At 41.4% G+C, this 226,788-nt stretch overlaps 2 protein-coding genes and 1 long non-coding RNA gene across 7 annotated transcripts; 2 read left to right on the plus strand and 1 right to left on the minus strand.

Annotated features, from left to right (window-relative positions):
* Window positions 1-3,398: 3,398 nt before the first annotated feature.
* LOC306807159 (transcription initiation factor TFIID subunit 4-like) lies at window positions 3,399-147,382 on the plus strand. The gene is made up of 15 exons (XM_079316472.1): window positions 3,399-4,506; window positions 8,128-8,300; window positions 21,404-21,535; window positions 22,243-22,470; window positions 23,287-23,409; window positions 24,582-24,671; window positions 26,471-26,728; window positions 35,962-36,067; window positions 40,031-40,145; window positions 47,648-47,817; window positions 65,645-65,775; window positions 67,651-67,776; window positions 77,644-77,700; window positions 102,162-102,284; window positions 144,417-147,382. Exons 1-15 carry the CDS (start codon window positions 3,495-3,497, stop codon window positions 144,579-144,581), a joined length of 3,009 nt encoding a protein of 1,002 aa, XP_079172598.1. The 5' UTR covers window positions 3,399-3,494; the 3' UTR covers window positions 144,582-147,382.
* Window positions 145,329-190,613, minus strand: KCTD15 (potassium channel tetramerization domain containing 15). 4 transcript variants are annotated; one of them, XR_013775644.1, is made up of 6 exons: window positions 189,743-190,046; window positions 184,453-184,628; window positions 161,802-161,946; window positions 154,298-154,603; window positions 147,275-149,584; window positions 145,329-147,236 (listed from the first exon to the last, which is right to left on the minus strand). XR_013775644.1 is itself a non-coding variant. In XM_079316483.1 (5 exons), exons 2-5 carry the CDS (start codon window positions 184,614-184,616, stop codon window positions 149,429-149,431), a joined length of 771 nt encoding a protein of 256 aa, XP_079172609.1. In that variant the 5' UTR covers window positions 184,617-184,628; window positions 190,171-190,613; the 3' UTR covers window positions 145,329-149,428. The 4 variants fall into 4 exon arrangements, 3 of the variants coding, with proteins under 3 accessions (XP_079172609.1, XP_079172608.1, XP_079172610.1); XM_079316483.1 differs by lacking the exon at window positions 189,743-190,046 and adding an exon at window positions 190,171-190,613 and having other exon boundaries at window positions 145,329-149,584; XM_079316482.1 differs by having other exon boundaries at window positions 145,329-149,584.
* Window positions 190,614-202,533: 11,920 nt separating this feature from the next.
* LOC306807143 lies at window positions 202,534-213,261 on the plus strand. Of its 2 annotated transcripts, none has more exons than XR_013775640.1 (5): window positions 202,534-202,681; window positions 204,148-204,254; window positions 204,562-204,884; window positions 206,159-206,241; window positions 213,115-213,261. It is a non-coding gene; the product is annotated as an uncharacterized lncRNA (long non-coding RNA). The 2 variants fall into 2 exon arrangements; XR_013775641.1 differs by having other exon boundaries at window positions 206,159-206,231.
* Window positions 213,262-226,788: the final 13,527 nt, after the last annotated feature.

Raw genomic sequence — 226,788 nt, forward strand, 5'->3', positions numbered from 1 at the left:
CAGACAAAAACAAAAAATCTGCATACATGCCTAGGAATAGAAAACTACACCCTTGGAACACTTAAGGGTTAAATTCTAACCTTAATGACAAATATTCCTAAATCTCACCATCAAGTCCTGTCTAGGTTATTAAACATGTATTTACAATTAACTTTGCAAGCTCCAAAATTCATGTAAGCCATATTTAAAATGAAATTCATTTGTAACTGAAGTACATGAAACTAAATTTAGACACATTCTGCCTTCCAAGCCAGGAACCCAGGTTTGGTGAAGGATCTAGGGCTGAAATCTTATTAAGAGCAGCTGAAGGAGCTGGAAAGGGGCTCAGCCTGGAGAAAAGGAGGCTCAGGGGGAATTTCTGGCTCTGCACAACTCCCTGCCAGGAGGGGACAGCTGGAGGGGTCGGGCTCTGCTCCCAGGGAACAGGGACAGGAGGAGAGGAAACAGCCTCAGACTGTGCCAGGATAGGTTCAAGGTGGATATTGGGAAACATTTCTTCATGGAAAGGGGCAGGCATGCTGCCCAGGGCAGACTCCAAATTCCTGGAGGGAAAAACGTGGATATGGCACTTGGGAGCATGGGTTAGTGGCAGCCTTGGCAGTGCTGAGGGAATCTTTTTTAACCTGCACCTGTGCTAGTCCTGGGACAGCTCTTAGTTCTCATATTTTTGGAGTTTATAATTTCCACGTACATAAAATGAAGGAATATTTTTATAGTGTAAAGTAAATTTCAATAACATAAAGAGTTCTTCGATTTAACAAGTTAACTCAAAATTCTACCTGAATTGGTAGGTAGCATCTTGATACTAAACTTAAGATGGTTAAACTGTATATTTGAAGGCACTGAAAGTGTGTACTTGAGACAAACCCATGACACAGAAGCAGGAGAATAGTGCTCCTTTCTAAGCACTTTCACTTCTGTAGAAGACAACAGATTACTCATCCCCATGCAGCTGAACACAGCAGGGGGACTTTGCTGTGCACTGAGTTATTCATGACAAACTTGGGCTGCAAGCAGGGCACAGGCCTGAGCAGTGCTGAAGAGCAGCTCAACAAGTTCTCTGGTGGATTTTCTTTCACAGGCAATTTTGAAACCATGGTTGAAGTTAACTTTTCTAAAGACCATTCTCTAGCTCAAACAAAAAATAATTCAGGAAAGACTGTATCTTAAAAGATTGGATGAGGTGATCACAGTGGTCTCTTAGATTTTTTTTTTTTTTAATTCTGTACGTATATAACTCCAAAAAATGGAAGAGCAACAGATATATTCAGAAATATTTTTTGTGATGAAATGCATAAACATTTTTATAATAGAATGAATACAAAAGTTCACAGAGATTCTATATTTTACCAGAAGTATTTTTCCCTATGTAAAAACTCAAACCCAAAGGCAGTTTCACCAACTTTTGTAAACATTGTTAGGTATGTCCTCACCTTTCTGAGTTGAAGGAGGTCCAATGTGAGTCAGTATGCATCATGTTTTATGAAATAAAACATTCTATTACACTTTTTTACCCTGTGTGTTTATATATATAAAATGGCTCAATTTAAAAGAAGTGAGTGGGGAGAAATATGAATTAATGTTTTACAGATTATCCATGCACAATGTACATTCAAATGGTAATAATTCCATTTTCTCTGTCCAGTGGGAAGGTTAACTTTTATCTTCTAAAGTTACAAAGCAATTCAGTTTCCTCCAGGTTGGTTTCTATGGAAACACCCAGTTTAATGCCACAGTATTAGAAAAATGGACACTAAAATTTGTTTCATAGTCAGGGCTATTTGATGAATCATTTGTCTACCCTTCCATTCTCTTATGAAAACTCTGGAGATGGTCATATGCAAATGAAGTTCAGGAGCAGGGCAACTAAGTGAGGACTGCATGGAACATTCTCTGATAGAATCAATGTGACTCATAAAAAAATCATATTGGATGGATTTCTATTTTTTCCAACCCAAACAATTCCTCTTTACATTAATGTTATAGCATAATCTTAGTATCTATTATGCTTTAATTAAACTTCCAGGGAGAAGCAGTTGCTAAAAATCCAAATTTAATTTAGCTGTAGCTCTCCACAAAAGCAATGCTCATTTTCTAAGCAATTTTTTAATGTACAGATCTCTTGTGTACATTTAATGCTGCTTTCCATAAACACTGTTGTACTTTCCCATTCACACACTGCACCAGATCCTGCCACTATCACACCTTTGGACCTTCGGTATTTTCACTGGCTACTTTCTTGAAGAAATATACACTAGTTTAATTTCAGGAGACCATTAAACTTATCCTAATTAAACTGGTACAACCTATATTTAATGCATTTTAAAAGCGGCTTCTTTTGATTCATCATAAACTTGCTCCTAAAGGACAATCAGGAGAAACGACCCTGAATAAAAATGTAACCTCCTTAGAGAGGAAACCGAGCAGTTTGGCCTTGTGACCCCAGCGAGTACACAGGGTAGGGCTGAGCAGATGGAGCCAGCCCCCCCCTGCTCCCCACCAGTGCATGGAGCAATGGAATGTCCTCATTCACTGAGGCACCTCTTCCAGTTTTTTTGAAACCCTGAGAGTTCCCAAAATGAGGAGTGAGTCACCATTCCAGCCCACAGAGCAGCAGCTCCAGTACACCCCAGTTTTGCTGTTGCAGGCCAGCAGAGACAAACCTGGAAAACCTGGAATCCAAGCTGCTACTGGGGTGACAAATCCATGGTTATCCCTTGCGCGTTATTCATACGGGAAAAAGTTTTTATTTGGACGGTTCTATCGAAGACACTGTCCTGTCATTAGTTTAAAAAACGATAATTTTAGGACCACTGTCTCTTAAAAGTTATTTCAGAGTGTGTGAGGAAGTGCTGGTGGGAAAAGGACACACAGAAGTGCAAGAACAAAAGCATTAGCAACAAAATTAACTACCTTAAACTTCCCGCGAGGGTGCCGAGGCAGCAGCACGCCAGGGCAGCAGCTCTGGCGATGCAAAGAGCCTTAATTTAGTTTTCCAAATCTTATGCCGACAGCGTCCCCGTTAGGAAATTGTATCACTGCAGCCGTTCTCGTCCGGCTAGAGCAAGTAGCTTTGGAAACCGATAAGTGCAAAGCAGAGCCGAGCAGCCGTGTTTAGGGGCTTGGGACAGCTCCCTCCGCTGCACGTCCCGCGGCGGGGCCGCCCAGGCGGTTTGCTCGCTTCTCCCGGCGGGACGGGACGGGTCCCTGCGGGTACCCGGGACAGGGAGGCTGCTCCACACCGAGCCCGACCGCACAGCACCTCCCTGCACCCGCGGCTTCCCGAGGGACAGCGCCGCCTCTCCCTGGGCGGCCACACCCGCCGGGGTGCTCGGGCAGTCCCGACCCCGGTGCCGGTTCCGGGAGCGCTCCCGCCGGGCGGTCCAGGTGCCGCCCCGGGGCGGGGCGGAGACGGTGGCCCCTCCCATGGTGCCCCGCGCGCGGCAGAGCCCCGCGCATGCGTACGTCGCCGCCGGCTCCCAGCTCAGCGCAAGATGGCGGCGGGCGCGTCGGACCCACTGGAGGAGATGCTGCTCTTCTCCGAGGAGGTGGACGAGAAGGCGCTCAGCGACCTGGTGGGATCCCTGGAATCGCAGCTGGCCGGCGGCCGCGGCCCCGCCGAGCCGGCCCCGCCCAGGACCTCCGCCCCGTCCCAGCAGCCGCAGCCGCAGCAGGGGAGCCTGGCGGGGGGCAGCAGCCCCGGCCGGCAGCAGCCCGGCCGCCCTGCGCCCGGGGCAGGGGAGGCGGCGGCGCGCCCCGGCAGCGCGGGGAGCCGAGCCCCCGCCCAGGGGCCTCTCCCGTCCCCGTCTCCCCCGGCGGCGGCGGCAGCGGCGGCGGGGAGGGGAGCGAGTGTAAACAGTAGTAGTGTGCAGCAATCACATGGAGCGGCTCCCGGCGGCGGCAGCCCCGCCGCTCCCGCCCCGCCGCAGCCCGCCGCCCCTGCCCAGCCTGTCAACAACCATGTGGCCGCTGCAGCCGCCGCCGCGCGGGACGCGGGGAGCCCCGGCCCCAGCCCGCCCGCCGCCGACGGCGCGCCCGGGGCCGCGGGGGGCGGCGGGACCCCGGCGGGGGGCGGCGGAGCGGCGGGAGCGGCCGAGGGCGCCGCCGCTGCCCCCGCGCCGCGCCCCGGCGAGGCGGCGCCCAACGGGGAGGGCGCGGGGGCCCGGGCGGGCGCGACGCCGCCGGTCAGCGGGCACGGCGGGGCCGCCGCCGCGCAGCCCCAGCCCGCGCCCGGCGCGCTGCCCGCGGCTACCGCGCTCGGCGCCTCTGCCAGCCCCGCGCCCGCCCCGCCGGCCCCGGGCTCGGCCCCGCCGGCCCCCGCGGCCCCCGCCGCGCCCAAGCCCGCGGTCACCGCCAAGGCGGGCGCTGCCCTGCCCGCCGCCCCCCAGGCCGTGTCGCCGCGGCCGGCGCTGGGCGCTGCCCCCCGCATCGTGGCCCCGCAGCTGATCGTGCGGCCGCCGCCGCAGACCACCATCCAGCTGCCGCCCGGCTTCACCATCCCGCCCGGTAAGTGTGCGCAGCGCTCCCGCCCCGCCGCTCGCTCTAACCTTCTCTCGGCCCAGGGCTTTGCTTTCCCCCAAAGCTGTCATGTCCCTGGGCTCGACGTGCTGGAAACCGGAGAAGAGGCACCCGTCTGAGGGCACCGTCTGCCGCTAATTGGGGTGTAAGGGGTACGGCTAATGCCGAGTAATTGCAGCTGCTGTTGGTGAGTTGCTGGTTTTGTCCTGGGGAGAGCGGTAGTTACGGTGAGTTACTCTGTGATGGTGTAGTTGGACACAGGATAAAGAGCTGGAGTGGTAGCTAAGAATAACTTTATATGTGTTTTAAAGGACTTTATCTTCTGCTTTGCACTTGATAGTCCTGAAAAGTTTTTCTGTTTGACAAAGTGTTTTCTACTGTGAACCAGGTGGTAAATGTGTGTAACCTAAAATTTATAATTTCAGTAATTGTGATGATGCCATCGTTTTGTGAAGGGTAGTCTTCACATGACCAGATTTTATTTCCAACTCTGAAGCAATTGCGTGCTCCTTGTACTCCTCTAAGTTTCTTAACTTTATTTACTAAAAATTTAAGTTCAGCAAGGTTCCTAGCTAACCAAACCAGCATCCCTTCATCCTCATGATTCCCACTCTTAATCTGTACATTGTTTCATCTGAAGGGTACTGTGGTCCCCTACTTAGATTTTCATGTTGCAAAAGCTTGGGTATCTTTATGCCTTCTAGATTTAGGAGCTCGTTCTACATTTAAGCTAGTTAAGTTTTTTTCCTCTTTGTATCAATAACAAGTTGAGATGTGGACCTATTGATGTAGTCTGAAATAACTTAGTTTTTCCAACATACTAATTAGCTAAGTAGAGCAGCAATGTGATGGTGTAGATGTTTGCTTCAGAGTGGACTTTCAGTAGTCGTGTATATGGCCTTAGTTTATGAAAAATCCTCCAGAATCTGATGCTCCAAACATACAAATCTTGGTGGTTTCATGAAGACACAACTAACTTGAAACAGATAAGTTGCTTTTCAGACTGTACATCTTTAACCTTTGCCTCTCTTTGTTAATCTATTAAAGGTTACTCTATGCAGATGATACTGTGCGTTGTAACTTTGCATACTGTTTCTGAAGTTCATTGTGTCAATATTTTAATCTGTTGCTTTCAAGCAGAAGTGGGAAAACCTGGTCTTGGAAACAGTCTGGTCCAGAATTTAGAAATATTGTGGAAATAATACACTGGAAAGTTTTTATTCAACTTCGATTTTATTACAAGATAGTTAGAAATCCATTAAATTTGCATAAACATGAAGATAGTATGTTCTAAAAGAAAGTTATTCAGAAAATACAATGTTATTTTTGAATTTTTAACTTGATGGATAATTAATCTGAAACTCCCATATGGCAAACTTCTTTATAAAAGAGAAATTCACAACCAGTTTTTGAGAATAGGTTATTTTAGCAGATAATACTCATAAGTTGTGTATTTCATCTTTATGTTACTGACAGGAAGGTAAAATTAAACTCATCATTTAACTGGATTCTAGCTTGTACCAGCTGCTCAATAACAGGAATTTGTAGTCCTCCAAACTGAATTAAAATATACTTTAACACATGAGTATTTATTCCTTTATAGCAGTAATTGTGTCTACAACTTTGGTTGAGGCTGTGTGGCACATGTAGGAATTTGTCCTTTCCACTCAGTTTTTCCCTATTCAGAATTAAGTTTAGAAAATGGGAAGATAAATTAAGAACACACCTGTGAATCTGTGTAATGCAAATAGATCATGTATTTTTTAATGTGTGGTAGGCATTATCCTATGAGGATTTTTATATAAGGTTCACAACATAATCAGAGAAGTGATAACCAGTTTGGCCAGTTGGCATATTGGGGTGTCCAGATGGTTTAGGAATGTCACATGCCAAATATATCGTCTGCTTGCAGGATTTTCTGCAAATATAGACTGTGAAGCTTGGTGCTTAAATGGCTAATGGACCTTAAATGTTAGCTTTTAGATGAGTTTTTAATTAGTTTCTTTCAACTTTTTAATTTTTAAATTACTCTTGGCTTTGAAAAAGAGTTGTTGTTATGACTTTTGGATGTGGTCCCTGCTGTAGTTCTGTATGCCTGTTACCTTAAACTTTGATTTCCATGAATCTTTAGTTTATAGTGGCAGAAATTTGCCTTCTGTTTGTGTTTGTAGCAGGAAAGGTTGGCTGGGAGCACCCAACTCAGTCAGTGAGGGCTTTGTGTGCTGCAGTTCTCTCACATGTTCATCCCACAATTGGGATTTGGTTTTTCCATGTCAGACTGAAAGAAAGACTTCCTTGATATTAGGAAGAAAGTATTAGCGACTTGTTAGAATAGTGTTTGAAATTCTTTATCCTCAGGGTATGTTGTAAACTGTGTCCCTTTAGCAAGGTGTTTTAGTTGGGTTTTTCCCCTCTGGGGAGTTAACAATTAGAATTGGATGTAAGCTTTTACCTTTGGAATTGGATATAGGAGTTAACCTTGTTCATTTTCCTTTGAAAAGTTAAAAAAGCATATGAAGCAATTTGCACATAGAGGTAAGCTGTAGAAACAGTGTCTACTGACCCTGTTATCAGCAGACTGAAAGTGATTTCGCTGGTTTTTAATTTTTGGTTCTCTAGTTGTTGCAGACAAGATGTTTTTCTGTTTATTTGACTAGTTGTGTCCTATCTAGGTTAAATTATTAAAATGTATTTTGAAACTGACTTGGAAATTCTTTTTAATAATCTGTGTGGAGAACTGCTGCTTAGTTCTGAGTGAACTGTAGAGAGAACATTGCATGCTTTGCAGTGACCTTGAATGTGTGAAACTCCAGGATCCATGGACCAGCTTAGCCATTGTCTCCCCTTTTCCAGCCTGCTGACTACAAAACTTTAGGCACAGCTTGATGGCAATGGCTCTGTTGTCCAGGAGGCCTCTATTTGTGAGGTGTTTTACAAGAAAATAATCTGAAAAAATTGTCATTTATTTCTGGAAAGTGTTAGAAAACTTGCCAATTTTCTAACATTGCTGCATTGTATTGCTGAGGAGTGGTGTTGGTTCTCTGGGCCTGACAGTGTTTGTTGTTGATGTTTAAACCACAGGTAGTGCCTCCCAAAGAGGTGATGGTGGCTACCACACAGATTAAACTGTTAATGCTCAATATTAAGTAAATCTCAAGTATTGTATACTCAGAGATGTGTCTGGCCTAATTTTGCATGTACTCATAAACTGTTCTTTAGTAAAACTCTCAGGTCATTGCCCCTGGTATCCACATACTCACTTGTGTTCCCAGCACCTTACAGTTTTTACTTTAAATGAGTATTTATTTCTAATTTTGTTCTCCTGACCCTGACTAGACTCCTGTAAATCACTGTCCCCCAAACACTCAAGTGGCTGCTTTTTTCATCACTATTTTCCATATTTAAACTCCAAACTGAATTGGGTCTGTTAGTGCGAGCTCCTTTTTTTTCTGTGAAATAAATTTTCCTGTTACATGAAAATCAAAAAAAGACTGTAGAGAATAATGCACAGTGCAATACATGGACTTTCCTCTGCCTTCTGTGGCTAGGTGGTTTTTCTGTGTTCCTGTTGCTGTTTTTGCCTGCAGTGACTGTTCTTGCCCTCCCTAGGGATGGTCCTGGTGCGCACGGATGCCGGGCAGCTCGTGATGGTGCCCCAGCAGGCTCTGGCACAGGCTCAGATGCAGGCTCAGGTGCAGTCACAGGGACAGGGACCTGCCAGCATGTCCCCCAGGCTTTCTGTGCCCACCACTGGCCCTGTTTTTCGCCTCTCAACAGCTCAGGTATGTGTGGCTTGATTTCACATTGGTGCATTATGTCTTACACGTTATTACCTCGTTTGTTTCTGCAGCCGTGCTTTCTTCTCCTTTATGTTGTGAAAACAGGAAATACTTATTCAAATGTAGTTTATTTTATGAGGCTTAGGATTTTTTTAAATTAGGAAAAAAGCAGCTTTAGAGTCTCTTAAGACTGTGTTCAGTGAGAGATGATGGGAGGCTACAAAGCTCAGTCTTAGTGTGGGCTGTGTATCAGTGGTTTAGAAAGTGTCCCTTGCTGCTCTGAATCAGAAGTACTGTGATATCCCAGCATGCTGAATCCCAGGATAATTTCACTGGACATTACAGAAGAGAAAGCCAATCACATTCTATCCCAGGATTTGCAATAATTTTGAAATAACTTTTTTAATGTACTTCCTTCAAAAGAAAGATTTGTTTCTTCTAATTTGCCTCTGAGTGTGATCTGCCTACACTGGAAGTTTTGCCTGTGTTGTGAGTACATTTCCCTTTTTCTAGGGATTGGTAGGATAGAGTGCTTTTCTGTCTCAAACTCCTCAGTGGAATGTGTTGATTTTAACTGAAGCTAATTTATTTTTTAGGGTCAGTGTGGGGTGGTTTTGTGTTTTTTTGGTTTATTTTGGTTTTAGTGTTTTGTTGTTGTAGAGTTGTGTTTTGCTTTGTTTGTTTTGTTATGTTTTTTAAATTTCTTTGAAGGCTACATCGGTTTAAAAGTTTGTAGAGAGACAATTTACCTTTGGGCCATTTAGGGCTAGAACTGAGCTATTTTACTAAAATGCAGAGGCAAACATGTTTGGATGTTAGTACAGGGCTGCTGTGCCTCAGTAATAAGAGGTGTTTAAGTTTCAGGTACTTTTGTCTAAGGTCTGTATTTGCAGAAGAGATAAGTAATTCTGTATGGAAAGATTAAAAAGGTGCCTTTACAACTCTTCAGTTGTTCTAGAAGTTGCTTGAAGTAAGTTCAACAGGTATTTCCCAGTATTTATAATTTCATTACTTTATATGCTTTATGTTTTGCACTGTATTTATAGTCTAAAAGATTTTTAATTTGAAATCAAAACTGAAAAGCAATGATAAGCATTTCAAAAGAGTAGGAAACTGAAATAAATTTGGAGAATTGAACATAGTAACATGAGGCAATCTATAAACCACAGAGTAGCCAGCTAGAATGTAAGTTTTAGAAGTGAGTTTACCTGTGAAGACTGTAGCTCATTGTCAGGGAAGAAATAAATGAAAGGCTGGAATCAATTGGAAAAACTTTATGCTCTCCAAAGAGAGGTAAGAGCAATATTGGGTGAAATTTATTAAAGAACTCTATACAGAAAAGGCAGCCATATAATGTTTAAATTTCTGGTATCTGGAAGAATAAGACTTGTAGGAAACCTTCAAAGAGAAATGTATTCCGGGAAAAATAAACACAGAGATAAGACTGTGTTCAATTACAGATATATATATTTTTTTTAATAGTTTGGACAAAATTGCAGCCAGTTCCTGAATTTGTTCATCTGTCTTTGGTTGTTGGGGCCTTCCTTTGTGAAAAAGTGCAGTTTTTAGTAATTGCTACAAGCAGAAGTTCTAGGAATGGTTCCTGAGACAAGTGCAAAGTGTAAGTGCAGAAGAGATATGAGGTGGGACTGTACCAAGAATGGGATCTGCTAGTTTTAGCTATTTTTCTTCCATACTGTTTGTTTTTTAGGTGGCCAGCATACCAAATTAAAATTCAATATGAAAATATTCATAACAGATATTAAAAAATGGTTTGCAATTTGAAGACTTCTGAGGAATAACCTTTACTGCACGTGGAATCTAAGGGAGTGTGCAGAAATGTGGACCCCCTGCTTGGCTCTGGGTTCAGTCTGGGGCTTGGACCCAAAGTCAGCCTTAAGATGTGTGCAAGCAAATGTAGGTACTGTTGATCTCAGGCAGCTGTTCTCTGCTTGTGTAGAGCAGTTGATGTTGCAGAAGGAGTATAATCCTACTTGATGGATTTATGTAAAAGTAAACCTGTGAGAATACTGCATTTTCAGGTGTTTGAGAGTCTGGAGGAGTTCAGGTTTTAGAAAGTTGTGTTTGTTTTTGTGCAGAGTTCTGCCCAGATAAATACCCCACTGCACTGTACACTTTCTTTTCCTTTTTTTCCTTTAGACTAGGTAGTGCTAAACACACTGGCTCAAAATAGAGGAAGCCAGCAAGGCCTTAGGAATGATCAATATCTTGTACGATGGAAAAGTTTGATTATTTTAGTGTAGTGGGATTAGAATCATGATATTGTAGGTGGTCAGGATTCATCTCCTTTGAAAATCTCAGTGGTAGCTGCCCAAACTGTGCTGCATCATTTCTGTATTTGTTGTAATTAACAGGGTTAAGAAATAATTAATACTGCCCTTGGGAAATTTACATTGAACTTCCCTGGCTCTACACTTCAGAGTCTTCTTTCATTGTGACATGCTTATGTTTTATATATGTTTGACCTTAGAGTGTTCTTTAAAAATTGTGGTTGACAGCCTTTTAAAACAAGGTTGTAAAGATATAAATTCTAAAAGTTTATCTAATCAGAATTAGACACAGGACTTTTATTTGGTTAAGTGGATGGTTTATAACCAGAGACTGTTCATTGTTTTTCCAGATGAAATGTTCAATGTTAAATATTATGCTAAGGTTTTAGAAATGTCAGTTATTTGATTGATTTATCATAATAATTAGTCAATTCAGGGATCCAGTTCTAAAATGAAGGAAATTGTGTGTACTGAAAAATATTTTCTTCAGGGAGTTTTTCATGAAGCTGTTTTCTTTCAGGATGTCTTTCTGATGGTCAGAAAGCTGAATTCAGGAATTAAAATTTCCAGAAGAAATTTACAATTAATCAAAAATTATGTCCTGGGTTTTTGTGTATATAGAGTATAACTGTTCAAGAGTTCAGTGGTGCCCACTGTGACTGAAACACAGTAAAATTCTGGTGCCATTAGCTCAAGACAGAATATAAACATTAATTGCTTGAGTCCTGCAAAGTGTGCTGTGAGATGGATGAACATGGCAGGCTATGGAGTTTTAACCTTTCTTTCTGATATTAGTGGGATGGTTGGTATTCTCCTGTACAGAGCTCAACTTAATTACTGTATCTTTATTGAGTTATTGTAAGATAGATTTATTTGCATTAAAATGCAAAGTGCTTTAAATTTGTAGAGCTTAACATTGTATTTCAGTCACTGAGTTTGTGTTTTATCCTTCTTCTACTTATGTAGAAAGTCAGCACAGGTGGAAACTTGCAGTCTGCCTTAAGGATTCTGGGAAATAATACCTTATGAAGAATGCATCAGAAAAAGACATGACTTTCATATTTCATGGGTATTATGGTTGCTGTTCTGCAGATTGTTTTAATTTTTACCCTAATGGCAGCCATTCAGGTGTCACAAGTTACTCAGCTAAGTGATTGTTTTCATTTGTTTATACACTTTAAATAATTATTGTCATGAGAAAGTCTGTTGTGAGCTATACAGCTAGATGTAGAATACAGGATATTAAACAACATGCCAAAGAAGTTGCAGAAGCTGGCAGTTACTTTTGGCAACTCATTAAGAAGTGTTGAAAGTGCTAACTGGAGAACATGAAATGGATTTGGAATTCCTTTTTTTAAAACTAGGAGTGTCTGAAAAACTACCAAGTGTTCATCTAAATTTGAAAGCTCTTTGGTTCTCTTCCCCTTGACAACTGTGTAATTTCTCCACTCTCAAAAAAGGAGGGGAAAATAAGGTAATGTTGTAAATGTTCTGAAATAAGATCAACTTGGTCAATACGTGCTGAGCTGTTCAGATTTTAAGCCACTTCTGCAGCCTGGGTACTACAGCAAGATTCTTCTTTCCATACCCAAGACTGTCATTTACTCACAGGTATTTTGGAGGAAAATGAACCAGGTTTTCCCTGGAAATTCCTCTGGCTTCAGCAGCTGGGCTGATATCCAGGACAGAATGTGAGGAAGGAGCCACCTTTCTCTGAGATATGGAAAGTGTAGTGTGTTTCCTCTGAGGAATTTGTGTAAGGGCTTAAGTCTTTCCTTACAGACAGTGGCTCTGTCCTTATTCTGTTGTTGAAGGTTCAGAAGTTAAATTCCTATATACAGTAGTGCTTACCCTTGTAGGGAATTGATACAGCCACCCCTCTTTCCTTCCCAAGCTTAAAAGAAGATGTATTTGGATTGCAGTGCCAAACACAAGAGTTCAGAAGGACTAAGATTCTGTTGATCCTACATTGCTGTGTCCTGTGGGTGTGCAGTGAATTCCAGTCCTTCCATGGTGAATGCTTCAGCTGGGCAGTCAGGGCACAGATTGAGTTGCACAGCAGACCTAAATCTGCTGTTTCTTATTTTTTGATTGCTTGTGTTTGCTATTTAAGTTGTTTGACTTCTGCTTTTTATAGTATCTTTGTCTTGTTCTTTGCAGCTTTCAGGAGTAGAGGCAGATGTGCAGTTTTGGGTACACTTTTGTGTTAGATTCTTGGGAGAAGAGGTGCAAATCCATTCTGAAAGGAAGGCTTGGGTTCTTCTTGACTCTAGGTTATGCTCCTCTTAATTGCTGCTGTGTAAAGCATTAATAAAATCTGATTGTTTCCATTCTTAGTGGGATTCTGGAAAACTGGCACCTAGGGATAAGCACATAGCTTGTAAGGAGGGGCTGAGCTGGGATCAGTTTAAGGCCAGGCTCAGAGGTGCTGGAGCATGGATGTGTCCCAGGAGGATAGACAGTGTCTGCACAGGTACCACAGAGAAGTGAAACACATCCAGCCCAAACCATCAGAACCTGCAAGTAACAACAGTACAAAAAGAGTGGCTGAGAGAAGTACCTGCAACACAAAGATGTATTTGACATTGTAATGATCTTTACCGTTCACAGTCTTTCTGATATTTTTAAAATATTTGAGAAAAACATTAGTAAGTGCAATTGTACCAAATAGCAGTTTTAATTTAGTTCAAATTTTGAGTTTTTATAGAATTGTAATGGGGATCATAATGGTTGGACTCACTGACCTTTGAGACCTTTTCCAGCCTAAATGAATCTACAATTCTGTGATATTAACTACTCCTAGCTGCAGTTTTTCTCTGTTTTATTGTTTTAGAGAAAAATTACAAAATACTCAGGTATATTAAAAGTATTTTTCATATCAGTGCAGCTGCAAGAGGCTTGTTATTTTGTTGTTTTTTTAATTGGTATCTCAGGGTTTATGTGGAAATACTTGGTCTTCCCTGAGAATGCAAATTTGTTGCACTGTGAAGGGGATAATGTTCTTCTTTTGAAAAACATAATTTGGATGTTTTAGACTTAGCTGCATAATTTTAATTTAACTATTTTCTCTTTGTGAATTTCGTTCCTTTTACTTTTCAGTTGTGACATTAATTTTACCTGAATATTAATAGAATTTTTAACATTGCCAAAATTTAATCAGCTTTGGAATATTAGTTAAGGTACAGGATTGTTAGGAAACAAGCCATAAGTTTTTTAGAACTTATATTGATCACAGAAGAATTCTGCTCTGGTCAAGCAGTGTGGGTTTGCTTGCATTATTATATTCTTCAGATAATAAACAAATTCAGAAGTCTTCTAAAACTGGTTACTAGATTGCATTAAGTTTTTGCCTCCATATCTTGTTTTGAATCTTAGACTTGTGAAATTGTGAAAAATAAGGAGGTGCTGCCATCTAGTTTTCCTTTGCTGTGTTTCTTTTGTTTATCTGCATTTTTCATTTGTACACTTTATGACTTTTCATGCCTTTGTGTTTTTTTCACTGGCTTTCAGTATCTTAATATCCAGGTGGGCTTACATTCATAATCAAATAGCAAAAAAAAGTTACTCATTTCAAATTATTAATTGCAATGATGTTAGTTACAAAATTAAAGTGCTGCTGTCAACTAAGAATATGAAATGAATATCATACAGGAAAAACCAATGTTAGCCTGGCCTGTAATATTTTATTTTGGAATATCTGTTGTTGGAACTTCAAAGCAGATGAAACAGGATATATTGGAGTTTTCATGGGCCTGCTGTTGGAAATGGATTTGTATTCAGAGTTTACAGATGTTTTGTTTCAAGTTTGATGCAAAATGTGTTTTCCAGTGTAAAATTTTGTTGTATATTTTTAGTGATCAGAAAAGGCAGTTATATGTGAACTTTGATGGCTTAGTGTTTTTTGTTGTCTAAACAGTTTGATATATGTAATTTTTATTTTTATTTATTTTTTAAGAAAATGACAGTTTTTCCTAGCTTTGTTTTTTTTCTTGCTTCAGGCATTTTTCTAACTTCTGCTCTTTGGAATTTGAAGTTTACATCATGAGCATCACTGTTTTCTGTATTTCAATACTTATTTTCTGCTAAGTTTTCACTTCGCCAACTGTTTTTTAAATTAAAAAAAAAAAAGGTTTTTTGAGGGTATACCAAATACTGCATCCCCTGCTCTGGCTGTGGCTGTGTTTTTGCAGTGGACCATGCAGCAGCAGCAGCAGCTCAGGCTGTGCCTTCACTTGATGCTGAGGGCAGTCTGAGCTTGGCTCGTGGCTCCCAATTGGGAGAGATTGGTCTGGTGATACACTTATGCCTGGGTTTTCAGCATTGTTTATATTTTTATGGCAGCTTTGGTATTTTTTTCTCACTTATGTATTATTATTGACTCTTGTTTTTCTTTCTGTTTTTCACATTCTTTCTGCTTTTCTGACAAATGCTTGTTTTACTCTGCAGACATTTTAAGCAAATAGATAAATCTTTGTTGTTGCTAAGGTGTACTGCCATTATCATCAGATAAGCTATTACATACTATTTCTTTTGTATGGATGTTTTTTGGGCTTCTTTGCAATGTTTTGCATAAAACATTTGTGGTAGTAGGGCAGGTGAGTTGGGAGGTCAGAGAGAGTAAGAAATGTGTGGTCTTTATTGTGCTTTAACCACAAAACTGCTTTCCTTCTTTTCCTTCATGATGAGGGATTCTTTTCTGTATTAAGCAGACAATAGGTTTTCAGTACTTACAAATGATATTGTTTGCATTTTTGTAGCAATAACACAGCTCTGAAGTTTAGGAAACACTCAAATGTTAGTAAGGCTGTAAATTCAAACATGCAAAGATTAGGAAGTGCTATAAAGGAGGTTCCTGAGCTCAGTCACAGTGGTTCCCATGTGTATGCTGCATGGACTGTTACTTTTAATTTCTACAGTGTGTAGGCTGGACAGTCCTAATTAATGAAGATTTATATAATATTTTTTTCCCCACTGTTCCATGGGTTGCTTCAGGCTCACTTGCTGCCCCCCTTTGCAGTAGGAATTAATAACCAAGCAGGTTTTTTTGTGAAGCTTATCCCTATAACAACTTTCTCAACAATGCAGTTAAGGGGATTACTAGCCTCCTTTTGTAAGTAGGAAATGGAGCCTAATTGTCTCTGTTTAAAATGGGAAATGAAAAATGCTGGTTAATTTATTGTGTTCAGTTTGACTTCATTGCTTTCAGTTGCTGCATGGCCACTCCTGGTCACAAACTCCACATTGCAAATTGGACATTCAGAAATACATTGCATAAGAGTATTGATTACAAAGGATTATCTGTATTTGCAGGCAGCACTAAGCACTAGATGCAGGAGTAGAATCCAACTGAAATGACAGAATTCAGCTGGTTTTTTTTTTCACCAGATATTTTGGATGAAACCTAGTGATTGCAGGAGGACCAGCCACTTCACCAGGGAGGAAAAAGTTCTTTGATAAGTATTTGCTTCAGCAATAGGGGTTTGGACATGGTTTCTGAAGGATTTCTCTTGTGACCTCAAACTCCTTTGCCTGTCCTGGTCATTGTTCCCAGTTCTGTGTCTGTCTGCCCTATTATCCCAAAAGGGACATTGTGCTCATGGGGGGCAGAGCAACATCTCCCTGCTTTGGGTTCTGATGCTCCACTTGGTGACACTGTGGTGGCAGTGAAGGTTCTGCCTCTGTCTGACCTGTTAGAGGTTCTGTTTCCAGTAACTTTAAGAAATTGTGTACAAATGTCAGGCTTTTAAAGGGATAATACTTTGGGTCAGTTTTGCTGTATTTTTACTAGGCTGAAGAAAAATTAGATCTCTGATTAAAAAGTTTCTCTGCATCTGATGTTTAAGTGCCTGTTCATGTGAACTGTAGCCAGAGGAATTGAGAGGCAGTCAGTGTGTGAGTTCTCCATGAGCTCTTCAGAAGTTCAAGTCTCAGGAAGCTGAGTTTGCTAATGGGGAGTGTTATGATGGATTAATAGCAGCCATGCCTGGAGGAAAGGTTTTATGAGTTAGTTGCTAAAAAAATTATGTGGTAGTTGACCTGGCTGGACACCAGGTGCCCACCAGAGCCTTTCCATCCCTGCCCTTGTTAGCTGGACAAGGAGAGAGAATGTAAAGAAAGTCTTGTGAGTCAGGATCGAGATCCCTCACCAGTTACTGACACAGAAAGACAGACTTGACTGGGAGGGAAATTAATTTGCTACCAATCAAATCAGAGTTGGATAATGAGAAATAAAAACTAGATCTTAAACCACCTTCTCCTCAATTCTCCTTTCCTCCTGGGCTTAACTTTACTCCCAGCTTTCTCTACCTCTCCCCCAGTGATGCAGGGGAATGGGGGCTGTGCTCAACTCATCCCAGGTTGTGTCTGCTGCTCCTTCCTCCTCAGGGGAAGGGCTCCTCACACTCCTCCTGTGCTCCAGTGTGGGATCCCTCCCACAGGAGAAAGTGAGTTCCAGGAGCTGCTCCAGCCTGGTCCCTGTCCATGGGTGCAGTCAGTGCTCCAGGAGCTGCTCCAGCCTGGTCCCTGTCCATGGGTGCAGTCAGTGCTCCAGGAGCTGCTCCTGGTCCCTGTCCATGGGTGCAGTCAGTGCTCCAGGAGCTGTTCCTGGTCCCTGTCCATGGGTGCAGTCAGTGCTCCAGGAGCTGCTCCTGGTCCCTGTCCATGGGTGCAGTCAGAGCTCCAGGAGCTGCTCCTGGTCCCTGTCCATGGGTGCAGTCAGAGCTCCAGGAGCTGCTCCAGCCTGGAGTTCCCTGTGGGTCCCAGCCTCCTTCAGCCCCCTGCTCCCGTGTGGGCCCTGCAGGGGGTCTCTGCTCCATCCTGGAGCCCCTGGGCTGCAGGGGCTCAGCTGCCTCTCCCTGGCTGCCCCCGGGCTGGGGGAGCCTCAGCTCCAGCCCTGCAGCAGCTCCTGCCCCTCCTGCCCTGGGGCTTTGCAGAGCTGCTCCTCTCACATCTCCTCACTCCCACCCAGCTGCAATTCCATGGGCATTTCCTCCCCCTTCCTAAATGTTCCCCAGAGCTGCTGCCACTGTCACTGATGGGCCCAAATTTGGCTCTGCCAGACCCAGGGGAAGCTTCTGGCAGCTTCTCACAAAGTCACCCCACCACCAAAACCTGGCCATCCCAGCCCAGTACAGGTGAGATCCCAGATTTGACCTTTATTCTGTGCTTCTGCCAGTGTCTGTGATCCCACTGCAGTTTTCTTGTTGTTAAACAGCAGCAATTCATTGTTTGAGGTGTCTCAGATGGCATCTTAGCATGGTCTGTTGAGTTTATTAAAAGTCTTCTAAATTAATGATTAGAAATAAAATGTAATTTCATTTCAGATTTTGCAAATTTAAACCTGAAGATCTTAGAAAAATTGAGTTTTCATAACACTTAGTGAAGCTGTGTATTGGATGATGTAAGGAGGTGTCACAACCTATTGTGAAAAACTTGGCTTTTGTGTTAGTGCTTGTTCAAATGATGTTGGGATATTTTCTTCTTTTTGGTTGATAGTGGCCAAGTTTATTGGCAGGAATTATCATGAAAAATGTGTGGAACTGATTTGTCAAAAGTGAGCTCAAGTGCAGAGCCTGTGCTGCTGATACCTGGAGTGTTGGTCAGTAGGTGGTTCTATAGTACAAAATTCAAGTGTAACCCAAACCTACTCCCAAGGATTTGCATATTAACCCTCTGAGAGTTTTTCTTCATTTGATAAAGCTGTGAATGTGCATAGCAATCTCTAAGATTGGTACAGTACTGCCTTGGCAGTAACAGATAATCTTTAGCTATTTTGAGTGTTTGCTCTATATTCAGGTGACTTGCTTTTTCAATGCAGCCCTGTGTATTCCTTGAAGTACAGAGACAGCTTGGTTGTGCACAACAGGTACAATGGATTCTCTCCCAAGCTTTGCCTCCCCATTCATGTGCCCAGAGCTCTGGGGAGAAGGAAAGTAGAGATGTTGTTTAAGGAGTGAATTTATAGGATACAGAATATTTCTGCACTCTGAACAGTTCCCATGTGCTCTGACTGCCTGAGTGACTTGTTGCACCCTGAAATGGCAGAAAAACCTTGAGACACCCCCCTGCAGCCCAGGCTGTCCCTCCTGAAATGCTCCTTTTCTCTGCAGCACTGTGCTGTGCTCCCAGTTCTGAGCTGAGGGCACAGAGCCAGCTCAGGTCTGTGTGCAGGTGCATCCCCCAGTGTCCCCTGGGCATCAGGAGCAGGTTATGGCCTGTGCTCATTCATGGTCTGGCTTCCTGCCTGGTAATGTCTGAGCACAGGGCAAAAGGCTCCTCAGTGGTACTTGTGTGTATTTAGGGAATGTAAAAACACCTGCTTTATCTAATAAAAGTAATAGTTACATTTGAAAATATATTTCTTTTAAACTCTTCTGGTAATTGCAGAATTTCATAGCATCCTACCAAACCTCAGTAGCTTTTCCTTAAGGAGCTTCATGAATTCTTTTAGATTCTTCCAGTAGGAACTTGACACATTGGGTTATGATTTTTTGTTAAAATACAGTTCATAATTTTTGTTTTCTTTTTGACGTATTTCTCATGAGATCTGTTTACAAGTTTCCTTCCACAGAAAACACAGATTTTCCTTTCTAAATCATTTTTATCAGTTCTGGAAGCATTCATGTTGGGAATCCTTTGAGTGTCTTCTGGCAACTTGTAGCTGTCATTTGAAGATCATTTCCATGATATTTAAGAATTTCTCCAGGCTAGTTCCTCATTATGTTTCTCATCCTCTCATTTCATATTTACTTTTTTAACCCTTCTGAGTTTTGGTACCAGGTTAATAAAACCATTGCATTACTTTGTTTGCAGTTCTTTAGTGGTGAGGGATTTCTTCATACCCACCACAGTAGTAGACTTTATTGCCATTTTCTATCAAAGGCTTTTGTCACTGTTGATTTTTAAAATGAAGTGTGAATTTTGTCTTCAGGTTTCCCAGTTTGCTGCTGAGGTCTGGCACATTGGAATACATTCTTAGTTGGGTTTTATAATAGTGAAAATTTATATTTTCATTTTATTTTCAAGTATGTTTCTGTGATGAATAATAGGCATTTATTAGCTGAGAAAAATTCTCTAGCTCCCAGTCTTACTCTGTATTTGTGGATTTCTGGCTGCAGGTCTTGCTTGGAAGCAAGTAGCTGCCAGAAGTGCCCCTGGCTATCTGCTTGTTTTCCTAAATCCTCACTTTTGGAAGCCCAGACTGATAAGGGGGCAGATATCACAGGCATGCTGTCTTCTTAGTCTGGCAACTGATTATAAGCAAGGGAACAAGATACACAATATTTATATTTTAAATGCAACACTTTTGGGGTGGATATACTTTCATTCAACCAGTATTTTAAAATACTTGGTCATTTTTATAATGAAGAAAAGAGGTGTAGGGTGTTTAAAACAGAAAAAGCTTGTGTGGTCTTTCTTCCAAAAATCCAGACGATTCTGCCTGTTCATGATGATGCTGTGTATTGTCTCCAGGCTGTCTCAGGATGGAAGGCATCCCTAGTCAAGATTTTAAAAATCTTGAAAGCTATACAAACAAAAGAAGGGGTTTGTTCAGATGTCAGGTAGATTGATTTGATTTGTTTTCTTTCCTCCTTTTTTTCCCCCAGTACAGAAGATTGATATCCAGTAGATGACGTTGCTGGACTGATTTGTAAGGAATGCTTGGGGCTCTGAATGCCTGCCTGGGCTTCTGTTCCTGTTGGAGATATTTTAGAGTAGACTAGATATTCTTTGGAGAAGTATTTTATGTAGGCTTAATAGACAATGTAAGAATCTAAAATAATAATTGTTTATAAAATATGAATTTTAGAGATGTACAAATTAAGATCAAGGGAAACTAGTTTAATCTTGTGAGAAACAACATCAGCTGTGATGTGTTACTCTATCCACTTAGAAAATCTGTCTTTTTCAAGTGTGTGAATGCATATCTTAATAAATGCAAGTTCTAAGACAGCAGTGTGGCCTTCATTTTTAGTAATGTGTGGCTCTCATTATGCCATGATTACCATATTGTATGATGCATTTCATTTATAATGGTATTTACATTCCTGCAAAATTAAGTAACTTCTCTGGACATGATTTTTAATTCCTAAGTCTTGTCCTTTTGTGATATGGCAGGAGACTTCAGGCTTGTAATGAAAGTAAATCACAAAATAAGTAATATGTTTGCTAAATAAGATAAATTTCCTGAGCTACAGAATGTACTACTGACTGAAAAGCTGTAGTCATTTTCCTTTGTCTGCACTTCACATTGCAGTTGCTGTACAGAGCCTGTGTTCTATGGCAAAGGTTCTTCCAATGCTTAGATTTCATTTCTCTGCAAGTTGATTTCTGTATAATTCAATCTGAAATTATTTTAAGAATATTTTTCTGCTTTCTAAATTTTCTGTCCATATTGATTTTCATAAAGAAAAAGCCTAGAACAGGCCTGTAAATACCAAGAGGACCGATATGTTTTACTGGCAATGATAAACTCAAATATTGATGAATACTGACATGTAAATATTACAACTGAATTAACGCATCAATGTAACATCAATTTTTTGGCAGGTCACTTTTGTTTTTTCTAGTCTTTTCCATATATCTGTACGAGTAAGAGCTTTTAGGAGAAATATTGCAAACCTGTCATTGAACATGAGAAAGCTAATTTTTCCAGTATTTGTGACTATATATAAAAGCTCATTACTAGCTTTGATTTTTTTTTTTTTTAATTTAGTATTAATAATGATTATTACTGTAATTGCTATTATTCAAAAGCCTTGGAGAGGAAGTTAGCAAGGAGGAGCAGACAGTGAAGTGCTGTTTTTGCTTTGGCAGCAGCCAGCAGCCGTGGGGACACCCAGCGTGCGCCTGGGGCTGCCGGTGCAGGCCAAGGTGGTGCCGTCGCCAGCCGCGCCCGCCAGCGCCACGGCCACGCTGCCAGGAGGGGCTGTGCTGCCCCACAGCACGGTCAGTGGGGCTGGGGCACCCCGGGCTCGGGCTGGGGGGCACGGGACATGGAGGGGTTGTTCCCTGGGAGGGTGCCCAGAGCAGCTGTGGCTGCCCCTGCATCCCTGGCAGTGCCCAAGTCGAGACGGACAGAGAGGCGTCACCAGCAGTCCTTTATTCACAGCTTCACATGCCTTCTCTCAATGAACTGCTTTCTGACAGCTCTGACTCCTTCCCTCGTAGGCAGCTGCACACAGCACTGACCCCTTCTCTCCTCTCTGCATGACTGACTAAACCCAAACCTGTCCCCTCCCCAACCACCTAACCCTGTCTGTCTTCACACAGCATCTTCTTACCTTATCTGTCCTTTCCTCCTCACAGCACAGCCAGCACACTCCATCCCAAACTGCAGCAGACTCTGGGTCTCAAGCTCCAACTCAAAGTGCAGCTTGTAGCCACTAACCCACTCTTTATAACACCCAAACTCATTGGGCAGGCACGTGTTTCCACTCCTCAGGAGTCAGTAATGGAAAAGATTGCCTCCTGCACTATGCTTACAGCCCGTCTTCCCACACAAGGCCAGGTTGGATGGGGCTTGGAGCACCCTGGGACAGTGGAACTGGATAAGCTTTAAGTTCTTCTCCAGCCCATACCATTCTGTGATTTTATCATTGATGTGGTTTTTTGAAAGTGAAAATTAATATTTTTTCAATATAAAATATTAATAGGTATCAGCAGCTACGACGAGCGCTCAGAATCTGTTCAAGACGACAGTAGCAACTGGAAGTTCATCTGCTCAGCAGGCTGCAGTGATGGGTGGTGGGCAGAGCCAGGGCTCAGCCCAGCCCCAGGGCCAGCCTCGGCTGCCCCTCCCTCCTCACACGGCAGCACAGGTGCCAGCACAGCCCCTGGTCATCCCCAGCTCTCCTGTGCCTGGAACTACAGTGGTGTCACAGGCAAGTGTGAAATTAGTGCAAACATTGTCAACTGGTTGTTCATCAGGGAGCAAATTGCCTGTGTCAAGGTAAAGCTCTTCCTACTCCTGAACATACCAGAGGAGTTCCTGAAGTCCTAAGAAGACAAACAGGAAAGCCCTTCCCCTGCTTTTGGCTAGATGGGATTCTGAGAGGGAGGAAAAGCACTCAGCTTTCCCCATCCTGCCATGTATGTGTTACTGTAGCCAGAACCTTCTATCTATGGACTTCATCATTATCCTGTATTGGGCCTTAAAACTATGGTTACACTGAAGTGTGATGTTTCTGTTTCTTGGAGTAATTACACCATATAAAAGTAATGGCTTGGTTTACTCCTAATGAAAAAAAGATCAGATATTATGATGTTCAAAGACTTATTTCTAATTTGATTTTACTGCTGTAGCTGCTTTGTACAAAAACATACTGAATCAATAATTTAACAAATTAGGATAGTTTGGGGAATGTTTGTACATTGACTATTGGACATCTCAAAGGGGAATGCATCTCCAGCAAATTGTTGTTTCTTCTCCTATTTAAGGTTATTTGTACCAAAGCAGACTGTAAAATGTAACATATATTTTTTAAATTGATTTTTTGTTATTTGTGAGCTGTGATGTTCAGTTACCTAAGAAGGTAAGAAAATCTCAGGTTACAAGCAGTAGCAAAACATATTTCATATATGGCCTTTCTGAATTAGAAAAATGTCATCATTTTCTTTATTTGTAGTGGTCAGAGCATGCATTGATTGTGATGGAAAAATTGCATGAAGCTAATAATTGTTTTCTTTGGCTTTTGCAGGAAATGCAGGAGAATGTGAAAAAATGCAAAAACTTTTTAGCTACCCTTATAAAACTTGCTTCTCATAATTCACCATCTCCAGAAACGTCCCGCAATGTGAAAGCTCTGGTTCAGGATTTGTTGGTAAATATTTAGTTGCCTTTTATTTTGTCAGTAATCTATTAAACTTCTTATTTATGGATGCTGAAAACTATTGCTTTGATCTTAACAATCCTTTTGGCTGTAATGAAAGGAGTTGGACTTCATCAAAATGCAATATTCTGTATGTTATATATATTAAAAAATCTGTCAAAGGCAGATTTGGTTTTTGAAAGGGGAAATGCAGCAAATAAATGTAATAATGTCTATGAAAAAGCTGAATTTAAAATTAGTTGCTATACATTTCTTTGAATTCATTACCAGAGAAATCTGTATATTTTAGACAAGCCTAAGACCGTTTTCAAGTGTGTGCCATTCAACAATCATATTCAGTGATGACACTGGAAACTTGTTTTAACTTTTACAAACTTGAAAAGAGTAAATAAGTAAAGGTAACTACTTACAGTATTTTAAGCAAAGTACCAACACACACATAATAAATATATTTACTGAAACTTGATTTGGTTTTTCTTTTGTTCTGTATCAGACAGGAAGGCTAATTATTGTTTTTATTACAACCTGAACTTTTAACTAATGGTACTTCAGAAGTATCATAAAATGCAGCCAAGTTAGAATTCTCTTGAATTACTACTAAATAAATGACTGATTATGTATTTGATATGAGTGTATATTTTGTAAGTATACATACAGATTAATAGAGGAGAAAATTTTATGTCTACTTATGAGCATGCTTGATATAATGGCCATGCTTTACATATATAGTTTTATGTATATGGATTCTGCAAGTTAAATTGTACCATCAGAATTGGTTTTGGAATTATTACAAAGGCTGACAAATTTTATATTTGGAAGGTTACGTCAATGACCTGTTGTTGTTTTCTTTTAATTTCAAAAAAAGAAATCACTATGTAAATGTCAGCAGGAGAGGGGAGTCCCAAAAGAGACTTGAGTGTTTCTGGGGCCTCATTTTGTCTTAAATTGTGCATCCCCAAGGGAATTCTCTGAATTTTGAGTGGCATGTTATATGTTTGAATGCTTGGCAGGAGGATCTTGGATAGAAATTAAGGGACTTCAGCTCTGAAAGGTTTTGATGTGGCAGCCTGTTTAGCTAGGGAGATGTGTATACAGTAGCTGGGAAAGAGACAACCAAGCAACTGAACTGAGATGTTGATGCTTTTTTTTTCTCCTCCCCGAAGGATGCAAAGATTGATCCAGAAGAATTTACAGGCCGCCTTCAAACAGAACTCAAATCATCTCCTCAGCCATATCTTGTACCTTTCCTTAAGGTAATGTGAATATTGTTTGGGTAAATTTATTTCAGTGCAAAATTTCGTGACGTTAAGTCTTAGAATATCCTTTTTTATTGATGTTATCTTCACTGGTCCAGTCAGGACTACACATCCTTTACTGGTAAATGCTCCCCATTTCTGCCCAGATCTTCCTGGCTGGAAGTGTGTGCAGGCTCCACCTGTGTCAGGCCAGGCAGGTGCTGCTCACAGCCTCAGTGGCTGGTCCCCCAGCCTGGGGCAGTGCTGAGAAACAAGAAGTTCCCACTGCAGGGAGGCCTCCTGTGTTTGGGGTCTTGGCTGAGTTTTACAAAAATGAATTTGTCATCCAGAGCTGATTTGGAGTTCATAGCTATAGTAGCCCTGATCTAGAACGCTGCAGTAATTAGATTTTAAAAAATGCCAAAACAAGCAGTTACTCCCTAGTTTGGAAACCATCCATTGGCTATTCTGTTGTGAGCCTTTACTTTTAGAATTAATATACTTTTCTGTGGTAGTAGGTAATTTTTTGTGAAGAAGAAAAGCATTCATATTTCAAAGAGTCCCAAGTTATTTTTACAGAATGCTTCAATAAATCTAATAAACTGTTTCCATACAGTTTTCCTAATCTATGTTTGAGTCATTGATAACTTTCAATCCACATATAACAGTGATTAACATGTAGCAATGAAAAGTGGAACTGGATACAATGTTGATTAGATGACTCTGCTTCTAATTTGGAAATAATCAACAGAATTTCTGATATGATACTTGGATAGATTTATTGTGTGAACCTAAGTTAGTATATGTGGGGTAAGTTTAACTTTTAATTGGTTCTGTAAATTAGCTACAATAACTTCCATATGCAGGATTATATACAAACATAAAAAGCATATTTAAGTCCCAAGAAAACCACAAATATGATTTTTAATGTATTTTTGGTCTAGTTCAAAACTTCTCTGTTTAGAGCAGATTTTTCTCTCCCTGCAACTTTGCTTCAGAACTTGTGCTCCTGTTTTTGCAAGTTAACATTAACTCTTGTTTGTGGCTTTTACTGCAGTCACTTCTAGCATCATGATTAAGTTTTGATTTATATCCTTTCTTTGAAGTCCTTTCTGGGCAGCAGGCATTAAGTTTCTAAATCAATATTAGAAGTTTAGAAAGAGTTGTAGGTTGGGCTAAACACTGTTGCATTCTACAGCTGCCTGGGGGAGAACTTCAAAAGAACACTTCTGCCACTTAAAATGTAAAAAGTTTGTTCAGGAAGGTACAGCACAGCCTTTTAGAAGTATGTTTTCCTTGAAATGGTATGAACATGGAGCTTACAATTGCACACTTTTTTAATCCACTCATGATACATTGCTTCAGAAATAATACAATAAGCAGCTACTGCTGTAGAGCACCAAGAGTGAAATCATATGGTTCTAGATACTGAAGGTGTGTTAGGAGGGGTAAATTGGTGCAGCTTGCTGGGAATAGGGTTGTTCCATGGTTCTGCCTTTTCTGCTTCCATTTCTTGCCCTTCCAAAGACTCAAGCTTCAATTTCTAGATAGTCTTGAGAAGAAGAGTGTTATATTTTTCTGCTACAGTGGAATTAAGAGCACATGAAAATGTACAGTGTTGCTAAATCCAAATTGAAAGCTTATTAAAAACTGAACTTTCTCATACAAAATATGTTAAATCTTAGTTCTGTTTGGTGAACAGGCAGTTAGTAAAATTGGAAAGCAAGAATTATTTTAATTATATTTACAGCAAATTTCAAAATGCTTTTTATCAGTCCGCTAAGTTTGATATTTCATAAACTTTCATCTGTTTGTAGAAAAGTCTACCTGCACTGAGACAATCTTTACTGAACAGTCAGCATTTGGTTTTGCAAGGCCAGCCATCTCAGCAGTCACTCCAGCAGAGCAAGCTCTCACAAGTTATACCTCAATCTGCCTCGGGAAGCATCTCCTCTGTTGTCACGACGCAGACAATAGGAATAAGGCAACCAAACAACATTTGCACAGTCTCTGTATCAAATGCAGTGCAGCCTCCTCAGGTTAAGGTGGTACAGTCAAATCAGAGTTCTCAACTGGTAGGTACTGTAGTATAAAAAATGATTTCTTAATGAGCTGTATAGCAGTTTTTATTGTCACTTTCATTGCTGCTTGTTTGGGAAAATTCTTTTTTGTTTGTATCATATTCTGTCATATGTGGTAGTACCTCATTTTCAGTTGTGTCACATGTATGCTCAACCATTACTTTAAATCAGATTATTAACATTTATTCAAGGAAGTGTGTTCTTGGTCTTTCTGTCTGCAATAGAGTGGTTTTGTATGAGCACAGTGGAATTTGACAGAATTACAAATGTAGAACAGAAATCTTTCCAAGATTTACAGGCAAGAGTATAATGTTGAGTATGTCATTAGGTATGCTGCTTTGCTTTCAAATTAAAATTAACTGTCTCCTTTTAAACTCTTCTGCACATAGTTATGAAATCTTGTAGAAGAATAGCTGTGCTGTACCAGGGTGTTTTGTTTAGCAATAATGTCATTCTATTACTCACTGAACTGTATCTTTGTTGTGCATAGTGGAGTATTAAGTGCTTAGAATCATTAATTTCAAAGGCACTATCAGTAAGGCAGCTGTACAGCCAGGTTGTTACTGAGAGCATGGTGACTTTATCCTGCTGTCATAGAGGATCTTGTGTGTGTGTTTGCACTTGTAAAAATCCTTACACCTTTTAATTACAAGGCCTTGAGTTAAAGAGGAGTTACTACCCTTTGTGAGATTTTCCTTGTCTGTGGTTTCTGTGTATGTGTGAGTGAAGTACTTAGGCTTCAAAATCATATAGAGAGGTTCCAGAACATGTGTCAAATTGGCAGAAATCTATATTATCAAGGTTGAGAAATGCAAATGTAATAATGTAAAACCTTAAAATGACCTACCCTTGGGTTTATAGGTTCTGTAAAGCATGTAAATAATTTGTAAGGTGTGTGGAGAGAGAATATTTCTTTTGCTTTAATTTAAAAGTAGCAGTGCAAGGTCTAAAAATACCTGAGCTGTGTCTTGAACCTTACAAACACTTTATAGTGGTTAAATTACTAACTTTAAAATAAAATTAATATAATTCAATAATCCTTTAGCAAGCACAGTTTTAATGTGTAAGAACATCTTGAATTATAAGATTTCTGACTGTCATTTATAAGACACACAAGACAGTTGGGTGTTTCTCACCTTAACTCAGCTGCTTCAATGCAAGTCAAGGCACTTGCATTCTTTCTTTTTCTGGGATGGCTTCTCCCTGTCTACATTGTTGTATTAATTAGGAAAGTTTTGCTTACACTTTTTGTACATCTTTCTGATTTGTCCATGTTTCATGACTGAATGGACGATAGCTTTGGCTCTTCTAGGCAGAAGAGCAGAAACTGGTGATAATTACAGGCAGTAGGTAGAAAAATTACTCCCTGTCCCAGGTTAAGCAAATTTCTGCCTGCAGCTGGCAGATTGCTTACAGCTAGAAAAGTCAATGGCTAGTAAGTCTGGTCTTATGCCATAATCTAAGGCTATCCTACTGCCATGTAACATGGCTTTTTCCAATGTTGTGCAGCCCATCTCAGGTGCTCCTGTGCCCACTAGGCAGGTTTCACCCTATCTTTTGAGAAACAGTTATGTAGGACAAAAACGGGTAAGACCACAAGAATTCTTAATCTTATGATTATAGTTCTGGTGGAGTATTTTCTGGTTGGGATAAATCCAGATTTCTGAGAGGCACGTTCTGCCTGTCCCCTGTCAATGGGTACACCAGGCAAGCAATTGTGATGTTAACCTGAGTAGAGATTAACAACTGAAGAGCTTTCCTGACATACCTGTGTCATTGGAGGGCTGAAAACTCCTCAAGCAACATTGTGGAGATGATCTGATGAGCAAGGGAAGTTGGTTTTCTGTCTGTAAGAAGGTCACAGGTCTAGGGCTGAATTTTCATTTACTGGATATGTGAAATTACCACTACATTTTCAAAAGGTCACAAACTGCACAAAACAAAACTATGGTTAATACTATTTTTTTAATATATAATATATAATATCTAAAAATATATAAATAATAGAGAGAAGACATTAAGAATCATAATTTATTTGCTTTAGTGTGAAACTGTCTTTTCATATTTCTTTTAAATTTATCAGTCATTAGTTAATAGAATCAAACATTACATTAGCCAGGCACTTAGTGACCCTCAGAGTAGTTCTATACAGACAAAAGCAGAATCAGACATCAGAAATTACTGCATCAGAAAAATCTTAGCAGAGCAACCATCAGCTCAGGTGCCAAGCAGGCAGCACAGCAGCAGCTCCATATCACCCCAGTAACTGCTGATAAGTATTGATTTTTTTTGTAGTGACAGTGATCACACTGTCAGAGTTGTCAGAGCTCCCCGAAATCAGAGCACAGAGCTGCTGGCCATCTTGCCTTGGACTTGTCCAGAAGAGGAAGATTGCAGCTGGCTTGCCTGAGGGTAGCCAGCACTGATGGAAGAACTGGCTGAGCTCCAGCTTTTCCAAGCCTGAAGCTCATTGGAGAGAGTTCCAGCTGGCTTTGCAAACTGTCCAGCTGCAGAAGGGCAAGCTTGTTTTAGAATGTACATCTTTTCATACCAGCCAGTTTACAGTAGTCCAGTTTCCCTTACAACATGAAGGGTCTGTTAGCTGTTCCTTCCTTTGTTTTTTTCTGTTTCTCAAAGGTGTCAGCTGTGGTAGTGCTTTCTCCAGTTATGTTGAGCTAACTTGCAACATGGAAATCCTGTGTACACTGTCAGCATGCAGCACAGCTTGCACAAAGGCTTCAAAATGTACAGTGTTAGTGGAGATGAAACAGGAGACTTTCAATCTGTTTTGTGAAGTACTGGAATCATATTCCAAACTATGAAAAACTGCTTTATAAAGCTAGATAGTGCTACTTCTACATAAAGAAAAGAGGAACAATCTTAGGCTAATATTTTATTGATGAGACACTAATGAGATAAGCCAGCAATCAATTTTTTTAATTGTTCTAAGGGCAATGTTAAAAATTTTTCTAAATTGCCATTCTTAGAGTCCATGTGCTCTGTTGCTTTATATATGCAGACATTTCCTGTCTTCTTTTGGATGTTGCAGCAGATGAAATTTGTATTAATAAGAGAGATGTTTTTTATTGCACATGCTGAGGTTCTAAATAGATTGATGGGTAGCAGAGATGGATTAGCACTTAATGTATTGTGTTGGCACTGACTGTATCTCAAGGAGAAAGTACTCCTGGAGGTTAAAGCCAAGTATTAAACTTGAATGATGAAAAATCCCAGTAAGAAAATCAGTGATCCATCTTAATTAAAACAAATTTAATTATATACAAAGCTGTATAAAGATTCATGTAGGTCTAGAATTAGGAGGGATGTATGGAAATAATCTGCACCATTACTGCTGCACTAATTGGGCACAGTGTCCAGAGGGTTGGCTCTGCCATATTCTAAGTTGCATTAGAACAGGATTTGCTCAAACATTTACTGACACTTTCCCTGCACTGTCACAGTGTTGGGTCTTTCAGAGTTGAGATAGAGTAATAGATTTTGGAAATTAGATGCAGCAGCAGAATAAGAATTATGTTATATGGGGATGTTCTGCTTGGCTTATTAATTCTCCACTGGAGCTTTTCTGGCATCACTTTTCTGTTCATGAATGAAAGTAATTTGTACACATTTTAGTGAAATTTTAGGAAATCATTTTCTTTTTGTCTTGTCTGCAAGGCAGCTTAGAAATGGAAGAGTAATAGATGGCTGTTTGGATAAAAGGAGTATTTTCTATTAATTGACTAATAAAGATCTAGACACTGACATGGAATTTGGTGTGCAGTAAAATTTAAATAAAAATGACTGTTGAGCAGTAGATATCTGGGATCCACTAACAGAGACAAAGTCTATATTTGACAAGTTGTATGCCTGTTTGAAACACAGCCTAGTGATTTTCTGAGTTGTTTTCCTGGACTTTATTTTCAGAATTTTGTGGGCTGTACCTTAATGTAAGGAGAATATTGTCACTGATTGCTGTTTGGAAACCAATAACAAAAGGCCAGGCTTGAAAGCAAAGATTAAAAGAAGAGCTTAAGAGAATTGAACACACATAACTTGGTCAAACACTCATTAAAAGGGAGAATCAATTTTTTGGGATAGACTGAGATGGTGTAAATATGAATAACAAGATATAATTAAATGAAGTAGGATTTAGGTAGGATAGAAGGCAAAATATCCTTAAAGTAAGAGAAGATATTAGATAGTAGATCAGGCTCCCAAAGACAGTGATGAAAAAGCCATAATTGAAGACACTGAAAAATAGACCCTTTGACCATTGTAGGAAGAATTGTATGATAAATTGAGGAGCAGGTGGGACAAGTGGTCTCGTGGCTTCTATTTTCTTTTTCTTCAGTTCTTTGTTGAAAATCTATACTCAATGGAATAATATTGTTGTCATATTAAAATTTATGTGCTGAGCTTTTAAGTAGTTTTTATTTAGGAGGAAAAATAATTTCTTATGCAGATTTTGAGGCACCATTGAAAAACTAGCTGCAGTATGGTAAGCAATGGTAAATATGAATTCCAGGCCTATAAAAGCATGAACATTGTAAGTTAATGCTGCCAGATTACATGATAGCTGAGGTTTGATATGACATTTATCTTCAGGAGTGAGTAGACTGATAAATCACAAGTGGCATAGCCACAAGTGAGTTAGCAAGTGTTTACTCATGAGTGAAGATAAATGTCATATCAGACCACAGCCATTCTGAGTTTTATATGCTTATGTGTGTCTTGTTTCTTCCTTCCACAATATCTTTTTAACTTAATTGAGAGAAAAAAATGCTTGATAAAAGGTATATTTTTTCAATTTTTTTTTTTTTGTTTTTCATTCTTTGCAGAAGTTCTTGTTTACTGTGTTTTTGTCTTTATTGCTGCTCTTGATATGTTTGAGCTTTTGGATCAGATGCTTTTGTTGCAAAGGGTGATTTCTGTGAATTAAGCCAGGCTGTTTTTGCAGCCCTCATCAAGTGAAAGGGAGGCAAGTAAAGGTTGAAACTTCATGCATCTGCAGTGGTCCAAGAGATTTGCAAAATCCTCAGAAGCTTTAACAATGAGTTCTAAATCTTACTGTCCTAAAGGAATTTTCCTTTCAATGGTTTGTAGGTAGTGGCTCTTACTTCATTTTGCCTCTCTTGTGCAGGCATGGGAAAGACTAATAACTTCTGTTCTCTTTCTGCTTCTGTACATTTGGTGTGCTTTGGCTGGATTCTTTCTCAGTCTGTATTTGTTGGTTTTGTTGTTGATTATTAGTCTGTGTTCTTGTCTATAATATGTTCTCTGTCCTGCAATAACTTACACAGTGGAAGGTGTCATGGAATGATTATCATCTTCTGCCTTGAAATTTGGTCCAAAGAGAACCATTACTTTATTCTCATAGTTTCCAAATCTATGCTTTTTGAAGAAAACCCTTGGGGAAAAAAAGAGTATTTCAGCTGTCACCTCTTTGTTATTCTGTTATTCTATCAATAGTGTGGTTGTTGTATATCCTTTTTTTGTCTTCATGAGCCTGCTGCCTTATGGAAGCACCTTTGTATAAACATCCCTTTTTCAGCTGTGAAAATACACTTTAGCAAAGGGCGGAGTAGTATCTGCAGTGCTCAGGAGGTGAGGGGAGGAACTGGTCTGGCAGAGAAGACAAATGGTGAATCAAAGTGAGTGTGAATAGTGGAGAGGGATGACAAGGGGACAAAGGCCAAGGTGAAATAAAAAAAGAGGAAGAATACTTTCTACTGAGAGAAGTGTACATCTTACTTTGCAGAAAAACACTGTTCTATGGAAGAAAAATGTAGGCAGCTGTTCACACTTTGCATTTGGTGAAGCAATGCCATGACTTAGCTGCTTTGTGTGTTCCTTGAAGAGCTCCAAAGTGCAGCAGCCTAAGACATGATTCTTCAACTTCAGACAGATAAATTGAAGAGGAATAGCTAGTATATGACTGCACTTACTATCTTGATCATAATTTTGTTTTGTAATTTTGCATTTTCCAAACTCTATCAAATCCAGGCAATGACTAAATCACATTCTGTCTTTTCTATTTTCTGTGCCTTTGTTGTTCTGTTGTTGTGCTTGCTGTCTTCAGAGGTGTACATAATTAAAATGCTTCCCTTTTTAGTGGAGGTGGAATGATGAACAGTTTCTGTAAGCTCTGAAGACTTTTGCATTCTGCCTTGTTACCTTTTGTGATTCAGCACTTTAGTAAAATCTCTGATGGTGTGTTTATGGGCACAGTGCTGAAGGGTTGGAAAAGCCTCCTGGAGGTGTTTCATGCAGCCTCCTGCTTACACATTGGGATGTCTCCCATGTGACCAGTCATGTTTTGAGTCTCTTCAAGAAGAAATTACACAGCCTCTCAGGGCAACCTGTTCCAGAGCTTGCCCACATTCATGGTAATTCTTTTTTCCTATATTACACTGGAATCTCCTATATTCCAGCTTGTGTCTTTTGTCTTATATCCTGCTCTGCACATCTGAGGGAGTCTGTCTTCTCTACATCTTCCCAAAAGTGGTTGCAGCAGCACCAAGATCTCCCCTTTTCTGAAGGCTGGAATATATCCCTGGCAACCTGGTGTGCAAAAACTTCTGTATCTGCTCTCTCAGTGTGGGGCAGTGCTTGTGAGCTGATCAGTGGCATTCAGCTTTAATTCAGAATAAGGATAGATTGAATGACATGGGGTATACTTGTATGTGTTTTTAGTTTGTGAGAAATAATTTAAGTCCATCATCTCTCCAACCAGCTTGCTAGTACACTTGTTCATTGTCTACAACTTTCAGGTTGAGGTAAGGACTTACTAGTAATGTTTATGCTGTTGGGAAAACAGGCAATAAGATTAGAACAGTTTGAATTATCTAATTGATGAAGTGGAGTGTGGCTTAGATAGTTACAAATTTTAATGCAGAGGATCCCTCTGATTCACTGTCTGCAAAGAATTTTGCTGCAGTTTGCCTGCAAAGAAGCTGCATACTCTGTTTCAGAAGAAAATTGCTAATGTTAGTTCCTTAATGCAATCTGGAGATTGCATCCTGTTGAAATATTCCTTAAAACTCCAGTATAGAGACTGGGATTTAGTGTAAGATGCTACTCTGAGCTCTGGGGCAGTTGTTCTTTCAAGAGAGTGCTTCTTGCTGATTGGTGGCTGGATGGAGTTTAGGATGATGATTTTGGTTTCTGCCCCTTTGAAAAGGTTGATGCACAATAATTTTCTAGACTTTCAGCATTTGTACATACACTGAAGTCCTCATACAGTGCTTGCCAAAAGACAGCTTTTGGAATGCATTGGAAGTAAAGAGAGCATTGCCATTTTTGTCATCTTAAATGGTTAAATATTGTCCTATCTTTAGTGGTGCTAGTGGCTCATTTTGTAGGGTATTCAAATGAAGATATTAATCAAGGATAACTGAACTTTGTTCTGAACTGTAGAAGTTGTCTCTCAGAGAGAGAAAAAAAATAGTTGCAGAATATTACAGTAATACCAGATAGTAATTCTGTCCATGTCCAGAGGTCCCACACATCTCCTTTATGGCCTGGCTTTTGGCCCATTAAGGTACAGCAGCTGTTACAATAAATTATTGTAAAAATGGCAACATTCTCCTTTTCTATACCAGTGTATGTTTTCTTAACATGGACTCTGTCTTTTACCAAAACCACACTTTTTGATGTTTCCTGTGCATCAAAGTGCAGTTAAATTCATTTTTTTCTATTATTTTCACTCACCAACTCTGTTTCTTTCCTATTTTGAAGTATGGTAGATGCTTTATTTTTTCTCCTCTGAGTGTGACTATTCACTCACTGTCTTGACCAAGTAAATTTATATCTATTTGCTCCGTTTCTGTGCTTAGTACAAATGCTCCATTTTCCTTCAATGTTCATAGTGAAGCTGAACACTTAATCTTTTTTCCCTTTTCTCTTTCTGCAAGGTGGTTATTGCTGATATTCACATGTTTATTACAACTTTTTGACTCTGTATTTTAGGATGTACAAAATGCAGTTTTGTAACTTCAGAACGGCCCTATTTGTTTTTTCTCCAGACTACATCACAGATCCCTCATTCTTCTTTTCTTGTTTGTATTTTTCACCTGTGTTCCTTCCAGATTTGGAGCCCTGGTTCCTGCTAGTGGAGGGGTTTCTACATTGCTCCTCCTCTACTTTTGTGTGTCATTTGCAGATGCTGTTTGTCCTGTCCTTTTCTCCATAGGTTGCTTTTCAGTCAGAGACTTGGCCACTTGTTGTGCAGCTCAGTGAGATGGTTTTAGGTGCTGTTTGTGGAGAGCTGCAGTGTGGGGCTGCCTTCCAGAGGGGAATGCTGCATCCCTGTCAAGGGTGCCTCTCTCAGAGGGATGATCTCAGCTGTGACTGGGAGGAGCCCGTGGCTGCTGAAGTCACCATGCCTGAGATGTGGTTGGAATCTTACTCAAATAGCTGTTTGCCAGTGTTTTATTTCCAAAGTTCATTTATGGGTTTTCTTACAGCTCTGCAGCATCCACACATCTTTCTGAATCTTCTGTTCATTACATCTGTACCTGCCTTGTCCCTGATCATATGAATGTACATTTTGCTGTTGATTAAACATGACTCTTGAATGTGTTTTCTTTTTGATTTGATTTGTTTATGGGTCAAATTTTAAGTTTCTAATCCAGGTTTAGGTTTGGGGAAGAACTTCAGAACCTGAATTAGTAGTAAGTGAAACCTTGAGAATATCACATAGTATTTAAAAGATTCATAGTATATAATCACCACAATACTTGGTTTGCTTTCTTGTGTATTTTGACTTTGAAACCCATAATATTTTAGAATTTCTTTTTAGTATGTTTTCTTTAGACTAAAGTGTAGATATTTAGTGCAAGGCCTAATGTTTGTAGCTGGATACCACTACAATTATTGCAGCATTTTCTTCTACAAGACTGCTTTTCTTCCTAGTAAAATTTTTGAAGACAAAAGTTGGAATATTAATATTAACCTTATGAATTTGAAATATGTTTTTAGTGAAGGTTATGAGGTATGACATTTGTAGCATATATTATTTAATTTTTTTTTTTAAAGCATAATGGCAAAATAGGTATATACACACACACACAACCACATGCATTACATGAATATGACTTTTGTCACCAGCTGGTTGTACTTGTAGAGATCCACATGCTTATCTTGGTAATTACAGGTATTAGTGTGTTTACGTTGTGTGTGTTTGTGTATAAAGAGTATAATATAAGTATACTTTTCTTTAATAATAGCAGATTATCCAGTCAACATCTGCTCAAACTGTGAAACGAACCCCTGCTTGCCAGACTACCCAGATTAGGATGCCAGTGGTAATAACTCAGACCATTAGACCACAAGGTATGGGTTTAAATGTTTTAGTGAGATTGTTACCTTTGTATGAATTTTGTTGTAATTACAAACGAGTAGCATGGAAAAACGTACAGTGTTGACATTGGCAACATTGTTGACATTTCTTTTTACCTCATGCTGGCTGAAGAATGCATGTTTTCATGTGCAATTTCCAGGTGTTTTGGACCAACACAGTGAAATGTTTTGAAACAAGCTTAGAACTAAACTCTCACATGTTTTAGCTCCTTACTTAGCAGTTTGTCATGGGAAGTTCTAAACCAGGTCAGCAACTTGGCTCTCACTGTCCTAAACTGTAACTCTGGTCCAAGAAATAAATCCTTAATTTTCCTGAAGCCTAGTGGATGCCTCAGTTTAATCCTCTGACTTTGAATTCATACTCCTGAAGCAGAGTATGGTAATCCCTGTCTCTGCAACTACAGAGGTCAAGGTGGGAGCCCTGGAGAATATCTCAAGCCTCAAATTGGTTTTCTGTGACTCCTGTGAGTGTGTTTACTTTTTGGTGAGGTCAGAGGTTGGCTACAGAAAGCTGCCATGTGGTTTGTACACACCTTCCCCATCTGTGTGTGCACAGGCGAGTTCATGTCTGGCTGATACTTCCCACTTTCTAAGAGCATTCTTGAAGCCTCCTTGCTTCCTAATAAACACCCATTTGTTTCTTTCTACCACTGAACCTCTTAGGCTTGGGTTTTGTTTTTCCTGGATATGTGTGAGAGTATCTTATTGGATATGGGCATTTACATGATTGAGGGTTTGTAATGGAATACAGAGCTTGTCATCTTCAGGAACTGAATCAGGAATCAAACTAGTTTAAATGCACATAAAAGCTATAGCTGCCTACTTGGCTCATTTCTTGGTCATTTCTGTTTTCCTTGGGATAAAAAGCATCAAAAATGTTTAATAACAGTTGATGTTTTATTTGCTCTGCTCTCCTAGGGGAATCCAAAGGTTGAATGGACACAGAGACCAAGCTGTTGTTGTAATCCTGGAGGCTGTTTTCCAAGTTAGGAAGAAATACAGTTACTCACCATAAAATGTGTTTCTTTGATTACATTGATACCCATGTCCTGAGTTTAAACATGTCCATGCATCTTATAGCATGAGCTTTCACTTCTGACTAATGTGTCTGAGAGTGAAGGCAGATTTCATTTTTTTGCTTGTTCAGTCTCCAAGTTGTGAATGTCAACAGTGTGCTGAGAATTTGCATGATACTGGCATCTGTCTTTCAAACAGTAGATTCAGAATATGAATTTATTCTTGATAGCCCTTGATCAGCCAGTGCAATGCAACGTAATTGACAGTTTGGCTTATGGTAGATGGTTTCATAAAAGCCAATTTGTGAAGGTCCTGCTTTCTGGTGAGCTTATTCCAATTAACAGGTTTGGTTAAGCCCTCCAGTATATTGTTTTATTTACATAGATTAAACAAACAAGAATAGGCATTTAGAAAACATCCCAGTATAAAACCGTTCATCCTGCAGCCCACGTCTAGGGAGCAGTCTGCCTGTGTGCTGGCAGCACTGCCAAGAGTGCATCATTGTGATATGTTGTTAAAACCTTTTACTGTAAACACCAGTGTAATGATATTTTATACTGACCTAGGTATTCCTGCAGGAGGAGATAATATACTGGAATAGGACACCATCTAAAAAACAATTACAGTGGCATAATGTGTGGAGTGTGACTTGTTAAGGATAGTTACCTCAGAACTGAGCTGACCTCCACAAAATGCTGCATTTTCCTCCTTGACAGGAGTGAATCTGCAGATGTGTAATGTATCTTCAATACATCCATGTGAACAGACTGTAATGCTTCTTAGTACAGTAGTGTAGATAAAACTGGCAGGCTTTAAGGACTTTATATAAATATATTGCTTCCACACCAGTGGAAGTGACACCATTGTTACTGCATGAAAAATTCCCACTCCTTAACCAAAGCACTCTACTAGTATCCTAGTTAGGTGAATTCCATCTTATAGATGGAGGAATTGAGCCAAATAATAAAATAATTAACTAGGGTATTTGTTGCAGCTGTTTAACCAGTGCTGAACTACAGCTAGGAGTTTATAAGCTCCTAAATTTGGGCTTATTTTTCTAGATGATGCTAATTAAAATTTGAAGCAAGGATGCAGTAGTGAAAGACTCTGTATGTCATTACCAATCCCATGAAATATCTAGGCCCACAGGTGATTTTAATTTTCAAAATATCCTCTGCCCATAATAAAAATGAATGTTTTAGACGTATTTTATGTCTAACCCTTACTCATGCACAGTTGTGATTTATTTAAAGCAGAAAACTTGTCATCCCAAAACCTACATTCACTTTGCCTGATGCATTGAGTTGAGTTACATATTCTTGGGGTGAATGTGAGACTTAATTCTTACATATCCATATGGATATACATGTTTTGGGGGTGTTTTTAGATCAAAAGTTACCATTTGTAGAAAACAAAGTATTGATACTAATTCCAAAGAAATATATTAATCCTAGAGGAGTACTGTTGTTACTTTAATTTTGCCATTGCAATAATTTTCAAGGTTAACACATTTTTAATCTTTTAGATCTTAATTGTACAAAACAGAAACCTGCTAATTTTTATTATTGTATTATTTCTTTCCTTCCTCCCAGTTCACTTAGTAGAAAACCTTTCCAGTAGTTCATCCGAAGTAGATAAATGAACTGCCTGGTCTGTAAGCTAATGTGGTCTGTGACATCTCATGGACCTTGAATATTCTGATGACAGGCTTGAGCCTGAAGTTCTAAATCTGGTTTTGGATTTGCTAATGTTGAGAGTCCACATTACAGTTTATTTATATAGATGGAGAACTCAACAAACTATCAAATTAGTTGCTCTTTAAGATCATATGTTGGAATTGATGAAGACTTTGAAAAAAAAAAAATTAATGCAGGACTCAGAGCTAGCAGCTTTGTATTAGCCAATAAATATTCTTAAAAGGATTTATTGGATAGTTGTGTTCCAGGTTTTTACTATTCATGAAAGAAAAATACTGTAACTCTACTGAGGTTCTTACCATGCCATTTATGTGCCACTGAGTCACTGGGGTGCAGGAACAACCTTCCCAACCTTCTCAGAGTCTCAAACACTTCTGTAATGCTCAATAAAATGGAGGGATACACAAGAGAGAGGTGAGATCTTTTACATCAAGTAGATGTGAGTTATTTTTATGTGCCAAAACACACGTGGGATTAAAGGAAACCCTAAAGGTAACCCAAAGAAATGTTTGGGCAGTCATGGAGAGCCTACTCCAAGTTTCATGTCAGAGAGGAATTTGGATGTCTTTAATTTACTCAATGTCCACCACACTTTGGCCCATGTAGAAAGCCTTGTTTTATTTGTACTTCAAGACCTGTAAAGTCTAGATACAGACATTAATTGTTTTTGAGTCATTGTTTCAAGGTGAGAAAGCAAAAGGCAACCTTTATGGAGGGTGTGTGTCAAATTTGGCTGTAGTGTTTTTTTCTTTTACATGCAAAACATTTTAAAATACATGCAGTGCTTTCAGCTCTGAAATGCATGTTTTTCACTGCAATTACTATATAGAAAATGTAAAAGGTATAGCTAATACCCTGAGTAACTCTGACTTTGTTTGTATTAAGAACATTTCAAATTTGCCTTCTTTATCCTGTACAGATTATCCAGAAAAGTGGTTTACTGGCTATTGCAAACACACTTACAGCCATTATAAATATTATAGCTCTTAATGGCCAATGGTTTTCAGTTTTGGAATCTTCATTGTTCTGTAAATATTGAACAAATTGTAATCTTAATATAAATTTTGTATTTTAAATTGTTCTCCTTCAGCATATAGTCTTTAAAAATAATAACTTCCTTTGTTTGCAATTTACAGACAGTTAAATTTAGTTCCTGGACAGAAGGTTCTTTGATGTAAATTGTCTAAGACAGCTCATAATAACATTGCTTGGTGTTTTTCAGGCACAGTAGGGAAGGCACCAACAATACAAGCCAGTAAAAGTCCTGGGGGCTTTGGTGTTCAGGTCTCTGCAAATCAGAAAAACAAGCTGAATGACCCTGGAGGTGGTTCTTTCAGGTAAAAAAAGAAAAAATAATAATAAAAAAAATGCAGGGGGGTGGCTGGGGGGGAATCTGAAGTATAAAACAGAATTTAGAGTTGGTGTAACACCAGAGGGCAGTCTTTTACAATAATTCCTGTCTTTTTTTTTCCTGGGATTGGATAGCAATTTTCATACTTAATTCAATTTTTTTAAAAAAGGGAAAAGATCATGACATATCTTGAGGATTTTTCTCTAAATGCACATTTTAATGTTCAGCAAAACCGTAGATCTGTGGATTATAATGAAACTTCTGCTGAATGGAATTGTGTGCACAAGGATTTAAAAGAACCTGTGGTTGGTGTTATGCATTGGGCTGTGCTGCTCCTGTGGGATGTGTCTTGCTGGGAAGATGCTGGTTGTGAGGACAGGGGCTCTGTGGAGCAGCCCCTCCTCAGCCAGGGATACTCCCAGGGATGGGGATGGTTAGTCCTGATTTTAAAGGGGAGGCTTTGCTGTACTGAGCTGCCTTTGCTTCCTTAGCTCACAGAGGCTGGGTGGTTTGTCAGCCCCTGTAGGAATAAGCAAAGTAGCAGTGATGCATTGAGCTGCTCTGCCAGTTCTTTATACTCCAAACCTTTATTTGTATATACTTGGAATATTTTTACTTTTTGTAGCAAAAAGCAAATCTTATGTTTACTGCTTTTTGCTCTCGCTGACACCATTTTAGTTGTGTTAAAATATTTTATTTCTTTATTGAATGACAAAATATTCCTAGATTTTAATTTTCATCTTCTGGGATTCTTATGTTGCTCTGACATAATCAAACCACTAATTAATTTTCAGGCTTATGTTTTTGCAGGTGAAGTAAAAGAGAATTTGTAGCTCTTTGAAATATCTCTGCTTTGAGGCATGTCAGTATTGCAACTAATAGTGGTAGTACTTAGTATTAATCTGGAAGCAAAATCATTCCATTTTTTATTTTCCAATGCTTTTGCCTCCCACTGAGTATTTAAATGAATTAAAATGTCTGTTGGGTTCAATTGTACTGTCTTAATAAGTATTTTTTATGTTTGTAAGCAACATGAGCATTTATTCTTCGTTAGTATAGCTTTCAATTTTACATACACCAAAAGGGACAGCATTTTTTTAACTGGATGTTGTAAACTGTGCCAGGATTGATTCTTGCATTCACTTAGTTTATACATAGAATATATTAGGTTAGCTGGAATTGTTAATTTTCCCTTGGGGAGAAGCAAATGCTCAAGGCACTGATTGATAAATCAATAAATCTTTAGTGAGTTTGGTAAATAAGCTGTCAAGGGTGTATGTAATTTTTCCTCTAGAGAACAAATTTTAGTCAGAATGAATGTGTTTGTTTCCTTACATTGTTTTCGCCTTCAAAATAGTAAGACACAAAGCTGCATTTAAATAAGTCCATAAAATTGCAAGGATTTATTAAACAGCTGCAAAGATCAAGCTTTTTTCTGATATCTTAACAAAGAATTCAGTTGTTTGCATATTTGCATTTCAACCCCTAACCTCTCCTGAGGACAAATAGATGTCTGACTATTAAGCCTAAAGGCACAGAGCTGGAAATCTGTATTAATCCTCTGAATGCTGACTAGTTTTCCTCAACATTCCCAGCGTGTGTGAAGAATGTGTTTTTAGCCAGAAGGCAAACTGGCATCTAAAGCAAAGCAAGAATTTTGAAAAATAGTTGTGTTATGTATAAATTTATTTTGCCCTTAGTGTTTTATTATTACATATTTGTTTCATTATTTTATATTCTGCTTTCCTTAAAATAACTTATTTGAGCTTTTTGCTTTTTTGAGCAAAGTGTTGGTCACTAGAAACAGAAATTTGAACTTCATTGTTTTGGTTTTTTTTTTCCCTGTGTTCTGAACTGTAGGAGATATAAGATGGAATTACATAAAAGATCTAGCAATTGAGAATTTTACAAATTGCAGCTATGCCTTTAAGGTCAGCATTTATTAATGAACTGTAAGAATGCTCACATGAGTTCACTCTTATGGTATCTGTTCTGTGATGCAAAATTCTCAACCCAAGAGTTCTGCAAAGTGAAGCTGTGCTTCAGAAATCTTAGATCACCTTTTTGATATTAAATTTATTGTTGCTGTCTTTTTCAGAGAGAATTGCATACAGCCCCAATTAGTTGCCTTTTTAACTCTGTTAAGACCTAAGGACAGAAATTAGAATTTAATTTTTAGTAATTTTTCAGTTTGTTTTGCAAGCAGAGGTCTAGACTTGGGTTTATACCATAACAGGCCAGCCTGAGGTTTCTGTAGCTGAGAGAAGCAGAAATCTCACTGGAGTCTGCCAGGACCTGCATGTTTGTGCTGCTCATCACCTGGTCTGGTCATCTCAGAGTTGCCAGTGGCACCAGCTCCTCCTGATGTGAAAGCAGCAGGCTCTCAGGTGGTTCTTACCCACAGTTCAGGTAGTGGCCATTAAAGGGAGCTGGTGGAAACATTCACTCCTGATGTTGAGATAGAAGAATTTCATTTGGAAGGTTCAGCTTCCTGCTCAGACAGGGTTTGGTTGGACTGGGGCTGGTCCATATGTGCTCTGCATTTCTCCAAGGATGGAGGTGGATGTTTGTCCTCTTGTGATATCCCAGCATTTCCAAATTGGGCTGAGCTGGGCTCAGAAGTGCACAGATGTGTCCCTTGGTGTGGGGATGATGCTGTGGTTGGTGTGCCAGGTAGCCAGGTGCTGCTTCCTTTTCACAGAAACCTTTCCTTTTCTGAAATGGTATTTCCATTTTCCATCTGACCTCCTGGAACTGGCAGTGCCAGATTTTTTACAGCCACTGCTGATGGGGTTTGTTTTCAGAGATAGTTCTGTGCATCTCTGAGATCATTTGAAGCTGATCTTAGTATCAGCTTATTCTGCTGTATTTAGTCTGGCTGCATTTTGAGGTAGACTTTATGTGGAAATAAAACAATTATTTTCAGACCTCCCGTGTATAGCCAAAAAAAAGTCTCTTGTCTAGGATTTTATTTAAATAAGTAAAAATAAATTTTAACAACATAAGCAAAGAAGCTTGCCCTTGAAGTGGTAGAAAGCTCATGTGGGTGTTAAATGGATAATTTCAAAGTTTTCATCACAAAACCTTGCCCTTAAAGTTTTCATTTTTCCAAATGAATATTTCAAGCTATAAGGGGATTGTGTTTTTTTCATATATTTCACAATAAAGAAAAATGCTAACCATAAATGTGGTCAGTTCTGTTAGCCTGGGCTTATCAGGGAAAAGATTCTGCATAGACCATTAATGAATTGTGTGGCAAAGCAGTATTAGGGAGGCATTTCAAATTATAACATGAAAGTCAGAATAAACATTATAATTAATGTGTAAATGGAATATTTGCCATTATAAAATATAATACAGTAATGGCTGTTCCAGTAATTTCAAGTCACCATTTATATGCCATGTGTTGTTAATCTCTGACTGTGTGATCCATGGAATCTGTGGGATGTAGGAACTTTGTATTAATGACTTTATTTCCCTTGTAAGAGAGAGGGGAGTCAATAGTATAATGTTGTCTCCATTGCTTTATGCATTCTTTTGGCTTATTTGGGAGTTCAGTATTGCAGTTTGGGACAGCAAAATCTGTGGCTCAAATCTGACAAAGCACATGAGAAAGAAAAACTGCAATCGTGCAGTTAAGGTTTGTTCATAAAGAAAATGTCACCAGTTTTTTATAATGGCTTCTCTTGGTTTGAACAAAATCTTTGAAACCTTTGACAGATAACTGTGCTCATACTTTGGGTTAATTGTATGAGTGTTTATAATGTAAAGGAGAGAGGAAATTGTTGCAAGAAGTTGAATAGAAGAGGAAGAATTGGACTCTTGGATTGTTTTAAAATGCAGTTTGTATTTGAAAGGAGTTTGAGAGCTCATGCTGTTCTTAAAAACACCATGTGTGTTGTTGGAATGTTAGATTTAGCCTATAAGACCCAGAATTTAATACAGTAAAACCCAGAAATGTTTACTGAAACAGTTGAATTAAGACAGTCATAGCCATATATGCCAAGAAATAGGAAACTCTTAAATACTGTGCTCTGATGAAAAAGGAAAGATAGACAATAATCATCAGTCTAGGTGACCACTGGATGGCATCTTTGTTCCACAGAATGTCTTCTGAAAACTCTCTTATCTGGGCTTCAAAGTTCACTTTTATAGGAAACTGTTCAGCAAGAATAGCAACTATCTTTATAGATAAATGTATGTTTCAGTATCCAAACATTTTTAATTATGAAGTTTCTCAAAGTAAGGAATACTGTCAGAAAAAAATGTAGTCCCAGCTGTGATTAATATATTTCTTATCTGTCTTCCATGTAATACTGAAAAAAAAAAGGATTTACTTGCAGATTGTAGCTGAAAAAAAAAAAAAAAAAAGGACGTACTTGCATATTATAGCTTGCAAGTGTAAGATGGAAGAAAGTTATTCTAGGTGTCCAGGAGTTACAGTGGTGGTCTTTGTAAGTTCTGTTGCATTGGTTTTGTTAATTTCATTGAAATCTAATTTGTGTCCAAAATAGTTGTCTGGTTTTATTTCAGAAAATACTTGTTTATAATGTGGTCACACATCTGTACACTGAATAAAATTTGGAGTAGCTAAACTGCTAAGGAGAAGGAAGGTAAAAGATTGATGGTACTTTCCTCAGCTTTGAAATAAAAGGAGAGAGAAGTACAAACTTCTCTTGAAGTTATGTTCCAGAAGTCAAGACTGCTGTCTGTATTTTTTAATGGATGATTACTTGAAGGAGGTGGAAGTACCTTTGTCCTGGCAGCCTGATGTGGAGATACAGAATGAGACTCTTGGTTGCTGCTGGCCAGCTGTGCCCAGCTGTGCTGGCTGGAGGGAGGATGGAGGGGCTGGGTGTGACCCCTGGGTTGGTGTTCCAGGCCAGCTGTGCCCAGCTGTGCTGGCTGGAGGGAGGATGGAGGGGCTGGGTGTGACCCCTGGGTTGGTGTTCCAGGCCAGCTGTGCCCAGCTGTGCTGGCTGGAGGGAGGATGGAGGGGCTGGGTGTGACCCCTGGGTTGGTGTTCCAGGCCAGCTGTGCCCAGCTGTGCTGGCTGGAGGGAGGATGGAGGGGCTGGGTGTGACCCCTGGGTTGGTGTTCCAGGCCAGCTGTGCCCAGCTGTGCTGGCTGGAGGGAGGATGGAGGGGCTGGGTGTGACCCCTGCATTGGTGTTTCACCAGCTCCTGGGGCTCAGGCTCACCCACAGCAGGGTGAGGGCCCACACCACTGCATTTCACTTTATTTTGAAATTCTGGGTTCAAGCCTCTGTTCCAGAAGCTTCTGCTGTTTTACATAGTTTGGGTTTGTGTTCTGGAGTAAGTGCCTGGATAGGAGTTTGATTGTCCCATGGTTTGAGGCTGCTGGATTTGGGCCTTGTGACTCCTGGGTGATTCTCGTTCTGTTTCAGCATTCAGGTTTTAACCTGACAAAAATCTGAGTTTCTTTCAGTTTTACCTGCAGTTTTTCATTTGAAGAATTGCAAATGAATTCTGTAATTGAAGTTTTGGGTTGGTCCCTGAGTGTTTAGTTGGTGTTGGGGGCAGTCCTGGGTGTGCTGTGTGTGGGCACAGAGCCAGTTCCTCACTGTGGCCAGTGTCCCTCTGTGAGCACCGTGTCCCCACCATGTCAGTGTAAAAGTGACAGGGTGAGAGGGATGAGGCACCTCCCCTAGGAACAAAGGCTGGGAGAGCTGGGATTTTTCAGCCTGGAGGAGAGAAGGCTCCAGGGTGACCCAGTTGTGACTTTCCAGTACCTGAAGGGATCCTGCAATGAAGATGGGGAGAGACCATTTGCAAGGGTGTGGAGTGACAAGACAAGGGGGGATAGCTCCAAATTAAAAGGGAATAGGTTTACACAATGATGCTGTATCCTAATATTAGGATATTAGGAAGAAATTGTTCCCTGGCAGGGTGGGCAGGGCTGGCACAGGGTGCCCAGAGCAGCTGTGGCTGCCCCTGGATCCCTGGCAGTGCCCAAGGCCAGGCTGGACACTGGGGCTGGAGCAGCCTGGGACACTGGGAGGGGTCCCTGCCATGGCTGGGGTGACACTGGATGAGCTTTTGTTTCCTTCCAACCAAAACCATTCTGTGATGTGGCAACACTGTTCTCAGGAATTTCATTTTAAGACAAGGAATCAAGTGCTTAACACTCCTGGAAATTAACAGAACCTCATTTTTCTAGAATATTTCTGAAAAGCATTGTAAAATTTTCTGCCTCAAATGTTCAGCACATTTGTGTAGATTTACAAATAAAAGTCCCTTCTTGATTTCTTCCTACGAAAGAAAACAAAACCAGTATCTATCAAACTGCAGTAGTCTTCCACCAAAATTGGCTGCTGTAGTGCAGATAAGGGGAAAAGTATGGGAGGAGGGACAGGACCTAAATGATGGGTTTCTGGATTTCCCTCCTTTTTATTCTTACTTGCAGCTATTGGTTTTTACTGTTGGCATTAAGCTTGTTACAAGTGACAGAGTATTTTAGGCTGCATGAGACATCATATATGTAACAATTAAAAAAAAATATTTTAAATTAAGCTTTTGTTTGTTTACTTTATACGGTAATAGGAATTTGGATTTGAATGTTCTTATCCATGTATATATATATATTTATGTTCTGAAAATAGTATTCTCAAAGGTTGTGTAATCACTCTAGAATATGTTGAAATAGTGTTTGTGTCAATAATAGCTGTGAAACAGAATGTGCTAAATCCAGATGGCTGTTTCCACAGCTCTGAGTCATATCTCAGACAGGTAGGAGGTAAAGATGCTTGGAAGATACCATGATGGAAACTCAAATTTGTTTGTACTTTCCCAAACTGTTAAAAAGGATGTTGCAGGGCAAAAAAAAAATGGCCTGGGAGTTGCTATCATCCTCTCAAATGCAGCTCATTTTCCTAAAACTTGTTGACACAAGTATTTGTATGTTGCCAGAGAAAATATCAGCACATACTCAAACCACACTTGGAGCCCAGGTTTACCTGTGAGCTCATCATGGTCAAAGAATCTTCCCTGACTGTTGCTGGAAATATTTGGATGCCCGTTTTAGTAGGAACTTGTGAAACAGTGCAGGGTTAAAAATTCATGGTTTTGCTTTTAATTTCTGTTATTTCTTTTACCATTTTATGCCTAGTTTTCTTTGTAAAGAGAAAAGCCCAATATTCAGTTGTTAGTGGTGATCATTGCCTTTAGTTTCCTGATCAGCCTGGTTTCACTGATATCACTGACTCTCAGATGAAGACACCTCTGCCTAACCACTTCTGTTACCAGTCAAATTTTCCTGCTCCTGACGTTTTACTGATATGGTCAGAGAAATATGTGGTTGTTTCTGAAGATACTCTATGAAAATGGAGACACTAGGAGTTGTGTCTCAATTGGCCCACCCATTGGGCATGTGGCATGATGATTGCTTCTGGAGAAGCAGCTGATGCAGAAAATGAACATATTACATGCAGAATTTGATTTCATATGGCTTTTTTTTTTCTTATTGTAGAGATGATGATGACATCAATGATGTTGCCTCTATGGCTGGTGTTAATCTTAATGAAGAAAGTGCCCGAATTATGGCTGCCAGCTCTGACTTGGTTGGAACCCAGCTGCAGTCCTGTAAAGATGAACCCTTTCTTGCTGCTATACCTCTCCATAAACGCATACTTGAAACGGGTGAGAAGCACATCCTTTCCTTCTGGAGTGTGTCCTTCAGACTGATGAGCTTCTGAGGAACAATATGCTTAGCACTTAAGATGGTTTTTTAAGCATTTGGTTACATAATTTTGTGTTTCTAAACTTTCAAAGTTTTTGTGATAAAAGTAATTTACCTCAAGTTGGAAATAAAGTAGCATGCTGGTACTTTTAAACTTTATGTTTTCCCCATGTTTTTTATATCCAAGGATCTCAAAGCTCTTTGCAAACATTAATTATTTCTCACAATCCTCCTTCATGTTTTACACACGAGAAGATTGAAACAGAGAGGTAAAGTAAGTAGTACAGGTCACAGAGGACACCTGTGAATTACATTTAACAGAATGCTTAAGTTTCCTGTCAAGATTTTTCTTTCCCTATACGAGCCAGTTATTGAGTTCTTAACACCTGCATCTCTTTAAGTTCATAGTTATTTTCTTATGGCATGTTTTCAAAAAACTGTGTTTATTTATCGTGGCAAAAAGGTGTATTTATTCATTCTGCTATTTGAAAATGGAAGTTGAAAACTTCAGTAGAATTACTGTTCAAAATCAGTGATGTTTCAAGGTTAGGAAATATGCTTCTAGAATGTATTTTATACAACATGCTTCATTAATATGCACTGTGTGTTCTGGTACTTAAATTTATATTTTTCAGCATAATTCTGGAAGTGTTTTCAGTGTTATCAGTGTCTTAATATACTAAGCTCCAATTATTTAGGGGTGTAAATTATAGCTCTTTCAGATCTATGCTTACATCACAAATTTTTAGGGATCTAGTTCTCAGAGTTTTAAAGATAAGACCAAAATCTTATTGCAAATCAGTGCTGTTAGGTTTTTTAAAGTCATGTGGTTGCTTCTGAAATGTTATTTGTGTTTATGTTCATTGAATTAACGGGACCCTTTTTATATTGCAGTTGCAGGCAAGTTCTTCATTGACTTATTGTCAGACCTCACTCTTGTGCTTTACAAAATGCCATTTTAGGTTTCCCTTCCGAGGAAGGAGAGGCTTTGCAGGCTGTAGTCAGCTGGCTGTGAGGATGTGATGACGGCTGGGAAAGCAGCTCCTGCCCTTTGGGACTGGCTTGGCACCCGAGACTGCAGCCAGCTCCTCCTGACACACAGGGACACATGGGATGTGTTGGGAGGGCTGCTCTCATAATAGCTGATACAGGTGTAAAAAAAGGAAAAGGCAACAGACATAAGACTCTTAGAATGGGAAATCAGCAATGAATTTGCCACACAAGCCTTAATGAGCTGTCTGGCTGTAACAATTGCTGCACAACGTGGAGCTGTAATTACAAGTGCAGGACTTACAGGAATCTGTACATACTTTAAGAGCCACAGAACCCATCACACTATTCATCACTGCCTTTTGGGGTTTGCTCCTCTGAGGAACAAATCCCTATGGCTGTTTTTGAAGCTTTATTGGCTTTGATAATTGAAATGAAACTTTCAAAGCTTTTAGAAGCAGCTGCAGGGATTTACTTCTCAAAAGCAGTGAATCCAGAAGAGCGGCCACTCCTAGTGATCTCCTGCAGCCACTTTTAGAGCTTTATTTTGGTTTTACATGAGGCCTTTTATAGTTTTGAAAGTGGCTGTGGAGTTCAGAAGTGGCTACTATCTGGGATCTATGGCTCTTGAGGAGAGAATTTCTTCAGCTGATTTTGAAGTTTTAGGAGCTGGGTTTTCACCGTGTGTGGCCAGATTTGTTGTTTGCTTAGGACCACACACAAATTTAGTAATTTGTGCTACTGGGCACTTAAAATAATGACATTGTAAGTTCATGACAAGACTCAGTGTTGCCATATGTTGCTGTGACAACACCAGGACTAATCAAAGCGCTGTGACCTTCTCCAGCACATTAGGAAAAAGTCTGTTATGTGAGTCCTCATTCTTCTGTTTTCATGATGCCTGTTGACAAATGAGATAAGATAGATTGTTTCTTCTTACTTCTGCCTGAATATGACTTAAAGAGATGTTATTTTCTACCTTTAGGTCTGTTCATATTTAATCACAGTTTTAGGGCAAGTTTTTAATGTTTTAGTAAAAGAGGGGTTTGTGATGTGTACAGTATTAGGAAACTGCTTTTTCAGAAGCTAGATCTTTCAAGTTTTCTGTAATATTAATCTCCTCCTCTCTTTTCTGAGTAAGAGCTCTGTCAAGCAACTCAGTAGTGTTCCCCAAAGGCTGTTTCAGAGATTGTGCTTCCATTCACCAGAGTCAGAATATAAACTGCTAAAGTGAGAGCAGATGCTCTTCAGACTTTGGCAGTAACCACCAGCCAGATGCCTCAAAGTCATAGTGAAAGAGGTTTCTTAATACATTGTATGTTCTTATCTCTACTTGAGCTTGGCAGTGTTATAATCCAAAGTTTATTTTAAATCTGAGGGAATAATATTGATCCATTTAAATGGAAGAAGTAACTGAAAGGTAATTCATGCAAAGATATTCATCCTCTTCCCACATGCTTCCTTATCCAATTTTGTATCTAGTCATTTTGGGCTGGTAATCATTGCCATTTGTTCGTGTAGGAAGGCAAGGCTGTGACTGTTTCAAATTCTTCTTTGATGCAAAATCAAGAGTGGGTATTTCTCAGCATATAATGTATTTCTTTTGTTATTCCACTCGGAATCATAAAACTTTAAACCCTGATCTTTCTACATGACAGCATAGCACAGTGAAACATATACAAAGGGTTGTAAGGCTTTTGTTTCTCTTTTTGGGAAGTTCAGAGGCAGAGGTTGGTATTCATCATGCACGTGTATACCAACTCCTGACACTTTCTAGGTCTTTAACTTTGTTAGTAGAATGAGTAGTGTTTCTTCAGAGGGCATGCAAGCTGATTAGGCCCTCACAAATAAATACTGGTGAAAATCCTAGCTTTTTAAAAATGGTTTTATGGGAATGAAACAAGAAAAATAACCTTAATAATTTGTAATTGTTTCACTTTGTTCATTTGTAAGTTACTTCTTGCTGGGTAAGAATGCTGTGTTAGTTAAGTTTTAGAAGCCAGTTTTTTACATTCTGAGTTTTTGCTGCTTGCTGGATGAGGCAACTGGCAGCACTTAGTAAAGCAGGTTTTTAAGTGTTACAGTTTTCTGTAGATTGTAACCATCTTATGGCAATAGAGACTCCTTGGCTTTAATTCCTTGGTTACAGCACAGTTTCTGAGTGCAGATAAGAACAGACTGCACTGCATTTTCTACTAAATATTAGTGAAAGGTAGCAGGACACAGCTAAGAATGGCATAAAACATGATCCTTTTTATAATGCCTGATAACTAAATCCTTGGAAAAAGGGAACAGCTGTCTTGTGCACTTTTCTGAGAACTTGGTAGTCTCACAAACCTTCACTGGGGGTTCCAAAAAACCTTTGCTTTATATTTAGTGAACAACAGAGCATGATAGCTTCACAGGCTTATATTCTGCAGCAGCTTACTGATTCCCACAACTTTTAGTTCTTACTGATTTCTTATGCAACCAGGTAATGCCATTTTGCTTTTATTAACTCTCCCTAAAATGTCACAACTTATGGTGAACCCTAACCATGAAGTAACTGTCTTAATCCAATAATATTTAAGCAGGAGTTTGGAGTATTGTTGTTTGGTTTTTTTTAAACTTAAATGCTTCCTTTTTCTCCTCACTTTGTGTTCTTCACCCCATTTTTCTACTGCAGTTTTATTGTTACAGAGCACTGACTGAACAGAACAGATGTGGCATTCTAAGAAATATGGGACTGGTTTGGCTGCATTGAATATATTTTGAATACTGTTCATCTTGCATATTTCAAATTACTTTAGCTTAAATACTTATGATATAAATTTATTGGAGAATCAGCCATGATATTTTTGTTTGATTCATTCAGAGCTTTTTACATCTGCATTAAGAAATCAGATTATCTGTAGCATGGTTTTACAAAATGCTGTATTTGTTACCTAGCATGGTTATCAATGTCCTTTGGAAATAGTGTGTTATACTGACTTAGCATACATCTGCAATATTTCCCACCACAAACGTAATTGTGGATTCTCTTGTTTTATATAAATAAATTTTTATTCTAGAACACACATAGTGGTGCATGCCAGTTATTGTAAAGTTTGAAAATGTGCTGATGAATCCAGTTTCTCCTAGTTCAGTGGTTATAAGGCCTACAGTCTTCCTTAAAACAGCTTCAGGGAAGCTTGGCTGGTTAAAATTGAGCCACTCTTTCTGTCAATATAACAGTTGTATGGTTAGGCTCAACATAATTTATAGATTTACCTTTTTGTTATTTTCCATGTAAAATATGTTTTTAATTCTCTCTGATGAAATATTGATCATTGCCCTGCCTTGATTCTTTCTTTGTTCAGCCAGGCTTGAATTGCATGTCTGCTATGAAACTGCCTGTTCAAACACACAAAAAATAGTTCATCTGTGTTTTCTGTACTCTGGAGTGTATTGAATATAGTGTGTGGCATCACAGTGGCAGCAGCTGTGTCATATGTATATATTTTAAATAAAGAGTTTGTGTGCTCTAGAGGGCATTTTATATTGCTAAACCATGTCAAAACCCATAGGGGTGCCCTGCATGGAACCAGGCCAGGTGATTTCAGCCTCTGTTTAAAGCATTTGTTATTAGTTCAGTGAGTCTGTCATCCTCCTTTTCTGGGTTTGTTTGTCAACATTTGTATTCATGTTTGAATGAGATGAAACTGTCCTGTTGTTGCCTGCTCTTTCATATACAGAGCAGCTCTAACATAAAAGTGTAGTTATTTCTCTGGTTGCTTTACTTTAGAGGGCTTTTATAGCTGTTTCAATTACAGTGGTTGTGTGTTCTGAAACTGAGCTCTCTGATTGCCTGTGAATATAATATTTTATTTTCACTGCACTTTTTATTGATGTGAGTTAGTTGTTTTCACTGCTGACTTTTAACTTTTCATCCATAAGTTGATTTGTCTTCAGACTGAAGTATTTGTTTGAATATAATTTTTTCCATCAGCATCTTTCTGTCGGGATGACCTTCCTAAATACCTGTGGACATAACTCTTGATTGTGTTTGGGATTGCTCTAACACCTTCCTGTTCATAAGTGTAGCAGATGGAAGTCATGCACTGTCCTAAGGACATGCTTAGTCTGCTTGAACTGTACCTACAGTGGAGTTCTCTGGATTCTACTTGCTTTTTCTCAGGGAGCAAAAAAAGTCATGTTAGGTATTGTATAATCCAGATTGCAAGTTACTGTGCATGCCAAAAGCATGGACTTTCTCTAGTTCCTGTAAAGTTCAGTCTGGCACTGCAGAGATGTGGCAGGTGTAGAAGTGTATCCACGTTCTGACATCTGGAATAGTTCTGTAGCTTGGGCTTTTTTCATCAGTATAAAACAAGAAATTTTCTAGAAATTGTATTTAGGTGAGCTGTGCACTGCTCCCAGTTTTCTCACCAGTGTCCATAGTTTTGGTAGTTGTTTCTTAGGCTAAGATTGGAGTTTATTGTACATATTCAATAGAGAATTTGGATTTATATTCCAATTGAATCAATTGCTAATGTTACAATACTATAAGACAATTATATTTGATTTACATTTATTATTTCCTTTTTAAACAAGGTGGGAGCACATTCCCATCTTAGTATCAGCAGCAGTGTTGCCAAATAAACATAACCAGTAAATACTTCAGCAGAATGTTAAACCCTCTTGTTGTTCTTTCTTTAATAGGTCCATGATTAGACTTCCTGTTTTACAAGATGTCCCAACATGTGTTGGAATGGTAACTTCAGTACCACCTGAGAGCTTGGAGTCTGCCTTTCTGTGAAAGGTAGGGCAGCTTCTGTTCAATATTTTTGTGTATTTCCAAGGTTTTCTTTTTATTCATCTTATTGGCTCTGCAACACTACAGAATCTGAGTTATGCTTTTAGCAGTTATCACCTTTAGGTGTCAGAACTGATGTTGTTTCATCAAGCAGTAATTTCTCAAAGTAAATATGATTAATTTAGCTATGTTTAAACTATGGTTATTTATGAAGAAAATGATGCTGTTCCTTCAGGCATCATTTTCAAAGGTTTTGCTCCAGCTGAACTGAGAGCATGACCATACTATTTGGTCTCAGAAATATTTAGAGAATTCAAGTTTTGTTTTCACCATAATAATTTTGTTTTCACCCGTTTTTCGTTCTGTTTTGTGAATGTAGTGAAAGCACCATCTTTAAAAGGTCTTGCTATTTGTGGAAGGCAGTTCTGGCCTTCAGGGCCCACCAAAATATGTTACCCAGCCTCAGAATAAGTTTGCATCTGGGACTTGAACAGCTTAAATTTCCAGGTCTCTGCAAAGGAGAGTAAAATTAAGATCATCATTCTGTGGAGATGCATTCTCTACCAGATTCATTTATAAAGTCCATGGATGTAAAATAAGAACAATAAAAAGAAAACCTTAGAGAGCCATTCAGTATTGCAATAAAGCTGACTTACATTATCCCTGTAGGCAAACTCCATGCTCTAGAGGTGGTGCTAATGTCCCCAGCACTCAACACATGTTGGAACATCTTTGTGGAGGAGGAAGTCATTGATCAGTGAGCAGCATCTTCAAGGATCGTTAAAGGGGGAAAAAGTAAAAGGTAATATTTTTTAAAATATGTTGAAATGATTGTTCATTATGTTTATTTGGCAATCCTGCTGCTCATACTAAGGTTGTAGTGTTTTCATTTCTTAAAATTACTGAGAAACTTTGTAAACTTCTTTTAGTCCTTCCTTTTCCCATGAGTTTGAATTGCATTTGTCAGCCTCTTTCATGTTGCTGAATCTACTGCACACAAGTCTAGAATTTACTATAACTCATTGGCAATTTGACACTTTTTCCAGTGGTTGTAATGCAGAGAGGGTTAATCTGTGGTTTAACCAGTTTTGCAGTTCCTCTTATTTAATAAGTCAGAGCCAAATATTGAACTAGTATGAAGACATGCTGCTGGCTTTCCAAAGGGTATTTGTTTTCAAGGAAGTGGCTGCAACACAAAGTTGTGTGAGATGAGGTACCACCAATTGTTCTTGTACAATAGTGTAGAAATGCAACTTCAAAAATAGATTTAGTATGTAATAGTTTATATTATAAAATTAAGTGACCATATCTGACCTGGTAAAATTTTGCAGTGGTTGATCTGGTGATGCTCTATTTGGTATTATTGAATGTGGCATGGTGTCCTGATCTTGGCAGTTTTCATTCTAATCCTGGGCATACACAGATGAAGGTGCTGACATTTTGAAATTCAGGTTATGATCTTTGGTCTACCCTTCTGGGATCCTTTGAGTTTCCTGGGTTTTGTGCATATCCTCCCTGTCTGACCTGCCCATCCTGCCTCCTTAGGCAAAGCTCACAAGCCAATTGCTGCCTGGCATCAGGCTTGTGGTGACAACTGTGGTACCTGTTCTGATTGTGGTGTCAGAAAGATGGTTTCTCAGGGGAAAAAAATTGTCAGAATGTCTGCATTATTCACACTATTTGCTTTAAAACAACAGCACCACATAGGCAAGCTCTTATGCTTGGTATTCCTTAGAATCCTGTGGATGTGATGGAGAATGTGTTCTGGTCCTTGAGGACTGTGCTCTAGGATGCTGGCATCTGTTTGCTATCCCTGGCAGGAGTTCTGCTCCATCTCTGTCTTACCTGGTGTACTGTCATAATCATGTATTTGTGGTGTTTAAACCTGAGGTCCTGTCTTGGTTTACTGTTTTGAGTTTAGCTCAAGAAACATGTTTGTCTACTGTGCATGAAAACAGATAAATCCCCAACTAACAACTTCTTTGTGGTTTTCTTAGGGACTCCTGTTGGTGTCATTGCCATATTAGTTCTTTCTAGTCTGGTCTCTGTAAAAATCTCTTTTGATTTGACTCTCCAGTGAGTAACCAAACACAAAAGTGCACGGAGACATTTACTATTATTCATGAAAATAATGTACATATTTTCTAGTCCTCTACAGTCACTCCATGCTTATTCTTGAATGTTCCTGAATGTCTTTGGACATGTTTATTATGCTGTATTTTTTGGGAGGGGAAAACCAAGATGATGAAGAAAAGATCATATAACTATAATCTGTGTGTTCTTACCTGACTCGTTGAGACCTGCCATTTCAGAGCTCATCCCCTCCTCTGTCTTTGGTATTTTCCTCACACTGCTGCATCAGAGATTACTGGGATTATAGGGTAGGATGTGGAGCTGTAGCTCTCAAAGACTTTGTCCTTCAGTGCCTCCTTTTATTAACTTTTGCACCTGCCCTTCTTTTAGAATACACACATCAAATGGCACAAAATTAATCCTAAAGTTGAATTATTTAAAGAGGAGGAATTAAACATCAAACTTAAGGATATTGTCTTTGCTTAACACATTGAGATTTTGATTTCTTCCAACAGAAGTTAGGTGATACACTCTTTAGTTAGAGGAGAGAGCAGGGAAACAATTAATTGTAGTGCTTTATGTTTCTTCAGAGTTGACATTTTTTTTGTCCTCTCTGATCAAGCTGCAAGCCTTCCTTGTGCCCTGTGCTCTCTGCTCCTAGATACACTGTTTGTGTGTATATTGCTTCCATGCTTTGTGGCAACTCCTTCCATTTTCCAAGTCTCCACATAGCTTACAGAATGTTGTTTGGTGACTTGTTGGATTTTGTTAGAGACCAACCACTAAGGGTAATAAAAAGACTCTTATGGATGATTAATAGCTGCCTTTCAGCTGTTTAATTATCTAGCTTAGAGACAGAATTTTGGAAACTGGATTGTCTGGTTATATACACCTTAGCACAGACCTCTTCTCAAAGTAGTTTTGCTTTTTGCCAGAAAGAACTTACTCATGAATTATGAGTAAGTTCCCAGACTTACCCACTGCTTGAGACTTTTTAGAGAAGTGGAGGCTTTTTGCTGGTCAATCTTATGACTTCCATCAAAAGCATGAGTTGTATAGTTTGGGTTAAGTAAGATTCTTGAGAAATTGTTTCTTTATTTGACCATATTTTTTGTTCTGCCCCAAATCCTATGGACTTGCATATGAAAGCTTTGAATCAGCACAGAAAATAGGATGAGACTGTGGCCAGGGTTACACATAGATTTTGCATGGATGCAACTATCTCTCTGTTATGTTAAAATCATTGCACTAATATGACCCCCTAGAATAGAGCTATTTTTCTTGTTTTCCTCTGACAAGAATAAAATATATTAGAATTAGAAAGTAAAACTTCAAAATAAACAAAAAGGTTGGTTTTGCCAAGTGTGTAGTTAACTTGTGGACATCTGTTTTACAATGTTGCAGATTACTTGAAATATTAATGGAAAAAACATTTCATCCTGACCTAGTAGACAGGTAAGATGCTCAAACTTAGGACAGACCAGGGCTTGATTTTGATGCACAATGAGCACTTACACACTCTTTGTTTTAATAATCTTCTAGCAGCATCTCCTCATATTACTGTTAGAGAAAAGATGATGGACTCTGTTACTCAGTGTAGGTTTACTGAACTTTTTATACAGTTATATAAATGCATAAGTAAAATACATAAGTAAGTACATAAGTATTTATTATAGTATAGTTTGTACTGAAAAAGTTAAATCCTCTACTGTGCCTGAAACATACTTTGAATGTTTTTGTGCTTGTGCTTGTTTTAGTGCATTCACACTACAGAGCTTAAAAATCTCAGTTGAATCTTATTTTGCTAAAATATTTTGGTTGTAATTTACTATGGAGGGGACAGGAGAAGACAATATTAAAAATCGTGTAGCATTTTATTCAGCATTTTTATTCTTTTAGGTTACATTACCTGACTGGTTATGTTTTTTCCCTGCTGTGTCTTGCACTGAATATGGTATGTATTTTAAGGATTTTAATCTGCAAGTTTGGAATTTATTTTTTAAAAATAACCAATGTTTGAGCAGTTTCTCAATTTCACAGAATGCTTCTGAGCAATCAGCCCAAGGTGGGTAGTCCTGAAGAAGTGTAGGACGAACACTACACCCAGCAGATCCGGAGTTCTCAGGAAGGTTGTCCAGTCTGTCATGAGTTTGTGCTTAAGCTCTGAGAGGAGGAATGTGTTTATGCAAATAAGCTCACTGAAGTAAGGAATGCAGAGCTTTGCTTTGTAAATAACAATTAGGAGGTGATAAAAAGCCATTCTCTCTGAGGAAGTCCCCAAGAAGTGCTGAGCAGTGTCAGAGCCTGGTTTGCAGAACCTTTCCTGTTGCAGCTGGGGCTGGTTTGGAGCTGTGGGTTCTGTCTTGGGGTGCTGGTTTGTACCTGCTCCAGGGAGCCATGCACAAATCTCAGAGCACTTGGCAGGGATTCTCTGGTTTGGCATGAAACACTCCCTAGCCTGGGGCTTTCCTACACAGCTCCCGGTTACAGCTTCCTCACCGACGCCTGCTCCAACTGCTGGGCTGCTTTTGTAAGGGTGGCAGCTAAAGTTTCTGAGCTTCTCCTTTTCTCATACTTCTAGCAGCAGAGCAGCTTAACAGTACAGCAAGTCAACACTGATTAATTATTTATGCTTTTAGTTAGTAGGACTTAAATTGAAGCTTTTATTCGAGGGGCTGAAGCCAGAAGATTACAGCTAAAATTATCTTACTGTTTCCTTTGCCTGGGATCTCTGGGTTATCTTGCACCCCTAGGAATCTCTAATCATCAGAACTAGGAGTTGCTGTTTGCCCTACCACTGTTTAACAAGCTCTGCCTTCAGTTTTGAAGTCTGAAAGTCTCTCTGGGGCCCTGGTAGCCCCCCCAACACAACCCCAGGGTATTCTGAACCTAAACAACCTCCTTAATTTTTTCCTTTCCTGTGTTCCATCCCTCATTCTCTTATATGTAGCTTAATATGTGGGGTTGGGTTTTCCCCTTGATAGCACCAGGAATGCAGTATTGATGGATGAGTCTGTGGGCTGAGGACACTGCTCTATGGGAGATGTATCCTATTCTTAAGTTCCACCTGATGAGGCTGGGAGAGTGAGTTCAATAATTGCCATTTGTGTTTCTCAGGATGTCAAGGCCCATTAGTACAGTAGAGCTGTTTCCCCTTTGTGTTTAGTCAGCCTGAACGGGACTGCTCAGTTTGGAATTATTAATAATTCTAAACAGTATCAGACAAAGCTCCAATTGCTTTCTCTTGATTTCATGGCTTCCTTTCTGTAGAGACCACACAAGCTGAGTTTTACACAAATATGCTTTTCTAGTTCCAGAAGGTGATCTGCTCTCCCCCTCACCCCAATTTTTTCAGCTTGTAGTTTCCAGAAGTTCCTGTATATTGTAATTCTTGAACAGTGTCTACTTAACCAGTCATGTCATATATAATTATATGTAGTTGTACAAAGATTTAGGGTGTTTAAAATGTTTCACTGATACATCTACAGCAGCACAATAAAATTCTCAGTTTCCTTTATGCTGGTGAAGTGAAGGAATAGAATTCTTCATTAGAGAGTTGGATAGTTTGGAAGGCTGCAGGAATTGAAGTGCAAGTGTTTCCAATACATTGCCTTTCCTGATGGGGAAGCTTGCAGGGGGACTGAGGCACAGAACTGGTGGTTCTTTTGGGATAACACAGGAAGGGGGCTTGAGCCTCAATTGTAGATACAATCCAAGGCACATCCCAGCACTTTCTGTGATGTGGGCAGGAGAGAGGTGGGTACATCTGCCCAGATGCTTCTTTGCTGCATTTTCCTAGGACTGATGGTGTTGAATGAGGTTAAACAAAACCTTAAATAACATCTCAGATTGGAGGGGGATGAACTTTGCTTTCTATTCTGTGGTATGCAAGCCAGCTGCAATGGCAGAAGGGGTCTGAACCTAGCAAGGCTGGTTCCTCTTGGGCCAATATTTAATGCACAGAATTTAAAGTTTAAGAAGTTGCTCCTGGTGTTGGGGTGACAGAAGTGAGTGCTTTCTGCATTTCTGACCTGTGGTTAGGGCAAATAGATACTGATTATGCACCCTCACAGTCTTGCTCTTGAAGGACAACTCAAGCCCTAAATATGAGCTGTTTAACTGCTTAAAGCCAGTTCTTCAAGGTTTTTTTGTTTTGAGTGTAAATGTAAAGAGATTTTATACAGGCACTCAATAATTTATCACATCAATAATCAGAGTCAGACCTGATGTTTTACAAATAATTTTTTTTTACATCTTTGATCTCAATCCTGTCAGTCCTCTTATAGTATAAATTATTGAAGTAACTTTTTGATTCTTTGAAACCCTATCTGCAAAGACAGTATTTTCCTTCTGCTTCCCAAATAGGGCAGTACCCTCCTTATGATTTGTTTTGGTTTTTGATCAATAAAATATAATCAAACTTTTAAAGTGCAGCAAAGCAATGACTTTCAGATAGCTAAGCAGATGATAGCAGAATTTTCACTTCTTGAGACCTAAAAAGTTTTCAGTTACAAGGCTGAGCTGCTTTTATATTTGTAAAAAACAATCTTGTGCTACTGACACATATGCCATTATCAGAACAATATTGCAGAATGTTTTTTCCCTCAAGGTTTTTGGGACTGGTATCTAAGTTCTGATTTTATGGTAACTCTGTTGCAATATAAAAAAATTTAAAGACAATATAGCTTATTTGTAGCAAAATATCCTACACACTTCTTTGCATCCTCATATATTGTAGGTCTTTATTAAATTCTGATTGAACCAGCATTTTCTATTAAAGCTTCCAGACATGTAATTAAAAATTATCATGTAGGCAGACTTTGTGTTGTTCTGTAATGGTTGGCAGATTCACAATTTGCACTTTGAGTGCAAATTTGTCCCTCATATTTCCCATGTAGGATATTGTGACTCATTAGTAGCATCTGATGCCTCTGAGATGTAACTGAGTTCTTCCACAAAGAACTGAAGTTTTCTTTCAGTCACCAATTCTTGATGGTCTTGTACATTTCTGGTGTAATGGAGAATCTGGCAAGAGCACTTGAATAAAGAGTATGACCTTAGTTTTGTCTTTAAAAATATCAAAACTTGAATTCATCTGGAGAGATGGGTTAAAATTGTAGCTTGTAGCATTGTTTTGCTCCAGCTCCTTTTTTGTTGTTAACCTTGATGATGTTTTTATCATAGCTCTAGGAAAAGTTCAAAATTGCTAAAGTAATTTTAAAGACTTGAAGCATATACTTGTTATCCAAAATGTCTAAATTTCTCAAATATATTATTTAAAAGCAAAGCAACACTCTTCAAATTCCACATATGACACTTTTGATCACAAGGCTGCAAGTTAAGATTGCCACTTCATCAAACTTAAATCTCACTGAGTTCATCACCTAAAAATCAGAAAAAAGTTCAACTTCTTAAAAACACAAGACAGGGGAAAGCACTGTTGATAGAAGTAAGTTTTCTTTTTAATCTTAATTTTCTCCTTGATTTCTGCATGTATTTAAATGTATATATTGTAAAGATCAGATGGTGCAATTAAGACCAGAATTCAGAATACTAGGGCCTAAATAAAAATATCAGTAGATGAAGTCCACTGTGCAATAATTGGGTTGGATATTTGTGTTTTGTGATACAATTAACTATGTTCAGTATTTTAGAATATATGTGTATATATATACATTTCTTTAAAGTATAAATCATATTTCTGTTCCCACATCATTATCACTCTAGGGAATCTTGAAAAGGGAAGAGAAGCTTTTTCCTATTAACACTGGGAAAAGTAATTAAGTAGACTAGAAGAATATGTCAGGAATTCCCTATTTACAGATAAGTGTTATTTTCCTTTGATGGCAGACAGGATTCCAGTATGCTTTTTGTAAATGAGAGTGGATGAAATGTTATACATTTCATTTTACAAAAATTATAAATGAGAGTGGATCTCAGGAGGAGAAGTAGCAGTCAAGAAAAAAAAAACAAAAAACAAAACTAAGACTTTAATATAGAAACATATGAAAATTAACATTTGCCAGCCCTGTGCATATATTCAGTTTCTACTTGTCATTTTTTCTGAGTAGCAGAAAGCAAAAATGAGACAGGCTCTAAGCAATGGTATCACACCATCTCATAGGTCAGTGGATTCAGCACAGGGAAAGTATAACCAGGCCAGCATTTCCAAGCAGAGATGGAACTGGGAATTTTCCCACCCTTGCCCCAAGTACAGTCCAAGTATTTAAGGAGAGTGCCAAATCTTCATGTAGTGTGCAGCTCTGGAATGCACCCTGCTTCTGACATCCCAAGCTAACAGGGTTTAACTAGTGTAATTTAGAGCAGGGAAGATGTGATGATGCTTCCACACATGATGAATCGTGTGGATGACAAGATGACTTTTAAAAAATCTTTTTGTAGTCTGGTTCCTTGGTGCTAATTCATTTGGGGGGAATTGTATTCTTTTCCCCTTATCCTGTTTTCCAAAGAATTTTAGCCTTAAGTGGTTGAATATTCCATTTGCCTTTCTTCTTTCCCTTCAGGTCACTTTTGAATCAATTGATAAATCAGGAGCCACATGGAGCCCCCTCTGTGTGTCTGAGTGGAGGGGGAAATGAACCCATTTTTTCCTTTTCTTTGCTCTTCTGCCTGGTTGGCTGCCAGTCAGCTCTCTGGCACAGACTGGCCAGACTCAGGGTCTCTGACTGTGCTCAGCTGGCATGCTGGACAAATAGGGACTGGGAGATGTGCCAGGGATGATCTGAGATGTAGGAGATGTCAGTGTTGTGCAGTGATAAGGAATATGGAAGCACATATGCAGCAGGACAGGGATCATTGAATCACTCTGGTCTCTTGCTCAAAGCTAGATCAACACTCAGTTTAGACTGGGTTGTTTATAGCATTAATTGGCCAAGTCTTAAAAACTTGAGAGGTGGGACAGTCTACAACTTGCTTGTGCAAAGTATTCCATTATTTGTCTCCATGAAAGAATTATTCCCTATATCCAGTCAGAAGCAGCTGTTTCAGTTTATGAATTTATTTTTCATTCTTCTTCCAGGCAACCTTAATAAAGGGTCTGGCTCCATCTTCTCAATAAACTCTCCCTTAAGTCTTCTTACTCCAAGCAAAAGAACCTCCTCCTTAGTTTCTCCTCGTGTAGGTTGTGTGCTGCAACCCCATGACCATCTTGTTTACTTTTTCCTGGATTCAAGTTTTTTCAAGCTTCTCTTTTACTAGGTGACCCAAAGGTGCAGGATTGCAGGTGTGGGCTGAGTGAGGAGTAGTTGGTTCCCTTGGTGAGCTGATTTCACTGATTCCCTGTTTAGCTGTAGGTACAAGCCATGGTGCCAGGGTGCAGTGCTGGAACCTGGATAACCTGCTGGTCTCCTGGCTCTCTGTGCTTCCCACCAGTGCTGCTGACCCCACCCATGGCATTCCAGTGAGTCCAGCCCAGGCCCAGGGCTTTGCATTTGTCCTTCAAGAGTTCCATGAAGCTCCTCTGGTTTGACTCTCCAGGTCCTTTCCCTCTGTCCTGCTCAGGGTGGTGCCATCTGCAGACTTGGTGAGGGGGCTTTGTGTCTCACCCCCAAGGTCCCTGAGAAACCCATTTTAAAGGTGAGTCCCAGGGCAGATTTCCCAGGGACTCTCTGGCCTCTGGGTAATTTTCTGGACATGGGACTATTATGTTGAGGGATTTTAGGAGAAGAAAGTTACTGGGATATTGCAGAGGCTGATGAAGGACAAGAATCTTAAGGTATCGCATATCTCAGAGAATGGTCCATTGATTATGGATCAATTTCTGAAAAGTTATGGGGACAAGAAACATCCTATAGTGGTTGACTTGACTTAGAATAATTTAAGATTAGAAAGACCTTTATTGTGAAAGAAATCAAGATGGCAACAGTTCTTGTTACAAAAGGAGTGTGTGTTTCCAGGGAAGTTGGGTAGCTGTAGTTACACTGAAATTTAAAAAAAACTGTAACAATTACACATTCTCACAATTTCCTAGAATTGGGCAGAATTTTCCATCTCCAAGCCTCTTTTCTGGATACTAGTTAATTAAATATCCCTTCTTACTTGCATTTTATCTTTCAGACGAGAGTTTTCTGATTGATGGCTTTGCTTACACGTGTTTGCATAATAAAATGGTGCATGCTAAAATAGACCTTGATATTGCCAGTCTGACTTGGATGAATTGCTCCTGCCCATAGGAATCGTCCTCCCAACTTCAAGGACTTCATTTGCCTGGGTGGCAGTTGCAGCACTGGGATTTAATGTGTGTCTGCTTCCCATTACACGTTCAGCTTTCAGCAACCTGAGCGCAGCTCCAGCTCTATTACACAGGACAAATTGGGCACCAAGACAGGTTTAATTTTTTTTCTGCCCTGTGATAAGGCAAAAATTACTTAAAAATCATATATACATCTTGCTGAAATCCTTAAGGTAACATGTAAGATGGGGAGTCAGTGATTAAGTTGCTTTAAGAAGCAACGACTTCAAAGAATCCCTAAATTGAGCTGGGGAGTGCGGGGGGGCTGCGGTGCAGCCAGCGCTGGGACGGGCAGAGCCCGGCGGGACGGGGTGCGCGGGGAGGGAGCATCCCGCTGGAGCGGGGGCCGGGGAAGGGAAAAAGGGAAGGGCAGATCCCACTGGATCCGGGGGAAGGGAAGGCAAGGGAAGAAAGGGTAGATCTCGCTGGAGCCGGGGGAAGGGAAGGGAACAAGGGGCAGGTGGCGGCTCCCCTGTCCGCGGTCCCGCTCCGCACCCGGTGCCGCCAGCGCTCGCTTCTCCCACGTTGTTTTTTAGCCGTTCTTGCTCTCGAATTTAGCCCGGGGAAGGGAAACACTCGCTCTCGTGCTGCCGTGGTCGGCTTTGCTTAGGGACCCCTCCTCAGACGAGCGCTACTCCTGCTATTGGCTCTGTAGGAAGCACTGCCCGAAAGAGGCACAAATTCCCTGTAGAGTTTTGCATAACCGTTCATATGTCCCAACCAAACTGCTTTGGCAGTCTTGTGTCCATTCAATGGAAAACTGACTCAGCACGTGTATTTTTTTGTGGTGGGTCAACACCAATAGTCCGTACAAAATACAACTACCTGTTTTTTTCCTGTGTAAAATAAAAATATCTGTGCATGCACACAGGGAGTTTTCTATCCAGAAAACTGCCCTGCCAGGACCATTTTTGTGGGACTGTAGTTTAAATAAGTGCATATATTCATATACCTAGAAATTTATATCCAATACCTAGTAATTATATTGATGAATTTAGGACTCCTTAAGTGTTACCCATATTATTTTCTTCTGTAGCTTGGGTGTTTTTTAAATATATAAATGCATTAGACTGTAGACTGCTTTTGATGTAAACTCAGCATGAAGTATCAGATGTCCAAGTAATTATGAATATGTGTTGCAGGGACAGCTGGTGTTTCTAAACAACTCTTTTTAATGACTTTATTTCTTTGCCTTCAATTAATAGGTTGGGTTTTTTTCCTAAAGAATTTCTGTTATTGGTACTATGCCAGTGGTGTAGACTAAAGGATGAAACAGAATGCTTTGGACTGCACCCTCACCTGCTCGACACTGAAATTCATCTGCACTAGTGCTTCTGAAAATAAAGGAATTGTCTTTTCTTGTGTACAACAACTGCGAACTCAGATTGTCTCATACTCTGATATGCCTCAGTTTAATGTGCCAGGCTGAACTTCAGCAAAGTTCTTAAATGCTTTCAAGTGTTAAAGAAATTCTCCAATTTCTCTTTTAAATTTGTAGAGTCACACCCTTTTCAGGGTGTCATGAATGTGTCACCAAAGCCAGATAAATACACTGTCATGACTTTTTCTATTCAGGAAAATAAAGTTGTGGTGTTAAGTCCTTTAGAGCTTTGTTTTGTGGTTTGATTTTGGTTTTTTTGTTTTTTTTTTCTATGGAGGGCGAGCTAATTCTGTTGTGTTTTGTTTTTTTTTACTTTAGCTAAAAAACTAGGAATTACTGATGTGCCAGCTGAGGTGGTTACTTTTATTTCCCATGCAACACAGAGCAGATTGAGAGCAGTGCTGGAGAAAGTGACAGTGATAACCCAGCACCGGATGGAGTCGTACAAAGTAAGTGTGCCCTGGGCAGGGCTGGCAGTGCCACCAGCCACAGTCTGGTTCCTGTTCCAGCTCCCCTGGGTGCAGCTTTGGCTGCTGATCTGCCTGCCTGCCCATCCTCCTCTCTGGGGGAGTTTGGGGGTAGAATTGTTTCTGTCTTTCTGTGCTGAAGTCTTTGGCGTGGAGCATGTGCAAAGTTATTTCTGCTCGTGGATGTGACTAAGACTTGATTCCTGATAGCTCCTTTTTTGTCCTGGGTATCCAGCAATTGGATCAAAATTGCTTTGGTATTTAGGAATCTATAGTACCTTTCTGGATATGAGAAATAATAATATTTTATAAAAGCTTAGCAACTAAAGAATTCAGCTGTAAATTCTCCACTGTAATTAAACATGACTTTCTATTAAAAAAAAAATTACAAGTAAAATGCTACTAATTCTTTTATTAGTGATTGTATTCCTGAAGAAAACTGAAAGAATTTTGATATCTCAAACCAGGGAGAAATTTAAATAAAGATCTACAAACCAGTTTGAAATTCAGATGAATCAAACATCATTATTGATATATTTGAAATACCTTTTCCAGTAGAAGTAAGATGCTTGTTAGTTTTTCTAGTTATTAAGCTGATATCAAAGGAAGGTGGCAATAACTAGTTGTGTGTTGTCTGAGCTATGTTTAGATTTCTTTAGCCTAAATATACATTGAATAGCTCTGGTTTAGTTTGTTCCTTGGTTTTGTGGTGTACTTTTTTGTATTCCTGGAGTGGCAGTCTAATCAAACAGCTTTGGACTGTGTCTTAGCCCACCTGTTTCCCAGACCTGGGGAGCCCATGACCTGAGTAATGGTTGGACTAATTCTGTGTGATATTTGCAAAAATAATCATCTCTGGAATCTGTGACTATAACCAACATCATTGTGATAGAAAAATGGATTAAAAAATAAAGGCCACTCTTCCTGATTAATACCTACACTTAGATCTTTCATTGCAATTGATGGATATATTCTACTACATTGGATTACATGTAAAATATCCTTGTTTCTTTTCAGTATTCTTTATAATCTTCAGAAGTATTAAATCCCTCCCTCCTTCTCTCTAGGATGGTGTCAGAGAAGAAAACAGTTTGCTTAGTCCATGTTAAGCCAAAGAAGCATTTAAAACAATGTCTTAGAAGATCCTTAGGAAAAAATAGTATTGTCTCTGATTGAAATGTATCACTGTCATTGCATTCTGTATTTTTCTTGGTTAATGTTATTCTTTGATTTCATAGCATGGTAGTCAGAAAGGAGAACATTAAGTAGATAAATGGGATGAAAGTAATGTGGATAACTGATTTTTCTGACTGACATCCTGAGTTTTCTGCATATGGCTCATGCCATAAACTCTCCTGGTTACTGTGTTCTAGGAAAACTTGCATGCTCTAAGTTTTCATCAGCTTCTGTTTTAACTGGAGTTGGAGGCCTATTTTCAACTGAGGTTTTAATGCTTTTATAATACTGCATCCTGGGGAAGTCTGTTACTAGTTCAAGATTACCACAAATGCAGGAATTATAGGTTTTGAGCCTGGTTATAAACTCTAGCTGGGATTATTCAGTAATAAAGTTAAGCATTTTAGCTGTTTTCTGTCATTAAGTCAGTTTCAACTTTTATTAACTCTTTCATGTATCTGGTGCTGATACAATTTTAAATTTAAAAAGACAATCCTTGTGCTTAGATGTTAATTAAATTATTAGAGTTTTGCTGCGTTGTTAACCATAGGCTGGCTTCATTCCCCTGAGCCTAAAAAAAAATAATTTTCTTTTTAAAAGGTTTTAATGTAACACCTACAGTCCTTGAATGCATGGTGTTGATGAAGTGCCTGTTTTGTGAGGCCTGTCCCTGTTTTGCAGGATGATGAATGGTATGAACAAGCCACAGATGTCCGATCACAGCTCAAGTTCTTTGAGCAGTTGGAGCGTTTGGAAAAGCAAAGGAAGGATGAACAAGAGAGGGAGATTTTGCTGAAGGCTGCCAAGGTACCACTTTTACTGTCTTTGTTACTACTTAACAATCCATAGGCTTCAAACAATAGTTTGTGGTGTGTTTCATGAGCACATGTAGTTTCTTACAGTGAAAGGCACCGTTGGTGTGACAGCACAGCTTGAGCTCCTGAGTCAGGTTGTGCCCTGTGCTGACTCCAGACCCACCTGCCTGGGATGCCTCTGTCTTTTCCAACATACTGCTCCAAATTTGATGGGTTCTTGAAAATACAGGAGACAGTGGATAACACTTTCAAAATAATTATGTGAAATTATTTTTACATTGCCTTTGAAATTTATTAGATGCCAAAGGTTTCTGTGCTGCTGGAGAATCATAGCCTGTGCTTCTGGTCTTTAAACAAATTCAGTAGATTCTGATGAATTTTTTTATAGGTTTTTTATTTCTTAGGTTTTTAGACTTTGTTTTTAAGCAGTTTTGTTCGTTTGTTTATTCTCATTTAAATGTGTTCTCTATAACTGAAGTATTTGATTGATTCATGCCTGGACTTGTTCCTTTGTAACTTTAATTCCAGAGGCTGAGTGTTCACAGGTGCAGTAGAACAAAATCATGTAAGCAAGAAATCAAGAGCACATAGATAGAGTCTCCTGCTTGTAACTGTAAATTTAATCATATATATCATATCTAACTGCAAATAAGTTTAACCCTTAGTTATCCCATTTTTAATTGTATTTGAATCTTCATTGAGTTATTTATTATATATTCTGAAGAGATTATACAGAACAACTCTATGTTCAGTTGTAACACAGCCTCTTGATTTTATGCCATTAATATTCACAAATTGAAAGATTTAAAAAAACCTAAAAAACCAAGCCTTGCTTATTTAGAAATCTATTTTTCAATTAGGCTACTTTAATCCCTCCTGTTTGTACTCCTAATATATAATTATTAACATTATTAAATATTCCACAAATTTTTGCACAACATAGATGCTCTTTAAATGTTTTGATGAAAACATATTTGCTGTTTTCATTCTTAATTCTTATTTATAAAAATAAAGAAATGCTTATTTATTTTTTATCCTGTTTTCTCCATTCAGTGACTACATCTTAGTGAATCATTTTCTGTGCATCCTGCTGCTTGTTAGTTACATTGGTCATTTTTTAAACAGACATTGAGAAAATTCCAGTAGCTTATAGTCCTCAGTTCAGAAACTGACTGCACAAAGTCTTATGCAGGCTGGTCTGAGATTGAGTTAGAGAAACTCCTGGTGTTCCTTCCAATCTGAATTCCTTCATGAATTGATATTCTGTGTTTTCGATAGGGCTTTTTGTTGTTGTTTCAGTCTTGGATAATATAAAGTCCTGTGAAGAGTCTAAGTTTAGGAAATAAATACACAATCATCAAGTTTGATTCCTATAATATACAGGAAGAGCAAATTAAAGACTTCCACAAAAAAAAACCAATCAAAAAACCCAAAAAACCAAAAAACCAAAAAGGTTAAAAAATCCCCTAATTTATTTGAAAAAAAAAGCCTTAATGAAATTATTGAATGCATACTTCATCTTCCATTGGAAGAAATACATAGTATACTATAAAAATATATGAAGGTGAAAAATAAATGAAGGTGTTAAAAATCCAAAACCAAAGCACAGAGCAGCCATCAGCAGTGCTGATTTATCAGTATTAGTGTTTAGAGAAGTAGAAAACACTGTGGATCCCTTGGAAGGTGCTTGTGCAATGTTGTGATTGAAGGGTAAATGCCAGTTTGGAGCTGAGCTTGCTTTGTTTAGCTGGTGCTCCCCAGTCTGTTCTGATGGATGGGTGACCTATTGCAAGGCTTATGTAGGACATGGTTTGGCAAAATATGGTCAGATTGCAATTTTTTATTCTGAATAATAGATTTTACATTATTTCCTTAGATTCTCTGGTGCTGCTCAAATGCAAAAGCAGCTATGTATGAATAGTGATATTTGTTGAGGTGTTTATTCTGGATTCCTGTGTGCTAACTCCTTACCCAGGATTTTGGGTTTTCTGTGTTGTTTTTTTTTATGACATGCCTTGTTGTCTGAGGAGATCTCAGCCCTTGTGGGAAGGATGCAGTCATTGTAATGACACAGTAATGAAGTGAACACAATTAAAATCTGCCCCAGCTGCCTATGAAGTGATGCCTGTCAGTACCCACTTCTCTGTTGTGATATTTGTGTCTGCAAAGGAGGAGATGCTTAAACTGGCTGAGACTCAAACACCCACCATGCAAAGGCATTGTTCCCCCAGTCACAGCACCCTTGTCACCTTGACAGTGCTGCCTTTAAAATATAAAGAACTTCAAGGTTTAAAATGAAATTTCTGTTTTCCTTCTACAGATGCTTAAATCTATGGTTAAATCTAAAATTCATACTTATTTATAACTGCAACTCATTAATGTGCCTTTTAGAGACAGCATGATCTTTTATCTTGGATGTGTTTTGACAGGTTATTGTTCAACAGTGCTTTTAAGGTTACTCAGCAGAACCATTTAAATCAAAGTTTCCAAACTTCCTGCTGGTGGTACCTCACCTACTGTCTCATATGGAAGAGCATAAAAAGGTTGAACTTGCACAGGGAAAAAATATTTTTTAATTATTTGCGCTTTGGAGCCTTGTTAACAGCCAAAGTCCAGGTTTTGAGTAAGATAGGGAAGGAAATGTTTTGAGCATTGAAGCAGATGGTGTTAAATAATCTACTTAGTAACAGGATAATCAATGGAGAAGATAATGAAAAATGAAAGAATATGTTGAAATCAGAGGGGAGGCAGCTTGAGTCTTTGGGAAGCCTTGAAACTGATCTGGAAATTTAGCATTACAGTTTAGTAAGGGGTAAAAAATGTAAATAAAAAAAAGGTAAATTGTGGTCAAAGAAAGTGTCAGGTTTGCATGTTTTTATTGTTTTGTATGGTAGGTGGGCTTCTTTAGGAGGAGAAAGGAAAATATTTGACACAAGTGTTCTGGTTGATCTTTAACTGTAATTTCAGTTGTTACAGTAGGAAATGATTGCAAAATTTGTAAGCACTCAGATGGACTTGGTTTTGCTTCAGGAAATGTTTTTGGGAGAAGGAGAGATCAAACCAGATGAGAAGGTAGAAGGAAAACAAAGTCAAGTTTAAAAAAAACGTAATTTTTGACATTCTAAGAAAAGTCACTGAAGTTAAAATTAGCTGTGGTGCTACATGAGTGTCTGAAATGAAATAGCAATATTATTTAACTTGTTAAATGATAGAATTTTAGAAAGTCTTATATCCCATGCCTGGAAATACTTGATCAATAAGAACTTTGTACTACAAGGTGAGAATCATTGAGAGTGATGTTCTCATTCCAGTGAGATATTTTGGGGGAAGACAAACTTGACAGGAAAGGAAAAATCATGATATGCTATAGTAGCAATGCAACATACAATTTATTTTACAATAAAAATCTAAAAATTGAAACTACTGCTATGCTGTTTCAGTAGCAAGAATGGGCTCCTGCATCTCAGGGATCCTGCATCATATTCCACAACATTCCAAAACTTTCCCACAATGTTTCAGAGTGTTCCACATCATTCCAAAATGTTCCACAACATTCCCATACCAGCCTTGAGCGTGTGGCCCAAAGCTTTTCTCTAATTTCCTTTCTAGTAACTATTCTTTGTTATAGAAGTGTTTAAAGGCATTTTGGTCCCCACACTGTGGGATCCAGTCACCTCCTCTGTCTCCAGCCCCAGAAAATGTGATGTGTCAAAAGGAGGGACTGAGCTGCCTTGCTTGTCACTGATTTTGGGTTTCCTTCCTCACATGAGCATCACAGGGGAAAAAAAATGGCACAAAGAGGGACCATCCTGTGTATGAAAACATTGAACACAGTCTCTGTAAAGGAAATATTTGGGAGAGTCAACTCTTGGCCCTGGTTTGTTTTGCCAGTAAGAGCCACTGGCTGTTGTTACCAGGTGTGTGCAGAACCAGACATCCTCTCTGGGCCTTTGGGGATGGTACAGGCAGCATCAGGAGACTCTTAAGGCAGCAGAAAGGTCAAAAGCCAGACTAAAATCACTTGGGGAATTTACCTTTACATTTGACATGGTGTGTCTCGTGCAGATTTTCTAAAAAAAACTCAACAAGCCAACAAGAAAACAAACCCAAACCAAACCCAACAAAGCACTGGTCTTATTGTAGTAAATCTGTATTCTTACTGCTTTCATAGCAGTAAGAAAATGCAGGTGGTGTGTGTCAAGTTGAATGAAGTTCTGGTTCTGGGCTAATAATGGAATATTTCTGGCAGCAGTAGGAATAGGAGGTTGTAGCTGATTTGTTGTTGTTTTTATTTCTGAATTGTTTTTTGGAGAGAGTAGTGACAGTAAAGAGTTACAGCTTGGGGTTATCAGAAAATGAATGAATGATACTTCTGTGTTATAGTCTATGATAAAGTGGATCACATTAAAATTAGTGTGGTAATTGATCTGCTCAAACTGGCTGAATGCCTGTGTATTTTATTATAAAAGAATAGTTGAAATTTAATTTCCAGTATATGCATTCAATTAGTCTGTTATTTTGAGTGTTATGTATTAGTAGCACCAGTCTGTCAAGTTCTGGGATCTTAAATGCAACCATCACAGCAGTAAGATGTGTTCTGTGAAAAGAAAATTTACTTAAGTGATGGCAAATTATGTTTAGAGTTGTTTGTAGAGTTAATGAGCATTTATGGATGATTGGGTAGTACTGTAGGCTGAAGGGCTTTTTATTGGAGAGATCACTGAAATTTGGTGCTGCAGTTTTCCTTGCCCACGTGCACTGTGGTAACTTGGAGGGGCTCCCTGAGTCTGAGGTGAGTCCAGCTGTCATTCCATTTAATCCTTCCCCTCTCTTCTGAGAGCAGTGATTCATGGCAGCCTCCTGTCTGCAGGAGCACTTGGAACTCACTCCTGATGAGAGCAGAGCAAAATGGGAAATACTGTGTTGAGATAATTTTCTGAATTTTTAGGAGTTTTTTTTCCTGCAGTTTTAATGATTTTAATATAAATCATTTTTCAGACCTGTGCTTTAGCATTCCACCTCACCATGGTCGTAACACTGAGCAGCATTTTACCCTCAGCTATGATGCTTTTAACTTTCACTTTTTATTAACAAAGCTAATGTAAAAGCAAAGTGTTTCATGTTGCCAATTTAATTTCTTTAATTAAAAGTGAAAGTTATAAGCTGGTACAGCCGTGGGTGAAGTTCTAATGTCATCAATGGGGAAAAATAGGTTTAAAATTGAAACAGTTGGCACAGCAGTGACTCTCAATAGTGCAGCACCTGCAGTTGTGACTCTTAACTTTATTGAACGAAAAATGAGGAGTTTGAGGCATTAAATGTATATATTGATGCATTGTATATAGTGTATATATTGACCAGGGGCAGTAGAGCTGCAAGTGCCTTGGCTGGGATCACATGTAGCTAAGTGCAGGAGAGACCCTGTGAGACATTTCCCAAAACAGGAATAAAAAGCTGAGGCTTTAAATTCCTACAAATCTAAACAGAAAACTTACTTTTTTTAGTGGATCAAAAATGCAGCAACAGTGTAACTTGGATGTTAATAATCAAGCAAAGTATTGAATTATTATTATAATGAAACAGAGCACAAGTACTTTGTCCCTCTGCATATATGCTCCATTTTTAAAAAATTGGTGCATGTTTATAAGTATGGCATGGATTATAAATGCCCTTAAAATTTTAAAAACACTATTGCTTTCTAATTTAAGACAGTTCTATGAAATCTGAAATACCCTTAAAACTACACGGTTCCATGTGTAATTAGATGTCTCTTTTTGTGGCCTCCTGCCTTAACACAAGCCAGAGGAAGAGCTGAGGTTTGGAACATTAGGGAGTTTGGTAACATGTAAATGAAGCTCCTTATTTCTGTTGTTTTGAATACAAACATTTAACATGTGCTGCTTTTCATACTTTGGAAGTCAAATATTTCCATAGACCTAATGTGATCTATGCAGTTTTCAGTTTCCAGATAAAGAACTCTCCAGCACAAAGCACTTTAGTTCTTCACAATTAAAATATCAGGTTGTCTGGTCTAATAAAATAGCTGGTGTTTGGGAGAAATGTTAATAAACCTGGTTTGCTGAATACATTCTCAGTAGGAGACAGCATTTAATATATTTAAAAGTGTATTATCTGCTTAGGATCAGTCCTGGGTTTCTCTAAAATTACTATGGGAAGCTTTCTTGCTTCTAAAGGTGTTTATTCATCAATAGGAAAATACATTGCAGAAATGCAGCCTGCTTTATTTTCAGACCTAGACATGGTGAACAGGCTTGGGGGAAGGCAAAGGAATTGTGATAAAATCCTTGAAAGTGTTTGGTCTGGTGAGTTCTCTGATTAGTGAGTGTTTGCAAAGCTTTAGAGGAAGGAGATGTCAGTGCATTAAAAGATTTTGGAAAAACATGTTTCACAAAACAGGTAAAGTGCTGCATATTAAAATTTGGATGTTAGAGAGAAAGGAGAAGGGAAGAGAAAAACCCAAATATGAATTAACTGGAAGAAAAAAGTTTAGAAATTAAAATTTTAATCCTAAGTATTAAAAAAAAGCTAGGAATGATTAGTCAGTAGCTTGACAAAAGTAAGGTTAAAGTGCTGCTTGGTGATGTTGACATGTAGACAAAGCACTACAAGAGCTGAGCAGCAGCAAAATTGTGCCAGCTCTTCAGAGGAAGGGAGAGATGTTCACATGTGGAATGGAGTGTAAAGGGAATCCAGTGACATTTCTAAAGCTTATTTAGGCACCTCTCTTAAGCTTGACATTTACATTTGCTTCTATTTGCTTTAATCTGTGTTGCATGAGCATTGCTGAAGCCTTCTATAATTTACATTAGATCATAAGGTGAAGAATTAACGAAATAGTTGATGTTTATACTTGTCCTTTAATACATTTTAGCCTCCATATGCTGATGATTTTATTTCTGAAGCTTACTGGCATAGAAAGCATTTTAGTCTTACAAATCTGCTTTTAAAAAAAATCTGTTAAAGTTTATCTGAACACAAGAGAGTTAATTTCCTTATTTTTTTTAGCAGTAGTGATACATCCAGTGTTAAGTTGGAATTCTGCTTGTTTGAAATAAGAACTAGCCTGGATTCTTTGGAAAAGCTCTTTGGCATGGATTCAAGCAATAGCTAGAGAATCATTGTGTTGTCCTAAATGTAAAAGTTCCTCTATCTTCACCTTCAATCTGGGTTATATATTTAGCTTCACCTCATATTTTAGATCTTCATTTTGAAACAAGATTCCTGTATTTGATATTGTTCAGTTTTTACCTGTTTTCACCTCTGCAATAATTTTTATTGTATATTTACTGTGAACAAGCTGGAGGTTTACACTGAGCAGATTATTTGCTTGTGCATGTTGAGATTATCCTGAACTCCAGATCTACTCTTATTTGGTCAGTTTCTGGGGAAGAAAGAAAAAAACCCAGCTTTTAAATGTGTTACTTTATTCTGTAGCACTTGCAGAGTTTTTCCTTCACTTTTGGAGCACAGGAAATTGTTGATGTTACTTTGCATCTTCTGCTTCAATTTTTCTTACCATGTCCCCAAACACAATGTACATCTGGTGTCTTTTCCAGGATTCTATCATTTCCTTGTAGAAAGTTTGTAACAATATTAGAAGTTTTAGCTGCATTCTCTCAGGACACTCTGCTTTCTCCTAAAGCTGATGTGCTTTTAACTTGTACTTTGCATTTGGCAAATTTTCAGCTTCATACAGTAGTATAACAACACTTTGTGTTTCTGTGCTGCTTTTTCTGTGAGACTCACAAGGCAACAGAGGTTCATTGTACATTTATAAATTTATCATCAAAACCCATGAAAGGGCTAAATATGCTTTTCTATACATCCTACTGGAGAAACTGAGGCTGTAGTGATTGAATTGTTATTGCAAAATGACAGCAAGGACCTTGTTCAGCTTGGTTCATAAATACTGAGCTGAGCCCATGTCCTAGAGAAGCAGCTCACTGCCTGGGGTTTTGGTAGTTTGGTTTTTAACCTAATAGGTATAAATATAATCAAGTTCTTAGTAGTTTCTGCATTGATTAGAAACCCAGCTCTCTGGCAGACCCACATATTTAATGAAACTTATTTTTTTGTCTATTGAACATTAACTAGGTCACATTATCTATGTTTTTTTTTCTGTCTGGCCACAGCAGTTAGGAGCCTCAGCCTGTGCTAGGCACAACTGCAGCAGGAGAGTCTGATTTGGTCATTGTCCATCTCAGATTTTAATTTCATTCCTTAGCGCCTGTCCAACAACCTCTTAAGCCAACAGACACAAAAGCACTTGTAGAGCAGTTGGAGGTGAAGCTGATGTGCACAGTGGAAGAGTTAAGCACATCTAAAGATCCCATTATTGTTTAATGTCACCCTGTGTTTTCAGCACTGTGTTGTATTAGCTGAAAAAAAAATTCAGGTTCAAAAAAACCCAACCAAACCCACTTAATCCACAAACCTGCAAAGCTAACAGGAGAAAGGGTACAGAATTCTGTCCTAAATCAAGCCAAAACACTCTCCAGGTGTATCAAAAATTGTACACAAGCATTTTAAGTGCAAGCCCTTAAAACCTATCTCCCTTCGGTTTTCTTAGTGGATTTTTGAATTCTGACCAGAATATAATATGGAAAAGTTAAACACCAAAAAAGAAAAAATCTGAGAATATGTAAGTTTGCAAACTAATATTCTTTGAAGTTTCAGGTCTGCACAGCAATAAGTAGAGCAATAGATAGGCAAGGGCACAAATACTCCTTTATGAGTTGTGTAAATTATATCACTTGAAATCTCCAAGAAATACTGAAGTAGAGCTACTGCATGTCTCAGGTATCAGGAACAACAGCTTTCCTTGGATGCCACAAGTTTATTGAAGCTTCTTGCAACTTTTTATGCAACATTTGCTGAATGCTGACCTATGACTCATTTATAAAAGTATAATATGTGTATGATGTGCCTCTTGAGTTTTGAATTCCATCAGTCTGAGAATGTGTAGTGAGCACAAATAGAAATTTAATGTTTTTTAATGTGTGGTTATTAAATAGTCTGTCTAAAGGAATGTTGCAGGTTATTATTGCAATTAAATGATCTGCTTTTAGTGCTGTTCCTGGTTTTGAAGGAAAATAGAAACATTGTCATTTAGCAGTATTAATCCTGTTTTAAAAATGATAGAATTAATATTATTAGTAGTGCATGAATGGGCTTAACAGAGTGTGTTTCTATGCTGTACTCAAAGTAAGCTCATATGAAATAGTAACATCTTTATTATAAAGATTTACCTTTTATGAGGGCAACTCTACAATGGTTTTCTTCATGTTTTCTACCAAGAGCTAAATACAAGCCTATTTGCAAAATAAGTACATTTTAAACTACGTGACTGTGAGGACTTAAAAAGTTTGGATAAGGCAAGGGTGTAACTTCTCTTGGATCTTGGATGCTTGAATTTGTTTGTATTAAATAATTGAAATCTAAACCTGCATGGAAACTTTTAAATTGAGAAAAACATGCTTGGGTTGGTGGGGATTTTTTTTGTTGAGTTTTGTTTTGTGGTTTTGTTTTTGTTGTTTTTCGGCTGGTCGGTTGGAGGTGGGTTTTTTTGCTTTTTTGTGGGTTTTTTTGGTTGGTTGGTTTGGTTGTTGTTTTTTTTTAAATTGAAATCTTGTCTACATCTCATTTACAGCTGAACATTTAATGGTCTTTGGGGTGAGGCTTATGGGCGTGAAATTGCACTTCTATCGATTTCAGTGTCCCATGTTTGATACCTTGTATCCTGTTCCTATTTATTTGCTATTTTTTAACTTACTGCAACAGATGAGGGGTTCTTAAACCATCTGTTAACCTTTTTTCCCCATTTTTTTTAAACATGTAGAGTCGCTCAAGGCAAGAAGACCCAGAGCAAGCTAGACTGAAACAAAAAGCAAAGGAGGTAAGCAGAGCTAGAGATCATTACACTTGACATTTCAAGGCTTGAACATATTAATTTTTTATGCCTTGCTACTTGTATATCGTTAATAAAAATCTGACTAAAAACTTTTTAGGATGTATTTGTTGCTTTGCCTTTGATCTTAATGTTTGCAAACTAATACATTAATACATGTGAAGCCTAAGGAGATTTTATAAGAGAATATTTCCATACATTACATTTTCATTTCCATTTTAGGTAGCTGTAGCTTTTGTTGGGTTGTTGATGACAGCAGCTCTAGATTTTGGTGGAAAATGGATGCCTTTGTCTTTTTGTAAAATGTCGCTTTTTTAGAAATGTGCTACTTAACAATTTTGTTCTGGTAACATTCTTTCAAGTAATGTAATTGCCAATCATTTTCTCTACCCTGTGATTCAGTGGACTGTTTACTCATTTGTCTAAATTACAATAATCTAAAAAATATCTAATAATTTTCTATGAAGTTGTGATGTGTTACTCTGAGTACCTTAATTTGCTATAAATGAGTGACTGTCCTTTGCTTAAGGCAACTCATGCCTTAGGATTGGGATGTAACTTAAATCAATTAGATTAAAATATCCATCAGTTGAAAGCAATTTCAGCAAAATGATGCTATTCTTTCTAGCCACCTTGTTTGGATATACACATTAGCAGGTAATAATTATGCACTGGAAGGTAAGATATACTGAAAAATGCATATAACAAGTTCTTTTGTATTGACCTGTTCTTCCTGTCTTGTTTCCCTCTTGGCAGTACTCTGGAGTCCCGTTAGCTACACAGATTTTATGTATATAAGAGTCAAAAAAATCCAAATACATGGATGAGTTTTATTTGTCTTCATTTCATTTTCTGGTTAATACTTGCTGAAATGAGATTTTGTAAACATTAGACCAGGCCTTAATGTTTCCAGAGTTGGATTTCTCAAGCAAGTATTGAAATGAAGTGGAGTAATCAAGTTATTTGACAGGAAAAGAAACAGGATTTTAATAGTACTTGGGTTTTGTATGGTAGCCAGTGTATGCAAAGGAAGAATCAGATTTCTGAGAGCAATTGGTGGCAGGCAGAAAGGTCTGTTGAGCCGAGAATCAAACCTGCCATTCTGCAGGGAACAGAGCTGGGATGGAATGCATTGCTGCTGCATCAGTCTCTGGTTTTAGTAATCAGGGTTCTAAAGCTCTGGAGACTTTCACTTACAATATTAAAATGTAGTTAGCAAAAACATGAGGGTTTTTTGCAAAGGGGAGTGTGTGGCATGGTACTGGCAAGATGTTATTTTAAGATTGTTCGTATTTTTTCTGCACTGAATATGGATATATACTGGCATCTCAAATAATACTGGCACTGCCAAAATAAAAAAATAAATAATTTTATAGCATAGGTTGATTAGAAAAACTGTCTTTGGTGTGGCTTTGTCATTTGAAATTAAACGTTTTGTATCAAGGTCAACAAAAACGTCAAAAATTTCAAAACTTCACTGCCAGCTGGGCTACTCTTCAATGTGCTTATATGCTTACCTATAGCCCAGAGAGGAATTGTGTTTTCTTCCAGGTTTTGGAAGCTGATGAATAAGATACTGTCAGCTTCAATAATAAGCTGGAGTTGGAGCTGTGAGTCCATGATTTTTGTGTCTTGAATGTTGCCTGAAGATCTTTGTTGCACAGATGTTCTTGTGGCCTGTAGAAAAGTGGTGTTAGGCTGTGCTTTAAAAAGCACAAAGAAGGCACCCAAGAAACCTGCAGTTTTTCTAGCTTGTTTAATGATGTGATTGTCAGACAGCTTGTTTTTTCATCCCAGCAAAGCAGCTGATAATACCATTATTATGTTCTGAAAATGGATAATGGTTCAGGATTTAATCAGTTTGAACAGTGACATTACTGACAGAAATAGACAGAGACAGTAAAGTACCAAAAGAAGTAATTTGAAGTCCTAAAGTCTTCTAAATCTTTCCTTAAAAGAAAAAACTATTCGAAACATTGAAGGAACTCTGGAAAATACTGCCTTGGAATGCAAAATAAAGGTACCAATAGAAGGAATAATAGGATGAAGAGGAAAGAAAGAAAGCTAGGAAAGGGTATTTGTTCCAAAACATTCTCCTTTATGGATATTTTGGAGTCTTCATTCTGTAACACTCTGGTTTTATTCCTAATTTAAAAAGAAAAAAAGATAAGCTCAATTTCTTTCACTGAGCATCTACCAGTTGGAAGTTTTCTCTTTGCTTCTTAGTGCCATGAAAGCAATATAAGTGGAATCCATTGAATAAATTTTAAAATTAATTTAATTAGGTGAAGATTGTTTTTTCTCTGTAACTCCATCTTGATCCATTTATTAGCCAGTCTTTAAACCACTCTGCATATTATTTAAACCAAATTAGCATAAATCAAGTTTAAATTGCATTTAAATACTCAAAGAAAGGGAAGGCCCATCTGCATGGTGCATTGTTGCAGAGACAGACATAAGTCAGGTTTCATTCATACCCAGACTAGCACTGTTTTATTTAAGTCAGTGCAAACCCACTCTGATTTCAGTTTGAGTGACTTATTTTGCTTTAGTATTAACCTGTTTCAAATGGACTCGAGTGAAAGCAGTAGCAAAATGTGCCTGTGGAGGATTCTGTTGCTCAAAACTCTACATTTGCTTTCACTCTTCTAAGTTGGTGCAGCATTTTTTCACTGGACAGCATGGGGTTGTTTCAATGGTAAACCTATTTAATAAACTGCTGAAAAATATTTTCCATTGAGACTATTTCAGGGGAAAATTAGGCTTTTCAGCTATTACTTGTTGCATTGCTTTGTAATGAATTCTGAGATGTCTGACTTGGTACAATTTAATGTAAGAAATAGCATCATTTGTGAGCAGTGTCTGTTTGTTGGAAATTATATACATTCCTAATTGTTGTTTCTAATTAATGGCTTTAATTAACTTTTCAATTAATTGTTGTAATTAATACTAAGCATGGTATTAATCATAAGCAGTGGAATTTTCTATTTTAGCCAACATCTAGTTAAGCTTTTGCAGAGAGCTGCTGTTGTTAGAGTGTGATTAGAAAATCACTGAAACTTAAGTTTTGCTAAACTAAGCCTGATAAGCTTCAATGAACAAAGCATGACTAAAGCTTTTAAAATCAAGCTTTAGGAAATACACTGATTTATGTAGTCTGGAAGTCATAAATGTAGGTTAAAAAATTCATGAGTTCTCTAATTTCCTTAAAAAGCTTCATTAAATAGAATATAGAACAGGCCATGTAACTGATAGCAGGACTAGATCAAGATTAGGAATATCTGAGTCAACACCTAGTAATTAATGATAGAAATGGTTTTTAAAAAATGGCAGGGAGGGTAAGATCCTCCACATCGTTCCTGTCTGGGATATTCTGCATGTCAGGGTCTGTTGCCTAAAAAAATGTTTTAGCTTAGAAGTCAAGTTGTTAAGCTTGATCCTGAAAGATTAACTTGTTTCAACTTTTTGTGTCATCACCAACCAAGAATATGGCATAATAATGAAAACTTAAACCAGACAGCATAAATATCTGGTCTTGTATCCAGGTTAGATAACACCCAGTGGAATCTGTTCTCAGATGTGCTCATCAGCCAGGCAGGGGAAATCTCTGCCCTGTTGATGTCCATCCCAGAAGCCTTGGGATGCTGGGGAAAGCACAACACAGCCCTTGGCAGCAGAGCTTGCCCAGCTGCCCAGGGCTGGTGAAGGTTCTTTTTTGAGTTATATGCAGTAAAATATGTGGACTGTTAGCAGATGGAGTTCTGGAAGTTATAGGGTCCTTTTCTTCAAAATGAAGAATTATGTACACCCTGTGATGTATGTATTATGAGATTCTAACATTGCCTTAGAGGTTTTAAATCCCCCAGAAGAACTTAACTTGTGTAGAGGTTTTAAAAGCAAAACCAGTGAGACACTCCAAGTCAGAAAGACAATTTAATAGGAAAAAAACGAGAAAAATTAAATATATGCATTAAATAGTACAAAAGTAAAAACTACTGACAGAGTCAGAATACAACCTGACACCCCACTAGTTAGTGTGGTGATAGTGGTCCAGATGAAGTGCTTGTTGAAGCAGTGATCCTGTAGAATGGTCTGGTAGCTCTTGTCCTCTGGAAACCGGTGAGTAAGGGCAGATTTGGTGTTCCAAATCTCAGATTTTATCTAGGTAGAAAATTTTTGGCTGCTTCCCCTGGGTGGAGCATCTCCCAGTGGGATGATGTAATTTTATCAGTCATGCAGTGGGACTCAAAGGCCTTTAACAGGAGATATCTCCCTGGAGGAAGTGTGGGTTGTGGAAAAGATAGAAAACACTGCCCCATGTGGTTTTTAAGAGATGGTCCATTAAAAGAGGATATCTCCCACAGAGATAAGGATCACCTGGTTTCAGCAGATGGTGATAGAGTACATACTTTTGAGCACATCTTTACATTGTAACCTAGGACAACTTGTAGCAGAATTACTGAAACTCCAGCATCATATACTTAGTGACTACAATAGGAAAACAGCTTTACACGAATTAAGTTCTTGTCACCGCACTAGCATTTATGTATCAAGTCAGTAGGAGTGATTTCTTTTAAAATATTTAAATAATAGTTTACTGCAGTTACCATCATTACTGAAAATGAAAAGCAAATTAAAAGGATTTTGTTCTGTTTGGCAAGTTCATTTATTCAGCTTTTCAGCAAAGCTAAAGTCCCTAAATATTGTACTGCTAAAGCAGTGTCTCAGTGATGAGAAGTCTAAGTAAGTTTTCTATTTTATCATACCTGACATAAAAATATTGATTCAAAAGCTACAATCTTATCCTAAATTGGTTTATTATAACATGGTCTGCTGAGAAACAGGGCGCATGAACAGGAATAAATTTAAATTTAATTTCCACATAACTCTAACCCATCTAAGTGTCAGCAGGTGGAAAGAAGGAAAAGCTATGAATGTGATACTTGAAGTAATGATTAAGCAGTGCTTGAAGTAATGATTAAGCAGTGTTTAGACAACACTGATTCTGCAGAACAGAGTTATTTCATGAGTATTTTTCTGCATCAGGTTACCAAGTGTAGAAAGTCAGATAACAGTTACTTTTTTTATACTTTCCCTGTACCACACATCGGTTGTTTGTACCCAGAAAAATGCTTTGACCATTCCCGTCTGGTTTAAGCTTGTGCAATGCTGGGTTTGACTTCTGAGTACAAGATTCTTCTGAAGTGACAAAGTTGTTGCAATGATCTAAAATGTTGGTACTAAACTTGCACCTCAGAGAGGAGTGGTCCTGTCTTATTAGTCAAAAGACTCTCCTGCAAGTCCTGCCGCATTATCAAGTTTATTGCTTATGTTAGCTGTGGTTTTTTTCCTTTTAGCAGATACTGTTTTAGATGTACAGATATATTATGGTAACAGTCCCAAATTCTGATGACTGAAGTTGATTATAGACCTTATAATCAAGGACAAGAGGGGCATGGCATTACATTTCTGTGTGCAAATGGTACTGGGGAAACAGGATAATTTGTGTACAGTTATAAGTTTATTATGTATGGATCTTGGTGTGTAAGTCTTCCAGATTTCCTCTATTTCCAATGATGAGATACTGCCCTGTGAGAAATTCTACAAGTCCTAAAGAATTTTGGTCAATAGCAGTCTTACTATTCAGCAGAACTTCTTGCATATCTCTTTATAAAACCAAAGGTGATGACAATTCCACCCTGTTCTCCTGGACTTAGAGCAGAAGTTGTGGCAAGTTGTCTGGCTGAATTTGGAATGTGGTCTCAGCCTTGCTGTACAGAGAGTCAGAAACTGGATAATTGACAGAAAAATGCTGGAGAATGAGAGGAATATCCATGATATCTTCCAGATGAGTCAAATTATTTATTCCTGCTTAAGTAATGTTAATTACAGCTGAGTCAAGGGATGGGGTGTTTTTTTCCTTTTCTCTAACCCAAGCATGACCCAAGCTTACTGTATTAGCCTACCAAAAATGTGAATTAAATCCAGTGCTGTCCAACATAATATTTTTTTTACAAAATCAAGTTGGTGGCATTCCATAGTGATGCATTATTCCAGCATACACCTGCTACCCAACTCCTGTTTAGTTAACATGCATACTTACTTTTCATGACTGATGAAAACTGTTGGGTTTAGCATTCTTAAAGGGAAATGCTGTTTTACTGCTCAAGGAGCTAAATACACAGCCATTCTTAAGTAACAAACAATTTTTTACCACCATCTTTATAATATAAAGTAAGAACACTCCTTTATCTTTGTTTATACTTGCTACCTAGAAAACAAATTCTTAGAACTTAGTTTACACCAAGTAAACTAAGTGCCTTGTGTGAGAGGGATCCGTGTATTGAATCCAAGTTTTGTTCCTTGTGAAGGTCCATGTCAGATCTGTGGAGCTTTCTATGGGAGGTGTTTATAAGCAGGAAAAAGGAGGCTGCATAGCTTGGAGAACAAGGGCTTATGCAAAACAAAATGGGACAGTGAGCACGGGATTGTTTAGCCTGGAGAAGAGAATCTTCAGGGTGACCTAATTGTGACCTTCCAGTACCTGGAGGAGCTGACAGGAAAGATGGAGAGACTATTTACAAGGGCCTGGAGCAACAGAACAAGGGAGAATGGCTTCATACTGACAGAGAGTAAGTTTAGATTAGGTATTAATAAAAATCTCTTCCCTGTGAGGGTGGGCAGGGCTGGCACAGGGTGCCCAGAGCAGCTGTGGCTGCCACTGGATCCCTGGCAGTGCCCAAGGCCAGGCTGGACACTGGGGCTGGAGCAGCCTGGGACACTGGGAGGGGTCCCTGACCATTGAATGGGAGGATCTTTAAGTTCCCTTCCAAGCCCAACCATTCTGGGGTTCTGTGGATGTGACAAGAGAAAGGAGCAAGAAAGCAAATTGTCTGGACAAACATTTTTCCTTGTTTAGCTGATGTCTCACTGAGTATTTAAAAGGTATCAACCTTCAAATTAACCCAACAGCAATGTAATTTCCTTAGATTTTGTATGACAAGTGTATTTGTCCTGGTGCAGTCTGCTGTTTGAGGCCTTAGCAGATATCCTTAACCAATGAAATACCATGATTTTCTTACCTTGCTGCCAAAAGTGCATTTAGTGCTCTGAGAATGGGGGGCGGGAGACAACTAAGAGTTGTATAGACCTGTAAAAGTTGGCTTTTCTTTTTGTGATTATTTCTTGTTTTCTCATGTTTCCAAACAAAATTATAAATAACTGTGTAGTCTTTAAGTAAAACTAGTGAGGAAGACTCAAACTCATTTTCAAAGTAGAGTTTAGTTCTGGTTTGAAATACGTTTGAGTTGTGTTTGAACGGTTCCAAAAGAGCTGTTTCAAAGTCTGCTCTACCTAATGGATTTCATTTTTTTTAAAGCAAAAAGGTGTTAGGGAAGGAGAAAGGCATCCCTGTTGTTTCCATCACCTTCCAGAGCACAGACACCCTGATGAGTCCTGTCTAACACAACACAAGGTGTTGAAATAAGTAGCCTCTCATTATACAGCAACAGGACTGCTTGAATGTGAATTTCCAGAAATTGGGCTTAGATTGGTAAAAGCTTTTTGCAAAGAATTTCTGAAGCTGAAGGTGACTTAGCCTTTTTGAATTTCACCAAAATACTCCAGCAGAAACTTCCTCGTGTAAAATGAATTTTTTGAACATGGTAACAGTACAATCTCCAGACGTTCAGATCTCCTGTAGTTTTCCTTCCATGTCTGTAGGAGTAAGTGCTGCTGTTTTTTTATTTTGAACAAGTGGAGGGGGGCAACTCCCTGTTTCTGATCCCTTTTGGATGCCTGGAAAACCAAGCTTAGGGGAGAGATAAGGGAGCTATTCTTTTCTGTGTTTGACATGTAAGATTTGTGATAAGGGTAGTTTGAGTTTGCCAGTCCTGAGTACTGACAGTTGCATCCAGAGGTTCCAGAAGAAGCAGTGAGGGATGGATGCCATGGTAGTTCCTTTTCTGAAAGAATTTAAATTTTTTTAAAATCTATTTAAATATAAGCATACACTCTCTCCCTATATATATACACACACATACATATGTATATATGTATACACACCAGATTAGTTTGTACAAGGGAGAGGTCAAGACTGAATTTCTAGTTCTCCTTTTGCTTCACTGGTATTCTGTCTAAATATGGGTCTTCCTCAGGTAGAAACAACCTTGTTTAGAACAATTTATCACACTGGCATAGACAGTAGAAAAAAAGGAATAAAATTCTTCAGAGCAAGCTGTGAATGTGGAAAAAAATCACATTACTGTTTTATCTGATTTGATCTGAACACTGCAACAGATTTACTTGTGTGCTAATTTGGCTGAATAACAGCACTTTAGAATATGATTGCCTGTTTAATAAGTAGAGGGCAGCAAATGTCAGCTGTGTCTGCTTGTCAGAAACTGAGGAGGTTGCTTGGACAACAACATAAATTATTATTTAGATGATTTTGCCCCTTAGTCAAGCCTGCTGTACTCCATAGCAGCTTGCGGGGAGGGGGGAGGTCAAGGTGTATTTAGGTTTAAACCCTCAGGGCAAATTCCCCCCATCCCCTGTGTGCGCGTTGGCTTCTCAGTCCAAAACAAACCTGAATGAGGGCTTTAATTCTGCAGCCGAGCTGTTTGCAAGCCCTGTTTGGCAGCCTGCAGCGCCCGAGGCAGCCGCAGCTGCCAGCTTTCATCTGCCCCCAGATGCTGCGGGCGCGCGTCACAGGCACTGCCCCGGGCCAGGCAGCGAGGGGAGCGTGCCTGTGTCTGTGCCTGTGTATCCTGGGCTGTGTGTGCCTGTGTATCCTGGGCTGTGTGTGCCTGTGCCTGTGTATCCTGCTCGGTGTGTGCCTGTGTATCCTGCTCGGTGTGTGCCTGTGTATCCTGATCCGTGTGTGCCTGTGTATCCTGGGCTGTGTGTGCCTGTGCCTGTGTATCCTGGGCTGTGTGTGCCTGTGCCTGTGTATCCTGGGCTGTGTGTGCCTGTGTATCCTGGGCTGTGTGTGCCTGTGCCTGTGTATCCTGGGCTGTGTGTGCCCGTGTATCCTGGGCTGTGTGTGCCCGTGTATCCTGGGCTGTGTGTGCCCGTGTATCCTGGGCTGTGTGTGCCCGTGTATCCTGGGCTGTGTGTGCCCGTGTATCCTGGGCTGTGTGTGCCCGTGTATCCTGGGCTGTGTGTGCCTGTGTATCCTGGGCTGTGTGTGCCTGTGTATCCTGGGCTGTGTGTGCCTGTGTATCCTGGGCTGTGTGTGCCTGTGCCTGTGTATCCTGCTCGGTGTGTGCCTGTGTATCCTGGGCTGTGTGTGCCTGTGTATCCTGGGCTGTGTGTGCCTGTGTATCCTGGGCTGTGTGTGCCTGTGTATCCTGGGCTGTGTGTGCCTGTGTATCCTGCTCGGTGTGTGCCTGTGTATCCTGGGCTGTGTGTGCCTGTGTATCCTGGGCTGTGTGTGCCTGTGTATCCTGGGCTGCGTGTGCCTGTGTATCCTGGGCTGTGTGTGCCCGTGTATCCTGGGCTGCGTGTGCCCGTGTATCCTGGGCTGTGTGTGCCTGTGTATCCTGGGCTGTGTGTGCCTGTGTATCCTGGGCTGCGTGTGCCCGTGTATCCTGGGCTGTGTGTGCCTGTGTATCCTGGGCTGTGTGTGCCTGTGCCTGTGTATCCTGGGCTGTGTGTGCCTGTGTATCCTGGGCTGTGTGTGCCTGTGTATCCTGGGCTGCGTGTGCCTGTGTATCCTGGGCTGCGTGTGCCTGTGTATCCTGCTCGGTGTGTGCCTGTGTATCCTGGGCTGTGTGTGCCTGTGTATCCTGCTCTGTGTGTGCCTGTGCTGTGCTGGACTGGCACTGCACACCCCAACTCCTGTGTTTCCTTCCCCCGGCTCCTCTTTGTGCAAACCCCACACCCAGACCTCCCCCTGCTCCCCACAATCCTATTCTGGGTGGATATTCCCGTGTTCTGTCTTCTCCAAAGGGCAGCACCTCTTTTGGAATGTATACATTTCACTGCTTTTCAGAACATCTGGGATCTGTTTCTAACCTGCTAGTGGAAGATGAAAGTGTTCATGGGAGCACAGTTAAAGCAAAACTTGAAATGCACTAGTAAAATTTTAAACAGAATAATTTAAAACTTCCTTGCCAGCCCATTTTTGAGAATATTTAATAACATTAACAGTAGGGTAAAAGGTGTCCATTTTGGTTAAGTAAACACTCAGCAATTCTGACTGTAGGTAGCTTTTATGCAACTCTTCTCCTAAACTACGAGCTCAGTGGCTGGGCAGTAACATGTTGAGGTCATGAAAGGTATGTTAGCATCTATTTCCTATTTTTAGTTAAGTCTTGTTAAAAAATCCTGTGTCAGTCTGTGAAAGAGCAGTTACATCAGCCTTGCTGAATAATGAGATACTGCTCAACATACTCTGGAAAAGTAGTTACCCTGCAGTGGTAGTAGTAATCTTCTAAATAAATAAAATTTCCTATTGTCATTCACAATATAGACTGTTTCCCCTCAAATATGTTTGTTAAAGGTAGGTATGATTCTCTCTGAAAAGCAAACACTTGAAAGGTATTGTTAATGTATTTTTAATGTTATTGGGCAGTTTAGTAATGATTTGTAAGAGTTTTGTTTTCATTTGCCATTACAAATTGCTGCTGAATTGGTGGTTAACTTCTAGATTTCCATGGAAAATGGTTGTAAATACCTGATTTCCTGGAATGGGAGGGTATGTTATATGCATTTATGCTGATGAGTGTCTGTACACTGAGATGTTAACAGCTTCCTAAAAACTGATACCTCAGTATCAGCTAGGATTGAAGTGAAGCAAGTTGAAAAAACAGTGTGATGCAATTACAGTTCATGGGTTTATTGACTCTGCACAGCCATGAAGTACCGAGTAGGCCTTTTACACCGTGTCCTTTCCCTCCACAAGTAGAAAATGTATTTATATCCAGAATAGACATTTATATTCTTGAAACAGAAATAACACCATGCAGATTCTGAAGATTTCTCTTAATGGCCAAAAGCTATATTTATGTGGTGAGGTGCTTAAAAATCTATTCTTAAAAAAGAATAGTAATTATAAAAAAATCTGTCCTGGCAGAAGAGCTCATATCTGGCAAACATGTCAGATAATTTAAGTAAACTTTAGGGAAGTGTCAAAAATACTAAATGGGAAAATAAAGCATAAGTGCTAAACTCAGGTGTTTATTGTGCTCAGGACAACAGGAGAGGAGCAGAGTGTTCACTGTACTAGAATCATACTAGAGGTGAAATTGGTGAGAAGAGAGAAGATGTTTTTACGAGAAACAGGATTTTTGTCTATTTATTTTCAAAATCTGTGTTGAAATTCTGGGAAAGTGTGGTCTGTGTTTTCATAGAGCCCTTTCTCAAGGCAGCCCAGCATTCAGTGGCTGCAGTGGCCACCTGCCAGCTTGGCCAGGTGAGATGGGCTCCCCTTGGGGGTGCCTGTGCAATATCCAGCAAATCTGCCCTGCCTTTGTGTGACAAGTAATGACTGGAAGGTTATTGAATACACATCATTACTTCATTGCGAATGCTGCTGTTTAGTTAAGTCAACTACTTTCAGCTTCCTGTTTTGGGGAACAGTAAACTCAGTATTCAGCAGAATTGTTCTCCCTTCTAATAATGGTCTGTCATCAGCATTTGCTAGTCTTTTCTTCTTAAGCAGTATGTTCAGGAATCTCTTGTGTGTGTCAGAAAACAAAAATATGGGATGATTTTTTCCTCCTTCTAAGAAATAACTTATTTGCATCTTTTTGCTGTTTTTACCTTTTTAGTGATGTAGGTGACTGCAAGATAGAGTGATGCAGACCTTCAGGTTGCATGGAAACACCTAGAGAATGTGAAGCTCCATTAGCTCACCCTCTGAGCTTCTGTAATTCTCAGACTGAAAATTTGTGCCTTATTTAGGGTGCAGAAATCAACCAATACTCTGAATTTTAGCAGAGGAGAAAGGTAACTTGAGGCCATGAGAGACTGGCAGTTTCCTGAGACCATTTTTTATCCCATTTTTGTCAATGTTTAATCTGGTAATTCACATTAATAAAATATCCTTAACTATTATTGAACTATTGTTTTGTGTGCAGTCATGGTGCTCAGTACAAGGTGCTGGGTTTCAGTAATATGGGACAGTGTTCTGTTCTGTATTTATTTGATGATTTGGACAGAGAGCTACTATAACATTTAAATACCTTGTACATTGTTATGTTGTCTAAATTACATATATTGCTTCAATTTGTCAATGGATGCTTCTATTAACATTGCAGTATATGGTGATTTCTGTGATCTGCTCAGTTACACAAAAGAAAAATAATATCATAAATGTACATTTCATAAATATCCTCAGGTAATTTTAACTGAGGCTTTAAAAATAATTCCTCAGTTAAAAAATGTTCATCTGTCCGTCTAGCTATGTGGAGAAATAATTCCTGGAAAGTACTGAAATTTGAAAAACAAACATCCTAAATCCAATGGGTAAGGAAATGTCTGCCTAGCCAGCATGCCAGCATTTGGGAATGCTGAGGCCATGTGGTAGGCTGTGTACCAATTATGAGAATGATCTAACTGTTTTGTGTTGGAGATTTTTGATTTTGCCCTGTGTACATCTGATTTCATTTTTGATCCTATCACTTTTTAAATGTGTGTCCCTTACATTTATATGTTGTAGTTGAATTCTTCTGCATCACCACTGTAACTATGGAATAACTGTGTTGACAGCAGTAGCAATATTCAAAACAAACAGAATTTGTCCCTCTGGTATTAGATATAATCTCATATCATAACAACTTCTGTGGACAATTAGGATTTATTGTTATCAGCTGCCCCTAACATTTTTGCTTAAATACAAAATACTTTTGCAATTGCATATATGTAGTAACCTATGCTTGTATATGCAGTTTATTTGAAAATCAATTGCAGTCAATCAGATTTTGTGATTTTGCATTGATTTCTGGGTGTGCCTGTTCAGTGCCTGTGTCCCATCTCCTCTCATCGATTTTGCTGTTTGAGACTCAAAGAGGAGCATGAGGGTTTTTAGTGCAGGGGCTGTGTTTTGCCTTTGCAGGAGCTCCCATTGAGCTGGGTGGTGTGGCTGAGTGGGAGCAGGCTGTGCAGAGCCCAGGCACAGCTCTGCTGACTTGGCTGCTCTGTGCAACAGTAAGTGTTTGTGACAGGTTGTTTGCTGAATCCTTCCTGCCTGCATATGGCACATCAGAGTTCACTTGTTAACAGATTATCCATTGTGCCTTGATGTTAGAGGAGCATACTTCCAGCCTGGGTTTGGAGCTGTCCTAGGCAGGGTTGTGCTGGGTGGGATCCCAGACTAGTTGGGAAGGGCACACAGACAAGAAGGGGGAAATGAGCACAGCAAACAGTAGTGATTGCAGTGTTCTCCTTGTGATCTCTGATAGAGTTTTTTGTGAATTTAAAACTGCTTTGAAACAGCTGATCAGTTCTGTAATGGAACATCATGAAATGTCCTTCAAATTTCTAGCCAAAAAACAACCTTTACAGGCATGTAGAACAATTATTTCTTAGGGGTCAGTATTTTAATTCCCATATTTTTATAACTGGGCTGGTCAGAAAAATGTGGGTTTTTTTAGACATTAGTATTTTGAGCATCAGTTTTAGACCATAAGGAAGTTTAACCCTTCTACCGTTATAATTCAAGGAGGAAAGTCAGAATTTTTTCCCCCCAAAGATTGTGAGAAAAAGGAGCCTGTAATGAGGGTATAATCTGTAGTTCTCTTTACTTATGATAATATGCCAAGAAATAGAGAGCAAAAAACATTGTGGAGTTTTTCTGTGAAGAATTATATTCTGCTGGTGGTGACACACATTTTAGACTTGTAATATGTTGAAGGATTGTAAAAATCTAAATCAAAGGTTCAATATGCAGTAAATTGAAAATTAATTAACCCACTTGTTTTGGAGATGGGATGAGTGTTTTTAGGAAAAGCAGAAGGAAGAGTGAAAGATTTAAAATATTTTGCTTGGAAAGAGAAAGGTAAGGATGTGCATTTTAGATCATCTCATTTCCTTTCTAATACAAATCTGATTCTTTGATTATTCACTTATTTATTCTCATACAAAAGGTAGAAATTATGGCATGTTGGGAATGTAGGCATTTTTTATACTGCAATAATAGTGCAACTATTGCACTCCTTTCATCTATTGGTGAAAAAGGATTTCAAGAAAAAATAATTTTGAATAGAATTAATTAAGGGATTCTTAAAGTCCTAAGCTTAGTGTAACTGCTGTTCTTTAAAGCAGAAAAACAAGAGAGAAAACAAATAATGCCCCTTGAGCAGATGCTTATTCACGTAGGATAAGTAGTCTTTGATTGTGGAGAGGTGGTGTGACTTGCAGTTGGAAACCTTGATTTATCGTGTCGTTATTTATATCTGCAATAAATGAGGAATAAGCATAAAACATGAAAAGGAAAATTAAGTATTAGGCTCGTTCTCCTGCTATTTTATTTACATGAAATAGGCATTTTTTAATGGTGTGTTGCTGTGCCTTTTGTTGACCATATCTGTACGCCAGGTCTGTCTGCTTGTTTCCATTGGCTTGTCATGTTCACTAATTAGGGAACTGCTGCATGATTCACCTTGTTAATTAGAGGGACTTGCACACAAAGGCCCTTCGGGCAGTGCGAAAGAAGAGCCTAGCACTAGTGCCCTGAGAAAGCTGCAGCCTGTGAAGTAATTCTTCTCATCTACCTTCTATTTTTTATTTGAAATGAATAAATCATTGAGATTTTCCTTGTGGAGTGAGAATGCAAGAATTCACATCTTTGTAAGATGTAAATTATATGTGATCAATAGAAGGGGATGACTACTGTATTGTACTTACAAGATTCCCTAATTTACTACTTGTCACAGTGTCTGAGAAATTGCTTGAAATATTTTGTCCCCACACTGTGGTGCGCCGTTCCCTTGATCTGCAGCACAAATGAGCGGTAGTGCTTTTGCTGTAGTTAAATCTAAAATAGAAAAGATGTAGATTATTTAAATTCAAGCTTGTTTTGCATCCCCAGTGGAACTTCCATTTTACAAGTGAACCCCCAGCACTACCCCCACAACTTTTAAGGGGAAGAAGGTGGTGGGCGTGTGGCTATTTTTGTTCCCTCAAACCTCTCTTTCCAGCAGAGCAGCATACTTGCTGTATTGTGTATTCTTTAGTTGAATATAGTTTCAGAATAAATTAAATTTGTTTTTGTCATGTCACTTAGGCTTGATCAAACCACAATCCAGGCTGCAGAAGAGGATATTGCGTTAAAAGTGCACAACCAGTCGCTACACTGCACATTCCCCATCTGTTTATGACACTTCAGACATTAACTCCAATGCCATTCTCTCTAACTATTTGATTAAAATTACTTATTACAGCCAAATGATTTTTAGTAGATTGCTACATTTGCCTCATTTCCTCAAATGAGGCTGGCAGTTTCAAGATGCAGATTTCCCACAAGAATGCTAGAGGACTGGTATCAAAATCTGGGCATTTTCTTTTGGAATAATCTAGTTAATAAAGCCTCTTACTAGAATTTCTGATTAACTGCTGTTTTAAATGCACTTAAAATTTTTGCTATTCTAAAGTTTGTGCTAATGGCATCTAGCCAGATAAATTTTACCGAAAAATAGAAATACTCTTTTGTTAAAAAATGGGGAAAATGCTTTAGGCTGTTGTCTCATTTTATGGTATGAAATCACTGTCACTCTTCACTTCCAGGAAGATGAGATCTTCCTGTGTGCCTCTGTCTTCAGCTGGCTCCATTGATAGACCAGCCAAGAACTTTCTCCATCTTCTTGGTGCACTTCTGGTCTACTGGTTTTTAATTAATTCAGATTTTCAGTGTGTGCCAGAGATGGACAGAAATGCAAGTAACAAAAGGCTGTGCTCTGCTTGAAACCCCTAGTACAGATAAAATTCCTGATCCAACTCCCCTAACACTAACACAGAGTCACAGTGGCCATGGAGAGTTCTCACCATCCAAATAGCTGTTGTACTGCTCTGACACAATGGATGATTCTTTAAAGGGTATTTTCAGAAAGGTTTATTGGATACTTCACCATGTGAAAAGCAGAGTAGCTGGTCCATGTTCTAGTCCAGTGTTGAGCACTGTGTTACAGGGGGCAGCACAGCCTTTGGGAGTTACTGCTTGCACTCATATTTTCCAGCATATGATTTTAAAAAAGCAAACTCTTCATTGAGTGTCCTTCCATATGCCAGTGCTTGTCCCAAACACAGTTGTCCCAAAGCCACAGCTCAACAGGTTTCCTGCTCTTATTACTTCAGTCTGTGACTCTGGACATGACTGACTTCCACCCAGGCTTTCACTGTTCTTTATATTCTCTGATCTTGATCCAAACATCAGTTTGAGTCCTTCCACAGTGCCTTACTTCAGGGGGAAAGGAGAAGATCTTGGAAATCTGGGGAGGATAGTAAACCCTCACTTTGATGAACAAAGGGCCTGGGGAAATAAATACCTTATCCCATCTTTCTTGTTCCATTGGGTGCTCCTGGACTGAGGAGCCCCTGAGTAAAACCACTGAGCTCTTGGACTCGTGTTCTTCCAGTCATACTCGTGTGTCCTTTGAACAGCAGCTTGAGAACATTTGTGCTTGTCCATAGTTGCCTTGCTCCAAAATAAAAGACTGATAATAAGAAAAGAACAGATTTTAGGGGATTTTTTTCAGGGATTTTTTTCTGATCTCAGTACAGGTGAGTTGCTGACACTCCAGTAAGTTGCCAGCTCCAGTAGTTCTGATCCTGCCCAGCTGGCTGTGCCTCAGAAACCCTTTGCTCAAATGGGCTTTGCTCAAATTTGGCTTGGCAAATCTGCCACACACTATTACAGGACCTAACAAATGCAAAGGTTTGAAACAGATGTGTCTCCAGCTTAGCATAGGAGAGCCTGGAACTGGTACTACTGGGGATAAATGGTTTGAGGAATAGTATAACCAACACCAGACAAATTGTACTGCAGCTCAAACAACAGGTTCTGAGGAGTGAAGGGATGTAATAATTAAAGTTACTGGAAGGACAATAAAATCCATTTTTGTAGAACTCTTTCAGAGATGTTTGAGGAATTCCTTAAGTGTTTATTATACCTTGTGTTACTCTAGATAGGGATATGTAGCTTAAGGAATGGCTGGACTGTTGTAGAAATAAATGGTTTTAAGTTAACAAATAAATAGTGCATTGTATTTGAAAAATCAAAACATGTGACCCAGTATGTTAAAAAATTGCAAGAGTTTAAAATAAAATCTCAAATTCTTCATGCTTTTGATTTTTTTATAAATTATGAATCAGCTGTTAAGGATACTTTCAAGAAAATTAAACCTGTGACTTTCATATATCTATATAATCTATATCTATATCTAACTTCAAACAGTAGGTAGTCTTGAGTAGTAAGGGATAAAATTGTAGATATAAGGATAATTGTTTTTAAAATCCCATTTAAAAAATCCCATGTAAAAGAGTGGGGAAAAATACAATTAAGGCTTTTTATTTCAGGGAGAAATAAAAATGACAGGCAGGATGCACCTGGCATTTTCTGTATCAGGGTTTGACACATTGTCTTGAAAGTAACAGGGCACATTTAAATGGAAAATTTGAGTAAACTTGTAAAACATAATGAAATTAGATGTAATAAACAGAAATGGCTGTTGTAGGAAGGATGCTTGGTCCAAAGTACCCCAGTTAAGATTCCAGAACTGTGTTCAGATGCTCATTATTTTGAGAAACAGTCATCTCGAGGCTGAAACATTCCCAGCTTGGTCTTTGCCCAGGGTGATTTTTTCCGAATGCTATGCAATAATTTTCAACTGCTGTTAAAAGTGTGTGGGTAAGAAAAAAAGAAGAAACTCCCCCCACCAAAACCCAACAAACAAACACCTTTTACAGTAAAGAAAAATCCTGATCTAGTTCAGATAGATGTGCAGCCATTGCAAGGGACAGCTGGAGCTTTTACTGGCGTGTGGGAGAGCACTTGGGAAGGAGCAGCATCCAGCTTTGTACTGAAGAAAATGAGATGCAGTTTGTCAGAGCAGTGAATGTTTGGAAGTCTCACAGAATGGGTTTGGTGTATAGCTGCTGTTACACAGGTGAAACCTCTCTGGTGTGGCATTTCTGCAGTGCCTGTTGTACACTTCAGTCTTTGGAGTAGTTTTTAGCAGGCAGTGTGTGCTGACCCTGAGAGATTCCAGTAGCAGAGCAGGGCTGGAGGACAGCACACACACAGACCTGCTGCACACACCAGCTCTTTGCAAGGTTCCCTGAAATTCCCTGAGACACCCATCCTTCTTCATCACTGTCCTGGACTTCTTGAGGTTCTGGCCAGCATTTTTAATGAGTTTCATTTTTAATTGCACCTTCTGTTACGGGTATCTTAGGACATGTGTAATGGTTCTGCATTTCAGGCACTCCTCAGCAGAAAAGATGCTTTTCCAGGGGGTGTAATCACTGTCTGAGACTGATAGATACATGTTACAGGGCCATCAATTAAGACAAGTTTTCCTCAGCTATGACCCTGTTATCAGGAATTAAGCCATCCATCGCAAACAGAATTAGGAGGGATTTCCATTGATGCCTATTGGCTAGAAATCAATGCTTAAATCATTGTTTATATGATCTTGCTTTCATCAAACATTTCTGCCATTTAGCACTCTCCATTGCCAGCTTCCTGCTTGGGGTTCAGTGCTGCTTGTCTTCACCCATGAATGCTGTTGATATTTATCGTTTCTATGGTGCTGGCAGCCTCCTCTCATTTCTTCTTAGGTGGTTTTTCTGAACTAAGTTGGGAATTGTAAATACATGACATGTAGATCCTGGTGGGCAGAGCTGGCTCTGTGGCTACAGAAACTTACTTTTACAACTTGGCTTCTATTCCCTTATTAAATCCTGCATTGGCAGTGTTTAAACATACATGACTACTTCCTTAAGCTCTTTCTTCTTCTTTATCTTCACAATCATCTTGTGTCTCTGTCACTGGGTTATTTTCCTTCTAGGCCAAAAACATCCCTGAATTTTGCCTGTAGGCACAGAAACACCTTCTTGACCTTTCTCTCTGTCATGTGATCCTACTCCCTCTTCTCCCTTTAATTTCTGAAGGTATTTATACGTAGACTGGAATTTTTAAGAGTTCCAGCCATCCTCTTACTTTCTGATTATATGGAAGGAAATTTCTCTTAGTCCTTAGCAGCTACAGCTCATACCCATATTTTATCTACATCTGTTTTAGACAAAGCTCACTTCTGTTTGCTTGGGTTTTGCCTGACAAATAAGTGCATTCTTGGTTTTTGGAAATTGCTAAACCTAGCTTTTAAAATGTAATGTTGATGCTTCACATAGACATATGGCTTTCTTCCTTGTGGCATATGGCTTGTGGCACTTCTTTCTTAAATACCTAAATGTATCATAACAAATAATGATCTACAGAAAACAAACTAAAATTTTAGAACTTCTGGGGTTAGCTGCACTTCAGTAAAGTAGTGAAATAGAAACAAGAAAATTTAATTGTTCAAAATAATGCTTTGTTCTTATGCTGTACTTTTCATCAAATGAGAGACCTGCCAGTAAGTAAATGGCATGCTAAAAATGCATTTGGATTGGATAAGGAGCAAGGAATGATACCTAATTTGTAAGCATTTTTCTTGTATAATATGTTGGAATATTTGTCTGCGTTTTAGATAAATATTTTTACTTTCAAAAAAGTTAATTGTTATTAATGAGTGTGGTTCCGAATTGAAGCATTGGTTTCTTCCTAGAGGGCAGAAATTTAATATGCTATTGATAAGTATATCCATATTATTTGTGATAAAGGCAAGTTAAAGAAAGATTTTGCATCAGCAGCCCAATATGAAAATGAGTGTGAATGAATGCAGCTATCAAGTGATTGCATCTTGTTAGTTGATGTAGTGAGTTAGATTCATTTCTGGTAAATCATTTTAAGTTACAGGAGATTATTTTATCAGGATGTACAGATAGTACCAGGTGCTTCATTTAATTAAATATCCAGAAATTAGTAACTGGCTGAGTTAGAAGATAAACTGTATTATAATAACAGGCTGCTTTGTTAACTTTAAAATATAATTCATCATGTAAAGTAAGAAGCTTAAGTAGCTTTAATTTTACAGGTACTTCTAAGAGTAATTTCAGAACACTGAAGATGGTGACATTCAATTCATGTTATTCTTAGTGCTGAGAATTCAAAGGGTGATTACTGTGGAACCAGGTAAACAAAGCTGGTTGCAGTCATTTCCACTTCACAGAGAATGTGATTCCAGAGTGCACTGGGGAGAAGAGCCTCCACAGGAGGGTGTGGGTTTGGTGTCTGGTGGACAAGGTGCAGTGTTCCCTCTTTTGAACCAAAGCCAAGATACCACTTTTTATTAAAAAAAAAAAAAAAAAAATTAAACAGAGATTACAATTTAGGGTAATATTTTTTGTGAAAAGGCAGATGATGGGTAAGAAAGAGACTGGTGCAGGTAATCTGATGTAAGGTATAAAAAACCAGAAGTATGTGACTTGGGAAAAAGGTAAAGTTGGCATAGGGGTATGAAGAAGCCAACAGTGGTGGGGTGTTAAAGGGAGGTCTGGGATGTTAAATAAGGTCTTGTCAAATGTATTGCCAGTAAGTATCCATAAGCTGCAAAGATGTTTTCTTGTATGCAGATTCGTGGTTAATAGTGTGCAGAGATGCTCTCCTGTCAGCTGGAGTACACTGACCTCTGCAGGATGAGGGCCTCTGTAGGGAACCAGTATCAGGATCATAATTCTTCTGATTATTTTAAAATGTAATTTTATGGTTCTCTGCTTTTAGATGAGCTTTAAAGAAAGCCTAAAAAACCACCAGTGATAATTTACAAAAGATTGTTGAGAATTTGTGCATTGCAGAATTTATCAAGTATTTTCAGCACTTCAGCCACTATGTTATAAAACATCAGGATACTGTGATCTCACTGATGATGTGTTTGATGTATTAGAAAATTTTTGATCAGCATTCATGAAGGTTACATAAGATTATTCTTTCCTGCTGTAGTTTACCACAGTGTGTGCTGTTAAACCAGCATCAGAAACTGTATTGTGATTTTGTCTGGATCTTTTATACCTGGCAGCATATTCCTTATTTGTATTAAAGTAATGTCTATTCAGCCCTCTGGGGCTTGATGATAAGTGAGGCACATAGTGGAGGAGGATCCTTGTCTGGAGAGCCTATAGCAGACATAGACAAGCTGGGTGATGTGGGGTGAGAGACACAGGGAGGTGAAGAACCAAGTCCTACCAGTATGTACCCAGTGTGGGCAGAACAGAGCCCAGCTCCTTTGGCTCTGTCTGTTGAGCCAGGTGTTCTGTCAGGTGATGAATTACAGCTGGTGGAAAATCCTGTGCATTTATCAAAATTAGTACATGGTATCAAAAAACACCTTCAGTTTTTCTCACTGATTAAAAAAGAAAGGACAAAGAACCTGTGGAACAGATGAGTGCAAACTGCAGACTCTTGAAGTTATTCCATATTTTCTTGGTAAAACAGCACCAGTTGCAGGTTTCAATGTGAGGGTGAGATTTATCCCACTACGGGAAATTTGGAGAAATGGCATGTTTTGCTTTAGAATTTACATGTGCAAAAAAACCCCAAAAGAGGCTCTGTGTGCTGATATTCCATGTGGAAATAGCCAGGGTATGGTGTAGTACAGGTAGCACAGACACCCAAGTAAGTATTAGCTTCCTGTGAGTTTGCAAATGGTGACTTTGGATAGGATGCTGATACAATATTCATATAACCTTTGCATGATACCAGTTATCTATCAGGCTGTGTTTCTGATCCGCACCTCGCAGGAAACTAATACTTACTCCAGTGCAAAATTTCTTATTCTGCAAAGCTTGACAACTTCGTCTGAGATCACTCTGAGCCAGTTGGCCCTTGCTTAAATATTCATCAGACTTCTGATAATTGTGATAACCCTTGTAGGCTGGCAAGCAAGGCAAATTAGCAAAAAGATGATTGATCTTTTTTTATATGCAGTTTTATCTTCAACCTTTCCTGGATATATGTTATACTATAGTAATAATTTCTTCTCTAAGGTATTTGCCAGTATCTGGATTTGCACATCTATTTACAGTTGCCTTGAAGCCTCATAATTACAATACAGCTGAAATGTCCATTTTCTTTCCCTGACTACAAATAGGGATCAATCGAATTTTAAATGACTGCTCACGGGCTAGCTTCCGATCATGACCTTTGTAAATGATTAGAGCTCACCACTGTTGCTATCTACCTTGAAAGGGTAAGCGGGCAGCTCTGTCTAACTGGCATTTAATCTGGAACAGAGCCAAAGATATTTGAGCTAAAAACCTAATATGAGTTGGCAAAGAGAAGTATGTATAGACCTTTGCACTATTATTTAGGTATTTTTTACATTGCTGTTTTGTATTTAGGGAATTGTTTTACCTTGTAGATGAGATAGGTATTTTTAGATAATGTTATATTGAAGGTATTGTAACAACTGTGCTTGCAAAATATATAGCATAAAAGTGGGGGAAATGGGGTTTCAAACTCTAAATGACTGAATTCAATTTTCTGAAGAATATGAAAATACAGAATGGTTTGGTTTGGAAGGAGTATTAGAGGTAATCTTGTTCACCCCTTGCCATGAGCAGGGACACCTTCCTGTGTCCTGTCCAGCCTTGGACATTCCCAGGGATGGGGCAGCCACAGCTTCTCTGGGCAGCCTGTGACAGGAACTCAGCATCTCCCAGGGAAGGAATTTTTTCTTCTTTCTAATCCAAATCCACACTCTGTCAGTTTGAAGCCATTTCCTCATGTCCTTTCACCCCAAGTCCTTGCCCAAAGTCCCTCTCTGTCTTTCTTGTCAGCTCCCTTTAGGCACTGGAGAGTCACAGTGAGGTTCTCCAGGCTGAATGTTCCCAGTTCCAGCTTGGTGGAAGCTGCTGAGGCTGCTCTTGGTCCCAGTGTCTGCATCATGGACAGAGATGGGAATGGTTCTGGTGGTGTTTGACAGCATGAGCCCAGGTGTGCCCAGGGGGCAAGAGGCCAATGGCTCTGGGCTGGATCAGCAGCAGTGTGGGCAGCAGGAGCAGGGCAGTGCTGAGGCCACACCTGGAGTGCTGTGTCCTGCTCTGGGCTGGCTCCAGTTCCTTGGTGCTGCCCTCCAGGGGCCCCCTGCCCCCCTCCCCTGGCTCTGAGCTGGGCCCTGGCACCATCAGCTGGAGCTTGGAACACTCCCAGGTGAGCCTGGGACCAAAGCTGCCCAGGCACAAGTGTACTGCTAAATGATCTCACCTGAGAACTGCACTGAAGATGAGGCACCAGGTGGATCTGAGGTACATGGAGACAAGAGACTCCACACTGGCACTTCATTGCTTCAACCTCCTTTCCTTTTAACACTGGTAGAGATAATTCAGGCCATGCTTGTATGTATGTGCAGATCGTGTGTAGGGAATGGCTCAGACACTTCTATCTCTGCTTTTAATGAAGAACTGTGCTTGTATCTTACAATGTTTTTATTACCACCACTAAATTTCTTGAGGTGTTGTTCTGTGTGCTGTTGCTACGTGGGAGCAAGAGTGACATCAGTGGGATTAGAAAGCAAACACTTCGTCTCGGTTTATTGATAGATTTTGCAAACCCAAAATTTTGAGATTAATAAGAATTATTGTTAAGACCTATGAATGCTTTTATGTAATTAAAATAATATACTGTGTTGCCTAATCATTTATTCTTCTGTGGTATTGATCAGAATATTTATTAAAATATTAGTGTTCCTGGGAATATGACACTTATCATTAACAGTCTGAAAGAATTATACAGTTTATAGTGAATATGCAATCTCTGCTGGCCAGAGCCTTTTCTCCTATTTTCTGTAGTTTGTTATGTTGTTACATAATTCAGCTAGCAGTTACTTCAAACTAGTCAAATATATTCTTACCTAAAGCCTATGCCCAGAAAGTACTTGTAAATTCAGTTTGTAAAGATTTTGTGTCAGCATTACCTTTGGCTACCATTTAGATAGAGATATTTTATTAAATTATACTTTTTTTAAAGAAAACATCAAGTGTGTTTGAAATATTAAAAATAAATATAAGATTAAAAATGAGCTTTTTTTTAAAGAATTGAATTGGTATTTACATTCTTCATATCAGTCTTAAACTGGAGAAGTGGAGTTAGTATATAGTACTTGCTAAGGCATTTTTTAGTGAAAAGAATGATGTTTTTGGAAGCAAAAGTCCTGTGAAAAGTCATGAGAACTTCAGTATCTTCATTATTCCTCTATGGCCAGGCTGCTAAAATAGTACTGGGAGCAGTACAATGCTCCCAGGGATTGCTCATATGTGACTTCTACCTCCCACTTGCAGGTCTGAAGATAACTCTGTGCTATGGCAGCAGAATGCAAACTAAAGAGAGTTGTTGTTTCTGTGTGTGACAGATGCAGCAGCAGGAGCTTGCCCAGATGAGGCAGAGGGATGCCAACCTGACAGCACTGGCAGCCATCGGGCCCCGCAAGAAACGGAGGCTGGACACACCCGGGCTGCTCAGCATAGGAGGAGAGGTAAGTGTGACAGAGCCAGGGAGGGAAACCACTCCTGGAGAGCTGGCAGGGGCTGCTGGAGCTGCTGCTGCTGCTGCCAGGGAGGTGTGTCATCTGCAAATGCTCAGCAGCACCAGGACTGCAGCACGTCTTGCCACAGTTAACACAGCATCCCCTTTCAGTTGTGTTTTCAAGTGTGACCTTGCAGCAGATAATTAAGAATATTTTTTAAATAGTTAAATGCAAAGTGTAGGTGTTAAACTGTTAACTGCCTTTATGTCTGTTTTCTCCTCTGCATAATCTGAAAAAACCCAAAAAGAGTAGGGAATGAAGATGTATCTGAAAAACCATAACTGTAGTTTTGCTAACAGTTTGAATCAAAAGCTTGTAGTAATGCCAGCATGAGTTTATGATAAATGTGTCCAAATTCTTCAGAATGTCAGTGTGTCCCCCACCACTGCAAAGATGAGTTTATAATCATGCTGAATTGTAATTTCCATTAAGAATGCTGTGCTCTAGAAATAGGATTGGATTCATTAGCATGATTCTGCTGTTGTTTTAAGTGGAAAAGTAGCTCTACTGCACAATGAATGCAAAACTGTCAAAAGGCTGATCTGTATTAAGCAAGGTGGAGAACCAGGGTGATGTGGTTGCACTGCTGTGGGTGGCTCTGGAAGAGCACTGTGGTGTTTAGTGCAGATACACTCGGGCTGCTTTTCCTTCTCTGAGTCTGCCCACGCACTGGAGTCAGAGGAATTCTACCCATTACATGCCTGTTCTGAGGAAAATGCAAACATTTTGTTTTGAATAACTGAACTAACAGTTTTGGCTCAGACATTGGACTGTCTAAATGCCAGGCATTTCCAAAGGCCTTTTTGTTTCCCATTTTGGATAGCTTTTTTCAACTTCTCTCTCTTTTTGTGTGCTAAGATTAGTGCTAGGGAATTAGCTGAGCTAGGAACAGAAATAGATCTTGTTTATACTCTAAAATTGACTTAGGACTTCAGATACGTAGGAGGTGTTTCTGTTGCTGATAAAATTTTTTTCAGATTGAGGGAGTTTCCCAGGTTTTGTGTTGTCCTGTTATTCCCTTCCTTTCAGTTTCCCTCCTTTGTCTTACGTTCAGCAAAGAACTGTTCTCCTCTACATGCACCTGTAACAAATCTCACCACAACAGGCCAAAGAAGCTTTCATTAGAAGCTTGGCTGGGTGGTCATAACTTTGCTTTTCCCTCATATAAAAATAATTGGAGCATTCTAATCATACATGGATCCCTTCAGGTTTTAGCACTTCTCCAAAGGAATATTTTATCCTAAGGAGCAGAATTTAATTTTGTCTATTTTGTCTATTTTTGTCCCTTTAAAAAAATAAATTATTTTGTAAGTATTAATAATTTGATGAACAAAATTGTGGTCACCTTCAGTGAGTGAAGCATTTTAATCAGAGCTCTATATCTGAATGGATTATGATGAACAGCTTCCCTCTCTCTCTAGAAGCTTCTTCTTGTCTTGCTACAGTGCTTCAAGGGAAAATAAAGGTCTGGGGCAAATTCCAAAGGCTTCTGGATATTTTTGCTTCCTTTTGCTGCTCTCCTAGCCTAAATTTTGCTGAACAGCTGTATTGTTCAGTTGGCAAACTGTCCTTGAAGTTTTTGCCGATCCATGGATTTCCTGGAGCCATGAACTGTGTGCCAGTTCAGATGGAATTGCTCCCATCCCTCTTCTCCTAGCTTCTAACCATCCTGGCCAGCTCATGTAGATGGCTGGCTGGAAGCTGATTTCAAGGTCTTGGAAGCTGTATCTGCATTATTCAATGTCTTTTGTAGGGAATAGAACCTAAAGTACTGAGGAAGCTGTCTCACAGCCTTGGCTCCTAGAAACTCCCTTTCTGGTTTCTGAGATTATTAGGGCTGCCATGCAGAAATAAACTCCTCCAAAATGTTTCACTTAAAAAAGGTATTAGAATTTTGTATTATTTGTCCAAGACTGTCTGATATCTCTTCTTTGGGTTTCTGGGGATTAGAAACATCATTATGATTCTTTGTTCTATGGTACCAACACCCCCTTAGCCCAATTCCACCTTCAGATATCCAACCTCCTCTATGGTCTATGGCACTGATTTCTCCCAGCAATTTCTAAGCTGCTTAAAGCCCTTGCTGCTGATAATCTCTGCTTGCAAGTTCTGGCTTGGCCAGAGCTTTTTTGGCTTGCCCCTTTTTTTTTTTGGTCAAAATACCCAGTTTTTGCATTGAAGTTGCTCACTACCTCACTACCCTTTTCTGACCTGTGTCTGCTTGTGTTGCAGCTGGGACCCTGTATATTTACTAAGCAAAGAGATGTCATTTACAAATCATCCCAGCCTGGCATGTTCCTGTTCTTTTCCCTTTTCTGAACTAACTCTAGTTTGACACTTTATTTAGTTGCATTGGCCATTTTTCAGTGAGCAATGCTGGATTTCAGTCCATTTCTTGGTTTAACAGAAATACTAATTTATTTTTTTTAATTGGATCTTTTTAATAATACCCTTGTCATTTGAGCAGGAGGTTGATTTAGGAGTAGTGGAGAATATTCTACTTAAGACAAGAAGTTGATGGAAAAGATTAGTATTTCTCTGTTTAAGCACTGTTTGTTACATAGAGAGAAATAGCTCTTCTACAGCTTTTGGAAATATGAAAAAGCTTATGTTAATAACTGTAATTATTTTCTACAAACACTTGTTTGAGAGTATTTACTTTAAACTTCTCTGTCTCATATCACATTGCCAGAGCTCATTTGGACTTCTTTGCTTTTTTTCAAGCCATAGCTAAATAGACCCCTTTTTTTTGGATGGGCAAGATTATTATAAATTATCAAGATCAGGCCCATCAATTGTCTTTCCTGGACTAGTATAGCTAATTTTTTTTCTTACTTTTATATGGGGACATGGAAAATCAGCAGTTTTGGAGTGAGGTTATTACATATATTTAAAAAAAAAAAAAGTGTTTCTATATGCAACCATATAAAAATGCCTTTCCAAAACATGGGAAAAATATTTTGTAGAGCAGTGGATGAGCAGGGGCTCAGTGTTTCCAAATACTACTGCTATTGACCCTGAATATGGAGTAGCCTGGGCTAATGTCACTGTCACCCCATCCCAATCCCTTCATTCCTGCCCCTTCCCTGTGCTTGGCCCTGGCTCTTGAACCCATCTCCATTTGGTAAATAGGAAGAGGACTGATACAGCAACAATAAAAAGTGAATAGTTCCTGCTTTGCTTGTTGAAGTAGTTTGGCCTAGAGCCCAGTGAACACTGGAAAAGGAACTTACAACCAGACAGAGACAGCAAATGTGAGATCACCTGCACTTCATTCGCTTCTTTTTTAGTACCTTTGGTGTCTGCTCATATTTTAGATGATCTGCTAGACACACAGCTGCCTGTGTAGCAGCCAGAAGCTCATCAGTAATTCAGCCTGCTTGTTATTATAATGTGGTTTAGATCAAAATGAAAGAGGAGAGGTAAAGAGAAGTGAGATAGCTTTGGAAGGATTCAGCTTCTCTGCCTGGCAGAGTTGAAAATACTGCATTTGCAGAATTTTTTAGGGATTTTCCATTTCTTTAGTAATGCTAAATAAAAATTATTGGAAAATATCTTCTAAAGTCACAGCTTTTTGGAATTCAGCACTTGATTATCAAGTTTGGTATTTAAGGATCCTGGCTCACATGATGTGTTTAGCAGCAGGGTCTGGGCTGTCCTGTGGCACTCAGCAGTGGGTGACACAAACAGGTTACAATATTCAGGACAGCAAGCACTGAAGTTCTTCAGTTAGCATCCCTGAGCACCTCTAATGTCAGATTAATGTAAGGCTTGGGTTGCTTTTATTCATCTTAGTCGCTTTTTGATTGATTTTGAATCTGTTCAGTTCACATTTTCAATGTTTGCTTTTTTATTTTTTCTTGAATTATGAGTCTTTTAATAGTTAGAATTAAAATTTTGGTTTGTTTATGAAATAGATATTTTCATATAATTCTAAGAGTTAAGGCTTTAGAAAAAGGATTAGCCATTGCAAGACTAGGTCAGGTAGCTTTACAAGCTAAATATTTGAATACTGCTAAGGTGGCACGAATGGAGAATTTGCATATTTTCAAGTCCTTCATTTCTTATTATGGAATTAAAGTGTAGAGGTTAAATACAAGTATTTTTTCTCTCTTTAATAGTAATAATTAAATAATTAGGCTTTTCATCAAGATCTATGGCTAGTATCCCAAAATACATAAATACAGAGTATATGTTTGAAATATCTGAGGGTATAATTTGTTTAAATATCAAGTGAAAGCCCTCTCCTGGTACTTGCTGGCACAGATGGTTTTTGAATACTGAGCTTCCAAAGGCAGCTTCAGGGCTAGTTCAGTGAATCACCACTTATTGAAGACAGTCATTTTAGGGATAAGAAAAAGCCCTCTTCCTCACACAGTAGAAGAGCAGTCATCTTCAGAATATTCAGCAAACTATCCCAAACACCATCTTTCAAAATGTGCAGGACCATATGTTGGGCCAGTGCTCGAGGGAGATCCTCTGTGTGTTTTCTCATCCAGTATATTCCAGCCATTATATTAGTCAAGAAAGATAATGTTCTTGCAGCCATGGAAAGTCCCAAAACTAACAGTTAAAACAGAGATGTTTTGTGTAGAGAAAAGCTAATTACTGAAGTGATTGTGAGATGTATTTTGGGTACGAGGCACCACATTTTTTAATTAAATTAATCTTTCAGATGGTATAATTTGAGTATTTTAAAGCTGCTTTCATGTTTAGGTTTTGTACAAAACATGATTAAGATTCTGGTTTAAGACATGGAAATCTGTGTTCTACCAGAGGCAGACATAGAGAGGTTACTTAATATTAGTGTCTATTAGGTCTTCATACTTCTAGTAACTCCTGATTTCTAAGTGGAAATGTAGGGATGGATTCAGGATTATGTGGGAAGCACTTGGGTATGTGCTGTAGTTGGAAAAAAGTACTTTTGACTGCAGTCTCTTTTTGGTTATGTGATTAATTTCACCATGTCAGCTGACATTCTCACTTCATGCTTGGGTTATCCATGGACATTTCAGCAACACCTGCAATTATTCCTCAAATCCATTGTCAGTATTTTAACAATATAAAGAAGAAATCGGGATACTAGGCAATTTTCCCTTTGGAATAGGTTAGACATGAGCTGTCTCTTGGAAAACCTGGCCTTGTTTCCTTCCCTTCTTGCCCTTTTAAACTGTAAGAGATGTGTAGTGTGTCCTGCAGAAGTCTCTGTTACTGGAGGGCTGTGCCTTGGCTTCTGTCCAGAGTTTCTACTCAGTGAATATCACCCACTTTTAGAAGGTCATGCATCAGCCAGTATATGAGACATAGGTGCTCTTGGCAGACCCCAAATAACTAGAACGAAGGAATAGTCTTTTATTTTGGGGAAAAACACCAATCACCAGCATTGCCATTCTCTGAGCAAATCTTTAGGCTGTTTCTGGAACTGGAGTTTATTTTATGGCATCCACTTCCCAAGATCCTTGGAACAACTTGTTCAACAACTCAAGTCTCAGCTTGGTCTTCCTACTATAGCTCTTGATAAATGACTTTTTTGTTTAAGGTGGTCAAGATGTGTTTAGAAAGCTCTGGAATCTAAAGCCCCTTTACACTGGTTAAGCTTGAGTTATAGGATACAATGGAGCAGAACACCTTTGGTAAGCATTTATGGATCAACAAGTTAAAGTTTGCTTTTTGTGCTTTTTAAGCCTGTAGTCTAAGAGCAGAACAGGAGGAATTTTTATGATTTGTTGTATCATTACCTTTTCAAGCACTCTTTGCTCCCTGTCTCACTGATATGATAAAATGCAGTTTTCTCTCAGACCTCTTTTGGTGTAGGATGTCACTGCTGCTGACAGTTATGATTTCATTTGAGGTATCACAAAACTATCACTTAAATTTATGGGTTTATATTTTCAAGGAGACAAAAGAAAGGAGTCTATCCTTACAATTTTTAATGGAATTACATACATACTACTTTATAAATCTTTGAAAAATCTCAAATTTGGCTTCAGCTTTGGCTTCTCCTTTACATCTATTTTGTTTAACTTCCTGTTTTCAAAATCAGATAAATTCAAATAAATCAAAATCAACATAAACATGTTGATATCTGTTTCAAAAGCTGTATTTTGAAGCCCTCTATAAATGTTATCCTAATTAGTAATTGCACCTTTTTTCCTTATTCTTAAATGAATGAGATTTCAATTTAAAAACCAATTGCCCCAGTGATAAGCTTTCATTTTTTAAAATTTAATTCAAACTGTTTTAGCCCATGATGAACACAAACTGGGTTTTTTTAGAATTCTGGTTTTATTTTGTGAAACAAAACTTAGAAACATGACTCTAAGGCTTCTTACAGACTTAAGCAGTAAAACTAGAAGATGTTGAAGATGATGGATAATACCATGTTTACATTGATGATTAATAATTGTAACTGGGAGTGAATGTGTGGAAATACATTTCTGTGCCTTCTGCAGACAGGCAGGAATACAGACACTGAGTCAGGAGGCAGTAGAACATTTTTGCATGGATCTCAGTTCACAGGAGGAAAAAGCCAGGCACCAATGCAAGAAAATAGCAAGTGGGCTCTGTGCCAGGAAAAACATTCTTTTTTACTTGTAGAACAGGTTTGCATGCTGTGTGTATTCCTTTGATCTATGGAATACAAAATATTCTGACAGAGGTTCAATGATATTAATAATTTTTCCTTATTGGCCAAGACAAATTTGATTTTTAATTTATTTGGAGATGGAAGTTGGTCCCACCTGACTGCATTATGTTGATGTAGCATGCAGGAGGACACTATGAGAACATTTTTTTTTCTGCTTCTCAAAGGTTTCTACTGCATTTTTACTCAAATAGTATTTTGTTCTTTTTTTTTTTTTTCTTAATAGAAAGAGAAGTCCTCCTCCTTGGTTACAAAAAAAATAATTGCTACATTTTTTAAAAGAAAATTTTATCAATATGGTAATAATAAATACAATTGTTTTGTTCATGGATACATTGTAAATGGAGTGTGTGCAGCTTATTAGCGTGGAAAATGAGAACTTGGCACAAAGATGTCTGAGTAGCTAAGGGTTCATCCATTATTTGTCAATCCCTGTGGAGCTCTACTGCTATTCCTGGGAAGGTTGTGTTTTTCTTGCACAAGGCAGCTACCTTGAGGATGTGTGGGGACAGAGGGTATGTGACTTTGCATTTGGGGGTTTTTTGGGAGTTGGTTTTGGGTTGAGTTTTTCTGTATTTTCAGTTGTCTTCTCTCTGCCTTCCTGATTTTCAGACACTAAAATTTTTCACTACACTTTCAGAAGGATAGAATCTATTTTGCAGTCTCTCTTTTTCTGATGTTTATAATTACAGATTTTTTCTTCTTCTGGCTAAGTAAAACTGGTAAGACTAAGAGAAAACATGGAAGGGTCTAGCAGGGGGTTTGTCCACTGACTTTAGAAGGTGAGGTGCAAGGTGCTGTGACAATTTTAGATGTCAGTGAAAATGATTTTTAAGCCTGACCAGAAAATTTTCAAGGTGTAACTTTTCAACCTGTACATGGAAAGATTCATACCTGTATCTTAAGGTGGCAATGTTTCCCATTTAAGTAATTCTTCCCTAGAGCAGTCAGATGAATCATCAAATAGATTCATTTCCTTCTGCTTCAATCCCATTCAGTGCTAGGTAAATTTTGTGGAATAATCTTTTTCCTTTTTGTCTGATACCCTTCTTCTTGCTTATCTTCTTCTTCTCAGTCTCCATACCAATGGCCTTGGTGAAATTCCTTTCAGAAGTAAACCTTACCAATTAACTCTCTCTGGCTTCACATATGGCCACGTTTTCATCCCCCCAAAGTCACATCCCAAGTGCTGGTGTGGTGATAAAGAATGACAATGGCCATGCCCCCTCTGCATCAGCTCTGTGCTTTATGTACAGCTGAATGTGGTCTGTTGGTAAAAAAGTGTAAGTTCTTGATTCAAAAAGAAAGCAAAACAAAAGCCTAAGAGATGAACATTTTTTTCAGAACTTGCTTTTTATATGTTCAAAAAATTATCTCTTCATTTTCAGTAGTCCAATTGAAAACAAGCTTAGTGTGTAACACAGAGAAATAAAAACAGGCATTTCATGGTATCCTTTTACCATGTGCAAGTCTTCCAAATTTTTACTGTAAGTCAGAATGTTTTTCTGAGTGTTTAATGTGTGGATATCATATGTATATCTGTGCACAAAATTTAAAGGCAGGTCCCTATTACAGGTTTCATAAGTGATGTCATCCTGAAATGGCACAATATCAGCAGTTTGTGGTGCAGGCAAATTTATTTTGACCAACTTTGCTGTTCAAGGAACATGATGCATTTTAATCCTTGTGATCTGTTTTAAATTGTATGAGTATTTTGAGCAAATCTAATTTGATTTGAAAGGAATGCTCACCCTTCTTTTACACGTGTTGACCAGTCTCCTACTGTGCACACTCCTCCTTCAGAATTTGGCTGAAATCTGCCAGTGATAAAATTCAAAGGTGGAGCTCAAATATTTAAATTTTCAGCTGAAACGAGCTTTTCAGCTTTGTTAAAAACTATTCCCAGCTAATGGAACAGTTTGCTTTGCACATCCTTCCCTTGTAGGAGTGATGGCGAAGTGGGTCCTGTTTGGCCACATTCATGAGAAGCTGAGGTTGGAGCTCCAAACCTGCAAGGACATGTGCACATGCTTAACTTTAGGCAGAGTGGTGAGTTTGTTTGAAGTCAGTAATGTGCCTCGTGTAGAACATTAATTACCTGCAATAAGCTTTTGTTGAAGCACTGTGTTCCTGTCAATCTCCCTGCCTTTCCCACTGCATGAGCTCGGCTTTGCTCATCCCTGACTGGTTCTGCTGTAGGAAAACAATTTATTTTCTCTATTTCCTTCTATAGTAAAGCCTGGGTTTTCTTTCTAGAAATTGTCATATTGAATGCTTTTGGAAAGTCTCATCTGTTTGACCATGGAAGTGTGTGGGACTCATCAGTGTGTGTTAAATGTAGGTTTATGAAGTTTCAAGATGAGTCTTGAATATTACAGGCAGTATTTTGCTTTCAAAGAAATAATACAGTAAAAATAGCTAATAGTAAGAGCTTCATCTTGGTCTTTCTTTTGTTCCATACTCTCTCCTAGTGAATGACTAGGAAAAAAGGGGGTTTTTGTTTTTGTTTTGCCTGGAGTCTAACAGGAGCATGCTGGTTAAAGGGATTCTGTGGGGGCTGGAGAGGGCCTGAGGGAACTCAGAGAGACATCTACCACCAGCAGCTTGTCTGTTCTAGCTAATTATAGCTGGGGTACTGTTTACTTTAGTGGTGTACTCCTTATTTATTAGTTACTTGGTTACTGCTTGCCTTCAAGTTACAGGCTGGCAGCCAGTTCCTGCAGGGGAGGTGCAATAGGGAGGGAAGGGCATCAGGCAGAACTGCTGCTCCCTGACCTTGGCAAGATTTCTTGTGCTGGTGGAGTTTGGGGTTTTTTTTAATACTGGCAACCTGAGAGGTAGTCAAAAAGAGAAGCAGAGAAGTTAAAAAATAGCGACAACATAAGGAAATTTTTTACCATCTAGAAGGACTATGATTATAAAATTATCATGGGTGTCTCCATGACTTGTAAGTCAGAAGGAGGTTTTTTCCCTCCTCCTCCTGTCTTTGGAGAAAAGTCTTAGGTTTTTTTGCTTATATGAAGTTACAGTGATTTGCATACAATTATAGCTTTTTAACCAGTGTGAGTTCATGGGATGCTGGAGTTGGTTTCACAGGGTGGTTTTGCTGACAAGTTACAGATCACTTCTCCAAGCCTGACTGAATATACACTCAGACATTTCACAGTGTTAACTAAAACTAAGTTAAATTATTACAAAACTTAGGTGTCCCAGTCCTTAAGAGCCAGACTTCTGGGCTGTTGAATCTCTTTGGGAATTCTTACCCTGCCTCACACTCCAACTTTCTTAATGAGTTTTGAGGTGTCTGAAGGAGGTAGTGCAGTAGACTATTTTCACTGGCTTTTGTTATTATTTTTGTAGTATTCTTGGTATAATAATTATCTCAGCAAACAAAAGGGTGGTGAACAGCAGTGTTGTATAGGAAGGCAAATGAGAATTGTGAGGTTTTCTGCAGATGTGTTTGAGAAAGTAGAAAGTACTATAAATAGTGATTTCTGTGCTATAGCAGCATGAAGATAGGGTTGGCCCATGCTATAGTTTTATCAAGAAAAGGGATAATTCTCCAGTCTTTTTGAGCATGACACTCTCTTGCAAAGACAGGAGCCTAACAAGAGCTGAACATCTGTATGATGCACCAATTACTGAACAATTGAGAGGAAGCTCTGCCAGGAGAATGAGCAAAAAGTTCCATAAAAAAGGCAAGGTTTCTGTCTCCAAAGGAGAAGGTAAGGAGTACAAGGAGCACAACAGGTTAAACAGCCTTGGCCAAAGAAGTGAGTAGCCCTAGGCAGAGCAGCATCTCTAATCAGTGATAGTGGTATGAGCTCTGAGGGGAGGGAAGTTCAGGCTGGTGCTCTCATGTAACATTAAAAAGGACAAGCAGTCTGTCAGGGGAAACAGTCATTGGTGTGGGATTTCTTCTCTTGATCAAAAAGACAGCAGCACTGCAGCCTGCTTTATCTATAGGGGAGGTGTTGGCGCACACATTTTTTTCCCAGGCCATATCACTGGCCTGTGTAATGTTTTTCCTCATCCATAAAAAAAGCCATCTGCATTTCTCTCTTTTGCAGGCTTTTGTTAATCCTTCTATTTTCTTTTTTTATTTAGTTTTCATTTTTATGCTGTTACAGTTTTTAAAAAAGCAACTTTGAGACATCTTTACAAAGCACAACATGAGCTACATCTAATGGACTTGAAAAATTGCCTAGTGCTTGTCTCCAAAGCCAAAATTACTTATCTCATCTCTGTAAGTAATTTTTATGAATAGCATTCAGTTTCAGTACATTGAAGCTCAATTAAAGGAGGGAAGGGGAAACAAAGAGCACTCCACACAAGTCTGCCTCTGGACACCATTGACAGCCATAGGTGTGTTGCATTTTGGTAAAACTTAATCTTTGGAAGTATTTGACATCGTGTCATATGTCTAGATTGAGAATCCAGAAGAAGAATTATTTTATTTACTTCAAGAAGTACTATGAGCCTGAATCTTCAATTAGTTGTTTTCAATATTGTGAAATATTCATTGTTTTAATGAGCTTAACTGTACTGGAACATGTTCTGTGGCTTCTCCTGGTTGAGGACATGAAGTAGTACAACAGGTGATTTGATTCCACCACATATTATTAATTTTCAGTTTTGAGTGTCCAAATCACTTAAGCAAGAGTACATAATTTTATAAAATTCCTAATGAAGAACATCTGGAGTAAAGTCTTAAAGTACAGGCTAGAGTCAACTGTTTGTCCTATCTCTGGTCTCTCCATAATGAAATCTGGATGTGCACACTGTGTATTTCAGTGTGGATGTCTGCAGCAATTAGTGGAAATTACTAATTTTTTAATGTTTAATGAGCATTTTAATGCTTTTCAGTTTATAGGTTTTCAGTTTATAGGTACTAAAGACTCCAATGTTCCAAGTGTCTTCAGAATTCTCTACCTTGATCTATTTTGTGGCCCATGAGTAGATATTATTCACATATACTATTTATTTTAGCTATAGTGATTAATAAGTCAGTGTGACCTATTGGGGTTTCTTTTCTACAGTGCCATATATAAAAAAATCTAATGCAATCCATAATTCAGCTTGTGCAGCCTGTGTTGGGCTGTAAATCCTGGTTGGTCTGCAGTCAAATGCATTTCTTATATTACTTCTACTGGGATACAAGATTTTGTGGGCTTCATACAACTTCAAAAAAGTTATATATTGCCTTTTATCCTGGTGGTGATGGAGACCAATTACTTTTTAACATAATTTTCTATATTTCGGCCCTCACTCTCTAGATATTATATACTGCTGTGGTAAATTTATTAAGTTGTACTGAGTGTGTGGGTGGGAGATAGCAAAGCTGTGTTTCTTCTTGTGTAACTGTTTATCCAACTACAGATTCTAAAAAATCAGATTTTTGATTGTCATATTTAAATTATGAATTTAGTGTAAGCCTTCTAATTTCACAATAATTTTTAAATGGGGCAGTATCATCTGTAACTTCTGAGTTATTTAATTGGTGCATATTCTGAGATTCATTGTTTTTTAAATTAAATGTGTAATCCTATATACCTTAACAATAGCTATAGTTTTTATGTGTTTCAGGGGGGTATTTTTATCTCCAGCATTCAGTTAGTTTATGTAAGTGGCTCCTTTATGAAAACTTTGTGCTGAATTTCTGATACAGCTTTCTCTGGAGGAAGACCCAAGAGCAGCTCATGAGTGGAAAAGCTCATGGGCTTTTCATGCCCTCCCTCTGTCCCCTCCCTGCCCAGACAGGGCTCTGCCCTGGCTCTGCTGGGATGGGTGTCCCATTAATGCCCTGAACCCTCTGTGAAAAATAAGGTTCTTGGTAGATTTTTAAAGTTTTAATTAAAGAAATAAGAAACAAAGCAAATGGTTATAAGGGCTGGATGCTTGGCATTCAGCCAAGAGCACCCCTGCTGTTCTGGAGACATCCCTTAAATTCATCAGCCTGTCATTAAATTAAATTCATACACCTGTCATGCATTTTCAAACTTTTCTATAAACTATTTTCCATATTCCAGGAGCTGTTTTACATGGCCACTCCTTGAGTCCACCCTTTTAGAGCATGCATGTTTCTTGGCTGTGGTTTTGATTTATTTTTCTTATCAGTCTCAATTTGGGCTGTGGTCTTCAATTTCTCCAGTCAGTCGTGCTGGTAGCTGGTGTATCAGCATCAGGTGTCTCCACTGGGTGTTATCCAACCAAGCAGGCAGTTCACTCACTACAAACACACTTTATCAGCCTATCTTACTCCTATAGAAAATACCTTAAAAACCATTCCAACACTACATATACAGTATTCACCCTAAAATTTGCCAAAAGCCAATACCTGCCCAGACAGAGGCACTGCCCTGGCTCATTTGGGCTGTGTGTCAGGTCAGGCAGACACCCTGAGCTGTGTCCCATTAATCCCCTGTGTGCTCAGAGCTGACACCCAGCTCCAGCCTGCACACCAGAGCAAACCCTGCACCTGCCCAGCTGTTCCCTCTGGTGGGAGTTGCTCTGCCAGGTCTGATAACAGGACACCCCTGGCTGGCTGTGCTGGATTCCTGACGTCTGGAACACAGGTCTGTGAGAAGCATGTCATGTTAACAGAGCACTACAACAGTCATACTTTGTCTCAGCTGATGGGGGAATTTCAGCACGCAGGGTAATTTGTGTTGACAGTAAGAACTTGCAGATAGGCAGCCTAAAATGGTGAAATCATTATAGAAATTTATTTAACTGGTTGAGGGGCCATAGCAGATTGGTTGAGCCAGCCAGAACTGAAGACTGAGAGAGATTTGTGGTCTACTGCATTTTTTTAAGGATTAATTTTTGGCTGGTTTATATATATCTTTGGATATGTATTTGTAAGTGTTTGAATATTTATACTAATAGCAAGGTTAATAGTAACTGATAAAATATTAAGTATATATTTTCATCTCTGTTCAGACATGCAAAAGTTGTTTTCATGGTTAAATTTTGAGGAAAAATACTGAAAATAAGGCAGTCATATAACTGAAAATAAATCTGTTGAATTTTTCTTTACATTTAATTCTCTTTAGAAGAATGTGTTAGCAAATTAGAGAATGATACAGTTTCACAATTTGTTTTAATTAATTCACAAAATATATTTCGATTACTTGTTATTCTGTGGTTTTAAATCTCTTATCTGTGACAAAAATCAGTTTTGTTTACAGAAATTAGATAAAGATGAGCTGCCTTAAGTGCCTAAACAATGCTCTTTAATAAAGAATCTATTTTTGAGTTTCATTTTCTTTTTTTTCTTTCAGGAGTGAGGTTTTGCAAGCTGATCTCATACTTTTCCCACAGCCACAGTAAATTCTTTGCTAGGTATTAGCTGCAGCATTATTTTGCCTAATTAAAAGAGAGATGTGACAACCTAGGTCCATAAGTGTAATGCAGGGGCATCCTAAGTGAAGAACAAGAGGATGACATTTTGTCACTGCATTTTGTTTGCAGTCAGTGCCAGCTCCTTTTGCCTGAGTGTGACAGTCTAAGCTGTCTTCCTGAAGTTTTTGTTCATACAGGATGATGGTGGGTTTGAATGAGACAGGAAGCCTGTTGTTCTGGCAATATTTGCAATGCATTATTATTTTTCTCCAAAGCACCTAATTCCACAGCCAACCCTGTGTATTTATCACAGGCAATTGGCTCTGAGAAAGAGACCTGAGAGCATCTTCTCGACTCTAACCAAACCCTAACCAGTCACCTACATTTATATATTTCCTCAGAACTTAATTTCAACAAGTTTTAGTCATCCCCTCTAGGATCTCCCTAATACAATTCTGTAGGTACAGCAAATTCTTTAAATCGCCGTTAGCAGCAGAGCACACAGGCATGTTACAGACTAAGCACGAGAGACCTAAGTCTGTAGAGAGATGTATGCTTTGAGTATTATCCATATTAAAAAAGAGATATCCCCAACTTTGCATTTAAAAATACTTCTCTGAAGTGTCTCCTTTAGTGCCAGTGCTGATGTGTGTTGGCATTAAGCGGTTGTGTGGAGAGCACTCCGCAGCCCGGTAGGGTGGGAATTCTTCCATTGTCAGTCTGGCTCTGCTTGCATCTGTGGCTTACTCTAGCTGGCTTTATCTCATGTGCTCTTATCTTGTTCATTGCTATTCATAACCCATACTTTGTGAAGATGGCTCTTTATTCATAAGAAATATTTGCCAAGTTCCTTGTTCCTTTTTGTAAAGGAACAATAAATGCTATTTGAACATATATACCTTTGATTTGTTTTCATTCCCAGTTTAATTATGCAGTGTGTATTTTAGACACATATGCCAGATCCTTGTCTTAGATTAATTTGCCTTTGCATGTTAACAAGCACAAAAGGCAAGCAAGCAAAAGTGGTATTGCTGTCTAGGTGCCATCCCTCTGCTGTGGTGATAGGCCTGCTTTAGGAGAAGGTAATGGCCAGGTGCTTCTCAGTTTCTGGATCATTTAAGGAAATTGTCTCCAAATATGTGCAAGAGGAAAACCTGGCAAGTCATCAGCTGTATGAGAAAAGAGATGGCTGACATTTGGCTCCACTCCTCTCTTCTCCTTTTATTCCCCAAACTCCTGCTGTGTTCAGCTGGGGAGAAAAAGGCTGGTTGTGTGTAGTTAGGTCATGGTAAGCAAGTGGAGAGCATAAGGTGCAGTTTTCAGTATTTCTGGTAGCTGGTATAAATCCTGTCAGCTGGAACTGGTGTGCTCCAAACCTCTTCCTTTAGTTTTTCAGACCCTGGAGTTGAGATGAGCTATGTGATAGAAAGGGAGAAGTAATTACTAAGAATTCTCAAAGCAAATGGAAGTGCATGGATGTGGGATTGATGTTCTGATATGCTGCTACACAGGTACTGCTTAAGGTTACCTCTTCTGATTGAAGTCTCTTTTTCCTTTGTATGAAAACAGCATAATTAATCAGGCTGTAATGAATTCAGTTACTGCTAGTTTGTCACCTGAAGAGAGAAGTTACCAGAGCAGGCTGAAATCCAACTGAAAATATGGTCACAGTTAGTATTTAGTATTTAAATAGCTCTTTTAACATGTGTATTGTAACAGTAGGCACCTTGTGGTTAGGCTGTGAAATGTGTGTTGTGTGGTTTGAAATACATCTCCAAAACTAAATGAAAGATGATATGAAATTCTCTTGCAAATTTTAAATGAAAAAAAAATACTGTTCTACAATGCACTTTACAGAGTGGCAAGGGAATGTGTCACTCTAGATAAGGAATTTGCAGTTCTAAATGTTATCTGATTTGTCTATTTAGTTTTGTCTTTATTAACAAAAATCTCATATTGTTTCAGTGTGAAAGTTGTCTCAAGTACAATCTATGTCCTCAAAATCAATAATCACCAAACAAACCAATTGGTAATTTAAGTTCTTACCACTGGTGATCACTTACAAGCATTATTTGAACAAAGGTGGTGGTTTTGGTGCTGTGTACATTTGAAGATATAATTACTGTTTCCACTGTTTTCAGTTGTCAGTACTGTTTGAATCCTGTCTGTAGTACAGTAGGAAAAATCCATGGGTATGTTTGTTGGGACAAAAAAAAAAAAAAAAAAAAAAAAAAAGCTAGGCATTGTTTTATTTGCTTAGGTGATTTTAAAAAGTCTTTTTATTTATATTACAGAGACAGATGGTATTTTAGCAGTGCCCGTTTTCTGGGGCATGCCAGTGCAAGGACTGCTGTGGTTGGCATGGTTGGCATAATCTGAAAGCTGAGGAGGTCCCTGGGCTGGGCAGAGGGGCCGTGCAGGGCATTGACTGGGGCAGGAGCTGTTGTTTCATGGGCTGTTTCTGGTGCTGTGTGAGGGGCAGAGGGGCTGTGCAGGGCGCTCACTGTTGTTTTCTGGGCTGTTTCTGTGCCGTGTGAGGGGCTGTGCAGGGCACTCACTGTTGTTTTCTGGGCTGTTGCTGGTGCCGTGTGAGGGGCCATGGGCTGTGCAGGGCACTCACTGTTGTTTTATGGGCTGTTTCTGTGCCGTGTGAGGGGCTGTGCAGGGCACTCACTGTTGTTTTATGGGCTGTTTCTGTGCCGTGTGAGGGGCTGTGCAGGGCACTCACTGTTGTTTTATGGGCGGTTTCTGGTGCCGTGTGAGGGGCTGTGCAGGGCACTCACTGTTGTTTTATGGGCTGTTTCTGTGCCGTGTGAGGGGCTGTGCAGGGCACTCACTGTTGTTTTCTGGGCTGTTTCTGGTGCCGTGTGAGGGGCTGCGGGCTGGGCTGGCCCTGCCCCGAAGCGGGCGGATCCGCGGGATAATGGCTTCAGCAGGGGGCACCGAGGAGCAGCTGGGGGGCACAGAGCCCTTCATCAGCACAGCTGGATCCGCAGCGAACATCTGTCTGTGCTCTTAGACTCGACACTTCTGTTAATACTGGGGGCTGTATTTGCATTTGTTAGATTATTTTGGTAACAGTACTTTCCCGTCTCTAGTGTTCCATTTCTTTCTATAATCCCTTCTCACAGCAAAATCAGTATTGGCAATTCGGAAGAAATAGAACAATTACTTTCATGTAAGCCTTTAACAATTATTAACTTTCCTATACTTTCCCAGCAATGGTTATATGTGTAAGTCTCAGGAAGGAGCAGCTGTGGAATGAAAATGAAGGCCTTGCACAAAGAGGCTGTTTAGTTGTGCTGAGATTGCCATGGCAGAGCTGGGTGGGAGCTCTCTCCTTGCTGGCAGATCTGAGGAGCACGAGTCCATGTGCCCCTATTCCCAGGATATTCCAGCCATGAAGCTCTTTCTGTGCCTGTGAGGAAGTGAATGGATGATGGGAGGGCACAATATTTGAATTTACAGGCCAGTGCACACTTGACCATAACTGGGTTGATTAAAACATCCTTATAATAAATTAAGGACACCACAAAGAACTCAGGGAGGAGAAGCTTGCATTCAAAAAAGCAGTGTTGGAAAGGAGCAGTCTTGCTATCTATGAAGATTCCCTGTTTATTCATGTCTTTCCCTTTTCTTATGTCTTCCTTATATGCTTCAGAAAAACAAATCTTGTAAACATTTGCTGTGTTTTGGCATAGAATAATAAAGTAGACAAGTGTCACATGAATGATTGTGACACTTGTACAAATGTCTGTGAGCTCAAACAAGACAGGCAAATTATGTTTTGACCCGTTAACTATAGCTGTCTTAGGTAGAAAAAATGCCTATTTATCTAAATACTTAACTCAAGCATGCACTTCAGACTTAAAAAAATTGCAGAATCATAGCTTCTAGGATTAATAGTTTGCATATTAAAAGCATGTCAAGATGCATTGCATCATCATTCCATCTTCAGCTTGCTGAGAAATCACAGTTTGGAGGGGATGGCAGCAGGAAAATCAAGCTGGCTGTTTTGATTCCCTTTCATACTGATACAGACCATCCTTTGGCCATTCCTACTGCTTATTCACTTAATCGTAATGCTGTGCAAAAGAGAATGATGAAGACTTTGGATATGTCATTCTTTGGCATTATCAACTTCCCAGATTTCCTTTCAGCTTGTCATGGTCTCAGTATTCTGAGGTGGTAGTAAGTTCTCTGCAACAAGATAAATGAATAAATGAATGTGGGGTAGTCCGGTTGTGGAGCTCAGATGCGATGCTGCAAATAATTTATTTTTTCATTTTTGAGGTGGAAAATTTTTTAGTTCTGATGAGTTTTTATAAAAACTCCTGGACTGTGTAAATTTTGCCATGTCTCAAAGTAATTCCAGTTTAGAATTATTTCCTTTCTGTAGTGTTTCTGTAGTTCCATACCCCCTTGAGGCCTGATACCAGGTGAATTTTTTCAGCCAACTCCCTGTAGCCTTTTGCTAGAAGAATCATTCAGTACCTGTTTGTTGCAGTGGCTCAAGATTCCCAGCCTCTGCCTTTGTTCCTGTCTTCTTCCTTACATGTTCCTTGCCTTAGCTTTCCTTGTATATTCTTAGCTGTCTCCACATAAGGAAAAAATTTCAATCAAGGCAAATTATTTTAGTGCTGGAGTTCATTTTTCAGATTTGAGACCTCACTGGTGGAACAGTTTTTGAAAATTGTATTAATGAATTCTCTGCCACTTGGTTTTGGTTATGCAGTTGATAATATGATAATACATAATACATCTCAAGAACTTTGGACAAAGAATGAAAGTTTTGAGTATCCTCTTAATTTGAGCATTTTAATAGGTCCTCAACCTGCAACCTTTTATTAATGAGAATATTTTGGAGCAAGTCTGTGGCAAGTAATAAACAGACTGAATGCACATTTGTGTAGACCTCTTTAATGGGAACAAGGAAATGAGGTTGGATGTGCTTAGCTAGGAGATAAAAAGCCCATCTAAGTTAAAAGACATAATAGGAGTAAAAAAGTGAGACACAGTTTTAGACTGAAATGAGAGTGAAGACTTGGCAGATTAGATTTGCCTTAAGTCTATGATAGTTAAAATAACCCCATTTAAAATTTTGAAACTGTAATTTACATGTTCCTTTATTATTATTCAGATTAATACTAAAAGGGCAGAAGTCATCCAAGGAACTTACGCATTAATTTTCTTCCCTTTCACTATTCTGCAGATTTGTTTCAAAATATTATTCTAGTACCTTGAATTTTGTTGCTATTTTTTTGTTTTGACAAGTTTTCTTTCTGTCTGTCTGTTAATGCTACCGAGAAATAAAGATGCTTTTACAAAATGCTTTCAAGCACAAAAGGAGATGGTTTTCAAGAGATTATTTTACATATTTACATATTTTACCTTAAGCATTTTGTAGTCACTGCCTACTGGTGAATGTATCAGATTTTTACACACACTTTCAAAATGAACCAGTTTTGCTTCTAAGCCATTGCAAAGGGAGGAAATGAATTCTAACTTTTTTCACTTCATTTTCACATCCTCACATTTCCTTATTTCACATGGTTTAAAACAAAATGCCTCCAGCATTATTTTTCCTTTCTCAAGAGCAAAGTGAATGTGACTTTTCTAAGGGGGTCACAGGATGCCTCTGAGGCCTGTGGGTGTTACTGGACTGCTGCCTGCTTTCAGCTTAACTGAAGGGCTTGTCATAGTTTTCATCTCCTAAGAAATTAGCCCTAGGTGCTGGCCAGAAGCAGGAGAAGGCAGCATTATGAGTCCCACGCTGGTTATTTCCCACTGACATCAAATCCTGAGGTTTTTAAATTAATCCTGCACAAAGACAACCCTTCATTTTGGTGCCAGTTTGAAATGAGACTGCAGTAATGACCTTTTAAAGATGTCTAGTTGTTAAGATAACCCCCATTGGAAGCTGGGGGTGGCTCCTGCGCCCCGTGTTGGCGAGCAGCCGTGGCCAGTGCCCTGAGCTGTGTGGCCACCAGCCCTGAGAGCCAGGGCTGAGAGACCCCCCAAGCCCCCCAGCTCCAGGGGCACACAAAGGGCCTTTATGGACTTCCAGAGGCACATTAGTTACACGCTGGCAGTAGAAACCTTGCACTAAAGGGACCGACTTGGCCATCAGAAAAGTTAATTCTTGGCTCTGGGTGTGGATTGAATTATACCTTCTAATGCTGTCACAACTGGAAAGGCTTGGGAAAGGCAGCATTAACAGCAACTGTTAATATAAACAAGAAAGTGATTTAATACATGCTGCCCCCAAGTGTGAAGTGGAAACTGGCCCAGTAGAAAATGGGAAACGTGGAACAGATCTGCATAATATACAGGAGATTTTTGTCTATTGGAATAAATAGAAATTTGTGTTGGTCCTGAGCTAAAATTGCCTAATCATTCCTGTCTTTTCACCTTGGGGTTTTGCATCACAAGCCTGCATGAATTTACCATGTGCAGAATTGTCTTTCATTGCTAGTAATAAATAGGTATGAAGCTGGAGATGGTACCTCTTTGTAGTCTAAATAGATGTATGTAAACAAAGGCAAGAAACTGTATATCTATGACAAATTATTTTGGGAACCATTACCCTTAGCAATTGTTTTTCTACATTTAAATTATGAAAAAAAAAAATCACACTTTGTTTTTGTTGAAAGGATATCTGTGTTTTTTACTTGTAAAAATTGACTGCTTTTTTTTTGAGGCTTTTCTAATTTGGCAATGCTCAAAGGTGGTTCCAACTGTAGAGAGTATAACTTTGATTGCTGAGACAAATTTAATTATGATTTCAGCTATACGTGAGATATGAAAATTTCACCTATTTAATCAGTGGTATGTTTTCCTTTAAAAACTGGAGTAGGTCCTGTAGAATGAGCACTTCTAATCTGTTTAAATGCTCCACCTTTGACTATTCAGTTATATTTTAGTTCTATTCATCAAAAAATAGAAGATATTCATTAAACATTTTTTATTATTTGATGGTGTACTCCATCATCTGCTGCCATGATGCACACAACTCTTCTTTTGAGAAATGTACTGTGAAATCTTTGTTTGAATCTGTAATTTTGAAAATGCACAGTATCCAGATATTTAAGCTTTGCTTTTTTTTACCCTTAGCACTGTCAGAGATTTCAAGAGATTCTTTACAACATTTCATATATTGTTTATAAAAACACAGATATAAGAAAAATGCCATTTGTATTTTTTTCTTTTCTGTGTGAAAATAGTGGGATTGCTTGCTTAATCACTTAGGGAGGCAGTAGAAAATTCAATCTCTTATTTTATGATCATTTCTCTTCTTTAATACATTTCACCTAGTTTAGAAGTATGGATCAGAAACTCGCAAGGAAAACTGATGCCCTTTCCTGCAGCTAAATTAACAGGAATCACGTGGAAAACAATCTGAGCCTTGTATGAAAAGGGGAGCCATTAAAATTAGCCCTAAGCTATGGACTGCACCCAATATCACTAGAACTGCACTCACTGCAGATGTGGAGGCTGGCTCTCAGGCAAACTGAGCTGTGTTGTATAGCTACAATTAAAATCAACTCCTCTGCCAAAAAATAAAAGGGAGGAGGGTAGAAGGAGAACATCAAAGACAGATTGAAATGTGTAGTTAGTAATAAGAGTGGTCTCCTCTTGAACCAAGCCCTGCAGCGATTCATGGCCCCCTTGTTAATGAGAAATTTTGACCTCTGGTTTGTAAGTTAAACTTGTAATCCCAGCTAATGAAGTAAATCAATCCCAACTTCAGTCTGTTGTTCCCATTTTTCTTTCCACAGTGTGTCTGGGAGTTAGTATCCAGGTCTACAAATACAATTTGGGGGAAAAAATTATTCTGCTGCTATTAACTTCTATTTTGCAGATTCGCTTGCACATATCTAAAGCAGGCAGATTATTTTAACTTGTCTGTGTGCTTGTAAAATGTCCTGTTGGTCTTGGGTGTTTGTGACATTTCAATGATAGGTCTGAGTTAACATTTTAAAAGGGAAGCTGGATTTGTAGCTATCCAAAAATATTTGTCTCCAACAGGTTTAAGCTTTGGATGTGTAGATTGATGTGAAATTGTTCGAGGAGCTTTAATTTTTGCTATATACTTAAGAGGATACTGGTGATGGTTTGTGTCAGAAAAAGAGTCTTCCACTGCAGTCTCAATTCTAAGAGAAAACATTCACTAGCAATAAAATGAATGCAAAGTGAAGATGCCAATTTTCATAATGTGTGGATCATCCTTTGAAATGCATACTTTTGTGTCTTGTGAGCCACTGAGTGAGAAGAAAACCAAATCCTGCCCAAAAGCCCTGGTAAAGCCTCTGAGTTGATTCTGTGTCACACCATGTTATTAAGGAATCTGTAAGAGATCAGCAACTGATATAAAAGGAGGTGAAGTCTTTCTGGCAAAAATAAGGAGATGTCAGATTCATAATGTTAAGGGATCACCCTTAAAGGAAAACATAACCAGCTAGAGACAAAAAAAAATACTTGTAGCTGCTTTGTTTCCCATCTGTGTTAGTAACTGGTAGAGCTCTGGACCCTTCTGCATGACACAGACCCTTTTTTGTTGTAATATGTTTTGCTCCAAAGAGAATTTTTACATTGTTTTATGCCTATTTAGTGCTACAGAGACTTTAGAGGAGCAGCATCTCCCAAACTAAATGCATTTGTGGCCCGAAGTGCTGCTGAGTTTTGGCTCCCAAGTTTTTGTCCCTTAATATTAGTTTTTATATCTATATTCCTGCAGTTTGGAGAACAAACCTTACCCCATATTACAACCTTTTGTAGATGTCATGCATTTTGGTTTCTGTCATGAAGAGGGAACAAAATGACCACATGCTGCTGTATTTTATGCAATTTTATTATAGGAAAGAGTAATTCTTTACAGCAGCGAAGAGTCTCTGGGGAGTGCCCCAGTTCAGCAGCTGTTTTTCCTGGGCTGACCCTCTGGTGCTGTGTTTTGGTTACCTCAGGGACCAAGGCAGGGCTGTTCTTTCTGGAAGCAGGAGCTGTATTATTTTTATGCCTTTAGAAGAGGATGGTTCCTAGATTTGATGCCTTGCTGCCTGAAAGCTGCAGTGATTTCCTCGGGGCAGGCAGTGGTCAGGGGCTGTTGGTGTGCCCAGAGGGATGTGTCCCCCCAGGCAGGCACAGAAAGCTCCTGCAGAGCTTCAGTCAGTGACCTGTCAGCAGCAGGTGACACCTGGCCCTTGTCTGCCCCTCTCTAACTGATGGACACTGGGGAGCCCTGGCAGTGGGGGATTCAGCCAAACCTGGAGAGCAAGAAAAGCCCCTTTGTAACCCACTGAAAGCTGTTCTGAAGCTGTGCCTTGCAGTGACAGCCACTGGGTAAGTTCCTTTCAGCCTTTCTGAGAAAAGCAAAGCACCTGAAATGAGGGTCTGAAAAGAGCTGGGTGAGCAGAAGGTTCTGGAATGAATCATAGAAGGATTAGGGTTTGGAAGGGACCTTAAAGATCACCTTGAGCTTTTGCAGAGGACCCATGAGTTGTGGAGATTCAAGGGGCTTCTCCTAAGGAAAGGGAGGAAGAGCTTTTTTGTAAAGGAGCAAAATATTAATGCAGTCCAAATATAGAGATTATATCCCCTAATAAGTTTTAGCCTGTAATGTATATTTTTCCTAAGGATCAAATGTAGTGGAAATTTTTATTACTCAGAGTTCCCTCTGTATCTAGAGGGACTATAAGTTTATAAGTAACACGTTAAGTGTTACCTGTGATGTTAAAAGTACACATGAAGGGCTAGATTAAACTATATACTGTTTTTGTTTGTGATAATACTGCACAATCAGTAATGTACCTATATTATTCTTTGAAGATGCTCATGACCCTCATAATCATTTGAAGCTGGTTGCCTTATACTGCTGCAAATCATTAGTGAATTATAAGTAAGACTTTGTAATAACCTACTTTTTGTCTTACTAAATCTAAAAGAAGCTTTGTTAATTGTGACAACAAGTGGAAAAACGCAGCAGCAAATTTGTTCTCAAGTGATATACCTTAGTATATGGAGGATCCTGTTGTGAAGAACTTGGAAAATAATCATGGTTTATTAGCTGCACAGTCTTTTTCCCTTTGTTTCTATTCATTTAATTTAAAGTGAAACAACTCAGCATGCAAAACTAAAATTAGCTGCAAAAAAGGTGTAAGTGAATAAACAGGCAAATCCATTAGAGTCGATGGGTTATTGGATCCCTTGCCATTCCTCAGATGGCGGCCTATTAAAAGTGGTAATGTCTGCCTCCAGCATGGCCTGCAGGCACCAAGAAGGCCAAGACAGGCATATTTCACATGCATCAGACACAAGAATTAAATAGACCAATGTTCCCTAAAAGACTGAAGTACATCTCTTTCTGACGTTCATCTCGGGCAAAAATTCATTGATCTCAGTATGTCCCTTGGCAATTATAAAATATTAAATCCAAGTCACACTTTTCTAGTTGGCTTAATTTTTTCTCTATTCACAGCTTTCTATTTGATGAATTTTAACAAGTTAGGAATAGCATCTAATAATAAAATAAAAACTGCAGTGTAAAAAAGTTTGTTCATTTCGCATTCTTATATTTTTATATTTAGCTTTTAGACTTGCCTGTCATTTTATTGTGTTTTAAATAAATTTGCACACTAAATAGATGAAAAGAGTATATATTTATACACTCAAAAAACCCCTCCATGTTCTCCTTTGAATTAGCACTTTATTTTTAAAGCTAGATATTTTTAAGTGGCTACAGTATTGCAGTGAAATCTGTATTTTCAAACCAAGTCTGTGTAGTTAATCAGCATCGTTTTTCCTAGTGTCAAACTAATTATTTCTGCTTCATGTTTCTCTTATGTCAGGCTGGAAAATATAATCTTGGTGGACCTTAGTTCTGAATTAGTACTTACATGAGCATTTTTGTTTGTTTGTTTGTTTGAATTGAAATTTGGATTTGTTTGTGTAAACACCAGTCAAGCAAAATGAAAAATAACCTTTCAGAACCTTTATCTGTTTTAATGTAAATGTGGAGATTGTAGCATTCATTACAGCAGAATGAATGTCTTTGCTGATGAGAGAATATCATGGGGAGATGTTTTCCATCTGAGCATTGAACCTGTTGTGCTTGCTTGTTCCCTTCCTGCTGAGGACTCTCACCTGGCTGGCACATTCCATTCTTTCAATGAGCTCCTGGCCAACAGCTGGAAGCAGTCTAGGCTAAAAAGATGTCAAGAAGAATGTTCATAGTCTTGGTTGGCTTTCAAAAAATGACAATTTTGATAATTTACTAATCAGCAAAATTCCCCCATAGAAAGGCAGGGGAGGCTAATTAGTAGGTCTTAAATTTTCAAAAAAGCAAAGTTCAAGATTTTGCTTTACATTTTGGAAACAAGACCCTGTAACAGAAAAACTATTGTGTTAATGAGATGGGAGAAAAAGAAAAAGAGTGTGGCTGCCAGTGTAACTCCTTTAGTACCAACAGAGAGAAATCAGTGTGCTGCCCTGAGTGCCAGCTTTAGACATGGACACGTTGGATGTCTGGTTCTGAGCTGAATTTCTAACCTGGCAAATGTGTCCTTGAACCCTGAGCCCAGTGGTGTCAGGGCAGGGTCCCTGCTGTGGTCACTGTCCTGGCTGTGGTCACTGTCCCCAGCACACGTTTCTCCCCTTGCCATGAGGACCAGCTCTGCACTGGCAGCCCTGGCAGGACGAGGAGGATATACACAGCTTATCATCTGTGCTTTGGGGGTTTGATTGTTTTTATTTTGTTGCTGGTGGTGTTAAATAGGAAATTGTGCTTGTCCCTTGCTGTCTCTTTGTACAGTGAATATTGTAAGAGGGCTCATTTCCAGATGTCCATTTTAAAGGTTACCAGTGACCAGCATCCAGATCTCCTGCCTGAGACTAGCATGATAGTAGTAGTATGATGCAAAATTCAGGAAACACAGGAACACTGTACAGGCCACCCAGAATCCCACTAGTTGTTGAGATTTTTTTTTTCCTTTTTCATAGCAGTTGTGATCCTGGTATTTAAAAGTCACTTTGAAAGCAATGTTACTCAGATATTAAGGTTTGAAAAATTCAGACATCATTTTTTCCTCTTTAAAATTAATTTTTATGTATTCTTCTGGAAGAGCCACATATTGAAAAAGGTCTACAATATGGTCCAGGCTAAAATGTTTGTGTATATCTCTCCCTGTACACGTGCAGGTATAGACATATATGTGTGCTTATAAAATAATTTTTGATTATGTATATGATTTATTATCAACCATTTGACATAACATTATAAGCTGTCTCAAACCTGGCTGAGAAAATAAAAGTAGAAGGGTTGTGTTCTGTGTTTGATGATTATGGGTTGCTGGGGTAAACTGGCTCCAAGTCCAGCATTAACTAGTTAGTGGGTTCTGTGTGCTGGTGGTTTCTTGGACAGCCAGCACACCTTTATGACCAACCAAAGTTTGATTTCCATTTCTTACCTAATGGACTGGCACGTGTATTATTTATTAAAGCCATTATTCTAATTGATGTTTTGTCTTAGTATGTTGGATTCAGAGAGCACTTTTTTGTTCAAAATCCTGTTTCCTTTATTGAGTCCCTGCTACCATCAACCATACACTCTCAGTCTCACACTATTTATTTCATCTGTCCCAAACATAATTCTTGCCTGTTTCTTTGAATATATAAATTGCAGAACTGGGTTTTCTTTTGACATCCACTTAAAATTCTGTGTTTCAAATGAGTAAAAGTAAGATGATTTCAACTATGCCTGTTCTGAATATTTCCATGACTTTACATGATATGAAAAACTGCACTTCTCCAGCTAGCAGTTTTATTTTATTCTACAGAAATAAATATAGCTGCTCTCTTTTTTTATTTTTTTAAATTTCTTTAAACATAAATTAATGATAGTTTAATCAGTTTTCTGGCTGTTTACATTTTTTTCCTAGTCGGTTCTGCATCATGATATTTTTGTACATTATATTATGATATAAAAGTAAAATTAATAGCTGTAAAAAGTGACAGAATTCTGCTGTGAGGATGTGCAATATTGTTTATTAAAATTACGCTGTTTAAAGAACATTTTACTGAACTTCATTTTTCTTGAACTGCATACTAATTTTAAAGGTCAGTGTGGTTAGTTACCATAGTAGTGACCTAAAAATAACCTTTCCAGTGTACCTGTATATTTCTGATCTGTAGTGTTAGCATTCAGAAATGTTCTTTCCCTTAGAGTTTCAGCAGCTAAATAAGTTGCAACCCCTTCAGCTATACTCATAAAAATTTGCTTCCAGACAACATGGTCTGTTTATTGTGTAATAATCGAAATGGCACTAAATTGCAATGATTGCTGAACACTTAGGAATTGCATTAACCACTTAACTGCTAAACTATTTTCCATTTTCTTCCTCACTGTGAAGTATTATATTGATTTTCCTCTTAGTTAGAGCTGCTTACTCAAGCTCTGAGATGAACAGAATATTTTAGTAGCCTCGTACACTGTCATATTTTGAGTCAATCAGCAGTGACCTTGGCAAAGAATTTTCTGGAGATTTTTTAAAAAGCTATCAAGCAGAATAGCTTTGTGTGCAGCCATGTATCTTTACAGAAAATAGAGGGACACACAAAACGTCTCTGCTAAGTGAGTTTAGTACTGACATGGAGGATGAAATCTTTCTGCTCCCCTCTATGCTGGGTGGGTTATTTCCTGTACTTCTAATACTGCTGCTGAGACAAATTGGTGAATAGTTATGAGGCCTTATCCAGGGACTTAATCAAAGCCTGTAACGTGGTGCTGGGAGTGTAATTAAAATCCAAATTAGTATTTAGATAGTATTGAGTATTTAGAAATTTAGTAGTGCCATTGTATTCTTGGGGGTGTTGATTTTTTTGTTTTCTGGCTGTTGTTTGTTGACAACCATCAGAGCAGTATCAAACTCCAAAGCTCTGTGGTGATTGTTAGCCTAAACTAGTTGTGCTGCCAAATATTTTACTTTCAAATATTGATTTCCTTTTCCTCTCAAAGGTTTATAGAGTTAAATTCCTGAGAAAACTTGTCAGAAAAAGCAGAGGGATATTTGGTTCGCGTTTTTGCAGGGAGGGGGGAATTTTTTGTTGGTGTTTTTTGGGGTTTTTTTGGGCAGAACCTTTCTGGAATCTTGCTAGGAAAAAAAAAAAAAAAAAAAAAGTGGGGGAGAAAGGCTGCTACAGGTAAGGAAGAGTTAACTAGAAATGGAGCGGGGATGCTGGGGGGCAGCAGTGCTGCAGAACATAGCAGTGTTCGTGCGAAGGCAAGTCATTTCCCGAAACACTGCAGACACATGGCCCCGGGCGCTCTAAAACCTTTGGAGACCAAAATGGCTCGCAGGAGTTAGAAGTAATAAGGTGTTTTTCCCTTCTTTCTCCTTCACTGAAATTCTGTAAGGTTGCTATGCATTACCAAGGAACAATGCCACTATTTTTGTGTTTTATATGGGTATTAAGATCCATTACAATTTGACATTTTTAAGATTGGTTATCCTGTAGTTTGGTGTTAAATTGAAGTTGTTTGTTTTGAATTTAATTCTTTCATTTTTCAAAGGAAAAAAAGGCAGCACTGCTGTGCTGATAGCTTACTGAAGTATGCCAGGATTTGATGTTTGAATTTTTCCCAAACTATAGGCAAAATTATCTGTAAAAGAAGTCTTGAGTTTTATATTTCTTTTAATAATTTTTTTTAAAGTCTGAAAGGTGCTTTCTGGCTAGCTTTTCTCAATCAGGTTATAGAAGATACTGCACATCTAATATCTTCAAGGCATACAGTTTCTAGGATTATTTTTAACACTGTGTTACACACCCAAGTCTTATTGTACTTAATGCAACCTGCTTATGATTATTATAACCCTGCATGTTTGCAGCAGCTAAATAAACTCCACATCAAATGAATTACTGCAGGAACGTTATTAGGCCAGCAGCAATGGCAAGGACATCTGTTAACTCTTTTTTCAAATGCCCCGTCCTAACTGTTTATTCTAAGCATTTATGTTGTTAATTACTACTTAAGTACACAAAGTAGTCATTCAGACAGAGCTGTGAAGGATGGATGAGGAGGATGAGACAAGTTCATGGCCCATTCATTGCCTTGCTCACAGGAGCATCCCTGTAGCAGCTCTCAGTGTTTCAGGGTGAGCAGTGGTAAATGGGGACAGAGCAATGGATAGTGGCCGTAGATTTATGGGATGGTCACAGCAGTGGTCATTGCTCCAGCCACTAAGCCCTCACCTCCATCAGCAAGGCACAGTCTGAGCAATTTTCCCCATTTACACCCTAAAAGTCGAAGTTGTTATTAGAGCTGGTGAAAAAAAAAATTGCTATGAAACTTCCTCTGTCAAAATACATTTTTGTCAAAGATAAAATGTTTAGCAAAAATACATCTGTTTCAAAAACATATTTGTCAAGAAGGTTTCTCAGCTCCGAGATGACATTTCCAGTGAGAAAGTGAGTCTATTGCTGAGTGGTTGCAGCCCAGATGTAGGAGATGAAAGATGAATAGTGCCTGAACCACTGGGCTGACAAGTCTCTCTGCCACTCATGTTTGTTATAATGCAGGATGAAAACATTGTTGGGAATTGGAATGTTTGCTGCCTTAGTCTTTCTTATAAGGTAAAATGTTAGAACCCAATTCATAGTTGTTTTAAATATCAATACTTTACATTTGAAATTTACCTGAGACCAGAAGGGGTTTTGCCAGCTGGTGCCAGGAGTGGTCCAGGGCTTGTCTTTGTAATTTAGTGAATGGCAGATACCTGATCTTGAAAACAAACAGGATGCTGCTTTTCAAAGGTTAGATGGAACTTGAGAGCACCTCTGGTAAATTAAAACAAACAAGCAGTAATGAAAGGACCTGCTGCAATTCTCTAAGGACAGTGTCTAAAATGTTCCTGTTGGGAAGCTTGCCAGAATACTGTGAGCTTTTCATCAAAATTATAGAAAAAATAGATGCAAAGTAAGGAATACTCCATAACTGTGTTTTGTTTCTGTCATCTGAGCAAAGTCTGATTTTCAAATTACAGTCTTGCCTCTGAGTGATGTTGAAGTGAACCTGTAGTCTATATTTTGAGTATTTGCAGTTCAGGTGTTTTCCTTGCAGTTAAGTGTTGGCTCATTGCAGTGTGGCTGTGGAGGATCAGAGCTGCAATCAGCCTCCTTCACTGGCTCATACTGAGCAGACAGAGGCAGGGCTGACTGCCTGGAGAGCCCCAGTCCAGCTGCAGGGTGGCTCCTCTCCTTTGTCCTCCTTCCCCTTGGCAGCCCAGGATGCCCAAGGAGGTGCTGGCCCTGCCTGGTGCCTCTCTGGGGCACAGATTCCCACAGGTGCTCCCCAGAGTGTGCCAGATAAGATCATGGCTTGGCCAGCTCCTGTGCATGGCCCAATGAATTATGCAGCTGGGGTAATTAGATGGTTTTGTTCCCTGAACCAGGATTATGCTCCTGGGGTGCCACCTAGGAAACTCTGTGAAACTGCATAATAAGAAAGTAATTTTTATGTAGAGGTGGGAATATTTTGAATGCAAAGGAGAATTGGTGGGGGAGGGCAGATGTGCTGTATTTGGAGGAGAAAAGTGAAGTCCAGTTGTTAACTATTACAGCTCTTATTTCCCTTGCACAGGGGGAAGCGGGGAGGAAGAGGCTATTTGAGCATAAACTCCAAAAGGAACAAAGTTCTACTCTCTTGCCCCAAGTAGACTTATATAGATCCATTTGTGTGGTTGGAAAACATGTGTGGAATTATATATTTAGGGCCTATGTATATTTGTGTAGGCACTGTATACCATCTGTGTAATAGGACCCAAATTGCAATTAAAGTCAATATTCCTTAATTAAACCATAGATTCCACGATATTCTTTGGCTGCATGTTTTGGAAGACATTTGAGGTAATAGACTAGTATGTAGTTTTGACTTCTCTAACCTCCATGCCTTATGTTTGTGCCTCAAGATAACACTGAATAACATATTTAAACTGCTCATGTGTGAAAAAGCAAAATTATATCTCACGAACTGATTTCTTCACACATTCAAAAAAATCAAATTCCCCCTTTGTTCAGATACTAAACAGGAATCCAAAAGGAAGCAGTGTTTGTACACAAGATGTAGTATTTCAAAATGGAGAAGATACAAATACTTTTAATGAGAAGGCATTATACTGATTATAAAATTTGAATAATTTTACAAAGATCTTTTTTTTACAAATGTAGTTTTCATTGTGTAGGCATTACAGTCTGGTTCAGTTGGTAATGAGTCAGAGAAGTTTACTGAGCTGTTATGATTTACTGTTCTGAGTTTAATATGGGTATTGTAAAATAGTAACTGGTGATAATCATATTTGATTCTTTCTTCAGTTTTATCATCCATAAGAACTGGTATTGTCCAGTAGCAAAAAATAGAGGGGCATATTCCTGTGATTAGTATATATTAAAATATATTTTTGGTTTCCATATGTCTGTGTGTATGTAGTAGTTTTGCATGGGTATGTATAAATTATACCAAAGCCACAGTCTTTCATGGATTTTAATTACTATGTAGCTATTTTTGAAGTTTTTGTAAATGAAGTAGACTTCAAATTTAAAGGCAGTCCACCAGATGAGTTGTTCTGGCTGGAATTAGAGCTTACTTTCAAATTCCAATGTCTATATGAAATAGAACTTGATGACATGAGATGCAAGTCTTAAAAGTAAAACAAAAAAAACCCAATAAAACACCAAAACAAAAACCCTACAGCCCAAACAAAAACAAAACCAACAAACCCTAATAGTAATAAAAGTTTCAAATGTCTTCTCTCAGTTTACAAAATCTGTCCAGCTTCCTGAACTTTGGATAGAACTTAGAATTATTGCAACAAAATTCACATTTTATTGTTTCACTATGATGCAATTGTTTGGGTTTTATGGGTACACAGAGTAGCAAGGCAGTAAGGGGTTATAGTGATGGCTCTGTTTGAGGAAAAACCAAATTAGTGGGAGATGGTTAGACTGGGACAGCACTGAAGTTTGCTCCTTGACAGTGTGGAATGTGCTGTAGTTCCACTGAAAGGGATGGCCTTTTCTAAATAAGAGCTTAATAGAAACAAAGTTCTTTGGAAATGAGGATGTAAGGGATACGGTGGGATCTTGAGCAATATTTTTCAGAAAGAAGAATGTTCCAGTTACTGATTTATCTTTTTCACTGAAAAAAAAAAAAAAAAAAAAAAAAAAGAAAAGAAGGCCTGTAGCTCTGAATTCATAATTTGTTTAAGACCCTGGCCAAATGAAGTCACCTGGGGAGCAGTGGAGGTTTCTGAAGAGCAGTCTATGATCTGGCCTTGCATTTTGCTGCAATTTAATTTTAAAAGAGTGAGTAGAAGCCAAGATCTAAGAGCTGTGGCAGTTAAAGGAAAAGCTGATATGGGATTATTGAGGTTAGAGTTCAGATAGAACAGATGGTAAAATAGTTATAACCTACTGTACCATATGTTGCTGCTGCACGCATTCAGGTAGCACATTAAGTGTACGGTGTGGAAAGATCAAGGATCCCAGCACAGATTTGTAGAAAGACCAAAAAAGGGCTTGAAAAATTGATTTCATCATTTCAGGCCAGGTTAATGAGAAAGATGTCGTTTGTTAAACCAAGCACCAGAACTCACCATTTCAGAAAGGGATACCAAAAATGAGGTGTAACACATAACTGCATCTTTTCTAATTCCCAGAAAACAAAAATGAAGCTTGTGTTTCAGGAAGTCTGTTTCAGGCTCGTTAGACTTGAATTTCTGGGGAAAGTATTTGAAGAAAAAAGCAAATTCACAGCACTTGAATTCAGGCCATTAAAAACAGGTTATATAGTTTGATTTATGATTTTTGTAAATTTTATTCAAGGGCCAGATTGTCAAAAGAGCATCCTGTCTTATTGAGATGCCAATGAAATGATAAATTTCTCACTGGAAACAACTGGAGCTTCACTGGGTTAGATAGAGTATGTCAGAAAACCTGAGTGCTGGTCTCTAATCTCTGCTGATGATACTGAGATGCTTTTTGAGGAATCTGATGTGATACCACGAAAACAGTAAGGTAGAAGACAAGAAAGAGAAAGAAGGGTTAATCGAGTCAGAAGTACTGAGAGAAGAAGTGGAATAGTAGCAAAGAAGAAAAATGAAGGCAGAGAGTTGTGATTTGGAGTGGTGCTAAAGAGCCTCTGGGCTCGAGATTCATCTCGCATTTTATAATGCTCATGTTGTGTTGGATCATAATGCACTTCTCCTCCTGGAGCTGCTGTGCCTCCTCCTGCTGCCAGGGGTAAAAATAGGCCAGAGCACCATTCCATGCACTGGGGCACACTGGGGATGGCACTGCTGTTTCCCTGGCTCTGGAACTGCTGCAGCAGCCCCAGTGCTGCTGTGCCTGCCTTTGTCTGCCTGGGTGCTCTCTCCCACATCTGCTCCGTTCTCACGTTCTGCCACGGGTTATTGTGCCAGCTCTGCCTTTTGTTTAACCCAGCCAGAAATATCACCAGCCTCTGCTCTGAGCCAGCACTTTGGGAGAGGTTTTTCTTCTTTGAAATGTAATATTGTTGTTTGTTTTGTTTTGGGAGTGATTAGGTCTGATAGACTTGTCAGTTTATATATTGATTACTGTCAATTGTCAGGACCCATCCATAAGAGCTCTTCAGTATGTATCAGATGGTTCATTAGGTGATTTTGTGTCTGGCTCAGACTTATTTCTATTATGTATTTTTAGGACCTATTTTAATTGGAGTTGCTTGTAGTGGAGCATTTGATTTTGTCTACCTGTTTTTAAATTTATTTTAAATAATTAATAACTGCATATGTGGGGGGTGGTTTTGATAAAGGAAAGGTGGTAGTAGTTGTGACATTTGTTTATTAAATCTTTCTTTGAGGTAGTCTGAGTGGTTTTCAAACCTATCAGAATAGTAAAATTTAAAAGCTAATGATAACTAACAGTAGAGCTTTAAAATCTGAAAAAAATGTTTTTCTGCATCACTGTGTCTCCTTCATGATCATCTATACACTGAAGACATTTATTCTTTATAGATATTGATATGGATTGCCCAGTCATTTTGTTACAGCAAGAGTGAGTTGATTAAAGAACCTTTTGGAAAGTTATTGTGATGCATTTAATCCTACTGTTTATGCAGTGAGGTGGATCTGGGACAATTGTGAGTGTGTGAAAGGGTTAACTTTACAAAAGACAAGTATGTTTGAGGGTTTTTTTTCAAATAGCTCAGTTTGAAATTTAAGCTTTTTTCTTTGTTGTTGGCTGCATTGAAGGTGTCTTTAAAAGATTGGTTGGTTGCTTTGTGGTGAAATGGGCTGGAGGATGATAAGGATTTGGGAGTTTGTGAAGTAAGAGGGGATTACAGGGTTTCTAAAGTGTAGAGCAAAGTTGAAATTGTCAGTAATGTGTTTATAAATTAAAATGATCTGCTTGTTACTCAAGGCTTGGCTGTCTTTATTTTGTCTAATAATGGAGGGAGAAGAAAAACCTGGGTTGACACTTGGAGAACAGAATGAAGCAGAGGGTTGGTTTTGGGAATTTAGGGGCAGGTTAGGTAGGCAGTGTGACACTCTAATGCAGAGCAATCAGAAGTGGTGCAGACATGCAGGTCACCAAGTGTATCTGCTCTGTCCTGGAGAAATGATCCTGGTGTGGAGAGAAAGACAGGGAGGAGGGAAAGGGCTTGAGAAGGAGCTTGATGGAAACAGCACTCGGTGACCAGGATGTGCAGGGGACCCTGCTTAGTGTGCAGGGGGAAGCAGTGCAGGGACTGGGGCTCATTTGAGGTCACTGATGTCTGTAGGAATTTCTTTCCTTTGGGGAGCCTTTTTTCTGAGAGTTCTTTGTGCCAATCTAAGTTTTTAAAATGTTTTTGGAACAAGCAAACCACTGACTTAAAAAGAGCCAAGAGTGAGACTTAGCTGTAAGAAATGTGAAGAAACCAAGAACTGAATGGCTGAATGATCTGGTAACTTCTCCCTGCTGGACTCTATCATTTCTCCCTAATGTCTGAAATGCACCAGCCTTAATTATATTCCATGATATTTGAAGTAATGGAGTGTTAGCTGTCTTCCACCTTGTATTTACAAATGGTAATGTCTTTTTTCCTGCACACTGGGCTGTGTTCTGGCAAAGTGTTTATCCTGAAAGCTGAAGGTATTAGCATTTAGGGCTTAATTTTATTGCCACTCAATCCAGAGATAACTGCATTGCCTGTTTTATTTTGGTTTGTTTAATGGGCTGGGTATGGGTGAGGGCCCTGCACTACCCTCAATCCACAGAGGAGCCTGTGGTAATTACAGGGAAAGGTTTAGATCACTGTTCAGAGAGAGTGACTAATCCACCAGCAGATTTGACACAGGAATGAAGTCCTAAGGAGCTGGTAGATCTGTGGGTATTTTTGTCCTTTGTTTGGCAACTGGTGCATAAAGTCCCTTGATTGGCACTTGCACAGTTGCTGGGAGTGAGCAGGATGGCCAACAGCTGGAAACACAATTATTATAAAGTCTGGCTGTTATACATCATAATTAGGCTTAAGAGCTGAAAGTCAGCTGAGATGAATGAGGGCAATTCATGCTCTCAAGAGCTGAGAAAGTGATTCTGTGTTGAAGATTTGGACACTTCTGTCTCTGTCTGCTGCCCATGGGAGGGCAGGCAGGACATGGAGCAGCTCTGTGACCCCTGGGTGTCACCTGGACACATGTGTGGGGTGTTGTGATGCACATGGGAGTGCTGACTTCTCCTCACCAAAACCTGCTGTGCATGAGTCTGGACCCCTACAGTCATTCTGCTCAGAGTGTTTTCAGTAAGAGACAGGCCAAAAAGCAGCCTTTACTATATAGCAATTATGTATGCTTTAATTAGATATTTAAACAATTAAACTTTACAGTTATATGTGCCTAGAGATTGATGAATGTCAAGAATATTTTAATTATTTTATGTTTCTGATTTAATGAAAGTCACAGTCATACAGGTTAGAAAGGAAAGGGCCACCCACTATGTAAAACTAAGACAATTTCAAACTAATATCAAGGATATTAGAAAAAATTCAGATGGGAATCAAATATGTCTCAAGGAAAGTGTAAGTCCTGCAAACTGGGCTGTAGGGCTTCTCCTGAAGTTGGTTTGATGTTTCCTGACTCCCAGCGTACAGAGTGACTAGGCTGGAGTAACACAGGCAAATCTTTAAAAAAACCTCAACAAAACAGAAAACAAGGGGGGAAAAAAGCCCCTACGTTAGTATTGAAAGATGAGATGGGTAAAGCACCACAATGCTTGAAAAATAGCAGTAAAAAACTTGGGCAGGATTAGTATTTCAAAGGGAGCAGCACTTGATTAAACATTTGGAAAGCATGCGAGGAGAAACATTCCAAGCAAAATGAAAATACACGTGTATGATGGAAACAGGATAAATAGAATATTCCACTCATAATTACCACAGTAAGAATGCAGCCCAAACTCAAGAATTCTTAATCAGGTAAAATTGTCATTGCTTTTAAGTCCAAGTAAGGCAGTGGGTTGTGTTGGGTATGAGATGCTTGTGGATAAAGATGTTGGCAGGACCTGTGGCTGCTCTGAAGAGCAGATTCATGAATAAAGGAAATGAGGAGAGCCAGAACTTGCAGCAGCACACACGAGTGTGCTGCAAGGAGCTGGGGGATACAAGGCACTGTGTCCCTACCAGACACCAAATGGGCACTGGGGGTACCAAAAGGTCTTGGGAAGGTCAAAGGTCTCTGCAGAATGCAGAGTTTGTCTCAAAAACCTGACTTTGCTTCACATTAGTGCAGTGATTATTCAGGCACTGCATGGATACATTGATTAAGGAGTAAAAATTAGCTGCAGTCTGGTTCCTACCTAGAGTGCCCTGTTGAGGACTGAACACCCATCTCTTTTGAGTCATGAATGTCATAGCCCAAAGCTGCCTTACACTTCATCTCATTATTTATTGGCATTGGGGCAGACTCCTTCTCCCCAGGTAGTTTCCCCCTGAAATGCCTCATAGCTGCTTTGTGCCCCTGCTCTCCTTCAGCTGGGGGGAAATGCTATCTAGAGGGAGCAGTAAGTGGTGAGAGTGGAATGGATGCCCAGTTCCCTCAACTGCAAAGCTTTGGTTTGTTGCTGCTTTACCAAGCAGGTTTTTTATTTTAATAGTACTTGCATATGTGACTTGGCATAATGTAATAAGGGCAAGGAGCAGGTACATCTAAAACCTTGTGCTTGTAATGGCAGCCCATTTCTTTGGGTTCAAAAAACATCAGGTAATTATAAACTGAAGTGATCACATCTGAAGAAAAAATTTTCACGGTATCCATGACTTAGTTTGATTTACCTTCCCCTTATTATTTCTTAATTTAAAAATTACTGCATGCTGTCTTTGAAATGTTGCAATTGTGTTGGTATTTGAAGTACTTGTAAGTACTTGTGCAAATCAGTTTTTCTGATGTTTGTCTGCAGGGTGAGGTGTGTGTTTATGTGCCCAGGGGAAAGGAGATGCATTTGCATCCAGGAGGGTGTAGCAAGTGAACGGGTGCCAAAAGAGTCTGTAGGAACAGTTGCACTAAAATAGTACAGGGTAAAAATGTTGGCAAATGAAAATAAGCAGCTTCTGGAGAAAGCATGGGACTAATCCTCCCTGTGAATGCTGCTCATCTGAAGGCCTAAATGATAGCTTTTGGTGATGAATCTTGCTAAAGAGCCACCACGTTGCACATATGAAGATGCATGGTATTATTGTAGATATAATTATATTTCATATAGTATTGTTAATCTTTGAGGTGCTGATGAACAGTTATTACATTTCTGTACTTTAGAGGCATCTTAATTTTAGGATGTTTCAGTGAAACCATTACTATTAGCCCCAGTAGGTGTTGAATTAAACCCTAATTTATGTGGGACAGCTAATCATACATAGTACTATTCCTGTTTTCCATGTGCCTCTCAGCCAAAGGTCTAATAGCATTTCATGCAAGTAAAAACATAATTGCTGCAGAATATCTCCAGAATGTTTCTTGTGATTCAAGAGCTCTTAATCATAAGAGCAGACTAATAGATAGCCTATTTTCCCACTCCTGTGCAGTGCATGCAGCTTGCAGAGACAAAATTCCTGGTGTAATTTACTCCCTAGCTTGGCTTTGAATTGCTGCTGTGTGATTCCACTTTCAGACTTTGGCTTGGAGTGAAGTCTGCCACAAGGATGTGCCATGCAGCCTGGGAAGAAACCCAGAGGATCTTTTGTCATTATTGCCTTGTCTGTGGCTCACAGAGAAGCAATAGCCACAGATCAAGGCTCTGTTCAAAGCAGAGATGTCAGCACTGAATTGTTTTCTGGTGAAGGAAGGATGGATAAAATATTAAAAGCAATCTTCTTCTTGCCCTTATCTTCCTGTTCCCTGAAAGGAATATTGTACTGTATTTCCATGGTTCTGTAATTGAAAGTTGAAGGGGTGCAGGTTTGTGAAGGAAAAAAAATTAATTGTTCAACAGTAGAAATAATTGTTATAAAAATCAGTGTAGATTGTATTACATTTGCTTTCTTCTGTGAAAGCACTTCTATGCCAAGCAGGGAACAGCACATTTTTGGGACTTACACACTTTGATTTCCATCCACCTGCTGCTGTAACTGTTGTAATTTAATGCACAAAGACACTGGTACTTTGTGAGCAGTGGGTGAGTTTGCCCATTTTGGGATGAGATTGTTTTGGAAGAGGTGTCTGTGTGCCTCAGCCACCTTTCCCAGCACCTCTGGGGATCCTTAGGGATCAAATTGTGGTTGGGGCCCAGCAGGAGGACAGAGGCAGGAGGGAGCTTGGGATTTTCAGTCCCTGCAGCTTCTGTGGGAGCCTTTGGCTTGGGTACAGCCAAGAGAGGCTGTGCAGCCAGCACAGGGCTTGCTGTAGTCTCCCTGTCACTCAAGGAGTGTTTCTCTGGCAGACTGTTGGGCATTTAGCTACTGATCCACCAGATCTTCAGTCAGTGTTTTATTCTGAACTGTTTGTGTTTCCCTTTGTGAACAGCAGGAGTTTCTCACAGGCTGAGAAAGGTGGCCCAAATCTTGTCACATCTGACATAAATTCAGAATTGCTTCCAAGTGTGCATCCTGAAGGAGTAACTACTCTGATTCTTCTGGAGCTGTAATTTCAAGCTAGGTGACTTGCAGCAGGGGGATTCAGCTTGTCAGTGCAGCACTGTTACTGGAGTGCTGTGAGCTCTGTCCCCTCAGCTCAGGGATGATTTTGCAGTGCAGTGAGGCTGCTCAGGCAGACAGGCTGTGTCTGTCTCACTGGGTCTGGCAGGGTTACAGGTTCCCACCTGGGATTCCCCATGAATTGATTTTCCCTGCAGCCCTGGCTGGGAGCAGGAGCTGGGGGAGGCTCAGGTGCTCCCCAGCCCTGGAGCCCTGCAGGGAGAGCACAGAGAATCTGATTGCTCTGGGCTGGGCTGGGGGATCCACAGCCACCAGGGGTGCCACAAAAAAGGTCTGGAATGTCTCAAGTTTTCCTGAAATTACAACTAGAAGTTCACAGATACAAAAACTAGCACTGATGTATATTTGAGTGTGTGGGATTTGGGAATAGCTTGTGTGTGGCAGGCCAGGAAATAAAGGAGGTAAACAATTTACAACCATTTATTCTTTTATTTGAGCTTTTATCTGTGTAACTCTGATTAGTTGCCATAGATACAGACAACACAGGGGCTTGTTTGGGTTGATGAAAAATCTGTCATGCTGATAAAAAAATGTGATTTTTCTTGTGAAAATTTTGAATTACTTCTATTCTACTATTCTTGGCCATTATTTTTAACTATACTTGAATTCATGTATGCAGTTAAATAATTATGGCATTTAGTAGTCTGTTTTTTTATTTAGCATCTGCAGAATAATTTCAAGTACAATGCAGTACCAAACAAACTGGTTTTTAATTTAAATTAGTGATCATATTGACACATACAAATTACTGTTCTGTCAGCTTACAGATGTGCTTCTGTGTTTCTGAAAAAAATTTTATGAGTATTTTTCACCTTGTAAAACAACTCCAGGACATGACTGATGAGCTCACAAGTGGGGTTATGAATGTGCACAACTTGGTGTTGTGGTGCTGGTTAAGGAGATGCTCTTCCTATGTTGAGGTTCAGTTTCTCTAGTGATAAATGCAATGAATATGACTTGGCACGTCTTAATTCCAGCCACTCTGTCCAAACTAGAATAGCAGTTCCTTGCTGTAAATGTAACTCAACTGACTCAAGAAATAGTTGATTTTTTTTTTATTTTTATTTTTATTATGCAGCTTTTCTCTGACTGTTTGGTAAGTGTGTGTGGGATGCTCCCAGACTGTGGTTTCCAAGGAGTTAAGGTGGCCACATTCCTTACAAGTGTTTTTGTCACACGTGCTCTGGAAAGGATGAATCTGAAATTAATGCTGTGGGCAGGGGAGAGATGCACCATGGGGGGAGCAGAGAAGGAGGAGAATAATTTTTTGAGACAGTTTGATTTAAAATAAATACACACCCAGTGGTTTCTTAAGGACTTAGAATGGGCAGGGGCCTGGCAGGGTGGGTGCATGGCCAGAGTGCAGAGAGAGGCAGGTCAGGGTGTTCCAGCCTGGAGAAGACAGAGAGGAAGAGTTTAAGAGTTTGTTTCTTTTAGGAATGCAGAGTGTTTCTTGGTTAAGGTCTGAACTGGAAGCACTGCTGAATCCATGGATTTTGCACTGGGCATGTGTCTGGCTTCAGCATGGGTGAGCAGCCCCACAGCTGCATTTCCTGTGAGCACTGAGGTGCAGTCTCCATCAATTCATTAACAAAACCTGCTCCATACTGCAGAGCAGAATCCCTCAGCTCAAATGCTCTGGCTGCACAAAGGTTGTGGCTTCTCCCTCTGTTCCCTGCAAGCTGAGCCACATTCCCTGCACTCCATCAAGCCTTTTGTGTTTGTGGGGACAGAACAGGATTTGCCCACTGCTGTAATCAAATGAGCAGGTATGGCAGAAATACCATGAGTGGTGCAGTTCTGCAAGGACAGAGGGAAACAGTGCCATGCCTTGCTCTCAGCTGACCATATATGCTTCCCCTACAACCTTTCAGTAGTAAAATTTCCCTTAACTGTATTCTTAATGTCTGGAGTCAAAATCCTGGAATGAGTATTTCCTGGGGAAGGGAAGGTAGGTTTGAGCAGCAGTAAGTAAATTTGGGATATTAAAAGCATTGGAAATTTTACCAGGTGTCTTAGAGGTTTGAAAAATAGCTTAAATCTTTTCAGAGATTAAAACCTATTTTTCTAACTTAGAACACTTTATTTTGCTACAAACCAATTGGAATTAATAAAAACAATGAACTCCTATGGATGAAAAAAACAAGTGAACATGTGTGTGCATCAGGTTTCAGTTTAAACTCCAGGAAACTGCAGGGGCTTTAATTATGTCCTTTCTTTTTCTAAATATTCAGATCACAGTGTTCTCAGGCCCAGTTGAAGAATTTTCTCTGTATATACAAAGCCAGGATGAGGTATTCAGTAATTCAGTGCCAATGAACCAATTAAAAAATACATAATTATTTAACATAGCTGTCAAAACAAGTATACTGATACTTGAGTTTATCATCACACAATGTCTGAGTCTGTGATTTTTCCATTTAATTTTTTGATGGTTTCTGAGTATCTCCCCACACTGAGCCCTTCTCTTCAGCAGACCCAGAGGAGAGAACTGGGGTCCCTGTGGGGACTCCCAGTGTGTCACTCACCTGTTCCCAGTCCTGGCATGAGCAGCAGGATTGTGCACACATTTGATGTATTGATGGTCTTATTTGCTGAAAATATTTCTGTTCTTAAAAGGTCCTGAATGTAAACTGGTGAACATGACAGTAGCAGGATGTTGTAAGTGAACAAGGTTTACCCTTACATGCTTGCAGGTTAACTCGGTGAGACTCAGAAGAATAGAAGAAATAGTAATAATTATAGAAAAGCCCTCTTGTGATGGGCTCAGAATGAGGCTGATAATGACCCAGGGAAGCTGTTCAGAAGAATGCAGCAGCTGCAGCCCGGGCAGGGGAAGCCCTTGGCTGCTGCAGACTCAGCTGTGCTGTTTCTCTTGCAGGGCGTGGGGCTGTGCGGGGGCAGCCAGGGGCTGGGCACAGCCTCCCCCAGGCAGTACCCCCGGCAGAAAATCACACGGGTGAACCTCAGGGACTTCATCTTCTACATGGAGCAGGAGCGAGAAATGAGCCATTCCCTGCTGCTCTACCGAGCTCTGCTGAAATAAAGCCAACACTTGTACTGAACGCTCCACAGAAGCTCAACTTGCTTTGAAAGCTGTCATTTTAATGTGCCTTCTATTTTTTTCAGAAGTCAACGTTCCAGTAATTTTGTTTTGTAAAATTGTCAGACACATGCAATAAATTCCCTTTATGTAAAAAATTATATATATATAAATATATATATAAAAACCACAAAAAATGTGCAAAAGGTTTTAAAATGTTAACTCCACAAACAAAACCAACATCGAAGGCTTGCTCCATTTGGCCATTTTAGGTAAGGCTGAAGTAGCTGTGTTGAAGTTACACAAATGCAATGCTCACCTAAACCATCTCCTGGCCAGGCCTGGGACAGGTTCACAGGAGTGGGTCCCAGCCGTGGTGTTCACCTGAGTGCTCACTCCTGGTGCTGGGCTCATTTTGTTTGCAGTTTACTAGCACTGGCTCACTAACCACAGTGATACCTGTTGCTACTTTACTTAGTCGTAATGGCAATTTTTTGCACAGGCAAGAGACTAGCCACTGCACACTCCCACAAATTTTATATATTTAGGATTTTTGCTTTTACTGCACAGCTCATTTCCTGAACCATTTGCTGAACCAAATCTTAAGTGTATGAAATCTGTGTGCAGGGTCTCAGCTGAGTTACCTTGACTTGCTTCCAGTTGTTTTCTAAATCTCATCAACCTTTTGCGCATTTGTAGCAGCTGGTTAGTAACAAGATTCAAAGTTGGGTTTTATTTTCTAAAAAAAAAAAAAAAAAAAAAAAGTTAATTTATTTATTGCAAAGAGTATGGTTTAATGGTGGTTTTAAAAGAGACTATTGTTCAGTAAAGATTTTAGAGTATTGTATATGGATTTTTAAAGTCGCTGTAAAGGTTTTTGGGGGCTGATGCGCTCCTGGAGCGTGGAGAGCAGGTGAGCCCTGGCAGTGCCACCTGGAGAGAGGACACCTGTGCCCTGCACGGCTGGACCAAGGCTCCAGCCCTCAGCAGGGGAGGCTCCTGGGCAGGCACGTGGCTTCAGGCAGAAGGAGCAGCTGGAAGTACCTAAAGGTGGGTGAATGCCTTTAAAATGCTTTGCTGAAGCAGAGTCAGGACACACACGGTGTGAGTCTGAGAAACGGGGATCGAGCAGGCAGGGGGCACGAGCTAACAGTGTTACAGTCACCACAAAGGGAGACTTTTGTTATTTATCTTCTCCATTTTTACTATGTTATGCTTGCCACTTTTTTGAGGCAATATTTTTTTTGATGGGAAACCATAGCGAAAGCACAAATAGAACTATTTGTCCAATAGTTTTAAAAACAAAGGTTTTAATTATTTTTTAAGGTTTATGAAAAGCAGAAGAAAATTTATACTGCTGCTATTTAGCCAAAAGATTATTCATAAGGTATTTAAGGCCAGGAAGTGTAAAGTTATGTTTTAAATGTATTGATAATTTGTACATATTGTTTATAAAGGCCTTGTGTTTATTAGAGTTACGTTATTTTGATGATTTCTGTACATACTGGTAAATACCCCCAATTTGTGTGAAAACATACTCCCTTATTTGTACTTATTTTGTAAAGAAATAAAACAATTTACTAAAGTAACACATCGAGTGACATACAGTATTAATTTATCAAACATGAATTTCACATTGTCTTGTAGTTCTTAAGCACTGGTCAGAAACATTTTGCATTAAAATATTAACAGAATACCCACAAACAAATATTAAAACCAAATACTTCCATGTTTTGTTGTGCTGATTCTTATCCTTTGTGAAACATCTAATAAAATTGTCAACAAAGCTCGGTGCCATCAGGACAGAGAATGGATGCTCTCAGCAGTGGCTTTCTTGGGAGCCAGGAGTCCAAGCACAACAGAACATCCTCCTCACTCCCTGCCTGCCACTGCAGCTGGGACAGCCTGGACACAAAGTGCTCGTGAAGCCTCGTGCTTGGCAGGCACGGGGCAGTGCTCAGCAACAGAGAATCAGAACAGTTTTGCTCAATGGAATCAGGTGGAAAACCAGGCTGTGCTTTATTCTTGGCCTTCGCCACGCAAACGTGCACACCACGGCTTCTGTGGGGCTTTAGAGCATCTCAGGGATGCTGAGCAATGTTCTTCATTAAGTTATGTTGCTGTGGTTTAAGGCCAGAAGTAAATATTCAAATCAGTTTTTGCTGATATTGATGCCTAAAAATATAGGGAAATAAGTAAAAAATAGATAAATGAAACTGTAATAATCTTTAAATAAGTGACCTGAAGTTACTAACTAAAAGAACATGTCCTAGCTTAACTTTTTTTTTAAAAGGCATATTTCTTCTAAGAAAGTGATTGTTTCCACATGTCTTCTTGCCTTTGTGCTGTTTTGCAGTCAATGCTGTGATGTCATGGTTTAAACTTTCCATCTCAAGTTCACATTTAACTTGGCTGGTGCAGCCTGGAATCCTTTCCAATGCCACCTCAGCAAAGCTGCCCCAACCACGGGAGCTGCTTTCTTGAGCCATAAAAAAATACAGTAAACACCAAACTGAGGAAAAACCAACCAACCAACCAAGCAACCACAAATACTTCCAACGTTCCACAGATGTGTAAAAGCACCATCCCAGTCTGCATTCCCAGAGCTGCCTGGGGAGAGCACCAGGGGCAGGAGCAGCCCCTGGGATGGAATATCACCTTTATTCCCTGGAGCAGCCCCTGGGATGGAATATCACCTTTATTCCCTGGCTGAGAGGTAAGAACTGCACAGGGTGTGCTGCCACAAGAGCTCAGCTCACCCTGTGCCAGAGGGCAGGGCAGGAGTGGATACAGGACAGAGGATACAGGATAAAAAACAAGAACCTGAATGGACCTGAAGGATACTTTGGACTTAAAGGTATGAAAGTAATAAATAAAACAATTCTATCTTTTTGTAAGACATGGCTACATCAAGCTGAATGGAGCAAAGGGCTGGAAAAGACACAATTAAAAATTCTCACCTCTTTCAAACAACATGGGAGATAGAGTGAGTGTTCCACCCTACGTGCTTGTTTTTGTTCATTTACTTTACAGAAATGTTTATGGCATGAAGTACTGTATAAGAAATGTGCATACACAAATACATGACAATTATACATTAAGTTCTTTACAATATTAAATGTATAATATACAATTCTACAGATATCTTACATACAAAGGTGAATGTTGTGCCACATATTTAAATATGGCAATGCCTAGCAACTTTAGAATGTCGTACAAGTATAAAACCACAAAATAAAATAACTTTACAACTCTTAAAGTAGACAGATTTGCTCAACTGTTCGGCTAAGGTGGCAGGCCAAGTGGCCAGGATTGCCATTAGAGATTTCTGAGTTGGGTGACCAAGGTGAGAAAACCTGCAGAGGTCTGATTTTCCATGGACAGGTATCCAGCCCTTTTCCAAAAATTAGACCCCTGCCTAGATTTTACCTTGGACAGTCAGTACAGCTCATTGCTTTTGAAAACACTAGTCTTAAACGTGACTTTTAAATTTTGCCTGATTGCAATCAATTTGCATTAAGAACTGCTGACCACTTAATACTCTGTCCTTTGTTCCATATGGCCATACTTATGCATTTAAAAAGAGTTTAATTAAAATTCAGCATCTACAACAGTATTCTATAAATTAATGTGGGAGAAGCTAAATTGTGATTAACACGTGAATTAGTGATTGAGGACCCAATCATGCTAAACACCAATAAACAGGATTTAGCAGAATGTTATTTATAACCTTGCACCTGCAAGCATGGTGCTGTCTCCTGAGTTAGAAAGCCCTGTGAGTCAGTGCCAAGTCCTGGCAGAAGCAGGACCCTCCTGCAGACAGACCCCTGACTTCATTACAAAGTTACACAGGTAGAGGGCAGCTAGAGAATTTTAATAATAATTTAAAGTAAAAAAACAATTTAAACTGAAGGCGGCCTGCTTTCATCTGGCAATGGCAATACAGGGTTTTAACAACTCTTTGCAAGAATTCCAAATCCATAAAGAGCAAGCTTGTCCAAAATTCTTAAATTTTCCTGCTAAATGTGGGCTTCTAACATGGTCAGTAAATGATTAACAAGGGGTGGCTTGCTTGGTAGAACCACACTTCTCTGATGATGCAAAACTTAAAAGCTGCTGTGTCAAAACAAGATTGGCTTTAACAGAGCTACAGCTCCACGTGGGGTGTGTGACCCTCGTGTGTGTGATGGTGGATGGCATTTCATTTTGTGCTTCCAGATCCCTACTGTTGCAGATATTGCCATAAGTGGGCCTGTCTAAGTTCTTGTCACTTGTTTGGTTTGGTTTGTGGGGGGGTTTAGTACTGAGCACCAGTGACTATAGATCAGTCCTCTCCTGGTTCTGGATCCTGTTCACAGAGAGAGACCTCAGCTGGAAATGAAGTATAAAAATAAGCCATTTGCCCATGGGGGTGAGTACAATCACCAGGTGGCCGTGGTGCTGGGGTGTGAAGCACAGCTGATATGGAGGAGGGGCACTCAGGGAAGGTTCTCAGTGCAGTTTTTGGGGCTCTTCCTCCCGCAGCTCTGGGGCGTCCCTGGGCTCTGCTGCTCCGTTCCACTGCTCCCATGGCACAGCTCCAGTGCAGGGCCAGGGCTCTGCAGCCCTGCCTGCTCCACAGCACTGCTGCTCAGCCCAAAGAACATCCCAGCCCTGCCGTGCTGGTGTGCTCAGGAACTCCAGCGGGTCTGCCATTCCACGGCTGGCTACGCGACAGGTAGTTTCAGAATACCACTAATTGGCAACATCAAGTCAAAATCTGTTTGCTAATACTGTTTTGCAAATCCTTAGTGTTTCACATAAGGGACTATTAAACACTTCTATGGTTACAAAGGGGGGCAGGGGAGGGTCTAGTCCAGGGGCTCCTGTTTTATTCTGATTGTTGGGGTGGGTTGTGCTCGTCTGTCTTCGCGGCACAGCACGTACTCGCTGAACTGGGAGGAATCCACCCCGCCACCACAGGAAGCTGCCACGCTAAATCCCTTCTGAAACAATCTTTCCAGCACCTGCAATGTGGAGGGAAAAAAAATCAGATTAATATTTAGCAAATTTTAGTGATGAAAGCATTCAGAAGCACCAGATCTAAATGATGGATTTGGCCTTTCGAGTCCTCGCTGAATGAATATTATTCAGCTATAATTCTATAACTTATTGTTAAATGACTATACTGTGATTAAAGTCTCGCTCTCAGCAAACCTCTGTAGAAAACAAAAATTAATCAAAGAAATAAGCACTCTGCAGAACAGCTTAGTACATTATATAGTAAAATACTGGACTGTGGTGATACTCTCGTTCCTTATAGAAAGCAACATCAGGTTTAAGTTCTAATAAAAAGTGCCAATTATTCATTAGTACTATGAAGAGTCTGAGAGAGAAGGAGGCTGAGAAGCTCTTCCTTGGCAGCTGAAAATGTATTGGGAGCTCAAATGACACATCCACCAGATCTTTGTGGCAATCACAGCTGTGTGCCCTCGCTGGAAGGGAGCAAAGCACAGAAGGGACAGGATGCAGAGCCAGGACATGGAAAACAGGGAAATGCTCTGGCCCAAGAAAGAGGTTAATCTGTACTGCCCAAATACATATTTTCTCTTTCTCCTCCTAAAGAAAAGTTGGTGCAATTTAGATGCATGAATTTAAGGAACCCAGAGGCAACTTTAATTTCTGTGCCTGTCACACAGCACATTTCCCCAGGACACACTGATCCTGGCACTGGGATTGGGGCGTTTTTCACATGCTGAGCGTGCTGGTATTTGGCTTCCCAGCAGAGCAGGACACACCAGGCTTTTCCCAGAGTCAGGTGAGGGCAGAAGCCAGATCCACCCTGGGCACAGCACAGTGCAGGACCCACTCAGGCTCTCCTGAGTCCTGGGCAGCAGAAGAATGGCTGCTGTGTTTTCTTCTATTGATAAATGCCACCAAGGAGCAGCATGTGCTCTTCTCCAAAAGCCTCACCCAAAGTGTGGCTCCCACTGTGGCTGCAACAGGAACAGGGAGGTGACCCCATGGTTTAACAAACCCAAGGATCCTGGTCACAGCAGCACCAGAGGTGTGACACCTCTCTGTGTCCACAGCAACCTGGACCAAGCCCTTTAAAACTTGTTCTTCATCCTAGAGAAGTGTCTGAGCAATACATCCACCTCCAGGGCTGAGGTTCCAGCAGTTTGCTCTGTTCAGTGTCCCTGTGAGCAGCAGTGCTGACACCAGAGCACTGCCCTCACCCAGACCCACGAGAGCCCCTGTGCTTCACCACTTCTGCCTGATGTGGGCTCTGCTTTTTCCACAAACATGATTTTGGAAGGACAGCTGTGTCCAAGGTGGTGTCCTGGTGCAGTGCAAACCATGGCAGCAGCATTTGCTGGCTCTAATCCCTTCCATCCCTCCTTAGGGGCTGCCTGTGTTATCCAGCTGCATTTAATCCAGGGTTTGGCTTTTCAGGGCTCTCTTTTGGAGTTTTACTTGTTTTACTCTTGCTATCCTGGCTCTAAGTACAGGCAAAGGAAAGAGGCTGCTCCAGCAGAGCTTTGCCTAAGTCATGCAGAGTCTGCTGAAAATCAACTTGCCTGAGGAGTTCTGCCTGGCCCTGGGACACAGGGACTTAACAATCTCACAAAGTCACATCTGCCAAATCTCCCTGACTTTTGCCCTGATTTTTACATACTCTACACTGCAAGGAAGTAGTAGAACTGAAAGATCAAAAAATCACACCACAGTATGGAATAAAAATGAAATGGGAGAGAAGGAAAGAAGAGGCAGGAGAGTGGGTTAATAAAATACATTTAAGATAGAGAAAGCAAGTTTCCATCCCTCCTGTTCACCCAGGCTGCAGAACAGGAATGGGGTGCAGACACCAGCACTGTTCCTCCTCAGAGAGGAGGGCAGGAGTCTGAGAGGGAAGGAGGAATAAGGCATCAGCAGGCTGCTGCTCAGGCTGCAGTACATCCTGCCTGGATCTGATCACTGCTCCAGCCCTGACAGGATGAAGATGAGAGAAAACCCAGCCATGGCAAAGGAGGCCTCTTCCCCTGAACTGGATAGGGAACAGAGCATGGACAGGTAAGATTTCTGAGACAGATGGGACTTCAAAACCCTTGCTAAAAAGTTTTTTAAATCAATTTGCTTCTAAGACAAAAAGCAGGGGGGTGCCCTTGGCTTGCCTCGGACCAAAGCTATGGAAAGCTGGATGTTAACACAGGATTCCTTTCCACTGGATATTAACACAGGATTCTTCTTGACTGAGCCTCTCTGCAAACACCCAGCCCAGACAGACACTGCACCTCAGGAGCACCACACCCAACAAAGCCACTCATTTCGGCTCAGTACCTGAGCAGAAGGTCTTTCCTTCTGCTGGAAGGAGCACACTGCCTATAATCTGCTGTTAAAAACCTTGGCATCAATCAGTTTTCTCAGCAAGAAACAGAACTGGCCAAATCCTGTAATCAGTGCAGAGGATGTTTAAATACTGCAGTTTCAAGTGTCACTGGGATGAGGCTGAGCTCAGGTCTAGGGAGAAAAGCTCCTTTCAGTGCTCCTGTGCATGAGACTGAACAGCACTTTGGACATGGACAGGTTTAAATTCCATTTAGATTTGACTCTATGCACATTCTTTCTTCTGAAGGTAAGATATGGACAGGGGGAAAGGAGTGACCATCTCTGCTGAAAACCTCCTAAGAGAATATGCCAAAACCTGAGTGTCATCTGTGACTCTCCCATGTCCAGGGACACATGCACATCATTAAACAGAGGATTTGTGCTCAGATTTAATATATGCTGTCTTCCAATATTCCAAGCACATCTGATTTTGTTGGAAAGTTTTCCAAATGGAAACCTGATCCTTTCACATAGTGCATTTAATTTAAATTCTGCAGAATATTAACAAATACATTCTTAATTATGAAGATTTAATGTTCAACATTCACAAGTATCACAGAATTTTCTCTAAGGTAAATTCATGATTCCCATCAGAACCTATAGAAAGGAGTTGAAAAAACCTATACCTTATATATATAATTACAAATGGGTGTAAAATTAAGAGTTACTATATTTTTTGCCTATTAAGTGTTCATATTCTTTGTTTTATATGCACAGTTCTTAATATAAAGCATGCAATGAAAATGTTTTTCAAATATAGAAAAAAATGTATAAATATTGCAATTGTGCTGCCAAATACACTGAGCAGAGCATAGGAAGAAGTAAGGTATCACCTCAGCAAACAGCAGACAGGCTTCTGTGTTGTTCTCTGGGATTCTTTGCAAGTAATTCTGCTCTTCCCACCCCCACCCATCTTCCTTAAGTCTGTGCATTTGCCTCACTGTACTTCCAACTTTTGATTTTTTAATATTGTTTTTCCAAAAACTTCCTTGGAGGGGGAAGAGCAGTGCCTGTGTGCTGACCAGAGTTCATCAGAGCCAGTGCTAATTAGCTGCTGATTTCATCAGCCTTTGGTCTCAGAAATGCATCATTTTCCAGAAAGTGTTTGAAAACACTTTCTATTAATTATATAGTAAAATGATGTAACTTAGTAAAATGATGTAATTTAACAGCATTACTTATACTTTAACTCTTTGACAGAAAATTTTTTCCATGACATGAACTTGCAAAGAGACCCTTTGATTCTGTCTGAATTTTGACTGAATTCAAAACACATTCAAATAACAGCAGTAATTAGTGTTCAGCTTTTACTGCACATGTATCCTATGAGTTACAGCACTGAATGAAGGAGAGCTGATGTGGCAGCCAGAGCTCTGCCAGGCACTGAGTGGTCACTGTGACCCTCCAGGGTTCCAGTGCCTCTCATTCCTTGTGTGAATTCCCAGGGTCCCATGGACAGCCTGCCTGGGACACAAATGCTCTTCCCTACCCCCTGACCTGAGCTGAACTGCTCCTCTCCTCCCAGCACAGCATGAGACACCTCCCTGTCCCCTGCCAGCACAGGGAGCAGCCCCTGACCACCCCAAACCTTCCAAACCCAGCCCAAACCCACCCCAAACCCTGCCAATCCCAGCCCCTGACCACCCCAAACCTTCCAAACCCACCCCAAACCCTGCCAAGTGCCAAACTGCCAAGGGCTGTGCAGAATTAACCACAACCAAGCACCCCACTAACCCACTGCTGCCATCCACCTATCTGTCCAGTTATCTTCTTTTGTTTCATATGTTTAATTTTAAACCTAATGTCAAAACTCTGAGTGTAAAATGAAATACATTTTTGTTTAAAATACTCTGGGCAATTTTTATAGAACATCCTTTTGAAAAAAAAAAAAGTGCAGAGATCAATTTTTTTAAGTCCATCCCGCAGGCACCATCATTTAATTATGAGTGAGACATAAATTATGCATTTACACATTGTTGCATTTTCTATAAAATGGTGTGGAGATTTTTTTTGTAGTTTTTGGAACTCTCTCTTTCTTCCTAGAGGCACTTTGGAGGGAAAAAAAAAAACTGCCAAAGGCTATACATTGATGAAAAAAATTAGCATTTATCAGTATAACACCATTATGAGGCCAGCATGGCACTACCATACACAAAATCTAAATGTATTTTTCTGCTTAGACTTAGGAAAACCTGAAAGACTGTGATCTCACCAGGCAGAAAAATGCTTCCTTGCAGTAGAACCACTGAAAGTAATTGGGCAGAAGCAAATAATTTGCATAGAATTGAAGACAAAGTAAGAGATCAGCCCAGCCAGGGCTGAGGCAGCACAAGAGGCCATTCCTGCATTACCTGCACAGAGTTCAACCTGCAGTATCCATTCAGGGGAAACCTGATAACGTGGGTGGGGTCCTGGTTCCAGCCTGCATTCACAGAGTTGCACATGACATCCCCAGTCTCTGGGAAGATCTCTTCTATCAAAGCCTTCTCTCCACTCAATGCAATTCTTTCCCCCAGATCTGGAGTCACTCTTACAACCAAGCAGTCACAAGGCTGGAAATGTTTCCTTTGTTCTTTCTCTTGTTTCCATCGCTCCAGTTCCTTAATCATTGGCTGCAGCTGGTAATACTTTGCTTCTTCATATAAAAGATTAAAGTCCTGGGAAAAAAAAAAAAAAAAAAAAAAAAGAAAAAAAAAGAGAGGGAGAGAGAGAAACTAGAAATGCTTATAGTTCTCTTTTAAAAATGAGTATTGTTCCTGTTTGACCTACTTAGGCTTATGTATTGTCAGCAAGAGAGCAAAGGCAACAGGTACCCAGGTACTCACACCTCCACAGAAAACCACACAGGGCTGCTGCTCAATCTGAGCTGACTGAAGTTCCCATTGCACTGAATTATCCCTTCATTTATTATCCCACAAGCTCAATGCCAGGAGGCTTGCTCTTGGATTAAGAAATCAAAATAGCTGGTTGAATAAACAAAGCTTCCTGATGTAAGAGAAAATGTTCCAAGCCCTAGTCTGCACTCTGCTAGTTCTGATCTCACAGCAATCTCAGTCTTCCCCTCCCTCACATGTTAGAGATGGAGATGTCAGTTCAGCTTCACTTCTCACCTGTCTTTGCTGAGGCTGAAATTCACTCCAGCAGCTGAGCTGCTGCCTGCAGTTGGTGCCTATTCATGTGTTTAAAGTGCACTCTGGAGCCCTGTAAATGCCATGGAGGCAGTGGCCACCCTGCTGGCTGGAGCCAGCTCTGTGCTCCAGTGCCTGCAAAGAAGCAGCTCTGCCCTGCCACATGTCCAGCACTGCACCTGGGCTTTGGGCACTTCCAATTCCCAGCTGGATCTAATTCCCAGTTCTGTGATTGCTTCATCAGACTCTGACAGCTCTTCCCACCTCAGCTGAAATATGTTAGCACAGGGTGTGAGCATCCCCAGAGCCCAGGAGCTGTGAGCCAGCCACACCAGGAGCAGAGGACAATCCTCCCAGAGGAAAAGGAGCTACAGGAGCTCAGGCTCCTCCCTGCAAATTCCTGGGTTTGCTTCCTGGCTCTTTGCACATGCAAATGCTGCACCACAGGTGATTCTGTGGGGTGTGCTGGAGGTCAGCACCTGGCACAAAGGCCAGTTCTGCACCCATGAAATGAAAAAGAAAATTAAATTAAAAGAAAAATCAAGACTGAAATGACTGAAATTATTTGGACTGGGAAGAATGATATGACAAGAAGCAATAAAGAAATGGGCACCAAAATGACATGAAAAATAAAGGGTGTGCTGCTGCCCCAGGACTCAGGGAGGAAGGGGAATCAAAGGCCAGGGAACATGCAGCACAAAAAGGTGCCACTCTTCACAGAGGTTTAGAATTAACCTGTAAAATCTGCTGCTGCAGGGTATTGCTGAACCAAAGCAGTTAGCTCTGCTCAAATTTGGCAGCACAGACCCATGGTGGTGGAGGTGCTCCTTCACCCCTGGGCTGCTGCAGCCTGGGGACACATGAATATTCACAGGGCAGGGCAAGGTGATCCCTGACAAAAGGGACATCCAATCCTTTCCATCTCTTTGATGTCTGCCAGGGTTGGGACAATGTGCACAGGCTGAGGGAGAAAAAAGAGCTGGAGGATAGGAGCAGCAGAGGGGAAGCAGGATAAGAGCAAGAGGGAAGAAATGAGGGCAACAAACACTCCCATGGGACAGCTTGAGGATGGGAAACGAGAAGATTAAAGAAGAAATCATGCAGAGAGGATGCTGCAAACAACCAATAACTGGTGCAGACAAGGAGATGTGGAGGCTGCTGCACCACCTGGGCTCAGGTGAGACAGCACCAGCCCCAAAGGGATCCCCACCAACCATCACTGCTTTCCTCTGCCCACCAGGGATGCTCCCTGAACAGGGCAGCAGTTTAAACCAGCAGGGATTGGTGGCCTAAATTAGAAATATGAGATTCTGAAATCTGTGTGCAGGACACTGAACAGCACAGTCTGTGTGTTCACTACAGGGGTGTGTGCAGTGCCTGCCAAGTGTTCACTACCAGCACTGCTGGTGCCATGGGTTGCTTTTTCAAGCAAGGAAACATGCAATCCTAAGGAAAAATGTGCTGGTGTAGAGTGAACAGGAGCACCCAGTATTTCTGAAGGCAATGGAGAGTCATCTGCTGTTTTCAGTATGTCCTGAAAAACCAGTTTTATATATCTGGGTTCATGGACACTATAAAATAAGGTATTGTTTGTAAAATCAATCAAGTGAGTATGTGCTAAGAAAACACAACAGTAAAACCTGGAAGAGATGGTACAGTGATGGAGAACAGAGCCCTTCATTTTTGAGAGCAGAGAGCAGTACAGTGCTCCTGAGGCTGGATGTGAAGTCCATGACACTGCAGAGTCTGTGACTGCCTTCACTGGCTTTGGACCAGCCTGACAGTTCCTGAACCCTTCACTTCAATGTCCTGCACCCTCAGGCCACAACAGCAATGCCAAAAGCCAAGCAGAAGCAGGATCACAGCACCCCTACTTCTCCCACAGCCAACTGAGCCCACCCCATCACCTGCAGCTTTGTAGTGACTCTTGCTAGCTGCCATTTGCCCTAAAATGAACAGGATCAATTTTACATTCTCATACAGTTTTGTGAGAAGAAAACTTGCTTCCAAATGAACAGCTCTTCCAGTGCTGCTCCCAGAGTGACAGAGCCACACCTGGGGAGGCTGTGTGGGAATCAGGGCTGTGCTGGAGCACCCTGGGCTCTGTGGGATCAGGGGGCACTGCCACAGCAGCCTGGGCTGAGCCAGGGCTGGTGTCTGGGCTGTCCTAAAGTCAGACTCGTGCCTGTGTCTATTCCACACCTGGCTGAGCACTAACATGGGAGGGCTGTGCACAACAAGGGCCCTGTAACACACTCTGGGCACTGGGCTGTGCTGGTGCCAGCAGGTGATGCCAGGGAATCAGGCACCTACTGGCAGTGCCAACAGAGGGAAGTTGTTGTGCTGTAGCACAGTAACAAGGGCAGGGGATTAAAAACTGTCTTCTTTAGGCAAGAGAAATTCACTGCTGTGCACCAGTGGCAGTGCTGGGAAGGGACACCTTGTGTGAGCCCACAGCCACCAGCACAGAGGCTGCCCCACCCTGTGGGACATTTGGCCTTTCTGCAGGAGGGACTGGGGCATCCTGAGGGAATCTGACTGTGCTTAAGGAGGGAAGAGGATTTCACAAACCCAGGAGTACAGCATGAGTGGCTCACAGCATGGGGGTCAGCTCTCCAAACCCTGTGCTTGGGCAGGGGCTCTGCACACCAGGCCCACAGTCTTTCCCTTCAGGTTTTATACAGTGCTCAGAATTCTGTCTGTGACCAGACAGGGAGAGCCCAGCTCTGGACTAGCTGCATTGAATGACTGGGATGCTCAGGTGATACTGGCACAGGTATTTCTAACCTTGCACTGCAGATATCAAATCCTACCCTGAAGGTTCACTGAAGTTTAATATGAAATGTAGAGTGGGAGAGTTAAACCCACCAGGGAGGTGCCACAGGAACTGCATGAAAACATTTCCATGCTGTTAATTTTGATAAGGAATGATGCAGACATGATCCTCCCAGCCCCATCCAGGAGAGGCACAGTGTCCAAGGGCAGAGAAATTCACTGAATCCCAGCCCCAGAGCAGCCCTGACCCCTGCAATGGACATGGACATGACACTGCCCCCCTCCCACGGGCTCCAGCCTGGGCAGGGCAGAGTTCTGAGCAGCACTGTACAGCAGGTGTTGTACAGCACCCAGAACTCCTTGTCCTGCAGGACTAATGCATCTCCCATCTCTCACCAGCATCATCTCTGTGTCCCCAGCTCCCTACCAGCAGCACAGAGCCAAGCACTGTGACAGTGCAGCTGCTCCTGTTTAGCCTGGGAACACATTTTACTCCAGGGTGACTCCCACCCCCAGTGGCACTCACAAGCAGGGGAGACAGCACAGCCTTTAAACTGCCTGTGAAGCACCACAAAAAAGCCTTTACAGCTACCAGGAGCCTTCATTCTCCCGTGGCTGCTGCAGGAGCTGGTGGGGGAGCTCTGCCAGGTCCCTTGAGAGGAGGGATGCACACAGCCCCTCTCCAGCCACAGCTCCTGGCCCACAGCTACATCTCATGGGACACACAGATCTTCAAAGGTGCAGCCTTTTGCCTTTCACAAAATAATTTAGTAGGAAAGCTTGCTTTTTTTTTTTTTTTTTTTTTTTTTTCCAAGTGGGCAAAATTCTGCAGTCACCTCTGGCAAAGGTGGCATTTTCCTGGGCAGGAGATGGGAGCTGTGACCCAGGGGTGCTGCAGTTTCCATGTCAGGGCCAGTGGGTGGGACAGATCTGCTGCCCAGGCAGAGACTGGGACCACCTGTGCCACAGACCTGATGCTGTTCTCTCAGTAGCTTTATTCTGGTACCTAATGTTGACTCCTGAACAGGCTGAAATGATTCTTCCTGTCCATTTTTCACTTGTTATCCTTTATTACATGAAACAACAAACTGTCACCCTAACTCAGTGTTTCTTTTGTATTTTTAGTGCTGTGAAGATCTGACTCCTGGCTATGAAAGAAAGTTGCTCACTTCCACAATGACAACTGCACCGTTCCCTGAGGTCAGTGAGGATTTTAGGTGCAAGCACACACATTTAATAACTGCATTAATAAATTAGAGCAGTGGCCTTGTAACTCTGGTGTTAGAGGTGATCTCTGTAATGCACACAGAACTCAGATGTGCTGTGCCTTGGTGCTCCTCCCCTCTGAGAGGCAGTGACAACACACACTCTGCCTGTGTGCATTTCTGTTTGATGATCTCTGAGCAGGACTGGGTCTCAAACAAAGGCACAACAGCTCCAGGTCTGTGTGCAGCTGGGCACTGATGTGCTGCTCAGCAGGTGCTGGGGGAGCCCCTGTGACTGCAGGAGTGCAGCAGAGCAGGAGCAGCTCCTGGGGCAGTGCCAGGGCTGGGGTGCTGGGCTCTGTCCCAGCCTCTGCCCCAGGCTCAGGGATGCTCACAGGAGCAGCAGCACTGAGCCAGGCCCTGCACACCACCCAGAGCAGGCACAGGGAGCCTGGCTGCAGGGCAGAGCCCAAACACTCACACTCACTCCTCAGCACACCTCATGTGCCTTAAAATCCCCCAAACCCAGGAAATTACAGCAACCATGAGAGTGCTGCTTTCAGCAAGAAGACACTTTCAAGCTCTGGCTCAGTACTAGTTGCAAGTGTAATTAATATTCATTGTAAACACACCACTCAGACTTGATAATAAAGAATCACTAGCCTAGGAACACACACCCCACTTTCTCTGCATTTCAGTGTTAACTTAGTCTGAAAACAACACTGAAATAGCAAACACAATAATGCTGGTGTGGTACTGACATTCCAAACTTTCCAAAATAACCATCTGAGCAGCAATTCAAGTTGAAAAGCAACTTGGCTAAACCTTGAGGCTAATAAACTGCTTGATTAAATTACGGGGTAAAAAACTAATAAATATTCAAAACACTTGATAATGCTTTGTTTGACATAAAGAACATTTAATGCAAGTCTCACTGGAAAAGCTGTCAGGTTTTATACCTTAAATAGAGTTTTGCATTTAGAAACACAGAGTGATTCCATTTGCTGCCTTTGATTATTGTCTTCTGTCACTTTAATCATGCTGGCAAAATTACACGATTTCTGTGAAGTTAAATCCGTTTACAGTGCAGTTTTAATACAGCTTTACAGAGCATTCTTCTATGCATTTTGATTTAGTTACTCCCTACCTAGCAATGCTTTGCTTTGTTCTTGAGCCCTCATTAGCCTGGGGTTTGCTCTGAAGCTCTCCCAGGGAGGAACTGAATAAAATGCAGTTAACCCTGTGCAAAGGGATGGTCTGGAGCAGTGGCCTGAGCTGGGCACAGCTCCCTGAGCCTCCCCAGCCCTGCCAGGGCTCACTGCACAGACAAGTCCTTGGCACCCATGGGCACCCTTCCCTCCAGGCTCCAGCCAAACCCTGCTGCTTCTGTTACTGAGCACCTCAAGCCTGATGCTGGTCCAGGCCATGACCAGCTCACAGCTCTTCTCTCTTCTCTCCCACCCTCTCTTCTCACACCTTGTCCCACTGGATTGTCCAAAACACTGCTGCTAAAGCATCCCTCCAGCACTTCTCCACCCAACCCCTTTCCCTGACCCATCCTACAACCCTGGGGCTGGGCTGGTCCTCACCCTCAATGCTGCACACAGGTTTTCTCTCATTTCTCTGCAGGATTTTTCTCCCCCCCAGCCCTCATTTCTCTGTCTCCCCCATCTCACAGCCTCCCCAGCCCTGTGCCCCTCACCAGTGATCACCAGGAGCCCAAACCCAGGACTGCCAAGAGCTGCCCTGCCTCAGGACAAGCTGTGAGCTGAGACCCTCCCAGACATGATGCTCCTCCTGACCCAGGTGGGAATGGCTCAGTCTGCACAACAGGGACCAGCTCCACCCCAGAGCAAGGGCCACCACCACAGCTCTGCCACTCACAAATGACCAAGTGATCAGCCAGCACAACAAAGTGCAATGGCATTTCAGAGAAAGCAGGAGCTCTCCTCCCTAGCAATGCTCTGCATCCTCTAACTGAGCACATCCTCATCTGCCATCCCAATTTATTCATCATTTCATCCTGGAATTGGTGCTTTTGTTGAATCTTGTCATCTATGTTTGGACACTTTTGTTTTCTAATTTTCATACATAAGGGTGACAATGTTGGAAGTTTCCTAAGTGCAAAGCCAAGCAAACAAGGCTGAAAGGAGAGACTTTAAACAATCAAAGGAGCAACCATGACTTCATCCAAAACATGTCCTGCTCCTTAAAAAGCCTTCAGCCAATTCCATCTCCCAAGAATATTTTGACATTAACTGTGAGCAGATTACTTTCTGAAATCAAAGTATCTGCATAGGTTTTGCCTAACACAAATGGGCTTGTTTAAGGGTTTCTTTCTTACACCAGCAAGAAAAAAATTTACACAGTTCAAGTCTTCTACATATCAAATTTAAAACACTTATTTCAGATTCTGAGCATTAAACCCTGCTAAATGCAAGCTGCTGATGTTGCTTCTTAATTGTTGTTATACCCTGATAAATAAGCTAAAAATGTGAGAAAATACAATTAGTTTAGAAAAACTGAAACAGCTTCATAGTTTAACTTTTCTGGGTATCCATGACAACCATTAGTCCATTTATTAAATAACAGCATCCATGGTGTAATACACAAGTACTAAAAAATCCTAACAAATAAATAGCAACATTTAGTTAAGTGTGTTTAGGTCAAGCACACAAATCAACCTGCACCAAAACAAATGACAGAACAGGAGGAAAAAACAGATTGCTGACTGTAGCTTTCCTTACCTTAAAGTCATCTGGGAGCAGTAGCTTAGATGTCCTTAGGAAGCTTAATATATATCTGAAAATCTCCCCATCTCGATCAATGAAATAATGTTGTTTTAAACTGTCCAAGACAATAGGCTCTGTGCCATTAAACAGACGACTTATTCTGAAATAAAAGAAGAGAAAAAGAAATGGGCAAAAGAGACAAAATCTCATTGCAGCCTCAGGGCTTAAGAACAACCAATTGAGGTGCATCAACTGAATGTGCATAAGGTAATGCAGATGTTAATTTGGTGACAAACACATGCAGAGGGCAGGAGGGTGGGCAGTGAGATTGCCCTGGCACCCAGCTGGTGCTGCCTCAGTCAGGAAAGCACCCTGGAATGCTCACCCATGGCTGGGACAGTGATTTTGGGAGAACTCGAGTCCCTGGCTGCTGGACATCCCTGCCCACCAGGTGCTGCTAATGGGGTTCCATCAGAGATGAGTTCCTGGCCATGATCAAACACCATCCACTGCAAGCACCTTCCTGTGCTGCTCAAAGTGCTGCCCAAGCATTGGGATGGGCTGCATGGGCTGTCAGTGTCCATCCAGTGCAGCATGTTCTGGGAAAGCACATACCAGTGGCCATGAGCCCTAGGCACAGCCTGTGGGACCACAGTGTCACCCCCAGCAGCCCTGGGACGAGCCTGGCAGGGGGAGAGCACCATGGCAAACCTTTTGTGAGAAAAAAAAAAACAAAAACAGAGCAAGACCTGTGAGACTGGGGGACCAAAGGACCACAGCAGCTCCAACTCCAGGTTTTTCAAGTCCCAAGGAGCCTGCTCCACAGAGAGCAGAGCAGGCATCTGCCTGGCTGCCACTCCTGCAGCCTCTCCCTTCCAAATGCCTGGCCTCTCTCACACTGCTCTGCCTTCCCATGAGAAATAACCCAGCTGAATATATGTTCTTGAAAGGGAAAACGCAGGAGACAGACAGCAACGACCTATTAAGTAATTGAGTCCCTCTCCCTGACAGGGCAGCATTGTTCCCAACTGCACAGTGTCTCGCCTTTCAAAGTCAAGTCTTAAATAATCCTGCCAGGGAGGACTCCTCCATCTCCCAGAGAGGCCATCCCACAGCTGGCTGGGTTTCACTGCCGAGCCACCCCTTCCAATGGCCCATGAAATCCCCTCTGAGACCAGGGCAGGGCTTTCCCCTTCCCTGCAAAACAAGCTCATCAAGCCTTGCTGCAGGCAGTGTCCAGCACTGCTGACCAGGGCTGCAGCCACAGCCCTGCTGCCTCCTTCCCCCCAGCACCACCTCCCTCCTCCAGCAGCCTGGGGGCATCTGCAAGGGATGCCAGTGCCCACCCAGGGCTGGGAAGGAGCAGCTCTGCTGCCCCACTGATGGTGCTCCTGGCTGTGCCCTGCACAGCTGCACCTCGCTCTGATCTTCTAACTTGCTAATACATTTGCAGATTTATTAATGCGCCATTTATATTGAAATAAAACATGGGAATATTAAATAAAACTGGACTTAGTAAGTCTCTGCTGAATTCTAATAAAAAACCTTTTTGCCCTCTTAATTAAGGAAGCTGCAGGTTTTAATGCCTGCTGTCATGGCCATGCCACAATACACCTAGTCTGAGTTACTTGTGAGAATACCCAAGTGCTCTCCTCTCCTAAACCCTAATTATAATATTTACTGTTTTCTCCAACCTCCAGCATTCCTACAGTATCAGAGAATATCACCCAGTTCACCTGGCAACAATTAATTTATATAATCACAAGGTTCAGTGAGACTCCTGTTCTACTTTGTTATTTTACGGCCATTTGCCCAAGACAGTTAAATACACTGCTTTGTATTACATTTGTGTTACATTTTACTCCAGCAACCAGACAGTTAACTGATTTCCTTGGCAGTGGTGGCTGTGCTGGGATACACCTAAAGCAGAGGAAGCACTGGATAGCTTAAGGTTCAGTACATACATTTACTGAGTAAATTTGCATGGCTGTTGGAAGTTTTGAGATCTCACACGTAAGGAAGCTGAGCTGTGGCTGAACCCTCCCCTCCCTTGCTGCCCTTTCTCTGTGGAGCCTGCTCAGCTCTGTATGGGCACAGGGGAAGGTCTGCCAACAACGACAGGGTGCACAGAAGGCAGAGTACAAAATTTTAATGGGCCACTCTTTAATGTAGTAAAGCATTTTTTTGGTAATGAAAACAAAACATGAATTTTGAGGCTCCACTTTGTGGAGTGCCCTGAGCTGTATTTCTTCACCAGCAAAATTACTGCTGGGGAAAGAAACTCACAGAGTGTTGAAAGACTTAACTGCCACCCCAAAAACAGAGTGATGAATAGTTCAAGGATTTATTTGACATTTTAGGGGGCTGCTATGTTCCAAGAACCAACTGCACTGCAGCATGTTGTAATGCTGAGTGTGGAAAGCGCTCCTGCTTCTCCCAGTTTAAACCATACCTGGGAAACCCTTTGGAAAATGCAATGCTGTGAGCACAAAATGAGCTCACATGGGCAGGATTCCTCACCTGTGTGAGGCTGAGGAGAAGAGCAGGAGCAGTCCATGCTCTGCACCAGGACATGAAGCTCTCCATGGACAGGTTTTGGTGGCCAGAACAGAATTCCTCACACAGGAGCAGAGAAGCAAAATGCACTCAGGCTGGCAGAGAGCTGGCAAGGCAGCAAGAGCAGAGGCACAGGAAGGGCTCTGCACTGGACAGACTTGCTAATGATCAATCAGAAATAAGGTAGCAGCTCAGGAAGCTGCTCCCTCCAGGGACCCACCGTGTGCCTTGAGTTAAAATTATGTTGCAGCAGCTCAGCCTGGGCAGCAGTTACCCTAAAAATGGCTGTTCTTATGATTGGTAGTGGCAAACAGGACTGTATACTGGTGGATAAATCAGTTAATGGCATTTTCAGGAGGCACTTGCTTAGGGCACACAGATATGGTACTTGCAGTGATGCCTGTGGAGAGGCAGGAGGCACAGGGAAAGGGAGAAAAGGCACCAAGAGCTGCACTGGGATCCTACAGCAAAGGGCAAGTCTGAGCAATGAACACTTCTTCAGCATTCCCACCTTGCTGGAAGAGATGCTTCACTTTCTAATTTAGAAACACTTGTATAATCTGTGTCCAGTATTTAATTTCCATACAGGGAGCATACTGAGCCAGGACCAACCCCAGCAGTTGCAAGCCCAAGGATGCCAAGTGTGTCTTTCCACTGCCTCCACCACCATGCTCACACCATCTGCCCAGGGCACTCATCTTCCTCCTAGCTGCCTCTTCTTCCTCCTGGGCTGCTCCTGCCCTCCCAGCAATGGGCTCTTCCCACCTGGTGCTCACTGTGCCTCCACCCAGCCCCCAGAGGGTCCCTGTGCCCAGCCCCACGGGGCTGGTGTCCAGCTCCAGCCTGGCACCTCGAGCCCTGCCTCTCCCAGGAGCCAGAGCACAACCTGTTGATCCCACTCCTGCTGTTCCTTTGTGCTCCTCTCTTTTCTGCTACAGGCTTTTTACATTTTCAATAATGTTTTGCCAAAACGCCGAGGGGCGAGTTTCCAGCTTTGTACCAATTTTACTATGATATTAAGATCTTCTTTTATTAGATTAAAAACAAACAACAAAGACAGCCAACCCACAAGGACAAGAGTGCCAGTAAATTCTTTTCTAAGTTTCTTGGGCAGGGAAAGAAGCCCTGTGCTGCTGCAAGTACCTACAGAAGGCTGCAGCTCACCCACCCCCTGCCCCATCTCCTGCTGGGGCAGCAGCACAGAGGGGCTGCAGGGCAGAGCTCAGCACTCACCACCTCCTCCAGCAACTTCCCAACTCCATCCCAGAATCAGACAGGGCTTTGGGCACGCACAGCTCCCTCCAGATTCCCAAAAATCATCACTGAGCACAGCCGTGGGTGTGCACATCACACACAGCTGCTGGGGAGCTTCATGGCACTTTGGGACAGGAAAGGTTTTGGGGTGGAGCAGTTTGCTCTCTGGTTTGGGCCAGTTTAGCCATTTTCTTGACAGCTTTATTTTGAACAGAAAATAGAAGTTCTTTCCTAATAAATCTGGTTCCAGAGGTCTTAGGAAGAGCAGTCAGTATTGTGGAAGCTGTGAGCAAACAGTAGCTGGGACTGTGGCACCATGAGGCCCCCAGACCCCCATATCCCCCTCTTGTGGGGGCCACTGTGGTCCTGGTGTCCCCTGTGCACAGTGACACAGTGTAAGCAAAGCTCTCTATCACAATATTGCACTAAAAGTATTAATTTAAGTAATTACATTATTAATATTTAACTGTTCAGTGATATTTTTGTCATTCATAATTTAGCTGTTTACATTTATTAAAAATTGATTTTGTAGACACTTTCTCTGCCCAATGTCAAATCAGCAGGGAATGCACATTTCAGCAAGCTGTCATTAAAACGTGTCTCCCCCCTAATTTCATGGGAGGGCAGGGGAAGGAGGGAGAAATGCCTGTCTGTGGGTCCTGCAAGTCTGTGCTGCAGGCAGAGCCCTCCCTGCTGAACCTGCCCCTGGTGTGCCCTCCTGCCCTGCACATCTGCACATCTCCTGTGCTCAGGGGCTCTCAGCTGCTCCTGCCTTTTGGGCCTGGCTGTGGGAAATGGCACAGAGAGGGAGAAGAGGGTTATTTAGAGATGGGACACTGAGCATGACCTGAAACTGCCCTGCAGAAGCATCCCTGGTATAGCAGGGTCCAGCCACTGCTGCTGAGCACAAACAGTGCTGCTTATCTCTGAAATACTTGCTCAAGGTGGGTAGGACAGATACTCTTATCTGCTTGGGAGAGAAAAAATGCCATGAATTGGAGCAGAGGTGCTTGACAGCCTCACAGGGTGTCTGGCAGTGCTGTGTCTGTCAGGAGTCTCTGCTGTCCCATCACAAGGCAGACACTGCTGGGAAAGCACTCTGGAAGGCTCTGCAGTGCCTGTGCCAGGAGCCAGCTCTGCTGGCACTGCCACAGCCCAGCTGGAGCACTGATGGGCACTGCACAGTGCTGCCACACCTTCCAGTAGCATTTTTCCTATTTCCAGTATTTCTATAAAAACTGGATTTGTGCACACGTTCTCAGCACAGCAGACCATAATGGAGAAAACACATGCATTTGCTTTCCCCAGGGAGGCACCTTAAAACAGCCAGCCTGTCTGAAAAGCAGAAAAGCTGGCCAGAGGAGGACAGGGATAGCCCAGCAGATGGGTGTCTTCTGCCTGCTGGCCTGGCATTAGTTATGAGAGGTGTGAAGGCACTGCCTCTGCCAGGGCACAAGCTCCCTCATGCCCTGCACTGCAAGGAACGTGGCTAAAAGATGCATCTGGCTGCAACAGGTTTTGTGATCTGCCTCAGTTTAAAACTTCAGCTACAATCAGTGTGCCAGCTGAATGGTTGTACCATACCTTCCCTCCCTCCTCTCTGAGCTGTGATGTTAACCCCTCTGCAGCTGAGAGCAGAAAGCTCTGAGGAGAGGCAGCACTGCAGCCTGGACAGTGTCCACCCAGCCTGGCTGTCCTGTGTGCAGAACCCTGTGAGGCTCTGTCCATCCCTGTGAGGCTCTGTCCATCCCTGTGAGGCTCTGCCCTGTGTGCAGAACCCTGTGAGGCTCTGTCCATCCCTGTGAGGCTCTGCCCTGTGTGCAGAACCCTGTGAGGCTCTGTCCATCCCTGTGAGGCTCTGCCCATGCAGCTCTTCCATCAAAGACATCTGCACCACCCAGGACTGCTGCAGGCAGTGAGCTTGGCTTGGAGGGCACTGGGCTGGGGAGAATCTTTTAAGCATCTTTTGTTTGGACAGTGATGAGGAAAAACTCTATGTGAGAGACTGAGTTAAACCTTGGGTATGAACTGCTGCTCTGCAAACTATGACATCCAAGCAGCCACGTGTGCCTCCCAAATGGAGTTTCTGGCAAGAGCAAGCACCAGATCAGGTCCCAAGGGCAGTGCAGGCACCAAGCCTGTGGTGTCACACAGGTCACCAGCACTCCATGGGCTCCAGCCACCCTGGCCACTGGATCCTTCTCCTCACACTCCCACTGCTGGGGCAAGCACCTTCCCTTCAGCAAGGCAGGCTCAGGTGCCAGTGTCCCACAGACACTGCCAGACCTGGCAATCCTGATGACACAAGTGAGCTACTACCACAGATGCTCAAAACAAAATGGACCTGTGAAAACAAAACACAGACAGCAAAGCCTCAATTTTTACCAAGAGCATCAAGCAGTACAGTCCAACCTCAGCTAAAGGGGAGGAGTGTACTGGGGTGGCATTGCCAAGCTTTGGTAGCAGAGGAACTACAGGGGTGAGAAGCTGCCAGAAGCTTCTCCATGTCTGGCAGAGCAAATCCCTGGCACTTCAAAGACAGATGGGCCACTGGCCAAGGCTGTGCCAAATCAGAACTAGTAGTAACACCTCTGTGACAAGAGTGTTAAGAAGAAAAAGAAAAGTTACTGCACAGTTGTAATTGTGGCCAGAGAAGAGCAGGATGAGAACATGTGGGAGGAACAACTCTGCAGAAACAAGGGGAGAAGGAGGGCAGGAGGTGCTCCAGGTGCCAGAGCTGGGACTCCTCTGCAGCCCATGTGATGATCATGGTGAAACAGCTGTGCCCCTCAGCCCATGGGATCCATGGGGATGCACAGAACCACCCCAGCCCATGGGATCCATGAGGTGCAGAGACCCATGAGGATGAAGAGATCCATGGGGATGCACAGATCCATGGGAGTGCACAGATACATGGGGGATGCACAGATCCCCCCCTGTCCATGGGGATGCACAGATACATGGGGGATGCACAGATCCATGGGATGCACAGATCCATGGAGTATGCATAGATCCATGGGGGTGCAGGGATCCATGGGGTGCACAGATCCATGGGGTGCACAGATCCATGGGGGTGCAGGGATCCATGGGGTGCACAGATCCATGAGGTGCACAGATCCATGGGATCCATGGGATGCACAGATCCATGGGGAATGCACAGATCCATAGGGTGCACACATCCATGGGATGCACAGATCCCCCCAGCCCATGGGGAAGATGCTCACACTGGAGCAGGTGATGCCTGGAGGAGGCTGTGACCCAGTGGCAGACCCAGGGGAGGGGCCCTGGCTCCAGGCTGGAGCAGCCTGTCCCTGGAGGACAGCAGCCCATGGGAAGGAGAGCCATGTCCCAGCAGTTCTGGGAGGGCTGTGAGCCCGTGGGAGGGACACCCCTGCAGCAGGGATGGTTTGGCTGCTCTCATGAGATAGAGCCACACAAGAGCAGCCCCTGCAGAAGTCTCCTGTGGGAAGAACCCCACCATCCTGCAGGGAACAGCCCCTCTCCCTGAGCAGCAGGGGGATGAACTGACCAAAACCTCCATTCCCTGCCTCCCTGTGCCACCAGGGGAGGAGACAGAGCTGGGACAGAGGTGGGGCTGGGGGGAAGTGTTTATTTTACTTCTCATTATCCTATTTTGTTAGAAATAAATCCAACTAATATCTCTAATTCCAGCCTGTTTTGCCTGTGATGGCATTTCCTGAGTGACCTCTCCTGGTCTTTACCCCATGAACCTTCACTGTATTTTCTCTCCCCTGCCCAGTTGTGGAGGGGTGAGAGAGAAGCTCTGGGTGCCTGGAGTGCAGCCAGGTCAGCTCACCACAAGGAGCTAACTCACAAGGCAATATGCTTATCCATATCCAACTCCTGTAACCTCCTGCTCCTGCCTCCCTGAGCAGATCCTGGAATGCCACAGGAGGTTTTTGAGCCATATGCTCACTTTGCTGTGCTTCTGAAGGATATTACACTCATTAACTACTGAGCACCTGAAGGAACTGCAGGATCTATTACCTAGATTTAATACTTCATATTTTGCTGTTCAGGCTCCAATATCTATTTTTGTTACAGATCAGAGCTAGTCTATACAGTATCAACATGTATTTTTAAAAGTCAATAATCCATAAAGAACATTATAATCTACCATGCAGAATCATTCTTAGGAAGCTCTGGAAGGATTTTCTTTCTTCTTTCTATGCCAGCACTAAAAAAGCAAAATCAGGTATATAATGGATTTTGTAGTTAAAACAAAGCCATGGACAATTCTGTTTTCTGTTCACTGTTACTATCAATTAAAGTCCACTGGAGCAACAGGTAATAAAATCCACTGAAGTGGAAATTACCTATTATTTCTGAAATATCACAAAGCATTCATGGTAAGGGTGAGAGATGCTTGCTGTTTATAGCCTATCTCCACATTTAAGACACTTTAGCAGATGACTTTAATGTATAATTTCCTGGAAATGTGTATGCATTCATATATTGATGCACTACACTTATCTCCTAATTTGCAGGAACAGTATCAACTCAACATAAATTAGCAGGTAAGACAAGGAAATGGAAACACTAATCCCAGGCAGAGAAGCCTGTGTCTTTTCCTGAATGAAAATATTCTCTTGGTAGTCAAGAGCCACTCTGGCCCTGCATCAGCCACACATCCCAACAGGAAGGAGTGGTCAAACAATTACAACGAGCAGACCAAGGAGTTGAGGCTCTGCAAGCTTCCCTTTTCAAGCTTTTCTTTCTCACCAGGCTTACAAGGGTATGATCCCCAAACTCTCCACCTGCTCTGGGATCAGGGCCATCAGCACAGATCATTTATCCCAAATTTCTCAGCAGCCAGCTTCTCCCTGGAGTGGGAGACCAGCAGGACACAGCCCTCAGCAGGCTGATGGCTCCAGCTTCCCTTATTCAAGAGTTCGGATATTTTAGTGCACTAACAGCTATCAAAACACTTCACCAAACAAACATTTCCAGTATGCCAATTGCTGTATCACAAACCCTTTAATTTAATGTGGCACATGGCTGCATCCACAGGTAAGGGAAGCAGACACACACCCAGAGGACAGAGACCTTTTGCTACACACACACACCAGTATCCCACACCTCATCAGGGATGAAAAGCATCTGCTGTGCTCCACAAGGGAAAAAAACGTAACTTTCAAACACAGGAGCAATCTGCATTTCTTCATTAGGAGTTCCCTACCATGGCTTGTTCACCTTTTGCACCAGGGACAGTGATGAGAGCCTCCCATGATTTATGATGCTTAACTATCCAATTCCCACTGTTTGGGAATTTGTTCCCATTGTCTGGCTGAGCTGCTCTGGAGTAACCATGACCAGAACAGGGCTCTGAGCACATCAGGTGTGAGGATCCAGGGCAGAGCAGAGAGGTTTGTGCTACTGCAGTGAGGACAGGCCAGTTCTGCCAGCCCTGCTCCCAACAAGCACAGTTTGGGGAGACTGAGAACAGCACAGTCTGCCTGACCTGCTGCTTTTAATAAAAGTAACCAAATAATATTACAATACACTATGAGCCTTCAAAACACTGAATGTGTTTAGGGTAGGAGCTGAGTATTACTCTGAATATTGTTATTTCAATGAAATGCATTAGTAACTACACAGAAGTTGCTACACTGGGTAATATCCATCTGCCTGGGAATTCCTCTCTTTATTTTAAACTGTGGAGTCACATTTGAAGTTAAAGAAGCATGTAAACTGGATTTCTGATGCTATTGATTTTTTCCAGTATAACATTCTTTACTGTGCCTAAAAGTGCCTTTTACCTCATTCTAACTGGAATTCTGCCTAAATAGCTGGGGAAGATTAAAAATATTAATATAAACTCTTATATTATCCTCTATTATGTGATTCTTCTTGCTGGATTCTGGGCCTCTCATGTTTTCTCAACACATAATTTACACTAAATATTGGTCATGAAAACAGATTCAGAACAAAAATTCTTTAATTTAAACCAAAATTCAAAACTAGCCTGTTAGATTCCTGGCTTTCCAAAGGTCCCAATTCTGCAAGAGCTGCACTGCAGCTCAGCCTGTGGGAGTTGCAGGCACTCAAGAAAATTAAGTTGTTAATACACGAGAAGATACAAATTTCAAATAAAACATTCCTGCCTGTACGAGTCTTTTCTTGCTGTTCCTTTAACCATCCCTTTCCCTGACCATGGTGTTGGGAGGGCCCTGGTGAGGGCAGGGCTGCACCAAACACCAGCTCAGCTCTCTGGCTGCTCATCTTCTTTCTGGGGCTTCCAGTGGAGGATAACTCAGGATTTTATTAAGATTTTCAATCTGACTAAATCTGGACATGACTCCCATTGCCAACACCCCAGTACAACTGGGCATGCTGGCAGGTTGAAAACATGCAGGCACAAGTTATATTATAATGCAAATGGGATAAATCCTCACTCGTTGAAGAGTGGAACTCCCACTGAGACTCAGTGAATGCAGGGAAAATTTCAAGTGGAACTCATTTTCCTTTCTGGCCCTCCACATCTTTTGCATGTGTGGGTGCTGTGAAACCAGGATTTTTCAGTAGGAAACGAGGGATGTCATTGACTTAAGGGCTTCACAACCTTTTATACAGCACAAGGGGTGACAGCAACACATTGACCTTACACACTGCTCACACACACAGCTGAACATCTGACCTGCTGCAGCCACAGAGCTCCACTTCTGACCCCAGACCTGGGAAAGCTGAGCACCTCCTTCCTGTGGTTATCTCCTTTACTTCCAGATTCACAGGAAATAGCTCCCAGACACAGGCAGCCCAGGACTCTGCAGCTCTGCATCACCTGGGCTGAAACTGGACATCCAGTGACCCTTGGTGCCCAAACTGGACACTCAGTGACCCTTGGTGCTCAAACTGGACATCCCCAGTGACCCCTGGTGCCCAAACTGGACACCCAGTGACCCTTGGTGCCCAATCTGGACACCCAGTGACCCTTAGTGCCCAATCTGAACACCCAGTGACCCTTGGTGCCCAAACTGGACATCCCCAGTGACCCTTGGTGCTCAAACTGGACATCCCCAGTGACCCCTGGTGCCCAAACTGGACACCCAGTGACCCTTGGTGCCCAATCTGAACACCCAGTGACCCTTGGTGCTCAAACTGGACACCCTGTGACCCTTGGTGCCAAAACTGGACACCCAATGACCCTTGGTGCCCAAACTGGAAATTCCCAGTGACCCTTGGTGCTCAAACTGGACACCCTGTGACCCTTGGTGCCAAAACTGGACACCCAGTGACCCTTGGTGCCCAATCTGAACACCCAGTGACCCTTGGTGCTCAAACTGGACACCCCCAATGACCCTTGGTGCCCAAACTGGACATCCCCAGTGACCCTTGGTGCCCAATCTGGACACCCAGTGACCCTTGGTGCTCAAACTGGACACCCAGTGACCCCTGGTGCCCAAATTGGACACCCCCAGTGACCCCTGGTGCCCAAACTGGACACCCAGTGACCCTTGGTGCCCAAACTGAAAAATCCCAGTGACCCCTGGTGCCCAAACTGGGCACCCAGTGCTGTGAACAGGAATGGTCCCATTCTCTCTGGGTACTGATAAATCAGTTTTCTGCTTACAAGCAGCTGCCCCTGCTGCTCAGACATTTCCTTGGTCTGCTGATCCACTAAACAGGTACAGCTCTCCTGCTGACAATAACTTGGGAAGAACCCAGCTTGTCTTTCATTCTTGCTCCATTTGCTTTTCCTGCAGCCCATCCTTGTGTCCTCCACTGAGTAAGCCACACCTATTTTGCCCAGTCCCAGAACTGCTGCAGTACATTACTGCACACCTCCAGCACTGCTCACATCAGCACCTGCTCTGGAGCAGGAAGTCACAGGAGATTGTCACTGCTCCTATTTCTCTACAGGCCTGAATGGGATTGGGAATTGCATCCAGCTCTCTCTATCCATATTTTTTTATCACACTTCAAATGATGAATGAATAATATTTATTCTCTTGTTTATTCTAACTTTTAATTAAGCTGTAACCAATGTAACCAACTTTCCCTGGCTGCTCCTTTAAAGAAACTGAACACATCAAGAACAACTTTTTAAAATGCAATTTCCAAGGGTAAACAATCCCCAAAGCCCATGGAGCTACACCAAGCAGGAAGATTTGTGTAAGTCTTTTGCTGGTGAGCCTGAGCCATTGGCAGATGAGCAGAAACAAAGAGGAATTTCCAGCAGGTTTTTCACTTCAGGGACAGACAGGAGGCAAGGCACCACCACCACATCTGCTGGGAAGAGCCCATCCCACAGCCACCTTCCCAAAAAGAGGAGTCCCTGTCTAGGAGCTATGGAGAAGGAACCACACCTGGGAAGGAGACAGCAATCCACCTGCTGCACAGGACACCTGCCCTACAAAATAAAGCTTATCAAAAACTTCAAAATAGTAAGTCAACTGTCAGCAGTTGAATTCTGATGAGCTACTGAAAGCTGAACCTGACTTTCTTATGTGACTGAAGAGATTCATTCTCAAATACAATACTCTGGCCATGGGTTTGATTCTGGTTCCAGTGAAGTCAAGGCAAAAACATCCTCTGATTTAATTGGAAGCAGAAGCAGGCCCCCACTTTAACCCTCATGCCTGCAAACAGAATACAACTGGATGTGAAACAAAGAAGAAATATGTTTGAAACTGGTATTAACTCCAAGCTTTATTATCCCCCCTCTGTAAGACTAAAAAGCAGTCACTGAATTTTTTTCCTCTCTCAACAGCAATTTTATGTACTGCTGGCCAAAATTCAGCCCTTGCTCCCTCCAAGACACCCCTGGCACAAGCAGAGGACCCAGTTCTCCACTGCCATGTCCTGGCTCCAGGGAGCTCCACTGGCCACATCTGCCCATGGAACTGCAGTGAGTTTTGCAAGGGCAGAGCTCAGGCAGCACTCTGCACACCACATTCCCCAAATGCCAAAACTGCAGCCTCTGGTGTGAACTGCACTGCTACAAATTGTTGGCCTAACACAGTATGACACCAAAGAGGTTAAAGAGAGTCCCTGGTTTTCATTGTCCACTTTCTCAAGAGAGAGATTTGCTACTGCCAGAGCATCTCCCAGATCTAAATGGATTACCTGCAGCACTGGCAGCAGCTGCACTCCATCAGCAGAGATGTGAAACAGGAGCCTGCCCTGTGCACTGGGACTCCTCCAGTGCAAATCTCAGCCTCCAGTGCCTGCCAGCTGAGCCCTCTGAGCCTGACCAAGAGAACAGTGCAAGTGCTGCATAACAGCTTCCAACATCCACGTGCAGGATCCTCCCAGGTCTTCCTTCCTGTGATCTTCAGCAGATAAAAAAGCAGCAAGTTTAGCCTTTGAGCACATACCATACTGCAGCAGAGCCAATTTAACAGTGCAGGTGACACCAAACTCCTCTGCTCTGCCTGTGTCTGATGCCCAGCTCTGACACACAGGCAGCTATCAGTGCCTGCCTCAGGAACATCACCAAGCACACTTGGGGAACCAAGAGCTCTGCCTGGCACAGCTTCAACTGAGAGCAAGGCAGGTAAAAACAAACCCCCATAAAGTTTTTACAAATGTCATTCCATTTTTAAGGATTAAAAGAATGAAGTACATGCTAATCACAGCAGCTGAGATGGAGTAGGGAGTTTGCTGGACAGAGCATGGAGAAGTGAGTTTATAACTCTGGAGTTTAATTCCAGCTCTGCACCTTCTCCCAGCTGTAAATTCAGATTAGAAATGCCACCAACCTGGTGTAATTCTGTATCAGTGGAGATATAGTGATGCCTTGGGTTTTAGCTTCTATATTTTTCAGAATCTCTGCTGCTTAGTGTGTAACATCTAATATGAAGTTTCAGACTAAGTTCTCTTCACAGGGTAGTTTGACAAAACAATCCCTTTCTAGCTGGAGAACCAAGTACAACTGGTGTCTGAAAATCAGAAACAACAGCAAGGGAAAGGGGGCAAAGTGTAAAACTCACAACTAGGATCCATCTTGGATTTGATTTAGGTGCAGCCCCAGCAGGGCTCTTGCACTGCCCAAGGTGTATCCTTTCAGTAAATACCTATTTTATTTTATTTTACTTTATTATTTATTATTTTATCCCTTTTGCTCTGTCTAGTCTCTGTTCCAGGTCAGCCTTTCCAGGCAACAACAGCAGCAATGGAAGTGACTGACAATACCTGTCCTTGCCATGGGATTGTGCACTTATTGTCAGGACAGCACAAGGGAACAAGCTGAGCTACTGCAAGACCTAGCTATGCTCACCAATTTATTACATTTCACACAACAAAAACTTATCAAAGTTCATGGGGTAACAGCAGACAGGGCATCAGCTCCTGCCTGGCATCCTCCACACCAGCTCTGTGCTCCAGAGACCCAGCTTCCCTTCTGCTTTCACACACCAATCCTGTGTTTGCATGCCTGCATATTTCTTCTATTTAAATATGCACTTTGTTCTTAAAGATTTCATTAACCCATGAATAGATTAATTTTGATTTCAGTTATACAGATACAAATTTAAAGGAACTCCTTCAAAACCAGCATGTCTTTGGGAAGGCCAGGAGAGGTTTGTGCATGCACCTGTAAGGGCAGCACAACCTGTGTTCATCTGACTGCTGGTTTTACACACTCTGAAGTCTTTGAAACTCCTTTGAGCACTGGACACCCAGCAGAACATCTGACTGCAGTGCTCAGGTTCTGCTCACTCCTCACCAGGCAGCACCAGCAAAACCCCTGGTGAAACTCCACAGGGAACAACAGGGTTACACCAAGGAGTATTCTGGCCAGAATTCATTTTCTAAAACAAAAGGGTTTGTTTCCTTTTCATTTAGACTTACAGTAAAACTCTCATTGACTTCACTGCAAGAGAGATCTAGTCCAACATATCAATATCCAAGCCACCTCCATTTATTTCAAGTGGAAGGAGGCAAGGAAATAATAAGGTCCAATGTATTTTTAAATCCTTAGATTTCACAAATGATCACAAGCATGTAGGTCACAATATGCACACAGAACAACACCTACAACAACCACCAGTAGGATCATTAAAATAATTAAGTTAGGCCTAGAGACAAAAATAATTTCTTAACATTTTCCTTACAAAACAGTACCCCCTTGCTTCATAATCTAGGGAGTCTGTTTTATAAACTTCCTAAGTAGTTCATGAAATATCCCCCTAAGCAGACTAGGTCTACTTGCCATTGCAGGGTCTTTATAAATCCAAAGTTTATAAATGAAAAGACAAACACTAGTGATGTGTGTTCAAAGACCAGCCAGGAAGGGGAACACCTCTCAGCTCCAGTGGTGAGCTGTGACCTGGGGACATGATTTCCAGCACAAAGCCACTGAACCTGTGTCTTTACATCTTTACTCAACTCCTCTGCATGCCAGGAGGGAGCTGGATGCACAGCACATGAAGCAGCAATCAATAAAGGAGATCCTCCTTTGTTTTAAGTGTAAAGATGCTGCATTTCAATGTACAGCATCTTTACAGTATTTTACACCACACTGTTGAGCAGGAAAGACCCTCCACTTGCAGCACCTCAGAGGCAACTCCTTCCACAGCATCTGTAGGAGTGGTTTCTCAAAATACAATCCTTTTTCTCTTACCATCCCAAAACTGACTGCTGAAAAATACTTAAATTATGCTGCTGGTACCAAAGTGCCCTGTCAGGTGTAAGCAAAGGCAGCAACAAAAGAAATGTCAAATTAAACTTGACCAACAAGAATCTGAGTGCTGAATGAAAAAAATAAGTTGAAATTTGGTCTCCTTGACTGCTGGCTTCTCTTTGTGTGTTTTAGTAAAATAGACTAGTTTTCAACCTGTTGCAAGCAGGAAGGGTGGGAATTATTAACGTGGTAACTCAGCTACATGGATGTTATCACTGTAGAACATGAAAGGATGAGCAGAAAGCAAGGCAGGGTCAGCTGGTGTTTGAACATTGAATGGACACACCACTCAATGCTCATCTTTTGGATGCCCAAGGAGGCACAGGTGCCATCCCTCCTGCCCACTCCTGGCTGCACAGACAGACCTGCTCTTCCTTCTGGCTAGCTGAGGCAAGGAAGCTGCTGCCTGGGAAGGAGTGTGCAATTTCCTCAAGTTCAGAGGGTCTGAACTCCCTGTGCCAGGCACAGCACCACCACCATGTTATTTCTCTAAGTCATGCCAGGGCTGATTTGCTGTCTGCTCCTCCACATAAGGAGCTGGTCTGTCACTGTGACACCCACTTGTGCCTAGAATTCCTCACAGCCCACCCACCTACAGGAAGATCTGCACCCCTAAGGCTGAACTCTGCTTTCCTCTCCAGAGCTGGGGGCAGCTCCCAGTCTGTGGCTGGGTAAGGCAGTGGCCACCAAGTGCAGGAAGGAGTGAACACCTTTGTACTGCATCCCAGACAGCTCAGCTCTGCTGTGGCTCCCTGCATGCCAGGGAGCAGGAGATCCTGGACACAAACAGGTCTGAAGAATCAGCTTTCATACAAATGCCTTCCTTTCCATCTCCCTAAGTCAATGGGATGCAGGGTTAGGGTTACAGGGATTATTCTCCTTTACCATCAAAGCCGTGCAACAACAGAGGGAACATATGGAAATCTGCTACTATAGTGTGCTTCTTCCATGGGCTCTGACATCCAGGACTTTGTCCAGTTAGTGACAGTTAGAGACAGGGTATTTAACATCATCATTCCCAGCTGTAAATACACCTCTAATACAGATTATTTTTATTTTCCATAGAGACCAAGCCATGTACTCCTCTGGCACCTGGGGCAGGTGCTGCTCAGTTCTCCCCCTGCTCAGGAGCTGTGCTGGATGTGTCCAAGCAGCAGCTCACAGTGCTGCAGGACACAAGGCCTGCAGGAACAAGCACTTCACACCTTTCCCAGAGCTTATCAAAGTGCTGCAAGGACTTGTGTGACCTTGGCCATGTAGCACCTGCAATGAACTGGCTCTGCAGATGAGGACACACAGGTTCAGCTTACAGCACCTGATAAAGCAGACTGGCAAAGGGAGACCCTTTTCTTGCTCCAACTCCTGCTTTACTAACTAAAACATCCACAGTAGAAATAGAGGATTCAAGCAGGGAAAAGCTCTCCTTTGGGTTTTTATCTCATGGGTTCTGCTGGTCAAAGTTCCCTCAGAAACCAGAGACATCTGCTCAATGGCCAGATAAGAAAAAATCAAAAGATTTCTCTCCGAATCTCAAGTGCATGGTATGAATCCAAAAACTATGTTAATCTCTGTAAGAACTCATGTATTAATTCAGAAAAAGACTGCATATAACCCAAACCTCTGGGTTTTGGCTCCTTGTTCTCATCTGCAGCACACACCCAGCTGCCTGGCAGAGGGCAGAGCCCTGGGGAGCCCTGGCAGGCTCAGCCCTGGCTGCAGAGCTGCCAGGCTGCTGTGGCAGTGCTCCTGCTCCAGTGCCTCTCAGAGCACTCCCAGTGTGCAGGGTAAATTCCTGCTCCTGCCTCTTCAGGTGCTCTGCTTGAAAGTCAGTGTATGGGTTAAGTTCACAACAGCTATTAAAATTAATGAGCTTGGTGCTGCAGCTCACATGCAGGCACATTTTGTAGTGCTTGGCTGGAACGTGGGGTGCTGGATCTGCCTGGGAACTGCCTTTGGGGAACACAGGCTCCCAGGGATTGCTGCTGCCACCCCACAAACAGGGAACAGGAGCCTTCCAGAGGCTGAACTGTGCCCCTGTGTCTTCCACTGTGCCTGGAAGAGGGAGGGATGGCAGAGGGACCCTGCAGAGCTGGGCTATCCCAGGAGAGCCAACACTGCTCCAGATGGGCATCCTCCCCTCCCTGTGCTGTGCTTGCACAACCACCTACACTCACACATCTGGCCTTCACCCCACTTAACCTGTCTTGAGCACAGGCCTTATTTAATCACTGATTTACACCCTAACTGCCAGCATGGGGTAAGTGACAAAATTTGCTAATTGGACATTGTCTTCAGGCAATAACCTCAATAATGCACAGATTTGATGGAAAATTAGCAAATAAATTATTAGAAGGCTGACACTGAATACATGAGCAAGATATATGAGTTCTGTTAAATGCAGAGAATTATATATCCTAAATACATACAAATTAAGAATTTCCCTGCTACCTCTCAAGAAGTGCAGAGTTGGAGCATCATGTAAAAGGGTAACATGGAAAATCTGTCTTGTAGATGTCAGTAGGAGTGTCTGAGTCATCAAACCACAGTGTTCAGTTGTATAGGGTCAGTAATCATGTTCCAGCAGGGAAAACAGAGGGGTCCTCAAACCTGGAGCAGAGAATTCCCCTGAACTCAGCCCAGGCTGGTGTGGCTGCAGAGGAGGGGGGAGAAGCACATCTCAGGTGTCAGTGCTGAGCTCCAACAACCAGAGAGATGGGGGTGCTGGAGGAAAAGGCAGGTGAATTTAAACCCAAAGACACCTAGAGAACAGCTAGAATCAGGTCACTTGGTAGGAGAGCTTGTAAGGGTGGGTCAGAAGAATGACAATGTGTTTTGACAAGAAACATTCAGAGGAGAAGACACATGCTTTAGGGGACTCCTTTGTCAATCACCAAAAAAGTCCATCGGTTCAGAGGAAAGTGAGGCCTGGAAAATTCCTGTCTTGTAGAGAGGTCATTAGCTCCTGAAACAAATAATAAAACCTGTGCTGGTTTTCCTTGGAGGGCAGCGAGCCCAGTGCCCAGAGCTGAGATCAGCAGGGCTCTGTACTGCACTGGCTCAGCCCCCTGGGGAAAGGCTGGGAGCAGAGCTCCCAAAGCACAAGGCATGCAAACATTTGGGGAGGCTCTCTGGGCTCCCCCACTGCTCCCACCTGCACAGCAGAGACTGCATGGAAATCATTCCTGCTCCCCTGGTCACAAGGAATGCCACTGACAGCATCAGCTTCTACAGCAAACAGAAATACCTTCAACAGAGGGCTACACACAAACACAAACTAGCCAGGAATGGAAGGTAAATAGATTTACCTGGTATGCCAGAACAACTCAGAGAGAGCTCAGAGCAATTCCCTGAGATAAAAACACTGCTCAGGACTGTGGAAAGGATGGGCTGCTGATGAAAAACCTCGTTCTGCTTGCTAACAAAAATTCAAAGTGGTACCAAAATTTGCAGTGAAATCAAGAAGCTGGGCTTGCTGTGGTCTACAGGGATTTGGAGGTTCTACTTCTTTTCTGCTTAAAGTCAAAAGAGATGTCTGCCAGAGTTCAGTGGGAACAAGACTGGGGGATCTGGCAATGCCTTTGGGTATTCCTGACTGCATGCTTGGACTTTGGGTGCAGCTTTGTTTTCTAAATGTAAAAACTGTCTCACTCCATTGGATAAATACAATTTGCAACTCACTTTGCAGATGTGCTAGAGGTTTTGCAGCCTTTACAATCTGTCATATAAATCCACATTCAAGTGTCAACGTGTGAAGGGGCTGCTTTAGAGGTCCTCTGGGTGAAAACAGGAATGAAATTTCCAGAGCAAATGCTACAAAGATGAATTATTTCTCTACTTAGCCAGTTATTATAGAAATAAGATGTTGATGGTAAGAGTCACTAGAATTCAACAGAGTTTTTTTGTTTGGTTTTGTTGGTGGTGGTGGTGGGTTTTTTACTTGAAATTCAGAACTACAAGAATTGGGAGTTTAAGAAGCAGAATTTGCTGAAAACAAACTACTGAAATTGAGCCTGAGATCCAGGTAAGACAACAACCACCTCCTTGTACCTTCAAAGCTTGTCAACTTTAATGACAATTTTGGGTATGCATGGATAGTGGCCACAAGTAGGTATAGGATGAGGGAATAATAATATTATTTGTGAGGTAATTTTTGAGACCATTATTGTGCTGATCACAGTTTCTCTTTATGTTTCTCATTCCCTTGCCTTTCACCCTCTGAAAAGCCAGTCTGTTTTTATCTTGTGTGTGATTTAACTCAAAAAGCCAGCTGGAAAGGTGTGCAAGAGTAGTGGGTGAGTATGAGTGGCTCAGAAACTACCTTCGGCAGTGGCTGTTTAACCCTCTTCTCCTCTGTCACACCAGTTGTGTGCTGCTCAAGTTTTCTCCTCTTAAGAGAATTTATTTAGGCCATAAAAATTTACGGGAAGGAGGACATCTCCCCCTTTAACGCCTAATCTGGCACCTTTACTTATGCAAATTTAATCAATGGACAAATGCTCTGATCACAGCAGCTGCACTAATACAAACAACATCAAAGACTTTGTCAAAGTTGCTCTGAAACAACTCTGGGAGCTCTGAAATGCAAGATTTGGCCTCTGGTTCCACATTAACAGCCATTCACTAACTTAAGGAAGGTTTCCCGAAAATTTCCCTTTCCTCCCCAAATCAGAGCCAAGCACACAGATAACCTGGCCCAGCCCAGCAGAGTGGGCAGAGCAGTCACTGTGTTTATACACACACTCACAATCCACGTGTCCTTAAAAACCCAGGTACAGTACATGCTGAGAAGCCCACAAGCTAAAAGCTCTTTGGGATCTGGGAGCACAGAGAAAGCTACAGAAACTGTGAAACAAATAAAAAGGAAGTTTATTCTCAAAGTTTTAATGCACAAACTATTTTATGTGACTGCAGCTAAGATTTAGCAAAGCACTGCAGCATATGCTTACATCTTCTGCTGAAATACAATCTACAGATTTGTGTGACTTCTTGGATCTGAAGCTTTTAAACTCATGCTCAGACCTAGAGTTTAACACCCAGTCCAAAATAATCCAGAAAGCTCTGCCTGTGGATCAGGGTGGCCATGCCCCTCCACAGGTTACCTCTGAGCAGCAGCCAGCAGTGCCCTGGCACTATTTCCAGATGTTCTGCTCAGAAGAGCTATCTCCTTCCCCCTGCCCCAGGAGAGACCCAGGAACCCTTTCCAGCCCCTCCACTGCAAAGCCAGGCTGTGCCATGTGGAAATACACACAGGGCAGGGAAGCAGCACCAGGAGCTCCAACCAGCCCCAGGGCAATAACTGCAAGTACTCTGCCCCAGCCAGAGCAAGCCAGGCTCAACGAGGGGCTTACAACTAAGAATGCTACACAGCACTGCAGAAAAAACAGTAACATTTAAAAATAAATAAAAAGAAGATAATAAATTAAATGCAGCCTTCACCCAGTTTGGTAAGGTATCAAGCAATGTGTCCTACTTGGGATGCTGGTGAAGGGTTATCTTTTGCTATAAAAACAATGTCATCTCCAGGTTTCATCCTGAAAGCTCTCACTTCAGTGAGAAATGAAGTTTGAGCAGCTGAAAAAGCATTCAAGCCTTATGAGATAGCACAGCAACATAAACAAAGAACAGTACACAGCAAAACACCAGGCAGCATGTAAGCTCTCCTCAGCTTTGTACTTTCAAAATCTGAAGAAATATGCTTTTGTTATTTATCAAGCAGAAAAAAAAATATTTTGGTTCAGTACTCTATTCTCTTGAAATAAAATCTGTGAATTTATGTATATTCTCCAAAAGCTTCCATAACTGAAGCTTTTATTAAGTAAGTTTGATGTGGGGCATATTTTAAAAATAGCAGTGATATTTTAAAATGTGGAAACAGATGTGTCACTCTATTACAACTGCTGAATCTTCACTGTATTTTTTAATACTATGAAGCATTTGTATATTCCTCCATTATAAATCTCTCTTCACTAAACAGATTTCTTCTCTATGATTAAAGTAGTACCACAAAGACATTATTAAACAGACACTGTCCAAAAAAAATTGTTTTGGTCTGACCATAAAATATAGGTGTTTTAATAATTGGGCTTTTATCCACAGAGAATTTCAGCAGCTCCCTTTCCTTGGAATGAAATCACAGCCATATGCTTTATGATATTAGAGGCATTTCAAGGTGTCTCCATAAATGTCATTTATTGCTTGGGAACCTGCCAAATCTGCAAAACCCCTTAGTTCTTTTAAAAGAAAACGTCTTCAGATGAAACTAGCTCTTTACACTGGTTGTCATACCTAAAAAAGAAAAAAAAAAAAAAAAAAAAAAAGAACAAGTCTCTTATGGAACACTGGCCATCTGGCCATGCAGGTAGGAAAACCTCTGGCACAGCCACATCTGCCCTGCACTCACACTCACCCTCTGGACCCTGAGCAGCCTCAATGACAAAAAGATGAATTGGCTTAGTGACCGAAAACTGTAAATCAAAATCAGGCACCTCTCAAGGTCCTGCTCCTGCCATGAATGTGAACCCCTGACACAGCAGTGCCTTCCACGCTGCCCAGCATCCCAGAGCCCTGCAGGACAGCCAGCCAGGCAAAAACCCACACAGATATCATCTCATGCCACATCTATTCCTAATTTGGCATATCTGGAGTCTATCCTGAGATAACACTGGCCAGATCTACATTAATCTTGCCAGATGTGTCACCAACCTGTCCAGCACAAAGCACCATGTTTGAACACACAGGAATTTAATGCAGCACCGGAGTGGCTCAGCCAGGCACTGCCCAAAGGAACCAAGTGCTGAGATACCACTGAGGTCAGGACTCTGGCTGGCCAACAGAAGCATCCATTAGTCCCACAGGAGTAGAGCCATTCTCCTTGAGAAAAAAAAACCCTATTTTTCCCCCTAAGCCTGCAAGAAACAAGTTTCCTGGTACAACTGGAGATAATCTAGGGCAGCACACCAACAGGTGCTTCAAACGCATCAGCAGAGTGCCGAAGATGTTGAGAGAGAAAATGAATAGACTCTCTAAATAATATATAAATTGTACAGGCCTTTTTTTTTTTTTTCTGCAGAACCCTAGTGAAGTTACTGTATAAATCAGAAACTGCATTATTCATAAGTGTTGAATATATAATAAATGGTACTTCGCACTGAAATATTGCTGACAGGTACATGCAGGGAAGAGAAGCAGGCAGCTGGCAGCAGCAGCTCTCACCTGGAGTCTGGGTACTTGGTCAGGGTGGCCAGGCTGCTGGTGTACATGTGTCCTCCTACATCGATGTGCACGGGAGCGTTGGACTTGGTGAGTTGAGCTGGGAGAGGAATTCCTTGAGCAGCCAGAGGAGAAACCGGGGAGCGTGTTAGAGACAGACGGGACATGCTTCTTCCCTCCTGCAGCGGGGAGCAAAAAGAACAACTCCTCTTAAATGTAGCAGTGTGTTACCTTTCTCTCCAGTGTGATCACAGATCTAATCAGATCGCTTTTGCGTCTGCCTGATCACATATTCAGCTAACAAATTATTGCCACCACTGTAATTAAGTGTATTTGCATCATTTTCTTCTAAGTACCAGAGGGGAAGAGAAAGATGCTTATTAGCAATAAGAAATCAAGAAAAAAAATTTTTTTCAAGGTGTCAGCCTCAAGGGGCATAAAACAAACTGCAAAATTCTAATTAAAGGTCGTGGGCTTATGTGTTAGATGTGAAATATCCCCTGACAAAGGAATAACCAATTTGTGAATTGGGATTCAGGGGGTTTTTGCAAGTTTGTCTCAGTAACAAGACACCTCTAAATTAGTGACTTCCTCAATACCTAAGGCATTTGGTTTATACATGTAGTAAATTTCACATCAAACTAAGATCAATTTTTCCGGCTTATTTTCAATAATTGTGAAATAAATGGGTAATTTTCAGTTAAGCCTTAATATTAAACCTAAACAACTAATAAGCTTTCAAACTGAAAGCAATTAATACCTGGAAGCAGTGAAAACAGAAAGATAAATAAACTGACCCATGCTTTCAGGACAAGAAAGTACTGTATAGTCTAGCACGTGAAATTATAAATTCCACAATCCACCTAATGTTTCCTGCCCTAAAAAAATTGGAAAATTAGTGCAATTACGGAATTGAATCCACAAATTTTCAGCAAAACCAAAGCTAAAAATACTGAAATATCTTAAAAATCAACAGGACAACCAAGCAAAAGAAAATTCCTCAATTCTCTTCTTAAGAAAAGCACAGCTTATTCTGCATGAAACATGTCTCAGAGATGAGTTCAGTTCCATCGGCGCAGACAGCACACAGGTCAAACGGAAAAAAAACCCTTTTCCAAAAGTTTAAGAAAATGTACATCCATTCTGCCCCTTATGGGGAAAGCAACATATGCAAAACATTATGGTCGAAGACATTTCTGAATATAATCTAATTTTCCTGGTATTCTGTAATTCAAGCATGCTACCAAGCACCCGGGCTCTTCCTGGCATCTGACAAGCACTTCACATGCAGCATTGCAAAGTGAATTTCTATTTCTCCCCACATTACTTTGACAGTGTTTCTCAGAAATCTAAAGCTGGTCTTGCCTTTCTCTTAGCAGTATTTCACACGAGATGCCCGACTATGCCACTTGATGAACATAAATTAGCAACATTCCTTGTAAAATAATTTCCAAGCTACAGAGAAAGGGATTGAAAAACCCCAACACATCTGAACAGCCTCACAAAGTCATCCCGACATCACAATTTACTGTATCTCATCTTGGTTAGCTCCTAAGAATTCCCTGCATCTACAGCACAGAAATACATCACCCCATTATGAATCCACATCCTTGTCTCTTCAGAGGCTGGGTGGACATCTGCACTGAACACGAAGCAAATGCCAACTCTGTCCTAGGACTTCTGTGTCAGCCGACGCCAAATTGGGCATTAACATTTTCACTACAGCACCACCTTCAAGGAAAGTGACTGAATCCTTTCATGACTGAAGATGTTGCTTTCTTGTTTCCCACAAGAGCTTGTTGTAGTCAGCCTTCAGTAAACATGTCACACAGCATAAATAAAACAACTAACTTTTAAAAACAACTTAGTATGTAAGTACCTACAGTATTTTAGCAACGTGTTTACTGATCTGTCTGCCAACAGAGACAAAGGTTGCTGGGTTTTTTTCCTTACCAAAGAGCACTGTAAACTCATGTTCAGTCTCTACTCCTTCACTTAAATGAAAGGGTCAGAAGATCCAGGCTGAATGTCAACCCTGTCTTTGTTCAGACCCCAACCATTATCACTAATGATAAAGGTACAGACCTTGCACGGTACAGGGCTGCCTTAGAAATAAATCTCATGCAGTTTCACAAAACAAGAATCTAATTAGGGCTCATCTGCACCCCTTGTTACAATTTCCAAATGAAATCAAAGGACTTCCAGTCCTCTGTAAATGTGTCTTACATTAAACCATTTGTCTTGAAATACAGACATCAATTTTAAAATATGCACAGATAGCTAAAGATCAAGTGATACGAATCTATTTGTGCATATTTAAACACTGCTGCTATCTTAGGATTTTGTTTAATGTTAGTATACCAGTAAATTCCTTGATCTGTAAAGACTGAGATTCTCAGTGAGGCCATACTCACACAGTAGATATTTAATTTATACTATTCACTGGAGGGACCTTTTGAACAATCCTCTGCTTTTGGCATTTCTCAGCTAGAGCATGTGTTGAAAAAACACTTAATTATAGAAAATCACTGGAAAGCTAAAATAGTTTTCAAACTTTTATGGCTTTTCATACTTATTGAGGGTGCCACTGGCTTTTGGGGGGAGAGGAGGAGAAGGGGAATTAAAACGCTGGCTGGAGAAGACTCATATTAAAAAATGAATCCTAGATTTTTATTAGAGGTGTGGAAGTCAAACATTTTTGTATGAGCAAATTACCAAGAGGCGCAACTGCCAAGCACTGCATAAGGGGCACTAGTGCTCCAAAAAAAATACCCCCTGTTTCTTAAGGTAACCTATTCCTAGTGACTCCATCCTCTTCTTAATGTAACACACAGCAAAAATTCATCACACTGAGTAATGTACTTATTTTATGCACAAAGCAAAATCCTAAATGTATTTATCCAGAGAAAGTCTTTATGCGCATATTTTCTAATATGGATGAGAAAATTAAAACCTTAAGGGTAAATATCGCAGAAACACTAACAAACTTCATTTATTAAACCATGTAAAATAATCCTTGCTCTTTAGCTGCCTACAACAGGATACAGCATCCCAACTAGTGGCACAGACAATAACCCTGCTCTAATAAGTAACACAGGAACCTGCTGAAGGCAAAATCAATAGAGCCTGATTCCCAAATTATGTGAATATTTAGTTTTTCAAACATTACACACCAAGATCTTTCAGAGCCAGCTTATCTTTTTTTGCCTTCCTAAGCTAACTGCTTGTAAAAACTATTTGCCCATGCAAAGTGAAATAATCACAATGCCATGCTCATTTACACACAAAATGATTTTGTGTCCCATTGTGCTCACAGTTGTTCAGCTCTCTAGGGGTGATTAAACTAGCTATGCTGCTACAGCTTGAGATGATTTCACTGAATCGTTTCTCCATGAAGTTGCTTCTTTGCTAAGCTGTTATTTTAACCATAAAAGGTAAACAGAAGGCAGTTGTAAGAGCTCCATTCAGCTCCGTGCCCAGGGCTATAACCCTAGGGCAGAGAATGCTGAAAGACTGCAGAATTTTCCAGGGTGTTGCCTTTCTTGCTCTAAAGCCTTCAGGAATACTGTTCATTTAATACACACTCTAGATGATACATTTCAGATCCTACTAAAAGAAAGACTTCAAAAGTGTAAGAAGTTTTGGGCGGATGAAGCTTTCCCACCTCTGCACATAGCTCGGGGCCATGGTAACCAATACTGCTGTTGATGTTGGGAAAATACAGGAGAAATAAACTGCACAGAGCAGAGCAGACAGACAGGGACAAGGGAGGTGAAAGGTTGCAGGAAAGAAACAGGCAGCAGTCTGGAAGGGGGAACGAGGGGAAAAAAAAAAGTAAAATAATAAAAAAGGAGGCGGCTCTGAAGGAGGGACAAAGTTAAATCAAGGAGCAGGCACTTAAAAGACTACAGATGGGAAGCAAGACTAATTAAGGATGTAAAAGCGCTTTGTTTCTAAAGTTTATTGTTGCCAGGATAAAAATTAATTGAAACTAATGCTGTTATTCACTCGTGCAGTTTAATTCCTTCACGCACATTGAAGACGTGCAGCGAGCACGGCAGGTTTGCCGCGGAGCCGCTCTCCCGGGGAGCCGGGCCGGGGGGGAGCCGGGCTGGGCCGAGCCGGGCCGGGCTGCATGGCCGCAGGGACCCTCGGTACCAGCACCGGGGTGAGCTGGGCAGTGCAGCCCCGGGGCAGTGCAGCCCCCCAGGCCCCGCAGCCCCCCGGGCCCTGCAGCCCCCACCGCCCCGCTCGGCTCCCCGGCGCTGCCGTGCCTCAGGGCAGCGTCTGCGGCCCCGGGCACAGCCTCAGCCCGGGCCATTACCTTTGTCTGCCTCGCAGGGCCGGCGATCCCCGGCTCTGCCGCTCCACACAACTTGCCCACGCCGTGCTCCCGGCCCCCAGACAAAGCGGGCCGGGCCGGGCTACGAACCTGGGGCTCGGCGGCTCCAAAATTAAAACTCCATAAACATTTGCACACACCGCCAAGCTGCTTTACTGAACGCTGCACCGAGAGACACAGCAGATCGTGCCCAAAACTTTTTTTTTTTTTTTTTTTTTTTTGGGGGGGGGGGGGGGAAGGGGAACTCCCTGTGGAGCTCTGGTTGCCCCAACCAAAAAAAAAAAAAAAAAAAAAAAAAAAAAAGAAAAAAAAAAAAGGAAAGGCTTTCTCCTTCCTCCCCCTCTTCCCCCCCCCCCGCAACCCGCCTCTCTCTGGCAGTCTCCAGTCTATTTAGTGCAAGTTTCACGTCACCCAAATGCTTTTCCCTGCTGATGGTCAGGGAAATCACCAGCGAGCAACGCACCCGGTCACTCAACTTCTGCCTTTTTCTTTTGAACACACTGTATGCCCAAAGGTAAAATTCAACCAAAAAAAAAAAAAAAAAAAAGGCACAACATGGCGTCCTTTACTTATTCCCACATAACAAGAAAGGAGATGTCTTAGATGAATGCAAGAAAAAAAAAAGTCAAGCCCGAATCCCCGATCCTACACATTTTCCGCGCAGCCAATGGTGGTGAGCATTAGCCAGGCTAATGTATTAATTTTGCAGAAGTGTGCCACATCGCATGCAGGAGCAGGAATGCAAACTATAGCCTAGAGTGGTTTGAAGTCTACCCCAAACCAAGCCTTCCACTCTCACTGGCGCCAGAGTTTCATTCACAGCCCGCCCGTGTTTTCCATACGCGGCGCTCCCCATTGTCGCCCGCCTTCCCTTTGTGCCGAGCCGCCCCGCCGCCAGCCCCGCGCCCCGGCCCGCGCTGCCGCCCGCCCGAGCCGCGGCTCCGCGCGTACCATGCGAGAGCGCGGAGCGAGCCGCGCTGCCTCCGCCGCGCTGGGGCTGCGCCGTCTTCAGAGCCGGGGCCGGGGGGGCACCGGGAGCGCGGGCACCCCGGGCCGCGGGGCTCCGCCGGCGCTGCCCATGCTGGAGCGGAGCAAAACAAAACATACACACGCACGCACACACACACACAGAGACACACGCGCGCAACGCTACCAAAGCGGGGCGGCTGCAAACGGCTCCTGTAGCTTTAAAAAAAACAACCCTGCCGCTGCTCCCCGGAGCCGGCAGCCGAGTGAGTTTGAAGAGGCACTTTACAAAAAAAAAAAAAAAGGGGGGGGGGGGGAGGAAAGGAGCGCGAGCAGGCGCGGAGCGGGCGATGCGAGGCGAGGCACGGCGCGTACGGCGCTCCGGCCGCGGGAGCCGCTGCCGCCGTCCTTACCTTGAGCACAGAAGAGATCTGCGAGCCCCCCTTTGGCTTTGGGCTCTGCCGGGGCTGTGTGTGGATGGGCTCAGCTTTTTGCTTTTATTACTATCTTTGCTCCGCAGATCCTGCTGTGATTATTATTTCTAAAGCTGCTCTCTCTCCTCTCTCTTCCCCTGTTTTTGCTGCTTCTTTTTCTATTTATTTTGTGCGTGTGTGTGTATGTGTGTGTGTGAGAGGGGGGGTGAAAAAAAAGCCTTTAAATGAAACTGCCGAGGCTGTTATGAGAAGAAAGGCAATAATCCCGTCTCTAAATAACAGAGGGAAGGGAGAAGAGGAGGAAAAAAAGCGAATTCTTGCTCAGGGCTTTGCAAACGCCTGCAGGGCAGAGGATTAGGCTACAATTAGCTCAGCCCTTTGCTCTCGCCCTAGCTAATTTTGCGATGAAAATTGGCTATTTTTCCCTCCTTTTGGTGAAGGTCTGCAGATTTACTTCCCCCACCACCCCCCACCCCCCCACCCCCCAAGAATAAAATAAAATACAGCCCTTGAAAATGAAATAAGGCTGGGAAGGCGGCCGGCTCCCAGCCCGCGCCCCCGGCGCCGCCGCCCGCAGAGGCGCTCCGCGCGGCGCTGCCGGGGCGGGAGCGCGCAGCGAGCGCGGAGCGAGCGCGGAGCCCGGCCCGGCCCGGCCCTGCCCGGGGATAACGGTTCGGTGCTGGGGAGGATCAGGCCACTGTCACGTCCTTCAACAGACTTACTGAAAAGAAGAAGGAGGAAAAGAGAGGGGGGGAAGGGGGGGAAAAAAGCTGATTTTAATCATTGTCATTTGGTCTGATGTAATATTTCCCCAGGCATTTTCAACTAGGCATAAATTTTCAGCTCCCAAATAAGTAACACAGGGCACGTTTCTCACATCTCTTGACTCCTCTGTTACAATTAGGGTAGCACCCACTCTGCACTTGTTGATAAACTAGATGAAGTTAAAAAATAAATAATAAAAAAATAGCCCCGACCCCCCCTTCCCTGCAGCACCCAGCGCCGCCGAGGTGCGGACGGGGGGCCTCGGGGGCGGGGGGGGGCCGCAATTATTCCCAGCCATCCATCCTGCCTGCCTCCCCCTCCCTTTCACCCTTTGCTAATGTCTCGCATTGTAAACGCCAAATTTCCTGTAGGCCATTAAAACCAAATGACGTCTATCGACATGCATTGTGCTATTGCGGAGCGCCCTGGCAGCCCGCCCCCGGCCAAAAGCGCCATTTCAATTAGAGCGCGCGGCGCGATGGCGCGGGGCTCCGCGGGCGGCTCCGCGGGCGCGCAGCGCGCCCGGCCCACCTACCGGGGGGGACCGGCAGGGGAAAAAAAAAAAAAAAAAAAAAAGGAAAAAGAAAGGAAAATCCCTCCCTCAACTTTCAGCCAGAGGCGCGGGTCTGCCGGTGCCTGCGCGTTTCTGCGCGCCGCCGCGGGGGATGCGCCCCAGCTCCGCGCTGCTCCCCGCGGAAGCTCGGCGAAGGGCGCGGGGCCCCTGCGCGCCCCATCGATGCGCTCCCGGCGCTGAGGGGAATGGGGATGGTGGGGATGGGGATGGTGCGGGGGGTTCCGGCGCCTCCGCGCCCGCGGAGCGGCTCCGTGCGCGCCGGCGGCCGCGGCTCGGCGGGGCTGCAGCGCCCACTAGCGCGCGCCGCCGCGCCCGTTACGCAACGGAGCGCGGCCCCGAAGGTCAGAGCGGAGCGGGCCGGGCCCCCGCCCCACAGCCGGGGCCGCGCCGCCAGGACACCCCAACACTGGGGAGGGAGGGGGGTTAAAGTTTTCTTCCGCGGCAGGAATAAACAGAAACTTTTCTCCTAAGGGGAGCTTTTTTCTTTTTTCTTTTTTTTTTCTTTTTTTTTTTTTTTTTTTTTTTTCCCCTTCTAGAGTACAAACTACAGGAGAAGAGGGAAATTTTCTCATTAAAGTTACATCCCTGCAGTTAGTTCAATTACTTGATATATGCAGAAGATGTTGTAAATTTAAAGATTTAAATAGCTTACAAAGATGCCGGAGGCTCCATCAGTTAATTTCCTTAATTTATGGATTTTTAGCTGAGCTTCTGAAATGAAAAGGAGAATGAGAACTAGGTCAGCTCAGAGATTTGCATCCAGAACAGACTAAAATTTGTTTTCCTTGACCATCCCATCAGCCCAGGTGTGATCTTTGTAGGGGTCACTGTCCCACCTCTGACCCCCCAGGCTGGGACACTGACTCTGTGAGCACGGCACAAAGGGGTCGATTTTATTCTGAAATATCCTCCGCACACAAGCGTGTCCCCAGCCAGCTGCCTCACCTGATGGCTGTAGCCTAAATACTCTCATTTCCTCGGCACTCTGGTCAACAAGTGGATCCGGGGAGGACAAGCTCCACTGAGACCTGACCTGCCGCGCACCGAGTTTCGCTCAGCTTTTTTGTAGGGGTGCGGGCGGACTGTTTGGAATTACTTGGCATCATAATTTTTACTTCCTTTGTGAATTACTGACTGCTAAGTGAAAAATAAATACGGGAATCTCGAACAGCAATCAGAGCAGCATAAAAATAGGATACTTCTGCACTGAGGCACGCTAAAGAGGAAAGAGAAGACCTAAAAATACTGCACTTATACGAAAAGTAGAAATTGCGATCTGACTCATCCCAACACATCTGTGCCAGGCACTGTTTAATTGTGCTGCATGGAAATGGGATGCACGGATAATAAAGATTCGGTTTGTTTGTTTGCTTGTAGATCAAAGCAAAGACACAGTAGCACTTGGAATGAAAAAGCCCGCGCATAGTAGGTAACTTGTGCGGGATTGTTTTTACTGTATCTGAGAGAAGGACAATGTAGGTGGGAGCTTTGTGTTTTTTCTTGCCTCTATTAACGTTGAGGGTAATAAAGGTACGTGTTAGAGCTCTGTATGCACGCTCTCGGTTCTTTCTTCTCACTCAAGTGTGTGAGTGCCTTTCTGTTGTTTTGTTTCAATATGTATGAATATATACATATGAATCAATACTTAAAAGATTGATATAAACTAAACAGTTTTAGGAAGCAACATTGCGGTATGATTAGTATTGGTGTTCATGATTTAACATTTCTTTTCCCACTAGATGAAGTTTCTAAGATTTGCAAGGTACGTGTCAAGGACGGGTATATAAATGGATTTTTATTTATTCACAACTCCAAGACTAATTGCTTCTCTTTGCCTGAAGGCCAAGAGATTGGTTTTAATATGACACTTCAAAAGTATTCATAGAACTACAGAGATACTAAGTGTCATTGTTTAAGAGAGAAATCTCACTATGCTACTTGTGACCCTGAAAATAAAATCTTCCACTGTATTTTGAATCCTAATGTTGTTTTTCAGAGTTTCACTTAAAGCTCAACTATCAAGAAGTGTACAAAGGAAAATATTAAATAGTATGTAGTGAACAAAAAAGAAGAAATACTGTTAGAACTGAAAATAACTTATTTCTCAGCCATTCTATTATCCTCCCTATAAAACAATACAAAATTTGTAGCAGAAGATTCCCGAGCTCAATTGTAGGATATTAGAATTAGAAATTATAAGTTGTAACTTATCACAGGTGCTTAGAAGTTCTTAGCCAAATGTCCAGCATGTGTTTAGTACAATTACAAGTACTTCAAAATATATACTTTGGATTGTTTTTATTATCAACAATCCTTTGTATTCTCTGCAGATGCTTGAAAAATAGAATTGGACAGAACTAATCTGTAATCTGTTTTTATCTGTAGTTTACTTTCTTTTTTTTAAATGAATGGGTAAAATATTTATTGATACACCTAAGACAGTATGAAAGAGAAGCCATAAGGAACTCCAGCTCATTTTCTTTTTTTTCCCCCTAAAAATAATTAATTGTATGTATGTTTGAGGACAGAATATTACTAGATTGTGGAAATACACTGATTTGAAGGAATATAAGTTTCCTATCAAAAAGATGATCCAAATATATTTTGAGATGTGTGAAAGAAAGTACCACAAATTGATGAACAGCATTAACCTCTTCTGCACCATGCTGTCTGAATGAGGGCAGGACAACTTCCAGCTGGTGTTCCTTAGGGTCCTGCATGACATTGTGGCAGGAGACCTCATCCTGTCCTAGTCCTTACTCTTTTTCTTATGTTAGGGGGTTTATCCTGAGGTTTAAACCCGACTTCAGCACTTCTTATGTTACATAACTTGAGGCATTCTGGTGATGACACCTACAGGTCCACCAACTACAATAAGTGCAGGGAGAAAACTGCAGAGTGCCTGGTCCTCACTAAAACTCACCATGTTCTACCAGGCATTTTAAAATAAAGAAGGAAAAGGGAAAAATTGATAATTTCATTAAATGTTTAAAGCAGATAAATGGGAATTAAGGGATTGTTCCTTTAAAACAAAGGAATCAATGTCTATATGCAATTATTACTCCTCCCAGTCACAGTTACCACTGTAGTTCAGATGGACTTTTATCTTATATTTGAGTAAATAATTGGGATTTCAAAAGCAGCTGTTGGGCACTGGGTACACCCTCAGTCAGCAGAGGCTGCATGGCTGTTGCTTTCAGTGGGTTTTCACAGCTGTGGCTGGGTTTGGCTCTGTCTCCTGGACCCCAGAGGCACCAGGGACAAACACATCTGAACACAGAGGTCAGTGGCAGTGGGTGCTCTGACTGCCACCATCGCTTTTGTCACTGGAAAGGAGAGATAAGCAGAAGCTGTGGAAAGCTGATGTTTTGTATGGGTTGAGCCTCCAGAAAGGTTTGTTTTTGTGAGGAACCTGAAAATATTAAGCAGCTTGAAATCCCAGTACTTGCTAATAAGGAATAATAAAAAGAAAGGACAACTCCCACTGAAGCAAGTTTTCAAGCCAGTTGCAGTGCCAATCATTCTGGAACAGGAACTAGACCCAGGGTTTGCTAATTAAGTCAAATAATTGTTTGTCATTTGTAGACAGATGAGGGGTTTCCTGAGAGCAGTAAGCATGACCGTGCAAAGAACAAAATCTGATCATTAGGAAATAACCAAGTCTTGTCAGTCTTTTCCCTTGAATGCTCTTCTATTCTTTTCAAGAAACAGCTTGCTGCTGAGTAAGTTTACAAACCATTACTTTATTGACTAAATACAGATGGATTGTTTTTAAAACTATCCATTATCCAGTGCCTAACTCGTGACAACAGTGTGATGCAAAGAAATAATCTGTCCTGGAATGCCAAGATGAAATAGCTTGTCAGGAAATACAGTATTTGGTTTGTTTGTCTTTTCTGCTTCCAAGTGTTATAAGCCAAAGAGAGCTTCCAAAATGAAATGTGCATAATGAAGATGTCCCATGTTAATGTTCATCACGGTATTTCAAGTTTCACACATTTTGTTATGTGCTCTGCCTCCTCTTCTTAAATAGATTATACAACGGAGGGGTGTTTTTTGACCTGTTTAAGTAACGTGTGTGGTGTTAGTTTTTAGCTACTTATTAAATAAAGCTTGTATATATTGTATATGTCACAGAGACGAGAAACATTTTTATGGCTGAGTTTAATCCATTCACTGGTTTATTAGAGACACAATGTACTCTGAAGAATGTCACAAATCCACACGGTGTCCCTGAGCGCTTGATTTTTGCATATGGATCGCTGACTTAGCTGAACGATGTATAAAATCCTGTGTAGCCAGGCAGCTCCCAACTGAATACACTTCTAAGGGAGGTTAGACGCATTGCTTCTGCCAGCAAAGGTCTGGAATATGTTAAACTGCAGAAAAATCACTTAACAGAATATAGAGAATGAAGAAAAGAGCTGTAATGGCCCTTTTGTAACAAATCATTTGCACTTTTTAGGATCTTTGGGCACAGGCACCTCTAGACTCATAGGTGCATTGCTTATTTATGTAGCAGCATTTCAGCACGCTTTTTCTTTGGCAAATACCAGACCAAAGGGGTTTGGATCATGCATGGCAGGGACAGAACCTGAGAGAACAGCAGCTCAGTAAAGTGTCACGACAAAGCCGTGAAAGTGGAAGGAAAAGAAAATGGAGCAAGGTCTTCCAGAACCTGAATTTAACAGCACACAGAAATGGAATTAAGCACACCTTTATTTTCAAAAATATCTAAATAGTAGAAAAAAAAAGCAGAATTGAAAGGAGAAAACTAGAAGAATATTTTGAGGCAGTGATGTTCATCAGTAGGATAAAACGATTAGCGAATTGGCATTTGTGGGACTGCGGTGAAGGAGCAGAGTGAGGCACAGCATAGAACAAAACTGATTCCTGCTGGCAGTATGAAAGGGGAGCAGTGGCAGCGTTGAGGGCCACGATTCCTGCCTGCTAAGCCGCGGTGGCTCTCCCTGCCCACCTGTGACGCAGGGGCTCAGCTGGAGCGTTTCCAGCACAGAGCGTGCCCCCAGCACGGGGCTGATGCGCGGTGCGCTGCGGCGCCTGGCTGCAGCCTCGCTGCCATTGTTCCAGCACAAAGAAGAGGAGAGCTCTGAACCTGGCCAGCTGAGCGAGGGCCTGTCCAAATCCTGCTATGCCAGAGACCCTTGGAAAGGAGGCAGTATGTCAGACATATGGTTGAAACATGCTGTGCTCCAGCCATCCTCGGCTAGCGTATGGTCTCCCGAGTACCGCTGCCAGCTGGGCTCTAATTTACACTGGGCCTGAGAATCAGGGACCTTTGCAGTCTCCCTAATGGTCTCTGCTCCTTTGCTTCACTGATTGCAGATATGCAGCTAGTCAGAGCTTTCCATTTTCCCTGTCTGGCATCCTTTCAGACATACACAGGGGGATATCCTTTACTTTAACGGTGTTGCTTGGTTGAAAAAGCAGAGCTGGGTATTCTGTGAGAGCAAAATTTCAGCGTCCTGACTCTGTAGAATATTTTATATTCATGGTGTCACAGCAGATGTCATGCAAGTATGTAAAGTTAATAAAACAAGCATCCCTAAAGCAACTGATACAGAAACAGCATTGCCGAGTAGTAGAAATTATACTTATCTGTTCTAACCTGTGTCTTTGAGGATGTATATGCATGTCCATTTTCCATGGATTTGCACTCTTGACTTTGTAAACATTGTATTATTTCACATTTCTGTCATGGATTTATTCCCCCCCCCAAAAAAAAAAAAAAAGAACAGAATGCTTGTTGGAATAAACTCCTTAAATAATAGGCATATTTCTCATCTTGAAGTGCATGTTGAATGGTGCATAGTGAAGAGAGTAATAAAAGTCTTTGTTAAACCCTTGTTTAAACTTTAGTTCGAGCGTTTTATTACAATGTCACACATTTTGCCAGTCTTCACTTTGAATGTTTATTGAAGGAATTAATTTGTATTTTTATATCCAACTTTTAGTTTGCAATTAGCCTCTGAGATGTAAAACTTGTAGAAGAAATCTGTAAACAGATGAATTCAATACAATTTGAAATAAAAATTATTTGATACTACTAATTCTAGCATAGTAGCCTTCTTGAAGTGGTTTGTAGCAGCAATTATGTGGTTGTTTTGTCAATTTTTGGAACATTATGCTAAGTCTGCCTTATGAAAAGGATCGTTGTGCACGTTTAGTATTTTTGTGAATGCTATTCAGTTACCTGCCTTTCCTCTGAGGAATTGGTGATTTAATAGTAAAAGGGTAAATGAACTGAACAGGTAGAAATGATCTTAATTCAACAGGACCATGAAGGTGTCCAGGGACAAGTAATCTCATCTATATTGCCAAGACCCTCTAGTTTCCTCCACTTGCTGCTTTGCTGTTCAGTTCTTCCCTCTTATTTCAGATGACACTGGTAATTTTTGGAGCAGCGATACTTTTGTGTATCCAACACACTGGAGCCCATTTCTCATCTGGGTATTAACACTGACTACACAATTGCTTGCAAGAGTCGTGTCATCAGCTCTGATTAAATGATAAAGGGTGTGAGTAAAAATTACACTTGGGTCTGTGCAGGATCCCATATTGCTTCTCATTTGCTGCTTTTTAGAGTTTCACTCTTCAGTCACAGGCCTGAAATTCAAATGCAGACTCTTCCCCCTGTGGACCAGGTATTTACTTGGTTTTCATGAGCATCGACATTCATATTCCCAGAATGGCAGGGATGGGAAGGCACACGTTTTGCCTGTGAAAAGGGCAGCTCTTCCAAGAGAATTAAGCTTCTTCTTTCTTGCATCTGGGCAATGGTAAAGCAGAGTGGGTGACTGTGGCCATGGCTTTCCTGGAGCCACCGATGGCTGAAGCAGGGAAGGCTCTCTCCTTTCCTCTCCCCTTTTCACATTTGCTGGAGCCAGCAGGTAACTGGAATGGCTTAGGGTGAGGGAAAGGAGGCCACACTTGGAGAACATCTCTGCCACAGTCTTCCTCCTGTGTCCCCTCCTCATCCCTACAGTTTTCCCTGTTGTTTCCCCAGATGAAGGCCCCTGTCCTCGGCAGCTCTGCCACAGTAGAATAGCAAGTCCCTGTCTCTCCTGTTATGCTGCATGAAACTAAAAATACCAACCCCACTGGAGTTACTTCTACATTAAAGATGTAAGTGAAATTTAAAAATCACTTTTGGAGCTTTTTATTTTTTATTTAATTTTTAATTAATCTTAATTAATTTGAATTTTGAAGCAATCTGAAAAATAGTTTTAAATGAATATATAGATATATTTCGGTGGGTTCCCCCATCTCCCCATATCCGCTGGTGAGATGATGAATAATGCAGGACAGGAGCCGTGGTCCCGGTTTGTATCGCTGGGGTCGGGGCTTTGCTCTGACCTGCCCTGGGGCGAGGGGGACGGCTGTGCCCGTGTCACCATTCGGGCCCCAGGGCGAGAACTGGGCGGTGGTGAGCCGCGCTTGGGCATGGGGAGCTGCCGAGCCCCGCTCCAGCCTGAGCCTGGCCTGAGCCTGAGCCTGGCCTGAGCCTGAGCCTGGCCTGAACCTGAGCCTGGCCTGAGCCTGAGCCCCGCTCCAGCCTGAGCCTGGCCTGAGCCTGAGCCCCGCTGCAGCCTGAGCCTGGCCTGAGCCTGAGTCTGGCCTGAGCCCTGCTCCAGCCTGAGCCTGGCCTGAGCCTGAGCCCCGCTGCAGCCTGAGCCCCGCTCCAGCCTGAGCCTGAGCCTGGCCTGAGCCTGAGCCCCGCTCCAGCCTGAGCCTGGCCTGAGCCTGAGCCCCGCTGCAGCCTGAGCCTGGCCTGAGCCTGAGCCTGAGCCTGGCCTGAGCCTGGCCTGAACCTGAGCCTGGCCTGAGCCTGAGCCTGAGCCTGGCCTGAGCCTGAGCCTGGTCTGAGCCTGAGCCCCGCTGCAGCCTGAGCCTGGCCTGAGCCTGAGCCTGAGCCTGGCCTGAGCCTGAGCCTGAGACTGGCCTGAGCCTGAGCCCCGCTCCAGCCTGAGCCTGGCCTGAGCCTGAGCCCTGCTGCAGCCTGAGCCTGAGTCTGGCCTGAGCCTGGCCTGAACCTGAGCCTGGCCTGAACCTGAGCCTGGCCTGAGCCTGAGCCTGAGCCTGGCCTGAGCCTGAGCCTGGCCTGAACCTGAGCCTGGCCTGAACCTGAGCCTGAGCCTGGCCTGAGCCTGGCCTGAGCCTGGCCTGAGCCTGAGCCTGAGCCTGAGCCTGAGCCTGAGCCTGGCCTGAGCCTGAGCCTGGCCTGAGCCTGAGCCGGGCCTGAGCCTGAGCCGGGCCTGAGCCTGGACTGAGCCTGAGCCTGAGCCTGGCCTGAGCCTGAGCCTGGCCTGAGCCTGGCCTGAGCCTGAGCCCTGCTCCAGCCTGAGCCTGGCCTGAGCCTGAGTCTGGCCTGAGCCTGGCCTGAACCTGAGCCTGGCCTGAACCTGAGCCTGGCCTGAGCCTGAGCCTGAGCCTGGCCTGAGCCTGAGCCTGGCCTGAACCTGAGCCTGGCCTGAACCTGAGCCTGAGCCTGGCCTGAGCCTGGCCTGAGCCTGGCCTGAGCCTGAGCCTGAGCCTGAGCCTGAGCCTGAGCCTGGCCTGAGCCTGAGCCTGGCCTGAGCCTGAGCCGGGCCTGAGCCTGAGCCGGGCCTGAGCCTGGACTGAGCCTGAGCCTGAGCCTGGCCTGAGCCTGAGCCTGGCCTGAGCCTGGCCTGAGCCTGAGCCCTGCTCCAGCCTGAGCCTGGCCTGAGCCTGAGCCTGAGCCCTGCTCCAGCCTGAGCCTGGCCTGAGCCTGAGCGCTGCTCCAGCCTGAGCCTGGCCTGAGCCTGAGCCCCGCTCCAGCCTGAGCCTGGCCTGAGCCTGAGCCCTGCTGCAGCCTGAGCCTGAGTCTGGCCTGAGCCTGGCCTGAACCTGAGCCTGGCCTGAGCCTGAGCCTGAGCCTGGCCTGAGCCTGAGCCTGAGACTGGCCTGAGCCTGAGCCTGGCCTGAGCCTGGCCTGAGCCCCGCTCCAGCCTGAGCCTGGCCTGAGCCTGAGCCTGAGCCTGGCCTGAGCCTGAGCCTGAGACTGGCCTGAGCCTGAGCCTGGCCTGAGCCTGGCCTGAGCCCCGCTCCAGCCTGAGCCTGGCCTGAGCCTGAGCCTGAGCCTGAGCCCTGCTCTAGCCTGAGCTTGGCCTGAGCCTGAGCCTGAGCCCCGCTCCAGCCTGAGCCTGGCCTGAGCCTGAGCCCCGCTGCAGCCTGAGCCTGGCCTGAGCCTGAGTCTGGCCTGAGCCCTGCTCCAGCCTGAGCCTGAGCCCCGCTCCAGCCTGAGCCTGGCCTGAGCCTGAGCCCCGCTGCAGCCTGAGCCCCGCTCCAGCCTGAGCCTGAGCCTGAGCCTGGCCTGAGCCTGAGCCCCGCTGCAGCCTGAGCCTGGCCTGAGCCTGAGCCTGAGCCTGGCCTGAGCCTGGCCTGAACCTGAGCCTGGCCTGAGCCTGAGCCTGGCCTGAGCCTGAGCCTGGTCTGAGCCTGAGCCCCGCTGCAGCCTGAGCCTGGCCTGAGCCTGAGCCTGAGCCTGGCCTGAGCCTGAGCCTGAGACTGGCCTGAGCCTGAGCCTGAGCCTGAGCCTGGCCTGAGCCCTGCTCTAGCCTGAGCCTGGCCTGAGCCTGAGCCTGGCCTGAGCCTGAGCCTGAGACTGGCCTGAGCCTGAGCCTGGCCTGAGCCTGGCCTGAGCCCCGCTCCAGCCTGAGCCTGGCCTGAGCCTGAGCCCTGCTCTAGCCTGAGCTTGGCCTGAGCCTGAGCCTGAGCCCTGCTCCAGCCTGAGCCTGGCCTGAGCCTGAGCCCCGCTGCAGCCTGAGCCTGGCCTGAGCCTGAGTCAGGCCTGAGCCCTGCTCCAGCCTGAGCCTGAGCCCTGCTCCAGCCTGAGCCTGGCCTGAGCCTGAGCCCCGCTGCAGCCTGAGCCCCGCTCCAGCCTGAGCCTGAGCCTGAGCCTGGCCTGAGCCTGAGCCCCGCTGCAGCCTGAGCCTGGCCTGAGCCTGAGCCTGAGCCTGGCCTGAGCCTGGCCTGAACCTGAGCCTGGCCTGAACCTGAGCCTGGCCTGAGCCTGAGCCTGGTCTGAGCCTGAGCCCCGCTGCAGCCTGAGCCTGGCCTGAGCCTGAGCCTGAGCCTGGCCTGAGCCTGAGCCTGAGACTGGCCTGAGCCTGAGCCTGAGCCTGAGCCTGGCCTGAGCCCTGCTCTAGCCTGAGCTTGGCCTGAGCCTGAGCCTGGCCTGAGCCTGAGCCCCGCTCCAGCCTGAGCCTGGCCTGAGCCTGAGCCCTGCTGCAGCCTGAGCCTGGCCTGAGCCTGAGTCTGGCCTGAGCCCTGCTCCAGCCTGAGCCTGGCCTGAGCCTGAGCCCCGCTGCAGCCTGAGCCCCGCTCCAGCCTGAGCCTGAGCCTGAGCCTGGCCTGAGCCTGAGCCCCGCTGCAGCCTGAGCCTGGCCTGAGCCTGAGCCTGGCCTGAGCCTGAGCCTGAGCCTGAGCCCCACTGCAGCCTGAGCCTGGCCTGAGCCTGAGCCTGAGCCTGGCCTGAGCCCCGCTCCAGCCTGAGCTTGGCCTGAGCCTGAGCCCCGCTCCAGCCTGAGCCTGGCCTGAACCTGCCTCCAGCCTGAGCCTCGCCTGAGCGTGAGTCTCGCTCCAGCCTGAGCCCCGCTCCAGCCTAAGCCTCGCCTCAGCCCCGCTCCCTCAGCCCCGCTCCCGCCCCGCTCCGCCGTTGCCTGGAGATGGGCGCTGCCCGGGGCTGCGGGGCCTGCAGGGGAGCGGCGCCCCGGGCTGAGCGATGGGCCGGTGTGCGGGTCCCTGTGGGGCCGGCTCTGCCGAGCAGCCCCGGGCTGAGCGATGGGCCGGTGTGCGGGTCCCTGTGGGGCCGGCTCTGCCGAGCAGCCCCGGGCTGAGCGATGGGCCGGTGTGCGGGTCCCTGTGGGGCCGGCTCTGCCGAGCAGCCCCGGGCTGAGCGGGACTCTGGGCGGGGTCCAGCGCTTGCAGGGCCCGTGCTCCTGGGAGCGCCCCCGGCACCCGCAGCTCCCGGCGGGAGCGGCTCGGGCCGTGGGAGCTGCCGCGGAGCGCGGCCCTCCGAGAGGCACCGAGTGCTGTTGTTTCTAATTAATGCCTGTGTGGTAGCCTAATCTGTGTTACCGGGCTCTCAGGAGTATTGTCGCAACAAAGGTATATTCTAGGGTTCAGTTAATTAAAAATTATTTGTAAATCTGCCTAGGTCCTGTGCTGCACTTAACTCCGCTGTCGTAGCTGTACCACCGAAGAAATACCCAATATGTACACGGTTACGGCGGTAGTTTCGCTGTTTTCCTGTAGAGCTGTTCGCTCCTGCTGGGGAGGCAGCACTCACCTGCTTTTCCCAGAGCACCTCCACAGATCCCCGGGGATGGTCCTGCTCTGCCAAGGGCACCTGGTTCTAGGGCTGGACTTTGGAGCTCATTTAGACCTCTAGAAAGATTTCTGCTGGCATAAAGCACTCAGGAGAAATGGTAAGGTGACACGTGTTAGATCCTGGTTTTATTTTACAATAACCTTCCTCCTCCCTACCGCTGGAGTTTTTTTCTAAGTACATGTAGAAGTGTCTAACATGTCTTCTCTTTGGCTATATACTCTTTACAAACTCAGTATCAACCATGCATTTAAACACATACTTGTGGTGAGGAAGTGTCTGATTTGCTTATAGTCACAAAATCACAGAATCACTGGCTTGGAGGAGACCTCCAAGATCATCAAGTTCAACCCACGCCCTAACACTTCAACTAGACCATGGCACCAGGTGCCATAATGAGGTTCAAGCAAAAACTTGATGAAAACCAATTGATTTCTATATATATGTCTGTACTTGTGTGTGTTTATTTTGGAGTTAATTTATTTTTGAGAATGATGACAAGGCAAAATATCTCTCTCAACAAGCCAAGTTGAAGGAAGATGATAGAGAAGCTGGATTTGGTATGGGTGAATAAATCCAGCCATAGAGCTACACATAAGCTCTGGAGTTTCACACTGCATTGCAAAGCATGGTAAGCTTGTCTCAACTCTTGGGCCTTTTTTTTCCATTTTTTTTTTTCTCTCCAAGGAGTAGGGTGCCAACACTGCTGACACTTGGCCTCCCAGAAATAGGTGTTTAAGTCAACTGTTCGAAACAGAAATTGTGTTACTGTTTCTTTGTGGCTTAGAAAATAAAAGAGTAGTAAGGTGGTTGATTAAGAGTTATACTGCATTTCTAGGATAGAAAATGCACAGTATAGGAATCAGTTCTAAGAAAATGTGAGTAAATTCATTGAATAGAATAAGCACTTTAATGTTTTGCTTTTATATAAAAAAGTCTTAACCAATTATTTGTCTGGCATGTCTATTACATGTCTAAAATTTAATTTAATCTTCAATAAGTTAGAAAAAATTCATATTGTTGCAGAACACAGAAAAAAATATCTGTTTTAATGTACAGATATCTGGGAAAGGTTGCCAAAATGCAACTTATCTTTGGAATCAAAGCATGATCTTGCTTGAACATTTTTGAAAATTATTACTTAATCATTCAATATTACTTTCTGTAATTTTGAGAATGGTTACTGATTATTTATAAAACCCGGCCCACTAAGAGTGTTCTACCTCATTTCACACCTTTTTTCCAGATTGTCTGTGATTGTGGAAGTTGAAGTCCTAGGAATTTAATTTCTTGACATCTCCCTGTGTAGTCTAAAATCTTCAGTCTGAGAATGCACCAGAAGTACTTGCTTTGGTATGTAGAGCTTTGATTTATATATAAATAGCTGTATAGAATAATTCTGTGGAAAAGCTTGAGAGAATCACAGAATGACACAATGTTAAAGAATTGGAAGGGGCTTGAAAATTGAAACATCACCTGGTCCCAAACCCCTGCCATGGGCAGGGCACCTTCCATCGACCAGGCTATCAAGGCCTTGTACAACCTGGCCTTGGACATTTCCAAGGATGGGGAATCTCACCAGTGTCTCACCAGCCTCACAGTGAAAAAAATTCTTCCTAATATCCAGTCTGCCTGTGACTCTCCTGTCCTGCCACTACAGATCCTGACAGGGTCCTTCCTGTAGCCCCTTCAGACCCTGGGAGGTGCCCTGAGGTCTCCACACAAAGACCCTTCTCCAGGCTGAACAGTTCCAACTTTCTCAGCTTGTCCTCATAGAGGATGTGCCCCAATCCTCAGGGCTTGCTGCAACAGTTCCATGTCCTCCTTGTGTTGGGAACACCAGAACTGGATGCAGCACTGCCAGTGGGGTCTCACAAGAGCAGAGTAAGGGGGAGAATCACCTCCTTTGACCCCACAGTTCTGTGGATACAGCTCAGGATTCCCTTGGCTTTCTGGGCTAGGAGAACTCACTGCTGGCTCATGGTGAGCTTTTGATCAACCAAGAGAGAATAATTTTGTGAAAATGCTGGTGTTCTCAAGGACAACCTGCTTGCCTTTCCATGACTTGCAAATGATGCTTCTCTTAAAGATTTGATGACTCTTTTACTGTGGGCAAAAACCAGCACACAAAGCCCTGATGGTATTGAACAGGGCAGTTAGCAGAACAGGCTTGTGGTGTTATGGGACTCCTCATTGTCTCCTTACTTGGAATACATAATATTGGTGTACAAAGCTGTAGTTAACTATGTTTGTTAAATAAATTCAATTGTCACAAGCTGCATTTCATCCATTGCAGAGCAACTGAGAAAGCATTAATTTTAGGGCTAAAGACTCACTGGCTCACTCTGCTTTTAGTAGAGCTGCTGCAATTAAAATATAGGAAGCCTTTAATAAGAATTAATTTGGGAGGTGACACACACTCTGCACAGGCCCATTTATTGGTGAGAATTATACTTCTGCATTCTATGCAAATAATAGGTCTTAGCTTTTCTGTTTACATGCTGTTAACCCAGCCTGTAACTTAAAACTTTTCTTTGTAATAGCCCCATTAAGAAATTAAGGGAGGATTTACTTGGGCAAGGAAACTCAAAGTTAATCTTGCATAGGTATCAGGTGATCTAGTAGATTCTTTCTTTCTGACATGCAGAACTTCTATGAATCAGGTTATGACCTCTGTTCATTGCCATTAAACTTGGTCATAATGTGATTTGCTTCCTTTTATCCTTTTTTTCTCTTCTTTTTTTGTTGTTGTTGTTGTTGCTGGTGGTGTCTGATAGTTATGCTAATAGAGTGTTAACTTTGTGATATTTAATGTTTACAGTGTTAATAGGTAAAGATAATATCTGTGCTTTGCTTTGTTGGAGAATTTTAGTATGTTATTTATAGATCTGAAACCTACAAGATATGATATAAAAGCCTTCAATATGAAAAATGTTACAATTCTGAGCAGACAGTGAGAAAATTGCCTTTTAGAGGTCAAAACTCCCAATGCCTCTGGCAACATGGCCTTGATGTCATTTGACAGGGTGGAAACACAGCCCTTCATGGGAATAAACAGCCAATACCTGCATGATTCATTTTGTTAGAAGGGTTCTCCCATTGTTGCTAGGCAATATTTTCTAGGTGGAGTTAAAAACCAACAAAAATATCAACAACAAAACCCCCAAAACCCAACTGCTGTCTCCTCAGAATAATACTTATTGCAAGTTGTCTTGCTATTGTTTGTTTTTCTAATTAAGTAATTTTTCCTTCTGCAGAATAGAAGTATCAGCTGAGTCTCAGCAGAGACCTTCCCCACTAAGAGGCAGCAAGGGGAAGAGCTGGAAAAGGGTAGCACCTGGTTAGTAGAAGGTTTCCTTTCTACCTCCCTCTGTCCCTTCTTAGAGCTGTCTGTTTGGAAATGCTTGACTAGGTTGTGATGTGCAATTCTCAGAGAAGAAACATGGCAGAGACCAGCAGACATTCATTTGAAATGATTTTCATTCACTGCATTCTGGAATGGACTTGAAAGCAGGTCTCAGAGGCAACTTGTATGTACCAGTTTGTCTTACATATTTATTTATGACAGACTTGAATCTTCAGGATGGTATTCTATCAAGTGACATACCCACTCAGTGTGATGTGTGTCTAAAAATAGGTCATTGTCAAAGGACAGGAAAGGAATTGTATAAATCTATAAACTAAACCACTGCAGTCTAGTGTGATAGCATACTCTGAAGCTGAGGTCATGCTGTCTTAAAAATTGTAGCTTTCCATGGATTATTTTCTAGAATAATGCATTAACACTGTATTTATCAAAACAAGAGGATGGCTGCAGACTCTAAAGACAGCTGATGCTGATGGGTTACATCTGACACAGCAGTTACAAACAGTAAAGCAAAACAAACCATATCAGAATTTGGCAGGGCAGGACCAAACTTTGCTCTTATGCTTAAAATATTACTGATTTGAACCTCCCATTTTTTCATGTGTTAAATTGTATCATAAAACATTTATTTAGTGCCAGGACTCAGGCATTTTGGGTTTGAAAATAATGCTTCTGTTTGGTGCATTTGGTCAATGCGAATGGATTTTTTCCCTCTAATTTTGAATGCTGAGAGGCCTGTAAAATGAGACCCTGAAGAATGATACTGTTTAAAAATGGAATTTTTGGAATTTTTGGGAAAATGGGCATTGGGAAAGGAATTTTTGGAATTTTAAATAACCTATTTGTGTATACAAATGTGTGGGCTTTGAACTGCAACAAAACAATGCAGATTTTTTTACTGTTTATGACAGCATAAGTGCCAGTACAAAGGTGAGGTCTTGAACTTAGCTACACAAGTGATATGTTTCGGTGTTTAATGCAGTGTTGCTACTGTAAACCAAATAGAAGGGCTAATATTTAATTATAGATAGAGTGTGGAAATGGTCAGTAAAAGAACACATGCATCTGTGTACAGGGTTATATTGAGTTTTGGAGTTACCAGGTAAAGGGGAAGTGTGACATCTGGTGGAAAGATGGTATCAGGAGCAACAGATCCCATCCATAAATGGGATTATTTGGCACAAAAATGCATTACATGTTGTTTGAAACCACTGCTCAAGATGAAATTCAGATCAGTGATCTCATATTTCATGCTGTCCAAACCAGAATACATGGCAACATGATTATGTTCTTAATGAATATTGATCTCTTCTAAGCTACCAAAGAAAGCTTATTTTGTTAAATTCCTCCCCAAACTCTTAATCTATACTGAAAATAAATTAGTATGGTATAGGTTTAGCTACCTTTGGGTATCTAAATATTTTTTCAGAAAAATGTAATCTATATAACTATGATGATCCTAGCAGGTTTTTTGATGCTTGAGTTCTTTATTGAGTCTTCTGAAATGCTGCTGGCAGGTGCAAGTCCCACATTATCAGGATCACTTGATGCTGCTGTTTTGGTCTGACCCTGGCTTGGAGATTCAATTGGGGCCCCTGCTTGGGTCCTGCTGTTCTGCTCCCTTAGAGCTGGTGGCATTGGGCAGGGTGTGGGAACAGCCTTGTATTGCAGGAGGGAGGGGAGGAAGGGAGGAACTCTGAGGAGAAAGTAGGGGGGGAACTGAAGCTACTTTTGCTTTGTGTTGCATTACTAGAATCAGAACTTGCATAAAATCAGGGTGGGCTCAGAGCTGCACAGATCTTGCTTTGTTGTGTTTGTTTCCAAAGTATGTTGAGGAAAAGGAGTCTGGAATTCATTGAGAGCTCTATGTATTAAGGATGTTCAGGAACCTCCTAGCTCAGCTCAAAGACCCAGGGGAAAGGGAAAAAAAAACACAAAAAGAGAATTCATCTTAATATTTCAGCTCTACTTTAAAATACCTGATTCTTCTGAGGTTTCATTCCATAGGATATTGATCATTCCATGTCAGTCTTGAGATTTTTCTGAGTTACAACTTTGCTACTGAAAGATTGCTTTATCCCAAGCATAGCACAAGTTCAGTCGTGGTTCTGCTTTGTAGTTCAGGCTCATCTCCTGTGCATAACTGCCCACCCCAATCATGTGGGATTTCCCCCTTCATCAGAAGGCAATAAATCTTGAGCTTCTTTTGTTCTTTATGCATTTTTCTTCTATTTTTAATGTTAGCATCTCACTTGCTAGAACAATATATTATAAGAGTTCTGAATCCTTTTCCTGCTTTGGGGGCAGACTCCATCTGCAAGTTTTTGCCTGCTCGAACAAAAATAATGCTTTTTGGGAACTAGCCAGTTCAAGGAGGGAAACAAATTAACAAATACCTAAACCCACACATCCAACATTTCAATGCTAGTCTGCACTGGGGTGGACCCATCTCAGGAGGCTGGCTTCTTGTGGCTCAGCCACATCAGGCATTTAGCAGCAGCATGTGCCAGTAACCTGCTTCTCAGGTCACATCATTAGAGTCACAAATGAATGATATTCATGAATTCTGGCATTTTGCTACCATGATAAATAAAATACATTGTTTACTCCAAAGGGTGTATTGTTCTGCTCTGCCTGTGGTGGGCAGGGGTTTGGATGATCCAGATGGATTTGAGTAGAAGACCTGTGGCAGAGAGTTTGCTGATACACTCCAGTGCAGTTTAATTCAGGGTCAATCACTCTGCTCCTAAACTGCCCCCTCCTCCTCAGCAGAGTGGCAGTAATTATCCTTTTCTGTCTGCATTTCTTGGGATGGATTGAGTAGTCTCTTACTTGTGGAACCACATAAATTAAAAACCTGTTAATTCTGTTACTGTATTGTCATATGAAGACTGGATACAGGCCAAGCTTCAGTTTCTTCATGAGATGTTTTAGGTTTTATCATGTTGGGAGAGAAAACAAACCTAATGTTTTCCTTCAGAGAACCTCATTGTTTAATTCAGCTTTCTGAAGGTTAATTTGAGGTGTGCAGATAGAGAAATCGTCCTGTCAAAAGGGAGAAGATAATCTAGTTTAGGTCTTTGGGAAATTTAAGTGAAAAAGCATAATTTTTAGTGATGTTGAGATAGATTATTTTAAAGAATCTCTAGACTAAATATTTATTTATACTAAAATAAAACCAGACCAGAAATTTTGATTGACCTGTGAGCCAGACTGACAAGTTTCAGTTCTCAGCTCTGTGTTGGTGAGGAGACAATTCTTTTTCTTACCAAATTATAACTGGCAATGATACTGAGCTTGTGCTAGCATAAGGTGCTTTCTTAACTGTAAATGTGATTTCAGGCTGCAAATACCATAATACAGTCACTGAATTGACTTTCTTCTGTAGTATACTCTTATAATTATAAGCCCTTCATTTTTGCCCAGGGCATCTACTTAGGAGAGAGATATCATAAAGTGAAAATAATCTTAATATCACTAAATGAGAGAAGAATGATCATATTGCCTTGCCGAAGAACAAAGTGGGAAGGGGCACTGGGAAAGGAACAATTCAGAATTATATTTGCTGCACTCTTGTGGGCACCAGGAGAAAAATGCCCGTTATTTTTCTGAGAATGATTTTAAAATATGTTTGTATCAATATTGCAGCTTCTCAGTAACAACTGGAATTTCTAACTATGCAGATATAATGTACAGCCTTTGAGAAAACTGATAGCTTGGTCTCCACTACTGGTATTGAGGTGCATGGTGGCTGTTTTGGTGGTGTAAGTAGGAGGAAGTAGGGGAAGGTTTCTTGAGAACCTGTTGCCAAAAAAAAAAAAAAAAAAAAAAAAAAAAATCTGATGTAACCAAAACTTAGTGAAAGTAGGATATGAAACTTGCTTATGGAAATTTACCACTGGATGCCACTGTTGCTTCACAGAATGTCATACTAAAATAACATCAACTCTGCTGAAAAATTCTGCTTTTCCTTCACTCTCATCTTCTTAGTTTTTTATTACTTTAATCTTTGTTCATATCAAAGGGAAGGAGAAATCATGCCCCACTTATTCTCTCCAGCAACATGGTGATATGGTTTCCATGTCTAGAAGTGACAGCTTGTCATAGGAAAGAAAAAGGAATGACACAAAATTTGTCTTTTTTTTTTTCTTCCCCTTCTAAGGTAAAATATTTTTTCAGATAGAACAGAAAAACAGAAGAAAGGCTCAGATGAAAGAGCAGCCAATTTTCCTTGTAACTAAATTCCTTCTCTCTGTCTTTGAATCCTGTGTTAATCACAACTAGATTTGGACACTGAGCCTTTACTCCTGTTTTAATGTCATCCTACAGAGCAGGCCAGGAGGTCACTTTTGCAAATACCTGTTTATTTCCTTTCCCAAGTGTTGGGCACTTTGTACCTGAAAGAATGTTTTTCACTCATTGCAATTTTTTCCTCCTGGGGAAGGCAGGGAGGGTGAAGGTCATCAGGTGAATTTTTGGTGGCTGTTGCTTGTTTTTACAGGTACATTTATAATCTCCTGGTTAGCAACTCTGGGACTTTATTCTATCATACAGTATGTGGGTTTTGTTTTTCCTTTTTTGACTGAAGCAATCCCCCAAATGTAATTAATTTAATTAAATGAAAAGAAATAAAAATCCTAACATCTAACAAGCATAAGTTTCAGATCAGATCGTTTGGGTTTTTTATTCTGAATGCAACTATTCCTATTTGCTATGGGGAAAGAAAAGAAAAGTGTTGGAAAAAAACCAGAGATGAGGTTGGAAAAAGAGAGATGAGGTTTTTCTAGTGTCATGCCTGGTTTTGCAGAGACAGTCCACCTTCTGCTGTGCGCCTGCTTAATTGGGTAAGCTCGAGTGTTGTCGGTTCCATGAAGTGCCAGCCTAATTAGCGACAGTGGGGATGTGAGGAAAGGCAAAGACAAAGGAAATGATGTATTGCGAGGGCTCTGAAGGCAGGAGCAGCAGCAGCCGAGCAGCCCGAGAAGGCACGTTGGGTGTCTCTGCAGACAGACAGCAGGGCTGCAGCCGCGGGGCTCGGCAGCGCCATGGAAACCGCACAGCAGCACCGCATCCCTCGGGCTGCTGCAGAGACAGCGGCACCGCCCGGCTGTGCGGGGCACGGGGCAGGGCGCGGGGAGAATGCACCGGGACAATGCACAGGGACAATGCATGGGGACAATGTGCGGGGACAATGCACGAGGACAGTGGGAGGGGACAATGTGCGGGGACAATGCGCGGGGACAATGCACTGGGACAATGCACCGGGACAATGTGCGGGGACAATGCACTGGGACAGTCGGGGACAATGCATGGGGACAATGCACGGGGACAATGCGTGGGGACAGTGCATGGGGACAGTGCATGGGGACAATGTGTGGGGAGAATGCACCGGGACAATGCACAGGGACAATGTGCAGGGAGAATGCACCGGGACAATGCATGGGGACAGTGCAAGGGGACAGTGCAAGGGGACAATGCACCGGGACAGTGTGAGGGGACAATGCACCGGGACAATGCGTGGGGACAGTGCATGGGGACAGTGCATGGGGACAATGCACGGGGACAATGTATGGGGACAATGCACCGGAACAATGAGCGGGGACAATGCATGGGGACAATGGACAGGGACAATGCGTGGGGACAATGGACGGGGACAATGCGCGGGGACAATGCATGGGGACAGTGCACCGGGACAATGTGTGGGGACAATGCACTGGGACAATGCACGGGGGACAATGCATGGGGACAATGCATGGGGACAATGAACCGGGACAATGCACAGGGGACAATGCATGGGGACAATGCACAGGGACAATGCACGGGGACAATGCACAGGGGACAATGCATGGGGACAATGCACAGGGACAATGCACGGGGACAATGCACAGGGGACAATGCCTGGGGACAATGGACGGGGACAATGCGTAGAGACAATGCACGGGGACAATGCACGGGGACAATGGATGGGGACAATGTGCGGGGACAATACACGGGGACAATGCAGGGGGACAGTGCGAGGGTACAATGAGTGGGGACAATGCACCGGGACAATGCTCGGGGACAATGCACTGGGACAATGCACTGGGACAGTGCATGGGGACAATGCACGGGGACAATGCACAGGGACAATGCACGGGGACAATGCACCGGGACAATGCACGGGGACAATGCATGGGGACAATGGATGGGGACAATGCACTGGGGCAATGCACGGGGACAATGCACAGGGACAATGGACGGGGACAATGCACGGGGACAATGCACAGGGACAATGCACTGGGACAATGCATGGCCCTTCTGCTGCCACGCTGCTGCTCTCCACACTCTTGGCTTTTTTGGGCTTTCTGGCACTGACCCCTGGAGAACACTGCTTCGGACCTGAGCCCTTGGAGAAGCTCCAAATTTGTGTGATGGAGTTAAAATCACGGGTGTGTAGTTAAATAGACATGTGTGCTTTCATATGGTGAAGGGTTTTAAATCTGAGGTTTTTAGAATATAGTAATAGGTATGGGACAAGATGGAAGATTTTGAGTGGTGTCTCTGCCGTTGTTCATCTTCCTTCTTCGTGGTTTCAGGCAGTAGTTTCTGGTTGGACAGTTAGTGCTGCACTGTGGGTCATGGGTATTTAGTTATTGGGTTAAAAGTATAAATAATATTGGTCCAATTTCTCTACTAGACTATTTAGCTTTAAGAAACCTTGTAGCAGCTGGATCTCACTCCATTTTACTCTCTTCTAGCTGATGGCTGGAAGTGCTGCTGAACTTTCTGTACTTTTGATAGGATTTAATAAACAACCAAGCTTGAACACGAGAAAATCCATTTCCATAATTTGTTTTTTAATCCTAGGTCTGAGTGAAGACAGAAGAGACTCCAGACAAACCACTAATTAAGTGCTGCAAAACTCCATCACTGTTACACTTCACAACTGCTTTATGAGGCACATGGAGGGAGAGGAAAACAAACAAGTAAATGCAGTAATTTTACTCTGGAAGATGGGCTGGCTGCCAGCTGCAGCACAATCCCCATGCTGGATGTCTGACAGCCAGAATGCAGTTTAGTGATGCTACCATTCCCTGATAATTCCCCTCTCTCCTCTGGAACTGAAGTTTCATCTGGATTAGATCTGTAATCTCAGTTTTTCAGTGCTCAGGACTGGATGCTAATACTACCTCGCTGTGGTTCTGATGGGAAGCCTGCCAGCAGAGCTGCTGTTGATGCCTCATAAACTTGCAGCGGTGACCCAGATAACATTGTGACCGACACAGTAAGTTACAGTGTCAGGAGGAATAAATGTCTCCTCCAGCCCCTCGCAGAGCTCCAGCTGTGCTGTGGTACCTGCCCTTAAGCCCTATCTACCCAAGGAAATGATGGGCTCTGGGAGCTGCTGGGCTTTGCTCAGTTGTGAGCTAGTGAATTCTGTTGTACAAGTGAATTCAGAAAACACACAGGGCTTGCAATTATTTGGAAATTGTGGCAATTTAGTGTTCTTAGTAAAGGACCTTACAAAAGTGTTTGCCTGGGCTCTGCCATGTCTGTTGAGAATTCCTAGCAGTGATCTGAATGTGACAGCTCCTTAAAGAGAGCCTTTGTGCTCCATCTAACACCCTCTGTTCAAATCCTCCTTATGGCCTAGGCCTGGGAGAAGACTACATTTTAAATTACCTTTCCTGAGGCTCTGCAATCAGCCACATCCTCATATCACTTCTGTTCTGAGGTGGAAATGACAACAAATGGCAGTTGTGCTCATTAGTTATGCTATGCAGAAAGAGGGCTCCCCCTGTTCTTTTGCACTAGGACTGGTTTCATGCTGGAGAATGCTAAGTGGTTCTGTGGTGGCTTGATGTGGGCTTGCTCAAACCATAACATGAGGTACAGCAATATAAAAGAAGCCGACATTTCTGGTATTTTTGGACAACAGCCTAAATATATCATCACTACTTTTTGTGGTTTACAGCTGTCAGAGAAAAATAGCTAGATGAAGTTTGACTTCAGCACAAGAAGGCCTGGGCTGTGCAATGTTGTGTGAGCTGGTGAAAAGTAAGATGGAATGGAGCAGTGTTTTTGAGAGGTTGTGGTTAGGTTAGTCAGCTAGCTAATGCAGAGGCAAAGTCAGAGAAGGATTAAAAAGGCATACCACACAAATTAAATAAATGAGCTGGTGCTGCCTCTTTTTTTCCTCCCTCATCCTTTGTCCATTTTAGTGTGAGTGGTGCCAAAGGATGGCAGAAGACTGAACACTGTCTGAACACTGTCCCCAGGCTCCCTCTACACTGGATGTACATGTATGCAGAGATCAGCATTCCACAGCCTTTTCAGTGTTCCTTAGGTGAACAGAATTCAGTCCCTACTGCATCAGGAGCCTTCTGAAGACAAAAATCACTGATTCCTACCTGTGCTGCCTTCTGTTAACTGGAAAAGTTAATATGTGTATACAGTAATACCCACTGCCACAAATGGCAAAGAAAACTTCTGTATCTTTTACAAGAAGAAATAGGCAATGAACAAATGTGTTTTAGAGCAATGGTGAGGAGGGCTTTTCCATGCCACAGATGTTATCAGAGTCAGGCATTATCAGGGTTGTGAATATGGATCTATATGTATCTTTATAGCCATGGGTCATCATGAAGCAGAAACCAATTGGTTTTACCACATGTAAGCCTCTGCTTGTTTATCTATTTGAAAGCAGCCACTTGTTCTTTTTGCTCTTTTTATCTATTTAATACAAATATTAAATTGTGTATAAATCCTAAAGGTGACACCTTCACAATGCAGGTTTTCATTCCACGGTCCTTGTTTTCATGCTGCTGCAGTACATTAAAAATATTTGCAGTCTTCTCTTCTATGAGGGTGATCTTTTTAATTTTGTCTGGTCTCTTTGGGGATGCTGCATCCTATGGCTGCTTGTGTATGGAAGATGCATTGGTACAAAATTATTTATAACTCTTTCAGTTGGTGCTGGATCTCTGTGGTCCTCCACTGCAAGTCTCTTCAAACTCTCAGAGGAGATTTTTCAACAGCTACTGGCTCATAAGCAACAGCTTCCCCCATGATAACCCTGCAGCAATTCATCTTGTTCCTTCAAGCTTCTGTCTGTTGCCAAACTAGTCATTAAACTGATTATTATTTAAGCTGATCATGAATTCCAGTTTGGACTCTCTGCTTTCACAGTGAATAATTAGAGAAGGTACTTTCCCCTCCAATTTGTGCTATTCATGGAAATGTTATCACTTGCAGAAGATACAGAATAGACATTTGTAGGTTCTTTTTATTGAAGTGACTGAGAAAAAGTCCATAGCAAAGAAGAGATTCCTAGGTGACTTATAGAAACCTTGCCCTGTTGGCCTCGCTCTGTTCTGGCTGTTTAGGGATTTGGTGCTGATGTTTTACAACACATTTACATTCCCAAGAATGTGATGGATTTATTTTTATTTTGGTTTTTGTTTTGGTTTTTTTTTCCTCTCCTATCATCCAATGTCATGAAGTCAAGTTCAGGCTATTTCTATAGACAGGGCAACATTTAAACAGTGCACGAAAACTGTATTTTTAAAAAACTTTGTGACTAAAGTCTACAGTGAATATGTGAGATCAGGGCAGCAGATAGTGGAAAGACTCATCATTAACAAAGAACACTTCTGTCTTTTGAAATAATACAGTCATAGAGGTATGAATTCTAAGGCCATGAAACAGTATTAATTATTTATAATATCTTTGTTTCAGGTAGTGTATGTGCTGGTGTTCTGTTTTTTTGCTTCTTTTTTGTTTTTTCCTCAAGAAAACTTGGGAGTGAGTTGGACTTGCTGTGATTCAAATCAATTTAATTTCAACAGAGTAAAAGCAAAACTATCAGTCTTTATGCAGCTCTGAATGTATGTGAACTGTAGGAAAGGCATGACAGAGGTGGGGATTCCTTGATAACTTTCATGTAGCTGTTGCAGGTTACAGGTACCTCTGAGCATGAGGCTGCCTGGCTTTCAAGTGTGAGCAGCCCAAGAACATCCCACAATTTGTCATTTTGTGATAGTGCCTTGTTCTGCTCCAGTTTTGTTGCTCCAACCCCAGCTAATTTTCTTAAAGTTGGAATGAGGGTGATTGTAATTGTGGGAGCAGCACAAGAAGCATAGACAATGCTTGGAGAAAAGTAGGGAAGATTTGCTGTGTCCATTTCTACTGAATGCTTTGTTGTTGCAGCAGACCTCTCTTTAGAGGTAGAAATGAGTTGAGACACAGACTCTCATTCAAAAACATGAAAAGGGTCCTAGTTTATTCTTTGCCATCCTGACTCTGACTACAGCGAGCTCCCACTGTAGGGTCCAGCTGCAGACTCTGCTGGCTATTTCCTGCTGGACTATAATTGCAAGTATTGGTTTGCAGACTCTGATCACAGCTTTCACTTCACTCAGCTGTGGCTGCAGGCTCCAACAGCAGCTCTGGCTCCATCATACCCAGACTGACCAAACAGCACATCTTCTACTGCAGCAACTCTCTTCCTTGTTTCATTCTTCTTTGTGTCTGTCTGAATTGTTCCTCCTTCCTCAGGACTCCTCAAGATCCTCTTTCTCAGGCTCTCTGCCTCTAAGCTCCTTGTGACCAGCCAACCCACCCCTTTTATCACATTTATCTTTATTAGTCACAGCTGCTACCCATTAAGGGCAAGGCTGTTCCTCTTCTTTGATAGTTAGTACAACTGTGACTTATCAAGGGCAAAGTCACCTGCAATCCCTTCTCCTACACCTACACTTTGTCATGTTATTTGTCAGGTGGGGTGCTGAGAGCATAAACCATCCTACACTTGTAGCTATATTATGTTTGGAAATTAAAGACTTTACAAAATGAAAGTAAGTTGCATTGCTATGGTGTCACCCAAAGCGCTTATCTGAGATAAGAGAGGATTACAAAGAGCCAAGAGTTGCTCTAAATAGTGACAGAACTGCAGCTCTGTGAAGAAAGTACACATTTTTGAATTGGTAAAAAGGAATTGCATTAATTATATGGCATGCCACGCTACAACATGAACACCATTAAAAAGTCAGCCTTTAAATCTTAAAACACTTCTTGTTCTTACTATCCTCATTATTAACATCCCTATTCTACATTAATGCCTCTGGCAAGAGGTGAAAGCTGTTCAGGGTGAAAAGAAATTAGTTTCATTTTTCAGTAATTATGGGGAATACTCTTCACTGGCTTTAGTCACCCTCTCAAGTTATTCTAGTGCTTCTGGTTAAAAAGATCCTGATCTATGGTATTTTGCTAATGATCAACAGTTTTAGAAATGACATTTTTCAACAGCACAGCCTCTATTATTGGGACAATCTTTTCCTCTGGGCAGCTGCCAGATTTTTCAAAACCAATGGGAAAGCTTATGAAAGGTTAAGTCCTCTCCCCGCCCCCGCCTTCTTTATAAACTTGAGATCATTGTTGCTTAGGATGCAAGCTAATGTTTCCAGTTTTCAAAGGAAAAGAAAACCTCTTCCAAGACAGATACTTAAATAATCTATGACTGTGGGGAAACAACAAGGTAGTGACCCTAAGAGTATGGCAGAAAATAAGTGTAAGTGAAATAACAGTGTGCCAAGTAGTTCCTATCATACAATGTGGTAAATTTTCTATGGATAAATAAAGGATTTTAATTTGTCAGGTGCATTTTCCTGTTCTCATTTCAAGTGGTCCTTTTGTTTCATAAGGTTGAATGACAGAAAAGTAAAAAAATTGCAGTAGGTAATGAAGATGTGTTTTGACACATGCATTGTGGGTGAACTGAGTAGGTACATTATACTGAGTAACATGAAAGTTTGCTTTGTTCTTTCTCATCATTCTGAAATGTATTTATGTGGTACCTGGAAACAACTGTGGCCAATCAGAGCTGACTCCTAGGTGTCTTTCTAGTGGAATGTACTGTGTTGCTGTTCTGGTTATTCACCAGTACTCTTATTCTTTCTCATATGAAGTGTCAGTTCTCAAGTTATAGAAAATTCCAAGAAACTTCCAATGCATCTATTTATAGTGTCTCAGGAAAGATTAGCAGCAGGTCAAGAAATAGCTCAGATACCTGGTTTCTGTGACCATTTTCTTATTTACAGTAAATTCATTCTTCAAGTGGCACCACCTGTGTCCTTTGCAAAGTGTCTGACAGTTTCCATGAGAGTATATGAAATGCTCTGTGGTGTGCAAGAGCTGCTGCTCCTCGGGGCATGGCAGGAGACCACGGCACCTCTTCAGTGTTCTGGCCACTGAGCAACAAAGAGTTTCCTCCTGGGGTGGCCTTGGCACCTCCAGATATCTTTAAGGCCATTCATCTTGGACAAACTTCATTGTGACAATTTTTATCTTTGAAGAACTAATTAAACTGTTCACCTTTTTACTACATTAACTGTTATAATTCAAATGATCCTGGCTATAGTAATGTGATTTTTGAAGCAGATCAGCACTCTGTGATCAAGAGTTACTTAAGCTTCTTGATGTTTTACTTGTAAATTCTGGCAGAATCTTTCTTTTACTTCTTTCTGAAAGAAAGGGCTTAATTAAAAAAAAAAAAAATTCTTGGTTAATAGCTCTATTAAGTACCTACAGCACAAAGCATCATAACTTAAATGCTTTTGATTAAGGAACTTAATTGAATCTTAAAATTCTTCTTATTCCAATGAAATACCTTATTTTCCCCAAAACTAGTGCAAGGAAGTCTTCAGCAAACTGCAGCAAGGTATTTTACATAAATAGTTTATACTTTTCTGCCACCATATCACCTGTGTAATAAAAAGGCCCTTATTCTTTAAGGCTACAGGCAAGCAGTAGGATGCAGAGAAACATATTGGGACAAGTTGAATGAGACTTCCCAAAGAACATCAGATTTTTTCTTCGAGTGAATATGAAATCTTGCCTTTGGCACTAAGCTATATTGAATTCTTCAGAAGGGAATGAAAGGGAAAATCTCTCTCTAAGCAGGAAGGTAACTTTGAATGCAGAGCTGGAATGTATGGATTCTACCTCTTCTCCATTTGGTGCTTTGATTTGCTTTCCCTTTGCCTTGACGGGATGTGCTGCAATACCACTATTTTTTTTCACTTCTTTAGAATTGAAAATACTAACACACAGTACTGGGATTGGTGAACTCTTCAGCTGATCAAATGCCATATACAACCTTGTTTTTTTTTAATGGTAAATAAAAAGTCTACACTGTTATGGTGTGATAAAAGGTGTTCTGCCATTTTTATTTTAATGCTTGATAAAAAGCAGTCCTTGATCCTTTGCTTGTGGTTGTTTTGAGCTACATTTCTTGAAAGCTTAAAAAAAAAGCAGCCATGCATTGAGCTGTTATGCATAAATAAGGTTTCAGAAAGACTTTCATTGCCTACATTTGGGGATCACTTTTTTAAAGAAAAAGTCTTTGGCTTTGCTTGCTCATACCTCTGGATTGACTGTACAGCTGTCTTTCACTGTACTAAAGACCTTGATGGGTAGACAAGATTGACCTTGTCTCTGCTGTGAGTGTGAGGCTCTGCTTATTCATTTTCAGTAGATCTGCCCTTCTGGCCCACTCAGTGTGGGCAAATCTAGATTTGTGGAGAGGAATAAGTGTTAGGAAGAAGGATGTTAAATTGAGCTTCTTCAAGGTGTGTAAGCATGACCTGGGAGATGGCAAAGGTAATACTTATTTATAGGTATGCTAATATCTATGCTTATTAGCTACAGAGAAGCTGTAAGGGGGAGAAACTCAATAAACAGGGAATGAAGAAAGCTGATTTGGTCTGGCAGACCAGTGCCCAGTCAGTTCCAAAATATCTTTACCATGAAGGAGAGAGTCTGAAAGCCTGAATTTGGTCTTAAAATCTGACACATTGATTGAGGAAAGGGGAAAAGACTGAGGAGGAATTCTTATAGGAACTGCAAGGGTAATGTAGAAGAGAAACTGTGAAAGCCAGGATCAGAAGGAGATAAACAGATGAAACCCTGTGGAGAACATGTATTGCTGTAGTTTAGAAAGGAAATTTGGAAGTGCTCTTGCCAGAGGAGGGATGTGGTGGCTTTTACCAAAGCTGGGATACTTGTGGAAGGACAATGAAGATGTAAGGGGCATGGAAGCCATAAAATAAAGAAGAATGTCCCTGCTTCAGCTTCTGTTAGGTGTGAGGAATACTTCCAAAGCACTTCCACTGCAGGACCAGTCCTGGCTCAGCTGCAGTGTGTAGTTGGTGTGTTCTACCTTGGGCAGATCCTGTAGTGCTTTACCCAAGCCAGTTCTTCCTCTCTTCAGGGATTTTGTGTAGCCTTGCCCTTGCCCTTGCCCTTGCCCTTGCCCTTGCCCTTGCCCTTGCCCTTGCCCTTGCTCTTGCCCTTCCTCTGTCCCCTTCCCCTCCCTTGGCTTCTTGGCACAGGTTCTCCTCTCCCTGACTTCTATTGGACTGATTTTTGTGCTCTAATCCTGAGGGGCCTCTGGATGAGGGAGGGTATTTATAGTGAGCTGTAGTGTACTTTAGTTGCCTGATATGAAATTGGCCCCTGTACAGGGTTGGCTGCAAGGGAAGGTAGTCTGAAGTAACCCTTGTGGTGCTTTGTGAGGACATGTGATCTGGCTGGGTCAGGGGAATGATGGAGAAAGGATTTTAAATGTCAATGAGGAGCAAAATTCTTTAGGCTTTTAATTTTAGTGAGTTTTTGCTTGATTTAGTCAAACCCTTCCCAGATGCTAGTCACCAATGAGACTTTACTCTGGAAACTTGAAGACTTGAGGGTCTGTCTGATTCACAGGGGGGATCACTATCAGCCTAATGGGACCTTGGTTGAAACTTTAATTACAAGAAGACAGTAAAAAGCACTGTTTAAGAAAAAAAAAATCCCCTTATCAACTTTTGTTGCTAGTCTAGTCAGGGTAAAAATTCTGCTTTATCTTAATGATTAGTACGAGTTCTTCATTCCTGTTAAATAAATTACGAATTATTCGGAGGCAGTATATTAAAGGAGATCTAATCAAGATATCCAGAATATTGTGACATATTTAAATCCCATAATATTTAAAAAAAAAACATTTTTGAGGGAGTAAAGATACTTTATATACAATTAGAGGCAGTATGATTAATAACCTTGGGCTCAGATTTGACTGCTTCCTTTGGGATTGGGGTTTTTTTCTATATCTCTGGAACCAAATATATGCCTTAATTACCAATCAGTCAGTGAAGGCAGAACTGAAGTGTGAATGTGTCTACTTGGATTTGTATTAGCATTTCTTCCACAGATTTGGATTAGTGAGGCTGAGTGTATCTGGAGGTTTTGATTGTTGTCAGGATGAATGTGAATCCAAACTATTGACTTAGATTTTCAAAACTAGCAGATCTGTCTGTTTTTCATCATTTGACATTTATGCCACGTGCTAAACCTGCAAAAGGAGGGTGTTAGTGCAGGTAGTGTTAAAAGCAGGAGCATTTAAAAGTTCTGAGAATATTCAGGCCATTTAAAACCAGACAGTGTGGTTTCTCCCCAGCCCTGTGCAGGTTTCAGGAGGAATAGGAGAGTTTGATATGAGAAACAAACCCATTTGGTTTGAAACCATTCCTGCAGATAATCTGCAAGGCTACAACATAAAATCTGAATTAAAGACAAGAAAGAAGAGCCAGATACTTTTAAGGTTTGGACACTCACAGGTTGATACAGAGTCAGTGAGAGGATAATGCTCCCTAAATAACTGTGTCAGTACTTCCTTTCACTGCAGAAAGAGGTGAGCCAATGCCTTCAAATCCAGTGGGATTGGGAAGCTCAGGACTTTAGAAGGTGTTACCTCAGAGTACTTTGCTTGTCAGGTACAGCTGCAAGGAAAGGTTTCTGAGTTGAAGGTAGGGAGTAGGAAAATGTGTTTGAAGCCAGTCTTTACTGTAATTCTGGGTATCACTTATTTCTCATAGTTTAAAATGGTGAATAGTGGGGAAGAAGTAGCTCCTTGTGACAGGGGATAAATGGAGCGTACTGTCAACCCTTTTATCTTCTGAATTTTTCTAAAATTGATTTTACTTCTGCACATGTTCATTCTGGACTGTTCATAAGCTGTATTTTTTTGTCAAGTATGACAGGCTTAGCTTTTTATTCTGAATGGTCAATTTTGAAACTCACGATGAAAGAGCTGCAAGGTAAAATGTTTTTGATAATTACCAGCTACTGTGTGCTTTGCAGACTGTAATATAAACCTGACATTCAATTTTGGTGGGATGATCTAATGAAGTTCTGAGATTTATTTTAGATAATAAAAAATAAACTCCCTTTTTTCAAGGATAAACATGGATGAATTGTCAGATTCATAGCCCATCTCATATTATGCCTGCTGTGTTTTCCACAGTGCCTGAAATGGTCATTGTATGCCTGATTTATAAAGACAGTATCACCTTGATGAGTACACAGTGTGTCACTTGAGCAGGATTCATGTCTGTATGGATTTCAGTGGAGAAATACAATGTGAGACAATATAAATATTGCAGCTGCTTGCTCTATCACATTGTCTGTTTTATTTGGTATGTTACCTGTGCTGTAGTGATGGTTTTTTTGGTTGGTTCGTTGTTTTTTTTTTTTTTTTTGTTTTGTTTTGTTTTGGATTTTGAATTTTTGTGTTTTTGTTGTTCCTGTGGTGGTGGTTTTGTTTTGTTTTGTTTTGCTTTGCTTTGTTTTTTTCCTGGTATTAATAAGAAAACAATATTCTGGTAACATTGCTGGGGAAAATTCCTTTCCGTTATATTTTGCAATAGGTGAATTAAATGAATTTGAGATCAAAATTAATTTGAGATCATAAAATAAAAAGAAGGGTAAAATACTAAAGATTGTACCATTCCTCATTTTCCTCCTCACCAGAGATGGGGAAAGATAAGTGGAGCAGTTTTAGAGGAGGCCCAGACTAGTCAGATACAGGCAAATTATAGACTGAAGCTCCCAGTTCCTGCCCTAAGTGTTAGCTTACCTGGCTACTGCTGGGTGTAGGAGTAGTGGTATTATTCTGCAGTATTGTGAATGAATTCTATAGAAACAGGTCAGCTGTTTGACATCTTGAACAAGACAGCTAAAAGTGTGTCCTGTGGACTTCTGTGGAGGGAACTGTGTGTGGGCTGGCATCACCTCCACACAGCTTCTCTGTGGCATACAGAAAGGGTTACACTGACTGGGTGCACAGTTAAAACAAAGATAAAAGAACTTTTCCTTGTGATCATAGTGTGTGTTAGTCTGTATCTATGAATTTGAAGGTGAACTGTAGCCTGGAGCTTTCCTTTCCTGAGAAGGAGCCACCTCCACTAGTGTTTAATGGGTTGGGACAAGCTCTCAGTGCAGTCGCCTTGGGCCATTGCTTCCCATGCTGCTGTTCTCTCTGCTTGAACACAATCTTAGCACCTTTTGCAGCTCTGACATGCTTATGTTTGGATATGTTGAGAGGAAATTACTTATATTAAGTGAAAATATATATGGACAGAATTCCCAGACTGGAGAATAACTGTGGAAAGGTTGGATTTTGAAAGCCTCTTTCATTTTCCCTAACTGGATAGTGTAATTTTAAGTTCCATGAAAAAAAGATGACACTATTAGAAAAGATCACCCACAGAGATCCCATAAAGCTGAATGTGAAACATAGGGCCAGCACTGCTGTAATTGTTGAATTTAAACAGAGGAATTTAGGTCTCATGCAAAGTAGATAATACATAATAGAAAACTTGACCTCTGCTGCAACTCTGATAAATGCATCTTCAGTTAAAAAAACAAAAAGTTCGTGGCATGAATGGCAACAGATGGCAAAATTTGAGCAAGCTTATTTGTCTGATTGTGTAAAAGTCACCATGGCACAAACTGCCTGGAAAATGACTCTTGAAAGATTTATCCACATCAGATATGTTGGATTTATCCATATAGGATATGTTGGATATGTAAGGAGCATATATTGTGTACATATGTTCCTTGCTAGGTGCAAGTTAGCTGTGCACTAATGTGTGTGTATGAATAGGACTTCCCCAAGTATCATTTTAAACTAAATATTTGGAGTTCTTCCTTAAACCAGACCAGAGAATATTTTTACAAGGTTGAATGTTTCTCTTAGATTTGTAGTAAAGCAATCATTCTTATTCTCTTGCATGAGTCACAACTAACTGTGTCAATTGTTTCATAATATATTACTGAAGCAGTCTGATGGCAGTGAGCAAGGCTTAGTCATGTCTGTCTCCCTCTTCTGTGTCAGTTCTGGACTCTCTTACTGCTCAAGGGATGCACTGTGTATAATGCTTCAACATATTCCAGGATTAAATCGATTGTGGAATGGGGTAGTGCCTGCCATTCTCAAAACTCAAATCCATTGTGAATCTTTACTGCATGTTAATTCTTGCACCTCTGTTGGAATGGATAGTTCTGAGAAATTTTGGCAAAAGTGACTTGCCACTGGTAAGTATCTGTTGTCACTAGTGTAGCTAGTGGAAAAAGGTGTCTTGTTCTTGACTCTGGTGCATTTTACAGCAGTATCAGGCTGGAAGACATTAGAGATGTTTGTTCATAGACTTGCCTCTGAGGTTCCAGAGAGAGAAGCCAAGAAAATTGCTGGTCCTTCTTAAGTAGCTGTTGGCTTTGGACAAAAATTACATGCATCTTGCCATATGAAGCTTGGGACACTTCCCAAGTCATTATTCAGGAGCGTGCAGGTGCATGCTGAGGCTTTGAAATTCCCACACATAACAATGCCAATCTGACAACCAGCCCTTGAAGCAATATCAGCTCACACAGGCTGTGCTCAGCCTTGCCTCTCTCTTGTGCTCTGAAAACAAACTGATGCTGCATGCAGATGTGTTCCAGAGTCAGTGAAATTGAAATGGTGAGGCTGGGATTTGTACAGTGTATTCCAAATATGTCCAGCTACCTCTGTGATTTCTTGTTGGGGGTAGGAAAAGAACATCTTTTATCTCAGTGTCAGCAACTTGTATCAAGAAAGCAATCATGGTCAGAAAAGAAAGTTCCCTTTTTATCTGTTCATTTCTGGTAGTGTGGCACCAGTTAAATTGTTCTGACAAATTAATTAGTACTGTTGTACAAAGACACTAAAAACAACTATGTAAAAAACAATGCAGATGTTTCATGTACATTGAACTCATTTTGTAATTAACTTTTTTTGTATTATATCTCCCTTCATGCATTTGCATGTGCCTTAGTATGTATAATGCTATTTGCATAAGGTCTTTTTCTATGTACTTTATCTGTGTGTGTATAAAGAGATAATTGTGCATGGATTTGTCACAGCTGTGCTCTTGCTGTCAGTGATGGTATTGCCCAAACAGGAAAAGTAGTGCAAAGAAATGGGATTAAGTTCAGGTACAGTGTAGTGCATACTGTCCATATGTGCAGCTCTCCCTTACTCTCTGCATACCTCTCTCTCAAAAGGATACTCTTTCATCATCCAAAGAGTGGATTTTCTCAGCAAGTTGGTCAAATGAGGCAGGGGAGGAAGGGAATCACCAGAATTCAGTAGCTACAATTAAAAAAATTTATAAACTCTATACTTCAATCATTGTATAAGACGAATTGTAAACAAATAAACCAAATTGCAGAATCAATAAAGTTGGAAAAAACCTCTGAGATCATTGAGTCCAAATTGTGGTCAAAAAAAGTGAACTCCTATCCTCAATTCATATTCTCTTTTGACATTGTGCAGTCTGATGTGCACAAACATTGGTGATTGTTATGGAAGAAAGCACTGGAACTCCATCATGGAAATTCTGAAAAGTTATGGACAGAAGGAGTTAAGAAAAGTCATTTTAATACCTTGATTTCTTTATTTTTGGAGGCATAAACCTCCATAAGCTGACACTTCTGGTATGAGGTCAGCCATGGTAAGTAAATATGGTAATGGGGGGACTTAAGTGATAAAAACCCCAACAAATCACCATCACTCAATTTGTGCACATTGCAAGAATGACTTTTTTGGGTGCACAAAGGTCCCAAGAACATGGCTTTGCTTAGATCTCAATGAATTTCACTTACAGAGCATCCCATTATCAAATTATCTCCTAATTAAAATATTATAGCTGTCTTCAGTTTCAGACTCTACAAAAGCAAAGTGCACATTGAGGGACTTAACCTTTCAGCTGGATTCACACTGAAATCTGACTCCCCTTCCTCCTCCTGCCTCCTCCCAGTTCCCTTTCAGCTTAATCTTCATCTCCACATAAATTCATACAGTCACATTTACATCTGAAATGCTTGACACATTCCCGTATCAGCAGTGCTCTCTGTATGAGTGAAAAACCTGCCAGCAATACCAGTGCAAAACTGCATTTCTGATTGTATCAAACCTCCCCTTTACCTACCACTACCCCCTCTATATCTATTTTAATTAATTTACAGTAAAAGATAGCAACAGGGAAGTTACATTTTTAATGACAAATGAAAGTTTGACTCCCATGTGCTGACCATGGAATCCCAAGGAGGGGTTTTAGGAGTTACCAGTGTATCAGGTATGATGGAGAGCTGCCCCAGATGGAATCAGGTGATTGGAGCAAGCTAAGCACAGATGGGAGAGGTTAG

Source organism: Erithacus rubecula, assembly GCF_903797595.1.
Source record: "Erithacus rubecula genome assembly, chromosome: 12".
NCBI classification, from domain to species: Eukaryota; Metazoa; Chordata; class Aves; order Passeriformes; family Muscicapidae; genus Erithacus; species Erithacus rubecula.

Bases quoted from the DNA above. Each gene is read 5' to 3' on its own strand.
- LOC306807159 (XM_079316472.1), top strand. From the start codon at position 3,495: ATGGCGGCGGGCGCGTCGGACCCACTGGAGGAGATGCTGCTCTTCTCC. The intron at 4,507-8,127 runs GTAAGTGTGCGC...TGCCCTCCCTAG, and splicing joins CGGCTTCACCATCCCGCCCG to GGATGGTCCTGGTGCGCACG. The intron at 65,776-67,650 runs GTAAGTGTGCCC...CCTGTTTTGCAG, and splicing joins ACCGGATGGAGTCGTACAAA to GATGATGAATGGTATGAACA.
- KCTD15 (XM_079316482.1), bottom strand. The intron at 161,947-184,452 runs GTGAGAGCTGCT...CTTTTATTTCAG, and splicing joins ACCAAGTACCCAGACTCCAG to AATAAGTCGTCTGTTTAATG. The intron at 154,604-161,801 runs GTAAGGAAAGCT...TTTTTTTCCCAG, and splicing joins TGCTCCCAGATGACTTTAAG to GACTTTAATCTTTTATATGA.